The sequence below is a fragment of the Tasmannia lanceolata genome, unplaced genomic scaffold, assembly GCF_043159265.1.
Source record: "Tasmannia lanceolata isolate RefF3 unplaced genomic scaffold, GAP_Taslan_0.1 ptg000020l, whole genome shotgun sequence".
NCBI lineage: Eukaryota > Viridiplantae > Streptophyta > Magnoliopsida > Canellales > Winteraceae > Tasmannia > Tasmannia lanceolata.
The window spans coordinates 20719328-21007685 of record NW_027518697.1 but is presented as its reverse complement, the minus strand read 5'-3'; the positions used below and the strand labels follow the sequence as shown (position 1 = coordinate 21007685).

General features: G+C 40.2%; 9 protein-coding genes, 2 long non-coding RNA genes, 3 other non-coding genes and 2 pseudogenes across 32 annotated transcripts; 8 read left to right on the top strand and 8 right to left on the bottom strand.

The window, feature by feature from the left end:
- Positions 1-30511: 30511 nt before the first annotated feature.
- On the top strand, positions 30512-31168 carry LOC143853876 (uncharacterized). The gene has a single exon (XM_077363578.1). It carries the CDS (start codon positions 30512-30514, stop codon positions 31166-31168), a length of 657 nt encoding a protein of 218 aa, XP_077219693.1.
- Positions 31169-35811: 4643 nt separating this feature from the next.
- Positions 35812-55163, bottom strand: LOC143854634 (ran-binding protein 1 homolog b-like). The gene is made up of 4 exons (XM_077364686.1): positions 54931-55163; positions 54692-54843; positions 47747-47872; positions 35812-36454 (listed from the first exon to the last, which is right to left on the bottom strand). The coding sequence occupies exons 1-4, from the start codon at positions 55086-55088 to the stop codon at positions 36204-36206; spliced, it is 687 nt and encodes a 228-aa protein (XP_077220801.1). The 5' UTR covers positions 55089-55163; the 3' UTR covers positions 35812-36203.
- Positions 55164-58211: 3048 nt separating this feature from the next.
- Positions 58212-61754, top strand: LOC143854708 (uncharacterized). 4 transcript variants are annotated; one of them, XR_013237573.1, is made up of 5 exons: positions 58212-58593; positions 59042-59146; positions 59350-59406; positions 60107-60304; positions 61433-61754. It is a non-coding gene; the product is annotated as an uncharacterized LOC143854708 (long non-coding RNA). The 4 variants fall into 4 exon arrangements; XR_013237572.1 differs by having other exon boundaries at positions 60093-60304; XR_013237575.1 differs by having other exon boundaries at positions 59350-59411.
- Positions 61755-75526: 13772 nt separating this feature from the next.
- LOC143853875 (uncharacterized) lies at positions 75527-81783 on the top strand (annotated as a pseudogene).
- Positions 81784-94343: 12560 nt separating this feature from the next.
- On the top strand, positions 94344-122865 carry LOC143854724 (lysine--tRNA ligase, cytoplasmic-like). Its single transcript, XM_077364823.1, has 17 exons — positions 94344-94600; positions 94722-94797; positions 95919-95987; positions 96130-96295; positions 96390-96483; positions 101966-102051; positions 110876-110994; positions 111102-111182; positions 113330-113455; positions 113560-113842; positions 114000-114096; positions 114443-114599; positions 120461-120604; positions 120698-120766; positions 120854-120997; positions 121108-121159; positions 122621-122865. The coding sequence occupies exons 1-17, from the start codon at positions 94497-94499 to the stop codon at positions 122623-122625; spliced, it is 1872 nt and encodes a 623-aa protein (XP_077220938.1). The 5' UTR covers positions 94344-94496; the 3' UTR covers positions 122626-122865.
- Positions 122866-129519: 6654 nt separating this feature from the next.
- Positions 129520-142726, top strand: LOC143854908 (B-box zinc finger protein 19-like). Of its 4 annotated transcripts, none has more exons than XM_077365040.1 (6): positions 129520-129695; positions 129926-130100; positions 141489-141585; positions 141704-141819; positions 141908-142135; positions 142400-142726. In XM_077365040.1, exons 2-6 carry the CDS (start codon positions 130008-130010, stop codon positions 142487-142489), a joined length of 624 nt encoding a protein of 207 aa, XP_077221155.1. In that variant the 5' UTR covers positions 129520-129695; positions 129926-130007; the 3' UTR covers positions 142490-142726. The 4 variants fall into 4 exon arrangements, with proteins under 4 accessions (XP_077221155.1, XP_077221156.1, XP_077221154.1 ...); XM_077365041.1 differs by having other exon boundaries at positions 129520-129699; XM_077365039.1 differs by lacking the exon at positions 129520-129695 and having other exon boundaries at positions 129734-130100.
- A 5720-nt stretch (positions 142727-148446) lies between these two features.
- On the top strand, positions 148447-190404 carry EMB2757 (Transducin/WD40 repeat-like superfamily protein). 6 transcript variants are annotated; one of them, XR_013237336.1, is made up of 15 exons: positions 148447-148834; positions 149977-150039; positions 150127-150195; positions 150341-150397; positions 151467-151732; positions 152712-152770; positions 152856-152949; positions 154399-154465; positions 166515-166597; positions 166761-166852; positions 184175-184281; positions 185769-185832; positions 188448-188636; positions 188921-189027; positions 189737-190404. XR_013237336.1 is itself a non-coding variant. In XM_077363731.1 (13 exons), exons 1-13 carry the CDS (start codon positions 148728-148730, stop codon positions 188463-188465), a joined length of 1146 nt encoding a protein of 381 aa, XP_077219846.1. In that variant the 5' UTR covers positions 148447-148727; the 3' UTR covers positions 188466-188770. The 6 variants fall into 6 exon arrangements, 2 of the variants coding, with proteins under 2 accessions (XP_077219846.1, XP_077219845.1); XR_013237334.1 differs by having other exon boundaries at positions 188448-188640; XR_013237337.1 differs by lacking the exon at positions 189737-190404 and adding an exon at positions 189205-189599.
- Positions 190405-192772: 2368 nt separating this feature from the next.
- On the bottom strand, positions 192773-219485 carry LOC143854370 (histone H3.3). Its single transcript, XM_077364276.1, has 5 exons — positions 219173-219485; positions 194090-194177; positions 193539-193615; positions 193201-193291; positions 192773-193091 (listed from the first exon to the last, which is right to left on the bottom strand). The coding sequence occupies exons 2-5, from the start codon at positions 194159-194161 to the stop codon at positions 192921-192923; spliced, it is 411 nt and encodes a 136-aa protein (XP_077220391.1). The 5' UTR covers positions 194162-194177; positions 219173-219485; the 3' UTR covers positions 192773-192920.
- On the top strand, positions 209746-212182 carry LOC143853874 (uncharacterized; annotated as a pseudogene).
- Positions 219486-230279: 10794 nt separating the features above from the next.
- LOC143854525 (barley B recombinant-like protein D) lies at positions 230280-244534 on the top strand. 3 transcript variants are annotated; one of them, XM_077364537.1, is made up of 3 exons: positions 230280-230579; positions 242512-242707; positions 243347-244534. In XM_077364537.1, exons 2-3 carry the CDS (start codon positions 242639-242641, stop codon positions 244157-244159), a joined length of 882 nt encoding a protein of 293 aa, XP_077220652.1. In that variant the 5' UTR covers positions 230280-230579; positions 242512-242638; the 3' UTR covers positions 244160-244534. The 3 variants fall into 3 exon arrangements, with proteins under 3 accessions (XP_077220652.1, XP_077220651.1, XP_077220654.1); XM_077364536.1 differs by having other exon boundaries at positions 243329-244534; XM_077364539.1 differs by having other exon boundaries at positions 243319-244534.
- A 1655-nt stretch (positions 244535-246189) lies between these two features.
- LOC143854001 (uncharacterized) lies at positions 246190-266151 on the bottom strand. 6 transcript variants are annotated; one of them, XR_013237326.1, is made up of 4 exons: positions 261258-266151; positions 258103-260884; positions 248859-258019; positions 246190-246884 (listed from the first exon to the last, which is right to left on the bottom strand). It is a non-coding gene; the product is annotated as an uncharacterized LOC143854001 (long non-coding RNA). The 6 variants fall into 6 exon arrangements; XR_013237328.1 differs by having other exon boundaries at positions 248859-256075; positions 260755-260884; XR_013237329.1 differs by having other exon boundaries at positions 248859-256075; positions 260755-260820.
- LOC143855258 (small nucleolar RNA R38) lies at positions 262405-262487 on the bottom strand. The gene has a single exon (XR_013237759.1). It is a non-coding gene; the product is annotated as a small nucleolar RNA R38 (small nucleolar RNA).
- On the bottom strand, positions 262740-262824 carry LOC143855261 (small nucleolar RNA snoR20a). Its single transcript, XR_013237762.1, has one exon. It is a non-coding gene; the product is annotated as a small nucleolar RNA snoR20a (small nucleolar RNA).
- Positions 265158-265240, bottom strand: LOC143855257 (small nucleolar RNA R38). Its single transcript, XR_013237758.1, has one exon. It is a non-coding gene; the product is annotated as a small nucleolar RNA R38 (small nucleolar RNA).
- Positions 266152-278746: 12595 nt separating the features above from the next.
- On the bottom strand, positions 278747-279214 carry LOC143853873 (uncharacterized). Its single transcript, XM_077363576.1, has one exon. The coding sequence runs from the start codon at positions 279212-279214 to the stop codon at positions 278747-278749; it is 468 nt and encodes a 155-aa protein (XP_077219691.1).
- Positions 279215-279241: 27 nt separating this feature from the next.
- Positions 279242-279835, bottom strand: LOC143853872 (uncharacterized). Its single transcript, XM_077363575.1, has one exon. The coding sequence runs from the start codon at positions 279833-279835 to the stop codon at positions 279242-279244; it is 594 nt and encodes a 197-aa protein (XP_077219690.1).
- Positions 279836-288358: the final 8523 nt, after the last annotated feature.

The following is a 288358-nucleotide window of genomic DNA, read 5'->3' as shown; positions in this document are numbered from 1 at the left end:
CATGATGAACTATGGAATGGGACATAGGATTGAATGATCAAACTTCTCTTTACGGATACGGGAGAATAAAGCTTTGAATGAAATTGGAATCAATAGCCATGGCCAAAATATTCTTACAACTCAAGTAAAATCTACCATGGTCCGACTGAAAAGATCAGGTTAGCATCATGCAGATAACAAAATATGAGTCTATCCCATCTCATCGCAACCAGTAATGAAAAGCAAGCGCAGCGCCTTAAAAGAAAGGCATCGAAGTAAAGCTCTAATGAAAAATGAGACTCTCTTCCCATCTTCCCCATGCTAGAAAATGCTTATATCCATCCAGTACTAAATGGGTGGTCAACAATGAGTTGACATACCAGATACAATTTAAGCCCGAGCTTTGTGAATTCAAACAGATGGTAAGGAGACTCAAGAACCTATTTGATTCACAAGACAAGCAAGCGGTTTATACGAAGGGTTGGTTCAGCAAATCGTATGAACTAAGCAACACTAACACCAAATAGAGATACTCAAGGTAAAGAAGATTGGTCGTGCTAAACGAGAAAGGAATACCAAGTTGGAAGGCAGAGAACAAAGTCAGTAGAAAAGATGAGCATGTCTAAAAAACCAAACTCAAAGGCCAAAGCTCTAGCTCATTTTCTATTTGCCTGCACATTCAAAGAGAAAATTTTAACATAATCATTGTTTAATATGCCTCTCATTATTCAAGAATGTCCTACTACCTTCACAATTCTCAGATGCTTCTTCCAATCAATCAAACAAGGTAAGGGAACGAATTGAGCAAATGTGATTGCTGAGTCATGATAACGCCCATATAAGCACAAGGAATGGTTGTCGTAGGCATCACCATGCCTTAATAACAGCATAGACCACCCACACTACTATATTCCTCAACAGTATGTAATGGGAAGTCCACTAAAAATAAGAATTGGCCGGTCTATTTTGGGTTACTATTGCAACTAATTAATACCAATATCTGGAATGTTGAGGAGAGCAATGATACAAGAGAAAAATACCTTACTCTAAAGCTTGTACTACACATCCTATTCTGCCAATTTCAAGATGACCATCAATGGAAAAATTTCAGCAAAAACCAAAATTATATTTTGCAAACGATCACACCATACTAGCAAAACCACGGATAATCAACGGCATGCAATGAACACAGATTGACATAACTAAAGCTGTTTTGGGATTAAAAGGAAAAGCATATGAAGAATACCTGAAATATGAGATTTCTTCCCTTTGATTTTTCTTTTATATCTACAGATCTCTTCTTTTGGACAAATTACAATCGGACCTAGGCGAAAACCACGGTGAAGGCGCATGATATGACCGGAGATAATGGTATCTTGTCCAAGATAGCGATGATCAGCAAGGGAGATGAAAGTAAAGACAATCAGAAATATGATCCAAGGCAATCTGAGCTTAGATTAGGCTGTTAGCAAAGGTAATCGGATTCCGGTGAAAAGTTCTGGAATCAATGGACATCAGAGCTGGATCATAAATAGAAATGGTTGGATCTAAGGTTTAAAATTGGGAATTGAAAAATAAAACTCAGATCCGGAAGCAAAGAGGTGAAAACATGCTGGTGATAGTAACCGGATCTAGCTTAAATGGAGGTAAAAGATGAACCGATTGTAAGCGGATCTGAAACTTGAGTCGCTGGATCCCGGTGGAAACTATTGAAGAAGATGAAGACTTAGGGTTTCATATGGCTGAAATGGAGAGGCCATGGTATCTGAAAGAGTCGTGATTGAATCTGCAAGAGATCAACACTGGCAAGCCGTCGGAGAAGATGGAAAACGAACAAGATGTAAGTCTCTCTCTCTCTCTCTCTCTCTCTCTCTCTCTCTCTCTCTCTCTCTCTCTCTCTCTCTCTCTCTCTGAAACCCTCTCTGTATTCTCTTCCCCCTCTTTCTTTTTTTCTGAGATTTCCTCCTCTCTATCTCATTTTGCTCTACCGAAGCCCTAGCTTACCTCCTTTTAGATTTTCTGAAACCCTCTCTACCATTCTCTCTTGGAATCTCACAATCTTCCTTTAGATCTGCTGAGAAAGCTACCGAAAATGAAGTGGGTTTTGGAATTGGTTCAAGGAAGAAATAATAAAGAAGATGATGGTAGCAGGATTGAGGAGGGTGGAGATGGTGGCTCGAATGGTCGGGGAAGCTGGGAACCCTTCCCTCTCTCACTCTCTCTATGCTCTTGTAGACACCCCCATTTTGCTCCGTTTTAATCAATAAAGAAGTTAATGATTTCTTATCGATTTTTCAGTATTTCCCGTTTTTATGTCTGTCTCTTATGTTTTCTCTGTCTTTTGGGTCATTTCCACAATGTTTTGTATTTTTCCACCAGATGTTGAGAACGGTTATTCACAGTAATCTAAATAACAGAGAGAGAGAGAGAGAGAGAGAGAGAGCTTTGGAATAATTTGCTTCGGGCAGAGTCAATCGAATCGGCCCGCACAGTGTTTTGGGGAAGAAATGAGTTTTAATTTACTTTGATCCAAAACTTGAGGTTGCTCGTGGGGGAGGGGGCACTCTCTTTGATGTATCCTAATGAATCTATGGTTCGAATCATATAGGGTTAATTTCTTTGCGCATCCCATTGTGGCCTCGCAAATGAATGATTCGAATTGCTTGTATAAATGACTTGGGGATGTGCAATCAATTTGTCTCATAACTTGTTGGTTGAATGTTTAAGATCATTTTATTGAAAGTGGTTTTGAGGTATAATTTATTTAATTGAATAGCTAGGATCATCCTACAGAAGGGGTTAAGGGTGCGGTCAACCAATTGACCTTGCAACCCATTATTTGGACGGTCAAGATTGTCAAGTGGCCCCATCAAATGGACAGTTTAGATCATGCTATTGAGAGGGTTCATGGGGCATGACCAATTCAAGTTGTGGTTAATCAATTAAGCGGTTTGGATCATCCTATGGATGCAATTTGCAGGGCGCGGCCAATTCGAACCGTGGCCCATTCAAATTTGAACGGTGCGGATCACCCTACAAAATGATTTAGGGGCACAACTAATTCATATTGTGACCCATTTGCGCGGTTTGGATCAGATCATAGGGTTGATTGAGAGGACATAACCAATTTACAGTGTCGCTCATCAAATAGACGGTTTTGATCCCCTAATGGAGGGAATTTAGACGGCGTCGCTAATTTATATTGTGGACTATCAAATTGATGGTTAAGATCATCTTATGGAAATGATTTTGAAGGGCACAACCTGTTTACATTGCAGCCTAACAAATGGATGGTTTGGATCGTCCTATGGAATTGACTTGGGCGTGTAACATATTCACATCGCGGCCCATTATTTGGACGGATCGGATCAGCCCATGGGGGTGATGTTGGGTGCACAACCGGCCTATCAAGTGAATGGTTCGGATCGTTCTAGGGAGATGATTAGGAGGTGTGGCTAAATTTGCACCATGGCCCATTTAAATGGACGGTTTAGATCATTAAATGAGGTGGGCGTATAGTACTTTTTTTCTTGAAAAATACATGGTTATGCAACCCAAATTATAGTATGATCCGAGCCATTTAATTGTGGTCCAACTTCTAACTCGTTAAAGTCATTGAGCAAGGTGGGCCCCAATTTGAGTCGGTACGCATTTTTCAACATATTATGCAAACCATTGGATCAACCTCTCTCTCTTTTAATTTTTGGAAGCGCCATGTGTGTGGATATTTGTGGGAAGAGTTGCACGTGAGACCCTTGCTTCTCATATTTTGGAGAGGTTGCTTTCATGCAAAAGACAAATTGACAAGGGAAGGTCTTATTCAGTTATAAAAGCAAGTTCTCATGTTTCCAATGCCGTGCAACTATCTCTCTCCTCACTCTTTACTTTTCCGAGCACACCCAATCTTTCTAAATTGGAAATGTCCAAATTTATAATTGTATACAATGGCCAAATGTAAGCACAGTTGTGAATAAAGGAAATTTTCCAATCTTGGGATCATACAAATAAAGCAAGGCAATAGTTAACTTTGGGCAGTGGATAAAACTAAACGTTGGGGGGTTACTTATTTTATTGGGGTTCTATTTTTAGGTTGTGAGGAGAAGGAAATCGAATCTTTCTAAAAACAAGGAAAATATTATTTAATAGGCATAAAGAGAATCACACTATGGCATTACTATTTCTCTCTTGTTATTCTTGGCAAGTGGTGCATGGTGGAATTGAGTTAATCACTTTTTCTATTCTAGGCATGCATGGATGGGGGAACTCTCTCATAAATAATGTATAGAGTGGGAAAGGCTGGGGAGTTTTTTGCTTTTGGGCGTGTAGCCATACCTCTCTCTCTCTCGTATATTTCACATCTCTTTAAACTCTAGGACTCTCTCTCTCTCTCTCTCTCTCCTCTCATAAGTGCAACCTTCTCTATTATTTGGTGAATAAAGGAAAAAAAAGATTCACTCATTCTCTCTTGGTGGTGTTATCTCTTCATTGTGCCGAGTCAACCATCTTTCTGCGGGTCTTCGCACATAGCTTCGGTTCGCAACTTCATCAAAGGGATTTTCTAGAGCGTATAAAAGGGTGCAACAAAACATATACCTTGGATTTACGCACCCTAGAGATAAGGAGCGCGATCAACGGTAGGTTCCTCCATTTTTATAATATCAAAGGTAGAAAAGCATGCTTATGGCCGTTTCTTCTTTGTTTTCTTCATGATTTTCGTAAAAGCTACCATAGATGATCTAATATGATTGTGGTGGGTCATTTTATTTGATTATCAATTTTGGTAAAAAAAGGAATCGTTATATGAGAAAATTGGGTGTTTAACCGATTGGGATATCTAGTGGCTTTTGAATCGTTTTACAAAGTGAATGTTTTAAAACCAAGGGTTTTTCGTGAAGCTATGTTTTCTGAGTCTTAATGTGGTTAAAATAGAACCAAAAATCTAAAAATTCTGGTAGATTTCAGTTGTTTTGATGGCTCAAAAATTCGTTTAAATAATACCCGGAAATAGGATTTTGATGGTTCTAAAAATCGTTCATATAACAAAACAATTCAAAAATAATTGAAATTTGGTCTTCAGTAGATTTTTAATGTTTAAAAATAAAATAAAAATTTAAAAGATTTGGAGTTTATTTATTATTTTTACTAGAATTGTTTTGATAAAATCACTGATTTTCATATATATGAAGGACATATCATTAAACGAACTCCTTAAAAGCTGAAATTTCGTAGAAAGATGCGATGACCAGTCAAAATCATATTGTGAATTGCTCGGGAATTTTGGACATATTTTAATATTTATTATTAATTTTTAATTGCTCTGACCAGAACATAAATATATCTGTTAAAAATAGTAAATTATCGAAATAATGTCTGAACATTTTCTCATAATTGTCTATTTGTTTGAGAATGTTCTAGTAAAACTTTGGTTGGATTTGGAATTCATTTATTGTATATTTTAGTGTAATGTCATCAATCTAACCCGAAAGTAGAAAATCAATTAAAAATCGAATTTCAATCTTTAAAATCAAGAAAAATTCAAGAAGAATATATTTTTCAAGAACACAATATATCCTAAAGTTTATGGAACAGATAACTTAATTAGCTATAAGCTTCTTTGTAAAATCATTAATCTGATCCGATTGTGATAAATTCATTTCAAAATCCAAATTAATTCAAAGCACCTTGAAAATTTTCAGAGAACTCTAACTTTTCATCATGTATTCAATCACTAAGCCATCTGAAATAGAAATCCTAGGAGTAATAGATTTCCTTTGTAAAATAACATGCTAAGATAATTTAGATGCCGAGATCGTAACCATAATCGTATACTAATTGCGATCGATCCAGCATAACTAGAGTGCGTAAATTATAGTATGTTATTGGCTCCGAGGCCCACTGTCCACAAAAATCCTAAGAAACATGCCAGGCAATAAGATATTATAACTTACGTACTAACTTATACAAGGGTGAAGAGCACGATTCCTTTTCATGGTTGCGATTCGAGGCCGAAACTTGCGAACCATAGAGCCTTTGGTATTCCTTAGATGTTTAGGAATCGAAAATTCTTGAAATCAAAAATCATCAAGTTCAACAAATTGAACTAGCTCACTCCATGTCTTTGGAACCGTTGGATTACGGCTTCCCATCGTAGGAACCTTTAGGGCCCCCTTAGGAACACTTACGTCATGTCGTGTCCTAGGTTTTAGGGAGTCCTAGAGTTAGGAGTCCAGCCTCATCACGGCCGTTTGCTACGGATAGCAACCGTGCCATAGATCTAGTTACACTAGTTACCCCATGTTTTCATAGGACGGGCCTAGTTACCTAGGATGTAGGTTAACCTGCATTAGTCTAAGGAACGTCGTGCACTTAGCTAGGACCATATAGCATCTTAGATGAAGTCATAGGATAATAAAATCTTCAACTTGAACTAAATAATTTTTCTTAAAACTGTTGAAACAGTCAATCCAGTCTAGATCGGTGTCCTAGATGAGTTAGGCATAAGTAGCTTAGTTTAGGTGCACCGAACTACAATCGACTCTGATTCCAGTGAGGCTGGGATACGTAGGCAACTTGGATACTTGAGTGGCATACCAAGCCCGAGTCGGCTCCACACATAAGTGGTGGAGTTTTGTATATTAATCCTTAAATTAAAAGTAATTAAATCACTTAGGACTTTCTATGAAATTAGAATTTTATGAGAACTTTCACTTAGATTGAATTCAAAAAAATTAAGAAAATCAAGATATACATTAGGGAATACATTGAAATTAGATCTTAGGATGCATGTCATGTAGTTCGCACATTAATATAGAGTTAAATGAGCCATTTAAAAGAAATTCAAAAGAGTTAACTTTTGAAATTGAAGACCGATTATCAGGTAGGAATGGTGCATGTGGTGGTAACTCCCCATACCTTCCATTCTCGTAACTAGGTAACGAGTCTAGATTTCTGGTCAATTATGGGTCCTAGATCCCTCATCTAGGTGGCGACTTTGTCACTCTCTTTTGCTAGGAATTCGGATTGCCTTAGTGATCCCAAGTTCACGAAAAAGATGAATTAAATCACACCTTACTAGGCTCGGCGGCTTACCCCTGCCCTTATGGGTACTGGGTTGCACATTTGTTTGCACCATATGGCTTGGTTGCTGCCTGCTTGGTTGGGTAATTAAAATCAATAATAAAAAGCACACGCCATTCGCGTGGGTACGAGAGACCAAGAGAGAGCGTGGCGGCTCGCGCCCCACCCCTCTCGCGGGATCGGGTCCCACAGCTCTCTGTTTCTCCCTCTCTCCTTTATCTCTTTTCTGCTTCGAACTTCTGCTTCGAACGAAAATGAGGCTCCTCTTTCCAAACCCTAATCGATTTGGGGTTTAAAGAAGGAAAATGATATTTTTGCCCCCTATTCGTCCTATGGACAGCCCACTCTTAGCATATTTTATGCCTACTCTTTCCTACAGGGGGGTGGTCTCGGGTATAGAATGGACCCTGAAGGAAATGATATATTTGACCCCCTCTTTCTTCCCCTGGACAGCCTCTCCAAACCCTAACCGATTGGGTTTTTGTAAAGGGAATTGATAAATTTGACCCCCCCCCCACTTCTCCATGGACAGCCCACTCTAGTGTATTCACTACTACTCTTTTATACTACAAAGGGGTGGCTGGGTAGAACATACCCCTAAGAGAAATGATATATTTGACCCCATTTCTTCCTTGGACAACCTTCTCTAATGTATCTTCTCCTCTTTAATTCACTTACAGGGCACTCCTATGCAGCTGATTCACCCCATTCTGCATTTCTTTACATTAAGCTCGAATTAAACCCAAGACATGGGTTGGGGTGCGACTTGGGCCAATTTGCGGAGTTCAGGGGTCACTCGCGCTTCAGAAAGGCTTTTAGCAATAACTTGTAAATGGCATTTTTCAACTTCGGGAATTTATTCATCTATGGGAAAAAGGGGGTCGGTCAAAATGGGGTGTCTTCAGAACCAAGCAGCGAGTACCCAAGTTTTAGTGAACTAGGTTTCCGAGTAGGTTTGGTTTTTCTGCCCGGGCTCGTTCCTGACCAGGAGTGCGCTCCCGGCCTTTGCAGAGACGAGCCGGGGCGAACCAAGCAGCGAGTACCCAAGTTTTAGTGAACTGGGTTTCCGAGTAGGTTTGGTTTTTCTGCCCGGGCCCGTTCCTGACCAGGAGTGCGCTCCCGGTCTTTGTAGAGACGAGCCGGGGCGAACCAAGCAGGGAGTACCCAAGTTTTAGTGAACTGGGTTTCCGAGTAGGTTTGGTTTTTCTGCCCGGGCCCGTTCCTGACCAGGACTGCGCTCCCGATCTTTGTGGAGACGAGCCGGGGCGAACCAAGCAGCGAGTACCCAAGTTTTAGTGAACTGGGTTTCCGAGTAGGTTTGGTTTTCTGCCCGGGCCCGTTCCTGACTAGGAGTGCGCTCCCGATCTTTGTGGAGACGAGCCGGGGCGAACCAAGCACCGAGTACCCAAGTTTTAGTGAACTGAGTTCCTGAGGTGGAGTGCTCGGAGATTTGCAAAAAAACACTATCCTTCATCATTCACATTCAGAATCTTACAATGGTATTTACTTTCACGCCAAGCGGCCAGCTATTGATAATATTTTCGAAGGTTCCTCAAATTCCAGGCGTGGGGTAGTAGGTGCTCACCAAGTGTTTCCAGTTTGTAACTCCCTGGTCAAATTACCTCTTTCACTAGGTACGGCCCCTCCCAGGTCGGGGAGAGTTTGCCTACCTTCTTCGGTTGGGAGATAGCGGCCTTTCTCAGGACTAGGTCCCCTGCTCGGAATTCTCTTGGGCGTATCTGCAAGTCGTGATAATTGGACACTTTCTGTTTGTAGGCCGCGACTCTGATCCGGGATTCTTCCCGAGCTTCTTCCAGTAGGTCAAGGTTTGCACGGAGCCCATCTCCATTGAGCTGCTCGTTGAAGTTGGTGACTCTGGGAGGCGGGACGTCAACATCGACGGGTATTACAGCCTCCGTCCCAAAGGATAAGTTGAATGGCGATTCCCCCTTCGCGGTGCGCGAGGTGGTACGATACGCTCATAGGACGTGATACAGTTCGTCCGCCCATTTTCGTCCAGCCTCTTTTTAATCCCCTGAAGTAGGGTTCTATTCATTACTTCAGTTTGCCCATTCGTCTGAGGGTGCGCCACAGAAGTGAATCTTTGCTCGATCTTCAAGTCGGAACAGAATTTTTGAAAGTTCCGGCAGTCGAACTGTCTGCCGTTGTCAGTTATCAAGACCCAGGGTATCCCGAATCTGCAAACGACTGACTTCTAGAAGAAAGTCTGCACGTTTTGCTCTGTGATCTAGGCTAGAGATTCAGCCTCCACCCACTTAGTAAAATAGTCAATGGCCACCACGACGAACTCGCGTCTTCCGGAGGCTGGTGGAAAGGGGCCCAAGATGTCCATCCCCCATACTGCGAAAGGGAGTGTGCTGATGATCGGGGCCATGGATATAGCAGGTTGGTGGATTGTGGGAGAGAACTTTTGGCATCTCTCGCACCTCTTGACCAGGTCCAGTGCATCTTGTCTCAAGGTTGGCCAGTACAGGCCTCTCAGCAGTACTTTGATAGCCAGGGCCTTTCCTCCCAGGTGTTCTCCGCAAATTCCTTCGTGCGTTTCTTGCAGAGCGTATGCGGCGTTGCTTGGCCGGAGGCATTTTAGGTATGGAAGGGTGTACGACCTCTTGTACAGGCTCTCGCCATCGAGGGAAAACCAGGCTGCTCTCTGCATCACTTTGCTGGCTTCCTTCTTTGCTTCGGGAAGCTTCCCGCTACGCAGGTACTCAATGATCTCGTCCATCCAGCATGGTTCATGCTCGACCTGCATTATTTCGACGGCTTCTTTTTCAATACTAGATTCTTTCAGAAACTCCATACATATACTCCCAAGAGTGGTGTACCCGGATGCTGCCAACTTAGACAGCACATCCGCTTTTGTATTTTCCGTTCTAGGGATTCTGATGACCTCGAAGTTTTTGAACTTGCCGGCCAGCTGGCGGACCTTGGAGAGGTACTTGATCATGCGCTCGTTGCGGGCCTCATAGACTCCTTGGATCTGGTTTGCGACCAGCTGGGAGTCACAATACGCCTTCAGCCTTTGGGTGCTGGTCTGGGCTGCTAGGTTCATTCCGGCGATGAGAGCCTCGTATTCTGCCTCATTGTTGGACGCATGGAATCCGAACCACAGCGCATATTCCAGAACAAAGTTATCGGGCCTAGTGAGAACCAAACCGGCTCCACAACCAACCTTGTTTGAAGATCCATCCATATATACTTCTTAGAGCGATTCGTCGGACGATGGATTCTGTTCTGCCGGTACAGGGATATTTTCCTTTCTTACTGGTCCAGTCTCAGCTTCTGTCCGTTCCCCAATCGTAGTTGCATTCTCTACAAACGGGGTTTGGACAACTTCGGATTCGATGCTTCACTGGTGGATGGTACACTCAGCCACGAAATCTGCCAGCACTTGGGCCTTTATCGCCGGCCTAGGCAGGTACTGGATATCAAATTCGCTCAGCTCCACGGCCCATTTCACGAGTTGCCCTGAGATGTCTGGTCTGTGGAGAACCTGCCTGAGCGGCTAATCGGTCAAGACCCTTATTGTGTGGGTTTGAAAGTACGGTCTCAGTTTTCTGGCTGCCATGATCAGGGCGTACGCTAATTTCTCAACCCGCTGGTACCTGGTCTCAGCGTGCTGACATAGTAGATCGGTTTCTGTTGGTTGTGCTCTTCTCGAACTAGCACGGCTTACGGACAGGTACAGGAGCAGCTCCTCCCCCGGCTCTGGCTTTGTCAACAGCGATGGGGAGGACAAGTACTGCTTCAACTCCTCGAACTCTATCTGGCACTCCTCTGCCAAGGTGCTGTCACGATTCCTTTGATGGCATTGAAGAAAGGCAGGTATCTCTCTGCATACTTTGAGATGAAGCGCCCCAGCGCGGCCACCATCCCAGTTAACCGTTGTACTTCTCTAATAGTTTTTGGTGGAGTGAGCTCCACCACGGCTTTGATCTGTTCTGGATTGGCTTCCATCCCTCTCTGGCTTACCATAAATCCCAAGAATTTTTCGGAGCTGACGCCGAATGTGCACTTGGTGGGGTTAAGCTTCATGTTATGCTCCCTGAGAACTTAGAATGTCTCTTTCAGGTCGAAAACATGATCTTGTGCGCTTCGGCTTTTGACCAACATGTCGTCTACATAGACTTCCATGTTGCGGCCAATCTGCTCCTTGAAGAGCTTGTTCACGAGCCTCTGATATGTGGCCCCGGCATTCTTTAGGCCGAAAGGCATGACCCGGTAACAGTACGTTCCCTGATCTGTTATGAAGGAAGTCTTTGGTATATCTGATTCATACATTCTGATCTGGTTGTACCCAAAGAATGCATCCATGAAGCTCAGCAGTTCTTGACCTGCGGTGGCATCTATAAGCTGGTCGATTTTTGGAAGCGGGTAGCTGTCCTTGGGACAAGCTTTGTTCAGGTCGGTAAAATCAACGCAGGTCCTCCACTTCCCATTGGTTTTCTTTACCAGGACCACGTTCGCCAGCCAGTCCGGATATTGGATTTCTCGAATGAAGTCGGCCCTCAAGAGCCTCTCAACTTCTTCCTTGATCGCATGTCGCCTTTCAATGGCAAAATGTCTCCTTTTTTGTTTCACCGGCCTGCAGGTTGGATCAACGTCGAGTCTGTGCGTGCTGACCTTCGGGTCTATGCCGGGTATGTCTGCGGGAGCCCATGCGAAGACGTCTGCATTGTCTTGAAGAAACTGGGTGAGGTTCTGCAGGGTGCTACTGTCCAGAGAGGAACTGATTTGAATGACCTTCTAGCTATCGCCTTTGCAAAGACGGACAGAGATAAGGTCTTCGGCGAGCTGAGTTCCTGGGGCTTCGTCTCTCAAATCGAGTAGCTCAATCGGCAGCGATTCTGATGCATTTTTGCCCTTGAGTGCCATGGTGTGGACCCCGATCCGGGACGGGGCGGGAGGACGTGCCCCCGCGCGAGTCTCTCTAGATCGTCCACGTGAAGGAGAGCCCCACCAAGGAACTCTCGAAAGAGTGCCCCTCACAGCATGAGCGGCGATGTAAAGTGAGATACCTCTCGATTCGGGGACTAGCCCAGATTCGAGGCGTACCTTAAACAAAGAAGAGTCGCCATCCAAGGAAGTGGGCCCTGGATCCCATGCTGTGCTCTGTTGCAACGGATAACCAGAGATATAAAATAGGGTTCGTGCCTGATGACGAATGGGGAAGGGATTAGGCGCCCCCAATTCGCCCAAGTGCTAGCACCTGGTCTCTTATGCCATTTATTATTAATTTTGAAGAGTTTTGGGCGAAAATCATGCGAAATGGGAACGAATATCTCCGAGATAACGTCTAGCTAATCATGCATGTCTCGGAGATGAATAAGAAGCACACACAAAAGAAATGAAAGATATGTCGCCTAAGAATAGCTAGGTTATGAGTGCCATGCCTAATTGGTGTCTAAGTTCTGGTGGACAAGCACATGCATGCTACAGCTAAAGGTATAAGATCTGTACATAAAAATAAGAAAACACAGCAAAACACACAACACAACACGACTCGACACACGACCCGACACGACAAACCCTAGACTCTAATGCAATACTTGACTCGGACCAGAATGGCCATCCATCCTAGCTGCACTACGTATCCCGGCCTCGGGAAGAATCAGAGCCAACGTAGTTCGGTGCCCTATTCTAAACTACGATGCCTAAAACTCTAGGACCGCTATCCTAGACTCGATCCACTAGACTCGACTGATGTTTAAAGCTTTTTGTGCGATTGCTTAAATTCAAGTGGATTGTAATTTTTAGGACTCTATATGCCCTAACTAATGCAAGTTGATTAGCCTTAAGCTAATGCAGGTGAGCCCTATATCCTATGTGTATCTAGGCTGTGCATTCTAAGGAAAACCATGGGTTGACTATATGCTTCCTAGTCTAGCCATCGGTTCGACTAAATGTCTAACCGATCGACTTGAGGCCTCCTAACTCTAGGGACACTCACACGACAGGACACACCATATCAATACAAATCAGGACCGACTCCTAACTCTAAAACACCCTAAATATCTAGGACAGACTCCTAACTCTAGGGGAAGATCTTTTTTGAAAAGGTTTTGAAGTTTTTTTGTATTTTTTTGGAATATTTGAAATGTTTATTTTTAAAGGTTTGGCTGGACCTGGGATGTGGATCCCAAGCTGCACTACGTACCCTGTTGAAAGGGATCAAGCCAACGTAGTTCGGACCAGAATTCCTAACTACTCTGCAAATGACTCAAGATTTTTTTTTGAGATTTTTGATTTTTAAAATGTTTTTGGATTTTGAATTGTTTTTGAGATGTTTTTGAATTTGCAAGTGTTTTTGGAATGTTTTTGTTGTTTTCAAGTGTTTTTGGAATGTTTTTGTTGTTTTCAAGTATTTTTGAAATGTTTTTGTTGTTTTTTTTGACACCAGAGAATAAAATCCTATCATCATAAGGGTAGGGAGACTTCTGGAATCCCGCAAAGGTTGGACAGCATCCTATGCTTTGCGGGGGAACGAACAGGAAAATAACTCGGCAAGGGTTGGACAGCATCCTATACCTTGCAGGAGCGGGTAAAGATCACGATTTGATGAGAGGATGGACGGAATCCTAACCCCTATGATGACAGGAAAAAATTCCTGGACTGACTGAAGGACTGACTCCTGTGCTGAAGACTGTTATAATTACTATTTATAATTACTATACAAGATTACTATTCAAAAATACTATTCATAATTACTATTTATAGGTACTATTCAAAACTACTATTCATAATTACTATTTATAAATACTATTCAAAACTACTATTCATAATTACTATTTATAAGTACTATTCAAAACTACTATTCACAGTAGGACTCGTTGATGTGGGACCCGCTGTTGTGGGACCCGCTGTTGTGGGACCCGTTGTGGGACCCGTTGTGGGACCCGCTGTGGGACCCGCTGTGGGACCCGCTGATATGGGACCCGCTGATGTGGGACCCGCTGTGGGACCCACGGATGTGGGACCCGCTGTTGTGGGACCCGTTGTGGGACCCGCTGTGGGACCCGCTGATATGGGACCCGCTGATGTGGGACCCGCTGTGGGACCCACGGATGTGGGACCCGCTGTTGTGGGACCCGCTGTGGGACCTACTGTTGTGGGACCCGCTGGGACCCGCTGTGGGACCTACTGATGTGGGACCCGCTGTAGGACTCGTTGTGGGACCCACTGTGGGACCCGTGTAGTGCAAAGAATGAATAATTAAAAAAAAAAAAATGAACTTACGCCACAAGAGATCCAGGAAGGTGTTGACAGAGTCGTGCTTGTGTGGGGCCCGCTGATGTGGGACCCGCTGATGTGGGACCCGCTGGAGGTGGGGCCCGCTGGAGGTGGGGTGGAGGAGATGTGGATGCCGGTGGAGCTCCGGTGGTTGGTTGGGAGGATGTCGGAGAAGGTGGCCGGAATCCGGTTGGGTTGCCGGAGGAGAAGAGGTGGTGGTCTGTGGTGGATGGAGGGTCGGATGATGGTGGTGGTGATCGGTGGATGGTCGGTCGGAAATGGGTTTGGCCTCGCCGGATTCCGACTGGGTTGCCGGAGGAGAAGACTCTCTCTCTCTCTCTCTCTCTCTCTCTCTACAGATCTCTCCTCCCTCTCTCTCTCTCTCTCTCCCCTCTGCAGATCTCCCTCTCTCTCCCTCTCCCCTCTGGTTTTTCCTTTTTTTTTCTTTTTCTCTGGTTCCTCCTCGTTTTCTTTTTTTTTCTCTCTGCAGATCTCTCTCTCCCTCCCTCTCCGATCTTTTTCTCTCTCTCTCTCTCTTTTCTCTCTGCAGATCTCTGCAGATCGTTGGCGACCACCCGATGGTCGAATCCCTTTTTTTTTTTATTCGGGTGTTTTTCGGTTCATTTTCTTATTTTTTTATTTTTTGTGGTTTGACGTTTTGAAAGAGTGGTGGTAGGTGAAGAAAAAATGAGGAGGGAGGGGGGACAATGATGATGGGTTTTGACCCTTTTTATTATATATATATTTTTTTGAAATGGGATTCCTTTCATTCAAAACCCCACTCGTTATTATATATATATTTTTTTGAAATGGGATTCCTTTCATTCAAAACCCCACTCGAGGCCCTTTTACAAATGAGAATGGGAGCTGATAAGAGCAACCTTTTAGCTTGGTAATTGCACTCCCCCTCATGTAATATTTTCACTCATTAGTTGCAACCACACAGTAATTGGCATTGGCACACCCATATGTGGATAAATCTAAAATAACCCTCCTTTTAATAGCAAATTCAGTCCCTCTCTCACTCTATGTATTGCCACTCACGCCCCTCTGCTTTCTGCAGGGTATCTTGGAAATAATAATGACCATTGATGGCTCTTTAAACATCAAAACAAGATTGTACGGGTAAGCCTCGGAGTTTGGGGGACCTCAATAGGGGAGTGCCAATACCAATGCTCAGGGGTATATTATTATTATTATTAGGGTCGAGACAGAATTATGATCGGTCAAAATGGGGTGTCTACAGATGCCCCTCTTTGGCAGAGCGCGCTTGTCGCGCGAATGTCAAAGCTGAACAGACAACACATTTTGACTGGCCCAAAATCAGAGGGTTTTTTTTTTTTTTTTTTTTTTTTTTTTTTTGGATTTTTGAAAATGATACTCACAAAGATAACATGGTGAAATAGCCTTTCACCGGACTCTGACTCCACAAACGCGGGTGAGATAGCCTCTCTTGAACTCGTAACTCAAAAATAGATATATGGATGAGATAGCCTCTCTTGCAAAACTTTAAAGGATTGATTTGGCTGCGAGAGAGCCGGGAAAGATATTGGTTTGGTAGCGATTGAACCAGAAGCCGAGAATTGACTTGACTGCGAATGAGTCGGAAGGTCAAAATTTGCTTGGTTGCGAGCGAACCGAAAAGCGAAGGGTTGACTTGACTGCAAAGGAGCCAAAATCAGGGATACTGGCCTAGTTGCGAATGAACTATAAAGTGAGGGATTGACTCGACTGCGAATGAGTCAGAGTCAGGGAGATTAGCTTGATTGCGAATGAATCAAGAAATCAGCGAGAACTTTGGCAGCGAACGTGCCGAAGAGTCTAAGATTTGGACCCGATTGCGAATGAACCAAAAAGGCCGGAATGATGACTTGGTTGCGAACGAACTGAAGTCAAAGAGATTAATTTGACTGCGAATGAGTCAAGAGTTTAGAAAATAGACCTGACTGCGAATGAGTTGGAAGCCTAAGATTTTGACTTGGTTGCGAATGAACCAAAAGGTCGAAAATACGAGCTAGACTGCGAATGAGTCAAAACTCAAAGGATTGACCTGGTTGCGAATGAACCGAAAGGTCGAAGATATGCAAACCTGAATTGGGATCTGAGAAGATAGCATCTTGGCAGATGAACAGGGCGGAATGATTAGACAGTTATCATGATCAAACCTATGACCTGGTTGCGAATGAACCGAAAGGTCGAGGATATGAGCGAGACTGCGAATGGGTCAAAACTCAAGGATTGACCTGGTTGCGAATGAACCGAAAGGTCGAAGATATGCAAACCTGAATTTGGATCTGAGAAGATAGCATCTTGGCAGATGATCAGGGCGGAATGATTAGACAGTTATCATGATCAAACCTATGACCTGGTTGCGAATGAACCGAAAGGTCGAGGATATGAGCGAGACTGCGAATGAGTCAAAACTCAAAGGATTGACCTGGGTGCGAATGAACCGAAAGGTCGAAGATATGCAAACCTGAATTTGGATCTGAGAAGATAGCATCTTGGCAGATGATCAGGGCGGAATGATTAGACAGTTATCATGATCAAACCTATGACCTGGTTGCGAATGAACCGAAAGGCCGAGGATATGAGCGAGACTGCGAATGAGTCAAAACTCAAAGGATTGACCTGGTTGCGAATGAACCGAAAGGTCGAAGATATGCAAACCTGAATTTGGATCTGAGAAGATAGCATCTTGGCAGATGATCAGGGCGGAATGATTAGACAGTTATCATGATCAAACCTATGACCTGGTTGCGAATGAACCGAAAGGCCGAGGATATGAGCGAGACTGCGAATGAGTCAAAACTCAAAGGATTGACCTGGTTGCGAATGAACCGAAAGGTCGAAGATATGCAAACCTGAATTTGGATCTGAGAAGATAGCATCTTGGCAGATGATCAGGGCGGAATGATTAGACAGTTATCATGATCAAACCTAAATTGGGATCTGGGAAGATAGCATCTTGACAGATCAACAGGGCGGAATGATTAGACAGCTATCATGATCAAACCTAAATTGGGATCTGGGAAGATAGCATCTTGACAGATCAACATGGTGGAATGATTAGACAGCTATCATGATCAAGCCTAAATTGAGATCTGGGAAGATAGCATCTTGACAGATCAACATGGCGGAATGATTAGACAGCTATCATGATCAAACCTAAATTGGGATCTGGGAAGATAGCATCTTGACAGATCAACATGGCGGAATGATTAGACAGCTATCATGATCAAACCTAAATTGGGATCTGGGAAGATAGCATCTTGACAGATCAACACGGCGGAATGATTAGACAGTTATCATGATCAAACCTAAATTGGGATCTAGGAAGATAGCATCTTGACAGATCAACACGGCGGAATGATTAGACAGCTATCATGATCAAACCTAAATTGGGATCTGGGAAGATAGCATCTTGACAGATCAACACGGCGGAATGATTAGACAGCTATCATGATCAAACCTAAATTGGGATCTGGGAAGATAGCATCTTGACAGATCAACACGGCGGGATGATTAGACAGTTATCATGATCAAACCTAAATTGGGATCTGGGAAGATAGCATCTTGACAGATCAACACGGCGGAATGATTAGACAGCTATCATGATCAAACCTAAATTGGGATCTGAGAAGACAGCATCTAGGCAGATCAACAAAGCGGTATAATTAGACAATCATCATGATCAAACCACTCTAGGAACCAAGAACACGAAACTCAAGAAGGAACAATTTTGATTCAAGAAATCGAGATTGTGATCGAGTCCATTACAAGATTGATCGTCTCTTGCCGAGAACGTTAGGAGTGTGCGATCTCTGTTGAGAACCAGACACAGGTAACTTGCTGAGGTTTTGAGTATTGACCATTTTTTCTGAGAGAACTGAATTTTGCCGGGGATTGAAGGCTGCGCGAGCAAATTCTAGACTCCACTGAGGAAATTGATTTTCTGGGGAAGTTGACCTTTCAGAGAGTGCACTTGTCTGAGAAGTTTGAAGTTTGGCTCGAGATATACTCGTACATCTCTTATCTCAACTTACTGAAGACATTGGCACTGATTGCCTTTTGTGCTTGATATCTTTTATGACGCAAGTCATAAAAGATGCCCCTAGTATATTGTGTTTCCATGACAGGAGTTTTAAGGAGGCAAGACAATGATGGTTGAAGAAAAGATGCTTCATTTCATGAAGGCTCAAGGATGCAAAGTTCTTTTGTATGGAGAGAATAGGACAATAACCATGATGGCTGAGTCTGAAAATCCCTTCTTTCGCATTGCTCACTTTTGGAGGCTTAAGGTCTCTGGTAGGTTTGAACAAGATGTCTCCCGCCCCTTCTGATACCTAAACCAGGATTTACTCTGAATTTTCTTCGCATTTTGGATGACACGCTCCCATTCTTCCAGCATCTGACAGTTTGGACTTCGCAAGGAGAGGGAACACAAATATGAAGGAGGAACAGATTTCCAAGGACTCAATCAAAGAAGATTCTCATTGTTCCAAGGACTCGACTCGCTTTTGACTCACTCTTGGATCTGATGTGTCATTTTTTAAGGGTATGGCTTAGCCACTCTTAGAGTATTTCGAAGACCGTGTCAAGATGCACAACTCTCCTTTTTCGGTGTTTATGTCATGGTTATTATCCCTTTTGGATTGCTCGGTTTCGATGCCCTCAGTTTAGAGGAATGTTAAAGTAAGCTTGCTGGCACTACTTGGACTCCGAGATTTTACCCTGGTTGAAGACTGTTTCTCCACCTCAATGATTCACTTTTTGCTGGAAGTCATTGCCATTGACCAGATTGCCTTTTCAGGTTTTCAATCTGACGGACCGCTTGCCCTAACTTTTGCCTGGTTCGCCCTTTCGGGTTTTCAATCCAGCGGGCTCGATACCCTAACTTTTGCCTAAGCTGACTTTTCAGTTGTCAACTTAGCGGGTGAATGACCCTAAATTTTGCCTAGACCGCCCTCCCGGGTTTTCAGCCTAGCGGGTCTTCAGATTCCATCGTTTTTTGTTCTTGACTTTGAACCTCTGCTTGTTCACCAGAAGGACTTTCTAAGTGGGCTGGGGTTCAAAACGGTTGGATATTTCTTTTGGATTTCAAAGTTTCGACTAGACTTGGATTGGCCAGGTTGCCTAAGTACCCCAACAATGGAGGATCAGGTTCGAGTGGTTCGCTGAGGTTTGGAACAGAATGATTTGGCTTTTAAGCTCAAAGGTTGAAAGGGAATAATTTGACTTTTATCCCAAAGGTTGAAAGGGAATAATTTGACTTTTATCCCAAAGGTTGAAAGGGAATAATTTGACTTTTATCCCAAAGGTTGAAAGGGAATAATTTGATTTTTATCCCAAAGGTTGACCGAACCTGAATGGATCAGGTTGCCTACGTACCCCCGAAGAGTTGGGGATCAGGTCAGACGTAGTTCGGGCCGAAATGCCCCTAATTTGCGGGTGTTTGAAAAGAATGTTTGATTTTGTTGAGGCTCGAAGGTGTTCGCAAAAGGATTTTTTTTTTTTTGAACTTGGGATTTTTGGCGTTTAAGGCTCAGGCGTCCAAGGATGGCCTTCTGATGTTTTGGCATACAAGCTTCTTGAATGGCTAAGGTTCAATGGCTTTGAACTTTTTTTTCTTTCTCTTTTTTTTTGAGGAGTCTGGCGGCATTTCCTTGCAAGACTTCATCTGCACTGTGCAAGCTAGACTGATTGAATTCCCACTTTTTCTTTGGGATCTCGCACTGATATTCGGGATTCTACGGCTCTGGGTCTTCTATGAATGCTGAAGATGATTTTGAAATTTTCAATCCATTTATCGACTCTGCTTCCTGCGATTCTGACGTTCTTGAGGAGTTGACGTGGGGCATGCTCCCTTCTCCTTTCTTCTCTGGATTCTATCTTATTTTTCTTTGTTCATTCTGATTTTTATTTTTTTGCTTGGATGTGGGGAATGCCCCTACACCTGGAATGTTTTAACTGGAAATTCCATCACAATTTATAGCCCAAGCATTCTTCTTGGGGTTCATGTTTTATGCTCATGACTTTGTTGTCTGAAAGTCTTCTCTCAATTTTTCATTCATTGCATTTGATGTCTGATATTCTTCATTTGAATTTTTTTTTCTTTCGACCTGATGTCTGAAGCTGAGGGTGACTCACGTTGAACAGTGCCAAGGCACGCTTCTGATTTATCCTCATAGGACCAAGCAACACTTCCTTGAACCCTCTAAATAGGTTTATCGACTCTTTGCACTCTTCGGGAGATTTTGCCAATCCTTATTTCCCGAGTTTCGGATTTCGATACCACTATCCACGGTATCAATTTCATCTTCAAGTGGCTTTGCTCGACGCTCTTCCTCTCGTTTGATTATCTTTCAAATCTCGAGGAGAATTTCATCGGCATCCTCATTCGAGGAGGGTGTCTTAATTTGTTTATTAACATTAGATCCAAGAGTGAACATATACAAGAATATTGACGACACTGGAATCAAATGTTCTTTTCATTGAATGTTTGAAGTACATACAATGATTTTTGATGCGCCACGATAGGCTCTCCATCAAATTCAGCAAAAGATTGGACATTGGCTCACAATGAGAGAGACCGGTAAACACAACATACTTAGAATTGATACTGACATGGTTAGACTTACCAACTTTGACAGGAGGGTTGGTATACACACTTCAAAACAAATTTCAAAGATGAGACACTTTATCGGAGGCAACGGATTGGCGCTGAAAGTTCAAGGACAACGTGCCTTCATTAATGGCGATAATGATCGGAAAGAGTAATCCTAGAGTTAGAATCTCAGAAGGGAGGGTCTCTTCGGTTTCTGTTGACCCAGCTCAAATTGTTCTTTGGCACCTGACAATGGCAAGGCTTTCTCTGGTATGATATTTTTCTTTTCTCTTCCCAATCATTTTCCAGCCCAGAGGTGGTACAGGTAAAGGTGGTAAGATATATGAAGGGTTGAATGGGTGAAATGGTTCCCATGGTGGGTGTAGGAGGTGCAACACGGTTAGGTGTAGGGTTCTTGGAAGCACTTGAGTTCAAGAAGAATGAGGGGATCCCTGTCTATCAGGTCTTGGATATCATCGTCATCTCTCTCATTTCTCTCAAGACAAGACTTTCAGTATACTCAGCCATCTGGGCAATGTGAGAGGTGAAATGAGTGGAGCAGAATTGCGGTTAAGCCTTGAAGATGGGCGAGGCCAAATGGGTTTTGAAAAGGTGAATCTTTCGAGAGCTATGATTAACCAACCGGGTAAGATTCCTGTCATGGACATCACAAATAAGATTCCTGTCATGGACATCACAAACACTAGGTTCAATGAGAAGAAATCGCATGGCAATGTAATGTGCAAGTTGAGACAAAAGGCAGCACAAAGACATCCTTCCCTTGGATAAAAATCCGACAGCATAACAACTGTACATGAAGATGTGGTACGACAAGTACATGGTTTGTCAATAAGCCTAAAAGGATGATGACCACATTCAAGGTATTTGGAGAAAATTCGGCAGCATAACGGCCATACTAGGAGGGTCTCAGCAACTAAATATGAAGAGTATGCCGTCATGGTCAAGATAAAGCAGGGGCCTTAGCAAGAACACACACTCCGATAATGATAGTGGCAAGATAGACTCACAATCGACATGTGGAACACGGTCTGATCAGGATCAATCAAAGGATCAGACTCATGGGAGATAGATCATGGCTAAGAGAGCCAAGCATCTGATGATAATCGACAGAATGGATAGAGAAGAATAATTGATTAGATTATGAAGGAAAACTTAACTAGGAAGTAAACCCTAATCTAATAACAAATATGTATACATATATATACATCCTAACCAGGGGCACCAACCCTAATCTAATCTAGCGGAGCCAAGGAGGTCTCGACTCAAAAATGTCTGTGAGTGTACTAGACAACGCTGTAGCCACACAAGGTGAGCTACCCTAGTCTACAAATCGGACAAGGCTCCTAACTCTAGGCTTCACATGTGTAAGCAACATATGTTCGTCCTATATGAGTACATATATATAGTGTCCTAGCAAGGGTTCCCTAATTTTGGTTCTAAAGGGAGCAACTAATATATATACATAATATAATGAAATGAAAGTAGGGCCCAGGCATTTCTGCAGGGTACTATGCCTATGACCATACCCTTGATGTATAACGCCAGCACACCCAGCATTATACAGAGTATGTTCATTGCTCATCGGCTGCTGTAGAACACCAGCACACCCAGTGTCTACGGCTGCAGCTCCGGCGCATAGCTAGGAAATAGATTCAACAGTACCATCAGGGTGTAATGACATCCCAGTCGGGCACGCATTGAATCTATCCCGTGGAGCCAATAACAAAAAACAATGAAAAACAATGAAAGAAATAACAAATATGATAATGCATGATGTGTAGTGTGTGAATCCCTTGTTTTAATTACGCACCTGTCTGGTGCCCCTGGATTCTAACCGAAAAAGGTTCCCATTTAAAATGATTTTAACCCAAATTCCTTCAAAGTTAGTAAAACTGGCATTTTTAAAGAGTTAGGCAATGTTTCAAGAATTCCCCAGCAGAGTCGCCAGTCTGTGGACCCCGATCCGGGACGGGGCGGGAGGACGTGCCCCCGCGCGAGTCTCTCTAGATCGTCCACGTGAAGGAGAGCCCCACCAAGGAACTCTCGAAAGAGTGCCCCTCACAGCATGAGCGGCGATGTAAAGTGAGATACCTCTCGATTCGGGGACTAGCCCAGATTCGAGGCGTACCTTAAACAAAGAAGAGTCGCCATCCAAGGAAGTGGGCCCTGGATCCCATGCTGTGCTCTGTTGCAACGGATAACCAGAGATATAAAATAGGGTTCGTGCCTGATGACGAATGGGGAAGGGATTAGGCGCCCCCAATTCGCCCAAGTGCTAGCACCTGGTCTCTTATGCCATTTATTATTAATTTTGAAGAGTTTTGGGCGAAAATCATGCGAAATGGGAACGAATATCTCCGAGATAACGTCTAGCTAATCATGCATGTCTCGGAGATGAATAAGAAGCACACACAAAAGAAATGAAAGATATGTCGCCTAAGAATAGCTAGGTTATGAGTGCCATGCCTAATTGGTGTCTAAGTTCTGGTGGACAAGCACATGCATGCTACAGCTAAAGGTATAAGATCTGTACATAAAAATAAGAAAACACAGCAAAACACACAACACAACACGACTCGACACACGACCCGACACGACAAACCCTAGACTCTAATGCAATACTTGACTCGGACCAGAATGGCCATCCATCCTAGCTGCACTACGTATCCCGGCCTCGGGAAGAATCAGAGCCAACGTAGTTCGGTGCCCTATTCTAAACTACGATGCCTAAAACTCTAGGACCGCTATCCTAGACTCGATCCACTAGACTCGACTGATGTTTAAAGCTTTTTGTGCGATTGCTTAAATTCAAGTGGATTGTAATTTTTAGGACTCTATATGCCCTAACTAATGCAAGTTGATTAGCCTTAAGCTAATGCAGGTGAGCCCTATATCCTATGTGTATCTAGGCTGTGCATTCTAAGGAAAACCATGGGTTGACTATATGCTTCCTAGTCTAGCCATCGGTTCGACTAAATGTCTAACCGATCGACTTGAGGCCTCCTAACTCTAGGGACACTCACACGACAGGACACACCATATCAATACAAATCAGGACCGACTCCTAACTCTAAAACACCCTAAATATCTAGGACAGACTCCTAACTCTAGGGGAAGATCTTTTTTGAAAAGGTTTTGAAGTTTTTTTGTATTTTTTTGGAATATTTGAAATGTTTATTTTTAAAGGTTTGGCTGGACCTGGGATGTGGATCCCAAGCTGCACTACGTACCCTGTTGAAAGGGATCAAGCCAACGTAGTTCGGACCAGAATTCCTAACTACTCTGCAAATGACTCAAGATTTTTTTTTGAGATTTTTGATTTTTAAAATGTTTTTGGATTTTGAATTGTTTTTGAGATGTTTTTGAATTTGCAAGTGTTTTTGGAATGTTTTTGTTGTTTTCAAGTGTTTTTGGAATGTTTTTGTTGTTTTCAAGTATTTTTGAAATGTTTTTGTTGTTTTTTTTGACACCAGAGAATAAAATCCTATCATCATAAGGGTAGGGAGACTTCTGGAATCCCGCAAAGGTTGGACAGCATCCTATGCTTTGCGGGGGAACGAACAGGAAAATAACTCGGCAAGGGTTGGACAGCATCCTATACCTTGCAGGAGCGGGTAAAGATCACGATTTGATGAGAGGATGGACGGAATCCTAACCCCTATGATGACAGGAAAAAATTCCTGGACTGACTGAAGGACTGACTCCTGTGCTGAAGACTGTTATAATTACTATTTATAATTACTATACAAGATTACTATTCAAAAATACTATTCATAATTACTATTTATAGGTACTATTCAAAACTACTATTCATAATTACTATTTATAAATACTATTCAAAACTACTATTCATAATTACTATTTATAAGTACTATTCAAAACTACTATTCACAGTAGGACTCGTTGATGTGGGACCCGCTGTTGTGGGACCCGCTGTTGTGGGACCCGTTGTGGGACCCGTTGTGGGACCCGCTGTGGGACCCGCTGATATGGGACCCGCTGATGTGGGACCCGCTGTGGGACCCACGGATGTGGGACCCGCTGTTGTGGGACCCGTTGTGAGACCCGCTGTGGGACCCGCTGATATGGGACCCGCTGATGTGGGACCCGCTGTGGGACCCACGGATGTGGGACCCGCTGTTGTGGGACCCGCTGTGGGACCTACTGTTGTGGGACCCGCTGGGACCCGCTGTGGGACCTACTGATGTGGGACCCGCTGTAGGACTCGTTGTGGGACCCACTGTGGGACCCGTGTAGTGCAAAGAATGAATAATTAAAAAAAAAAAAATGAACTTACGCCACAAGAGATCCAGGAAGGTGTTGACAGAGTCGTGCTTGTGTGGGGCCCGCTGATGTGGGACCCGCTGATGTGGGACCCGCTGGAGGTGGGGCCCGCTGGAGGTGGGGTGGAGGAGATGTGGATGCCGGTGGAGCTCCGGTGGTTGGTTGGGAGGATGTCGGAGAAGGTGGCCGGAATCCGGTTGGGTTGCCGGAGGAGAAGAGGTGGTGGTCTGTGGTGGATGGAGGGTCGGATGATGGTGGTGGTGATCGGTGGATGGTCGGTCGGAAATGGGTTTGGCCTCGCCGGATTCCGACTGGGTTGCCGGAGGAGAAGACTCTCTCTCTCTCTCTCTCTCTCTCTCTCTCTCTCTCTACAGATCTCTCCTCCCTCTCTCTCTCTCTCTCTCCCCTCTGCAGATCTCCCTCTCTCTCCCTCTCCCCTCTGGTTTTTCCTTTTTTTTTCTTTTTCTCTGGTTCCTCCTCGTTTTCTTTTTTTTTCTCTCTGCAGATCTCTCTCTCCCTCCCTCTCCGATCTTTTTCTCTCTCTCTCTCTCTTTTCTCTCTGCAGATCTCTGCAGATCGTTGGCGACCACCCGATGGTCGAATCCCTTTTTTTTTTTATTCGGGTGTTTTTCGGTTCATTTTCTTATTTTTTTATTTTTTGTGGTTTGACGTTTTGAAAGAGTGGTGGTAGGTGAAGAAAAAATGAGGAGGGAGGGGGGACAATGATGATGGGTTTTGACCCTTTTTATTATATATATTTTTTTTTGAAATGGGATTCCTTTCATTCAAAACCCCACTCGTTATTATATATATATTTTTTTGAAATGGGATTCCTTTCATTCAAAACCCCACTCGAGGCCCTTTTACAAATGAGAATGGGAGCTGATAAGAGCAACCTTTTAGCTTGGTAATTGCACTCCCCCTCATGTAATATTTTCACTCATTAGTTGCAACCACACAGTAATTGGCATTGGCACACCCATATGTGGATAAATCTAAAATAACCCTCCTTTTAATAGCAAATTCAGTCCCTCTCTCACTCTATGTATTGCCACTCACGCCCCTCTGCTTTCTGCAGGGTATCTTGGAAATAATAATGACCATTGATGGCTCTTTAAACATCAAAACAAGATTGTACGGGTAAGCCTCGGAGTTTGGGGGACCTCAATAGGGGAGTGCCAATACCAATGCTCAGGGGTATATTATTATTATTATTAGGGTCGAGACAGAATTATGATCGGTCAAAATGGGGTGTCTACACATGGCATAGCACTCCCTGGACTGTGGTTGATTCCTCTGACTTCTCCCACGTCGTTTGGCATTATAAACTTCATTTTCTGGTGATATGCTGAAGCAACGGCGCAGATTAGATTCTGGCCGGGTCGTCCCAAGATAGCGTTATAGACCGAAGTGGCCCTCACTACCAGGAAGTTGACCATCTCGAAGGCTTGACAGGGTGGCTCCCCGACGAGGACTGGGAGTTCAATCTGTCCTTCTACTTTCACAATCTCCCCTGAGAAACCGAACAGATCGGAGTTCGCTGGCCTTAAGCGGTCATCTCCTATCATCATTTGTCTAAAAGCATGATAGTACAGGATATCGGCCGAACTCCCGTTGTCAACAAGGATTTTCTTCAACTCCCAGTTTGCGACGAGCATGGTTAGGACTAGGGCATCGTTGTGAGGTAGTATCAAGTTGTCGAGATCCGCATCTGAAAAGGTGATTTCGTTCTCCGTCTTCATCTTTTTGCTGCATGTTTGCACGGCATTGACTCAGCGTACGTAGGCTTTTCGAGCAGCCGATTATGTGCCCCCGGCGGCCGGTACGCCCATAATTGTATTGATGACCCCCTTGGGCTGGGATCGGCGTATCTCCGGCTGTGGACTTGGTGGTAAGGGAGATTGATTCCGGGCAGGGGGCGGCTGTGACCGCCGAGGGCTCTGGCCCTGGAGACTCTTCTCCCTGCGCTCTCTTCTCTGGCCGTCATCTTTGACGTATTTTTTCAAGTATCCCTGACCGATCAGCAGCTTGATTTCTTCCTTGAGCTGCCAGCACTCATCCGTGTCGTGCCCATGGTCTCTGTGAAACCGACAATACTTCAACTTGTCTCTCTTGTTTCCCTTGAAGATCATCCTGGTCGGCCACCTTACAAATTCTTCTCCTCTGATCACTGCCAGTATGTGTTTCTGGGAGGTGTTGAGAGGGGTAAAGTTCTCTTCCCTCCTCTGGGGAGATCTTTCTCTTCTGGGGGCCTTATCATCCCTACGCTGCTTGGTAGGGTTATTTTCTTCAGAGGTTCTCCTCCGGTTTGAGTGTAAGGTCACCAGAGTCTCCTCCACGGCTATGAACTCCTCGGCTCCAGCCATCAGATCCGCCAGTGAGCGCGGGTTTTGGCGAGCCACCGATCGGCGGAAATCATTGGATTTGGCCCCTGCAAGAAGTGCGTTCATGGCGACTGAAGGATCCAAACTTGGAACTTTGAGAGCCTCTCTGTTGAAACGGCTGACGAATGTTTTCAGAGGTTTATTATCCTCCTGCCGCAAGGCCATCAAGGATGCTGTTGTTTTCCTTGGCCTCCTGCTGCTCATAAAATGGCGGACCAGGTCGTCCTCAAAGTCCTCAAAGTTGCTAATGGAGTTCGGCTTGATCCTCGAGTACCAGTCCGGGGCTGCACCGGTCAGTGTGGTCGGGAATGCCCTGCAGAGGAATCCATCAAAGGCGCCGTGGAGGAGCATCATAGTCCTGGACGTCTCCAGGTGGTCCACAGGGTCGGTGGTTCCATCATACTGCAGAACCGTCAGTATTTTGAACCCTCTAGGTGCTGGCACGTTCATAACATTATCGGTGAACGGAGGTCTGCTTGAGTACGTCTTCGCAGCGGGCCAGCCTTGATCCTTTGCCAGCTCTTCTATACGATGGTCTATCTCTTCTATCCTCCGTAACATTGGGTCGGCCCTCCTGTCTGCTCGGCCCAACGACTTGTTTTTCTCTACTAAGGGGCTCGCGGCGGAGCCAGAGTGACTTTTCGGACTCCTTCGATGATGCCGGGATTTTTCCCGCGGCGCTCGGTCTTCCTTGGCTTGGTGCTTCTGCGCGGAGCGAGATCGTGACCTCTGGCAGTGGCGAGGCTCTGTATGGGCCTGCCTGGTTCTGGAATTATGGACTCGCCTTGTGGAGTAGTGGGTCCGGTTTCCACTAGGGCGCGCTGGCTCTCCCCTGTGCCCACTCGATCTTTCCTGTACAAGTCGTGGGGCATCTGGGAGATGCTGGGGAGGCGCTTAGATCAGGTGTTGGTATTGACCGACAAGAGCGGTCATCTGTTGAAAGAGAGCTTGAACTTGATCCGGAGTGGGCGCGGGATTGAGGTGTTCCGAATGAGTTGGGCTCTGCTCTGCCGTTGCAGAGGGAGCCACCACCTGCGAGGCGATTCGTTCGCTCTGGGTCCTGCGAGGTACTACAGCTCGGGTAGTTCGGGCAGTTGGTACCCGAGCACTCTTCCGCCCTGCCATTTTGTATAGGGGATTCGAACAGCTTTTAGTTCGGGTCCCACGGATGGCGCCAATCTGTTAGGCCTAAAATCGGTAACAGATACTACAGTGACGTAAGAGCTGAGCTGGAGGACCTGAGGAGTTGAAGTGAAGGAGCTGAGTCCTGCACAAGAGCACACGAGGTCAGAAGACCAACCCGGAGTCGTTGCTCCGGACGGGCCCTTCAACACTCAAGTCAGTATGAGCAGGAGTGCAGAGCCAAAAAATTTAGGAGTGGTAGCTTAGAAGTTATTACCCTTTTACTTTGAGCCTTGAGAGGCCTTTTATAGAGGGAGGCCTAGGGTGGTTGGATTACCTACCCCAGGACAGGTGTCGGCCCTTCTGTGGGTTTAGGTTTACCTACTCTCAGGTAATTACCGGATTACCCCTGGACAGGTGTCGAAATCCTGGTGGGCCCTTCCGGGGCCACGTGTCGACAACTCATTAGTTGTTGTTTTTCATACCCCATCATGAAATAACAATTAACATTCTCCAATTCAATTTGCTTACGACCATACCCACCAAAAGCTTATAGTCCTTGGAATACAAATTTTTACCTTCTACATAAAAGCTCTATGAAATTGTGTTATTTACCAATTGTGGGGAATGTTAGGTGCCACCTAGATCTCAAGCTAACAAAACTCAGATAGGGTCTTTGGGTTCAAATTTAAGCAAAAGAGGATTTGCTCAGCTCAAATTCAGATTTGTTCGAGGGAGAAGAATGGAAGTATTCTTCTCCTTTGCTTTTTTTTGAGGGTTTTGTTACGTTCTTTTTTGAAATTTCATGTTTTTCTATTTGGGGGAATGATAAATTCGCACCCTTGTAGGATAATCCGCACCCCTTCAAAGTGAATTGGCCAAAATACCTTGCTTATTTCATGTGTGAAGCAAGGGCATTTTGGTCATTTCAATCGCAGGGGTTATTTAAGTAGCTTCATACGTTAATAAAAGTTGCCTTTCAACTACAATCCATCATATTATGGTGCACCTCCCACTAGTTCTACTCATAGAGACATAAAGCTAATCGGTTTCTTGGATAGAGGTAGTCGGTTTGTGGGTAGAAGTTTTGAAAGAGTAGGAAACAAAAAAAAAGCCAAAAAACAAGGAAACGATTTATTCTGTGGCAAAGTGCAAGTGTAAGTAAGAAGAGTCTAGAAAGAGAGAATACGGTGGCCGGCCATATATGCACGTGCAACCCAAAATCACTGTGGCCCCACATTATTTGGGTGATCCAAACCGTTCATTTGTTGGGCCCTAATGTAGATAGGATGTGCCCCAAAAAAAATCGTCTCCATAGGATGATCTTAACCCTCCATTTCATGGAGTTTTAAAATTGACGGTACAATATAGAAATATGCACAAAACAGAGGGTTAGGATGAACGGTTTGGTGAAAATTGGGAGCACACCCTAATGTAGCCCAAAAAATTAACGGTTTGGATCACCCAGACAATGCGGCCCGGTCACCAAATATAATCTCGTTACATAGATGGTTTTTTATTTTTTTGGTTGACTAAAATAACCCCCAAATACGTGTTAACTTAGAAGTATCAACTAACCGATTTTTTTGCGATGCCAGCAAATCCTATTATCGGCAATAGAAGTAGCATTGTGGTGGGAGACTTTATACAAATAAAAATAAGAAGGGAACGTCCAGTCTGTTTTTTTAAGAGACGTCCATCTATATATTTTCTTTTGTCTTCCTATCTCTTTCACCAAAGTAACTCATTCTCCACATTGTTACTCACTTTCTTCTACAAAAGAGACATGGAAGAAGACAATAAAGGGTTTGATCTCTCTCTCTCCCTTTCCTCAGAACTATCATCACCAACACAACCGCCCCCGCGTCCATTACCCATACACCTCCCTCCATTCGCTGTGCCCCAGCAAATAGTCCGACTGCGTTCTAATTCGAACAAGGCTTCAGAAGGCAAGAACCCTCATGTACCTGCACCCTTTGTTTGGGAAACGACACATCGCGCGACAGTGCATAGACTGGAGTATCTTATCTCGAAAAACATCGACAAGATAACAGGCAATGTCGAATGCAAACGGTGCCAAGGGCAATTCGTAGTGGAGTATGATCTTCGTGAAAAGTTTATCGAAGTCGGATCGTTTATATGCTCGATGAAGAACAACATGCATCATCGTGCACCGAAGCAATGGCTTAATCCGCAACTTCTTGATTGTCGGATTTGCCAACAAAAACAGTGTGCGAAGCCGGTGATCTCGCCTAAGAAGAAATCTATTAATTGGTTGTTTTTGCTCTTGGGTCAGATGTTGGGGTGCTGCACATTGGGACAGCTGAAGTACTTTTGCAAGCATACTAACAACCATCGAACAGGCGCAAAGGATCGAGTTCTATATCTTACGTATCTTGGATTATGCAAGCAGTTGGATCCAATGGGCCCTTTTGATCCTTGAATAGGTTCTTGGTTCTTTTTCTTGTTTTCTTTTCTCATTTTTTGCACAATTTTCTAATATATAGACATAGTTTTGTAATGCAGATTGTTTCTCTTTTTGCATTCTTTGCACAATTTTCTAATATATAGACTTTGTTTTTCTAATATATAGACTTTGTTTTGTAGAGTGTGTGATTAATGGTTCTACATCTCTTTGTTTTAGAATGTATGTCTAGTTAGTTTTTTTTCTCTGTCTTCTCTTCTTTTCTAAGATTGGCAATCAGGTATGTAGAACTTATCTTGTCAGAAGAAAAAGAATTGTTCTTTTTATATTTTAGTAATTTCACATAACATGGGGGTATTTTGGGCATTTTCTAATTTGGCCATTTTCTTGAGATAGAAGTACTTAGGTCAGTTGCCCATAGGTATTTTGCTCATTTTATATGGAACTGGTATTTTATTAGTATCCATTAAATAGGGGTATTTTGATTATTTTCTATGTGATAAAGGGTACTTTGGCTGTTTTATGAGATAAATAATATTTTATTATTTTTCTTAAGATAATTGGTATTTTGGTTATTTTCCATTAGATAGAGATTTTTTGGCTATTTTCTATGAAATAGGGGTACTTTATGAGATCTTACTATAGGTTTCCCATGGGATGGGTTTAATTTCATAATTTTTCTATTGTATATGAGTATTTTCGTCATTTTCTAAGAGATAAAAGACTTTGGTTATCCCTCCATGAGATGGGGGTACTTAAGTGATTTTCTATTAAGTAGGGTTATATTGGTTATTCCCTTTTGACTTGAAAAGTGTTTCTAGTTTGCCTACTAGAAACTTTTCTAGTCCGGCAAACTAAAAAAAAATTGCGGGTCCCACCTTGTTTTGGTGATGCAGGCTCAAAAATCAACTCCATAGGATCATCCCAACCCTACGATTTGTTTAGCTTAAAATGAACGGCTCGAAACCTACACAAACCTGTCCATTTTTTAGCTCAAGGGTTAGGATGATCCTATCGAACTGATTTTTTGGGTACCCCCTATCTATGTCTCTTTGGATCATCAAAACAATGTGGGCCCATGTGTTTTTAGCCGACTGACTAGAGAATGATTTCTAGTCGGCCGACTAGAAACACTAACCCCTATTTTGTGATAGGGTGTTTGGTCTTTTTCATGAGATAGGGATATTTTTGTTATTTTCTGTCATAGGTGTATTTTGGTCATTTTCTAAGATATAAGGGTATTTTTGTTATTTTGCTATTAAATATTGGTATTTTGGTTATTTTTCCATATTATTCATAGGATATGGGTGTTTGAGTCATTTTTCATGATATGGGTTTTATGTTATGTCTGTGAGACAGAGTTATTTTCGTCATTTTATGACATAGAGAGGGTTTTTAATCATTTTCCATGAGGGGTATTTCAGTCATTTATGAGATAGGGTACTTTGATCATTTTCTATGGGATATGCGTACTTTAGTCATTTTGCTACGAGCTAAGAGGTATTTTGTTTAGGTATTTTGGTCATTTTCCATGACATATGGGTATTTTTTATTATTTTCTATTAGACATGTGTATTTTTATTATTTTTACATGAGAAAGGTTATTTTTTATCATTTTCTGTGAGACAGGAGTACTTTAGTCATTTTGCAGTATGATTAAGAGATATTTTGGTCAATTGCCAAGGAGGGAAATGATATAACGCTCTACTGGCTTGTCTTTAAGTATTTAAAAGGCTGTCAATAGGTTATTACAGTTCCCAAAAATAACTCTCACAAGCCCATTAAATATTAAAAGACAAGCAAGAGAGCTGGATATCAAAACATTGAAGTGCTGATATCATTTCCCTTTTCAGGAGATATGATATTTTTTTCATTTTCTTTGACATGTGAATATTTTTTTTTACATGAGAGGCTATTTTGGTCATTTTCTATGACCTTTGTCCATTTTCATGATGGGAAATGTTATCAGCACTGCTGTATTTTGATGAGGGCACTCATCACTTTATTAAAAGTACGGTATGGCCCTCACCATAAGATGATCCAAACCGTCCATTAGATGGGCCACAGCCTAAATAGGTTGTGCCCCAAAAACTAATTCCATAGGTTGATCCTAATGGAGGGTTAGGATCAACACTCTAACATTCAGATCGGAAGGTTAGAATCAACCTATGGAAATGATTTTTGAGGCACAACCTATTTAGGCTGTGGCCTCTTTAATGGACGTTTTGGATAATCCTATGGTGCGGGAAAGTGAGGAGTGCCCTCATCAAAATACAGTAGTGCTGATAACATTTCCCATCATGAAAATTGACAAAAGCTCATAGAAAATTACCAAAATAGCCTCTCATGTAAAAAAAAATATTCACATCTCAAAGAAAATGAAAAAAATTATCATATCTCCTGAAAAGGTCAATGATATCAGCACTTCAATGTTTTGATATCCAGCTCTCCTTGCTTGTCTTTTAATATTTAATGGGCTTGTGAGAGCTTTTTAGGAACTGTAATAACCTATTGACAACCTTTTAAATACTAAAAGACAAGCTACCAGAGTGTTATATCATTTCCCCCCTGGAAATTGACCAAAATATCTCTTAATCATACTGCAAAATGACTAAAGTACTCCTATCTTACAGAAAATGATCAAATTTGTTATCTTCCACGAATCGTAATTTTTATGAGATATGATATTTTGGTCATTTTGGTTATTCATAAGTGTACCTTATGAGATATGATATTTTGGTTATTCTTAAGGGTACTTTTGTCATTTAATATGATAGGGTATTTTGGTTAAGTTTCTATGAAATAGGGGGTCATTTTGACAATGTGTGAGCATTTTTTTCATTTTTCCACTAGATTTAGTTATCTTGGTTGTTTTTCCAATGAGATAAGGACAATTTGGTAATTTTCATGAGATGGGATATTTTGATCATTTTCATAGGAATTAAATTTTAAATTTTTATGCCCATACGTTACATGTTCAGATTTTTATTTCAGTTTACACTTATACTATGTAAGGCCTTTCGGCTATAAGGCCTTGGTACGGTGGAGGTACCACCCTTGATATTTGATCCAACATCTCACCTCCACCGTGTAGTTGTAAGGCCTCACACCATGTAAAACCTCTGAAAAACAAATGAATAATTATAAGGTAACCTTGTTGGGAAGAGAGTGGAACCGAACATACAGCCTCTTCAAACGTTTACAACAATTTTCACTTTTTTTTCTTTTCTTTTTTCTTTTCTTTTTTTCTAAAATGGCAAAACTACCCCTCTGTGGGATTTGTTTGGTTCCACTCTCGGCTAGGCAACCGGTCTCCGCACTCAAAAAGATATAACAGGCTTTAAATTGAAAAACATTTTCAAGAAAAGTTGTCAATTATTCTTTAGTGAGAAATTTTTTTTAATGGAAATATTTTTCAACGTGCATTCCAACAGTGGAAAAGCAAAATAGAGTTAAGTATTTCTTATCGGACTCTTGCATTCCAAACCGGGCTTAACGATAAAGATTCGGCAGCTACAGCAGCCCCTGCATCCTCCAGTGGAACTCCGGGTTGAGGAGTGACTCGGAACGCTGCCAAGGTATCAGTATCTTTGGTTTCATAGTCAAGAGTATAATAAGTCAATTTGTAATCTTTAACACCCTCTTTGAATTTAACACTTGTTTCTCTGTTTTTGGTGACATAAGTCCCTCCCTATAACTCATGAATTAAGAATTCTTACAACGACAAGGTCTACTCGACATGGATTAGGCGTGAATGAAACCTTTCACAGGATCTTTCACAAAATTACCAACTAATATTATCAACTATCAGCTAATTAGAATGGTTCATTATTATACCATGGTATTTGATTCGCCAAATACATCATTATTGTATACTTATATATGTATAGCGCAACCCAATCCTTGTTTTGTTTTGCAAGTTTCTGGAAGTCGAGCTGTTCTAATTGACATCGAAAAAGCCACAACCGCGGTATGAGTTCTGATCTACTAGTTGAGCTGCACGAATGTTTGTGGAGTGCAAGTTCAGTTCTACTCCAACTGTGAGGCTTCGCCGACTGAGAACACAAGCCTTGACATCGAAAAAGCCACAACCGGGGGAGGATCACTACAGACAGATATTCTTTCCTTAACCAACCTCCAGCTTAGGAAGCATCCAGAGGCTCTGCAAGACCTGGTTTCCAATTATCTAGTCAAACCAATGGAAAGACTCCAACTTTGAGAATCAAGGGCTGGCTGGTTTTGAGGCACGAATGTTTGTGGAGCACAAGTTAAATTCTACTCCGGATGTGAGGAATAAAAGAGCCAATCTTCCAAGAACTTTACAATTCAAAATTTTGAATTCAGCAATGTAAATAACGGATTTCTCTTTTTTAATGATGTTTTTAGGCATATAAGTGAAACATGTGGATCTCTTTTTTGTTGATTTTTGGGACATATATCTATGATTCAAGATCGGTCGACCTAGGATTTTACCAACTTTACAGGACATTCCATTCGGACCCTCTTTCCAAACTTCCCTTTAAAGGGACGGATATATCACTTCCCTTTAAAAATGGTCTCCCTTTCCAAACTTTTCCCAAAAATTCCTGCAATCCAATCGGACCCTCTTAAAGGATTTCTTCTACTTTTAGAAAACACATTTAAGTCGGAGCTCTAAGTCGGAGATAAAACAATGGCAGATAATGACCAAAATAATTCGGTTTCGAAAGTTAAATAAGGTAATGCACCCTGTGCATTTTCAAAAAGAAATTGCACCCTGTGCTGCAAAACCAGACAAACTTACAGAGAAGACACAGAAAATGCCAACCAAATGTAATCACTTGACAAAAGAGAAGCCAGACCCTCATGCCAAACTGAACTAAATTCTGATGAGACGATACTGTAAAAATATCAACCACGGACTGACCAACTCGACGCCATTCCCACAGATCCCTGTATCCTATTCAAAGTAGAATGAATATATTTTCTCAAGGGGTGCAAAAATCAACCCACTATAACCTTTTGAATGGATAGATGCCGGAATATGGAAATATGGGGACCGGAATTGAACTCCTCAGGTTTCAGCGGTAGAAGATCGTTCCACATCTTTCTCTTCTGCCTTTGGTTTTTCCAACTCGCTTTCATTTTCTTCTTTATCCCCTTTGGCGACAACTGGTACCTGTTCCCCAGTTTTTTCTTCAACTTTGCTTTCTTCAACACTCAACTTCTCAATAAGACCCACAGCAGCAGTGGCATCTTCGCTTTCCTCTTTCTTCAGTTGGGATTCAGCAATCTCTTCGACCATTTCCTTGAATTTTCTGCAGTCTACGACAGAAAAAATAGATGCCAATAAGACATAAAAATAGTGTAAATCGTTAACTTTTTATCGAAAACCAAAATGCTAGTTGGGTCAAGCATTTTTTTTTAAAAGTAGATTCCTGATCAACTATAATGGGCCTTCCGGCCAGCATTGGTCATCATGATACCCAAAGACCTAGTCGCATGTAACAAAATACTAAAAAATCTAAGTATCCAGTTTCAGTAAACCGGAAGAGATGAGATCATCTAGAGAGTTTATAATTGCGTACAAGATGCCTGTTTTGTAAAATCTGGGCTGTCTTAGTTTATAGTTTTTCCTGCTTTGCTGCCTTCTTGGATCTGATATTTTTTCTTTGATTTTAGCATTTTACATGTTCATAAAAGATCAGAATTAGAAAAGAATAAAGATCTGCAGTTTTGTAAAGAGAGAAAATACCCAAGATTTTAACAACACCGAAGCAACCTCCCTATGGTGCTAGAAAAAGATGCATGCGCTCCCTCCCTCCCTCCCTCCCTCCCTGATATGGGGCCCTACCGACAGCATGCATTGGCCCCAGTAAGGGGGCCCATCAACGAGGGGAACCAGGGGAAAATCATTAGGCGGATGATATATCTTTCTTTGCAAAGAGAGGTTAACCAGTTAGCCAGTACTACACTCTCAGACGCAATCCAAATTTTCACACCCACAATTATGGCGACTTCACCAGGGAGCTCTCCTAGTACCTTCAGTTTCTTCACAGTAGGTCTAGATGGGAGCACAATACCCACCAAGACACTGTTCAGCCAGCCAAGATTTCCAACCAAGAAGTCTTCCTGAAGTTGGTGATTGGTCTTTGCCGGAGCAACAGTCAGTACATCTGTGAGTGAAGGCAGCCCGTCATCTTCTCGGGTTACTCCTCCAAACTTTGTGGAGACCAATAACAGCAAAACAAGATACCCAGCCCAGAGATTAACTCTCAGGCTGGTGGTCTGAATCCTTCAGCACTAGAAATACCTCCTGTTGTCCCTAAGTAGACCATTCCCACCATTGGGAACCCTGTGAAGCCAGCTTCTCTTCATTAATCAGTGCCAGCAAATTCCCAATCTTTCCCAACCTTGGAGGATGTCATGAGCTTCTTGGAGAGAGAGAGAGAGTGTGTGTAACGACCCAGATTTTGAGTTACAGCCTCCCTACCCGGGGAGGTCCTGTGAATGCCTTACCCAACATTACTCCCACACTCACAAATGCCTGACCCTCAGGTAGGGAGGCTGTAACTCAAAATCTGGCACCAGCGTCAATGGATTCATGGAGAGACGCCTCCCCCACGTGTTGTGTCTCTCTAGTCAGGTCAATGAACGAAAATGTGTCCTTCACGGTGAAGAACATTTGGAGTTGCTAGACTGCATTATGAGATTCCAAGAGCTAGCAATGGCATGCTCGCGCCAAAAGATGAGCTCGTGTCAATTTGCATTGCAGGAATGTTTGGGGAATACAGATCCCTGCTATAGACCATAAGGATTGACAACTTTGCCAGATTGATGAGGATGCTAGAAGAACTAGCAAGTCAGTGATAAGACCTACTACCAGAATCTGGAGGTAATAAGGTAGGGATGTGACGGCCAGAGCTTTGGTCATTGATGTCAAGAAAAGAGGCCAAAAAGAAAAACAAGAGAAGAGAGAGCTTTCTCCACACCCACCGTTGATGTCCTTGAGGATCTCCATGCCATTTTAGAAAAGTAGGTTGATTAGAAGACAAAATCACCTTACCACCAATCAGGCACACCCCCACAGGAGAAGAGGACGCCAGTCCCAACTACAGCAGGTTCCACCATTCCGCAGCCCATAACACTTAGAATTGTTACCCTATAAGGAGAATCTTTCACAAGAAGCTTGCCCACAAAGATTGCTTGGTATGGAATGGGCGGAAAAGGGGAGGGCACCCCTCCCAAGATATGGGATGATCGCCCTCATGTTGTAACACGAGTAGGATCCCATTGTGGAAGGAGTTCAGCCAAATCGGCTTGCCAGAACACTAGGCAAGAGGTCAAGAAAAACTTGATGGCAGGAAAGTTGTCCAAGAGCGAAAAGGTGAAGAGATTTTTTGATGAAATGAGTTTCAACCCGCTGGCAAGAGTAAGAGCGACTAGAGCCATCATCAAAGCGACAGAAGAGTTTGGAGAAGAATGCAGTGTTGCCTGCAGGTGCATCTAGAAGGCATACTGCGCAGCAGTTGATGCCATCACCTCAAGTGCCCATTAGAAGGGGTGGAGTCCAGGCCCAACAGACCCTTGATGCTAACCGCAGAGCCCAAAGGAGGGTCATGGTTGACGTGGGTTCATTAGTGAATCTAATCCCATCGGCCATCTTACAGAAAATGGGAATACCCTGGGATCAAGTTATTCGGAATTCTGTCCATGTCAATGGCTTTGGCAATGGCCACAAGAAGACCTTGGAGCTGGTACCAGTTAAGGAAACATCCAATGACTAGCGAGATGTGGAAAAAAAATCAATCAGTATTGGATGATCCGGTGTATAAGAAAAAGAAATGTTTAAGTTTCTGAATGGCCAGTGGCAAGATCTATGAGTTCTGATGGTTTCCGGGCTCTGGCATCAGGAAGAGGAAGGCCTCCAGCGCGACCACGAAGAGTTGTGTAAGCAAGACGCTACCTACGGCCATTTATGAGTCTCCTCTACTAGAAAAGCGAGATGTCCCTTAACAGTTGCAGGATAGAGTCAATGGGGTTCAAGAAGAGTTGGGGGAAATTGATTTAGGTGCCGGCGAGATTAACCTGCCCATATTCATCAGTAGTCAGTTGGCTCCGGAGGAGAGAGAAATATCGGTACAATAACTGAAAGAATATTGTGATGATTTTGCATGGGCGCATGAGATGTTGTCTCCCTCAAGAAGTGGTTGTGCACACTTTAAACACAGACCAATCCATCCAGTCAGTCTGGACTAGAGGCAGGACATAGTGTTTAGGCCAGAGGTAGAGGAGAAGATTAAGATTCAAGTCCAGAAGCTCTAGAGGGCAGGTTTCACCAAGCAAATTCAGCAGCCCACTTGGTTGGCCAATATTGTGACAGTCAAGAAGCAAGCAGGAAACATTAGATGTTGTGTGTCGATTACAGAGGCCTTACAAAGCTTCCCCCAAGGGTATTTTCCACAACCAGACATGGATTTCTCATAGATGATATCGCAGGACATGAGAGATTTTCATTCATCGACAACACAGCATTCTTTTTCTTTTTCTTTTTTTTTCTGACAATACAGCATTCAGAACAGCCCTTTGGCAACGTTCATTATGTCAACATGCCCTTTGGACTTACAAATACTGTGGCCACCAACCAACAGATGATGACAGCAGTTTCTCAAGATATGATGCACAAAGAGGTCGAAGATTACATTGACAACCTCAATGTCAAATCCAAGAAGAAAGAACGTGTTGTCATCCTAAAGAAATTCTTTGACATACCAACTCAAGACGAACCCCCTTGAAATGTGCATTTGGAGTCTCAGCGGGAAAATTCTTGGGAATCATATCCACCGACGGTCTACAAATGTCCAATGAGCGTCATCATGAGAATTGAGGGGATTCAGATGACATATCTTTGGGGCAGATTTGATGAGACGAGGTAACTTCATCTTGTACGTTGGGATGCGGCATAGTTTTAAATTTCGGCCGAAATCCAAAATTTCGGATGAAATATTTCAGTTTCGGTTTGGACTGAAAGCGAAATTACATTGAATTGGATTTTTACATGATTTCCCCGAAATTTCGCCGAAATCCGAAATTTCGTTTTTCACATTTATTTACAAAATTTCTACCGAAATTTAAAGATTTCCACCTAAACCGAAGTTTCCACCGAAACTTTTAACTTTTTTGGTGGAAATTTTAAAAAAACGAAATTTTTCTCAATTTTTACATGATTTCAGCCGAAATTTCCACCGAAACAGAAATATTTCAGTTTTGGTGGTGGCCGATACCGACATTTAAAACCTTGGGATGAGGTTTGTAAGCCCATAGAAGGAGTACAAGGCATCGCAAAGTTGAAAGGAGTTAATAATACACTCTTAACTTCATACAAAGTTGGAAAGGGGGCTAGGAATTAGATCGGCTCTGGGTGAAGGTCATCAAGGGTAGGTTGTGCCAGGTAGAGGGAAGTGAGATAATAGTTTCAACAAACGGGGAGTAATGGTTTGGAGGGATATTTTGAAGTTAAAGCACAAGTTTGATGAAGGCATCAGATTCAGGGTTTATTCAGGGGACAGGATTAAGCTATGGCAACATAAATGGTGTGGCAATACTCCTCTAAAGGTGGGTTTTACCGATTTATATGTGGTTGCAATGGACAAAGAGGTTTTTTGTAAAAGATTGTTTGTTGGGAGAGGGGCATCATCCGGATTGGCGAATCTTATTCAGAAGAAATCTTTTTCACGGAGAACTAGAGAGGGTGGCTCGCTTTCTCAATCTTTTGCATTCCAGTTATATCAAGAGATCGGGGATGACACTTGGATTTGGGCCTGGACCTCTTCCGGGGAGTTAAATGTCAAATCCTTCTACCACCATACTGTACATATCTCTGCCACGTCGCATCTTGCTAAAGTGTGGAGCATTCCAGCCCCATCAAGGGTATGCGCTTTCGGTTGGTCTGCTTTCCTCGACAAGATCCTCACAGTGGATCATTTGTGCAATCATAATATGCTTATTGTCTATCTAGGAAGCACGGGTACTCTCCCGAGGCTCCCGTACTCGACACGTATTGGGTGCGGATACGTTCGGGTACATGCTGGGTACGTACCCCCAATTTTTTGTTTAAAAAAACCCCAATTTTTTGTTTAAAAAAACCCCAATTTTTTGTTTAAAAAAACCCCAATTTTTTGTTTAAAAAAACCCCAATTTTGGTTGTTGGGTGCGTACCCGACACCTCCTGCTTCTCCTGTCTGGTGTAAATCCTTCCTGTGCTTCTTCTCTCTCCTCTCCTGTACTCAGTATTTACATGTTGGGTATTTTTCAAATTTTAAAAATTTATAAAATCTATCATGTCCAAACATTATTAAATCCCAAAAGTCCGGTATAAAAAATCCCATAATTTGGTCTCTAAAAATTACTCATCTTGTCAGGCACTGGTCAACACACTGGTCAACACACTGGCGACAGACTTTTTTTCTAATGAATGATGTATTGATGTCTCATGTTATGAAATATGGAACTTAATCACTTATGAAATTAAGAGTAATATTAGAATTTTCCATTTTGGTGATGTTACTGTTATTTGATTGCTCTCCAATTATTATTTTTTAATTTTTATAAATATATAATAAAATATTAAAATATATTATTATATTAGGCGTACCCGAACGTACCCGCACCCAGTTTTTTTGGAAAATCACGTACCCACGTGCCCGTGTCTTGTCGTACCCGTACACGTGCTTCATAGTTGTCGATCATTGCGCTCTATGTGTGGAAGCGGGTGAAACGGTAGACCATATGTTTCTTCGTTGTAAGTTGGCGAGGCTTGTAAGAGGGCGGATATTGGGCAAGTTTGACTTGGCTTTTGTCTTTTCCAAAAGTCTAAGAGAATTACTAGTGTTTGGCAATTAGTCACATGGATGAAGAATGGCAAGCTGTAATGGAACATGGTTATGCTAGGAACTCTTTAGGTTATTTGGAAGGAGAGAAATGATAGATTATTCAGGGGGAAGTCAAAAGCCTAAATTTTATCTTTGTTAAATAGGAGCTCTAACCATAGTTTGGGTACGGATTCTTCCTTCTTTCAAGTTTGTCTCCGCTTTTGACTTGTGGCACGGGCAACGAGAGGTGTGTTGGGGGAGTGATCATAGAGCCCCCATCCGTTGTGAGTGGAGTCCTCCTGTGCCTAGATTTGTAAAGCTTAACTTTGATGGCTCCAGCTTAGGGAATCCAGGGCCATCCAAGACGGGGGTATTCTTCGAGATGAGAGCGGTTGGACAATTTGGGCCTTCCCAGGGCCTCTTGGTATTGCCGATTCTAGTGAGACACGGTTGGTAGTGTTACAGGGAATAAGAAATCAGAGTCTGCCTCCATGGAGGACAAGGTGGTGGTGGAAGGAGACTCTCTTAATGTTTTTGTTAAAGTATAAAAGAAATATAACGCCTTTCTCCAATAGCTTAAGCTATTGGAGAAAGGCGTTATATATCTTTTATACTTAAACACTCCCCCGCATGTGTAGCCCACTTGGCAAACACGTGGCACATGTGGTCCCACTTTGGGCCGACCATCGCATGTGAATTTCTGCTATCCGGGAGGTTTGAACTCGAGACCTTTGGCTTGATACCATGTTAAGTTGTTAACTAACCACAAGACTCTCTTAATGTTATTCGATGGTTAAAGGGTTCCCCTCGGCCGCCTTAGCGTTTTATGCAGTGAATGGATGAGATATCATACCGCATAGCTGGATCATCGATTACATTTCAGCATGTTAAAAGATCAATTAATAGTGAGGCTGACCGGCTTGCAAGAGACGGAGCAAATAAGGCTTCTTTGGAGTTCTTTGATTATTCCTCTCCTTGAGGGGCTTCTTTTGCAATTTTGAAATTTCTTTTATTTCTATTTGTACTGACCACCTCGGTCACGGGGTATCCCCCCTTTTATTTTCAATTCAATTCACTACCATTCAAAAAAAAACTTCCTTCATCCTCCATCTTCACTTCATATCACATCACAACCACTACCACCATTGTCCTCATCATTTCTCAAAAATCCTAGCCATCATTTCCATTGCCACTCCGCCATCACCGAGAAATCATCAAACACACCTGTTGACACCCAAGGTTTTAAATTTCGAGTTCGGTTTCGCACACCACAGAAACAGAAACGTTTCGGTTTCGGTTAAAAATTTCAGTGAATATCCTGTAAAATCATGGAAACATATGAAAATTTTCACTCTTATCACATCACAACCACTACCACCATTGTCCTCATCACTTCTCAAAAATCCTAGTCATCATTTCCATTGCCACTCCACCATCACCGAAAAATCACCCCTGTTGACCCATCTTACCCAAGGTTTTAAATTTCGATTTCGGTTTCGAACACCACAGAAACAGAAACATTTCGGTTTCTGTTGAAAATTTCAGTGAAAATCCTGTAAAATCATGGAAACATATGAAAACATATGCAAATGATGGAATCTAAAGATGAAACTTCGGGAAATGGTAGAATAAGCATAAATAGACACTTAAAAACCATCACATAAGCAAGACAACGATCCATAATGGTTTACAAAAATATCAAAACACCTAGTGACATGCACTGTCGTGCATGTCTGATAATCTAATATATACCAAATTTCACATGAAATTCATATAAATATTTATATAAAATAAATACACCAGATTTTGCATGCAATTCATATTAACTATAATTATAAATACCCAGACCCCGCAATGGCGAGAACCTCGTGCACTGGGCCGCCCTTTTTATATACTGATATATACCACTATTACACTTATGCATTTCGGTCATTTTGGTTTCAAATTCGATGGGGATGGAAACCGAGACATTTCGATAGTTTCGTGTCAATCTCGGTGGAAATTTAAAACTAAGATCTTACCTTGCTCTACAACAAAATACATAAATCTCCTATTGTCCACCCTCTCTGCCGGTTGTCATTGTCATCATACCACAGGGTAGGACTCTACAACAAATAACTATGGAATGCACTATAGGTTTTCACGTCTATTTGAGAAACTATTTTAAAATTCAATAGATCTAGCATTGCATTCCTCTTTCTTCAAAGTTAATCTCGGATGATGAATTCAGGCCCTAAGAATGGATTCATAGTTGCAATCAATGTTGCAATTCGGACATTGCTATCATGATCTTATTTTTTTGGTGCAATATGATTGTTCCTCCATCCTTAGCGGCACAAACCACCTATTGGCAGATAAAACTTCCAATAATACAAGTTTAGTGGGTACGGGCTGTGATCACACCTACACATAAGCATTGGATTACATTAGAATTACACGATGAGGCATGCTTGAGCGACCCAACTAATAGGATGGGTGACCCATTGGAAAATCCTCATGTTGCACCCCTAATTTTATTGTCATTCAAAAAAAAATTTAAAAACAAAACAAAGGTTAGGCATTTAAAACCACAAGATGTTTTCTTTCATAATACGTCTTGAAATAACAGCTAGTTTACAAGATAGGTTTAGGCATGATAATTCTTACTGGCAGGGTTTCTCTCAGCCATGGAAACAGATAGAGTAGGGTTCGAGGAGTGGATTTTGGTGTTGCCGTCCATGTTGTTAACATAGCACGATTCACGTTTTGAATCATACAATCAGGATCAAATCGGGGGTTGAACGAGTCAAATCAGAAGAATCATTTTTCATAAAAACCGTACGATTCAAGTACACTATTCGATTTTGAATAGTGCGATTTTAATGATTTTTTACTATTTCTTTTTGTTCGCTTTTTTTTTGGTGGGCCATTTACGATTAGAAATAAATTGTATATAACCCCCAGCCTATGCTTCTCCTCCTTTTCCTCCTCATCTTCATTTCTTCTCCTCCTCATCCTTCCTACTACTACAAATACTAGCTGCAAGTTTGGATTATTAATCATGGAATTTATATTTAATTTAATTGGTTTGAATGCAAAATAGATAATTTTTATTACTTTTAATATTTTTTCTCATTTTTATATATAAATCTGGAAAAATCTTGTGATTTACGATCCGATTTACTATTCGAACCCTATTACGATTTACGATTCGATTCCCATTTTCGGATCATTGGTTGCCATTGAGTGAGAGAGGAGAGGGGATGGAATGCGTGGGTGTTGGCCATGAGAGAGAGAGAGAGAGAGAGAGAGAGAGAGAGAGAGAGAGAGAACAGATGAGTAAGTGGCATTTATTTTTTAAGAATTAAATTAATAGGATAATTTCAGTCCAAAACTGTGCCATGAAAGGGGCTAATTAGATTCCAATAAACGTGTGTGTGTGTGTGTGAGAGAGAGAGAGAGAGAGAGCCTGTGCGCCTGTATATATGTATGTAAAAATGTATATAAACAGGAGCTCTAAGTTTATTCTTATGCATTGGAGTGTTTGACACATGTAATCAAGTCTCTACATATCAACACTCATACACCACTGGTTTCAGCATGTTGAGATAATCAGTTGTTGATTGTTGATATCCTTAATCTCAGGTCTTAATATTTGACATAAGTGATATTTAAATGATAAGACTGGAAATATAAAGCTCAATCAATGCCTAATCCATGCAATATCAATATAAAGAAATTATATCAAAATAATTGGCAATACACCTTACACTTTATCTTAAAAAAAGGGTGGCCCAGTGCACGAGGCTCCCGCCATTGCGGGGTCTGTGGAGGGCTTTACCCCTGCTTTGCAGAGAGGCTGTTTCAGTGACTCTAACCCGTGACCACCAGGTCACAATGGAGCAACCTTTTGCGCCAAGGCTTCCACACTTTACCTTGTGAATTGATTTGTTTTTATTTTTTTCGAATGAGACGAATTGAAATTGAGCAGCATAAATCTTGAAAACTATCAACTCAGACCACAAAATGTCAAATGTGATGTGCCATGTAACGAAGTCAATTTTTTATCTTACTGCACGTTTAATATAGAGCACAAGTCAGAAAAATAATAAGGGCCAATGCCCAATCAACTATCTCAAGAATACCATACCATAACATCATCAAAGCATGGCATACCAAAGTGCTCCAAATCAGAACTATTAACTCAAAAAATCCTTTTGAAATGACCTATTAGCCGACCAGTGGGACACAAATCCTAGAAGAGTCTACTGTTATAATATTATGCAGCAATAGAATCAATAGATAAAAGAATCTATAAAAAAGTGAACCTCAGCAAAGAGCATGAACTTTTAGAAAGTACGCAAGAGATGGCAAACCTAATAGAGTTTGCTAAGTTGTATGGTATGGATACAATTCCATGACCAAACTACTCTAAAAATGCTCCAGGTAACTCCCTACACGACCTTCCACCATTTACTCTGAACAAAGAATTTCAAAACGACACCCCACCACCCATCCCCACCCCCTGCTCTAGGTAACTCTCCACATGATCTTCCACCATTTTCTACGAACAAAGATTTCAAAATGACATCCCATTCCCACCACCGCCCACCAGCCCAAAGAGATAGAGAGGGGCGGGGATGACAAAGGACTGTATGAGCTACCAAAAAAATTGTTTTTCAATCAAATAGCACAAATTCATATAATTCATACTGCATACTATTAGAGCACCAAGAAATTTGGAAATTCGAACATACATATAATCTCATGATATTCACATCATCCACATGAAAATGAAGTTAATTTAGTTCATGTGATTTAAGCAGAATATTTCTTCCGAAGTTCCTTTGCCTATTTGTATCATCACTATCCACATTTTACATGTTTCAGTAATTGATTATTTTCCAATCATAATTACTGGATACAAAACCCCACGCTTGAGTATTCTTTTCCTCAAGTACTGTTGAAACCATTGATGATGGAGAGTTACATCCAAACTTCCTACTGCAAAGAATATTATAATCAAAGTCATTCACCTATGAACACTATAGTCAAATTCATTCACCTAGGTGCCCCGGAGGGGTGATGACTAGGAAACAGGCTAAGTCTAGGCAGCCCACAAGGCTCCCAGGCGACCACGTATGGCTTAGGATCCTACCAAGGACTTGAGGTAGTAGATGCAACACATAGAAGGAGAAGAGTCCACTTTCTGCTTCAGTAAGGGAGAATTACTCCCTAAAACCAAGAAAAGCTTCATATCATCCCTTTTACAAATCACACTCTATAAGGAAATATATTATAGAAGATTATATACTAAAAGTTTGTGTTTTAACTTATTTAGATAGAAAAAAAAAGTGTCTATACTACAGATATACATATACTTAACTACTAAACATATGCGTTTTTAGTAGTACTAATTATGCAAGTAAACTATCATTGTATCTAACAGCCAGTTATATATAAAATTACATCGGATCATGCATAGAAATTTTAAAAAAATTGAATAAAAATTACATCTGATCCTACATATAAAATTACATCGGATCATGCATAGAAATAAAAATAAATTACCATTTTAAGCATTTTGACTATCTTGATAAACAACATTTTTTCCACAGAACAAAACCTAGATTCAATACAGCATATAGCAGCAGCGATCAGAATATCAGTGAAGGAAAAGAACACTCTGACATCGATAATAAAACTCATTCACAAATAATCTGATGATAACAGTAACAGAGGCGAGAACTGGCCAAACAATACTTACTTTCCACTGATCCGAAACGAATACAGAAGAGCTCCTTCTTCAACTCCCCATCAGAGAAATCAGAAGCGTGCCACACGCAAGATTTATCATTCCCTGCATGTTCCTGCATCGAGGTCGACGGAAGAACTACACACAAAAAGGAAAACGAAAAAGTATAAATTCTTGTTATGTTTTGTCATGTTTCTAAAGCAGTTAGACGTTTTTGCAGCCATATTGAATGGAAATGAGACACTGAAGATTGGATTTCAATTTTTTCTTTTTCAATGATAGCCAATTCTAAGATTGGATTTCAAATTAAAAACTAAAACTAAAACTGGTTATTCTTAGGTTGGAAAAATGTGCAAGAACACTTTCTTGTGTAGTACTTTCTCTTGGGGATATTAGAGAGAAAGGGTGAGAGTTTTATCTCTCTGTGTTTCTCTTGGGTGTGGAGAAGAAGCACACTGTCATTTGATTTTGATTTTCCTCTTGGATATAGAATAAGGAAGAAGGTGAGTTAGTTATTGGTTTTCTCTCTTGTGGTTTCCTTTTGTAATAGAGACGGAGGTTTGCTTTCTCGCATAAAGAAAGGAGTGAGAGAAAGTATGAAGAGCAAAAAGGATTACAGGTTTATGGGATTATGTTAATCCTGTTATAATCTTGTTAGCTTTTCTCTAATAGGGAAAGAGCGTTATCTTGCTCGTGGAGGTAGGCCATTGTGTCTAACCACGTAAATCGTGCATGTTCTCTTTATGTATTGATTCCTTGTGATTTTGTGGTTGCTTTTAATTTGCCATTATTTGTATTATTTGATATAATTTGATCAGATTCTTAGTCCGACGGGTTTCAGCACAATAGCATGCATGGATCCTAAAGAAAAAAACGAAAATAAAGAAAAATCAAAATTACTAAAAAGGTGGTTTTCTTTATTGTGTAAAGAAAGGATTACGGGTTTATGGAATTGTGTTAATCCCATTGTAATATTGTTATCAAAGAGCGTTGATCTTGATCGCGCCATGAATGTAGACCATTGTGCCGAACCACGTAAATAGTGTGTTCTCTTTGTGTCTTCCTTGTGATTTTGCGGATGCTTTTAGTATTAGTTTGCCTTTTGATTGTATTATTTGATCAGATTTTTTGTCCGACGGGAATTTTTAGCACAATCCCATCACACATATTAACGCAGGGGCAGATAGTGGAAGCTCGGATAATGGTTAATTGGGTTCAAGAAGATGGATAATTGTAAATGGTAGCAAGAAAGCAGGGTATTTTGGATGTTTCTATGACTAGGATTTTATGGGGATAGTAATCATCTATGGGCTGTGGTTTTTGGGGCAACATTAAAGTTACTTGGATGGCTGATTTATGGGTGAAGGGGATGATAGAAAATTGGTGGAATTGGGTTAACAGCAAGGCTGCTATTTGATGGACTGTTCGGGTGCCTAAAATTTAGGAGGTAGCAAGGGCCGTGGTAGGTAAAGAGGAACCAAGGGCTGTCAAACTAAAATAAAAGCAGCAGATCGCTTTTATTTGATGGGGCAAAACGAGCAGCAGGTGGCTCGTACATGAGAAGATTTTCCGAAGGCAACAAATCTAAATCGGCAACTTAAATTTTTATTCCAAATAAAACTAACTAAAAAGTTTACAATGGCAGCTATATATAGATATTTGGGTTGCCGACTCCTACCCAAAGGAGTGGTAAACCGACTAGAATTTGTACTAAAATTTCTCTTCAAAACAATCTAAAACTCCAATCTTTTCACAAATCCTAATCCCTAAAATCTCTCTTAAAGTCTTAATAGATATTTCCTACTAAAACTCTACTACCTTCAATCGGTCTGTTGCAACTAAAATCCTAATAGAACTAAAACTAAAGCCTTTTGGCCAATACAAATTTTCAAATAACTAAAATACTAAAATAAACTAAATTGGGACACATGGTTAATCTAGGCCGTTGATATTGATGTCGTTCCAAAATCATGACTATTGATCTCGTGAGATGCACCTGTATCAGACCGCCTCTCTTGGAAAGAACTCGACCACGAGTTCGAATCAAGGATTATGTCAGCGTTTGGAGTACCAATTGATTCGGTCAAATCCGTTCCGTGTTTCGCTCCAACTTCAAATTGGAGGCCTTTCCAACGAATTTGATACTTCCAACGGGCAATTATTCTAGCATGCTTCGACTGGCGGTGTGATTTCATTCGATCAGAAAGTAGGCCCTCGATGTAGTCTTCGAATTTTTGTGGCAAAGGCAGAAAATAGCTTTCACTTTGATCAACATCAATGACTTTGAGCTCGCTTTGAATCGATTCGTTGTCATTGGCATCTTCAAGAGATACATCTATTTTCGATGAGTCTTCTTCTTCTTGAATTTTATCTTCCTCAAGGGAATCCTCAAGATGTTCGTCTGGCATCTGTGGATCTTCAATGACGGTTGGAGAAACTTCTTCGCTCAAACTATGTTCCTCTACCCGCCGGTCTAATCCATCATTACTCGCCTCGATTTGCTCGATGAGGGCATTGATCTGAGGTTGAAGTCATTCATCGCGAACCCATTGTTGTTCTTGAATCTCACTTATAATCTTCAACATCTCGGCGATTAGATCCGCTCGTGATGGAGACATGATGACGGATCTTAATTTTCTAACCCAAGATTACAAGAAGAAGGAATTCTTGTTTTCCTACTAACCCAAGATTACAAGAAGATGGAATTCTTGTTTTCCTAGGCTCTGATACCAAATAATGCAGGGGAGGGTGGAGGAAGCGAAATCTATGTATCAAATTACGTAGGGTAAGCGAAAGGGAAGGTTAAGGACTGAAATATGAGGTGCAAGATTGGGTTGTTCGGAACTTCGGATGATAGAGAGGGTTTCAAAGGGATGGAATTAAGGGAGGGTGCGAGGCAGTGGCGGATAGTGAAAGCTTGAAATAAATATGACGAAAGGGTAGCGAAAGCAAAACAAACAAAATAGGTAAAGAGAATGATTGGAATTCTTAGTAGTTAATAAGTATCAAGGGTTGGTGTAGAGGAATTTTTTTTTAAAATTTGCTTATGATGAAATTAATGGGATAGTGGGCTCTCGGGTAAATATTTAAAGAGGTTTGGGCTGCTAACTCTTTTGGGCCTTGGGAGCCTAAATTGTAGGGAGGCTGGTTTTTGTAAGGTGCAAACAAAGGGCTGTTATTCAGGGTGTTTAATCGGCTGATTTGGGTGATGGAAAATAAGAATAAAACAAAGGGCTGTTATTCAAGGTGTTATTGGGTCATATAAAGGGCCAAGGTTTCAATCGGTCCACATGCAAGGGGTATAATAAACATGAAATATATGGGAGGGTTTAAGGGCTGGACAGTGGGTAACATGGACTGGTTTGGCTATGATTTTAGAGTAGTTTGGGGCTGGTAGTAGGTAAAGTTTCTTCTCAGCCGAACATCCATCCCCTAATCCTTCACCTTTCAGCCAAACCTTCTCTCCCTTCCCTTATTAACAGCCCCAAACCCACTTCCTTCCCTCTCTAAATCCTGGCCCCTACAAGCCCTTGTCTTCACACATAGCTGCCCTCGGGTTCCTCTTTCACGCAAGGCCAAGATCTTGCTTCTTGCCGCACAAAACAGACCCAAATAACCCTTTAATTCCAGCCCCTAATACTCCTCTAATAGCAGCCCAGTAACTAGGGCTGTGCACTATTCGGTTCGGTTTCTACGTATTTCGGTTCGGTTTTGGTTATCAAAATCATATAATTTCGGTTTACGGTTTCGGTTACCGTTCTCAGAATTTCGATTTATCCGTAAAACCGAAGTGTTGGGTTGGAGATTATCGTTGTCTTTTCCTTTTCTTCCGAAGATATTTTCGCTACACATCGGGTATCGAGGCTGGATTTTAGTACGACAGAATTACCCCTGTCTATTCGCAATAGTAACGATTTGACCCCGCAAACGTTGATACCGAAAAAAAATTTGAAAGAAAAATGAGTTATGCACTTATACACACCTTTTCTTTTTACTTGGGACAACCCCCCACTTAAGCAAAAGACCAGTCAATCTGGGTGTCACGAGTAAAAAATGGGTGAATATATATAATATATTCATTTAACTTAGGTTAGGGTTGTTCTTCCCTTCTTATGTTCATTCGAGAGTCTTATATGGCAATACACTTTCATCGCTTCGAGACCAACTAGGGTTTCAACTCCGGCTGTCACTCCAACTCCGACGAGTCAACGACGGCTATGAGACTACGGCGGCAAACCCTCTTTCCAACCTTTGAATACGAAGTTCCAAACCCTATTTTTCTCTGTGATCCCAACCTATGTGATCCCAACCGCGGCAAATCTCATTCTTTCAACCTCATTTAGGAGTTCTTTCAACCTCACACCACCAATCAAAGACCCATCCATTCGATTGTAGAAGGAAAGAACATATTTAGGGTTTCAAAGAGGGTTTGGCTTTGGCACATTGGCTGAGAAAGAGAAAGAACCAAAGAGGGTTTGGCTGAGATAGACTGAAAGAGGAAGTTTTTTTGAGAGGTTCCATTAGGGTTTCAAGGAGGAACAGAGAGAAGGGGATTTTTTTAGAATTGTAAGAAGAAAATCAGGGAGGGTAATTATATCTTCTTCTTCCCCTGTTTCTTCTTTTATCTATTGTTTTCTTTCGGTTATAACCGAACAAACCGAAGAACCAATTTTTTTTCGGTTTCGGTTAAAGTTCGGTTACAATGAATTTCGGTTCGGTTTCGGTGCCCTTCTCCCACTAACCGAAATAATTCGGTTCGGTTTTTTCAAGCAAATTCGGTTCGGGTTTAACCGAATGAACAGGCTTACCAGTAACCTCAGCTGAGTTTTCCATCTTCTTGAACCCAATGAACCATTATCCAAGCTTCCGCTATCCGCCCCTGCGTTATTTGGTATCAAGGCCTAGGAAAACAAGAATTTCATCTTCTTGTAATCTTGGGTTAGAAAATTAAGATCCGTCACCGTGTCTCCATCACAAGCAAATCTAATCGCCGAGATGTTGAAGATTATTAGTGAAATGCAAGAACAACAACGAGTTCGCGCTGAACGACTCCAAGCTCATATCAATGCTCTCACTGAGCAGGCGATGAATGATGAATTAGACCGGCGTGTTGAGGAACATAGTTTGAGCGAAGCAGTTTCTCCAATCGTCATTGAAGATCCACAGACACCAGACGAACACCTTGAGGGTTCCCTTGCGGAAGATAAAATTCAAGGAGATGAGCAAGATGCCAACGATAACGAATCGATTGAAAGCGAGCTCATACCAGAAGAAAATCCTGTCCTCCTTCACGAATACAAAGTCACATATGCCGATCAAAGCGAGAGCAATTTTCTGCCTTTGTTACCATATTTCGTTGAGCATGTCGAGGGCGAATTTTTCAATCAAATAAAATCCCACCGCTCGCCAAAACATGCCCGAATAATTGCTCGGTGAAAATATTTAATTTGCCGAAAAGGACTACAATTCAAAGTTGGAGTGAGAACCACATCCGGCATGTCAATTTTTACTCCTAATGGCATCATCAACTTTGACCTAAACTCGTGGTCGAGTTCCTTCCAAGAAAGGGGGTCTGATGCAGGTGCATCTCGCCCAGTGACGGAGATCAACGGTCAAGATCGTCAAACACTTAATCGGATCGTCTGAGACCCTTAGATTGGATGATTTCGAATGGCATCTAGATCAACGGCCGATGTTGATTACTACACTTAAAGAAATTAGCTAGAGTTTTAGTTTTCCTAGGATTTTATTTGTGATATTTTAGGGATTAGTTTAGAGAAGTTTTAGGAAATAGTAGAGATACTTTAAGATTTAAAACCTTAGTGGGTCATCCAAGTGTAGGAGATAAGTTGGAGAAAATTTAGGAATTTTATTTATTTCCTAGTTCTAGTAAGATTAGCATAGTGGTTTAGTTTGATTAGGATTTTTATTTTCAGAAGTCTATCAATAGCTATTGATGTAATCAATTTCATGATCTTATTTTATGAATTGAATTTGGTTGCTATTGTTGCCTCGGAAAGTTGCCTTGCCAAAAGAGCCATCCGCTACTCTGCGCCCAAAAGAGCCCTGTTGCTCTTCTATCTACCCAAGTTTTCCTTAATTTCAGCCCTTTTCATTATCTGATTCCACCCCTTCCCCCCTCAAATAATCAGCCGATCCCCACCCTTTGTTTCCTTCTTAATTTATTCCCTTCGACCTTCTTGTTGCTACAATCCAAGCTACTGCCCCTGTTGCCGATTACACCACCCAAATCTTATCTTTTAGCCTAAAAAAAAACAAAATCACCCACCATCGATCTCCTTTCATCCCACTTTGCCACTCATACAACCTTTCTACCTACAACCTTCCCAAGCCTTCTAAGTCACCCCAATCTCAGCCCTTTAATCTCAGTCCTAACAGCCCTTTATCCTTGCATAAAACCAATCCTAACATATTTGCTTTACCTCTCACGGAAATCCCAACAGTCCCTTGCCACCCAATTCCTTATTTGCAATGATTTTTTTCATCTTTTAGCCCTTTTTCCTCTAATCAAATATTCTGTCTCAAAGCTTCAGCTATCCACCCCTGCATTACATATCTTATCTTAAATAAAAACAAAATATTACGGGACCCACTTGTGGTGGAATAAATTAATATGCTATTTTAGAGAATAAGATCGAATCTTACCGGATCTGATATATTTAGTAGTCAGATTAGATTATGATAGTCTCTAATTAGCTATTTCTATTCTTATAATAAGATCTTTCTAGATATTTATATGTTTATCTTTGAGTGCCTTATTTAAGCACCTTTTATTGTTAATGGAAATCAATGAAGAAATTTATTACATAAATTGTGTCTTTTTCACAGGAAAGAGGAACAACCCTTCCCTCTAAGAAGATCAATCCTGTTGTGAACTGATTCGGGTTCGTAACACAAACAAAAATCAAAATTACTGAAACAAAAGATCAAACAAACCGTAATGATTGGCGCAGATCTTGAGTGTTTTTGCCTGGCGCATAACTAACCTAACCTTCCCAGTCTCCTTGTGCTTGAGAAGTTTGACTGTCCCAACACCACGCTCTTTCCATTGATTACCTTCCTTATCAAATCGATAGAGTTTTGCTTTCCTAAACACATACAGTTGATCAGAGAAAGAAGGCAAGAAAGAAAGAGAGAGAAATGTAAGATGTTTCAAAACCCTAAAAAATACTTACAGATCGATTAGGGCGTCTTCTTCTTCTTCTCCGGTGGTGATGGTGACTTCTTCGAGCTTTACGATCGGAGCAATCTGAGCTCCGGTATCCTCGTCATCTCCGGCGCCGGTTTCCGACGGCTCTTCGTCATCTCTCCGTTCGGAATCGTGGCTGGCCATAGAGAGGGAAGGTTCTACCGTTCTAACTCAGCGGAGAGAGAGAGACAGACGTGGAAGGGTTTTGGTTCGATATAAAGATAGGGAGAGAGGGAATTATTGTTGGTCTGCAAGTAAGGGTGTCAATTTTGGCTCGGGCTCGAAAGTCGCTCGAATCCTTAACGAGCCGAGCCGAGCCCAGGCTCGGCTCGGCTCGGCTCGTTAAGAATTTAATATATTTAAATATATATATTATATATTAATATATACATTAAAAGGGCTGTCCAGGGAGTGAAAGGGGGAGGCAAAATATGTCACTTCATTTTTGGAACCCCATTTGTTACTTGGACCACCCCCCATAGTGTAAAAAAAGTAGTCAAATTACACTAGATAGGGCTGTCCAGGGAAGATGAGGGGTGTGAACTTAATATAACCCGAGCTCGATAAGGCTCGCGAGCCACTTGCAAGCCTGGCTGAGCCTGACCGAGTCGAGCCGAGCTCGAGCCTGGTTCGAGCCCGAGCCGAGCCGAGCCTGGCCAAGCTCGGCTCGTTTACACCCCTAGTTGCAAGATATATTTACGGGAAACTCCCCCACTCAGCTGCTTTTGTAAATAAGCAAAAGGAACAGCTACGTGGGCCATTTTTCAATGTTTGGCAGGAGTGAATTATTTTTCCTAGAAAATATAAGTATCAGTTTACCCCAACGACGAGATGGAGGCTGAGAGCATAGTAATTTGGACCCGAGCCCGAGGAACCCGTTTTCCCAACCCTAACCTAACACGACCGGATTTCCAACCCAACTCGACCCGAGGAACCCATTTTTCCAACCCGAACCCGACCCAACCCAACCCAAGTTTTTAAGCTTAAAATAAAATAAAAAATCATAGAAATGTCGGGTTTCACTCGGGTTGCCAAACACGAAACACAAACCCAACCCGAATTCAACCCGGGTTGGGAAAAGTCAACCCAAACCCGACCCCGCCCGAACTCAACCCGATCCAACCTTTTTCAGGTTGAACCCGACCCAAGTTGCACCCTAGCATAGTTAGGGATGAAAAAGAAAAGGGACGGGAAAAAATCGAGTTTAATACGGTATTGGTTCTGATATTGGTTCAAAACACGTAACGAAAATATAAAAAAAGCGTTTAAAATTTTGTAATTTACAGAATTTAGTGGGATAAAGTTGGAAAGTTAGCCAGCATTTAATACATTTAAAACGTTTTCCGCAAAAACAATGCAGTAAAAGTTTTAAACAGTAGTATTCGGCAAATCATTAAAAAACATTTAAATGGTTGGGAGATAGAAGGGAGGAAGTGTTGTGGATTTAGGGTATAATACGGCTTACCAGATTTCTGTTGAGGAACAGAAAAACAAACAACCAATGTTAGTGAAACCTTTTCCGATCTGGCGAGATGTGGCATGGACTATGTCGCTCTCTTTAAGGTGGATTTGTGCCTCTGTGGAAACTAATTCTGATGCAGCAGATTACTAGCCACAATCACCTTCAGGATACAACAGCCCGACGCACCGTCGATCTCCAAGAACTGCACGATCAAAGAGATTTGAACCACCCGAACACTCCGATCGCCCAACAAAATACTTAAAATAAAAGAAGAAGAAAGAAATCTCTTTTTACAGTAAGATAGTGAAAACAAGAAGAAAACAGTAAACTTCTGTAATGGTTTTCGTTGTGTTGTGTTGTTGAAGAAAACACAGAGAACTTCCTCTTTTATAAACCAAAATATGCCCGTTCAACACACTCTTTAATGAAGTAAAGATGCCATTTAAGAAAAGAGCCAGCCACAATGTTCAGGAATGGCGCAGTTATTCTTAAAATAACGGCGGCGTTGTTTACCTAGTTATTCAACGTTCCAGTAAGCCGCCTTACCCAGGTACGCCGCCTTACCTAATAAGGTCGGCATTCTTTTTGAAGAACGTCGAAGGTAAAGGTAATATTTTGACGGACAAAAATTAAAATTTAGGGGGAAGGGAAAAAACCTTGACTCACAAGTGCGGCCGGCTCTCAGCAAGCCGGGCGGTGCGCGTGTGGTATAGCCAAAAGCCCACCGGGTCCACTTGGTGGCTCATGCTATAGACACCCAATTTTGACTGAACCCTAATAAGCTCGGTTATGATAGAAACCCTATCAAATTAGTGTTTTAGCGTCCCCAATTTGTTCATAAGGTAGGTTAGGGTCTCATTTAGGTCCCAATGAAATTTCATCTGAATCTGTCGAGATTTGCGCAGTGAACGAATGAAGTTTGTAGTGTAGTGTAGTGTAGGAATAAGGGTGGCGATTTAGCCAGAAAAGATGATGCGCCTGAACCTGGAAAGCCAGTTCAAGTTTACTGCAGTGGGTTGTCCAGGGGAATAAGCAGGCGTGCAAATTAATGTATTACATAATTAAAGAGTGCATTATCCGGGAGCAGGGCGGTTTTGTAAATAAGAAAGATTCCTTTCTTGTTTTGCAAGTAACGATTAGAGCCTAATCTAGATTAATTGAGGTTTAGGGCTAGGATTAGTTGGGAAGGAATATTAGGAAGCTTCCTAGATGGTTAAAAAGCCCTCCACCCTCACCATTGAACCTAAAGAGGATTTGGAGGGTTGAGATCAATTTTTTTTAAAAGATATTTGTTGCAAAAAAAATTTCCCTCCGCTCTTACCTTGGACCACCTTCCCATGTATAAAAGAGTGGCCAGAATGCATAGTTAAGGGCTGTCCAAGAAAAAAATAGAGGTAGAATATATCTATATATATTATACCAGAAGAGAAATTAGAGAATTTTTTGATTTGTTTGTAAAATCTATCAGATTTACACGCCCACATTTGATTTTTTTACTTTTTAGCCCCTTAATGTTATACATATCTCATCCATGTCTCTCTTGATATACAAGGGTAATATCGTCTAATCCTCTCTCTCTCTCCATGGTCAGAGATATTTTTATGCATTCCTGTTACTCTTATCTATCCAGCTGATATGTGTCCTCTCTCTCTGCATGGTCAGAGATATTTTTATGCATCGCTGTTACTATCCCTTTCTAATATGAAAGGGCCCTTTCTAATATGAAAGGGCAATCTTCTAATATGAAAGGGCAATACGTTCCTCCCTCTCTCTCTCTCTCTCTTCCTCCCTCCCTCCCTGTCACGTGTCTTATGTCAGATTTTTTGGAGATTTTTTTTGGCATTGTGTCGACCAAATTTTCACCAGGTTGAAGTTACCAGATCGCATCCTTATCCTCTCTCTCTCTCTCCGGGAACTAATGTTTCCCTCTCTCTTTCTCTAAAGCCAGTTCAAGGCCTTCATAATCATCGTCGATGTCAACCCTCGCTTGGGTCTGGCCGTAAGTGCAGGTTTTAGGGTTTTCCTGTGATTTAGTTTTAGGATTTTCGTTGGATTTACCCAACGGAGATTAGCCCGTATCTGCTTCAGGGCTCTCAAAGCCTCTTACCCCTACAAATCTTTTGCTTGATTTACTTGATTTCCTTGCCTTTCTAGGCAAAGGGGAAAAACATCAAAAAATATCTTCAGGTGGTGAAATTTCTTCTGCCCATCCTTTTTTACCTTTTATTTTATCATAATCTGTTGTTAGTGAATGCCTATGACAAATCCAATTACTTTTATGTCACTGGAGTTTGTTGAATCAAAGTTACCTTTTTTTTTCCGGTGTCTGTTAGAATTATCTTATATTTTTGTTACATGTTTCATGTTTGATAGAACAATTTATATTCTTTCTATCTTTTTAGGCTGCTATTTGGTTTTGATTTTTTATTTTGTTCTACATCAGCATAGCCTTTTTTAGTTGAAGTTTCCCAATATAAGTTCTTTATGTTTACGTCAATGTTCTAAGCTCTGTATGGATCGGTTCCTTTGTTTTTTTTACCGTGTCTATAAGAGAATTATCTCTCTTTTTTTACTCTGTTCTTTTTTCCAGTCAGACAAAATAAACTAATGTATCCAGCTTCTTCACATGCAACAGAAGTGAACAAATTTCTCTTAGTAAAAGTGGCCTGCAAGAAAAGAGATGCAGAAAATTAAACACCTTCCTTTCCATGCTCTGCTGGCCGCAAGACATTGCTCACAGGTTTGAGGCTCTACTTCCATTCCCATTGAATTTAAGCAACTGTATTTCCTTCCACTGTGCAACAAAGTAGTAATATGGTCCATGCTTTAGTGAATGTTGAAAAAATGCCATTGAGTTGAGAATTGTGGGTTTTACTCTATTTAGCTTACAATTGGTTGTCAATTAAAGTGCTAAGAAGTATGTCTTACTTTTTTTTTCCATAGGTTCACTGCCTCTTATTTATAACCATCTGAGACAAGGCTGTCAATCCATGGAATCAAGTAAGGTCAAAACCAGATAGCAATACCAAAACATTATAGTTCATACTTTCTTTTTCACAGGTTGCGTGTCTTGAGAGCAGTATTCATGAAACATTTCAATGTCAAATTTTTGGAGTTCCTGTTTTGTGTTCGTCAAGGGCTTCTAGGTTTTTTTAATCAAATGGCTTCAAATACACCTATTTTGTGGGCAAAGAATCTTATATTCGAAATTACATTACTGTTGGTGTGGAATTTTTGAGCTACATGGTTGCTATGTTAGTTAATCAAATGGCTTCAAATACACCTATTTTGTGGGCAAAGAATCTTATATTCGAAATTACATTACTATTGTTATGGAAATTTTTATTGTGTATCATTATTTACCTTGGGAAAAAACTCATTTTCGCTATACAGTAGCTATGTCATGGAGCCAAAGCTTCTATTCTCTTCTTATTTGTAACTTCTTATCTTTCCATCATTCATTTGGATGCCTTTTTTCAATGCTTTTATGCTACGTAACAGTACTGGGTTTCTCTTATATGGACTGCAATTAGTTATTTGGATGCCTCACTTGATCAGGACAAATTCTAGAGCGGGAAAGGATTTTATCAATTGAACAAACTGTTTATACTATCTTGACATCGAAACTTATGTTTTTTTTTGGTTGGCTGAAACTTATGTTTCTCCATGGTGTACTCAATTTTCAGGTATCTTGCCATAGTTCAATATCATACGGGAGACATGGCGGGGACCACCCTAATGGTGATGCTCGGCACAAGGATAGCAATCCCATGTTTACCCTAATGGGGATGCTCGGCACAAGGATAGCAATCCCATGTTTAACCTAATGGGGATGTTTGGCACGGGATGCATATTCTGCTCAGAGTTACAGGCCAATGGGCATCTTCTCACATTGAAGGTACTTCCCATTATATCACTATCTTTAACACAATCCTTGCTAAATTACAAGTTCCAATTGCATCATTTTTGTAACCCTGCTGAATTACGGTTTCCAGTTATATTTTCTTAGTATATATGGATTGAAATATTGGTGTTTTAGTTGTGTACTGCAGTCCAACCACTAAAAGTGCTGCTTGGGCATTATCGTGGAAAATTACATGTACTTTAGCTTTAAGATATTCTTCAAGTTCTTTCTACAATACCTTAATCTTTTTCAAAAAGTAGTCAACATCTTGGAAATGCTAAAAACAAAATATTCCTCCTTTTTTATAGATAAATATGGCTTTAAAGTTGAGTTGAGTTGAGTTGAGTATGGCTTTAAATTTGCGAGGCTTTTCTTTTTTAATTTCTTTCTTCCAAGAAAGCTTTTTGATTTTTCTTTCACGAGACCTACTTTGTTTGCAACTGCACATTGGGGCATGGATGTGGTGAAATTGACCCATCAAGTTTGGGGTCTATGTCTGCCCTTCACTAATGTAAACACTATCATGTAATCTTTGTGTAACCTTCCATCTTCCCTAGGCAAAGAGAAGATAAACCCACTAACCCCTTCTGATATCTGTTTTGTATAGCCATCATGTCTTATCTCTTTGAGTCAGTTTTAGAGAGGGAGGCTGTTGTTTTTTTTCCCTGATTCAATATGTTTTATTTTAGATTTTGAATTATGTGTTTTTTGGAACTCTAGGCTAACTACCAAGTAAGTGGATCGAGGTTTTGAATTGTTTCAACCGTAGCATTTAAGATAGCAAGGGGGATGAATAATCGCCATCTAGCTCACTAAGCTTCGTAACTTCATAAAACTCAAATGGACAATTTTATGATACATTGTAACATTATTCATTTGCTATGGCCTAGGGAGGGCTATCATAAAATCCGGATTTTTCATCTTGGCATATAGATAAAATCCAGAATTTTACACGTCTTTCAAACTAAAAGGTGGATTCTAAATACCACTTATCCAAACAGCCCCTTAAGGACCATATGAAGTAAGCCCGGTAGTAATTGAAAACTAATGCTGAGTTTCTTTTTGTCCCTGAAAATTTAGTGGTTTGCTCTAACTCATATGGCATATTGTTGTCTTATGCAGAATGGGTTTTGGGATTAACTGAATTTGGGAAGAAAGCAAATGATTTGATGTATCTGATGCACATCATCCTAGAAGAGAATTCATTCTAGGCAGTGAATGTAGCACAAAAATGTTGTCACAGTCGAAAGATACACTGTGGGCTACCCTCCGTATCTTCCTGCATGCAGCTGCATACCGGTATCATCATGTTCAGTGCTTATGTTTTGTATGCCGCCTTTATATAGATTCTAAAGATGGTGCCCCAGAGATATATTCTTTCGTTTTACAAGATATTCCCAATTGGCCCATATTTAAATATCACTTTCTACAAATTCTATGAGAATTACACATCACTTTTAACAAATGCACCCATTCAACTCACATATTTTCAATCTTACCCTCTCCTTTATGCTTTTTAACAAAGGCACCCATTAAAGCCACATAATTTCAATCTTACCCCCCTGCTTTATGGTTTTTTAATAAAAAAATCTATAGGGTGATCTTAATAACCATCCGATTTAAGAGGAAGTATGAAAACTGCTATAGATTGGAGGGCTAGGATCAGCCTATGGAAATGATTTTTGGGGCACAACCTATTTATGTTGTGTCCCATCACATGGACGGTTTGGATCAACCTATGACGTAGTCCGTACAATTTTTGTCGGCCCGTGCATCGCACGGGGTTTTTTACTAGTATATATATACTCCTCCCTTTAAAAAAACACAGTGGGCCCACGCTGTTTGGATGATCCAAAGCATTCATTTGATAGGTCCTAACATAGATAGGGTGTGCCCAAAAAATCAGCACCAAAGGGTCATCCTAGAACTTCGTTTTGTGGTGCCTTGTGGTACCCAGAATGGACACATATAAACGTCCACGTTTATATGCGTCCATTTTGGACACGGTGTGCCCAACAAAATGAAGTTCTAGGATGATCCTTTGGTGCTGATTTTTTGGGCACACCCTATCTATGTTAGGACCTATCAAATGAAAGCTTTGGATCATCCAAACAGCGTGGGCCCACTGTGTTTTTTTAAAGGGAGGAGTAGATAAGCTTATCTAGGGGAGAGACTAGAGACACTTTCCTCATATATATATATATATATATATATATATATATATATATATATATATATATATATATATATGTAGGTCCATTCTTACCTAAACCCCCCTGTTAGTATAAAGGTAGTTATAAATGCACTAGGGGTAGCTGTCCAAGAAAGAAATGGGAGGCCAGATTTTTCACCCTCCATTACATAAGCCAGCGAATTAGGGATTTATAGAGGGGGGCTCATTTTCTAAAATAGCAGAGATGAAGAGAGAGCGAGAGAGAGAGAGAGAGATAGAGAGAGAGAGAGAGAGAGAGAGAAGAGGAGAAGGAGAAGGAGAATCCCTAATATCCAAACCCTAACCTACCCCTTTTTCATCATTTCCGGCAGTCTTTTCCGACCATTCCTGCTTGAATCCGGCCAAGCCACCGCCTCCATCTTCTTCTTACATCTCTACAAACCCATCTCAGTCGTTCATCAAGCCCTCCATCAACATTTTCTACAAATCCTTTTCCATTTAAACCCATCCCAAGCTCCATTTCCGGCTATCTTCTCCGACCACCATTTTCTCCGGCGAAAACCTATCTTCTTCAAATTCCAAACCCTATCTCCATCTCCATCTACCATTATTTCCACCCAAGCCATCCACCATCATCTTCATCTTCATTTTTCATCAAACCCATTTGGATTCCCCACGTCCAAACCCTCTTCTACCCTATCTTCTCTTCTCCGACCACACCCCGTCGGAATCCGGCGAAACTACCATCTTCGACCAATCCTCTAGCCGGTCATCGCCCATCCGCTTCCCACCACCAGTCGAGCCACCCACTTCTGCCTTGTTCTTCATCTTCTTCTTCTATCCTTTTTTGCTTAAAACCCATTTCACCCAAACCTCTCTACCACCATTAAATCTTTCTTCTCTGGTGGGATTCTCGCCGGAATCCGACCACCCAAACCCATCTTCTTCCCTTCCCACCATCAGCCGAGCCACCCAAACCCATTTTTAAGTCCCATTATCCCTAACCCATTTCTCAAATTTCCAAGAACCCCATTGTTGACAGCCATTATTTGGAGCCCACACTGATTTTTCCCCTAAACCCGTATCCCATCTTCTCCGAGAAGCCAACCCAAATTCCGATCACCACAGCTACCTATTTCCACCATTTTCTTTTCTTTTTAATAACCAAACCCATTTCGTTTTCCCCATTTTTCATCACAGATTCAACCCTAACTCAGAATCCGACCATTCTTACTCCAATTTCCAACATCCCTATTATCTTCCTCATCATTAATTCCACTATTGCAGCTCCATCATCAATCCTAGCCATCATCTTGTTCCAAGAAGAAAGAGGAGTAGACTGGGAGGATGAGCTTGAGATCTTTGAACTGAATTTTGGTTTATTTTTGGGCAAAACGAATAGTCTGAGAAGATTCATTCGGTTCATTGAATAGGGTTTATATTTGGTTTGACAACAGAAGGTGGTTGGAGTTGGGTCCAAAGAAGTGGGTTTCTGTTCATTTTGGGAAGAGAAGAAAATAAAGAGGGTTTGCAACTCCTGTTGCCGATCATCTTCCCCGAGCATCATTTCCGTTATCCCGAGGTTTGGATCTTTGTTACCGACAAGTTAAATCCACTCAATTCAGGTAATATATTTTTTAGATATTTTGCTCCATCTTCGGTTCATGATGATAATCTATTGATGTGGTGTGAAATTTGTGATTCCCATCTCCTTATTGAATGTGTTTCTTCAAAATGAATCGTGGGATATGGATGTATTGCCAAAGAATGTTATGACTTATGAGTGTTCTGTTTGTTTTATTTTAAACAAATCATATAGAATCTCATATGTGATGTTCAAGTTTTAAAACCCCCTGGTACTACACTCGTTGCCTGGGAAAGTTGATGCATAAAGTCTTGAATAGAGCCCCATTTCGGAGGAGGGACTTCACTGTTTGTTATTGTATAAAGCACCTTATTTTGGGAAGTGGACCATTTTAATTTGGTTCTCATTCAATCTTAGTTCTTAAAGTAAGGTGGAGATGAATTTCATTATAGAGATCATTTTCATAGGATCTCTTGGCCTCCCGTGTCCATTTAAAGGAGCAGGCAATAATAAGTTTTTACCTTTTAATTGGATTTTTATGTGGTTTTGATGTGATATGGGTAATTGAAAAGGAGGCAAGGAAGGGTCATTTTGCTTTGGTCACCGCATTAAATTGGTTTACCCCTTCCCTGTCCGGTCATTATACAATACAAGTCCTTTGTTTGGTAGTCATATAGTGTGGTCTTCTTCAGTTGGGCTTTTAAGCAAGGCGAATTCGTTTAGTGAGCTGATCATGTTCAATCATTCTATATTGCAAACCTGTTTGATTAAAGTTACTTATGGGTATGGATTGTCTCAGGTGGGTCTTCAAATTTTGAGAGCCCATTTGGTTGATAATGGGGTGATATGTTAATCTAGTTGTCATTATGTCTAGAAGTATCATTTTAGGGTATCACTTCTTGATCTTAAATGATAAATACACTTTGTAATCCTGTGAAAATATCACCATACCAGATTTTAATCTGAGCTATGTAAAGAGTTATGCACGCATATGATAAATAACTGGAATGTGGGTCTATCTTTGCTTTATAAATTCTTGAGAATACTTGAATGTAAATTCCTACAAGGATTCAAGAGTGCAGCTTGTTTTTTTATTTATTTATTTATTGACTGTGATGATTTCTTTGGCAATTTCCTAAGATGCTTACATGTAATTCGCCTTTAGAAGTATATGCATGCTGTTTGATCCTTCCTCAGTTCACTTGTCACTGAAATTCCTCTTCCAAGCTTTAGCGAGCGCCTACAAAAGGTGTAATAATTGCCAATTGCATCGAGCATGTCACCAATGGGATTGTTGACTGTTGGGTAGCTTTGTATTTAATATCTTTTCATTTATACCCAAGGTCAGCATGTGCACTTATAATTCCGCCATGGCTATGCTTCCTGTTTTGGCACAATTCAGCCATAGTTATGCTCCTCATTTTTGCCCAGGTTTTGTCCACCAAATCTGTTCCACCAAATCTGTCCCTGTTTGGCACAGTTCATGCACACAAATCTGTTCCTGTTTTTGGCACAGTTCATGCACACAAATCTGTCCCTGTTTTTGGCACAGTTCAGGCACACAAATCTGCCTCCTTTTCAATTACCATATCACATCAAAACCACATAAAAATCCAATTAAAAGGTAAAAACTTCTTGTTGCTTGCTCCTTTAAATGGACACTGGAAGCCAAGAGATCCTATGAAAACGATCTCAATAATGAAATTCATCTCCACCTTACTTTAAGAACTAAGATTGAAAGAGAACCAAATTAAAATGGTCCACTTCCCAAAATAAGGTGCTTTATACAATAACAAACAGTGAAGTCCCTCCTCCGAAATGGGACTCTATTCAAGACTTTATACATCAACTTTCCCAGGCAACGAGTGTAGTACCAGGGGGTTTTAAAACTTGAACATCACATATGAGATTCTATATGATTTGTTTAAAAGAAAACAAACAGAACACTCATAAGTCATAACATTCTCAGCCAATACATCCATATCCCATGATTCATGTTGAAGAAACACATTCAATAAGGAGATGGGAATCACAAATTTCACACCACATCAATAGATTATCATCATGAGCTGAAGATGGAGCAAAATATCTAAGAAAAAATATTACCTGAATTGAGTGGATTTAACTTGTCGGTAACGAAGATCCGAACTTCGGGATAACGGAAATGATGCACCAGCTTAATCTGATCTTCTTCTGATAGCCTCTCGCTCAGTTGTGCAGACTTTCGATGCCAACGACGGATAAAAAATGAAAAAGTCTCCAGCAAACCTTGCTTTAGCTGCTCGAGGTCCCTCTTGGTAACCTCTATTCATTCCTCGATCGAAAACTGCTCTACAAATTTGTTGGAGATGCTTTGCAGGGTCTTCACCTCTTTGGGTTTCCGACGCAGAAACCACTTCTTCGCAACCCCAGTAAGAGACATTGGAAAGACCCTGGCCATTTGCTCGGGAGCTAGCCCGTACTACTGTGATAGCTCAATAAACCACCTCATATGATTCCGGAGACACCCAGTCCCATCATATTTGTCATAACCAGGGGTTTTGAATTTAGGGGGCAAGGTGACCCCGGAAGACATTATCAACTCGGATATATCGAACTGCTTTGGGCCTTGATGCTTCAAGCTTTCCATGTCTTTTGTCAGTTTCTACAATTGATCGGCTACCTGCTTCTCCTTATTATACCAGGCAACATCTGGGATGCAATATTCTTCAGCATACTGTTCTTCTTCCAGGTCGATGTCTACTGCTGGAATAAAAGGACGGTTCAAGTTTGCAGGGTTCAGATTTGCAGGTATAATGGGAGGGGGTTGAACTGCAGGTGCTCTAGAAGTAGAGTCCTTTTCTTGAGACTGGGCTTTCATTTGGGCCATCTCTTCTTTCATAAAGGTCATATCTCGGGTAAGATTCATCATCATCTCTTGAATTTTAGGTAGCCCGTCATTGGGTTCAGCCATTTGGACAGATTCTGAGGATTCAGATGACTCAGATAAAGAGGGTGCAGATTGCTCAGGTAGGGTTAGCGGTTCAAATTGATGAATGAGTCTAGATGTCGTTGACTGTCTAGACCTTGCAGGTTGACTGACACTTGAGGGAGCGTTGTTTGCTTGATTTCAGAATCCTGAGTTGGAAATTAACATACTAAATTAAAACGATAACAATTGAGATAAAATATTCTGTACCAATAAAGATAAGAGAAAATCATGAATACTATTTCATTGATCAATAGTCAAACTATAGTTACAATCAAAACATTAATCTTTGGTAACATTTGGATGAAAGTAACTATTTACAATGAAATTTTAAGAAATTAAAATGACAATTTTATGAAAAAGAATCTCCAAAGCTCTTCAATCCGAGCTCTCTTGCCCGCGAGCCTTCCTGGTAATTCTCCACATTGGACCTTAGATATTAAGGCAAATCTCTTCTCCACAACCTTATTTCTCCAAGCAGCTACAATAGTCTTGATGAGATTAGGAGACAGCTTTTCGCAAGGAGGAGGTGCTACAGTTCCGGGAGGACATGGATATCCCGTGATCTGATGAAGCAAACAGGTTGGTGCATAAAATGTTGACTTTTCTAAACCCATGAGATACACAAATGGATATGGGTAAGTGCTAGTGATAACTTGTAAGCACGAAGGACTTACACAGTGAAACTGATTTTTCTCCACGTGCTATAACCAGTTACGCCACTCATCAATAGATTGCAGTTGGTTGGCCATTGGTTGCCAGGACGAAAAATCCTTCAGGGTGTACTTGTCGGGGCTTTGTGGTCGGGATATAGTGAGTTTTTCACAAAGCCACACGTATAACAGTTTTACACACCCAAAGAAATTATCATGAACCTCCTGACGAGCAATAAGGTCCAGTCCGGAGAAAGTTTCTGCTAATATGGTGGGAACATGATTCCTTCCTTTATTGATTTGATTCACCACAGCTAACAAGGCCAAAGGGGCATTATAAGAATCCCCATCAAGGACATAACGTGCGAAGATACCAAAAATCAAAGCATTACGCCGACAACTCTGAAAACAGGAGTCAATAGGGTCGACGTTTTTAGAAAAAAATTTAATGAGGTCCTGAACTCGCACTCTTGTGTCTGTAAGATATAACAGAACATCAACCGTGGTATTTTTGAACAATTTGCAGAAAAGGGAATGAGGGTCATCTGGACTCAGAGGTTGGACCCAGAGTCCCTCCGATGGGAGCTCCAATAAGACGCACCAATCCTCAACGATAGGACAAAGTTCAAAGGAACCAAATCTAAAGACATGAAGAGTAGGACCCCAAAGATTGGCAGCTGCTTGGACAAATTTTCAGTCTATGCCGAGTATGCTCAAATGATCGAATGTACTAATAAACTTCTCAGCCATACTCCTTTCTGAATGCTCACGCGGAAGAGTTTTAATAGTCTCCTTTATCCAACTCCTTAATACATTGTTCGCCATGATCAAACCTAATACTCATACAATGACAAAATCATGAGACGATGGAGATATCCATAAACAAATGATAAGGATAAGCTTGATGATCAATTATAGGGGGAGGATACAATCGGCGACACCAAATTTTTCATCAATGATCAAAGATGATCGGCATATCAGAAAATAAACCACGGCTACAAAATGACAGAAGTAGGTCATAGACCGGATCTAAATTTGGTGACGAATAACAACAACTATACGATCAAGGAGATCAAAGTGATAGACCATGGCCATAGGGACAACGACAAGCTATCGGCCAGATCTCAAGACGAAACAGGTATACAGACAAGCATATACCCTAATGAATAATAGATACATAAATTGAATCTATGACACAACAAAAGAATAGATATACAATCAAAGGGGTAACGAAGAAATTGTGACCACGAGAACGACATGTACAGGCTACTAACATAGTGAAACTGAAAGAATGTAAATATGACTGATCAAACCAAAAGTTCTCACTAGAAATGGGTTCTAAGCTAATTGAGGCTATACATGGGAATCAAGACAAGGTAAACTAACTCTAAAGAATAGCAGTCATGCTCAAAATGTTCTGCAAAAAATTCAGCAGCATAACGGCTATACAAGACGATCAGTCAAGACAAGGTAAACTAACTCTAAAGAGTGGCAGTCATGCTCAAAATATTTTGGATAAAATCCGACAGCATAATGGTGCTAGTGCTACAAAAGGGGAGTAACAAGAAAAACTCATGGTTTACCTAACTCTAAAGAACAACGGTAATGCTCAAAATGTTCTGCGAAAAATTCAGCAGCATAACGGCTAGACAAGAAAGTCAAGGTAAGGTAAACTCATGGTTTAACTAACTCTAAAAGATAGCGGTCATGCTCAAAATATTTTGGGTAAAATCTGGCAGCATGACAGATATACAAGGGATCCCCACAGCTCAACCAAAGGTATGAATAATGGTGGTAAGATAAGCTCATAATCGGTAAACGAAATATGGTTACCAGAGAAAGGTAATCAAATGAAGGACTGACCAAAGGTGAGAACATATGACAACGGGTTAAATCCTATGAACAACAGATCGAATGACAAATCATGGCCAAGGTAACGATAAGCAAAAGCCACTGACTAGATCTAGATCTGAATAATGAATGAATATAACTGATTGCATTGAATAAGGAACTCTAACTAAGAGGAGAACCTTAATATATATAATCAATATATATATACACACATATATACATATATCCTAACCAGGGGCACCAGCCCTAAGTCTAATCTAGCGGAGTCAAGGAAGTCTCGACTCAAGACAGACTTAAGAGTGTACTAGGACCGTGTTGTAGCCATATAAAATAAGCTACCCTAGTCTACAAGTGGGATAAAGCTCCTAACTCTAGGCTTCACATGTATAAGGAACACATGTTCGTCCCTATATAAATGCAATATATAAATATAACAACACGGGTACTTCCTAGTTGGATTTTACTAAGTCAATAAATATATACATAATATATAAAACAAAGTAGGGCTCCAGACTCAATCTATCGGGTATTATGAGTATGAACCATACTTAATATGTATAACACAAGTACACCTAGTGTTATACATAGTATGCTTCATTGCTCATTGTAGACACCCCATTTTGACCGTGCCCTAAATCTCTCTTGTTTGAGCAAAACCTGTCAAATCAATGAGCTAAGGTCCCAAACTTTAGCCTTAGCTAGGTTAGGGTCCCATCTAGCTCCCCGCAAAATTTCATCGAAATCCGAGTGTGTTTGCCTAGCGAACGAGCTAAGATGGTGCTGTAGTGTAAATGCGCAAAAGGGGGTGGATTATCCAAAAGGTGGTTGTCCAAATAAGAAAAAGATGTCGAATTTATCACTTCATTATAAAAAGAATCCATCGGAAAAAAAGAAAAAAATTTCCAGATCTGAGAAATTCGCCGAGAGAGTCTTCTTCCCCATTTCTTTTTCTCAAACCCTAGCTCCCATTCTTCTTCTTCTCCAATCAATCCAACCGGATTCCGGCCAATCTTCGGTCAGATTCTCACCTTAATCAACTTGTTTTTTCCTTTTTGCTAGCTTCTGTTACTTTTGTTTCCTTTTTCTTTCACCATTACAGCTACAAACTCTAATTCAAACCCTAGGTGAGTTCCATTTTTTCCGATCGATCTCGTTTGAGTTCCGGCTACACATCCCAACAGAGAAAGGGATTCGCGGAGAGATAAAGAGGAGAAAAATCCACTGATCCCTAAAAATCTGAAACCCTAACCCATTATATCTTCTCCGGCTGACTTTTGCCGGATTCCGGCCAGCTTTTCACCCGATTTGCTTCCTTTTATATATTATGTTTTAGCCTTTTCCCCTTTGCTCTTAGATTCAACTTTGTAAAACCTTTGATTCAACTAGAAAATCAAAGATCTGATCATCTTCTACATAGATCCGATCATCTCCTCCGGTCAACTTGCCGGAGCTCCGATCAAGTTTCGGCCATGAGTTTAAGAGAGATCTGCTCAATTCGAGCGAGATTTCTATAGCTTTTGAAGATTTTGGAAAACTTTAAGCTAGCAGAACATCTTGTTATAGTAGTATCATTCTCAGTTTATATCAATCAAGCAGGCATTATCTTCATTTTTTTGTGTAAAGAGATTTCATCAGGTATGTGATCTAATTTTTTAGGTTTTGATTTTTATTTTTTTTCGATCATCAGTGTGAAAGGGATGATAGGTTCTAATAGTAAAGGTAGCATAATTCTGTTATATGATTTAAGTTAATTTTATAATTGCTAATATATGTGAGTAATGATGTAGGTTAAGTTATATTTTAATCAAGAGGTGATTTCAATTTTGAGTAAGCACAAAAATGTTGTTTTTCGTCTAAGAATGAATTCTGTTATAATTTATTTTTAATTTATAGCTAGTGATGTTTCAAGACCTATGGGCCTGTTGTGTAAAGTTCAATTTTTTTATGGTTGCCATTTGTTCTGTTTTGATTAGGTAATGGGTATACTTATCATTGATGGTTATGATTGTTAAGGTAGGAATAAGAACCTAGCTTAAATATAATATATCTGAGCTGTTCAAGTCATGCAGAAAATTTCAGTAGATTGAATGAATTGTGTAGTACCTTTGTCTCGATTGTAAATACAGGTTTTTATTCTACTCATCATTTCGTTTTGTGGAGCACTCATTTTCTTTTCAAAAAGTGATGTTAGAAATTTAGTGATTTTGTTGGAATATTAATTTTTTATGTGTATATAGTCAAGTGTTTAGTTTTTTCTTTTCTCTTTTCTTTTTTGTGCTTTGCATCCTATTGATTTCATAAAAAGAAATGAGGTATATGATTTTTGTGTGTGAATTATCCATCATATTCCTATAGATGTTACAATCAATATTTCATCTTCTAAGTTGAATCTAGTTTAGTCTTATCAAATGCTATTATGCACTTTTGGTCTTATCCATTGGTATGGATTTCAATATTGATATCTTTGTACTATGTTTGGGAAATAATTTTGAGTCATATCTCCATTCTCTTGTCCGTTTCTGCTATATTTGGGTTCCCATCATTACAGGGGTGATGAAGGCGCTAGCCCAAGCCCATATTTAGAGGGACATACCTTGTCATGGTAGTACCCCCTGTTTTCTTTTTCCTTCTTTAGATAGAAGTTTCTTAGCTCTTTAGACACCTTTTGAACACTTGCCCTTTCTCATTATGAAGTGGCGATGAAGGCATTAGCCCAAGCCCATCTTTAGAGAGACTTACCTAGTCGTGGTAGTGCTCCCTTCTTTCTTCTTTTCTCTCTATAGACTTGCATAGTGTAATAACCGGTAAAATATATATATATATATATATATACAAATAAATAAAAATGGCCTCATAGGTGGGTAATCATCGGCCATTACTCATTTTTCCCCGAGTTAATCGGGCATGAGGACATCTGGCATAATGGGGCGTACGCGATTCGAACCCAACGCTGAGCGAGGATTGAACGGCTTCCTACCACTAAACCACCGCCCCAGATGTCAACTAAAAATGAGTAGATACTTACACATATTTAAAAAAATTACCAATAGTCACTATTCATAATTACTATTCACAATAGTCACTATGCAAGATTACTATGCAGAAATACTACGTAAGATTACTATGCAGAAATACTATGCAAGTTCACTATTGAGATAAACTATTCAAAATTACTATTCACAGTAGGACCCACCGAGTACTATTCATAAGCGGGTCCCACCAACAGTGGGTCCCACATCAGCGGGCCCCACACAAGCGGGTCCTACCACCAGTGGGACTCACAAAGAGCAGGACCCACAAATAGCGGGACCCAACGCCAGCGGGACCCATCACTAGTGGGAACCACTAGCAGAAGGACACACCGCAACCACTTTCATTAATTCATTGGTTAAGCGGGTCACTCCACAACCACTATCATTAATGAGTAGTTGCGCTTCACCGACGAAAATAATAATTAAATAATATTAATCATCCTGTTACTATTCAAGCAGCCTTTACTATTCATTTATTTATACCTTTACTATTCCTATATTTTTGTAAAAGCATTTAAGAGAGTAGTTGTGAATTGAAGACTGTAGTTGAAAAAAATATATCTATAAATAGAGGAAGAGAAGAAGAAGAAAAAGAGAGAGAGAGAGAGAGAAAAGAGAACGAGAGAGAAGAAAGAGTACGAGAGAGGGAAAAAGAGAGAGAGGAGAAGGAAAAGGAAATCCACTTCATCACTACCAAGGTAAGTCTTTCATATAGATAGTTAAAGTATTTATTATGGGTAATATCGTTGGTTCTACCACCTATGTAAATATTAGGATAAAACATGCATAAGAGGTGATAACTCGCTATAGATTATGCAAGTTTTATCATCTTATTTGAACGGTGAAATGCTAGCATAGTAACCGTAAAGTAAACTTTAATCAAAGAAAGACGAACTGCTGAGCATAGTAGCCAAGAAATAAACTAAATCAAAGAATGGTGAACTGCTGAGCATAGTAACCTGTGGGGTCCACATGAATAGTAACATGTGGGGTCCATATGAATAGTGCATGCTGGGCCCCATGATCTTAAAAATTTAATAGAAAGAACACTGAACACAGGGAACATTATTTTGGACATAGATGGACATTACCTGGACAGAAAGGACACTGCCTTAAAACATGAATTTGATAAAATTAGAATATATTTACAGGTTATCCACTCGAAGGTGTAAGCTCAAACAAACCTGTGACCGGAAAACTATATGTAAGGGTTTTCTTCCATTGATTCTCTTTTGCTATATGTAAGGGTTTTCTTCCATTGATTCTCTTTTGCTATATGTAAGGGTTTTCTTCCATTGATTCTCTTTTGCTATATGTAAGGGTTTTCTTCCATTGATTCTCTTTTGCTATATGTAAGAGTTTTCTCCATTGATTCTCTTTTGATATACTGGATGTGAATATTTCATATTCTTTGATTCTCTTTATACGCAATTGCTATAAGAGTTTCTATCCTTCTAAGATCCACAACTGATGAGAATCCAAGGGGGATCCTTTCTTTCAGACCCCATTCCTTTCAGATAAATGATTTTACTGATAAAGCTATAATTCTATTTTGTATCCTCGAACTTGTTTCCGTGAGATATGTTTATGTTTAGAGTTTATTGTGATACCCTAATTCTGAATATGGACTAAGTTATGATATGATGACGAGTGGACGCGTTATAGTCCTCCATGTGCACGTGGGTAAAGACGACTCTAGAGAGTGTAAATCTAGAGGATTATGAGCCGAAGTATGGCTATGAATGGGCCGAGATATGGCTATGAATGAAAGCATCTATACTTAATGAAGTCTATATATATAATTCTATATATATAATTCTTGACATCAAGTTCTGTAAGTTTTCTCTATACGTTTGGAAAGTATGTTGTGCTTATTCTTTCTTTCTATGTTTATAATGTGAGATGTCATATCTACAAAATATCATGTTCTTATGAGCTTGACAATTCTACATCACTTGTTGTTTATACCCTACTGGGCTATTTGAGCTCACCCCTTTTTTTTTCCTTGTTTTATTGTTCCAACCCCCAGTGAAGTATAGATGAAAGATGAGGAATGCTAGAGTTGAATCCAGAACTGTTCTAAAGGACAAATATGTTTTAAATATGTATCAACTATGTCTTGAATTAAGATGTAATAAGTTAGACCTAATTTCTGTAAACCCTCTAAACGTAGTTGTTGTATTTGAGATCTTGGGAATAATGAAAGTTTTTGAGAAAGATGATGTAATATTCTTCTACGCACCGAGTTGGTATTTCCAAAAATCCAGGGCGTTACATTTGGTATCAAACCGAAGTTTAGTCGGTTTTGAAAATTATGATTCAAAAAGATAGGATTAGAATTTACCCTATCTAAATGTTAAGTTAGAATATGTTAACTATACCGCTAGTCGTTGGTTAATATAGAACTTATGTGCTATTTATGACTTCTGTGATACTTCTGTATATAAATGCTTTTAAATATGAGTTATAATTTAGATTACTAATGTGATACTATGGTATGAAGATGGCGGAGAATCAGGAATAGATTTTTGCAATCGAGGCTGAGGCAAGGAGGGGACGTGGCAGGCCACGCAGAGAAAGGCAAGCAAGAAACGAACAACCTACAGCCAACGCTAGAAACAACAACGCAGGAAATGATGCCATTGCCACTGCATTGGCACAGCTAGCCCAAGCAATGACAGCAAACATGAACCAACAACGAGCCCCATCTGCTCCACTTCAAAACGAAGGAGCTACACTGGACCAGTTTATAAGGCAACATCCTGCTGCCTTCTCGGGAACTACAGATCCCTTAGAAGCTGAAAGATGGATTCACTCCAATCGAAAAGATCTTTTCAGTGATTGACTGCACCAGCCAACAACGTGTAAGATTGGCGACGTATAGATTGGACGGTGACGCGAATCAGTGGTGGAATTTAGTCCGAAATACAAAAACCGAAGAAGAAATGAACGCAATGTGTTGGAATGAATTCAAAAGAATCTCCCTCGAAAAATACTTCCCACAACCACTAAAAGCTCAGCTAGTGAGAGAATTTATTTCATTAAAGCAAGAAGAGGGAGAGACAGTCTCCCAATATGAAGCAAAATTCACAAGACTGGCTCGATATGCAACCCACCTAGTGACTGACGTTCAAAGTAAGGTGGACAAATTCCAATACGGATTAAAGCCTAGTGTCAGGCGAGCATTAGCAGCTTTAGATTTTCAAAGCTACGAAGCCGTGGTGAGATGTGCTTTGAAAGTGGAAATTGAACATTTGGACTTTCAGCAATCCAAAAACAAGTTGACCGGCGTAAAGAGAACGAATGAAAGCCAACCAGGAGGATCTGGAACAAAGAGACCTAATGTCAAGGAAGCAGGAGACCAGCAACATTGCTCAAAATGTGGAAAGAGACATGGAGGTGTCTGTTACGTGGGGACACGAAAATGCTTCCAATGCGGAATGGAAGGACATGTGGCAAAGGACTGCAAGACGGTCCCAAAACGAGAACAAAATCCAACTTTGACTCGGAACAGTCAGCCAACCCTCAAGCAAACTCTGAATGCTCACCCAGACATCAAGTGTTTCAATTGTAACGAAATGGGACACTATTCAAATCAATGCACCAAGCCTAGAGCAGTAGGAGGAGGTCGACAACAACAACAACAGCCAAGGGGACAGGCCCGTACTTTTACTATCACAACTGCTGAAGTGGAGGCAACGAATGATGTGGTGACAGGTACTTTGTCTGTAAGTTCGAAGAATGCACATATATTATTTGATTCTGGCTCTACGCATTCTTTCGTTTCACCAAAGTTTGCCAAGCATTTGAGCATACCACTTCAGAAGTTAGATCTTGAACTTTCTGTTAAAACGCCTGGTGGAAATTCTCTAGTTACATCAGGAGTTTATCGAGCATGCTCTGTTGATATTTGTGATAGAAACTTATCGGTAGATCTTATCTCCTTACCTATTTTAGAATTCGATGTTATATTAGGAATGGATTGGTTGACTTTAAACCATGCCAACATAGACTGTTACAGGAAAGAAGTCATGTTTACTATTCATGATCAACCCCAACTTGTATATAAAAGCCTTGACAGAAACAAAACTCCAGCACTAATATCATCATTGCAGGCAAGACGATTATTAAAACAGGGCTGTGAAGGATATCTCGCTCAAGTTCAAGTTGTGGACACGAGTAAAAAGAAGATGAAATTGGAGGACGTGCCTATTGTGCAAAAGTACGTGGATGTATTCCCTGACGATCTACCAGGAGCCCCACCAAATCGAGAACTGGAGTTCTCTATCGAGCTAGTACCGGGAGCAAATCCAATATCTAAAAGACCGTATCGAATGGCGCCGATAGAATTGGAGGAACTAAAGAAGCAACTGCAAGAACTATTAGACAAAGGATTCATCCGGCCCAGTGTATCACCCTGGGGAGCTCCCGTCCTGTTCGTAAAGAAGAAGGATGGATCAATGAGGTTGTGCATTGATTATCGAGAACTGAACAATGTCACAATAAAGAACAAGTACCCGTTGCCCAGAATCGACGACTTGTTCGACCAACTTCAAGGTGCCATGTACTTCTCCAAGATCGATCTCAGATCTGGTTACCACAAACTGAAAGTAAAGAAGGAAGACGTTCCAAAGACGGCGTTCCGCACGCGATACGGACATTATGAGTTCATTGTCATGCCATTCGGACTAGCGAATGCCCCAGCCGTATTCATGGATCTAATGAACAGAGTATTTCACGATTATCTTGACAAGTTTGTCGTGGTGTTTATCGACGACATTCTTGTCTATTCTAAGAGTCACGAAGAACATGAGGAACATCTGAAGATTGTTTTACAAACACTTCGACAGAAGAAGCTGTATGCCAAATTCAGTAAATGTGAATTCTGGTTGCAGCAAGTGGCGTTCTTGGGTCACACAGTCACCCGAGAAGGAATTTCTGTGGATCCAGCGAAGACTAAAGCCGTTGAAGAAAGGCAAAGACCCACGACAGCAACAGAAATTCGGAGTTTCTTGGGACTTGCCGGCTATTATAGAAGGTTCGTGGAAAACTTCGCTCGATTAGCAAATCCATTAACGAAATTACCTCGGAAAGGCGCGAAGTTTATCTGGACCAAAGAATGCGAGGAAAGCTTCCAAACGTTAAAGAAGAGACTCGTCAGCGCACCTGTGCTAGCATTACCAACACCAACCGGAGGATTTGTGATCTACAGTGAAGCATCAAAGGAAGGGCTCGGCTGCGTATTAATGCAAAATGATAAAGTTATAGCTTATGCATCACGCCAACTAAAATACCACAAGCAAAACTACCCCACGCATGATATGGAATTGGCGGCAGTAATCTTTGCACTGAAGATCTGGCGACATTATCTCTACAGGGAAAAGTGTGAAATTTATACTGATCACAAGAGTCACAAATATATATTTTCCCAGAAGGAGCTGAATATGAGACAAAGAAGGTGGCTAGAGTTACTAAAGGATTATGACTGCACCATTCATTATCATCCTGGAAAGGCGAATGTAGTGGCAGATGCATTGAGTAGAAAAACTTCTGGAACCTTGGCAAGAATGCTAACCACTCAAAAGCATTTACTCCAAGATCTGAGAAAACTGGATATGGAAATAGTAGAACCGCGAACCAAGGGCTACATAGCACAGATGGTTGCTCAACCATCACTATTGAAGAAAATCAAGGCCACTCAAGTCGACGATCCTGAATTACAAGGAAAGATCGAAGAAATGCACCCCAATCTCCTATCAATCGGGTTTTTGCCTTAAGTCAGCGCAACGCTGAAGCATCTGATGCAGTTATCGAAGGTCAGCTTCTCGTTAATGGTATATCTGTTCATGTCTTATTTGATTTTGGCTCTACATTATCATTTATATCGCCTGATTTTGTTCGAGAACTAGCTTTATCTCCTGTACCATTACTACATCCGTTGAGAGTGGTCACACCAGTAGGCGATGTGGTAGTTACTGACTTGATATGCAAGGGTTGTAAAATTAAAATTGGGGACCGTGAATTTTTGGGAGACCTTGTCTTGTTGAATATGAATGACTTCAAGGTCATCCTAGGCATGGACTGGTTGGCATCTTATCACGCCAGTGTGGATTGTTTCCATAAGGTGGTGGTGTTCAGAATACCCGGAGTGGAAGAATTCTTGTTTGAGGGTGTGAAGCGCCCTGGCAAGATCAAAATTATTGCTGCATTAAGGGCCCAGAAAATGTTAAGTAGAGGATGTGAAGGTTTCTTGGCATATGTGAAGAAGGAGGATGATGGTGTAGGGTTATCAGCAGTTGATATTTCAGTGGTGAGTGAGTTCCTTGATGTTTTTCCAGAAGATCTCACGGAGTTGCCTCCCCATAGGGAGATCGACTTTACCATTGTTCTCGAGCCAGGGACCTTACCCATTTCCAGAGCACCTTATCTGATGGCCCCTGCCGAGTTGAAAGAATTGAAGGAGCAGTTGTCTGAGTTGCTTGAGAAAGGATTCATCAGGCCAAGTTCTTCGCCGTGGGGTGCTCCTGTTTTATTTGTTAAAAAGAAGGATGGCAGCCTCTGTTTGTGCATCGATTATCGGCAACTGAATAAGGTCACTGTCAAAAATTGTTATCCTCTGCCTAGGATCGATGATCTTTTTGACCAGTTGCAGGGAGCTTGTCACTTTTCTAAGATTGACCTCAGATCAGGGTATCATCAGCTTCGCGTCAGAGATGAGGACATATCCAAGACAGCTTTCAAGACCCGATACGGTCATTTTGAATTCGTGGTAATGCCATTTGGATTGACTAATGCTCCAGCCATCTTTATGGATGTAATGAACAGGATCTTCAAACCCTTCTTAGATCAGTTCATTGTAGTATTTATTGATGATATACTCATTTATTCTAAGTCCAAGGAAGATCATGCAGAGCATCTGAGGAGACCACTTGAAACTTTGAGGCAGAATCATTTGTTTGCCAAGTTTTCCAAGTGCGAGTTTTGGTTAGAGAGCGTGACATTCCTAGGTCACATGGTCTCTAAGGAGGGTATCTCAGTTGACCCAGTTAAGGTAGAGGCAGTATTGCAGTGGAAACAGCCTACTAACGCAACTGAGGTCAGGAGTTTCTTGGGACTTGCCGGTTATTACCGAAAATTTGTTGAGGGGTTTTCTTCATTGGCTGGTCCTCTGACCAAGTTGACTAGAAAGAATGTCAAGTTTATTTGGGCGGAGGAGTGTGAGCTCAGTTTCCTGGAATTGAAGAAGAGGTTGACTTCATCGCCTGTACTTGTCCTCCCTTCTGAAGGTGTGGATTTTGTTATTTATAGCGATGCTTCCATAAAGGGGTTAGGTTGTGTACTTATGCAAGATGGGAGGGTGATTGCATATGGCTCGCGGTAGTTGAAGTGGCATGAGGTGAATTATCCCACCCATGACTTAGAATTGGCAGCTGTGGTTTTTGCGCTCAGGATCTGGCGTCATTATTTGTATGGTGTGAAGTTTGAGGTTTTTACAGACCACAAAAACCTCAAATACCTGTTTGATCAGAAAGAATTAAATATGTGCCAGAGGAGGTGGCTTGAGTTCTTAAAGGACTACGATTTTACATTGAGCTACCATCCGGGTAAAGTCAACGTGGTTGCCGATGCTCTCAGTAGGCAAGGATGTGATAGGCTTGCATGCTTGATGATGGAAGAGTGGAAACTCCTTGAGCAGTTTAGAGATTTGACATTGGGTGTTTGCAAAGTGGGTGAGAAATCAGTCTTAGCAAATTTTCGAGTTCAGTCAGACTTTTTGGAGTCGATAAAGGCAGCTCAAGCAGATGATGCAGAGTTGGTCAAGTTGAAGAAAGAGGTAGATTCCAAACCAGACTTTTCAATTGGGGCAGACGGTTTCTTGTACTTTAAAGACAGGATATGTGTGCCAGCTAAAGAAGATCTCAGAAGGAGTATCTTGGATGAGGCCCATAAGTCTCGCTACACCATTCACCCGGGTAGCACCAAGATGTATCATGATTTGAAAAGAAACTTCTGGTGGAGCGGAATGAAAAGAGAAGTGGCTAGCTATGTTTCGAAATGCTTGACTTGTCAGAAAATAAAGATTGAGCATCAGAAACCTGGAGGCACTCTAAAGCCTTTGGAGATACCCATGTGGAAGTGGGATAGTATTTCTATGGACTTCATCATGGGTTTGCCCAAAACCAAGAGCGGTTGTGATAGCATCTGGGTGATTGTTGATCGTCTCACCAAATCTGCACATTTTATTGCCATGAAAAAGACTTGGACTTTGAACAAGTTGGTTGAAGTGTATGTGGCTCAAATTATCAGATTGCATGGAGTACCTGCTTCTATAGTATCAGACAGGGACATCAGGTTCACTTCTGGGTTTTGGCGTGGGTTGCAAGAGGCTTTGAGATCGAAGCTAAATTTTAGCACTGCCTATCATCCTCAGACGGATGGTCAGATCGAGAGGGTTAACCAAATTGTGGAGGACCTATTGAGAGCCTGTATCCTCGACTTTGGGGGAGACTGAGAGCGACACTTGCCCCTAGTCGAATTTGCATATAATAACAGCTATCAGCAGAGTATTCAGATGGCTCCCTTTGAGGCTCTTTATGGTCGTGCTTGCAGATCACCATTGTGTTGGGTTGAAGTTGGTGAGAGGCAGTTGCTTGGGCCTAAATTGGTGGAAGAAACTTCTGAGAAAGTAACCTTGATCAGAGAGAGGTTAAAGGCAGCTCAGAGTAGGCAGAAGAGCTATGCCGATCAGCGGCGTAGAGAGCTCGAATTCGCTGAGGGAGATATGGTTTTTGTTAAAATTTCGCCATTCAAAGCGGTTATGCGGTTCGGCAGGAAGGGTAAGTTGAGCCCTCGTTACATCGGGCCTTATCGCATCTCTAAGCGAGTTGGATCTCGAGCTTATGACTTGGAATTACCTCCAAACCTTGATCGGATGCATAACGTATTTCATGTATCCATGCTCCGTCTATATCATCCCGACTCTTCTCATGTGCTAGAGGAGGACGAGGTGGAGCTTCAGGGTGATTGGTCCTTTTCGGAAGGGCATGTGCGCATTCTGGAGCGCAAGGATAGAGTTTTGCGGAACAAGTCGATTCCCCTTGTCAGAGTACTTTGGCGTCACCATGGCGTCAAGGAGGCTACTTGGGAGCGAGAATCCGATATCCAGAAAAAAATTTCAGAATTATTTGGAGGTACACCTTTAGTTATTTAATGATACCGTTTATGTTTGAAATCATTGTTAGGTAGTACCATATCAAGATTTATTGTGTAACCATTGAATGTAATTACCCTTGTAAAAAAAAAAAAATGAGAGAGGAATTTCGGGGATGAAATTCTTTTAAGGGGGGTAGAATGTAAAGACTACCCTCGTTAAATCTATAAAATTAGAATTTAATTCAATAAATACATGAAATGACTACTAATTATAGGATTTTTCCTTGGAAATTCTTGTACATAGAAAATCAAGTTAAAAGTGAAGAATAAATGGCAAGTAAGAGAGTTCCACGTTTTCCCTCTTGTGGGAAAAACGTGTGAACTTTCCTTCTTTTTTTTAAATCCATTTTTTTTATAAAAGGTCTGCTATTAAATTGATCTAACGTTCTTAAAGCCATTCAATATTCATAATTAAGGGAAGTAATTAGGGTAAATTGATGATTAAATTAAGAAGGCTAGTAACGCTAAAACAGGAAAAAAACGGTTGGAAATTATGAATAAGGAAATCACGATCTCAAAATTTCAGAGAAGAATGGGCAAAAATGAAGATTTCTTTATGGATCGTAATTATCTTGTAGTAACACCCATCCTTGCTTAGAAAAACATAAAAATCCCACCCAAATCAGTTACATACCTTTTGTTAAGATCAAAATCAAAAGAAGAAAAGGAGAAAGAATACAGTGAGAGAGAGAGGAAGAAAAGAGAGGCTCGGACGGTTCTTGGACGGGAAACCCATCGTGCTTTTTCGTCTTCCCCATTCACCAGCCGAGAGGTATGTTGATTTTATCTACTTGAAATCCCTTGCATCTTCTTCATCAAATTTTTGAAACCATGGAACGGCACCCCCAAACCGTGTATGCTATGAACCCTTTCTGTTTATTCTGTAAAACCCACTTCACTTTCACGAATTTTCCTTGCCCAAATCTCACGCTCCAAAACCTGCAGAAAACCGACATATGCGTTAAAATAATTTAGGGTTTCTGCAAACCAAGGAATCAAGATGCAAGAAGGAAAAATAAATGAATAAATACAAAAATCTATACATTACCCAAATTCGTTTCCACGATTTCTTCATGCTCAATTTCATGTTTCAACCTGCAAAAACCCACATCTTTGTTAAAATAAAATAGGGTTGCTGTAAACAAATGAAGCAAGGCAAAAAGGAGAAAATAAATAACGAAAATTTTCATGCTTATGCCCTTGTTTTACCTTGAGACACCCCCTTTTTGTTTATTCGTCTTTGTTAAAAAAAGAAAAGAACACTATACATATGTATGCGTATAAATGTTCTTTTGAACGGTAATGCGTATAAACTAATGTATACGTAAAAATCTATGTATAATAACTAAATAGACATGGTACAGTTTTGATGTATAAATTAGTGTATAAACTATGTATCTCATCCTTGCCAGGTTATCAATCTTCCCACCTCCTCTAGGGGGCTCGTCAAATTTTTATCCACAAATCTAACTGGAAGGCAGGTGACAGCTAGACCTTGCCTTGTAATAATTTTCAATATAATTTGTCTATGCAATGTAGCTCTACTTATAAAATTTTGCCTTATTGATACCTGCTTAGTTAATTTATACTTGCTTGCCTGGAATAAAATGAATTGAAATGAAAAATAAATTGTTCTAAAATCTTATGCGAAGTAATGCAGGAAAGGAGACAAAGGTAATGTACTTTAATTTCCTAATTGCATATCATACATGGGGGAGAGTGAAGGGGAACTTAAGGGTGTGGTGGTATCATCCTGGGACCTAAGGTCCAAAGGCCAACGCGAGAAGCGTGTACAGCCTTTGTTGGCAAACCATCCAAAAGGGATAGTATCCCCGAAACGGCTCGGCATTAAATGCGAGACCGAAATCCGAGTCCATAACGCCACTACCTTTAGACATGGGTAGTGGGTAGTCGTGCGGCAAGGATACCGGCAAAAAAATAAAAATAATGAGAAAGTCAGAAAAGAACTGACAGAAAAATAAAGTGGGGAAAAGCCGGATGTACCTGGGGAATGTGCTGTCTCAATTTATATAATCGTTGCATACATAGTATAAATTTAAATTATTGTCACTCCTTTTATTTATATTGCCATGAATAGCGTAATTCCTTTCCAGTCTTTAGTATTGTTGCTATATATTGCTAAGGATCTGGATTATATTGCCTGCACTTTTTATATTGTCTCTCTTACTCTGCTCGGTCTCTGGAGGACCCTGCTCTAACGTTGTTTCCTCCACCATAGGGGTTGAGGCGTTAGATGGCGGAGCATTTGCAAATGAAGGAACCATGGGATAAGGGACTGTGTGATCAGAGAGTTCGCTTCTGGGATTGTTGCACTTTGACGTCTTGCGTCATTTGCCATTTTTATTTTGTCAAGACTTTCTTTAGTTTGGACTTTGGTGATTTAAAACTTTACTTTTCTTTTGAAATATGAGTATTGAAATTGTTAAGGTAAGACTTATTTAATTTGGAATAAGATTTTGTTGTGGCTGTTGTTTATAAAATATATATATATATATATATATATATATATATATATATATTTCTATGATTTTTGCTTTGTTATGTTGCTCGTAGCGACTTGACGGAATCGGGTCGTTACAACCGGGCCCCCAAAAGAGAAGAGCCTCCCCGCCAGGCGCCAGGCGCCAGTCCCCGAGCAGCCGCCCATTGTTGTTGGAAAAATCAACATCATCGCGGGAGGGCCTGCTGTAGGGGGCCAATAACAGCGGTCGACGAGCGTACGCAGAGCGAGTATTCTCCCTGGAGATACCTTCTAAAAAGGCCCGGACAAATCCTTTCCAAGAAAGCCAGGTCATCTCCTTCTCCACCGAGGACTACGACAGACTACAGGTCCCGCACGATGACGCGCTAGTCATCAGATTGATCATCGCCAACTTCGATGTAGGAAAGATCTTGGTAGACACAGGGAGCTCCGTCAACGTGCTACACCTCGAAACTTTCGAAGAAATGAAATTGGGCGAGGGAAGGCTGGGGCCTGCGGAATATTCCATAAACGGGTTTTCCGGTGCGTCCGTACGGGTCAGCGGCAAAATTGACTTACCTGTCACCTTCGAGACGCACCCCTCCAAAAAACCGTTATGACCACTTTTTTTGTCATAGATATACCATTCACTTACAGCACCATCATAGGACGCCCCGCCCTGAGGGACCTGGGAGCGGTAGTTTCCACCCCTCACCTCAAAATGAAATTCCCCACTCTGACCTTGATAGGATAAGTGTGCGAACAGCAGATGATAGCACGTCAGTGCTACGCAGCTAGCTTGAAAGGAAGCAACGCCCCCGCTGAAAATTTCCCGATCGGAAGCGAAGACCCCCGAGAGCAAGCCCGCACGATCAAAGGGGAGCCAATTGAGGAGCTAGACTCCATGCCTATATCGAGGACCAGCTAGAGAGAGAGAGGTCCAGACTAGCTCCCTACTAAGAGGCACCTTACGAGAGCAAATGATTAGTTTCCTTAGAGCCAACGAAGATGTATTTGCGTGGTCTGCTTCAGACATGCCCGGCATACCTGCGGAGATCGCGATTCACCGGTTGAACGTAAATCCGACCCTCAAGCCCGTCCGACAAAAGAAGAGAAACTTCAGGGCAGAACAAGAAACTCACATCAAAGCTGAAGTGGAAAACTGCTACAAGCAGGATTCGTCAAGGAAATCCGGTACCCCGAGTGGCTAGCCAACGTAGTCATGGTCAAGAAGGCCAATGGAGGTTGGCGAGCCTGTGTAGACTTTACTGATATTAACCGAGATTGCCCGAAAGGCCCCTATCCATTGCCACGCATAGACCAGCTCATCGATGCCACTTCCGGGCACGAGCTCCTCACCTTCCTAGACGCTTTCTCCTGTTACAACCAGATAAAGATGCACGAGCCGGATATTCTAGAAACAACGTTCATCACTGATTAGGGCGTCTACTGTTATACTGTCATGCCCTTCGGGTTGAAAAATGCGGGGGCCACATACCAACGGCTCGTGAATAAATTGTTCCAGAAGCATATAGGGAGAAATGTGGAAGTATACGTGAATGACATGTTGGTAAAAAGCCTGAAAGCCCATGAGCACATCTCCGACCTCAAATAAACCTTTGACACCCAAGTGGGAAGGGCCCTACAAAGTCATTCGAGCACTCCGACCCGGAGCATACCAGCTTGAACACCTCGACGAGACCCCGGTCCCCCGAAGCTGGAACATGGACATTCTCCGAAAGTTTTACCAGTAAAAAGAAAGGGTAAGAGCTATGTTTTCTTTTAAATTGTTGATGAGCACATTTATGTGGGAATTGTAGGTAGGAAAAGCATGCATTTTTCTCATTTAAAGCGGTGCTACTAAGGTATTTTTTGTGTTTTTTGTGTTTCAGGGATATTTCGGGAATTCCGAGAAAAATAAGCTAAGGAGATCAAAAATCAAAGGAAAACAACTAATTTTTAAGAAAATCCGAAAACTTTGGTGGCCGAGTTCAAGATGCTTTAGTTGGGTTGATTTTAACGGTTCGGATAATCTTATTGGAATTATTTAAGGGGTGCGATCGAGTTACATGGTGGATCACTAAATTGGATGGTTCTGATCATCTCATGGAAATTTTATTGGGTCTACAACTATTTTATTTCCCAGCCTACTAATTGGACCGTTAGAATCATCCATTAAAAATAATTTTTGGATCAGGCCCATGAGTAGCTTTTGGGAACACGACCAATTTCTGCCATGACCCATCAATTTGGACGATTGAGATCAGCCCATGAAGAGGATTCAAGGGCACATCCAATTTGCATGGCAGCCCACACTATAGAGTGATCCGAATCATCCATTTAATGGGGGGGAATTTAGAGGTGCAACCCGTCTACGCCGCGGCCCCGTCAATTGAACGGTCTGGATTATTCTATGGAATAAATGGGTGGTATAAGCAATTTACACTATGGCCACGAATGGTTGGGATCATCCATGAAAGAAAAGGGGCCGAATATTTATAAATCATATGCTGAACCGTTAATTTGTTGGGCACAAAAGTGTACTGCCACACCATGGGATGATCTTAACCATCCATTTTAATTTGGAAAAAAGTTCCAGCCGACCTCTATCTTTTCCTCCCTATTTTACTCGTGTGTTACATGTGGTCCCACTCTCTCTTTCTATTGGGTCAGTTTGAAATGGGCCAGTCAAGAATCGTCAATTCTAGGACCTGTGATCAGCTAGTTCCATATTTAGATTTTGGAAATGGGCAAATTTCCCATATTGGGTATAAGGCTTCCATTTACGGAATTGCTATTCCAAAGATAAGAAGAAAGACATTACTAATATAAGTGAGGGACAACCAAGTCTTTCTTTTATTTGACGTTTGAAAAGTTGGCAACATGACTAGCAAGCTACGGAATTAAGAATTACCACTGATTTGGCTTCTTGCTAATTCACAGCAAGCAATTTCGGCACATTGTTTATTCACGTCCAGCCAATCTTGGTGTTATAATAGAAACAAAATGCTTGCACTGTTTTGCATGGATTATAAAAGGCATGCATATACATGTACAATTGAAAGTGGGACCCACTTGGGTGTTGGAGAAAGTTGTTATGGAAACTTTGCAGAGGAAAGTTAGAACTGACCTCTTGACTTTGGTAATCTTGGCATCTTGCCTATTCTATTGCAGCCATTAAATGGACGGTTTTGATCAACCTAATTGAGTGAGCTTATATACAATGCAATTACATATGGAACCCACTAGCAATTTGCTATTATCAATACTTTTTCCATATTATATGCATATTATTTTGTCTTCTTGCCAAAAATTTTAATCCATTTCCCACGTAAGTCAACAAAGTTGGTGAAAAAGGTTACCAAAAAAAGGTGTAAAGAGGTGAAATTTTAAAGAAAAGAAGAAGCTTGTGCAATTACAAACAAATGGTGAAAGTTTAGAAATTGCCAGTACAGGTGGAGGTTTCCAAAAATACAAGACATTTGTCAAGTTTGTGTCTTTTCTTGGATTTTGAAAATAGAAGGGGAAGAAGGCTATATATTGAAGTGAAGGCTCTTTTCTCTAGTCCCTACATTCTCTCTCTACTCTCTTTTACTCCCTATTCTCTTTTGTTCTCTTTTGTTCTCTCTTGCTTTCTTTCAAGTTCTTTTTCTTTTCAACTCTCAATCCAAGACATCATCATCCACACCATTCAAACTCAATGTGACATTAAAGCTTGAAGGAGGAAGATTCAACCAAAGATTGGAGGAGAAAAAGAATATGTTCTTTTTATTTTTGTTATTTATTTCAAGTTCTAATTTGATGTACTTTTAGTTTATTTCAAGTTAGTGAAGAAGTTACTTTTCTTTTCAAGTTCTTGATGGTACTTCTCTTCTCTATCTTCTTTAATTTTGTTTCTTGAAGGAGGAAGATTCAACCAAAGATTGGAGTAGCTAAACCCATCTACTTGGGGTTTAGATGAAGCCATGGGGAATGAGAAGATGATTAATTAAAACCAGTGGCTTATATAACAATTTTTGTAAGGGTTTTTATTTGTTGGATCCCAATCACTTATGCCACTGGCTTTCCCCTGTCGTATAAGTAATTGCCGATAAACAACTATAATTTCTTATATAATATACAAAATTGAGTAGTATATTTGATTAAACACTCACGGGCAATGACATCTAATGATCTTATTCCCCATTGACTGGATTTATCAAATACACTATCCAATACAAAAATTACTTTGATTAATAATATAATCCCAACCTAGGGTAGATTCTAACCCTAAGTACTCTTTTATATTGAATTAAGATTTTACACTATTCCAAATTACTTTTGTAATTTTCCAATTTACTTAAGCCCTTAGAATTTGGTTTTCTAATTAGATTAGATAAGTAGTTAATAGAGATCATTAGAATTTTGGTATACTTTGCCTAAATATAAGAGTTAATTTGGTAATCCTTTTTACATTATTTTCGACCCAAATATCTATTTGGTTAATAAATTTATGATGTATTGTTGAGTCCGAGGTTTTTGTCCACGGAAATCCTGAGTATATGCCAGGCAATAATATATCTTAAGTTTGTTTTCCGAATAGTATAAGGGTAGAAATACAATTCTCTTCCCTGAGTTCGACCTGTATCTACTCGCGATCCGTGCACTTGCGGTTATATTTAATATAAAAAACAATTGTTATGTATGTTTGTCTCTCTTTTTTGTCATTTTCAGCACAAACCTATGTATCTCCTTTCGCGATCAATGAAATAGTGTTCCCTCTGAAACTATGTGCACCTCCACTTTCTAGCCTGCAACGTATGCCAGGCTGAAAGAGTACAGGGAGTGAGACAGAGGTAACATCCGAGTTGATCCCCCCGAAAATACCCTAAAACGCTCCCCATGAGAAAAAGACATGTCATTTATAAAGGGCAGGCAGGGCCCATTAACTCTAAGTTGATCACTCGAGAGGAAGATAGCCCTTCCATGAGCCAGATACCCTAAAGTGAAGCCCCACAAGGGCGCGTTAGAGGTATTCCGGCCTACAAAATTAAGAGTCAACCATATTCCACAAAAAAAAATAAGAGGGCAAGGGACCTACAAAATGGCTCAACCACCCTACACATTATCATATAAAATATGCGGGAAGCAAGCAAACCTCCCTTTCGGAGGCCCTCGAAAAGAGGGGGGAGGAGAGAAAAGGGGGAAAAGGAGAGAGAATTCAAAAAGTTATTACAGACCCAGTGTGTCGACCTCAAATAAGGCTTTAAAGAAACAAAGTTCGACAAAAACTCAAAAGTGGCTGCGGTCACCACCTCACTGACCTCCTACGGGAGCCTCAGCGTCGGCAGAAGTGCTTGGAGCGGCCGCCAAGTCCTTAACCGGCTCCCCGGCGTCCACCGCCCCCTGAGGGGGATCCTCCAGAACGGTCTCCTTGGCATCATGCAACAGCTTCTCCAAAGGGAAGGAATGATCGACATCACGAACGCGCCGTCGGCACTCAACAAAAGCCTCTATTTCAACATCGATGCTAAACGAAGCCGCAGCCTTTAAGAACTCCTCCGAATCTCGCCATTCCTCCCATGCCTATGCCAGCTCCTCAGCATGCGTCTGACGGACTACCAACAGATTATTCTCCGCCCTGTCCCTCAGCTGCTCAGACATCTGGAGCTACCCCCGAAGGTCCTTGACGGTGTCATCAAGCGTTGCCCTCTCGGCTTGGACCTTCTCGAGGTTCTCGCCCAAATTACGGATACGCTCTTCAAAAGTTCCCATCTCGGACTTGTCCTCGATCATGTGCCCCCAGCGCCCTGCGTGGAAAATTCTCCAACTCGGCCTCATCACTAGGGAGGGCCGTCATCAACCCCAACTCTACCCCAACCCGTGGGTTCGACAGGACGCCGTCCTCGACACCAATCTTCCATTCCGGCTTGAGCATTTCTCTTTGCGTCTCGTAACACTGCGCAGGGACCTCCATTCTTTCCAAGAGCAAGTTAGTCATGCTCGACCCCTCAAACCGACTGGGAATGTCCTCAACAAATGCGGTTGAGGCACGGACCTGCCTACCGGCCTTCCCTTGAAAGGCGCGAGGGGGGATGACCCTCTTGGCAGGAGGCTCCAATTCCTTAGGAGGAAGTCTTGTCGTATCTTTTGCCCCCACCAAACTGCCGAAGGAACTGGATTGCGCGGGCTCAAGAGGCCTGGCAGCAGACTTGTCTTTTCTAGCTGCAGCCATAAAGTCAGAGGGAATCTTCGCCGACCAGATCTACCCTTCGCTGGCTCCACCATGACCCCCTTTCCCTTAGCAGCATCCTCGGAGGAAGACATACTTGGCATAGGGAACAAAAAAAGATTAGAAAAGAATACCAAAGACAGAAAAACCCAGATAAAACTATTAGCAAGGAGAAGGGCTCACCACGAATACTGGCGGAACTTTCCCCCACCTCCTCTCCCGTCCAGCGGGTCCTCCTCTCCATAGCACGGAGCAGACCATATTTCCTCAAAGTCCCCTCCCACTTAATGAAAAGTATGAAAAGGACTCGGTTTCAGATCGCCCCGCAATACCAAGTACGGTGGGAAAAGGCTCGGAACCCAGCACAAGGGTCCGGCAGGGCCACTGCAATTCCACCAGATGGAAAATACCAACTACAGTGGGAAAAGGCTCGGAACCTAGCACAAGGGTCCGGCAGGGCCTCTACAATTCCAACCGATGGAAAATACCAAGCCCGGTGGGCAAAGGCTCGGAACCCATCACAAGGGTCCGTCATACAATTCCACCAGATGAAAAATACCAAGCCCGGTGGGCAAAGGCTCGGAACCCATCACAAGGGTCCGTCATACAATTCCACCAGATGAAAAATACCAAGTCTGGTGGGAAAAGGCTCGGAACCTAACACAAGGGTCCAGCAGGGCCACTACAATTCCACTAGATGAAAAATACGAAATACAGTGGGAAAAGGCTCGGAACCTAGCATAAGGGTCCGGCAGGGCCACTACAATTCCACCAGATGGAAAATACCAAGTCCGGTGGGAAAAGTCTCGGAACCAATCACAAGGGTCCGGCATACAATTCCACCAGATGGAAAATACCAAGTACGGTGGAAAAAAGCTCGGAACCCTTTACAAGGGTCCGTCATACAATTCCACCAGATGGAAAATACCAAGTCCGGTGGGAAAAGGCTCGGAACCCAGCACAAGGGTCCGGCAGGGCCACTACAATTCCACGAGATGGAAAATACCAGGTACAGTGGAAAAAGGCTCGGAACCCATCACAAGGGTCCGGCATACAATTCCACCAGATGGAAAATACCAAGTACGGTGGAAAAAGACTCGGAACCCATCACAAGGGTCCGGCATACAATTTCACCAAATGAAAAATACCAAGTACGGTGGAAAAAAGCTCGGAACCCATCACAAGGGTCCTGCATACAGTTCCACTAGATGGAAAATACCGAGCATCGTGGAAAGGGCTCGGGTCACATAACAAAGGCCTAGTCTTACTACTACCTCTCCACTCAAATAGCTCGACTACTGCGCAAATGGGAAAGGAGGCATAAGATACACGTCAGAAGTACAAAAAGAAACTATTCATAACTATTTTCTTCTGGCCCACGAACCTACAAAAAAAAAGGGGGAGGAGAGAAAGACACAGAAGATAGGGCACGCAAGCCTGGGCCCCCATAACCCCCAATAAAAAAAAAGAGGAAAAAGAGGGAGCCTAGTCGCTGAGAAACTGACCACCGGTCCCCCTCCTCCAAATCAGTCCGAACAGCTAGGAGAAGATCTCTCTTCCAGAGAATTCTCCTCCTCCTCCTAGGAGCTCTCCAGCAGGGGGTCCACCTCATATTCGAGCAACTGCTCGTTAAGACTATGGACTTTCCTTTGTAGCTCCTCGTTTCTCCGCTTCAAGTCCTCAATCTTCTTGTCCATCTTCAAGACTTGGTTGCGCAGTTCCATCCCCTGTCGATAGGCCTTGGAGAAAAAATACCATTTCTTAGCAACATACGAATGAGAAGGCTTGTCCTTGCGAGGCGAGGGAGAAAAACGGAGAGGGGGAAAGCCCGAGTCCCTCATGGCCTTCTTTTGATGAGCCGTGAGGTCTTCCTCCGAATCAGAACACAAGTCGGGGTCACTTGAAGACTCCTGAGAAAGAGGGACCCTACCCTCGACCGACGAAGAAGAGCCGACGAAAGATTTGGACATATTGCCAAACAAGGGAGGAAAAACATAAAAGCGATCTATGTAAAAGGTGGAAAAACCCTTCCTTTATAAACCCAAAGAGAAACCCTTGGGTCAGGAAACGAAGCAACTCGCCCTACGCGTGTCCCCTTCCTATTGGATGGCCGGCCAACACCACATGATGACACTACAATTCCTCGGGAAGGAACCGCCAAACGAAACAGCACGTCCCCTCGTATTCCAAGGCTCCCATAAATGCCCTCATCACGATATTCTTTGACCGGATAAATGAACTTACTCCAGTAGGGGGTATGATGATAGGGCATAAATACGGCGGACCGTTGGATCTCACCACGTGTCATCCATGCGGTGGAAGAATCTAATCATGCTTAGAAGAGGCATTAATACACGGTAAGGCCACGTGATCCTGCCACGTGTCACCTTCCCGCCTTCAAAAACTTCATCATCACGATTATGGGCAAGATTACACAACAAAGCCACGCACACCGTCAAATCAGGTGGGCAACCCAATCCATCAAAAGAATGCTTTCTCTCTGAAATGATGAAAAGGGTCACGTGGCGCCCCATGAAGAGGATTTGCATGCAAGATCAAAGTATAAATACACCATTAAGTCCCTAAGAGAAGTGGGATCCAGCCTGGGAAAAGCAACGACTCCGAAAAAGTAAAGCCATTAGAGGAAGCTCTATACCACCAGTAGGGCTTCCCCAACTTTAATCAAGAAGGGGAGGAGGCGCTGAACGCCCTATCCCTCCCTCGACCCCCAACTCGCCCACCCAGATATCAGAGAAAGAGCCCGTACATTAGTCTTGACCCCAGTAGGGCTTCCCCAACTTTAATCAAGAAGGGGAGGAGGCGCTGGATGCCCTATCCCTCCCTCGGTCCCCAACTTTAATCAAGAAGGGGAGGAAGCGCTGGACGCCCTATCCCTCCATCGGCCCCCAACTCACCCACCCAGATATCAGAGAAAGAACCTGTACATTGGCCCTGGTAAACCTAATTGTACCTCCGTCATTTCTTGTTGTTTTTTATATCGTTAATCCAGATCTGACTTGGGCGTCGAAGTGGTCGTCCGGGACCCACCCCGGACCTCCCTGACCCCTTTGTTTGTGATTGCAGACTCCCGTGGAGGCTCTCTACCCATCGCGCGATCGCGAACCCAGATTCTGACGCCATCAGGGATCATCCAATCAAGGTGGGGCCATTGCTAATGAGTCTTATGCTCATATATTTAATCGAAGGACAAAGTCAGATTTCTCAAGCGATTGGGTTCTTCGGGGTAGACTGCTTAAAAATCTTTAAAAATGCATTCAGTCAACGGTCTAGGATCATTCTTTTCTATCAAATACTTAATCAATGGTTTGGGATCATCCAATCGCTGGCAATGGCCAGGTAATTGACTGCGGAACATATCAACCGACCCGGTCACCATGTAGTAGACGTCGTTGGTGGGCCCGACCGTGTTTGCAAAACAATTCAAAATGGGAGAATGATATAGGCCAAGATATTCCCACGATTATGTTTTAATAACTGCACAAACTCATTTTGTCTTTTCTTTTTAATTGCTCCGTGAGAACTTCCTGGTGGAAGTGTAATAACTTTTGAGAGCTGTTTAAAAGTTGGTTTAAATAATAAAAGACAAGATGCGTTAGCGACTTATTAAAACAACCTTCCAACGTAAAAAGGGTCACAGGGGTGCAACTCGGGTCAGGTTTGGGTTGAGTTCGGGTCGTGGGTTTGGGGAACCCGACCCGAGTGAAACCCGACATTTTTTATCAACATTTTTTTCTGGTAAGCTTAGAAACTCGGGTTGGGTTGAACTCGTGTCGGGTCGGGTTTTGGGTTGGAAAAAATGGTTTCTCGGGTTCGGGTTGGAGTGGTGTAGTTATAAATAAAGGGGGTGGCGAGGGGAAGAAAAGGGGATGAATATCTCATTTCACAGCCCTATGCCCTATGCCCTATGCCCTATGCAAAACCCTTTTCTACCCAGTAGAAAATACGCAAACGCAAAACCCTGATTCAGCTTCTCCGCCCCTATTCCTTTTCTTTTGCAATGGGAGGCGTAGGCGAAGAAACAGCAGAATTAATTTCAAACCTATCTATGGATTCTACCCCAGACGCCCCCTCATCAGCTTCAACCGATGCTCCAAGCAAAAAGTAATGTTTATATTTGCATTTCACACCCCTTCAAATGGTTTTTTTTTTTTTTTTTTTTGCGCTGTTTGATTCTCCTCCTAAACCTGATTTTTCTTTTCTTGTTTTTTTCTTTTCTCGACAGCGCTCTGAAGAGAGAAGCAAAAATGAAGCAGAAGGAAGAGGAAAGACGACTCAAAGAAGAGGAGAAGAAGACAAAGGTGATATTTTTCCTTTCCATTCTATTAGCCCTGTTTGGATTGCAAGAAAAACATTTCTAACAGAAAAAACTTTCTTGAGATTTTTTTTTCTTAGGCAATTATAGAGGAGAAAATGATATGATCATGGTTAATTTAGAGTGATATCATCATAAATTGGAGGTCCCTCTAAAGAAAAACATTTCTAACAGAAAAAACTTTCTTGGGATTTTTTTTATTTGGCAATTTAGAGGGGAAGATGATATGATTATGGTTAATTTAGAGTGATATCATCATAAATTGGAAGTCCCTCTAGATAAAAATTGGAGAGGACTAGTTCATGCTATTTTTTTTGTGTATAAAATAAGTAGAAATTTTAGATTTTTTTTTCTTTTCCAAACTTTTCCCAAAAGGATATGCTATCATTGCTTGATTGGGAATAATTATATGCTGATTTAGGGAGTAATTATGTTGTTGAATTAAGGATCTAATTAGGGTAGAATTAGTATAAAGAAAGGTTTGATTGTAAGTTAAACAACATAGAAAATTATCAATATCAGTTGGAGGTTTGGGTTTCCTCGAAATAACCCGTCTTATTCTTTTATTTATCTCTTTATTTCCTTCTGCAGAACAGTGCCTTATCACCATTGCACATAACTCAACAGTAATTGCAACTGGACTGGTCATGCCCTTTCTGGGTCTTTTATTTTATTGTATTTTGTGATAAAAGATTAAAAAATCCATTATGTCCTTTTTTTTCGGCTTGCTATATCGAGGAATGGTGCATTGCATTTCTATTCATATCGCTTTGTCGGATAAAGAATTAATATATGCTAGTTTTTTTGTTCTGCTGAGTCTAGTGTAACTTATGTTGGTGATCTCTTTGGTATACCTGTCGGTAGTACTTTTATAATGGTTTATGACAGCTAAAATCTATGGGTGCAATGGGAATTCAGGTTCAGGTTTTACCATAAAATCGGGTTGGGTTCTGATTGTTTCCAATCCTATTTTAGCAGAAGCCCAACCCGACCCGACCGACCCAAGTCGCAGCCCTACTAAAATCATCATATCCATTTGTTATTCTATAATCCATACCATTGCCATTTTGGTACTCAAGTACTTGCTGTTTTTGCATGCCTTTGCAGGCTGCAGCCATGGCACACTCAGAGGTTCAAAGGCCACAAGCAGCAGATGATGAAGATATGGACCCAACGGTCTGTTATTGAAACTCTTCCATCTTTATATTTGGATTTTTTCATGCATATTTGCCAAGTTCTCCCTTGTTTTTTGGTTTGCAATTGTTCAGCATTGGGTTTTCACTTATCAGTAAACTGATTCTTATGATTTTGGCTGCAGCAATACTTTGAGAATAGGCTGAAAGTCCTTGCATCCACTAAGGCGGCTGGAATCAACCCTTATCCTCATAAGTTCCATGTTTTGATGTCGATCACGGAGTATATCAATAAGTACGGGAGCTTGGGTGACGGAGTTCATCTTGAGGATGTCAATGTCTCTTTGGCTGGTATTCAACTTCTAGGAGATGTAATTTCATAAGATGCTTCTACATAGTCATCTCGATCTTCTTCACATGCTGATATCGCTTCTTTTTTTTTAAGGGAGAATAATGAATAAGAGAAGTTCTTCCTCAAAGCTGTACTTTTACGATCTGTATGGAGGGGGTGGTAAAGTTCAAGTCATGGTTGATTTGAGGTAGCTAGAAGTTTGATTAATGTGTGTTCTTTTGGCATATGTTTACATTTTTTTGTGCACTATTCTTTTTCAACCTTGATGCTATCCTATGAGCGATAGTTTTATTAATTAATGATCATTTTGAATGTTCAAGTTATGGATGGTTTATTTTTGGCATTTTAGATACTTTTGTATGTCTAGTTCTCCCTCTCTCTCTCTCTCTATGTCTGGTGCACCTTCCCAAAAGATGTTTCTGATGTGTTCCAGAAATTCAGCCAAATAAGTGAAGAAAGACCATTCGAAATGTAACTTGACGAATAGTTGACTTCGAAATAGGACAGAATATCAGGCTAGGAAGAAAAGTGCTAGAATAGTTGGTTTTTGAATAAACCAGCATGCTAGGATAACAATGATGGATTTAGGCATTGTTATGAGAATACAATTTTGAATATCATTATTTTCTGCTGCTTTTCTCTGAACAATCCTTATTTTCCACGAATGAGAAAATTTGGTTGGAAACCCTTATGACAAACACATAATTTTGGTCCCAGGAGGCATCAAACACTCTGTATGGTTATTCCAACTGAGAATCTTCTGCCATCTTTAGCCATATTCAGCTTCAAGTTCTTTGAATACAATGCATATTGGTTGCTCATGGAGGTGCAATAGACTTATTTTGCATATTTAGTGGTAGCATAATGCATCATGTGGGTGCAACATTTTTTGTAGGTATTAATAGGGTATTTTTTTTTAAAATTTTAGAACTTGGTTGATCATTAGTTATAATTTCTAGGCCTCTTTAGTGAAGTCTAAATGTGAGAACGCCCTTGACTCTAGGGAGGTACGCATTTAAATGGGGAGGGGGGGTTGCGGGTTCTCTCTCTGTCCTATCTTTAGGTAGTTTTACGATTTTACTAAGTTGTACACACATCTTCTCCATACAAAGGGGAAAATGTCTCTTTTTGTACTGATGATGCATGGCGAATATTGAATGAAATGCTCCCTTTCTCGATTGGAAACTCTCTCTTCTTCCTCTATTGCAAGTGCGGATTTCTTCTCTTTAAGGTATTTTCTATCAATTTTCTCTCTCCTTTTCTCTTCTAGTTTCTTTCCTTATCTCTTCTCTTGATTTCTTCTATTTTTTTTTCTCCTTTTTCCAATCCCTATTTTCTCATAGATTTTTTCCAAATCGTTGCATATCTTCATCTTCCCTTAAACCTTCAAATTATTACATTGAATCTACCAGCCTACCTTGGATTTATCATTAAACTTTCTTTATTTGAATCGATCATAGCCATAGGAACCCTTTGAAGCCAAAACGCCCAACCATTACTATGAGTGACATTTGGATGTGATGGATTTCATTGACCCGATAGGCTGGATTTGATCTTGGTTGTTCATGATGGGGCATGACTTGGTGGTTGATTGGATTGGTCAACCCCCATTTATTGATTTAGCCAAACGTCCAAAATACCCTTTTGTCCCAAATCTGGAAATTAAAGAATTCTCATAACCAGATATAAATTTCAGCCTTTAATTTCTTTGAAATATTTTTGAAAAATCATTATTTGCTACTTGTTAATTCCCTTTTACCCTTTTAAAAGACTTGCGTATTTAATTAGTTGTCCTACTTTGGATATGTTGTTGGAACCCTTGGACTTAAATAAAAAAACTTGGTTAGGAAAATTCTTTTGTCTAATTTAATTGGATTTTGTACTTTATGACGACAAAGAAGGCCTCATTTCCATGTATTTGTGGGGCGTTATTTGGTGCTCATGAATGCCTGATTGTGTAAAATTTGCAATTGCTCTGTATTAATTCAATAACGATATTAGTTATGGTTTTGTATGTTTATTTTGCATGCTTTGAATCATGTCTGTGTTGCTGCCTTTAAAGCTTGCCCAAGTGAGGGTTCTTAATTAGGTTGAACCTTGGCATTAAAAAAAATAGGTTGAACCTTAATTTCTTTCGTGGCCTCGGAGTTTTTAGATAATGGCCCCTTGCACGCCCTTGTAGGATTTCCCTAGATTAAGTCCATCCTGCATCATTGTCGGCTCACTCAAGGAACTCATTAGGGTTGAATCAACTTATATGCCATAGTCTCTTGATCTCTATAAGGTGTGCACGCGCCTTTCCTCAAAGTGGGGCCGGCTCACATCTTAAGACTTCCTTGGCTCCATAAGCCTTAATCTCATCGTCTACCGACCTTCAGAGGAGCCTTCAAGACCTAATCTTCGACTACCAGCCTCGCCTAGCACAAGTGGGTAGGTTATTCTGGCAATTCTAAGGGTCACAACATGTTCCAAGCCCTATACGCTCCCTAGTCTTGTTCGGTGCTGCCCTAATGTCAGCTAACATATCAGAATAATGATCTAGAGTGGCCTGCATAGTGCATACTCTGCCATTAGGCCTCTCGGGGCTGTACTCGACCTTGCCCATGATGTTGGAGCATTTGTTCATGTTGGCCATGGCCGAAAAGTTGTGACTCAACGTGCATGACAACCCCTAAGGACTCTGGTAGAAATTGTTACTCCTAAACAGGAACTAAGATGATACTAGACTAGGGCCTAACTGACATGGGAATGGGCCCTTCGACCTAGGACAGCACTAGATATACAATTCATACCTAAAGATGTCTTAACATTCAAGAATGACTAATCTATGCCCTAAGGGTAATTTGATTGAATGCCTAGATGACCTATGATTATGAAACTGATAAGGAATTTGAGCTCTGGCCCTGATACCAAATTGATGCAAACCTGGGTTTCACATATGACCTTTCTGATAACTTTGGAGTACACAATAGGTTCTAGTCCTTTTAAGTAGCATCACACACCCGTTTCAAAAAGAAAAAAGTAGCATCATCACACATTCCCATAATAGGAATAAACAAGTAATGATTAAAACATTTAGGTTATCATAAGATTCAAAGCTTTTTAAAGATTTTCGTCAATAGTGTCTAATTCATCCAAGTGAGTTTCATACAATAAGTCCTGACTACGAAAATCAGTTATGTCATCAATAAAATAACATCCTAAATCAAGTCCGTCCACAAATCAGATCTCAAAACAAAAGTACCTAACCATGACCGTAATAAAGCTAGAAAGAGAATGGGTAATGGTGAGGGTTATGTGTAGGGTATAGGGATAGGGGTAATGAAGATAGGATTGGTTAAGGCAAACAAAGAGTATAAGTAGGTGGAAGAGGCTCAAAGGGGTAATGAGGGTAAGCTGTAATGTCAGCAAAATAGGGAAATCCGTACCTGGGTTGTTCAGTGTCTTGGCCTTGGTCGTCCTGAGGTTGAAGTCCTCCTCCAAGTGATGAAAGAGAGAGCTAAACAGATGAGAAGACGGGCTGATCTCAGCTAAAGAGTGAGTGAAAGAATGGAGTATGAGCTGGAAGAAGGTGATATGAAAGCGGCAGAAAAAGGATAAACAGGGGAAAATAAAGACGAGGAAATACAAGGGCTCTGATCTGCTGTGGCTAGGGAGAAAAGAGTGAAAGGAGCTAGAATGGAGTTTTTTTTTTTTGGGTGGGTGGGTGGGGGGGATCAAAAGGAAATGGGAGGAAAGATGAAGGGAAAAGGGTAAGGAGGACAGTGGCTTAAGTGCACCAGCCACGGAGAGATTAGTGCTACAAGAAGTGAGCAAAGGAGGAGAAAAGATGGAGGAAGATAGGAGGGAGAAGGCCTGCTGTCCCATCGGCTGTAAGCTGGCCGAGTAAGCTGGCCGAGAGAGGGGTGATGGCTCCTTTTTTATTTCCACAACTAGGTTATGAGCAGGTTGAGGGGCTTTATAAAAGAGAAAGGTAGAGCTTGGCAATAGGTTATAAGGAATGAAAATAAGATGGTTTAGACTTTAGAGGTTTTAAGTGGCCCACCATGGTAGTGAGTAGTGGGCCATAGATTGATGTAGACATCCCCCACATCTAGCGTAAATAAATGCCATAAATAATAAAAGAAATCCTAACTAAACACCAAATAATCACTAAATAAGATGTTCATATATCAATAACACATGAATCTAATCACTAAGCTGCTGGATCACATTAAGGATACACTTCCTCCATTTAACTAGTGTTAGGTCAGGTTTGAACAAAATCAGGTGTGTACACTAATATACTCATAGTTGTCAACCCATGACTCGATCTCTTAATTTTATGACTCGTGAATCAACTCGACTCGTGACTCATAAGTGTTTTTGACAAGAACAAAAATTTAGTTGAAAAAAATATAATTATATATCAAAAGATGAAGCATTTAAAAAATATAACCTAATACAAATAGATAAAGCACTAAGCCAAAAATATAACTAACTATACGCTTGTAACTTGCATGCACAAAAATAATTAAGTTCTAAGTTCCAACTTCCAAGTTTTTAACCATCAAACAAGAAAGCCCAGGCCCAACGACTCGACTCGGCTTGTAAGAGTCTTATTTTTTAGAGTCGACTCGGAGCCACTCGTTCGAGTCACCAGACGACTCGTAAGAATCTTCAACAGAGGCGAGTCACCCATGCGACTCGCCTCAAAAGCCCAACAACTCGACTCAACTCATAAGTATGACTCGTACGGCTCGTAAGAGTTTGACAACTATAAATTCACTAACCCTAGTCAAACCAGACAAGGTACACTTACAAGTACTATAATTCTTTAGGCACAGTAGTGTTAGAAGATGAATTCAAAATGTCATATAAAAGTACTCTACATGTGAAGATAATGCAAAATTAACATCTGGGACATTTTTTTAGCATCTTTCTACTTTTGCTTCTATTCTAACTTGACTTCAAGCATTAAAAACTGTTCAATCCTTATCTGAAGAAAAGCTCTGCACTTTTTCCAGCACTTCCCATCTTCAAAGCAGGCTCAAACTCAATCACAAAATTGGACTAAGATTCTTAAAATCCAAAGTAGTTGTCAAAATCGCCATTAAAAAAAAAAGTAGTTCTCAAAATCCGAAAGCATGATCGTACAAGTTTTACCCCATGGGTTTTCTTAAAACCTTTGTACGTAACTTCTAAAAGTTCCCTAAAATAACCAGAATTCCTAAAGGAAATAATTAAGATAAAGAATGGCTCCTTTAGTCTTTTGGAGCCAACAACCGTTGTGGGTTCTTGTTGACGTCATTGTTGCGTTGTGGAAATAATCAATATGGATCAATCTTGACCTTTTTGTTACTCTTCTGTGTATTTCTTATTTATTATCAAGACAAATAATTGAATCTAGAGGAATGAAAGAATGAATGGCTCCCTTGCAAAAATCAGCTACAAGGGTGCTCCTATTGGTTGGATTGAGTAAAGCGCATTCATGATGGCGCAGAAAAATACGGAAACGGTAATGCCTTGAATGCACTTTGCTTAATCCAACCAATAAGAGTGCCCTTGTAGCTGATTTTTGCAAGGGCACCCTTCATTCTATCATTCCTCTCGAATCTAGCAGGTACATGCATGCATTATTTCAATTTTTTTGTTATGTAAGCATCTTGTGTTCATTTGCTCTTAAATAGGCACTCGGGCATGGATGAAATTGAGTTTTCTAGACACCATTCTGGTGTGAAACGTGGTGACATAGTTGGTGTCTCAGGATTTCCAGGTTGGTGAGTTTATCACTGTTTTTCTTGAGCTCTCATAGACAAAACCTTTTCTATGTCCTATGTCTTGAACATTTAGGTGTATTTTAATTTATTTCTGCTTAGATTTATTGATGCAGGACCAACATAGGAGGAAGAACTAATGTTTGGCTCTTCAAAAATTTCACCCTAAACTAGTCAAATTAAGATTTGCTCAATGTGTTGAAAATAAAACCAAATCCAACAACACGATTCCATATATAAGGCCAAAAAAAAAAAAAAACAATCCTTAACAATTTCAATCAGATCCGACCGCTGCGTCTTGAAATCTAACTACTTTGTAAGTTCATTGACTAAGATGAATCTAACCACCCATCAGATCTTTGATCAAATCCGTTAAGAACATTCTTCACATTAGCCATAATAAACCCCAATTATCCACGAGAACTTTATTTCTCAAAATTATAGTAATCAGAATAACTCTCAGACCAGACAATTAAAATTAACTCTAATAATCATCAGATTTTAGATCTGGTTCGTTCAGATTATTTCTCTTTGTGATAATAGTAAAACCATGTCTTCCATGGAACTTTAGGTTTCAAAATCAATAAAAAAAGAAGGTTCACAACATCCAATGGTTGAGATTGAACTATTGGATATACGATTTGATTCCATCAAATTACTCCAATTTAAGCTCTTACTAAAACCATTGAATAAAACCAGCAATTATCTTTAACAATTCACACAAATGGAAGCTTGAAAATTTAAAAAGATAAAAAAATAGATAATCAAGATGTTTCCCAGAAGAAATAAAAAGAAGATAGATTTGTTGGAGTCACACCTTAGGTTGATCGAACTCATCGAAGTACCACACCAAGATCAAGGAAAAGTATGTTTTTTCACAAACCAAAACCTCTTTTCAATTTCGTTAAACATATCATTGATCATATGAAGTGTCTAAAGATTTTATATATATATACACAAGCAAAAAGCACTAGAAAGTCCCAAAACTTAAACAAAAACCAATAATTTTGGACTAAAATACTCTCTAATGACTTAAAGACTCTCCTTGCTTAAAATATTCGCAATACTTGATGGGCCCCACTTTTATGATGAATTCACTTAATTAACTTGAGTGATTTTATAAAAAAGGACTAAAGTAACCCCTTTTGACTTAAAAGGACTCAAATTAACAGTCTGGGACTAAATAAAAGTACTGACTTAAAAGGTCTCAAATTAGCAGTCTTAGACAATAAAAGTATCTTTTAATACTAATGATGGTTCCTCTTCCTTTTTAACTCCTTGGTTCTTCTGAAGGATGGTCCCCATCACTTACGGTTCGGCTTATTAGAAATTTTTGGATTGATATTATGCTAGACTTTAGGTGCTTGCAGAAGAAATAAAAGCGCTAAAGATGTGCTTAGATTCTTGTAGACAAATTTTTTTCTATATCCATCTTTTGGACGCTTGACTATTTTGTCAAGGGAAGTGCTTTCCTTTCTAATTCTGCATAGACCACGATGACTTTGTTTCCTTGGATGCAATGTATTTATTTAGGGAAATGTCATCTTTACTCCCTTGTTTTGATAATTTAATTCGACACTATACTAAATTCTTTTCTTATTGGTTCCTAGATAGCTTTTTGGGAATTGTAACAGCCTATAACATCCTACTATGTATGTGCGAGACACTATCACTCTAGAGGGTGTGAGTATCACCGTCGTTGTTTGTTGTTTTGCCGGTCTTTAAAGAAGGAAAAGTTAAAGATGTGCACCCTTGCTGTCTGTGTGAAGGTTGGTTAGATAAAAAAAATTTTTATATCATTTTTGAAATGGGTTGATTAGTTGATCTATTTCCTTTTTGTGACCAATTGAACAAAATTTTATTAATAGAAATGTAAGAAAGCAAGTTGCAAGCAGCTTCAAAGACAAAATGGGGCACAAACAAAATCAACAATCTTGCATGTTATCCCAAAAACATTTAATCGGCACATAAAATGCCCAAATTTGTCATATGATGAGTATGAAGGAAATGGTTTGTAAACCAAAAATGTAGGGAGGGTTGGGGATGAAAGAGATGAATCAAACCCTCCTAAGTGGTTGTGGAGGCTTGTTGAAGGGGAAGCAAGTGTTTGGAGAGAAGTTATCGCAAGAAAGCACAGATTGGAACCCAACGGATGATTGCCTAGAAAGCTAAATAAAGGAGCAATGTCCCGGGATTTGTGGGAGGCTTGATGGTTTAACAAACATATTCCTTAAATGGGTCAGATTTTGGGTTGGGGCTGGGAATAGGGTCAGGTTTTGGAAGGATGTTTAGTGATGCAATTCAACTCTAGAATTGTTATATCCCACCGTGTTTCAAAATGCGGATGTAGCCCAAAACGCGGCTGATGGAAATCCTAGTCGACTCGGCACGACTTCGTCGAGTACTTGGTTGACGCGGCATAGTACTCAGTTGACCCGGTCATAATTCGGGAGTCTTTTTATCGACTCTGTAGGACAAAACGCGGAACACTGCCAATGTAAAAGGGAGTCGACTTGGGGGAGTCCACGACGACCCGGGGGAGTTTTAAAACTATGATCCTGCCTTATACAGATGGCTGTTGATAAGGAATCCCTTGTTACTACACAATTCAGCAGTAATGGTGAAACGGTGAATTGGAATCTATCCTTTAGAAGAACATTTTTGGATTGGGAGGACCAATATATTTGGTAGGAATTGAGCACAAGCCGAATGAGATTCAGTCTTCCAGCAAACGAGAGAAACCTCGTTAGTTAATAATTCAGGAGTAATGTTTACTACACAATCCCTGGTTACTACACAATTCAGTAGTAATGATTACATGGTAGATTAGAATCCATCCTTTAGAGGAATATTTTTGGATTGTGAGATTGATGCAGTGTCATCTATCTTGGGGGTGTTGAGTAGTATTTTTGTTAGGCAATTGACTGGAGATAAAAGAATTTGATCCAAGATGACGATAAATTCTCGTTAAGTCTATGAATCTAGCTAGAAGGGAGGGGGAAGCGCGATTGCTGCCTTCGACTGGGCATTGATGAAAAGAGATTTCAAGGGCCTGCTAGCATCAACTATTAGAAGAAAAAAATGGGCTTATTTCTTAGTCGTCTCGGTTCCAAAACAGAGAATTACAACAAGATGGCAACCGCCCCTATTGGGAACCATTGAATTAAATTTTGATGGAGCAAGGGAATTCAGGTCGTGCTGTTTTAGGGGGGCATCATTAGACACGATAATGGACTGTTAGACTTACCTATGCTAGTCCGGTAAGAGAAATGAATTCAACGGAAGCGAAACCACTTGCATTAAGGCGGGGGGTGAGATTGCTAATCCCGTTGATCACAGAAGAAACTTGCATTGAAGGTGGCTTCCTTAATGTTATTAGATGGTGTAGGGAGGGGTCAGGTTCCTTGGAAGCTGGCGGATGTGTTTGATGACACACACACACACACACACACACACACACACACACACACACATATATATATATGAGAATAGAGTTCCTAAGTGTCACCTCATATAGCTTATATGAGGTGGCGCTCACAAAACATAAGGGGCCCACATTTTTGGGGTGATCGAAACCACTCATTTGAAAGGCCCTTAGATGGATATGGTGCCTACAAAAAATCAGGTCCATAGGATCATCCTAACCCTTCCATTTATGGAGGTTAAAAATGGGCAGATTTATGGAGGTTTATACCCATCCATTTCAACCTCCACAAATGGAAGGGTTAGGATGATCCTATGAAGTTGATTTTTTGGGCACACCCTATCTATGTGAGGGCCTATCAAATGAATGCTTTGGATCATCCAAACAAAGTGGGCCCCTTATGTTTTTAAGCGCCACCTCATATAAGCTATATGAGGTGACACCTTAGGAACTCTATTCTCTATATATATATATATATATATATATATATATATATAGAGAGAGAGAGAGAGAGAGAGAGAGAGAGAGAGAGAGTTCCTGAGGTTAACCTCATATAAGCTTATATGAGGTGGCGCTCACAAAACATAAGGCACACACTTTGTTTGGATGATCCAAAGCATTCATTTGCAAGGCCCCATCATAGATAGGGTGTGTACCAAAAATCAGCTTCATTGGATCACCCTAACCCCTCCAAAAGTGGAGGAAAAAATGGGCAGATTTGTGGACAAAAGTGTCTATCAATTTTGCCCTCCACTTTTGGATGGGTTAGGATGATCCAATGGAGCTGATTTTTTGTACACACCCTATCTATGATGGGGCCTTTCAAATGAATGCTTTGGATCATCCTAACAATGTGGGCCCCTTATGTTTCGTGAGCGCCACCTCATAAAAGCTATATGAGGTTAACCTCAGGAACCCTTTTCTCATATATATATATGGTTTGTGAGCTAGAGCTCAGCTAGTATATATACATATATATATATATATATATATATATATATATATATATATATATATATATAGAGGAAGCTCATATAGCTTGAATGAGCTTGAAGCTCATATATATATAAATGATTGTGAGCTTGAAGCTCATATAGCTTATATGAGCTTGAGGGCCCAAACACATGGGTCCCACATTTTATGTGGTGATCCAAACCATTCATTTGCAAGGCCCCATCATAGATAGGGTGTGTACCAAAAATCAGCTCCATTGGATTATCCTAACCCCTCCAAAAGCGGAGGGCAAAAATGGGCAGATTTATGGCAAACGGTGTCTGTCCATTTTGCCCTCCACTTTTGGATGGGTTAGGATGATCCTATGGAGCTGATTTTTTGTACTCACCTTATCTATGTAAGGGCCTTTCAAATGAATGCTTTAGATCATCCTAACAATGTGGCCCACATGTGTTTGGGCCCTCAAGCTCATATAAGCTATATGAGCTTCAAGCTCACAATCATTTTCCTCACACATATATATATATATATATATATATATATATATATATATAGGGGACGTTGTTCGTGCGCTCGAGCGGATATAAGCTTATATGCGCTCGAGTGCACAAACACATGGGTCCCATTTTTTGTGGTGTTCCAAACCATTCATTTGCAAGGCCCCATCATAGATAGAGTGTATACCAATAATCAGGTCCATTGGATCATCCTAACCCCTCCAAAAGTGGAGGGCAAAAATGGGCAAATTTGTTGACAAACAGTGTATGTCCATTTTCTCCTCCACTTTTGGATGGGTTAGGATGATCCTATGGATCTGTTTTTTTGCTAGACACCGTATCTATGTGAAGGCTTTCCAAATGAATGCTTTGGATCACCCCAAAAAATGTGGGACCCATGTGTTTGTGGCACTCGAGCTCATATAAGCTATATGAGCTCGAGCTCACAAACACTTTTCTCATATGTGTGTGTGTGTGTGTGTGAGAGAGAGAGAGAGAGAGAGAGAGAGAGAGAGAGAGAGAGAGAGAGAGAGAGAGAGAGAGAGAGAGAGAAGTTTATCTAATCGATCGAGTAGATAACTTATCTACTCGGTCGGCTTAAAATAAATACAGTGGGGGCTGTGAGAGAAAAGTTTATCTAATCGATCGAATAGATAACTTATCTACTCCGTCGGCTTAAAATACAGTGGGGGCCCACATTGTTTGGGTGATGTAAACCATTCGTTTGATGGGCCCTCACATAGATAGGGTGTGCCCAAAAAATCAGCCCCATAGGATCATCCCAACCGTTCGATTTGTGGAGGTTAAAATGGACGGGTACAAAGCTTCAGAAATCTGTCCATTTTTTACCTCCACAGTTAGAAGGGTTAGGATGATCCCAAGGAGCTGATTTTTTGGGCACAGCCTATCTGTGTCAGGTCCTACCAAATGAATGCTTTGGATCATCCAAACAATGTGGGCCCATTGTGTTTTCGGCCAATGGAGTAGATAAGTTATCTACTCGATTGAGTAGATACACCTCTCTCTCTCTATATATATATATATATTTATATATATATATATATATATTTATATATATATATATATATATATATATATATATATAGAGAGAGAGAGAGAGAGAGAGAGAGAGAGAGAAGTGTAGCTACACATACGTGTAGCTAACTTAGCTACACCAACGGCTTAAAATACAGTGGGCCCCACATTGTTTGGGTGATGCAAACCATTCATTTGATGGGCCCTCACATAGATACGGTGTGCCCAAAAAATCAGCTCCATAGGATCATCCCAACCCTAGATTTGTGGAGGCAAAAATGGACGTGTAAAAACCTTCACAAATCTGTCCATTTTTGCCTCCACAGTTTGAAGGGTTGAGATCATCCAATGGAACTGATTTTTTGGGCACACCCTATCAATGTGAGGTCCTATCAAATGAATGGTTTGGATCACCCAAATAATGTGGGCCCACTGTATTTTAAGCCGTCGGTGTAGCTAAGTTAGCTACACGTATGTGTAGCTTCACTTAACTCATATATATATATATATGCCAAGATAACTGATCTATAGGTATAAAATAGGGTCCCACAACAACCCATGCACCGGCAAACTCTGCCTGCCTTGTGGCCATTTTGCCTCTATTGTATAAGTTTTTCAACCATCCCACAGGAGGACCTCCCAAACATCTTTAGATGTGTTCTCTCCAAGGAACTTCTGCAAACATCGGTCCAAGAAGTGGTACATGTGCAGGGTTTAATCTCTATGTGGTTTTCTCCCTTTCATGCTAAGAGAGCATAGATGATGACTTTGAGTGGTACATAGATGACTACATAAAGGGCTATTGTATGGCTACTTTTAAAGCATCTATATTGCCTTTTTTCTTGGACAACATCGTCAAAAGGAATTTTCAGGTTGTAATGGAGAAAAATTGTCTCACTTATTTGTATGTTTCTATGATTTTCAAGAATCTTTGAGTAGTGTTGGGAGCTTTGAATGAAGTCGTGATGCTGTTTTTGTTCTGGATACGATGATGACATTAACCCATGAATCCGTTTTACTTCCTCTGCAAAAGTTTAGCTGCACGAGGGGGCTCATCTTGTGGTCTTTTGCGTTACCGGTACCTATAAAAAAATGGAAAGAAGGAACAATCACGTTTTCGAAGGCGTGAACAGAAGAATTCAATCCACAAGCTACATATTTTCTCCCAAATAGTTCAATGCGTTGTGGTTCGAACTTAGGAAACCCTGGCCCAAGAGGAGGTTTTTTTTCTTTTGGGGGGGGGGGGAGAGGGGGTCCGGTCCCATACGCACATCAGAAGGCTCCTTTAGAAAAGCATATTTCGGTCTGATTGGCGTATCAGATGCGGCAGATGCATAGGCTCCTTTAGAAAAGCATATTTCAGTCTGATTGGCGTATCAGATGCATAGGTGCCGACTACTCTAACCGGAACTCACTTAATTGAGCCTGGGAATTTAGACCGGCTTATTGTAGAAGGTGATTCTAGAAACGTGGTTAGATGGCTGAACCGGGGACTAGATACCGTTGGAGGCTCGCCAACACAATTGAGGAGATTCTGGACCGGGTAGAGGGTCATTAAGTTAGGTTTCAACACGTCTGGAGATCTACCATTGGTGAGGCAGAGATGTTAACCCGCCATGGAGTGGATAGTCCCGCGTTAGAGTTCTTAGACGCTTTCCCTTTGTAATTTTCAGGATTTTTGTTTAGCTTGTATCTGACCATGTCGAACTTTTTCTTAATAGATTATTGCCATTCAAACAAATTAATACCAAGAAAAGAACAATTACAAAATTCTATCAGATGGTGACAACTGCCCAGTCTACTCACTCCTTTCTTTGTGAGCCTATTAGCAATCATTGACATTTCTAGGGATGCGTACATTCTTCTGCTACACACCTCAATTTATCTTTTATCTCGTTTAAAAGTTGACCAAGTCTCCACCAACCATCCTCATCATCACTTATCTATGTGATTATGTTTGATGAATCCCCTTCGATCGATAGTCTCCCCTATCCTCAGATTTAAGAGGCATTTATACCTGTTGGGAGCGCTCTTACCTCAGCCTCCGTCGAATCTGCCCTGAATATGATATGTGATGTCAACTTTGTTGTCTCTAAAGAATACCCCGTCCCTCCTAGTTGGACCAGAGAGAGCAACCATCAAATTTTAGTTTGATAATGTTTGGTGGGTGGTTATCCATCAAGCTTTAACCTTCTCCTTTTGACATCTTCTGCTTATTGCTTTTTCCACTTCCTCAAAATCATCCCTAGAAAAAATCATCTTGCCTCTTTTCTACTTACGACCTAGTTGGCTGATGACACTTTGATCTTCATAGCAGCAATTAATTTGGATGATGTTGACTTTGTGAGGAATGATGTCATTTCCTCTTCCAAAGAAACGATGTATTGGTACTATCCTTTGAATTAAGCGCTTTGAAAAATGAATTGACCATGAATTCTCCAATTGGATCCGGTGCACACAATCTCTTATCCTTGCATTCCTCTGATACATCGCAGTTTTCCAACATGCATAGAAGTTTAATCGACCTTTCAAATTCCTATGCATTACCCACATCCTCTCTACTCATAACATTCTGATATTATTGGCATTTTTATCTTTAACTAAACTATAGAGGCTCGGAAACACTTGACTCAAAGGGACATATCCTATCCATTTATCTACCGGCCTACCCCAAGCCTCCCTCTTGTCATCTGCCCCCTCTCCTTCCCCTTCTAACCTATACATAATCCCCCATTTAACTCTTCACTTGTTGAGCCATTATTATTATTATATATAAATATTTTTATTACACTAATTCCCAATAATAATGTCAGATTTGATATTAGCTCAATAAATATCTGAACTGTAAGTATTTGAGACAATATATGCCACTATAAGTAATGCTTGATTACATATTCTAATTGGTACCTGCAGGAAAGAGTAAAAGAGGAGAGCTAAGTATTTTCCCGAGATCATTTGTGGTCCTCTCACCATGCCTCCATATGATGCCGAGGCAGAAAGCTACTCCCGGCACAGATAATGTTTATGCAAAGGTGAGGAAACATATGAAGAAAACTATTATATTTCTTATCATGTCACCTTGTCATTGCAAGTCACTTTGTGCTGGATGGATATTAATTGTTTATTCACTGGTTTACAGAAAAATGAAGCGAGGGTGACCACTGATGTATGGATTCCAGGAAATACCAGGAATCCGGAAACATACATTTTAAAAGATCAGGTATCTCAGTATTAATTCATGTTTGGAAAATTTCCCTTAGTTGTGTCTATTGTTTTGGATCGAAGACTTATTTTGGCTAGTTTTATGTATCCAAAAGCCTTGAGTTTTGAGAAGCCAATGCTTTCTTATTCTTTCTTCCATCACGCATGCATATATGTGTGTAATTGCATCTCTTGGCACTTCCCTTTTCAGATGAAAGTGTTCCAAGATACTACTGCCTAGCCTTTTGATGTGATTGTACTATACTTTTCTTTGCTTTTCGTACCAAAAATACTCTTCAGAATCTTAGAATAGAATTTGTTTAGAAAGTCAATTTATCTGATATTTTTCTTTAAATGATTATCATTAAAAAATATGATGAAGATGCAAACCTGTTTATATCGGCTTCTTATGATGCCATTATTAGTAGTGGGTTCAGTCTCGTACTTCCATACCGACGCATGGTCGTCCTTTGAAGCTTGTCTTTATGTGATTGCCCTCTCATTATCAAGAGTGTACGAACAGTTAGCGTATGAGCTACTTGGTTTTCCATTCTTTTCTTTTCCAGGTTGTCCTATATTCTGCACATTTGATTTTTTGTTGTTTTGTTTTTTTATTGATATAATAGTTTACAGTCTTTTGTTAGTGTTTCTCTTCATATATTCTATGTATTTCTGCTGGTATTGCCACTCAAAAAATAATTACTCAATCCCACTACTCATCTTTTGCCTACCACTGCCTGTAACTACCGTAATAAAAAAAAGAAAAAAAATGAATTTGTTAAGCTCTCTCTCTCTCTCTCTCTCTCTCTCTCTCTCTCTCGTGCGTGGCACATACTTAGGAGCATGGTTTTAAATTTCGGCCGAATTTCGGATTTCGGTTTGGTTTTCAGCCGGAATTTGGTCATGTTGACCGAAATTGTAATCATTTCGGCCGAAATGACTGAAATTTGAAAAAAAAAAAAAAAAACATTTGGTTTTGGTAGGGAGTGAAGCTAAAACCGAAACCGAAATTTAAATCCATGCGTAGGAGGAGGTATATGACCTTGGGAACGCAAGTGTTTTCCTTAGTTCTTTTTCTTCTTTATTGCGATTCAATTCCAGTAGCACACTACCTTTGGTATCCATTCATCGAAGAAAAGGCAAAATGTCTGTTGTGGTTCCTTTCTCTTTCCACTGTCACTGGTCTTTCCGTTTTGAAATCAGTCCCTATTACAAATCAATGTTGCTCTTGCTGCTGTTGTTTAGACAGATCTGTATGCTTTTGTAACTGCGAGTGGAATAACTGCCCGGTAGAGCCGAGGAATTTATATGTTCCAATAAAGTGAAAGAGTTCATTCTCAAGGGTGTAAACCAGCAAGAATTATCATTTTCAAAAAAAAAAAAAAAAACCAGCAAGAATTATCAAGAGGCGAGTCATTAATGTTCCTCAAACTCAAAGTCCTTGAGGCCTTGCAAATGCCCTTGAGGGGGTGACCCCGAGCTCTACTGTTGTTGTCAGGTTTTTCAGTCTGCCTGAGTTGACATAGGTTTCTGAGAAGAAAGCTTGCCCATTTACATTCTTCTCCCCGTTTTAGCTATCCATGTAACTACTTGTTTATTTTTTATTCCTTCTGCTATTCGAGTCCAGATGTATAATAGCTTTTTTTATTTTAAGTGCCTGGAATTGAAGAAATTCAAGAACACAGAGCAGCCAATGCCTCTGTTGACCCTGCTGTCATTGTACTGTGACTGTCTTGAGATTTTAGTTCTCACGGCTGATATTCGAGGAAAATGTATGGTCCCAAGCATGCAAAAGCTCACACAGAAATACTTTTTTCCCTTTCCTACTAAGAATGATCAACTGGCTTTGGAGCCCACCCAGTATTAGTCACACGACAAAAAATGTTGAAATTGACTAATTCTTTGGTTGAAAATGCCACCACTGTCAACACTTCATTTTTTTCGGTTCTATTGTCGCTAACCCAATACACGTGACGCATGTCGCAACTTTACTGTCTCTTCAACAAAGTGACTTCAATATTTTTCTTTTGCGTATGTTTTTTGTTTCTTTTAGGGGTTTGTCTTGTATGCGGTCTTTGCCATCTGATAATACTTTATTTATTTACTGCATTAATAAATGAGGATATGCTCCATACTTGCTTAAAATTTGGTTTTTGCATGATTTAGGAAACTCGATATCGGCAACGATATTTGGATCTGATGTTGAACATGGAGGTTCGGCAGATATTCAAGACTCGAGCTAATATTATTTCTTATATTAGACGGTTCCTCGACAAACTTAATTTTTTGGAGGTTTGTCTCTAATCCTTATTATTCTTTTTTGAAATAAGATATTACTAATTTTGAAACTTCAATTCATCTTTCGTTTTCTGTTAATAGCTTTTGCTCACCATCAGGTAGAAACACCCATGATGAACATGATCGCTGGTGGGGCCGCTGCCAAGCCATTTGTTACCCATCATAACGATTTAAACATGAAATTATTCATGCGAATTGCCCCCGAACTTTATCTTAAGGAGTTGGTTGTTGGTGGGCTGGACCGCGTTTATGAGATTGGAAAACAATTCAGAAATGAGGGGATCGATTTGACCCATAATCCTGAATTCACTACATGCGAGTTTTATATGGCTTTTGCCGATTACAATGACTTGATGGAGCTCACTGAACAAATGTTAGCTGGTTAGTCCTTGATGAGTGTAAATGCATTTGTAAACAGTGCAAATATGGTATTATTGATATGCCTTGTTTGTATGTTTATGGATTTAATGCCATTATTATAGCTACTTTTTTTTGTATGTTACCTTCTCTGGATTTTAATGCAGTTCGTTTGAAACAGGAATGGTCAAGGAGCTAACTGGTGGCTACAAAATTCAATACCATGCAAATGGTTTGGACAAGGATCCAATAGAGATTGACTTTTCTCCTCCTTTCAGGTGTGTGTTATAGTATGTGGTGTATCAAACTACTGGGGTTGGTAAAACCAAGGTTTGAGATTTCAGTTTCGGCTGGCGGAAACCAAAATTTCATCCGAAATACCGAAATTTCGGGAAAAAGTAAAATTTGTTTTTTTTTTTAAATTACATTTTCCTGAAATTTCAAAAATTTGGAAATTTCGGCCGAAATCTGGACTGACACCGGAATTGGTATTTTCGGTGTTGGTCCGAACTGATATCCGAAATTTCGGTGTGTCAGCCGAAATTTAGAACCATGGGTAGAACCTAGTATATTGCGTAAGAATTTCAGTAGAAAGGATATTATCCAAGTTCTTGACTTCTGCAGGAGGATAGACATGATACAGGAGTTGGAAACTATGGCCAAACTCAACATTCCGAAGGACCTTTCAAGTGAAGTGGCAAATAAATATTTGGTAGATGCTTGTGTAAAGTTTGATGTCAAGTGCCCCCCTCCTCAAACAACAACTCGATTGTTAGACAAGGTAAATTCTCAAACATCTTTTGCATCTTTTCTTGGTAATGGTTAAAAGACTGTATGCTTTATTTTTCCTTTCGCGTTATGATTTGAAAATATGCATTATAGAGAGTTCTTGTACAGCAGTTGAATATGAAGATTTCTTTTGAATGATAATTTATTTATGAAGATGGAAATGCAGTTCAAGAGAACAGAAAAGCATTACTTAGCCCTCTGAACGTCTTCTATGCTGTTTTAGGTTATTTTACATATTTTTTCATTGAGATGCTTAAAATTTTGGCTTTTAGGTGATAATATTGTTTTTGTGGAAATTTTTTGTACATTCGTCTTGTTAAATATCAAGTGCATATTAATCTTCCTTTGAGAAGAAGAGTAGACCCTTGGCATAGCACATCCACTTGATTTAGTTGAAATATTTTATGCATGGCATTATGTTGTTGCTTCAGCTGTTGATTTAATCCATCAACTGTTGTATATTAATCTTCCTTAGATAAGAAGAGTAGCTTCTTGGCAAAGCCCACCCACTTGATGCAGTGATTGGCTGAATACAGATGTGGTCCATTTTTCATAAATAAAATGCTAGAACAGTCAGGAAATGCGGAAACTTCAGGAGAATGTAACAGGAAAATCTCATATGTTGTAGGTCCTTGGAAAAAAAATTGAGAAAGAGAGAAAGCAGAAAAGCCAAAAAGCAAGTGCAAAGGGAAAAAGGGACCTATGGAAATGGGCATCGATAGTAAAACTATGGTACATAAAGATTTAACGATTGAAATGGGATCTGCAAAGAGGGGAAGGAAAGCTTCAGACATTATTGCATGAAGATTCTAACATGGAACATAAGATCATTAGGTGCTGGTGAGAAAAAGAAGGGCAATGGAAGAGATCTTACGTTGAGAAAAAGTTGACATACTGATTGTTAGATTCGATGAATGTTGTGGTGTTGGAAGCTCTAGGTGACCAGATATTCGGTAAATATGACACAGAATGGAAGGAATTACCGGCAGATGGGTCGGCTGGGGGTATCATCTTAGTCTGGAAAGAACTGAAATTTGTTTGTGAAGACTTAGAATAGGGAGAATGTACTGTTCTAGTAAAGCTTAGAAATGTGGAGAATAACTTTCAATGGTTAATACTAGCAGGAGGATTGTTTGGACCTATTGATTCAAAAGCGCGTAGGTTTTGGAAAGAGTTTGATAATATTTGATAATGGTGGAGAGGACTATGGTGTCCTTGTGGAGATTTTAGCACTATTTCCTATACAAGTGAAAAGAATACAAGAACACCCATGTCAAAGTTTGATAACTATGGCGAAGTTCTCAGATTTGTTTCAAGGATAAACTGATCGACTTTTGGGGACACACAATACAAATGGCTTAGCAAACAAGCAAATCCAGTGTCATGCAGATTGGATCACTTTATAATATCAAAATAATGAGAGGAACACTATCTGGTGGTTTTCCAGAGGCCACTGCCAAAGCCAACCTCTGATCACAATCCGCTAGTACTTGAGATGACGATTTGGACGGGTGATCCAAGCCCTTTTGTATTTTAATACCACGTTCAAGAAGGCTGGGAATGGTGGAAGGAGATCCATGTAGAAGGGTGAAAAGGTTTCCAACTCATGTATAAATTGAATTAGTTGAAACGAAATCAATGATTCGAGAGAAATAACATACAAGGCCCCAAATACCAAAAAAGGCAATTTAACTAAGGTAGAAGATGTTGGCGCTGTCAACAAGAAATATTCTGAAGTCTCTTGCACTTTATTAAGAGGCTGATGCCATTGAAGAACTGAATACCTCATGGAGAAGGGCGAAAATCGACGCAGGCGGACATGGAGAAAGTAGAACGCTCTCAACGAATAAGAAAAGAAAGAGAATGGAAGAATCCTCCTTGGAGACTGGTTTTACAATGGATGTCAATACCACAACTACAGAAGGAGGACGGAATGTCGTTGATTAGGAGGACTCAAAACGAAGTACTCGACTCATCAAAGGAATGATCAAAGCGTTAAGGAGAAACGGGGGACTGTCAAGCCGTCTCTAGCACGCATTTGGCCGGAGGACAGAACACCAACTTTTGATGAAGTGGGGAACTGTAAAACGATTATGATCGATGGGGAACAAGTTGATGAAAGACTAAGACTTATGAAAAAATGCCTCATTGGGAAAGTGAAAAAGACCGAATGGAATGGGGAGGAGATTTGGAAATGGGCAAGATGGTTCTTGTGTCTGCCGGATTTAAGGGAGCCATTTGTCTTATGTAGAAATGAGGTTCTATTCACTTTTCAGAATGAAGATCATGCAAATAAACTTTTCCATATGGGTGCTAAAGTTTTTGGTGAATATTTGTCATCCATATACCCATGGCATCCTGCGCATAAGACTGGGGCGAAGGCGATATGGATGCGGTTCTATGGCATCCCGCTCCATGCCTGGGCAAGCTCGACTGTTGGTACATTGGGAAGGTTGTTTGGTACTGTGGGTCCAGGATCCCGAGCGCCACGTTTGTGCGTGGGGGTCTATTGTTCTAGCGTGAATGTGTCGTGTCTGCGTTTTCCGTGAACTTGGGACCAAGATCCAAATTTCACGCAAAAGAGTCTCTCAGAGTCGCCACCTATGTTAGGGCCTAGGACCTGTGTCTGCTTTTCCGATGAATTCGGGATAAAGATCCGAATTTCATTGGAAGAGCAGTAACCAAAGTTATCCTCTAGGTCTGGGCCTAGAACTCGTAATTTTACTCTGTTTTTAGGCATAATCTTTACAGAAATCTGAGCAAGGGATATGGTTACATTTGGGGAAGGTGTTAGGCACCCCTCATGCTCGGGTAAACCCTGCCTCTTGACTTGTCTTGGCAGTTTTTAAAGAACTTTATCGAAAAACCTTCGCTTTTTATCCTTTATAGCGATTAACCTTGGTTCATATTTTGAAAAAGACGTGGATTTACAAAAGAAATCGGTTGATATTATCCGAAATAGGGGTGTTTACTGCGTGATTCGAGTCTAGAGGGCTGGACTTATGCGTAGGTGAAAAGATTCTTCGTATGGCATTCCCATCACTATTCAATCCGGCTGTGAACAAGGAGGCCATGTATTGGAATACATGGTAAGGAATCACGTTGACAGGCAATTATTTTGGGATATTAGGTTACGCAGAGATCTGAAAGACGATGAAATCTCTGTTCTGGCTTCCCTTCTCCAACTTTTACATGCCCAATACTGCTCTGTTGAGCCCGACGAGAGAATCTGGGTCCCTAACGCTCAAAGAGATTTTTCTGCTAAATCTTTCATTTCTGAATTGAATAATGACACAAAAAGGCATCCCAGCGGGCTTCTATCTGGAAATCAATCGCGCCTCTGAGGGTGATTGCTTTTGCTTGGATTGTTGTACACAAAAAAAATTAGCACATGTGATTGCCTAAAGGAAATGAAAATACACATGGCTAGCTGGTGCGTGTTGTGCAATGAGGCGGAGTCGATCGATCATCTACTACATTGTCAGTTCTCGTATCGTCTCTGGACGGGCCTGATTAAAGCATTTGGAGTTAAGTGGGTATTCCAGAAGTCGATCCATAGGGTATGAATTGGATGGGGGGGGGGGGGGCTTTCGGTGAGACTGGACAAAAGCTTTGGAAACTTTTACCATATGCCCTCATTTGGTGTATTTAGAAAGAGAGGAACAATCGTATATTTGGCGAAAAAATAAATCTATGGATTGAATTAGTATTGAAGTGCGGGTGGAACTGATTTCATGGGTGAAAATCACTTAGGGGATATCATACGGAAGTAGGGAAATGATTAGAAATTGGAATGCGGATCTGGGAAAAGAAGATACCGCCTAAAATTTCTCCGAAATGGGCGGCTCCACCTTCGGGATGGCTAAAATTGAATTTTGATGGTAGCTCTATTTGCAATCCTGGGATGGCGGGGATTGGAGGCCTTATTCGGGACAAGAGGGGGCAAACTTTGATGTCCTATTCGGGGCCGATTGGAACATGTGATGCTAAAGAGGCGGAAGTGAGGGCGTTATTCTTTGGCATTAAATGGTACTCGTTAAATTACTCAAAGCCTGTAATTGTACAGGGGGATTCAGCTAACGTGATTGCTTTGGCCACTGAAAAAGCAAAGGGGCCTTGGCGGCTTCGAAATTACATTGCGGAAGTGAAGGTCTTAGTCAATTTGGTGCGTCCAGTTATCAACCACACAGGAGGCGTTCGGCTAACGAATTAGCGGATGAATTGGCCAATTTGGACTTGATGAGCATCACAACTCCCGGAATTGTAACAGGGAATGGGGTTGGGTAGTGGTTACTGTCTTACATTTCTCTTTTATGTAAGTTTCAAGGGCTGATCGGTATGTTGACCGGCTGGGGACATCTTGTCCCCTGCTCGGTTTCGTTTTGATTAATGAAGGTTATCTTTCAAAAAAGAAGAAGATGTTGGTGCTATCAAGGGGGTTATATCCGAATTGGAAGAGGAAAAGATGGAAAGAGAAGTCATAAAGAACCAGTTTGAAGATCTCAAGTGGGAAGTTGGAGGCTAAAGTTGGCAGTTGTATGGCTAATGGAAGGAGACATAAATGCCTTTTTCTTTCACCCAATGGCTAATCTCAAAAGGAGAATAATATCAATTTATTGCTTTCAATAACGGAAAGAAGCCAGTAAAAGAGAAAGAATAAGATCAAGGAAGTCATGTTAAATTTCTTTAAGAGACTCCACTCCTTAAAAATATCATGTAGACCTCTCCATGATGGCCACACTTGTATATATTTGGGAGCAGAAAAGGGTTGTTGGCTAGAAATGGAACTTGAGGAAGATAGATTCATTGAGCAATTTTTAGCATGGAAAGAGATAAATGTGCAAAGAAAGAATGGATTTCTGAAAGCATTTTACCAAGAATTGGATTCGTAAGAATGGGTCTACGGAAGTGTTTAAAGAAGTTCATGAGGGAGGATAAGCTAGGACATTAATACGACATTATGTCTTTTATCCCAAATAAGAAAGGGGCAATAGAAAGGACTTCGGCTAATTAGTTGGTCTATAACCTATACAAAAAAGTGAAAAAAATTTAAAAAATTTGGACTCAGATGAGAACTCGGTCAAGGTAACACGGAGTTGACACAAGCAAGTAAATGATTGGCACAGTCAACTTTCTCTGACAGGGAAAAATAGAGCTGATTTGGGCAAAGTTGTTGATTGACTTGGTAGTGCAAAACTCGAACTCGGACGAGAACTCCACGGTAAATTGGAGTTGACTCGGGTGAGTCAGTGATTGACTTGAGGAGCTTTTAAACAGTGGTTTGATGAGCAACACCGTGACTTGAAAAGATGTGTTTCTCACGGTGATCTCAAGTTTTCGATTCTTTTCCTGTTAGCTATATGCTTAGTCTAAAGGATGTGTGGGTTCACATTTTGTAGTTTTTCGAAAAGATGTGAAAAATGGAATAAGGAGTTGTTGTGATGTAATGATTTATCTAGTATTACTTATAATTAATCTTGTGTATGCATCATGCATGCTAAAGTGGATGTGCATATGGTCAATTGGATGCATGCCAGTTCAATGGATGTGCTTGCCACAGCTCATTAAACAGTTAATCATATTTGATTGACGGGGCAGTGTTCTTCAAGTTTTTTATTCATTACTAAATAATGCAAATAATAAAATAATTCTAGTAGGAACAATTAGATACATTTTTGTACTATATCTTCTGTATTTTGGATGTTAATTGGTGCAAATTCCATTTGTCTAAAGAAAGTCGATGCATACTACGAGAAAAACATGCGAGAACTTTGTTGCCCTTAGCATCTGTTTTCAGTTCAGATGCAATGAAATGTATGGGTGACATATTTTGTGATTATAATTGGATGGCAGCTTGTGGGTCATTTCTTGGAGGAGACATGCGTAAACCCTACTTTTATTATCAACCATCCAGAGATAATGAGCCCATTAGCAAAGTGGCACAGATCGAAGCCAGGGTTGACTGAGCGTTTCGAATTGTTTGTCAACAAGCATGAGGTACGCCAATCCCATTATTTCATGTTTTTCAGACTAATTATCTTTTTTGCTTTCTTAGTCTTTCCTCTTATAATCACTGTCATAACTTCTCAGATATGCAATGCATATACGGAATTAAATGATCCTGTTGTACAACGTGAGCGTTTTGCTGAACAACTGAAGGTACCATTGTTTAATGGAAGCCATCTGATTGATTGAACTTTACGACATTGCCATGAAAATTTTGTTCAAATGTAAATTTGGTTCCAGGATCGACAATCGGGCGACGATGAGGCAATGGCTTTAGATGAAACATTTTGCACAGCTCTTGAGTACGGGTTGCCCCCGACGGGTGGCTGGGGATTGGGGATTGATCGGCTTACAATGTTGCTTACTGATTCACAAAATATAAAGGTTGGGTATTACCATGTCAAAATTTATTTTTTTGTTTATTTGTGTCAAAATTCTACTCTTCCAGATGTGTTATTTAATAATATTGGTTGTAACTCTTATGACTGGCACAGGAAGTTCTTCTCTTTCCGGCCATGAAGCCTCAAGACGAGCCTTCTTCTAAAGGTAGCTCATTCAAATCTCTCATTTATTTTCCATGAACCTTATTGAAAAAAAATTAATTGCGCTACTTCCGTATCTTCCTATTTTAGCATGGGTAGAGGCGAACCTTCTTTATACTCGTTTGGGAATTGGTACTCTCCGCAGTCCCTGTACCCCTTTTCTTGATGGTCTTCCAGAGTCTAGGCTTATAGTGAAATTAAGAAAAACATTTTCGTGTTGCGTGGAGAGCTTCTCTCTTGAGACTTCAAAGCTCAAACACAAGAAAGGAAATATAGAGTACCATGCACTGGATAATGCTGGTGCATCTACAAGCTCTCTCTCTCTCTCTCTCTCTCTCTCACACACACACACATACACACACACGGACATTCTCTCTCTCTCTCTCTCTCTCTCTAAGTAATGCATTTGGCTGTCTCCATAATTGTTTATAATTTTTAAAAACCAAGTTGTTACAGCCAAACAACTCAGTTTCATTGATGTGAGCTTAAGTTATTCTGTATGTATGTTTTCATTTGTTTCTGTTTATTTTGGTTAGTTTCAGAATATTTTGGTCTAAACATTAGGAGATCCATGGATTTGGAACCAAATCATGGGTCTAAGAAACAGTAAGTTTGACTGAAACCTTCACATTGAGCATTCGTTTTTGGGGATTTTGTTTTTGAAATAACTTGTAGTTTGACATTATATGTTTGTCAACCTTTAGTTAAATTCCTGAGGCCATTATAGACCCATGTATTTGGCACTAGATCCATGGGTCTATGATGCAATAGTTTAGTACTTTTTATTCTTATATATACTTTTTATCTTCTATAAATTAGAGTTTTTTTACTAATTTTTATTTTGTAACCTACATCATTACTAAATTCGAACTTAATATAGCATATGATGATTTACGGTAGCCTAATACTCACAACGTAACATTGAAACATGTTTAAATGGAGTTAACTTTTTGTTTTTCAAATTTAACTTGCATTATATTTTACTATTTCCCTCATTTTTTTTTCATGTTTTTCAAATTTAACACTTTTTAACACTGTTTTCAAACTAAAACCTGGATTCTAAAATCCGCGTATCCAAACGGCCCCTAAAGGTCATTCCATTATATTATGTACACAGTTTTTGTAGAGGAAACTTTGTTCTGTCCTAGTAGACAAACTTGCTATGGATAATTGTTATAACCCTTCAATACAACTGGGTTCACTTCTAAAACTAGCTGGTGATAGTTAAACCTGTAGTGGAGGTCTACTATGCGGCTGTTTGGGTGGTGGAATAAGAATCCTGCTTAACCGGAGAAGGAATAAGCGGGATCCCAGTTCTGATATAAATACCAACCAAACAGCAGATATGTAATACCAAACAGCCCCCATATATTTTTCCTTAGCCATTCCCTTTTGTGTATGTGGGTTTGAAGAAGGGCAGATTGAATCTTATGGCAAGTTACTGGCTTCTTTTGGTTATTTGCAGCTTAGGGTTGGAGATCATTTCAGAATGTGGCGGTGACAACTCCTTTTCTCATGGAATCGTTCTAGTATCACACATCGATTGTTTCAGGTAAATCTATATCTAAAATTGCACCTTATTAGAGTTCCCTTCCCATGTTCATTGAAGGGAAATACAGATTTTGTTCATCTTTTTGTACTTACTTCTCAAAGACATTGGTTTCTTATACATACTTATATTAGCAGTAAAATCACCTTTTGAGTTGAACATAGCAATTGTAATTTTGTTCTTGTGTTGGTTGGATGGAAAATAATGGCCTCTTTGATTTCGGGTTGGGTTAGGGTTGAGGCCTTGGGCAACGGAACCCGACCCCAGCCTGTCTAATTTTATTACGACTTTCAAAATCCTAGGGTTACATTTTTTTTGTATTTTTTCTATTTTTGGCCCGGGCCAACCCGACCCAATTTGGAAAAGATGGGTTGGGTTGGGTTGGGTTGGCTTAGGCTTGAGAGATTTAGAGGTGGGTTGGGTTAGGTTTTGCCCTCATCGACTCGAGGTCACGGTTGGGTAGTGTTAGGCTTGAAGGAGTGCTACCTCAGGTTGGGCTATTGTCAGCCTCTACCCAACCCGGCCGAGTTGCACCCCTAGGCTGTAAATGGAAGAGTTAATCGTGAATTCAAATTCCTAGTTGCTTCAGAACGATTTCTATTCTGATTCCTGTCAATTGAATGGAAAAACTTAAAATAAACAAATTAATTCAAATAAATACAATAAAAATTTCATTCCGACAGGTAGAATCAGAATGCCATCTCTTGTGGCCTTGATTCATGCCCCCTGATTTCGTTCCTGAGGAGCAATCCAAACATACTGGAATCGGGAAGTGCAATTTGCAACCCTATACTGATTACACTGGAATCAGCCCCTGGGCTGGAAACAGATGGTAGAATAGGATGCCAATATCGATTCCTGATCCCGGCCATCCAAACGTACACGCATAGTGGGGCCCATTAAGATCAAGCGTCTCATTATTTTCATATGCTTTGATGGTACAGATCATATGTGGATTAGCCAGGTCTGGGGTTATTTTTTTCTTTCAATCGAATCGAGTGAAGATTTTATTTGGTTTGTTTTGAGAAGATCTGTATTTTTGAAGAAAAAAAGTACCGTGGGGCCCACTTCATGAGATGATCCAGACTGTTCATTTGTTGGGCAACAGGGCAAATAGCCTGTTTGTAAATTGAGAAAAAAAAAATTAACACGACTTGCAAAGCCAGATTCTTTAAATCTCGTCAGAATAGTGTGGGAGAATCAGACTTCAAAGCTTTGCAGAGTATCACTGAATCTCCTATTTTTGCCCGTTTATTCTTCGAGAATTTGAATCATTGCCGAACACGTTATGGATAACGCAAACTTTACAAAATTACTCATTTCAAAAGTAAATTCTCATCAAAATATTCTGATAAACAGTTAAAGGTTCTAGTAATTAATATTAGTGGCTGCAATTTACATAAGTTATAGAGTATCAATTGCTAGATATGTGTTGTCCATCACCCTACTCAAGTCGTAACACTTCCTTAGTTCAAACTATGCCCATTATCCTACTCATGTTTCTAGTGCACCAGGTTTTATATTTGTCAGTATAGAAGAACAAAAAAAAACACCAGGCGACCTCCTACTGCTATGTCAAGCAACGGTTGGGTGTTGCCATTGCCACTCCAGAGTCATGCTGCATCGTGCCTTGCATTCATCATTGGTGTCAATGTCATTGCCACACCAGAGTCTATGCTTCATGACTGCTGTTTTCACCACAACGAATTACTTGAAGAGACTGAAGAACATTTCATATGGACCTATTTACAATATACAATATGTGCTTGCATATATTATGTAGTTTGAAGTTTAAACATGTACTTTGAGCAACATTTTCTAAGAGGGATTTGCTAGGGACCATTGCAGAAGGCATTTTGTAGATAATCTGTTGCATGTAAGACCAGCCACCTCGTGAATGATGACAAAATCTGCTGAAAAGTGAGCTTTCGTAGTTGGTCTGACATGCAACAGACCATCTGTGAAATGCCTTATTTGATGGTCCCTAGCAAATCCCTTTCTAAGAAGGTACACTCTTATGTAAAGTATAAGAAAAAAGAGCATCTAAATTATCAGTTTTAAAACAATGCTGGTCCTAGTCTAAGCAATAAGATATGAACTTGTTTTAGTCTAAGCAATAAGATATAAGAAATTATTAAGTTATGGAGCATTAATTATTAATTATTAGAGCCCTAGCTGTTCATATCTGAAAATGTGTGCCTAACAAATAAGGACGTCATTTACTAACTGCTAAAACGATCGCCAATAGATCACATTCATAAGTAGAAAGCCCTTGGTGTTTGGGCAACATTTGTTTGGTTACAAACCCAATCGTTACTCCCTCTTGAGAGACCATACCACCTAGGGCTGCAACAGGGTCGAAAAACCTCAACCCATTGCCCGCCCTACAGGGCTCAGTGCTGGCACTGGCCCGCCCTGATTGGCCCTGATTGGGCAGGGCCGGCCCTAATTGACCCTAGTGCAAATACCTGTTAAGAGTGCCAAAAATAAAGCAACCACTTATCATATAGAACAAAATGATCAATAAACAGAGAAAGAGAACAAAATAAGACAATATGAATTCAACAACATGACGGGCAATAGAGACAATTAATAATAATAATCTAAAAAAACATCAATCCAAGATAATAGAAAACATTAGCAAAAGAAACATGCACATATGGTTCAATTCTATAATAGAAAACTTAGGGTCGGGCCGGGTCAGGATACCCGAGGCATTAACCTAGAACCCGACCCGACCTGAGTCAGGGTCTAAAAAAATGAACCCTGAGCCGCCCTCAGGGTTGGAAAATTCAGCCCTGATCCTATTCGGGCTCGCGGGTCAGGGCTGACAGGGCCAAACTTGCACCCCTAATACCACCTATAACGCCACCGAAAGCATCACACTCCACTAAGCAACTTTGAGAAGTTCGGCAAAGCTATGACTGGCTTTCAAATCTAGCCTGTGATGATTTCGTCTTGTATTTTATTGGGTTTTGTTGCAATTTGGTATCTCAATTGACTTGTTAAGAGGATGCGTTCGTTGTCTTCATAATTTTCTTTAGGGTATCTCACCAGAATTATAAGGTGTTGCAACTTTGATGGGATTTTGCCCATAGATATTTTTAGTGCTGATAAGCATAGTTTTAAAACTTCCCGTGTCATCGTGGACTCCCCTGAGTCAACTCCCTTTTACCATGGCCGCATTCCTCGTTTTGCCAAATCCGATTTTTTTCTCCAAGTATCTATTAAAGTGTGTTTTCTTCTCCAAATACGCCTTAGACTTGTGTTTGATTCATTCGAGTCACATGTATCACTGGTCAAGCCCTTTTTTAAAGTATATATTCTTCTCAAAGAGTAATGACACATGCATCCCAAAAATGAGCACTACATAATTAATTTCACTTGTATAGCTAGGTGTCCCAAGTGATGAAAAGGGGCACATTTATCATTTCCCTAAGGGCCCGTTTGGATACCTCATATTTTGTGTTTGGATTTGGAATTGAGTTTTGAATACATAATGAATAGATCTGCCAGCTCATGTAAATGAGAGAGAGAGAGAGAGAGAGAGAGAGAGAGAGAGTAAGTACTTTCTACGGGAGGGGAGAGGTTGAGGAGCAAAGAGGGTGAAAGGAAACTGCTAGATTTGTGGATTTTCAATTACTTATTTCCACAACATATTTGGAAATCTGAATTTTTTCACTGTCAATTGCTGATTTGGAAATCCAAGGGATTTGATCCGGATCCAAATCACAACACAAAAAGGGCTGCAAATGTGAGAAATCCAAATCAAAATCTTCTCGGCATCCAAACGGGCCCTAAGTTTATTAGCAAATGCAATTTTGTTCCTAGCACTGAAGAAAATTCATCCTAATATTTCATTCTAGTATGATAATCAAGAGAATGGTTTCCAAATGCAGCCTTAGGTTATGCTCGGGAATCATTATCTGCAAGCACTTTGATGTCTTTTTCTATACTGATAATTTAAAAAAAAAAAAAAAAGGAAATGATTTCAGCACAACTATTTTTACTCATGTGATCATTTATCTTGTCTTTTAGCATTTAATTTAATTGTCATGTAAGTGCTTCTTGGGAACCGTAAAAACCCTTTTACAGCTCTTTAAATACTAAAAGACAAGCAACATGAGCGTCTCGTATCAAAACATATTTGTGTTGAATCATTTCCCAAAAAAATTCGAGAATAATTTATTTGGCAAACCCAACCCATGATACTCGTTTCTCCAAATCCTACCTTTTGTTTGGGTACTGGACAAATAGTTTTTCGAAGGCGATTCCCATTCTCCCATTTTTGCCTGCTTCATCCACTCAAAATGAGAAGTGTTGCCAAACTAAGCCTCAGTTGCCACATCTTAGAGGATTAGAATCCTCAATTGGATGGAATTTTGCTCTATGGCCCAATCCATAACAAGGTCCAGGGGATAAATGGTTTGGACAAGGGCAGGTGGCCCCACAAGTACTTTTGAAGTTTTGGTCGTGGATACGGCCTATGCCATCCACACACAAAAATAATAATAATAATAAAATAAAAGAAAAAAAAGTGAATAACTTTTTTTGTACAACTCACTCGGACCTAATCCTAGAACTCACCCCGGGCCATCTAGTAGTCATAAACATAGTTAGCAAAACCCCATTTTAAACTGTTTTTTTTTTTTTTTTGTTGAGAAAAATGCATTTCATTGGTTGCCGTTTAATACTCCATTTTAAAACTTTTATAATGAAAAATTCTGTTTTTTTAGGAAAACATTTAAAACACATTCAAAACGCTTTAAAGCATATTAAACACATTTTGGCCAATTTTCCAATTTTCCAACTTTACCTCATTTATATTTTTTTGTAAATGACAAAATTTGAAGGGAAATGATTTATGCGCTCAAGTGTTTTGATAAACATGAGCGCCACTTGTTTGTCATGTAGTATTTAAAGGGCTTTAAGAGCTTTTTGAGAACAATAATATCCTCTGACATCCCTTTAAATAATACACGACAAACAAGTGGAGCGCATGTTTATCAAAACACTTGAGCGCTGAAACCATTTCCCAATTTTAAATGTGTTCTTTTGTGTTTTTGTTTATTTACTATTTTTTTTAAGGAATATTGTATTAAACTTGAAATTTTCCCTTCCTACCCGATCGGTTTTCCTAAGAGAAAAGTACGGAATGTGGGTAGTAATTACCGAAAATTACGTATCTCACATACTTTTTAAAACAATCATCAAACATTGGTGATTCTTCAAAATCGGGTGGAAAAAATACCCCAATACCCTTCTGACATGATCAGAGTCCTCGTATGTTGCCCTTCCAGACAAATTCACAACCCAACGTCAATCATTATCTTTAAAGTAATATTTTATTATTTCTCAATTCTCCTTTAGATGAGAATGGCTACGTTATTGAATATTTTATTATTTACACATCTCTTTTAGTTGACAACGGGTACGTTATTGAATATTTTATTACTTCTCACGTCTCTTATGGTTAGAACGACGACGTTATTAAATACTTTATTATTTCTCACGTCTCTTTTGGCTGAGAATGCCGTCGGAATATCAAATACACTGCCGGATTCAAGAAACACCTATCGTTCAAAGATATCAAGTACGCTGCCAGATTCTAGAGTACGCCACCGGAATATCGAGTACACTGCTGGATTTTCTGGGTTCAAACATGTGTTCCAAACTTATCGAGTACGCCGCCGGATTCTAGAGTATGCCGTCAGAATATCGAGAACGCCGCCGGAATATCAAGGGATACGCTAATAGAAATAGGGCGTAAGCAGAAATAGAGTGTATGCCGGCGGAAATAATTGGTACGCCGGTGTAAATATTGGGTACGCCGGCAAAATCTCATACAGAGAGGCAATATTATTAGAAGACGTCACCGTTCCAGATTGATGTCCATGTGTCATGGATTAGATTGTCTATGTATATTGGTGACTGCCAAGATTTAAACGAACCCAAGGGACTCTGGGTTCAAAGAAATTTTTTAAATCCAAACCATACCAACTGTGGATAAAGATGCCACCGTTCCAAACGAACCCAAGCTTCTGTCGGTTCAAAAACACATTCAGATGAACAAAAAAGAAGCCTTGTGCAGTACGCTAACGTAAATGAGGTGAGATGCATTAAATACAGGAGGATTTTCTCTACAAAGAAAATACTAAAATAATGAAAAGGTGAATCATTGAAGGGCCAACATAGAAGGACTCAATCTTGGTTTTGATAGCAGAAGGGCACTGGGGTCTTTTTCCACCCTTTTTTATGATTGTTTTAAAAAGTACCCTAAATCTGTAATTTCTCGAAACTATTACCCATATTCTGTACTTTTCTCTTCTGCTAACTATGACTCATAAATACACTAGAGGGGGTGGCTAGGAAAGAAAAGAGGGCCAATATATCACTTACCAAATCAGTAATATCCACTATCCTTGATCGAGTAGAAGCCTTGGGCCTGTCACATTAGATAAATAGCTGAGAGAGAGAGAGAGAGAGAGAGAGAGAGAGAGAGAGAGAGAGGCCTTGGGCCTGTCACATTAGATCAATAGCTGAGAGAGAGAGGCCTTGGGCCTGTCACATTAGATCAATAGCTGTGTGTGTGTGTGAGAGAGAGAGAGAGAGAGAGAGAGAGAGAGGCCTTGGGCCTGTCACATTAGATCAATAGCTGTGTGTGTGAGAGAGAGAGAGAGAGAGACTGAGAGAGAGAGATGTTTTGTGTTGTTTTGTTAGGCTGCCCATGTGTTGCAAGTAGTGGTTGAGGTAAGATATGAAATGGGGAGGCCATATTTTAAGGTTTTGTTGTGGCTGAGGACCAAATGGGAGGTAGAGTTTGATTTGTGGATACGATTTTCCCGTTCTTCCACCCAATTTTTTTTATTTTTTTTCTCGTGGCTGAGGACTAAATGCAAAAACACAACCCCGCGGATCGCTCCCACCACTTCCTACCCTCAAACTCAGTCCCCACTCCTTTGTGGCTTGAGAAGAATCCCTCCCTCTCTCTGTCTGTCTGTCTCTCTCTCTCTCTCTCTCTCTCTCTCTCTCTCTCTCACACACACACACACACACACACACACACACATAAAACCTAATTACCACTCTCTTTTGTTGCCTTTATCATCTTCCCATGAGGTTGCTATTGTTGTTGTAAGGTGGGTTTTTGTTTCTCTGTTTTTTTTTTATCTTAGATTGGGTTTTTGTTTCTCTGTTTTTTTGGGCCCTGTCTAAGAGCAGAAGACACAACCACGAAGAAGAGATCATCTTCATTATCATATAATGTCGAAGAGAAGAAAGGGGAAATGAAAGGGAAGGAAATATGCGAACCCTCTGCGACGTTTGCGAAAGCGCTGCTGCCATCCTTTTCTGCTCCGCTGACGAGGCTGCTCTTTGTCGATCCTGCGATGATCAGGTACAAAACTAAATACCCATTTCCTCTTTCCATTTATTGGTTTTTGTTAGAACAACCCTAGGTTTTTATGGCTTGATTGGTTACCAGATTTATTTTCAGCAATTCATATAATTTGTTTCTTTTATAGCTGATATTGAATCACGCAATCGGTGTTTCCTTTTATTTTTTTTTTTTTTTTTGTAATTTAGATTGTTGGGTTTGAGTAGATTGTTAGTCAATTTTGGGTTACCATGTGCAAAGACAGAATTTGTGGGATAAAATTCCTCATTGAATTACATAGAAGCTAATGAGTGCTTATATAAAACACTCAAGGAGTCAAGGGATTAACATAGAAAGATCTTGTGATAAGAATGAAAATACAACTCCACTCAACTCAACTAAGCCTTTGTCCCAAACTAGTTGGGGTCGGCTAATGAATCCTTTAGGCTCTGTTTGGTTAGATGAGATTTTAGTGGAAGTAGTAGTCAACAAGGAGGTGACAGGGTGGGATATGTGTAGACTTGTCTGAGAAGATTAGAGGGAATTTTGGAGAATTTTGGTAGTCTGTTTGGTTAGAAGTCAAAGCATGTGGGAGAATGGAGGGGTGTCATTAACAAAATAAATAGTAGAAGAGAGAAAGAGGAGAGAGAAAGAGAGAAAAACGTAATGATTACACATGGCATTTCATATTCTACTCTTCTCCCCTCTAAATTTTACCAAAAACAAGGTTTGGCATTGGAAAAGTAGGGGAGGGGACAATCCCGCCACATAGGCGCCACCTAAGCCAAAAGCTAATAATTATGTCTCTTCCATGTCTAGAAGTCCAATGGGATTTGAGCTAAAAAATGACAACCAAACAACATTTGGTATTTCATATTCCTAGAAATGCTCAGCCGTCTTCCCTACTTTTTGCAACCAAACAGAGCCTTAGAAAATTTTCATGAAGAAGGTTAAAGGTGTTGACTTTTATGTGAAAAAGTTTTTTTTTTGTAATTCAAACTTACAACGGAGTGTTTTTTTGTAATTCTATGTTTGGGACTTGCTTTATGCTTTTAAGCTTCCCTCCAAAAAGGCTAAAGTCATGAGAAAACTTTAGTCCTAGATGGGAAGTGTGAGAGGGTGAGAGCGGCCATATATATACTTTCACTCTCTTAGCCTTGTGAATAAACAAGAGATCATGGGGATCCTACGCGCACGGATCGCCCACTTGGGTCCAGCGGGCTTTTGGTGTTACCACACGCGCCCGCCACCCGGCCCGGCTCGGCTCGGCCGGCCGCGCGTGTGGGAGTAGGGCTTTTTCTATTATTTATTTTTCCCTTTTTATTCTTTTAACGGTCAAGAGTTTATTTATTTTGTTTTAACTCTTTTTTATCGTTTGAGATTCCTTAATTGTGATTTAATGACCGTTTGGGAAACGTCTTTCACGTACTAAAAGAGTGCGATGTTTCACCCCAACGTGTCGATTACCTTTCTATAAAATCTGTTTTAGAGAAAACAGAAAGATATCCTTGACGGATTCTTCTTCTGCTCTTTCTCTTCTCTGGTTTTCTCTAGTTTTCTGCTCAAGGCTTTTGGCAAATATAAGCGAGTTCTTAGGCATCCGGGCTGCGTGAGTGCACACCCCTGGAGCGAGAGTTGTTGTATCCTGGAGGCATACGCCGAGGCGTCCATCTCCACCGTTGATTCGTCATAGTGGGGACGAGATTTGCCTTAAGGACAACGAAGATTCTTCGTGCCTCTACTCGATAAGTGATCTAACGATTTCTCCTTTTCTTTACAGATTATTATTGCAGAAGATAGTATTATTGATTTCTGTCTTCAAGTTGTGAGGTTAATTTGTTATGAGGTATTCTTGAATCCTAAATTACAGATTTGCACATCTTTATTATTTCTTACAATCTTAAGGCAAATCTTCGATCTGTGATTTGTAATTTTGGGATTTCGATTATTGAAAATTAATCATCATGGCTTCCCAAACCGAAAGATCGGAGAAATTTGACGGATCGGATTTCGGTAGATGGTAGGAAAAAATGCGATTCTTTCTGACTTTTCTAAACTTAGACTATATTTTGGATGATCCTGACTCATTACCTAATGAAGAAGAACCTGCTAGAACTCATCTCACTGAGAAAAGAAAAAGAGATAACTATCTCTGCAAAGGACATATTCTGAGTTGTCTTAACAATCAGTTATTTGATGTGTTTTTTAGAATTGAATCTGCCAAAGATTTATGGGAAACTCTAGAGCAGAAATACCTAGTCGAAGTAGCGGGTTCTAAGAAACATCTTATTGAAAAATATTTTCGATATCAGATTGTGGATGGTAAATCTATTATGGATCAAGTGAATTAGATCCAGTTGATTGTTTCCGACGTACTTGCTAGAGAGATCAAGATAGAAGAACAGATCCAAATTTGTGCAATTATAGAAAAACTACCACCTTCATGGGAAAAATTCCAAGATACATTATTGCATGACAGAAATGATTTTTCTCTTCAAGACTTGTTTGTTTATCTTAGAATTGAAGAGGAAAAGCGTTTCAGAAAACAGAAATCTAAGGCCTATGAGTTTAACTCTAGGCAATTCTCACTGAATCTTCATCTGGAAAGAAAACATCTTCCAAACCTGGGTCTGGATCAGGAAAAGGTAATTTCAAGAAAAACAATAAGGATTTCAAGAAGAAGAAGGGTAACTGTTTTGTGTGTGGAAAAGCAGGTCACTATGCTAAAAATTGTCGGTAAAATGATAAGAAGAAAAACCCTCAAGGAAACAATGCGCATCAGGCTAATGTGGCTGAAGATCAATATCTGTCGGCCGTAGTATCTGAAGTGAACCTGGTTAGTAACATGAAGGACTGGTGGGTGGACACTGGTGCCACCAAACACATCTATAGTGACAGAAGTGTATTTTCTTCCTACGAGCTTGTAGGGGATGGAGAGCAGCTTTTCATGGGAAACTCGTCATCATCTGCTGTGGCGGGTAAAGGAACAATGATGTTGAAGCTTACATCTGGAAAAGTTCTGAAGCTCTGTGATGTCCTTCATGTACCAGATATAAGAAAGAATCTGGTGTCCGGGTCACTTCTGATCAAGAAAGGTTTTAAACTGGTTTTTGAGGCTGATAAATTTGTAATCACTAAAAGTGGTGAACTTGTGGGAAAGGGTTACTCTGATGAGGATTTATTTAAACTGAATGTGACTGAGAACATTATGAATAAAGCTTCATCTTCTTATGCTTATATTACTGTTTCTTCTTGTTTATGGCATGGTAGACTAGGTCATGTTAACTATGCATCTTTAAAGAAAATGATGACCATATGTTTAATTCCTAAAAGTGATCAAGTAGTAGATAAATGTGAAGTATGTGTGCAATTAAAGTACTCTAAGAAGCCTTTTCACAAAGTAGAAGAAAGAAAAATAGAACTATTAAATTTAATTCACAGTGATGTATATGACTTAAACAATGTTTTAACTAGAGGAGGTAAAAGGTATTTTATTACATTTATAAATGATTTCTCTAGATATTGTACTGTTTATCTAATTAGAAATAAAGATGAATCTTTTGATAAATTCATTACATATAAAACTGAAGTAGAAAATCAGTTAGAAAATAAGATCAAAATTTTAAGATCTGATAGAGGTGGTGAATACACTTCTAATGCTTTTATTGAATTTTGTGAAAACCATGGCATAATCCATCAAGTTACTGCACCATACTCTCCACAGCAAAATGGAGTTGCTGAACGTAAAAACAGAACTCTAATGAACATGGTAAATTCTATGTTAGGAAGTTCAGGATTACCTCAAAATTTATGGGGAGAAACTCTTCTCTCTGCTTGTTATATTGTGAACAAGATACATTTTAAAGATTCAGACAAAACTCCTTACGAGTTATGGAAGAATAGAAAACCTCATTTTAAATACCTTAAAGTGTGGGGGTGCTTAGCTAAAGTTAGGATTCCAGATCCTAAGAGTACTAAGTTAGGTCCTAAGACTGTTGATTGTGCATTCATTGGATATGCACAAAACAGTAGTGCCTATAGATTCTTAATCTATAAATCAGATCATGTTGATATGCAACCTAGCACTATAATAGAATCTAGAGATGCTGAATTCTTTGAAACCATATTCCCTTATAAGACTAGTCTAAGTGAGAACACACTTAAAAGACCCATTGAATCTATAGATAAAGATCATCATGTGTCTGAAGAATCAATAGAGCCTAGAAGAAGTAAAAGGGCAAGAGTAGAGAAAAACTTTGGTCCAGAGTTTATTTTATATCTTCTAGAAGGAGAACCAAAGACATATAAAGAGGCAATGTCACTTCCAGATTCTTCATTTTGGAAAGAAGCTGTCAAGAGTGAGATAGAATCTATTTTGAGTAATGGGACATGGATCTTGACAGATCTGCCTCCTGGTTGCAAACCTATTGGTTGCAAGTGGATCTTTAGGAAGAAATTAAAAACTGATGGAACTATAGATAAGTACAAAGCATGACTAGTAGCTAAAGGGTTCAAGCAAAAAAAAGAAATTGACTTCTTTGACACTTATTCACCTGTAACCAGGATAACCACTATTAGAATCCTTATTGCCATAGCTGTAATTTATAACCTGGAAATCCATCAAATGGATGTCAAAACAGCATTTCTAAATGGTGAATTAGATGAAGAGATTTATATGGATCAACCTGAAGGCTTTGTAATCCAAGGCCAAGAGCAAAAGGTGTGTAAACTTATAAAATCTCTATATGGTTTGAAACAAGCTCCAAAACAATGGCATGAGAAGTTTGATAGTGTGATGCTATCAAATGGATTCATAATAAATGAATCAGATAAGTGTGTATACAACAAATTTAGTGGGGACAGTGGTGTTATTGTTTGTCTGTATGTAGATGATATGTTGATCATCGGAACAGACATAAGTGTAATAAAAGACACTAAGATTTTTTATCAAATAATTTTGATATGAAAGATCTGGGAAAGGCAGATGTAATCCTGGTTATCAAAATAAAAAGAAACCAAGAAGAAATAATTTTAATTCAGTCTCATTATGTAGAAAAAATTCTTAGAAGGTTTAATCAATTTGATTGTAAACATGTGGCTACCCCATATGATTCTAGTATAAGATTATGTAAGAATAAAGGAAGTGGAGTAAATCCACTTGAATACTCTAGAGTTATAGGGAGTCTAATGTATTTGATGAACTGCACTAGGCCAGACATAGCCTATGCAGTTGGTAGACTCAGTAGCTATACCAGTAATCCTGGTAGTGATCACTGGGAAGCACTAATTAGAGTATTGAAATATCTTAAAGGAACCATAAACTATGGTTTGCATTTTACTAAATATCTTGTAGTACTAGAAGGGAATAGCGATGCCAATTGGGTATCTGGATTTGAGACCAAATCTAGGAGTGGATATGTCTTCACTCTAGGAAGTGCAGCAGTTTCTTGAAAATCTACCAAGCAAACTTGTATAGCCAGATCCACTATGGAGTCTGAGTTCATTGCTTTAGAGAAAGCAAGTGAGGAAGCTGAATGGCTTAGAAACCTTTTGTCTGATATTCCACTTTGGAATAAGCCAGTACCAGGTATTACAATCCACTGTGATTGTCAAGCTGCTATAGGAAGAGCAGGTAATAATGTTTATAATGGTAAATCCCGAGTCCCGACACATTCGTCGGAGGCATAACTCCATAAGACAATTGTTGAAAAATGGAGTGATAACCATAGATTATGTAAGATCAATTGATAATATATCAGATTGTCTTACAAAAGGACCAAATAAAAATTTAGTCATGAGCACATCGAGGGGGATGGGGCTGAAGCCCACTGTTTAGATCACCTATAATGGAAACCCAACCTATCTGACTGGAGATCCCAAGAAGTAGGTTCAATGGAAAAAACAAGTTATTTGAGTGATCTATTTTGCACCAAATTGTATGTGAATTAAGTTCACTAAGCCTATCCCTATGGTGTGGGTGCAACCTGTAACGAAAAGAGGATGAGTTGTAGGACTCTTAATGTTATCTATAGCTGACTAACTGATTGTCAGTGGGGTGCGTAGTTACAGGGCACTCCTGATAGATACACCTATATGAGTGTGGAAGTGTGGCCGCTTCCTATGAGAATTGGGCTAAATTCTCTAGAGCACTCATGAAAGCAGGATATAGGACATGGCCGAAAAGTGCGACACCATATGAACTTGCTTATGCCTTCTGTGTTGTGTGTGTGGTATGTTGTCTCAGTTTATTACTAAAAGTGCTTGGTTCAAGATGTATATTCTTCGAGTACTTGATAACTCGATATACCTACACTAAGTAAAGGTTCAAGTCCAAAAGACACCTCTACTGATGCATAACACATCTTGCCTTGATCAAATCTATTTACATTTATTTATTTCTTGTAATTTTGAATTAGTGGGGGATTGTTGACTTTTATGTGAAAAAGTTTATTTTTGTAATTCAAACTTACAATGGGGTGTTTTTTGTAATTCTATGTTTGAGACTTGCTTTATGCTTTTAAGCTTCCCTAAAAAAAGGCTAAAGTCATGAGAAAACTTTAGTCCTAGATGGGAAGTGTGAGAGGGTGAGAGTGGCCATATATATATATATATGAGAAAACGGTTCCTACACACGTGTAGATAAGTTATCTACACACTAGCTTAAAATACAGTGGGGGCGACATTATTTGGGTGATCCAAACCATTCATTTTTAAGGCCCTCTCATAGATAGGGTGTCTACAAAAAATCAGATCCATAGGATCATCCTAACCATTCAAACTTTGGAGGCAAAAATGAACTAATATGTGAAGGTTTAAAGACATCCATTTTACCTCCACAAATTGTAGGGTTGGGATGATCCTATGAATCTGATTTTTTGTAGACACCCTATCTATGTGAGGGCCTTTAAAATGGATGGCTTGGATCACCCAAACAATGTGGGCCCCCACTGTATTTTAAGCTAGTGTGTAGAGAACTCTCTACACATATGTGTAGGAACCGTTTTCTATATATATATATATATATATATATATATATATATATATATATATATATATATATACTTTCACTCTCTTAGCCTTGTGAATAAGCAAGAGATCATGGGGATCCTACACGCACGGATCGCCCACTTGGGTCTAGCGGGCTTTTGGTGTTACCACACACGCGCGCCGCACGGCCAGGCTCGGCCGGCCGCGCGTGTGGGACTAGGGCTGTTTCTATTATTTATTTTTCCCGTTTTATTCTTTTAACGGTCAATAGTTTATTTATTTTGTTTTAACTCTTTTTTACCGTTTGAGATTCCTTAATAGTGATTTAATGACCGTTTGGGAAACGTCTTTCACGCACTAAAAGAGTGCGACGTTTCACCCCAACGTGTCGATTACCTTTCTATAAAATCGGTTTTAGAGAAAACAGAAAGATATCCTTGACGGATTCTTCTTCTGCTCTTTCTCTTCTCTGATTTTCTGCTCAAGGCTTTTGGCAAATATAAGCGAGTTCTTAGGCATCCGGTCTGCGTGAGTGCACACCCCTGGAGCGAGAGTTGTTGTATCCTGGAGGCATACGCTGAGGCGCCCATCTGCACCGTTGATTTGTCATAGTGGGGGCAAGATTTGTCTTAAGGTCAGCGAAGATTCTTCGTGCCTCAACTCGATAAGTGATCTAACGATTTCTCCTTTTCTTTACAGATTATTATTGCAGAAAATAGTATTATTGATTTCTGTCTTCAAGTTGTGAGGTTAATTTGTTATAAGGTATTCTCGAATCCTAAATTACAGATTTGCACATCTTTATGTTCAAATCTACCCGGCTCAAATTAACTGAGTCTAATCCTGACACTAGTTGGGTTCGTTTACTTGGATCATTTTCTTCCATTCTATCCTATCCAAGATCATGTTCTCTGTTATGTTCCTAGCCCTCAAGTCTTTCCTCACTATTTCTACCCGAGTTGTGATAAGAATGAAAATAATTAAATAAAAATTAACCTAATCTTCACTAATATCCAAATCAATGCAAATCCTAGTTGTTTAATTTATCCTACCTGTAAAATCTACCATCCAAGTAATCCAATGATCAGATCTTCTATATTATGACATCTAAGACTCCTGCCCATACCAAACAGCTAGAAACAAAGTGCAAAAATTATAAAAATCCAAACTAATTTATTTCACTCTAGTGGGACCCATCTACGCGCGTAACATACCACCAAGTTGTGAGTGCTATTCCAAATTGGGTTTTAGGAAACAGAACTTTTGAAAGTAGTAGATGATGACAGGATGAACAGATCTTATAGGCCACGCTTGACCTGCAGAGATTCGTTGATTAAAACAGCCTTTCTTTGCGTTCAATTAGATTCTCCTACAATTAGAATTAAAAGGATATGATACAACACTTTAAGACTGTTTTCAAAAGTAAGAATGGAACAGGGTATGCCCTGAACATTAGTTACACATTCAAATCAAATAGGATATGCTTAAATGTGCGTCCTTCTACCAAGATCGGAATAAAATGAAACATCCTCCCCACAAAGTCAGCCACTTGGATTCTATGGGCTCATGTATATGTGTATTTTGATCTGTTTATCCAGTGACTCAAAATTCATCTAGGAGATTATCCTGTGGTCTACCCTGCAGAAGCTTGTGTACACACAAGAAAATACGAGTGTAGACACTTGATTGTATTCTAACGACATTTTCTTAAGAACATATGGGGCTGTTACAACTTACACCATTTATCATATACAAATAAGTTGAAGAAAATATAAGTAGGAGATGAATAATAAGATGAGGAAGAAGAAACTTAATTCACACTCTTCTCAATGTGCAAGTGCAAATGGCAAACATCCAAATTACAAAACTTGAATGAATTTGTACTAATTACAACCTACGACTCCTCTCTCCTATATGTAGACTTCAAACTTTAAAGTACTATTAATACAAACTAAAACACAAAATAGAAAAATCTTATTTTCCTATTAAACACATACACGACTAAATAAATATCTGGTAGCAGATCTACGTATATTTAAGCCTCCTGTGGAATCTGTGGCGCAAAACCACTACTTCACATGCAAGTTCCTTTTGGTAAAGAATCCCAAAATCTATTGTTATCTTAATGTACTCCATAAAGCATTAGTCTGCTTGCAAATAGGCTCCGTTCTCTGGTCATAACTCATTAATCAAGAGTTTTCTCAGCTTAGATTTTGTGATTGTAAACTTACCAACTTCTCCAAAAGCTTAGGCTGTTGGAGAACGGCAGTATTTAATCGTTTATACTTTAACAACCCCCCTCACGTGCGGCTTACTTGGCAAACACGTGGCACATATGGTCCCACCTTGGGTCGACCATTGCATATGGATTTGATTTGATTTTTATTTTATTCTATTTTACATTGGGGAGGTTTGAGCTCGAGACCTTTGGCTCTGTTACCATGTATACTTACCAACTTCTCCAAGAGCTTAAGCTGTAGGAGAAGGGCAGTATTTAATCTTTTATACTTTAACAGTGATCTTATTTTCAATATCCAACCGGGACAACTCCTAATGCGATTTCTTCATGCGAAGGAATACTCTGATGCAGAAAGCTTTCCTTGTTCACAACTCTCAATGTCCTTCTCTAAGAGTTGGAGACGATGATTGTTTGTTTTCGAGTACTCCGATGCAGAAGCTGTCCTTGTTCCCAACTCCCAATGCCCTTCTCTAAGGGTTGGAGACGTTGAGTGTTCTTTTACGAGTACTCTGACGCAAAAAGCTTCCCTTGTTCACAACTTGGATATTAGTCAATCACTTCTTTGAAAGTTTTTGCATCTTAGATATTGGTCACCATGTCTTCATGCGCTGACTACTTCAGGGCATATAGCGCCTTTCCAGCCTTGGTGTTCCACTTGGGCTCTTTTGTTGGTTCTGTCGGGGGACAGTAGGAAACCCGTGTTTGAATGACACAGTACGCCTTACAAATCTTGTCTTTGTAAATACTACTTCAGACACGACTTCCAAAGCTCGTAATTAAAGTGGTTCAAGAACAAGAAACTCTCATCGCCTGCCATCTTCTTCATACACTATATCCAATGCTCGTAGTTGAAGTGGTTCATGATCGACTACTCGCATTTATAAGCAGATCAGAGCACTACCACTTCTCCCAGACAACCGGCATCGTTCTGATACCACTTGAATTCTGTGCGACAAAAGCTTAAAAACTCACAAATGTGCACCCACATGAGAAAATACTAGTGTAAACACTCGATTGTATACTCGTTTTCTCAAGAATGTACGGGCTGTTACTTACGCAAATGCTGAAGAAAATATTAGACGAAGCCAAATTACAAAAAATCTCAAAAACGTTTTTTGGTAGGTAAGCTTGGATTGAACCCCCAACCTCTAGGTCAAAGAACAAAGCCCTGTCCATTGAGCTAGAGGCTCAGTCCTCTAACTCGAAAACTTGAATGTAAAAGACATGGGCTATTCATCTTTGCAGTTTCTACACTATTCCTGTGTGGAATTTGAGACTTACATTGTTTGAATTAAGTATTAATGTTGGTGGCAGCTACACTAATGTTGACAATGTTTTTCTTGAGCCTAGAGCATTATTTTTCTCTTCTTCTCATACATCCTTCTTTGCAATATTTCTTTTTTAAGGAAGCTTGTCTGTTTCAATCTTTATTGCCAATCATCCCATAACAGCTTCTGCCTGGGTTTGAGGGGCAAACAACTAGGCATCGTGTTTCCAAACCCTGGGACTGCCCAAAAGCTAGAGCGCGGCTGTCTGATCTCTAAGGAAAAATTCCCTATCTTGGATTTTCTTTTTCTGACTCTTTCTTTTGATGATGTACTGTCCACTCTTATTTGGATGAGCTGAGAACAACCCGGCTAAAACCGTTTTGCTTAAAAAGAAAAAAAAAATATATAATCCTATTTGATTGTTTGCATATATTAATATTTTTATCCGCAGCTGCATAGAAATCCATTGCCTGTTTCCATAAATCTCATATCACAGGATATGCAAATGATACAAGTTTTGCTCCAACAGGTGAAAGCTGTAATGGTAGATTTGTTGAGAAAAACAAGTTTATATTCTTTATTTAATTTGACAATGTGCCTAAAGAAATGTTTTTTAACCTGTAATTTATCTAGGAACCAGGGGCGGCTTCTTAAATTTTATTGATAAGGAAAATAGTTACAGGAGGAGGATATAGAACCTTGCTTCTAACGCATCAAAGTACAGGAAGAGGAAAAATAAAATCCCTTAACAAAGAAAAAAAAAAGGGATACCTAATTGGTCACATCTAACCGCTCCTTTATCTCACAATATGTCTTTTGGAAGATTTCATATATTATCAATATTGCCTGTATTCCAAATTCTTCTTTGGTATTCCATATATACCCCTATCTAAGATCTGCAATTTGGAATGGCAGGTTCACATGTGTAACAAGCTTGCCAGCCGACATGTGCGAGTAGGACTTGCTGACCCTAGTGATGTTCCTCGTTGCGACATATGTGAAAATGCACCTGGTATGCAAAAGTTTTTTGGGACAAACTCCTACCTTTATTTACTGAGAAAGTATTTTAACTCTTAGTTCCTTTTTAATGGATTTTAACTCTTTTTCTTTGTCCTTGGTAATGGATGTAGCTTTCTTTTACTGTGAGATAGACGGAACTTCCCTCTGCTTGCAATGTGATATGGTTGTACATGTTGGAGGTAAAAGAACCCATGGACGATATCTCTTGTTGAGGCAGAGGGTTGAGGTTAGCGACTCTGTCCTAGAGGAAACTGGTTCAGATCTTTGTCCTTCAAAGAACTCACAAAATCAACACCCGTTTGGTTTCTATGTAGTTTCCAGGGGATAAACCTGGGCCTTTCGAAGACGTGGCCATGCAACCCGCCGTCCAAGTTGAATTTAGGAGGGAACAGAACCAGCTAACGAAAGACAAGCTTCAAAACCACAGGGTTTCTCCTGTTCCAATGCTAGATGTTAACGATGACCATGGAAAGATGAACTCTGTAATGATTGATCTCAACACGAGGCCACAACGGACTCAAGGGCAGTCTTCAAATACCCAGGTATTTGAAGAGCTTTGAAGTTATCTATGCTAGTTGTCTTAATCCATTTTTAGAAGGCTTAAATGCATCTAATCACTTACTAAGGGTCTGTTTGTTTTGGATTTTGAGAACCAATTGCGAGTCCAAAACTGATTATTGGGCTCAAATTTATGTTTAATTTTGAGTAAAATAATCAGGTTTTGACTCACAAATGGTTCTCTAAATCCCAAACAAACCGGGCATAAGAGAATTTTGATTCTTAGTATGCATGCTTGTAACTTTAAGGTGCAGGGGATGGATGTTCTAAGCGGTACTAATCACGATTCTACAAACATGGTTCCTGTGAGGTCTTCCAAAGGAGACCCAGAAAAGTAAACAAGGTAGACTTTTGAACTTCCCTTTGATCAAATCTCCCATGTTTTCACCATTTGTTGTTAAAGAATGGAAATTCTTGATTTTTGGGTTTTGGGGGATTGGGGGATTAGGCCCAAAAAAACTGAGTTGTTTAGACTAATGATTGGAGTGCATACATAACCCATGTTGCAATGCATGAGACTGTAATATAATGAATCTCATGAAATGTTAATGAATGCATGGAATAGGATTCTCTTACTTTGAAAGGTTAGGCCGTTAGGGAATACACAGACTTTGTCCTTTGCTTCTGTTTAAATTTTTAAAAAGTTTCAGAAGGGCTCCATGAGGAAGTATAAAATTGATAACTCACCAACTTCTCCAAAAGCTTAAGCTGTTGGAGAAAGGAGTTATTTATCTTTTATACTTTAACACTCTCCTGCACGTGTGGCCCACTTGGCAAACACGTGGTTCCACTTTGGGCCGACCATCGCATGTGGATTTTTACTATCCAGAAGGTTTGAACTCGAGAGCTTTGGCTCTGATACCATGATAACTTACCAACTTCTCCAAAAGCTTAAGTTGTTGGAGAAAGGAGTTATTTATCTTTTTTACTTTAACAAAAATAACCCTTTTTTTCTAGTGTTCATGAATGCTATAATAATGGTCTTACTATAATTTTTATTTTCAAAAAAGAAAAAAAATGAATGCTATACTGGAAGCATTTTTGTAAATTGTTAGTACCAGAAATCATTGTGAGTGATTTCTGGTGTCATTGTGAGTGATTTCTGGTGGGGAATGGCCAAAAGGCCATTGACGGTGACTGTGAAAAGAATTTATTTTTGGGAAATGATATCAGTACAACCATGTTTTAATAATTGCAGAGACCCAGCTTGTCTCATCTTTTATAATTACCTTTTGAGAGCTTATCGGGAACTGTAATAACCTTTTAATTGCACAGACCCAGTTTGTCTTATCTTTTTAATTGCCTTTCCAGAGCTTTTTGGGAACTGTAATGCTAAAAGACAAGATGTGTTGGTGAAAATATCAAAACATGGTTGTGCTGATATCATTTCCCTTATTTTTTTCATCGACTCTTTCGAATCACGAACGGACAGCAAAGAAGAGGTTTTAGAAAGAGTTCTCTTCAGACTAGTTTGGAGAGGCTGTTTTTCTTTGAAATTCCGTCGGAGAGATTGGGTTTCAGGCACAGCTGGTTTTGTGAGAAGCCCAAGTGTTTATTTCTCAATCTTTCTGACTTGCTACTACAGAACTAAGATCGAAAAGATTGAAAAAGTCAGTCATTCACAACCACTGAAGGATTCCTCGAAAAGCTAAGAATTAGTAGTAATACTGTTATTAGATTGCAATATACGATAAAGTTCTCCGCATGTGATTATATCTCATGGAAATGGAATATACAGAATATGATCGGCAACATGTTAACCCGCAAAATCCAGATAAGATTGTGTAGGACACTTCTATTGCTTGTACATAGAGAATGCACTTGTGGAATTATAAATCGAGGGTTGATGCAAACTATAATAAAAATGCTAATGAGTTTTGGATCTTCTCTTTATCAAGAACACTTTGAAAAAATGGTTCTCGAGGTCTCAGGCAATTTCTACAGTGTTTCGGCCCTGTTTGTTTGTGATTATGACAGCCGATTGTGAGTGCCAAACTGATTATTGGACTCAAATTAAAACGTAATTTTGAGCCCAGTAATCGGTTTGGCACTCACAATCGGTTGTCATAATCTTAAATGAACAGGGCCGAATATGGGATCGCAGGTATTGGCTCATGGCAGGTCCTGGGTTCTATAAACTAATTAACCGCGAGTAATTGGTAACACTATTTTAGTGGCTAACAAACGGATCCTAGAATAAAAAAATCTCAGGCAGACAGAGATCTTATAAATTTATGATAACGAAAAATAGTCGAAAAAAGGAAAGTGCTTAGGCCCTGTTCGATTAAGATTATGACAACCAATTGTGGGTGACAAACTGATTATTGGACTCAACAAACTGATTATTGGACTCAAATTTAAATTTAAACGTAATTTTGAATCCAATAATCGTTTTGGTACCCACAACCAGTTGTCATAATCTTAAAACAAATAGGGGGTTAGGACTCCTGCACAGTTATTGAATTATAGTATTGTTCATGTCACTGAAGCCGTCACTCTGAGCCTCAGTAGTTCATCACCCACCACTTAGATACCAAAAGCAAGACAACCTTTCGAACTGAATGCAACACCCTCTTAACACCCTTATTAGTAAATGGCTCATTGGGAAGAAAGATTGATTCTGCCCAATTTAGAGGGAAATGATAATTTTTTGCAATATCTATAAATTAAAGGTCACCGTAAATAAAACTTGAACTGTTATTATTCAAGTCACTTGTTTTTATGTGTGGAAATAAAACAAATTTCCCATGAAAACATTTTCCTTAAGAAATGTTTTTCCTGCAATCCAAACAGGGCGTTAAGGAAGTTTTTTTCTTTCCACTATTTAGAAGGAAATGAACTGATTATAGTTTATTTAGAGGGATATTATAAAAAATTCAAGGTCCTTTCAAGTAAAAATTATATAGGGTTGGTTCCAATTATCTTTTTCGCGTCTAAAAAATTAGGAAATTTTAGAAATATAATACCTTAGCGGAAAAAACTAGGCCTAACGGGAAAAATGCCATCACTTGGGAGGAATGCATAGCTTGTTTCGTCCTGTCCCTATGCAGTGCATTTTGGATGAAAATGGTTTTCAAGTTTACATCAAATCTCCTCAGCTTTTCCTACTATTTTAACTCGTAGAATTACATCATTCGTACCCATGGATTCAAATTTCGGTCTCAGTACCGAAATTTCGGCCGAAATCCGGTAATAGAAAAATAGTAATATTTTATTATATCAGAAATTTCGGAATAATACTATATCTTTTTAAAATAATTCAATTTCCCGAAATTTCGGATTTCAGCAGAAATTTAAAACCAAGCTCGTACCTAAGTCTCTAATGTGAAATTGGCTTGCCATTAGCCTTTTAGTTTAGACTATGACTTCTACTTGTAACAGAGGTTAGCATGCATCTACACATTTGTACATATTTACCCCAACATTTCTAGTAAATTTAGGGCATGTTTTGCCACCTTGAAATTTTTTCCTCGAATATTAGCTTAGTGGTGAGAGAGAGAGAGAGTGGGAGATGAATAGACACGAGACTGACGAGAGGGATTGGGTGAAGAGGGGTAAAAAAAAAAACTCTACCCAACATATGATTGATTTTGGATTTTTGGGGAGTGATATTTACGCCCCTTTTCGATAGCATTTTGTGTGACAGGTCATTCGATACAGCCTATAAGCTATAAAGTGAGCACTTACAGTAAGAAAACCAATAGATGAATAAATAGATGAATCTCTTCCGTAGATTAACGTCTATTGCAATTACAGCAAAATAACTTGCCTGGTTCTTTATCTGCACACGAGAGAGAGGGAGGGTTTGTTGCTGGCCAGCAATTGAAAAAAAACAGAGAAAAGTACAGAATGTGGGCCCATGTTTAGTGAAAATACGGATTGTGGGCACCTTTTAAAATAAGAACAAATAAAGGGCTATACTTTAAAATCGGGTGGTCATAAGACCCTGATACCTTCTGACATCGACAGGGTCCTCCTTTTTCATTACTGCTTCTTAAATTGGCCCAATTCACGAGGCTTCTTTTGATTCCTTTAAATGTGTATTTGAACCAAGAGAACCTTGGGTTCGTTTCTATCTGTGCCGTCGGAAATAACTAGAGACGGATGGATCTTGACACGTGTTGGAAAACATTTTGGAACCCCGACGTTATTATACTTTTTGGAACACTGAAGTTATCTTTTCTCACTTATCTTTTGGTTTAGAATGGTAGATGTTTTCTTTTCTCGCTTATCTTTTCAACACGTGTCAGGCATCCATCCGTCTTTAGGTATTTCCGACGACCAAGATAGAAATAATGGTTACAGAGAGGGAAATAATGGGTACGCCGACGGAAATAATGGTTACAGATAGGGAAATAATGGGTACACCGCAGAAATAATGGGTATGCCGATGGAAATAATGGTTACAGAGAGGGCAATAATGGGTACGCCGACAGAAATAATTAGTACGCCGATGGAAATAATTGTTACAGAGAGGGGAATAATGGGTACGCCGGTGGAAATAATGGGTATGCCGATGTAAATAATGGTTACAGAGAGGGGGATAATGGGTATGCCGGCGGAAAATAATGGTTACGCCGATGGAAATAATGATTACAGAGAGGGGAATAGGAATAGTACGCTGGTGGAAATAATGGTTATAGAGAGGGAAATAATGGGTACGCCGGCGGGTACGTCGGCGGAAATAATGGGTACGCCGATGGAAATAATGGTCACAGAGAGGGGAATAGGAATAATGGGTACGCCGGCGGAAATAATGGGTACGCCGATGGAAATAATAGTTACAGAGAAGGGAATAATGGTTACAGAGAGGGGTATTATTAGAAGACGCCACCGTTTCATATTGATGTCCACGTGTCGTGGATCCGACTGCCTATTCATATTGGAGACAACCAAGATTTAAAGGAACCCAAAGACTCTGGGTTCACAGAAAGATTTCAATCCAAACCAAACCGACTATGTATAGAGCCGCTAGCATTCCAAAAGGTTTTTCAACACGTGTCAGGCATTCATCCGTCTCTAGCTATTTCCGACGGCCAAGATAGAAATGAACCCATGGTTCTATGACTTCTGTCGGTTCAAATACCAGACGAACCAAAAGAACCTCATGAAACACGTTAGTAATGAAAAAGGAGGTTGAATGACATTTCTGTTGATGTGAGAAGGGTAGCAGGGTCTTTTCCCAACCCGATTTTGAAGATTAGCCCGTTTTTTGTTCTTGTTTTAAAAGGTGCTCGCAATCCGTATTTTCACTAAACATCGGCCCACATCCCGTACTTTTCTCTTAAAAAAAATAGAGGGTTTCTAGCGACGGAATACCCAAAACGTGTCGTTCGTTTGGTAAATGTTTAGGAAATACGAGATTTATAATCCCCTATTTTTCAAAAAGTATTGTACAGACCAAATCACAAGATGATCCAAACAGTCTTAAATAGGTTGTGCCCCAAAAATCATTTCCATACAATGATCTTAGCACTCCGATCTATAGAGTTTTCCATAATACAGAGTTCCTCTATAGATACTTACCATTCTCCTGGATAGACGTCGTACTCACAATTCACAAGTCCTTCTATGAAATATAACATAGCAAAGCCGACACTTGCAAATTATAATTATTATAATGAAAAATGCTTCAAGGCTAGGGGTGAAACTTGGGTCGGGCTCAACCCGAACCAGATGGGTTCATCCCGATTTTGGCTCGGGTTGGGTTGGCATTTTCTAGGGTTAAGGTTGGGATAAGCCAACCCAATTTAATTTCAGGTTGGGTTAGAGTTGAGGCCTTGGCAACCCGAACCTGACCTCCGTCCTCTAATTTTTTCATGATTTTCTTAGGATTATGTTTTTTCTTTATATTTTTCTGTTTGGCCCTAGATCAACCCGAACCCAACCCGACCCGATTTGGAGGAGGGTTGGGTTAGGGTTGACCATCCTCAACCCGAGGCTCGGGTTGGGTCGGGTTAGGGTTGAGGGAATGCTATCTCTGATTGGGTTAGGGTTGGCTTCAACCCGACCGTCAACCCGACCCAACCGGACCCGAGTTGCACTCCTGTTCAAGGCATTGGTCTGTTATGCTCTTTCCTAACAGCCAATTGTAGTGCATCATGTGTGGGGCCCGTTGACATGATCTGATCCCTTGATCTGACCCGTAACCCCCAGTCTGACCCATAGCTACTGATCCGTAGCACCATGATCCATCAAACTTCATTTTCATAGTTCTTTATCTTACGGATGAGATATGTCTGTTCTACACGGGACATGACAACACCTCTCTAAGATGCTTGAAGTGGTTTTCTTCAAATTATTTCTCTTCACCCTAGTCATGCTTATCTTTTAGGCCATGTGTAGCAACCATGATTTTTTTTATTTTTTCATGATAAATTAGTTTCTCAAGTGGTGAGGAAAGAGTAGGGCAGGTGGGAGAAAGAGAGACCTGAGAGGCCACGATTGAACAGAGTGTGAGAAGTGCCCAAAAAACAAGGGAAAAAATAAAAATAAAATTTCCATCCGCTCAATCACTCTCTTATTTTTCCATTCCACAAGCAGGAAAAAAAATAAAATTCAAAGAGTTGAGAGAAGATGAACGAGAAACGCCCTCCTCCTGACCCAATTGCGGTTCTACGGGGTCATCGCGCTTCCGTTACGGATGTTAGCTTCCATCCCTCCAAACCATTTCTCTTTACAGGGTACCCTCATTTCATCATCTCTCTCTCTCTCTCTCTCTCTCTCTCTATATATATATATATATATATATATATATATATATATATATATATATATATATATATATATATATATTTCTCTCTTTATCTTTCTAGCTATTTATCCATACACACACACTAGGCTCTGTTTTGATACAGGTAGTTGCCTTGTAGATTAGTGGTATGAGTTTTGATTTACAGAGGATTTACCTAGTACAATAGTGATAAGTAGGGTTTGGTTGCCAACCTCGTAGAGCAGTAGGAGGGGGTGTCATTACCTCTATATATATATATATATATATATATATATATATATATATATATATATATATATAGAGAGAGAGAGAGAGAGAGAGAGAGAGAGAGAGAGAGAGAGATTTTCCATGAAGAACTCCACCATTTTTAACATGGATGCCACGTCACCAGACAAGCAATAATTACCTTTGAATCTTGTCTGGTGGTCTCCGGGGATTGTGAGCTAAATTGGCAACCAAACACTCCGAAGTTACTAAAAAATGCATTTTTTTGCCTAGGACATCATTGAAGATGCCAGGCATTTGGCAACCAAACAGTCCCATAAATATTGGCTTAGGAATTCGTCTTAGAAAATTAATGTGAGAATGGTTGTAATGGGAATTTATGGATAATATTCTAATTTGTATATGTTGCGAACCCAAATCGGTTTGCAACATGATTGATCTGTTGAAGTATAAATGATTAAATAAGACCAACTCTAACAGCTTAAGCTTTTGGAGCAATTGGTTGTTTGACATGGTTTCGGAGTTATGGCCTCAAGGCAAGTCCTGGGTTCAAAACCCAACAACTCCTTGATATTAAAAAAATCCACGTGTAGGGCCAACCCAACAAAAGAGGGGCCATACGTGAGGGGGACTGTTGAAGTATAAATGATTCAATAACACCAGCTCTAACAGCTTAAGCATTTGGAGTAATTGGTTGTTTCACATGATCTTCTTAGAGGAAAGATCTACCTCTTGACTCACTTCGAGGAAAGGGTCAGTCCTCCTTTGTGCGCACAATAATTTATTAATTCCACCCTAAGTGGGACCCATCTAGGCACTGACAGTATCTGTTGATAATTCGATTTGGAATGGTGGGTGATGATGCAGTGGTGCAGATGGGGAGTTGCGAATATGGGACACTGTCCAGCATAGAACATTATCTTCATCTTGGTATGCTTCTCAAATTTCATCCATCGGCTCAGAGGATTCTGTTGGACGGGTCATCCTATTTATGGATTTTTTGATGGTGCAATGCAGGGCGCATGGTGCGGCGGCCGGGATCATTGCGGTTGCTACAAGTCCTTGTATTGGAAACAAAGTTGTTAGGTGGTTTTTACTTTTTCATGCTAGTTTAAATTTAGAAGTTGGGCTTTGGGATTTTAAGTGTGCTTTCCTATAATTTTTTATAGGACGTGGAGGGTGGAGAACTTGGGTTTGAATGTTGAGATTTTCTTTGTTCTAATCTGTGTAGCCAGGGCCGAGATGGAACTGTGAAGTGCTGGGATATTGAAGATGAAGGTTTGTCCAGGTACTTGGTTCTACATTCATGATTTATCGATTTCTTTTACCTGTCTTTCACTTTGGTGAGTGTTAGTGAATGGGTGCCTATCTTTTATTCTGGGATCTTGTTGACAAGGGAAATAACTCTGCCTTCCCCCAGGGTACAGAATAGTGTCTTTTTTGGATGATTTTATTTTTAGTTTCACTTGTTCCCTTAGCGATTCTTCACTAGACTTGCTGGAAAATTGCAATATTTCCAGCTATAAGTGAAGGTATACAATGAAAGATTGTAATTCATGTTAGGGTGTATTTTTGTAAATAGCCTTTGTACATTTTATTGTCATGTGATGTAATGGACCTTTTTCCATCTTTTCTGAAGATATGTTTTCCTTGGATGAAGGATGATCCTCTAATTTCTGTTTTAGAATGTTGGGAAAGGTAAACCCTTTCATGATATTCACGATTTTGGCGAGGTTTTCAAAAGTCATACAAATAAGTTAAATTTCAATATGCGTCTTTTGGAATAATTCAACTTAATGGGCACTAACGGTCACCATCTTACTCACACATCTCTTTATGATCCAGTCAATTGCAATGTCTTTCTTAACTCATCAGAGATTCGTGTTCTCTAAGTCTGGTTGTCCCAACCCCCAACACCTAGTCAATTCTATCAAGTCTCATGTAGATCATTGTATCGTTAGACTGCTTAAATGAGCCAAATCAAGATCTATTTAGTTGCTGTGGATATTGTGATTTACCTTTTGTGGTCAGCGTATGTTTCCTGCTTTATTTGCAATTTATCATTTTGCTGACAACGTGTCATTTGCAACGATGGATTCATATTGCTATCAACAATTTGAATTGTTTTATTTATTTCCAAGGGGAGGAAATTGAAGTGTTTATTTATTCTTATTTTAATTGAATGCTTAGTAATTTCGAGTTTGTTAATTTATTGCTGCTTGGTTGATGTGTTTTGGTTGTGAAATCTAGAAGAGGCTTTTCCTTTTGCATTTAAAGAATGACTTGTGTTTCCTTATTTGTATTTCATGTTGCCACTATCTCTCGAAGAAGCTTACTAGTTTGCCTTTTGTGTCCAGGAAGCCTTTACTTACTTTCAAGACAAACTCTTACCATTTTTGCAAGCTTTCATTAGCAAAGTCTTCTAGTTCTTTGGCACAAGCTGGACATCTCTCATCTATTGATACAACTATGAAGCAATTTGGTTCTTCAAACACTAAACTCAGAGAACCAAAGGATGATTATGGTTTAGATACAAGGGATGCGCACTCTATAGAGACGTTAGGTGGAATCAGCAAAGAAAAAGCTCAAATTGGTCAAGCAGAAAGCTCAACCCATATGGAAGGTTTGTATATTTGTAAAAATTGGCGTTGCTCAATGCATGATATCTTTTCTTTATATTTCAACCGTATTTGTCACAATTGCTTTTCACTACTGCCCTTTTCTTTTGAATTTTGAGGTGTTTTATTTGATTTCTTGAATTGGCCTCTATATCTGTTTATGTCAACCTATTGTTTTTAATTTCTTTGAGTGTTTTGATTGGGATGCATGGATGCGCAATTGACCATTTGAAAGATACATTTTCTATTGAAAGTTCCTTGTGTAAATGTCTCTTCTCTTCTCTGTGTTTTGATACATATGATTTTATATTTTGAGACAAAATGTTGTGAATCAACCAAATGGAAAATACGAACAAAGAATGGAAGTTGCTTGGTTTGGGCTCAAATGCTTGGTTTTTGCCTTCGTTCTTCATTTTTTATCACCTTGGGTGCTGTCATCACTCATTGAACCATCAAATTCTCGCCCTGAATATGCATGCTTCCGATTTCTCCATCATCATATTGTTCATAAAGAAGCTTTGGCAGTCGTCACCTTGGAAAACCAAATCCAAAGAGATGGACTCTGGCCGCTATTCAATCCCATCATGGGAGAAGTTTTGGTTTAAATTTTAAATGGAATTCATGGATTAAGTTTTCTTTACAATGTTTCTAATTTAAATTGCATTTAACTGTTACACCATGCTTTCAAATCTTTCCATAGTTTTATGATTTATTCATTTTCATCCTAGATTTCTATTATTTCATTTTCCCAATGCATTTAGCTCGACCAATGTCTGTCGCCAGTTTGACTAATTGAATGGCCATGTGGTATGCTTATTTCTTGCTTAAATTGCATTTCTAAAAATAAATTATAAGAGCCATTAAAAAAAATAAAAATAAATTATAAGATGGGGCACCTGAACCGACACATTCGATATTTATAATGTAATATCTCTTTCTGGAATTTTACATGATTTATACCTATTTTTTTAACTCTCTTCTTAGATTTTATGAGCATTGAAAGACCAAATTTAATGGCTCTTGCGGGTGAGCAACCTTCTGAGGTGATTACATAGTTTTTGTTGTTTATATTGCTTTTTCTTTTTCATATTATTGCATGGAACAATTACCTACTTTGATTTGTGACAGGTTGAGATTTGGGATCTTAATACTGCGGAAAAGTTAATATGCTTGCCACAGATTTGCAATGGAAGCTCAATGGAACATTCTACCAAGCCAAGAGGTACATTTGTAATGCTTATACCAGTTGTTGGGTTGTAAGATAGTTTCCCAGTGTTTTGTCATCATTTCTATATTGGTTATTTATTATACAAACACATCCATGGTCTTGTTTTCTTTCCGAGCCATCTAATTTACTCATTCTCTACCACAACAGTCTACACCATCCCGCATAAACCTGCAACTTTCCGGCTTGTGTCTACACACCTCTAAACCTACCCAAAAACTCTCCATGAGGTCAAGAATCTTTCTCATAGGCATATTGCCAGTGTTTTGAGACCTTGTGAGATTTTGTACGTTCAAATTTGGGATCAGAGCTAGATCGTCCCGTATCAGATTTAGTATTAGAGCGAAGTATTAGTCTTCCTTTCAATTGGCCTGCATAAAATTTGGTATGAGAGCGAAGTATTAGTCTTCCTTTCAATTGGCCTGCATAAAATTTGGTATGAGAGCGAAATATTAGTTCAACCTCCGATCATCCTGCATCAAATTTGATATCAGAGTGAAATAATAGTTCAACCTTCGATCATCCTGCATCAAATTTGATATCAGAGCGAAGTATTAGTCTTCCTTTCGATCGTCCTGAATCAAATTTGGTATCAGAGCGAAATACTAGTTCAACCTTTGATCGTCCTGCATCATGTATGGTATATTGTTCAATTTGTATTTTAAGTCCATTGTATTGTAGGAACCTGTTATGTTCATTGTAAATATACAATATTGTACATAATACATGTAATGTGTTATATATTTCAATTGAACTATAATTCTGAGTTTTGGTCTCTAACAAGATGTTTCTTTTCTTTTAAGCTGCTGTAACTTATGAATTATTAATTAAAAATTATAGAATGTATGTACTGTTTATATAAGTGCGTATGTATTGCTATGGTATAACACGAACATCCAAGGTCAATGTAGTCAGACTATCCAGAAAACCACTGCTGAAAAACTAGTGACTCAACCTGTACATTATGCTTTAAAATGATCTCAATTCCTTAAGTAGAGATGAAAAAACAATAAATGATTGAATAAATACACTAATAGAATATATCAAACATTTAGATGCCTGAAAAACAGTTTGTTATTCTGATTGCTAAAAATAAATAAATAGGGAAGATGTTCATGGAGGTCTATTACATGTGTCATGGTTTAGTCAATTATGTCAATGACCCAAACTTTACAACTGCACTCGCTTATATAGATAGGAAATGTAAATTTTAAAATCTATCTAAATTGTTGATGGCTAGAATTTTTAATGTACTCACGGCGTCAATTATTTTTGCTACCAGAACAGACCTATTATTGTCTCAAAATTGTTTCTCATCTTGTTCTTATTTTTACAAAATCGTGTTTTCAGGATTTTGTAAGCCAGTTTATTCTTACCCTTTTCATACTCTTTTCGAAATAATTTCCTTCCCTTGCGTGAGTGACATGTCTTAAGCTGGCATTGCAGGGATGTGTATGGCTGTTCAAGCATTTTTACTACCTGACTCACGTGGATTCCTTAACGTTTTGGCTGGGTTTGTTCTTTTTCTCCTTAGCTATTTCAATTCAATGTCCTTCAAACCTACACTATGTTTCTGCACATGCATAAATAATTAAATATTAGGGATTTGCTAGCGTCCATCGCAAAGGGCATTTCGCGGATGGGCTGTTGCATGTGAGAGCAGCTCTCACATGCAACAGCCTAGCAAATCCCTAAATATTATTTTATGAAATCTGTTGTGGCAAACACTGTAAGACACATTTTGGTGCTTGCTCAACATACTTTTAATGCCCATGGGATTTGTAGTGAGAAAACACACCATTTCTTCTAAAGTCTATTTCAGATAACAGTAATAGAAAACCAATTTTTCATAGATTGTTTGTGGGTACAGTGAACTATACGTCCATTTTAATCCATTGGCAGATCTTGAAACCTTTTTTCCTTAATAATTAACAAAGTTCATGAACGAGCAAAATGATACAAAAGATCTGCAAAATCACAGAGAGGGGTAGACTGCAAAAATACAAGGTGACATACTTAGCAAGTGGTTACCACCTTATCAACTGCCTTTTTTCCACTCATCCCTTCTCTGCATTCTCTTATAATCTCTTCTCTAATTGCGTCAATGCCCTGGAATTCTTTTTTGAAGATGACTCCTTGAATGATTACATTATCTATGTCTGTCTTATTCAATTTCTGTGTCCAAAGAAACCTTATCCATAAAAATCCTAACTTTCCTTCTCTTCCTGACACCTTAGCTTAGGGCTTCCCACCCCTTAGCAAACCAAAGGAATCCCTCCTTTTGATCTAGGTTTCCCACTTAAGTCAACTAAGCATCAAACTTCAAGCATAAGAGGCATTCCACCCCTGCCAAAACTGTAACAAACTCTTTTTCTTTAAGCCCATCTTAGCAATTTGGCCATAAACTACACAATTTATAGGCATGGAGCATCCCAACAAAAATGGCATTGGAGTAGGGTTTGGACTCCCAATCCCACTTGCTAACCTTGTTGCAGACAATCGCTATCCAATTGTAATCCATTCCTAATCTAACTGGACTTCCTAATAGTGCTAGGATTCCTAGTACTTTTTTTTGGTAGGTAAGCTGGGGTCGGGCAGGCCCCCTACCGGTGTATTAAGATAAAAAGATATTACAATCGATAGTACAAAGCACCAACCCTATCCCTAGATACAATATCTAAAAGATAGTGGTGATACAAAGGATCCTATATGATCCAAATTCTTCTAACCCCCCCTATAAACTATAACTAATAGATAGGGGGCGCAATGATGGATTCCAAATGATCCAAATTCCCCAATTCTTGGTCTGGACTCTGGAAGGATTCAGCCTTGTTGTGGATGTAACTCACCACATTGGATGAGTGCTGAGTTTCATAATTGAAGCTAGCCCATGTGGGGTCCAATTGACTGGGCACCACTCGACGGTTTTCTTATATACCTTTCCAAAGTCATACTTTTGTTCTACCCATCATAAATACACACACAGAGACATGTACCTAGGCACCATAGGGCTATCACCCCTCTAAATCCTCAACCATTAAAATAAGAAACCTTTCTAAACCTTCTCGTACCCTTTTTAATGGATGGTAGTGAAAAGCTTTCTTATAAGAGCCAAGAGGAACAAACTCAACCTTTTCCCATAGGTTTATCACTTTATCCAGATTCTTGTCCAATATTCCTGCACACATATTTCCCTTTGGTTACTTTCGTTCAGTGCCATAGCTCCTTCCAATCTCCTCAGCTGTTTTACTAGAAGCAGTAAAATCCACTGTTGTTATTCACATGCCCGTTCCTGTTGGAAGGTAGTCTGAGCAATCGTTATTCCCATGCCTGTTCCTGTTGGAATGTAGTCTGAACAAGATTTTTTCCCTTTAATTATTATCTTTTTATCATCTTTTTAGGCATTATGGGCCCTGTTTATCTTTGTATTGGGCATCCTCATGATTAGTAAAGTGATAAATATTTGGGCATTTTTTTTTTGAAAGATGACAAATTTTCATTGATACTAAAATAATTACATTGGGGACCAGGAGTCCCACTAGATATTACACAGTATCAAAGAAAGCTGGACAGGACGACCCCTAAACCAGAAAATAAGAGAGAAAAAAAGATATAAAAATCTGAGGCCCGATTTCCCACACCAAACCAAGGTTGGGTCTAACAAAAAGTCGCAGGAGAGTTTGACCAACCATATCCAACCAACACCCATCACAGCAAAACATTCCGACTACCTCTATCATTACCTCGAAGATGCATCCAAAAAACCTATTACTTATAATTCATTAGAAGATTATAAGTCCTCACTACCCCACCAAAAAGTGACAGACCTTGTTTTTTAATATGAACATTTTTCCAGTTCTAAGAAGTGCTACTCAATCTCAGTGACAACAGATTCCTCAGGCGAGGTCTTTTCACCAGAATTCATTTTCCGACTAATCAACTCTTTCACCCTCTTTATCCCTGACGCCTTATATTCTTCCCACCGAAGAAGCCTTTCTCTTTTTTCATCCTCCAGAAATTTGAAGGGTGCTTATGCATCAGAGAATGGGTTTCTTTTACATTATGAGTACCTGTGAGGGCAAAGAAAGTCGCTGGACGATCGGCAGCTGCCTCCTTAAATAGTTTCTATTGACTCTTAAGGAAGGATTGAATTTTCTCTCTTGGTGTTGGCTTTGCTTTAGAGGCCTCGTCTTCACGATATACCAAGGCCTGGAGTCTACTTAGCAATTCTTCCAGTTCTACGGCATCAAGAGTCCTCTTCCTAGATTGAGATTGGGATTGATCCGGGTTTTCCATTTCGAGTGCTAGCGTTTTTATTTTCTTTTTGTTTTTTATATTTTTTCTTTCTCTTTCTCTGTTTTTTGCTAAGAATGCCAAAGGACGAACGAACGTATACCTTTTATCCATTCACTTCATAACCGCTTCCCAAAGACCCTGGCTAGGAGCCAGAAGCCAAGTGTCCATCCATGCCCCCAAAAACCTCATTATGGGTGTATCTGATATCATTAAATTCTAGTGTGGCCGCCACTCCTTCTGACCCAAGTACCAAAGAAAGTAGCCGAATAAATTAATCAAGCCGTCTCATCAAAAGACCTGTTAGTCTACCTGAAAAGATTTGAACTATAATCCCAAAGCATGAAGATTTCACACGTCAAGGCAATTTCCCTTTTTTCTTCCTTGTTTCTGATAGAAGACAGAACCACACACCACCTGTCTCAACCATGTCAGAGGATAGAGGAAGACTCAGATCTTCACCCAAAGGCGGAAAAGGTCTTAGGTGGCAAACCTCGATACTAGGGAAGACAAAAAACACCTTTTTTATGCCTGAGAATACTCCCTGCCAGGCCCGATCTGCCAGTAAGGGATGGTGGAGGAGGCATATTTTTGGGAGTGGCGCCCCGCATTTTTCTCGCCCAAGTTCCAGGGAGTTTGACATGTGAATTCTGGGTGCCAGACTCCAACAGGCCAAAGGATCTCCTACACTGGGGTTTTTGGATAGGATCCGGGCCTATAGAAGTTTGATCCATCGGTAATCTAGCCGGAATCTCCAAAACTCTTGGCAGAGGGAGAGGTGCCACGGGAAGGGCGGGATTCTGGACCGGGTTGGTTTCCAGGTAATCATCCCTAGCCTCCTGAATTTGGAGCCCCACAGAATAACAGCGACCAGAAATCCATACATTGACAGAAGGGAGGTTCAATTTCCATCTTGGTGCAAAGATTTTAACCGATACGAAGCACGTACATTGCTTGTGGTTGCCTTCCATTCTCACTTCTAAAACAGGTCCGAAGAGATTTCCCAAGGCTTCAACTGTTGAGGTAGCCCAAACTTGCAGTGGGATGCCATATATGTTGACCCAATGCGCCTCTGAACCCTGTACGTATTCGTGATTCCAGGTGGAGAGGGAGAGTAGGGTACTTCCGTAGGCCTCATCTTTCTTAGCCAAAACTCCAGAGGCCATTTCCACTGATTCAAACATGAATAAAACTTCTTATCAAACATGGATGTCCCAACAACTTTTCGCCCAAATCCAAAGATCCTGGATGGAACCAGATGAATCTCTCATTTTTCCTATCAAACATGCATTTAGGATATTAGATCTCGTAATCACCTCCGGGCCCGAAATGGATAAGGACGGGAGTCCTTCTACCAAAGGGGTAATTAGTCCGGAATCAGGCCAACACCCTCCTTCCTTGCCCACGGTTCCCGAATCCACAAGATTCGAGGGTTTACTGGGAGAAGAGAAGCATCGCTCTTTATCCGGGTGGCACCATCGACACCTACCCCCCATTTAAAATTTAGGTAACTGCAGGATGAACAATACCAGTCCGCTTGTCGCCTCCATGGTGTCGCTGTGTTTCTTCCTACCTTCTTATTATTTTCTTTTCCTCTTCCTTGCTTCTGACACCATCGACATTTGCTTCTCCATTTAAAGTTGCAATAACCGCAAGATGGGCAATACCACTCCTCCTGCCGCCACACCATCCTATTTTTTGGGCATTTTTGTATTCTTTGCTCTACTATTTTCTTCATTTGTTTAAGATGACGTTACTGCTAGTACTAGTTTTGTATTTGTGCATTTTTGTATTCCTTGCTCTACTATTTTCTTTCATTTGTTTATAGATGGCGTTACTGCTTGTACTAGTTTACATGTCAGGACATGTGGATTGGCGAGTTTATTATTAGGGGTGAGCATTATTATTCGGTTAAAACCGAATAACCGAACCGAACCGAATTGGTTGGTTCGGTTCGGTTTTTTTCTTTTCGGTTCGGTTTCGGTGTTTTTTTTTTGGAAATTCGGTTATTCGGTTTCGGTTTTCTCAAAAAAAAATTTGGTTTACCGAATAACCGAAATTATGGATGAAAACCATTTTTTTCCAAAAAAAAGTGCTATATGTGCACTCCGTAGGATGATCAAAACCGTCCATTTGATTGATCACAAACTTAATTAGGTTGTGCTCAAAAAATCTTTTCGATCAGATGATCCTAGCCCTCCGATCCAAGCCGAGATTTTGATTTTTTCCCTCTTTTTCTCCCACAATTCGGTTATTCGGTTATAACCGAATAACAAAATTTTTATTCGGTTCGGTTTCGGATAATTTCGGTCTATTCGGTTTGGTTTAAACCGAATAACCACCCCTATTTATTATCATGATTAGTGCGTCTTAAGTATTCTGATTATTACATTCGAAGGTATGAAGAAGAGAAGAAGATGAAACGAGAGAGAGATGGGGTATATTCACACAGAGAGAGAGAGAGAGAGAGAGAGAGAGAGAGAGAGAGAGAGAGAGAGAGAGAGAGAGAGATGGGGAGAATACGTGTGTGTCTATGTGTGTTCTCATAGACCCATGAAAATATTATATTTATATGTGAGACTATAGGGTTACATAAATAGACAAGAATACGCACATATGCGCACATACATACACTAACACTCCCCCTCAAGCTGGAGTGTATATATCATACATTCCCAGCTTGTTACATAACTCATTTAACCTTGTTACATAACTCATTTAACCTTATCCTGCTCAAGGGCTTGGTGAACATATCTGCAATCTGATCATTCGTCCTTGTGAAAATCGTGGAGATCTCCCCTGTTTGGATTCTATGACGAATGAAATGACAATCCACCTCGATATGCTTTGTCTTCTCATGCAAGATAGGATTCGACGCTATGTGGATAGCGGACTTATTGTCACAATGAAGAGTAGCAGGTGACGAGTGTGGCAGTCCAATCTCTGACATAAACAACCTCAACCATATCAACTCACACCCGGTATATGCCATAGCCCTATACTCTGCATCTGCACTTGATCTAAAAACCACCTCTTGCTTCTTGCTTTTCCATGAAACTAGTCAACATTCTGTCTGTAGGAGATCCTGGCCAATCTGCATCAGAATACTCTTCAATTCTCATGTGACGATGTTTTCTATAGAACAGTCCTTTACCAAGAGCTTTCTTCAAATGCTTCACAACCTGTGTAAGTACAGATCACTGAGATGTTCTGGGAGCACTCATAAAACGACTAACTACACTAATAACATAATAGATGTCAGGACGAGTCACAGTGAGATAGATCAACTTGCCCACCAGACATCTGTATCTACTCGGGTCATCCAGTAGCTCCCCCTGATCAGGAGAAAGCTTGACGTTTGGATCCATAGGAATCTTAGCCGCCTTTGCTCCTAGAAGACATATTTCTTCCAATATATCCAATGTATATTTCCTTTGAGATATTTCCTTTGAGATAGAGACAATCCTTGATGTGAATAGGCCACCTCTATGCCAAGGAAGTATCGCTAGCGACGAAGGTCCTTAGTGCAAAACTCTTTCTGAAGAAAATCCTTCGGCCTCTATATGCCACCACTATCGCTTCCAGACTTTCCAGTAATAATAATATCATCAACATATACAGTTAGAAATATGCGACCTTTAGACTGCTTGTTGAACACTGAGTGATCCATAACATATTGTTTCATCCCAATTTGTACTACAGCCTCGCTAAACCGCCCAAGCCACGCACGAGGAGACTGCTTAAGGCCATATAAGGCCTTATGTAGGCGACAGACAGCATGTTTCATCTTCCCCTGAGTGACATACCCAGGAGGTTGCTCCATATAAACCTCTTCTTGCAGATCACCAGGAGGTTGCTCCATATAAACCTCTTCTTGCAGATCACCAGGAGGTTGCTCCATATAAACTTCTTCTTGCAGATCACCATGCGAGAAAGCATTTTTAACATCTAACTGGAAAAGAGGCTGGACATGTTGACGGCAAGAGATAGCAGAATCTGATAGAGGGAATCTTTGCCACTGGAGAAAAAGTATCTGTATAATCAATCCCATAAGTTTGCGTATACCCCTTTGCAACGAACCGAGCTTTCACCCGTTTCACCTTCCCATCTGGGAGATATTTCACAGTAAATACCCATTTGCAACCCACAACACAAGCCCCAGGGGAAAGGACACCAACTCCCAAGTGTTATTAGTATGAAGGGCCCCCCATCTTTGCATCCAAAGCAGCACGCCGACTAGGGTGTGCTAAGGCCTCTGCAACGGTACGGGAGATCGAAACAGAAGTAAAAAAAGAACAATGATTGGGTGAGATTTTATCATAAGAAACTACATCAGTAGTGAAGTGAGCCACAATGCGAGAATGCGTACGTGAGGATATAGAAGCGTTAGAATGAAATACCTAAGGTACAGGGGCAGATCCAGCCGACTGAAGAGGAGGAGGCTCACATGAAATGCCATCGGTATGCGTGGGCTGAATGATCTGTCGAGGACACCGAGAGTAATCCTTCGTTGTTGGAGGATGAGACGCAGTGGCTGGAACATGTACAGGTAAAGGAAGAGGTGGATCCACCCTGGGAGGTACAACAGAACCTGTGAAATAAGGAACATCCTCAAAAAGGTGACGTTTGCCGTTACACGCACACGACGAAGTTGAGGGCTATAACAGTGATAGCCCTTATGAGTTCTCGAGTAGCCAAGAAAAACACACTTAATGGTACGGGGATCTAACTTTTCCAGATCAGGGGCAAGATTATGAACAAAGCATGTACTACCAAAGACACGGGGTAATGGAAATGGATTTCCTGAGGGTTTTAGGTGTAAAACTGAGAAGGGTGAGCGATTCCCTAGGACAATAGAAGGGTAAGGATAACATCAACCCAATATGTCTTTGGTACATTCATTTGAAATAGAAGGGTGCGTGCCATATCAACAAGATAACGAAGCTTCCTCTCAGCAACACCATTTTGCTGAGAGGTGTGAGCATAAGAAGATTGGTCAATAATGCCATGACTAGACAGAAACTGCTGAGAACCATTAGAAGTAGAAAAATATTCACTTGCATTATCAGTTCATAAGCATTTAATAGAACATGAGTACTGAGTTGATATTTCCGCATAAAAAGAACAAAACACAGTAAATACCTTCGAACGATCTTTTATTAAATATAACTAAGACATGCGTGAATAATCATCAATAAATACAAGAAAATACTTATAACCAAATATATATATGGAGTTCGACAAGGACCCCAAACATCTGAATGTACTAACTCAAATGGACTCGATACTCGACTGATAGACCTGGACAAGAAAGGCACGCGATGGTGCTTTCCAAACTGACATGACTCGCAATGAAAATGACTAACTGACAATGACATAATCGACGAATGCTGAAGATGATCTATTGGAGGATGACCAAGACGACAGTGTCAAAGAAAAGAGTCTCTAGAAGTTTGCAATGCTCTCTGAGGCGCCTCACGATCGAAATAGTAAAGACCATCTGCCTCATGGCCCTAGCCAATCCTCCTCCAAGTCGCAAGATCCTGAAAGACACAATAAAAAGGAAAAAATGTCATGGAGCAGTGAAGAGAACGAGTAAGTTGACTAACTGAAAACAAACTACAAAGCAAACTTGGAACACACAAGACAGAAGAAAGATTTATGCTAGTACTAAGAGAGGTATCCCCAGTGCCAGTAACGGGGGACATTGCTCCATTAGTCAAGGTAACAGATGATGATGCAGAGGCAGGTTGAAAGGAATGAAGAATGCCGCTATCAAGATGGGTGACTACCTTCCGTGGCCAAAGTAGTAGTGGCTTGTTTCCCTTTCTCCTGTGAGCACAGTAGAGACTCGTACTCGGAACAGAAGACAACCATCATGTCAGCTGGAGGTGCAGTAGAAGTGGAGGTATCTGTAAAAGTCTAGGTAATCTGATGTGCTGCTCGTGTGGGTTGTAACTCCGAATGCTAGTCATAGCAGAAATCAATAGTGTGACCCTCAATATCACAGTGAGTGCAGTAGCGGGATCCACGGCCACTAGTACTACTGCCTCTCCCTGAACCACAGCCAAAACCATGACCAGAAACACGGCGACCATGGCCACGACCGCCACGTGTGCCACGACCATAATCAGACTGCACTGCTAGAGCAGACCGCTCACCGCCAGTATCACCAGGGGCATCAATACGAAGTGCCCTCTAAACATGAGAGGAATCCTGGTCAAGTGATGGTAGACTGCCCTCTCCCACAATCAGCTGACGGATAGGAACACACTCTCTGCTGAGGCCATTCAGGAACTGAACAACCTGTAACTCCTCTTTCTGCTTGGTCAACAAAGCAGGGTTTGTAGAGGATGGAAAGTAAGAATCCAACTGCTGACACAATCCGACAAACTCTGAATAGTACTCAGAAACAGATCGCTCCCTCCTTTTTGAATTGAGGAGGTCTGTGTAAACGTCACAAATCATTGTAAGATTATTGGTTCCTGAGTAACAGGTCTTTGCACGTAACCAAAAAGCTTGCGAAGATCTCAAGAACAAAATGTGACTCACAATCTTAAGCTCAATACTCTGGCACAATAATGATTGAAGGGGGACATCCTCTTGACTCCACTTGTCATAGGAGGAGTCCTTAGTTGGAGATGGATCCGCAAGGATATAATTTAACTTACCCTGTCCATGGAGATAAAGCTTAACAGACTGACTCCATGCAGCGTAGTTCGATCCATCAAGCTTGATGGAAGTCATAGAAGTAACATGGAAGGGACCCACAGAAGGGCCACAAACAACAGTAGAATTGGAGAACGTACTCATCGTGACTCACAGAAGCTAAGAAGCACACAAACAATTATACCCAAGAAGCACTCAGATAAATCCACGCATATCATTCACAAACCACCAAAAAATGAGAATCACCAATAAGAAGTCACTGTTGGTCACATCAAAACCCACCTCCAGAACGCAAGAACGCACGAAACCTGCCCGAATAAAATCCACCACCAACAGATCACCACAAAAGCCACCAAATCCAATAACAAAACAACCACAAAAGGCATAAAAAATTGATGGCCTTCAAAGCAATTACTGATCACTAATGAAATCATCCACAAAAACTATCTCAAACATCAATACACAGTTCCGGTGTGGAACGGGATAACAACACAACAAATGCATACCAACAACATGGAATAATCATCAACAATATGCCCGGAACCAACCACCATATAAGAGAGAGTGAAGAGTACCTCTTTAGACCATCAACAAATTGATTTTAGGGACTGTTTTGTATAGAAAAGAGGGTTCGAATAGGTATGGGCAATGCGGCTAGGTTTTTCGGGCTGCGAACAGGGCTAGGATTTTATTTATTTTTTTGGTTTCTAGGTGGTGTGCATAGGATTATTGAGTTTCTGGGTTTTCAAGTTTGGGTTTTTAGGATTTGGGAAAAGGCTAGAAGATAAGGATAAAGAAGAATTTTTTTATCTTCACCTTCACGGTGGAAACTTTTGATCTTCAACCGCGACACTGTTCACACGGCACTATTCATGCTGTACTGTTCACGCGGTATTGTTCACATATAGTCTTTTTTTTTTTTTTTGAAGTTTGGAAGAAAAAGAAAGAGAAAGTGGGGGAAGAAAAAAGAGATGAGAACGGAAGAACCCTAGGGCTCTGATACCATGTTACATTCAAAGGTATAAAAAAGAGAAGAAGTAGATGATATGAGAGAGAGAGAGAGAGAGAGAGAGAGAGAGAGAGAGAGAGAGAGAGAGAGAGAGAGAGAGAATATGTGTATGTGTCTGTGTTCTCACATACCCACAAAAACATTATATTTATATGTGAGCCTATAGTGTTACATAAATAGACAAGAATACCCTCACAAGTGTATGTGCGCACATATGCTCACATACATACACTAACACTAATGTAATGTTGTGGGAAAGTTTTCATGTTCGACTCATCACCTGATTCTATGATGTCATGTGATTGTAAGACTTTTTAGAGGCAGTATGTAATCTCATGTGCACAATATAATGCTCTCTGGCTTCCCAAGATTATTGTTAAATAGTTTTAAGTTGAAAGAGTTTTTGAGCAATTGTTGGTGCCCGAATTTATTTTTCAGATATTGAAATTTTTTTTGCTTATGATTGAAATTGTTTTAGTTAGGGTAATTTTCTGTAAGTATTTTGTGCTATGCAGTGAAGTTTTTGTCCTGCGACTTTTTAGCAAACTATGATGACCTAAACCAACTGTCGCAATATCTTGGTCCAGAGCCTTATATTAGTTCCTCCATCATCCCTAACCTCAAGGCTATGGACAATAATGATTGTGATGATAATAGTTTTCAGTCCTCTTATTCCTTTTTTCTGATATTGGGGTAATAGACTCGTATTATTGTATTATTATAACACAAGTTTTGAATAACTGACTAGCACAAGTTTTAAATATTCCATCTTTTAATGTTGTGTGTAGTACTGTAATCTTAGTCCAAGTGTACCTTGACCTTGAGTAACTTGTGTTAGTGTGTTACATATAATGTTCAAATCTTTTGTTGTCTCTATGTTTCTATACTTATATTTCTAGTAGTAAGTGGACATAGACAAGCTGGCACTCACCAACACCCTAGAAACATTTAACTACATAAAAATGATCATAACATAAATATTGTTCGACAAAATATGTTAACAATTATAAATAAAATGAAAATTTTATAAAAATATGTGGTACACAATAAATATTACTCCTTTATTTGGACCATGCACACATAAAAGGAAAAAAATTCACAATTGTCCAATTCCTTTTTGTCCATAGGCTGCTACCATACTGATTTGGAATATTTAATACTTGGTTGAGACTTATGAGAAATACTGATTCGAAATATTTAATACTTGGTTGAGACTTGCTATTTCAAAAAAAAAAAAAAAAAAAAAAACTTGGTTGAGACTCATTAGAAATACTGATGTGGCTTGTCTAAAACCTTTTACTAGTCAGTGAAAAGACATGGCGACCCCTCGTCATCCAAGAATCATAACCAGGTCCCATGCCCGTCTGTATGCATGTTTACCATCTTCATGTTGATTGCTCCCAATGCGTACACACCCTTGAATGCACAGAATGTTTTCTTTGTGGCATAAAGTATTAAGTTATATAGTTTTTTGTGGTGCTCTTTTTTACGATTTTTTTATTTGTTTGTTTAGGATTTAAGTAGCAAAGCTTATAATTAATAGATATATTTCAAGAGTCAATCTTCCTTATACTCTGTTCTAATGTATCAGTTATGAAGATGGAAGCATGGTTTGGTGGGATATACGGAACCCAGTGATCCCAATATCTTCTGTAAAATTTCATTCAGAGCCAGGTTAGATATCCTACATCCGGAATCTATGTCAAACTTTTCTGTAGGATTTACTGATGTTGTAAATGAATCAGTCAACATTGTTTGTCCTTTGTTCCTCAACCATTTAAAAAAAAAAAAACTTTCTTTATAAGAATGTTATACAAATTGCTTCTTGTGTGTACAGTTTTAAGCTTAACAGTTGATGAGTCATGCACTGGGGGTATATCTGGAGCTGCAGACCACAAAATTGTGCTATTCACCCTGGATCTTCAGACGGTAAAGCATAAAATACACATAATTTTAGTTATTAGTAGCTATTTGTAATTGCTTTAATTTTAACTGGCCACCACTTCTCTTTCCAGTTGACAATGGAATCCCGTCTCTGTATCATCTATGCCGCTTGGAGAAAAGGATTTATAGTTATTGTTTAGGGAAATGATATCCCTCCCCCCTGACGGATAAAATCCCCCACTTTAACGTTATCTGTTAACTTTAAAAGGTAAGGAAAAACGTTAAAGGGGGCGAATTTATCCTCAAGCAGTGAACCATTCTCACGGAAAACATCAAAGAGGGGATTTTATCCGTCAGAGGGGGGGGGGGGGGGGGGGATATCATTCCCCAGTGTTTATTGTAATGATAGTAAAGCAGGTCATGTACAAATCTATTCATGAGGACATCCTTCCCTTGAGTGTCGTGTACAGTTAATTGCGATCATGCTTCGAGTAAATAATTGTTTTCGTAGATAATTGTTGGTTTTATCTCCTTCCAATTATTTTCTATTTATCTATAGCAAAATATGATTCGATATTTCCAGATTACCATATTTCTTATACCTTTTATTTTCATCATGGTTTTGAGCATGTGTTTGAAGACAGTCTATGGATTTGATTGATGAGCATTTGAGGTGTTTCTATAGACAAGAAATGGAAGTCCAATGATTGTACCTTGACTATTAGGTACAACTATGTTCTTTTGCATGAAAGTACGACGAAGAGAAAAACTAGAGTAATCCTCCACACAGTAGCTCAAGTATAGGTAAGAAAAAGAAAGAAAGAACCAAGAGATCAAATTTTACCTTTTAATAGATAAAGAGATCAGGTTAGCATCGGAAATAGAATTTGCCCAGCAATATATCTTGCGCGTGTAAAAAATAAATGAAGGGGATGAACCAAAAAAATAGAAAAGTGAAGAGGAGCGAAACATGGAGTCTAAAGTCTTAGTTCTAGGTTCATTAATTTCAAAAAATGGGGAATGCATTGGTCGCATGGTTTTAAATTTCGACCGAAATCCGAAATTTCGGATTTCGGTGGAGACCGACACCGAAATCGCTATTTACCCAAAATGGTATGTTATTTCGGTCGAAATTTCTTTTTCCCCCGAAATTTCACCCAAAAAAACTGTTTTTTTAATTATTTTAATATTTTACCAAAACACCTGTTTTTTTAATTATTTTAATATTTCGACCGAAATTACCGAAATTTTGTATCAAATAAAATACTGTTTTTCTTGTTTCGCCGGATTTCGGCCAAAATTTTGTTTTTGGTGGGGTCCGAAACTGGTATCGAAACCGAAATTTAAAACCTTGATTGGTAGTAATAAATCAAGTGGAATGACCAAATTGCCCCTAGTTATACAATTCAACTATTTCACCCCTCAAGATAAAGTCTTGTATGGAACATGGTTATCACTTTATCTTGTAGATCAAATATTGATGTTTATCAGCCCTGAGGCCTTTTGTCAAGACTTCTGCAACTTTCTCTCTAATTGAGATGTAGCTTGGATATATTTCATCATCCTTTACCTTCTCACATATGAAATTGTAGTCTATCTAAATATTCTTTGTCCTAGCATGTAAAACAATGTTGTGAATCATGAGAAAAAAATGTACTATGAGATATTTTGATGACATTCTAATTGTTGCAGCCATAGTTTCAAAACTCCCCCTTTTCATCGTGGACTCCCTGTTACCTTGGTCATTTTCTTGTCCAAGTCCACATTTTGCCACTCCCAAGTTATGACCGCGTCAACCAAGTACTCCGAGTACTCGACTGCGTCGTGCCGAGTTGACTAGGATTTGCTTTGAATGCATTTTAACTAACCTGCATCCGCGTTTTGTAACATTGGTTGCATTAAAGAAAAAGTGAATCTGATATCAAATGTAGCTGGTGTAGAAAAAAGGCGAAGAGGCTACGAAAGGGTTCAGTTCGTATGAATGGGTTTTGGTCAAAACTGGTTCTAAGCAATGGAATGAGAAAAGGAATGGGGTTCAAATTGAGGGGTTAAAAGGAAATAAATTTCGGGGAAGAATCACACTAATCAAGGCGACGTTGGCTAACATGCCGGTGTATTTCATGTCTCAACGATCGGAATTGGGGCAAAATTTTAACATAATTTTTTTTTAAAATCCCAAAATCCGAATCGTTACCCCAAAAAGGGAAATAACAAACTAACCAATTTTATCTCATGAGAGAAAATCCACAAAATAAAGTAAAATAAAATGAATAATTCTTATTCCATGATGAAATTAATGGTCTATTACATTATTAAAAACCAATTATTAAAAATTCATGGGCATTAAAATGAAGCTGTAACTACAACTCACTAAAAGCCAGGTATAATAATAGCTCAACACTCTGCCAACTTCCGCAATCCCATGACATTATTATGTGTATTTCTGCCTGACAGAAGCTCCATCGCATCACCTAGTGGACCTGTGGGTGGTAACGGAGTCAGCAACAAGCTGTACAAGATCCCTTAGTGGCTCGCATAATAAGAGCCACTAAATGAGATTTGCATTATAAAATTGTTTCTTATGATTAAAGAGTTAGTATAAGCAAAACAACTATTCATTAAAATAAAGGTAGAAATAGAACTGGAAGTATAAATATGAATAGAGATAGAGATAGAAACTAAAAATGTAAAGATGAATGCATGCGAAAGAAAAATGCATGAGACAACCCCAAGACCATACGGCATTTCAATCCCCCTTTTATTCATTTTCCTTTTCCTTTGTTTCTCACTTCATGGTATTTATATGCCCGCCGTTGATCTTGACCATCAAGGCCCCCACCCATATTTGGGTGCAGCCTAGGTAAGATCTCCTCGGTCATCCTGTCTATCAAGTCCACCTGAATGCATCATCAGTCCGAGGTTGTACGCTCTCAGTCGGGGTGGCTTTTGGCATCTCGCCTGGCTGTGAGTTTTTAAAACTCACCGTGCACGTGAGTTTTCGCCCTAACCGAGAGAGATAATGAGAGTGAGAGAGAGGAAGAGAGAGTAGGAGAAGAGAAAAGAGGAGAAGATAGGAGAAGGAGATTCTTTTGACCCCCTTCAACCTTTCGAGTTGCACAAGTAAGTGCCCTAGACCTCTTGTTTTCTAGGTATAGGTTCAATCTAATGGTTTTCTAAATCAGTCCTTATAGGCATACAAAAATCAGATTTAATGGTTCCCTGTATCAGTCTTTATAAAGACCTAATCTAATGGTTTTCTTTATGAGTCTTATAAATATATAGAGGTCAGTATGTGTGAGTCTTCAATTATTTCGTCAGTTCTCTCATGTGATACATATATTTCGTGACTCTCATCAAACCTAATCTATGCATACACCTAATCTATGCGTATGCAGCCAATGTTATTGTCAGTCCCTTTAAATAATGTTCGTCAGTTCTATTGATACATATAGATTGAATGTGTGTGTGTGTGTATCTGTGTGTGTATATTGTGAATTTTCGAATGTATATAACCCTAAGTGTCTAAAATTTTTCCAATACTTATATTTCAAGTTCGTTGGAATCAAATGATTTTGTAATGCGATTTTTTTTAATTCTTGCCAGTTCTATACGCTTAGCCTAGATCAGATAAATATCAAAATATCTATTTATGATTTTGTCCGTTCTATATGTAATCAAGGTTTTAAATTTCGGTTTCGGCTATAATTTCGGCCCTCTCCGAAACCGAAATTTCAGTCGAAATTCGGTAAAGGAATAAAAAATTAATATTTTATCAAATATTTCGCCGAAATTCTCAAAATTTCGGCCGAAATTTGGTAAATTTCGGAAATTTCGGTTTCGGAACGTTTCGATTTCAGTCCTCTCAGGCGAAATTTAAAACCTTGTCTGTAATGAACAATGAAGCACGGATACGGGTACGGGGTGCGAGTACGACACGATACTGGTATGTGGATACGTGATTTAAAAAAAAAAGGATACGGGTACGTTGGGGGTACGTTGAATATAATATATATATATATATATATATATATATATATTTTTTTTTTTATTTTTTATTGTATATTATAAAAATAAAAAAGTTAAATATTTTTTAAAGAATTCACACAATTTAATTGGAGAACAATCAAATAACAATAGCATTACAAAAATCTAATATTACTTCTAAGTTGTTAGGATTTTAATTACGGTATAATATATAATATATATATATATATATATATATATATATATAGATATTTTGATATATTCACCCCCCCCCCCCCTTTTGTTAATTAGGACAGCCCCTCTATTGTAAATATGTAATTTTCAATTTAATTTGAACCGGGTGCGCACCCGATACATACACAAACCTGGCTGGCGGCTGCATATCCGGTACGCACCCGAAGAGTACCCAAGAGCACTCGCACCCGATACGCACCCGACACGGGTACGTGGGCCTCCGGAGAGTACCCGTGCTTCTTAGGTAATGAACAAATCAAGGATTTATGTCAAATCTATGTATTAGATTAAATCAATGATTTTTGTGTATTTTTCTCCATTAACTGTTAGTTCTATATATAGAATGAATGAATAAATAATGTTTGTGAGTCTAATGCATTATATTAAATCCGTGATTTTCTTGTATTTTTCTCCATTAATTTTCAGTTCTTTACATATGTAATAAATCAAATGATTTTTGTAATAGTTCTATACATCGGAATAATCAATTAATTTCCATGTATTCTCCTCCATTATTTGTCTGTTCCATTAATAGGGATTAAATCAAATGATTTTAATGTCAGTAATATATAAAGAATTTATCAAATGATTTTATGCGTTTCTCCTTTTAATTATAAGTTCTATGTGTTAGAATAGAACAATGGTTTCATATGTCTAGCCAATTATTTGTCAGTTATATGTACCCTAAAGACCAAATGATTTGTGATTATTCCAAACTAGTAATCTCGCCGGCCCTATCTACACTATGTTACAAATGATATAAATTTTATATATGTATGATTCCAATACTTCTGCAAATATGAATTAAATGAAAGGATTTTCATGGACACCTTGATTCCCAACAGTTGTGTGCCTATAGAAGATAAAGATAAATTTTCATAGGTGTATATATGTTATCCCAACATTTCTAGGGATATATTATTTTCAAACTTGAGTAAATAGGTTAGATTGATAAGTTATATAAAATTTTAACCTTAGATATCATATTAGATTGAAAAAGGGACTTTTAGAACAAAAGGAATGATTTAGGAGTAAGTTAGAGAAGTGACAACATGAGGGAGAACAAATAAGTATAAAAAAAGGATCGTTTTCTGCCATACACTTAGACTTTCGCATTCTCTTTTCACATTCAACAATCCATGGTAATTGAATCTCGCATACGAAACTCACGCACGAGGAAATCTATCATCAAACCATAATTTCGGCATTTTCTGTGGGCCAAAGCCGAGGCAGCAAAGAAGGAACCTACCATTATAGAAATAAGTGATTCTCCTCCCGCACCTGCTGTGTAACAATATAAGAGAGTTAATAGACGGCCTAGTTTTAAAAGGGAATCACACAAGATAAAAGGAGGAAATTCTGTATTTGTGGCTAGAGGAAAAGAACAAACCCCTCCCTACTCGGGAGAGGAGGTGACAAGCAAGAAGCGGAAGAGGTCAAAGTTGGAATTGGAAGCCGATGAATCGCCTTTTTGCACTCAAAATAATTCAGGCAAGTGATAGTGGCTTTCATGGTAACGGTCACATAAATGGTCTTGTCATTATGATTGTATTTCGTATGATTAGATTCCTTTCTAAACGATTAAAATGGTTAGGAAGCTTTGTTTTAATAAATTGTTGAAAATATGGTGGCAATACTAACCATGCAGAAGAAAGTAAAAGAAAAACCCCCTCATGACAAAGAGGGAAAAAGGTACGTGTAAAAATCATGCATTCATATGTAGGATACTATGGGAGGGAGGCCCATAGAGACCCCCCTTGGAGCCAACCTTAGGCGAGATGCCAAAAGCCACCCCGACTGAAAGAGTACGACCTCGGGCTGGTGATGCATTTAGGTGGACCTGGTAGACAGGATGACCGAGAAAATCCTACCTAGGCCGCATCCAAATATGGGTGGGGGCCTTGATGGTCAAGATCAACGGCGGGCATATAAATGCCATGAAATGAGAAATAAAAGAAAAAAGAACATGAATGAAAGGGGGATTGAAATGCCATACGGTCTTGGGGCAGTCTCATGCATTCTTCTTTGCACTTTTAGTTTCTATCTCTATTTATATTTTTACTTCTAGTTCTTTTCTACCTTTATTTTAATGAATAGTTGTTTTACTTATACTAACCCTTTAATCATAAGAAATGATTTTTTAATGCAAAACTCATTTAGTGGCTCTTATTATGTGAGCCACTAGGGGTTCTTGTTCAGCTTGTTGTTGACTCCATTACCACCCACAGGTCCTCTAAGTGATGGTGATGGAGCTTCTGTCGCGTAGAAATACACATAATAAATCTCATGGGATCGGAGAAGTTGGCCTAGAGTGTCAAGCTATTATTAGACCTGGCGTTTTAGTGAGTTGCAGTTACAGCTTCATTTTAATTCATGGGCATTTTTAGTAGTTGGTTTTTAATAATGTAATAGATCATTAATTTCATAATGAAATAAGAATTATTCATTTTATTTTACTTTATTTTGTGGATTTTCCCTCATGGGATAAAATTGGTTAGTTTGTTGTTTCTCTTTTTGGGGTAACGATTTGGATTTTGAGATTTTAAAAAAATTATGTCAAAATTTTGCCCCAAATCCGGGTCGTTACAATGTCACTATTCAAAATTCCCGCTAAGGTGGCCCAGAGGATTGAAAACTACAGAGAGATTTCCTATGGGAAGTAGATGGGGGTAACAGGAGGGAGGCTCAAGCATATGATGAATTGGAAAAAGGTATCCAAATTGAAGAAATGTGGCAGGATACGGAAATTGAGGCTGCATAATAAATCCCTATTGGGGAAGTGGCTGTGATGATTTGGTGATGAAAAAGAGGCTTTTTGGCATTCAATTATAGGAGAAAAATACGGAAGGCAGTGCGGTAAATGGAATATAAGGAGTCTGGGTGCTGATAAGGGGTCCGCTGCATGGCGTTCGATTTGCTCATCAAAAGAAGAATTCGAGTCATTAGTGAGGTTTCATGTGGGGATGGGAAATGAAGTATGATTCTGGAAGGATTTTTGGGTTGGCAAGGTGCCGCTAGAAAAAAACATTTCCAGGCTTGTTCAAATTGGCGGCAAATATCATCCATGGTGTCAGAATATATGGTAAGGAACAAGGAAGGCAGAGGAATTTTTTGGGACATTCAACTTCGTAGAAACTTAAAAGATGAAGAAATTGTCTCACTTGCGTCGCTCCTTCAGGTACTTAATTCTCAGTATTGTTCACTGTTTGAGCTTGACCAAAGAATATGGACTCCTGAATCCAATGGTTAGTTTTCCACTAATCCATTTTTCTCGACTCAATAATGGTGCAAAGAAAGCCTCTAGGCGTGCTGGCATCTGGAAATCGATCGCTCCTTCGCACGTCACGGCTTTCTCTTCGACAGTTGTCCACTGGAGCATCAACACATGCGATCATCTTAAGCGAAAAAAAATGCAGATGCCAAGCTGGTCTGTCCTCTTTAGACGAGAAGAGGAGACACTTGATCATCTTCTTCTCCACCACCCTCTATCTTTTCGGCTCTGGACAGGGACATTGAAATTGTTTGGCGTGGCATGGGTCTTTCCAAAATCAATCCTAAGAGTGTTACTGAATTGGACTGGGAATGCGCGTTCGGTGACATAGGGCAAGTAATGTGGAAACTACTTCCTTAGGTCATCATATGGAATGTATGGAAGGGGCGAAACAATAGGTTTTTTGGCGAAAAGGAAAAGACTTGGGAACTGCTTAACCTTGAAGTGAAGATTGAACTAATACCGTGGGTAAAAACCATTACAGGTGTAATGTATGGAATAGGCGACATACTACGGAATTGGAATGCGGTTATATGGGAAAGAAAAATAGTCGAGAAGAAAACTCCAAAATGGGAAGCACCACCGGAGGGTTGGATGAAACTCAATTTTGATGGCAGCTCAATAGGTAACCCGAGTAGGGCGGGTTTCGGAGGCGTGATCCGGGACAACTGCGGGAGGATTGTGATGTCTTATTCGGGGCCGGTGGGAACATGCGACGCAAATAAGGCTCAGATTAGAGCTCTTCTATTTGGGCTGAAATGGTTTGCCGCATCTAATTACAACCAACTACTTGTGTAAGGGGATTCTTCAAATGCAATTGCTTGGGCCACAGAATCTTCTAATGGACCATGGCGCCTTCAGAACTATATTGCGGAAGTGAGGGATCTGGTTCGCCTTATTTGCCCGAAGGTCGAACATAGGAGGCGGTCAGCTAACAAAATGGCAGACGCATTGGCAAAACAAGGAGTAATGCTGGAGGAAGTATGCGTTCACACTGTAAAACCATATGGGGAATGTTTTGGGAAAATTTTGTAATTTTTTCATTATTGGGCGATGTATTGGCTGCGTGCAATGGGCCGCCCTTCTTTTTATTGGGCGATGTATTGGATGGATGATATATGATTGTTCCCTGCCTTGGGGATGCTTTCATCCTATCCTTTCTGGATTAATAAAAGACTATTTTCAAAAAAAAAAAATTGGATGGATCTAGAGGCTGTGATAGGATATTCATAGAGGCCCGAAGGTTGAGGAAAGGGATTGAAAATGTTCAAGCTTAGGACTGTGAATCAAGAGCACCAAGGTTTGGCAGAATGGATGTTCGGGTTTGAACAAGGCAGGGGCATAGGATCTAGACTAGGGTTTTAGCAACATTAGATGAAGGGAAATGACACAATGAAGATCGGATGAAATGAGGGAAAGGGAGAAGAAAAAGAAAGATTTAGGGCAAGGAAACACAGATTCAATGACAGGAAATAGACAAAAAATTGCAGGAAAGGCATACCTTAATCATAGACCCACAAGAGATAGATATACTAAAATCACTTGAGTATGTTCTAGGCTTCACTCCTATAGATAAGCATCACACCTAAGAAGGTTACATGCCTAGAACTGCAAGTTGTTGAAGAAAATAGCTTTTCGGAAGATTCCTTCATCATTATTTCACTAACAAAATAATGTAAAAGAACCGTCTTTTAAGTACGTATGATTCTCTTGGATGGAAAAATACTAGTTTATCTATAAAATATTATCTATAAAATGTGTGTGCCGCGCGGGCGGGCAGGCGGGCTGCGTGGGTTAGAGTTCCGTTAGTGTAGGTCCCATCATATTTATGTTTTGGAGAAACTCTTTAGGTGTGCTTTACGTTTGAAGGTTGGAGCCTCTCATAGCCTGCGGTCTGAGTGGCATGGGACATGGGTTGACCTACCGATTTTACTTGATATTCTAAATTGGTCCGTGGGCATCGCAATAAGTCCTTTGTCCTACTACAGCTGCCGTGACAACGTTTACCAAGTCTGAACGATTGTTTGCCACCATTGCTTAAGTTTATTTTCTTTAATTTGATAGGGTTCATCATTGGATGGCCCTAATGTCACATTATGTATCTTTTGAAGCTTAATGCATATAAAAGATTATGAGGCATGAGATTGAAGGATTTACTCTTCACAATTTCCTTTCTTTTCTTCGTTCTTTCGTCTCTTCTCATTCTCTCCCATATCTTCTCCTCCTTTCTCCATAAGATATGTGTGTGTTCCATCTTCAACTCTAACAATTTCCAAAACCCCCAAAAAACTATGCAATCCAAAGCGGATGGAACCCACCGACGACATCATATTTATGGTCAAAGTGTTCCACTTTTGACCTTACAATCAATGGATTGCTTCTTTTAAGTTGTACTTTCTTTCCCTTCTTCACAACGGTTTGTGTCTGTTCATACTCATGCATTATCAACTCAACTCAACTCAACTCAACTCAACAAAGCCTTTGTCCGAAACTAGTTGGGGTCGGCTAAATGAATCCTTTAGAAAAAATTCCTGAAGAAGGTAGAAGGAATCTACCCGGCTCTAATCCTGGTTCTAGTTCGGTTCTTCTACGTGGATCATTTTCTTTCATTCTATCCTATCCAAGGTCAAGTTCTCTGTTATGTTCCTAGTAATCAAGTCTTTCCTCAATGTTTCTACCCAAGTTGTTTTCGGTCTGCCCCTACCTCTTTTTACTCCATCAATTTGGCACGAGTCGCCTCTTCTCACCGGAGCATCCAAAGGCCTACGCTGGATATGTCCAAACCATCTTAAGCGGTGCTCTCTCATCTTTTCCTCAATTGGAGCCACCCCCACCTTTTTACGAATGTCTTCATTTTTAATTCTATCTAGCCTTGTGTGGTGGCACATCCATCTAAGCATTCGCATCTCCGCTACACTCATCTTATGCACATGCTGCTTCTTGGTGGCCCTACATTTTGAGTCGTACAACATGGCTGGCCTCACAATTGTCTTATAAAACTTTCCCTCCAACTTGGTAGGGATTTTGCGGTTGCATAGAACTCCTGAAGCAAGCTTCCACTTCAAGCAACCTGCTTTTATTCTATGGTTAACATCCTCTTCAATCTCTCCTTCCTTATGTAGAAATGAACGAAGATAGCTAAAGATATCCCTCTTAGGTACCTCCTGTCGAGTCATATTTACTACATCATCGTCCCGCCTCCTTACATTACTAAAGTTGCATTCCATATATTCTGTCTTAGTCCTACTCAGTCTAAAACCTTTAGATTCCAAAGTAGATACTCATGCATTGCACATATATAAATTTATAAATGCTCGTCAAGTCTTTACTATGAGTGTGTTTTGGTTTTCAATATTTTGATACATTTTATAGATAATATTTTGTTCGTAGTTATGATTATATGGATAGCAAGGAAGAGTTGTTGTTTTTTGGAAGTCTAGATAGGCTTTGATGGGATCCCTCCAAGTTCTTTAGTAAAGAAAGCATTTTGAAACAGGTATATAGTCCTCCTAAATGATCTTTGCTGCAATTATTTTGAAGATTAATAAGAAAATTACCATGGATTACATCATCATCCATATTTACTTCCCTCTAAGAGAGCAATATTTTCTAGCTTTTGAGTTTTCTTCAAAGAATATAGATATGGTTCGTAGTAAGAGGTATTCCAAGGGTGTTCAGTCCTATTTGATAGGTTCATTCCTCCACACTGACATGTGTATTCTTGCAATTCGTACATATGTTTATCTTATTCGTTGCCACCAAGAGACACCAGTTTAAAGACACAATTGGTTGAATTTCATGTTATGGATCTAGAGAGAGAGAGAGAGTTAATTACACATGCTACTAGTTAGAGGCCGCCATGTGGCAAGCTGTTGGCCTAGAGAGTAAGTTGGTTAGTGGGAGCCTATTTAAGGAGTTGTATTGTATTTAAATGATTTTTTCTTCTTCAGTTGAGGAGATGTAGTACTGTAGTTATGGAATTAGGAGTAACTGCAAAGAGAGGAACTTTTTTTTTGAATGGTAAGAGAGGGACTTTTATCTGCTTGGAATTTTCCAAAGAGAGATCCAATTTCCCCCGAATTTATCTCTTTCTCTCTTCCTTTCAAGGTTTTAAATTTCGGCCGAAATCCGAAATTTCAGATTTCGGTGAGGACCGAAACCGAAATTGCCGAAATTTGGTCGAAATTTCAGCGAAATTCCTAATAAAATATTAAATTTTTTATTCCTTTACAAAATTTCAGCCGAAATTACCCCTAGAAAATGACATTTCGAGCGCGTCTACCGAATTTCGGGATTTTGGCTAAAATTTCGGTTTCGGTGAGGACCGAAATTACCCCCGAAACTGAAATTTAAAACCTTGCTTCCTTTGCCACAATGTTTCTTAATGCGATGAAAATCGAGATTACAAGTCTGGAACTGTATTTGGACAGCAAGAACATGTCTGAGTTTTTTCTGCAAAAAAAACTCTGCAATGCAAATTTAGTGCACAAATGTTCTCAAATTCTAGTCCCAGACTTATATGAATGTCAATGAACATCGACATTTACGACTCTAGATAAATGTTAACTGCCAGGACCCCTCAAAGACCATTCATTCTATATTATGAATAATGCACCATAGAATTCTCAAATATGTTTTATAATCCCTTTTCGCATGCATAAGAAGATCTTGTTTGAGTAGATAAACTACAGCATTAATGGTTTGGTGATCCATCTGTTTCAAATAATCTCACATATACTTATCATAATTAAATGGAGTTATATTAGTGAAGATACCCATTCCACATAGCTCAAAATCAAAGAACAAAGAGACTGGCATTATTGCTCCACCATTGAATTTACTTGGTCAATAGTTTTTATCCCCTTGTACAAGCTCAGGTTCTGAGTTTGAGCCATCATAAGTGTTAGAAGATGAGGATGAGAGGAAGAGAAGAAGAAGAAGAAGAGTGAGGGAGAAGGTGAGGATTCTCCACTAAGGAGTCCTCCCATGTAAATGATGTATATATAGGCCCAAAGTAGGGCAACCTTGTACAAAGACTACAATACCCTCCACACATATACGTAATGACCAATAAAACCTTCTACACTCTTCAACACTCCCCCTTAAGCTGGAGTGTATATACTATGGAACTCCAGCTTGGTACAAAGAAAACTACAATACCCATACAAACAACTATAAAACCCATACAACAAAAAAGGATAATCACTCATACAGACAACCAGCTTGGTACAACAATAAAACTCAACTCAACTCAACTAAGCCTTTGTCCCAAACTAGTTGGGGTCGGCGAATGAATCCTTTAGAAAATTTTCATGAAGAAGGTGAAAGAATCTACCCAGCTCAAATTGATGAAGTCTAATCCTGACACTAGTTGGGTTCGTCTACATGGACCATTTTCTTCCATTCTCTCCTATCCAAGGTCATATTCTCTATTATGTTCCTAGGCATCAAGTCTTTCCTCACTGTTTCTACCAAAGTTGTTTTCGGTTTGCCCTATCAACTTGGCACGAGTCACTTCTTCTCACCGGGATATCCAAAGGCCTACATTGGATATGAACAAACCATCTTAAGCGGTGCTCTCTCATCCTCTCCTCAATTGGTGCCACCCCCACCTTTTTACGGATGTCTTCATTTTTAATTCCATCTAACCTTGTGTGGTCGCACATCCATCTAAGCATTCACATCTCCACTACACTCATCTTATGCACATGCTGCTTCTTGGTGGCCCAACATTCGCCGTACAGCATGGATGGCCTCACAATTGTCTTATAAAACTTTCCCTTCAACTTGGTAGGTATTTTACGGTCGCACATAATTCCTGAAGCATGCTTCCACTTCAACCAACCTGCTCTTATTCTGTGGTTAACATCTTCTTCAATCTCTCCTTTCTTATGTAGGATTCAACCAAGATAGCGAAAGATATCCCACTTAGGTACCTCCTATCCAGTCATATTTACTACATCCTCGCCCCGCCTCCTTACATTACTAAAGTTGCACTCCATATACTCTGTCTTAGTCCTACTCAGTCTAAAACCTTTAGGATTCCAAAGTAGTTTTCCATAACTTAACTTAGCATTAACTCCTGCTTTGGTTTCGTCAATTAATACTATGGCATCTGCAAATAACATACACCACGACACCTCATCTTGGATATGTAACGACCCAGATTTGGAGCAAATTTTTAACATGAGTTTTTTTCCTTTTTTCCAAAATCCTAAAATCTGAATCATTACCCCAAAAAGGGAAAGAAGCTGATACTCATCTTTATTAATTCCACGAAACTAAAAATTCCATTACTACAATTCTTGAAAATAAAAGAATCACCTGCTACTACGGGATATGATGGACTCGTCATTCCTACTACAAACTCAAACTCTACGATCTTCCCCATCCTAAGGTGTTGGTCATGTTTGTTCATTTGTGAAGGGTCCCTCCACCACCTTCAAACCCTGAGAGTAGTATACGGGTCAGTATGATATGAGCAAAATAATATAGAAGACTCATAATAAAAGTGCATAATGAAATTGCATTATAAAGATGATCCATAAATCAATATCAACAGTTAATCGAAACATAATAGGTATATGAATGTATCAACAAGAAGGTGTGAAAAGTAACAAAAAGGCATAAGCATAGGCAATAAAGGACGTGAATAGCTCATGGTATAGGAATCTAATGGCTATGGTCATACTACTCCCAATATCACCTCCAAAAGATACGATTCAAATTCATGCATCCTATGTATATATTCGGATCAAGCATCACAAGCCATCGCAAGTAGATCAAAGTCATCAGTATATAAATACTATGTGTGTGTGTATATATATCAATAACATAAAAAGGTCATCAAGTATATACATGTGGACCTAAAAATAAAAATCCTAACAATAGTCCTCAAGGTTATTTTGCACGTCCAGGGCATTTGAATAGAAGTTGTGAGTATGATATGATAGAGGAACAAATCATAATATTAATAACATTAATAATACCGTTATTATAGAGTCAACCATCACTTGCCTTGAGTCTTTCGTGAGTGAGAAGAGATAATATACCAAGCTCTAGGTGTCACTTGGAAGACAGCCTGTAAACATAACGTGTCAAAGGTGTCAACCCAATTATCCTTAGTGTTTCAAATATTTCTTTATTTCTCTTTGTTCCTCTTAACCTACTTGTTTCCCCCTTTGGTGTAATATTCCTAACTTATTCGAACGTATAACCCTAGTCATTCATTTCATTCTAAAGTCCCCTTTTTAATCTTATATGATATTTATGATTTGAAGTTTTGAACTCATCAACCTAATCCTCTTTAAAATTCTCTACACAGATTATTTTCCAAAAGATTCAAGTTAGGCAATAAATTTTTCACTTAAAAGATTGTTTTTACAAAATAGTCAACCTAACCCATATATTCAAGTTTGAAAATACTTTTCCACATTATCCATATCCAAATCACTGTTATTTCATACATAAGAGGGCTGTTGTTTTCACATAAAATCAGAAAAGACAACTGATTTGGTGTAGTTATCAAAACGTATTGAGTGCTGGAATTGGCAGTTTGTCACATAAAATCAGAAAAGACAACCTGATTTGGTGTAGTGATCAAAACAGATTTTGTGCTGAAATTGGTACTTTTCACATAAATCAGAAAAGACAAACTGATTTGGTGTAGTTATCAAAACAGATTTTTTTTTGGGGATTTGTGAATAGGGTTTGGGTTTTGGATCTTGTTAGGTCTCAAACCTAGCTTCCCCTTTCTCTTCTCTCCTCTTCTTCTTTCTCTCTTTCTCTCCTCTCGGTTTTGGGGAGGGCATGCTTACAAAGTGGGGAAAAACTCACGACTTTTGGGTTTTTATAAAACCCACCTCTGTGGTGTTTAGGTTGTTCCTTATTAGGACTGCTAATTCCAATCTATTTCCTATTCTAACCCATCCACAAAAAGTAAAAGTCCATTTTAATTTAGGTCTCTTTAAATCTTTTATTTAAGTGAGAAAAAAAATTAGGGAAATGTTATCAGCACTACCATATTTTGATGATCGCACTTCTCACTTTATTAAAAAGTAAGGTATGGCCCGCACCATAGGATGATCCAAACTGTCCATTAGATGGGGCCGCAACCTAAATAGGTTGTGCCCCAAAAAATCATTTCCACAGGTTGATCCTAACCCTCTGATCTATAGAGGGACTGAATCTTAGAGGGTTGATCCTAACCCTCTATAGATCGGAGGGTTAGGTTCTATAGATCGGAGGGTTAGGATCGACCTATGGAAATGATTTTTGGGGCATAACCTATTTAGGTTGTGGCCCATCTAATGGACGGTTTGGATCATCCTATGGTGCGGGCCATACTGTACATTTTAATAAAGTGAGGAGTGCGATCATCAAAATATGGTAGTGCTGATAACATTTTCCCAAAAATGAAAATTAGATTTTGTGGCCAATATGGCCCACTTACTATTTATAGTAAAAACGGATTTACTATTTATAGTAAAACAAAATTTACTATTATAGTAAAAACACTTACAATTTATAGTAAATTCGGACTTAGTATTTATAGTAAGTGCAAATCCGATGGTCCAAAAGGCTCCAATCGAAGATCTAAACCATCGATCTTCGATCGGAGGATCTACGGCGAAGATTTTCCTTTAAATTATTAATTTTCCGGACCCTTGGTGGGGCCAGGTTATTAGAGGATACCCTCCGTAAGTTCATCCATAACTAGCGTAAAAAGATAAGGGCTTAGAGATGATCCTTAGTGCATTCCTATTGTAATTGAAACTCGCTAGACGTGCCATATGTAGTTCTGACACTGGTTTATTACAACGCTATCAAACTAAAAATTTACAGAAAATTACAAAAGTCCAATATTTCAGTAGGATGTGCCAAAAAATGCGACTTGTCATGGGGCTGGTAATAATAAAATCGGGTTTTGAATTGATGTTTGAACCTTTAAAATACCCTGTGAATAGCTTCAAAATATTCTCCAAAAATCACCAAGGGACTTGAATAGCAATATTTATCTCAATGTAGTTTTCTCAACCAGATCAAATTATCATTTTTGATGGCCTGCCAACATCAGCATTCAACCCAACAGGTGTGAAATCCAAAACTAGAGAAAAAAGGACAGTTAAGTGATTCAAATCAATCGAAAAAATAAGGGAATTCTATAAGAAGTAGATCAATGATCAGATAATGATGGAAACCTTCAAAATCCCCATATTTGATGACAGGCTCTGTTACCATATCGAGGTTTTCCATGAATAATTAACTTTCATTATTCCACTAATCAAAATGGTTTGCTAATATGTTAGAGAATATGTGAATTAGAAAAATGCTTTGTACTGTCCTATACTACCGTATACATTATAACATACAAATGTCTGCAATAGGCACTCTAAAGCACGATGCACAGGGAACTGAAAGAGTTCAAAAATTAAAAAATAAATTCTGTGAATGAGCTGTTATTCATGTCCTTTACTATTTCTAATGTTGATGCTTGTAGTATAATTTTTTTTTTTTTTTGAATGGCTTGCTTGTAGTATTTGTCTTTTTTGTTTTCCATATAATTATTAGTTGGGCATGCATTTTTCCTATAAATTTTATTTCTTGAGAACAATCTTTTTACAGTGGGGAAGATGTTGACATATCTTGTTGTTTAGGCTGTATATTTTCTTTTACTAATTTTTTTAAATGTATTTATTCAAGCTTAAAAGACATTTAAATGTGCCCGCTTTTGATTCCAAGCTTTACTTCCATAGTTTCCTATACATCTTACACCACACGTTTATCTTACTTTCTGCTTTCTTCTCAAGCAGGGAATCTAGTATTTTAGCTCTCAATTCTTCTTGCATTCACATTGCTGTATTTTTTCTTTGGCATAGGGTTCTTGTTTTCCCAAGAAAGAAATTTGTCTTCAGCGACCTGGCATATCAGGCACCTCAATTCGATCAGATGGAAAAATTGCTGCAATTGCTGGCTGGGATCACAGGTCAGCACTGTAATCAATGTACTTGCTTGTTCCCCTGTTTGGTTCCTCAAAGGTGGCTGGGAGAGTAGTGGAATAAGAAGTCAAAATGGAGTAGAGAAGAATGGAAGATGTCTAGAAGAGTAGTGGAAGAGTGGTAAGTAGTGTTTGGTTGTGCGGCAATCCTCTAGAAGAGTAGTTGAAAAATGTAGGGGTGTCATTACCAATATAGAGTTTGGTAGAGAGAGATAGGGAAGAGAGAGAGAATTAGACAAGATATTTTCCACTCTTCTTCCACCCAAATTTGTCCATTTTGGTAGAATTTGGTTGGAAGATGAGGGAGGCAACATTAGCACCACATAGGCGGCGCATAGGAAAAAAAGGCGATGATGATGTCCCAAACATGTCTGGAAGTCAAATGGAGTTTCAATACAAATTTGGCAACCAAACATGAATCGGAAGATGTATAGAAGTTCATTGGCATTTTGAAACGCCAATGAATGTTGAGCCCTTGGCAACCAAACAGGATAATTAATGGAAACATCCATATGGTCACAATTTTCTAATCAGACGGCGTTTATCATGATTTTGCGTTATAAATACTTAAATCGGAGCGTTATAAATACTTAAATCGGAGCTAAAATGTAATGCTTTGTCGAGATTTTTGTTCTGTATAGATTGTTCCCAGCTAGCCGATTTTCATTAGCAATTGTCAATTCCTTCTGGATATTTTGATTAATAATTGTCCCATAATTGAAGTTTTAATTTCTTTTTTATGGATTACATTTATAAAATCAAAGTGACATCTTTCTAGTCATTGTAGCTACAATACAACAAAATTCCGGGTTATTGATATGGAGTGAATTGAGAATTTCTAAATTAAATGTTCCTTTCCTCTCATCGGAAGACGGGATTTTCTTTATTATGGTTTTCACTATTTCTACACGAACACGCCCATTTAAGTCACATGCCTTTTTATAACAAGATCCCTGATTGTCCTTTGATAGTCTTCTTAATTCTTGAGAAGTTGCTGAAACTGGGAAGATCAGGGAGCTAAATAGTGAGTGTATTGGATGGAGTCATTCAGTGTATGGCACCCATATTTTTTTGTTGCAAAATGAGGTGTTGGTATGGCAAATAAAGATATGGATTTGGTCTCTAAAGTTTGAAGAACTGCATGTATTCACCGTTTGAAGAATTGTAATGCCTCAAAAGTGCATGCCCTATATGGCACACCAACACTAGGAACCCTAATTTTGGAAGTATTTGAGCAAGAGAACCCCCTCAATGGGAGAAACTGCTCTTGATTGTTTAAAGCCCTTAAAATGTCGGCGCCCCTCCTATTATAGTTTAAATAAGAAACACTGAATACTAATGCAACACCATCACCTAATTCCTCTTTGAGAAAGGGAGCAAGTACTACTTACCTACCTACATGATGAACCTGCTTTTTGTTCAAGTTCTTTAAGATCGTCATTTGAGTTTGACTCCATTTTATATTGTTACTGCAGAGTACGGATATATGATTATCGCAGGGGAAATCCTTTGGCAACCTTGAAATATCATAGTGCTACGGTATGTCGTTAACATATCTACACCTAGTTGTTTTTACTTCATAGCTTGATTTATAGACATGGAAACCTCTTAGCATATTTTTTTTCTCTGTACAACCTTTTGAAGAATGACAATTTAACTTTTTGCAATTTATATTAATGTGTTCTATTTCTGGGGATGCTATGAAGAAGCGCTTGCTCGTACAACTGAATATTAAAGTTCATCAGTCATTTCTCTTCTAGTGTGGAAATGCTGTGTCGATGGATTTGGAAATATGACTAGAGCATTGTATTGCAGCATGTTGTTCTGCTTGATTGGTTCATCTTTTTGCTAGTCATATTAGAGGAAGATAAAAGATACTTTTTACTAGTATTTGGGGCGCATGCTATGCATGGGTGTCGAATGGTGGGCCCCAGCCCCATCAAAACATGAGGTGTAAAATGGTCGGGCCCAACTAATGCGTATATTTGGGTAGAGATATTGGGCTCCACCCTATGCAAGGGTTTGGGTAGAGATGATGGCCCCACGCATGCTATGATATGGTAAAAAAGGGTCGGGCCCACCCATCAAAACATGGGGGGTAAAATGGTGGGCCCCATCCATGCTATGCATGGGTCTAAAACTAAATTTTTAGGGGGACAACTTTTCATGAGGTGCGAAATGGTGGGCCCCACCCATTCTATGGGTGTAAAAAAAATCACCATGAAAATGGAGAGAGAAGGAAAGAGGTAGAAATTTGGATTTCCCTTTTCCCGCTATTTGAAGTGTAGCCGGAAAGTTAACATGGGAAGTTGAGATTCTATGAAACCGAATTTGTAGTTTCAAAACCAATCTAGGAGTGATAAAACCTATTTTCTAGGGGAAATAATTTTCCAAAAAAAAATCTTGAAAAAAAAAGTGAATGACAGTGGAAAGAATCATTATAGATTGTTTTTTATTCTTAATGTAGGGAGTTTGTGGACCTTACAAGCATTTTTCTTTGTTATATGTTCTTATGTTACAAACAATACTCGAGTTACCAATCCTCACTACCTCGTTGGGTTTTAAGGAGGTTTTGTTTTTTTAGCAATTGTTGGGTTCTAAGGAGTTAGATTGAAACTTTGGGATGTTGACTTGCAAACGAGCCTGCAGGTTCAGAATGTGGTTATGGGACTTGGGAGCCTTGCATGTTGTGATGTGAACTCTGACTAATCAGTTGTGCTAAGGGGCGCATATCTCTCGATCTATAACCATGCAGGATACTCTTGCTTGAAGTTGGTGCGTGTGTGAGTTCTGTTATTGTGAGACCATGTCATTGGATGTGGCACACGAATGTTCAGGTGTCATTTCACCTACATAATGGTGCGCCTCCTCCCCGGTTGTTTAGGTGAGTGTACAACTATTAAAATAGGGAAAAATTAGGTGGAGCTTAAGCACTTGAACTTTCATCTTTTGGTTCATTGATACTAGAATAACACTGGGGACCAGGAGTCCCGTCCTGTATTACAAAATATCATATGGAGGATGGACCGGGTATACCCAGGACCAAGTAGAGGAAAACATTAAAGCAAAACAAGATACAATAGCATATCTCTTTCTTCCCTCCTTAAATCCACAGAGGTCGTCTATCTGCCACAGAATCCCAGGGCCGCCCCAACACAGGGATGCACATCTAGGAAACGCATTTCTCTAGCTCCTCCAGAGTTTGTTGGAGGTGGGAAACCGGCAAACCCATGAGCGTGGCATCCGGGTTCCCCTCCAAAAAACTAGGGCTTTTTCGGATAGAGATTCTTCTTCCATGTGTCTAATAGCCACCTCCCTGGTGAGCTCCCAAATCCGTTTCCTCGCAGCCCTTCCCTCACTCATGAGTAACTTGAAGAAAGGGTGTTTATACAAAGGCAAGTGGGTCTCTTCCACTGAGGTGAAGCCGCAAGGACTGTAGAACGTGAAAGGGCAATCTTTAGCATCTAACTTAAAAAATTTCCAATATTTCCGAAGCAGATCCCGTGAGAGCTCTTTACGGGTGGGATCGTTAATGGACGCCCTCTCTTCTTCATAAGTCATCATTCTCATCCTGTAAAGGATTCTTTCCAAAACCAAAATCTCCATGAATAGCTTCCTGCTCGGACCCCCAGGGCAGGAGTGAGATTCCTGCTGCGGAGAATTTTGGTTGTCCATTTCTGCCTATTCAAAGTTGAAAAAGAATTGCCCAAGAGAGCAGAGGATCCCAAACGTCTCACCTGAATTTTCTAAACTCCTGAGATTAAACCCCTTTTCCACTAGTGAGTAAGAAGGCTCCTTTGTAAAGGTAATCCTCACTTTCTCGGTAAGAGTGCTCTAATTGGGCCACACACAAAAGCGGGTTGAGAAATACTAACATAGGTATTACATAGCACATTTTTTTTCCTTTCTCTTTGTTGAACCATTAGGGCTGTACTCCCTTTAAGAGATGCCAGTTTGAGTACATAGTTCTGAGTTAACATTTTGTTACCCCTGATTGGTTAACTAATTAAGGTTTTTGAATTAAAGTCAAAGGCTCAAGTGGCATGCGATTGATATCTTTTTTGGGTCTTTTCTCTTTGAGCGGAGATAGCCAACAAATGGCCTTCCTTTTCCTGTTGCCTTTTTTAGGAGTTGAATCTTTTCACTTGATCCAGGTTAGTGGGCTCTGCTAGCTCAACTCAGAAGAAGAGTCTCATGTCCAATAGCAAAGCCAAGAGACTCTCACTGTCTCTCGATTCCTCTGGCACAAGAGAAGACGTGGAAACGAAAAAGAAGGCAGAGATTGCCATGCATTTGATATTCTAGAGAGCCAAATCACAAATGGTTTACCAGCAGATACAAAAGCATGTATTTAATTTTTTGCCTCCCATCTTTTTTCCTTTGACCAAATATTTCATAACTATACAAAATTCAAGTCGCATACATTCATGGCCCTGTTTTTTTTTTAGATTATGACAACCGATTGTGGAGTCCCCAACCAATTATTGGACCGAAAATTGCACTAAATTTGAGTCCAATAATAGGTTGGGGACTCCACAATCGGTTGTCATAATCTAAAACAAACAGGCCGTATATTAAAGATCGATTGAGAACAGAACTGAAATTCGAAAAAATTACATGATTCCAGATATTTTGGCTGTAAATTGGAGGATGAGATGCCAGGGGATAGATATAGACCACTCAAGTATCATTGCCCCTAATTTTTTTTCCAAAAACGGAATCTCGTTTTGAAAGGTACTTGTTATATAGTGCTTAAATTGGATCAATGTAAATTGGATTAATAAATTAGCTCTCTTCCTCAAATTGTGTGCTTTTATTGGCTTCTTTCATATGCTTAACTATCCTTCAATCTACTCTCCTGACTTGAATCTTGATGGGTTTGGTGCTCGATCAAACATGCGTGCCGCTAAGCATGTGGGTCAATTGTATCCAAGCAAAGTTTCCAAGTAAGATGCTCACAGATGCTCAGAACAGTTTGGGTTGCAGAGGAACTGTTGAATGTTAAATACTGGACATTTTTTTTTCTATTTGTGTTACATGAACACACAAACCGCAGAACTATGAATTAAGATACGTTTTGACTTCAGAATAGAAATGAAGGTTGGGAAGCAAGCCAGAGAAGATACTATTATGTGGGAGATACGTCCATACATGGAATGGCCTCTTTCATAAATTTCGATTTATTATGTATGTGTTTGACATTATCATCAATTTACTAGACAGTGAAGTTGTTTGTGTATGAAATTATGCTTTGTATTTTTTGACGGCTGAGACGATGATTGAAATCCCTGACCCTCAATGTTACCTCCTTGTCTTATTTGGGTTGGAAACTAAGGCAAACTTGAAATTTTGACATCAAAATCAAATTAGACTAATTATACTTTTACCTATGAAACTATTGAATTTAACATCTTGTTGACACAAGTAAAATCTGCTTTTGCAGTGCAATGCAGTATCATTCTCAGCTGACTGTAAGCTAATGGCTTCCTCTTCAGAAGATACTACAGTTGCATTGTGGGAACTCTATCCACCTCGAACTCTTGGCTGAAAGAAGCCAATTGTCTTGGCTTGTTTACTTAGAAGAGGAGGTACTTGATGAAGGAGATGGCCCTACTTTGACTCCATATACTAGAGCACTGCCATGAAAATTTTCTTCCTAGAGACTGCAACTTTCTGAGGGGAACTTCAGAGTCTGATACTTGAAGTAAAATTACTGTTGCCAAACCTATTCATCATCAAGCCATAACTAAGCAAGCGTTCTCGGTTACAGATCGAAGCAAAAACTTGTGATTGTCTCCGGCTGGATTTTGTCTATGGTGGCGTGAGACTATTGGGAAAATGGTCGAGGATGAGAATGAAATGATTATCTCCTTGTTCTTTGATTGGCTTGACACAATGTGGGTTGTAAGGTTTTGTTTATTTTTCCTGTAGAATATAAATATGAAGAGTGCAAAACCTTGTGAAAAAAGAACATATTTTTTGTCGCTACACTGGATTGTGACCGAGCTATCCAGTTCTATTTGTTTTAAGACAAATTTTCTTGTACAACTCGTGTAAAACCATACTGATTATTGAACCACTTGGTGAAATAGTCATTGCCACTAAGATAGATATACTCATGTCCATTTGACAAATTTCCCATTATAGAGGCCAATGTATGAAAGCTCAAACTGCACATCAATGAAATTAGCAAATGCATGGTACTTGAAAGAATTTCTTTACAAAAGCATGGCAGTTCGTCTCTAGGGTAGATAAAAAATGCCCTTCTTTTAGGATCTTCCTCTGCAACATTTTCTCATCGGCATGGCCATGTATTTCTTCCATTATTTTCAATACTGGGATTTCATCTACACGAAAAAGTAAAGTAAGACCCAGTCAAATGATATTCGATATAAGACCGATCTACACATGACATACTGATAAGTTAGATGCTGCAATGTCCCATCTCTTTCTTACATAATTCACTCTGTGTATATGACTACTTCTCTTATCAGTTTTAGGATGTCCGGAAAAAGTGGCTTCTCGACTCTCGTCAAGAAATCCCTTTAAGGTCTGTTTGGTTGGCAGAAAAGCAGTGGAAACTAGCGGAAAAGAAAATATTTTCTAAGTTTTCATCAGTTTCCTTCCCGTTTGGAGGCAGAGAAGATTTTGATTTGGATTTCTCACATTTGCAGCCCTTTTTGCATTGTAATTTTGATCCGATCAAATTCTTGAATTTCCAATTGAGCAACTGACAGTGAAGAAAATCAGATTTTCAAATAAGCTATGCAAATAAGAAAATGGAAATCCACAGATCTAGGAGTTTCCTTCACCTTCTTTGCTCCTCAACCTCTCCCCTCCATAGAAAGTACCCCCTTCCCTCTCTCTCTCTCCCTCAACATGAGCTGCCAGATCTATTCATTTTGTATTCAAAACTCAATTCCAAATCCAAATAAAATATCTGAGGTATCCAAACGGGCCCTTATTTCATAGCACGGGTTAAAGCTTTCCTAAGTAGTAGAATTTTCCACCCCCAAAGGAAAACACACAATTTTCTTCTTAAAGTTCTCTTAAAACCTTGGATGCAACTTTTCTTTCCAACTGGAGAAAAACACCAAAGAAAGCCAGTTTATTTTCTGAACTCCTATAGGCGGCGAGTTTTCAACTTTACGCCATGATACGCTCAAAGTACATGTGTCAAACCAAAGTAAGACCATTTTACCCTTCCTTGTTCTGCAAGTGGTACACATCACGATCAACCTCTTTCTTGTTGATTGCATCTCTTTTTCTACCTGCATTAAATATACCTCGACATCCGCAAAACAGAAATAATTTCATGTGAAATATACTTGAAATTAGGAATAATCTTTGCCGTAGAGGCGGAAGTCGACGGCTACAAGGTTTGACTAGAATGCAAATGGGTTCAATCAAAAAATATATGGGTGCGAGTGCATTAAAGAAATCTAATTAATATTTTGTTATCTCGAAGCCCACGCCTTTGAAGTTGGGAAAGGAAAATTTTAAATTTACACCGTTAAACGATAGGGTTCGTTTCGAATTAATTGTGGTTTGATATAGTTTCGAAATGTTCATTTCTCAATGCCGTCGTAGCCGCTTTTCCCTCCATCTTCCTAAGAAACCTCTTTTTTCTTTGCCTCTCCCTTGCTGTTCTTTCATCTTCTGCATCTTCTTCTTGTATGAGGATTGTAAACCAGGCAGTAGCTGAAGATGTGAGAGACGAAGGAAAAGCAAAGGAGAAGATGCAGAAAACAATAGAACAACAAGGGAGAGGCAAAGGAAAAAGAGATTTCTGAGGAAGATGGAAGGAGAAGCTAGTGGCTACGACGACATTGAAAAATGAACCTTTCAAAACTATATCGATCCACAGTTAATTTAAAACAAACCCTATCATTCAACGGCATAGATCTAAAACTTTCCTTTCCCAACTTCAAAAGCGTGGCCTCGAGATCACAAAATATTAATCTGAACTCGCACCCATCTACATTCCAGTCGCACCTTACCTTACAGCCGTTGACTTCCACCTCTACGGCAAAGATTATTCTTGATTTCAAGTATATTTCACATAAAATGATTTCTATTTTATAGATGTCGAGGTATATTTGATGCAGGTAAAAAAAGAAACACAATCAGCAGGAAAGAGGTTGATCATGATGTGTACCACTTGCAGAACAAGGAAGGGCAAAATGGTCTTACTTTGGTTTAACACATAAACTTTGAGCGTGTCTGGGCGTAAAGTTAAAAATGGAAAGAAATATTGGACAACATCTAGATAGATGGGTTACCTTGGCATTTGATAATTAATATGTTACTTATGTGGTGTCCCATTAATTTTTTTTCAATTGGTATGCAACTTGTTACTATATACGAGCCATTTAGGAGTGTTGTGCAAATTCTATGGAGATCGAATGACCATAGAATAGCTGGGTAAAATCGATATTGCAGTTGATTAAAGTTTTTCAACCTTCTTTAAAAAAAAAGATGAAAACTGAACCTAAGAATTGAATTCAAATAAGAAATTACCAGTACATGTTCTTGGACTCCCAACCAGTATAAGATTTGTACAGAACAGATAACAAAAAACCCAGAAAAGAGAACCAAAATCAAATCAAGGGCAACATAGAAAACTCTTATGCACGTTCCCCTCTAATACGCCTAGCAAGTTGAATATCTTTGGGCATGATAGTAACCCTCTTAGCATGAATTGCACACAGATTGGTGTCCTCAAAAAGCCCGACTAAATAAGCTTCAGCAGCCTCCTGAAGTGCAAGAACAGCATGGCTCTGAAATCGGAGATCAGTCTACAAAATAGAAAAAAAAAAAAAAAACTAGGGTTAGTTACAAAATCACAAATAATGAAGCAAATTAAGAAAAAATAGACCAAAAATCAATCTCAAATGAAAAACCCACCTTGAAATCCTGAGCAATTTCACGAACAAGACGTTGGAAGGGAAGCTTACGGATCAAAAGCTCAGTACTCTTCTGGTACTTTCGGATTTCTCTGTTCAATTGGGAAAAAATTATCCATTGAAAATTAGGGATTTAGCATAATTAGAACTTGCACCATCATGTTTCAATAATTGCACGAACTCAGTTTATCCTTTCTTATTAAATTGGGTTCTAAAGGATCATCCGAACCCTACGATTTGGGAAATTTAATAACTTTTGGTACTGCTCTTTAAAATATAAAAGACAACATGAGTTAGTGCCGTTATAAAAAAAACGGTCGTGTTAGTATCAGTACATACCGAAGTGCGACAGTTCCAGGGCGGTAACGGTGAGGCTTCTTCACTCCGCCGGTAGTTGGTGCTGACTTTCTCGCAGCCTTCAGAGGCGGAAAAAATAAATAAAAAACAGATACATGAAAGAGTAAAGGATTTTTAGCTCGAGAGCAGATAAGCTTGGGTTTTTAGCTCGAGTGAAACAAGGGTAGGCCCACATTTTAAGGATCCAAAGCATTCATTTGAAAGGCCATTTCATAGACAAAGTGTCCACCAAAAATTAAAAAAATGTACAGACTAATGTACAAACAATATCTGTTCATTTTCATCCCACAATTGGATGTACACCCTGTAATAATCTAATGAAGCTAATTTTTTATACACACCCCATCCATATAGGGCCTTCAAATGAATGCTTAGATTGCCCCAACAGGGCCCACACTATTTTATTTTATTTTATTTTATTTATTTATTTATTTATTTTGCGCTCGAGCACAGGAACCTTTTCTCTGCATGAAAATCTAAATAAACAAAATAAAAATCCCGGCAAAAAAAAAAAACAAAACCAAAACAAGAACCTTTGTGGCGAGCTGCTTTCTGGGAGCCTTGCCGCCAGTGGATTTACGAGCTGTTTGCTTCGTACGTGCCATTTCCTTTGAAAAATAACTGCAAATGAGAGAGGGGGATTTAGGCTAAAGATAAGAAAATATGTTTGTGTTAGGCCTAAAATCGGTAACAGGTTATGGTAGGGCTGGGTGGTCCGAACTAACGAGCCACGACTGAGGGGCTGGTTGAGTCCTGCGCTGCACAAGAGTACAGACAAGAAAGAAAAGGGTCAGAGGACCAACCCGGAGTGATACTCCGGACGGGCGCTTCGACACTCAAGTCAGTATGAGCAGGAGTGCAGAGCAAATGTCAGAGCAAAAAGCTTAGAGTTTTGGTTCTCAGTTTTTCAGGACCCTCACCTTAGCACAAGTGAAGGCTATTTATAGTGATTCTGAGCCACCTGTCTAGGACAGGTGGTAGTTCTGGGCCAAGTGGTGGCCTCTGTATGGACCAGGTTTCATACCTAAGGAGGGCAGGTGGAGGTCCCTGATTGGTCCAGGTGTCACACCTAGTGGAGACAGGTGTTGGCCTTCCAACGGTCCTTGTGAGGGCCACGTGCCATAAGCTAATTGGATGCTGAGTTCGGACCCCTCAGTGCTGAGTCCGGATTGCTGAGTCCGGATTCCCTCAGTGCTGAGTCCGGACCCTATCAGTTGCCCCCTGGTTCTTCAAGCCATGAAAGTGGCTAGAAGAAGCAAAGAGAAGGTAAAGACAGCGTCGGGCCGGCCTTAAGACCTCCAGGCAGCTGAGGCCGGGCTCAGACTCAGCTAGGAGAAATAGTGGCCGGACAGGAGACTCCGGGCGCCCTGGCCTGGCCTTGGCGTTTGGCCTGAAGGAGTACGACCGGGCAAAAGGCATTCGGCTATCCAGCACAGCTAAATTTTTGACAAGAGGTCTGGGCGGCCAGGCTTCCTGGACGTCCTTGGTTCAGGAGGTTACGTGGTCCTGTTCGGCTAAGGCTGTGAACGGCCAGCCGGGCAGGTTTTTGCTGGTAAAGCTTTTTGTCGCCTAGCGCTTTTGTCGTCTAGCGAACGCGCCATATCCTGTCCGGAAAGCCGGACAGGTCTTTTGTCGCCTAGCGCTTTTGTCGTCTAGCGAACGCGCCATATCCTGTCCGGAAAGCCGGACAGGTCTTTTGTCGTCTGAATTATCCTGTCCGGACAGCCGGACAGGTCTTTTGTCTTTTGAATTATCCTGTCCGGACAGCAGGACAGGTCTTTTGTCGCCTAGCGCTTTTGTCGTCTAGCGAACGCGCCATATCCTGTCCGGACAGCCGGACAGGTCTTTTGTCTTTTAAATTATCCTGTCCGGACAGCCGGACAGGTCTTTTGTCGCCTAGCGCTTTTGTCGTCTAGCGAACGCGCCATATCCTGTCCGGACAGCCGGACAGGTCTTTTGTCTTTTAAATTATCCTGTCCGGACAGCCGGACAGGTCTTTTGTCGCCTAGCGCTTTTGTCGTCTAGCGAACGCGCCATATCCTGTCCGTACAGCCGGACAGGTCTTTTGTCGCCTAGCGCTTTTGTCGTCTAGCGAACGCGCCATATCCTGTCCGGACAGCCGGACAGGTCTTTTGTCTTTTAAATTATCCTGTCCGGACAGCCGGAAAGGTCTTTTGTCGCCTAGCGCTTTTGTTGTCTAGCGAACGCGCCATATCCTGTCCGGACAGGTCTTTTGTCTTTTAAATTATCCTGTCCGGACAGCCGGACAGGTCTTTTGTCGCCTAGCGCTTTTGTCGTCTAGCGAACGCGCCATATCCTGTCCGGACAGCCGGACAGGTCTTTTGTCCTCTGAATGCACCATATCCTGTCCGGACAGCCGGACAGGTCTTTTGTCGCCTAGCGCTTTTGTCGTCTAGCGAACGCGCCATATCCTGTCCGGACAGCCGGACAGGTCTTTTGTCTTTTAAATTATCCTGTCCGGACAGCCGGACAGGTCTTTTGTCGCCTAGCGCTTTTGTCGTCTAGCGAACGCGCCATATCCTGTCCGGACAGCCGGACAGGTCTTTTGTCGCCTAGCGCTTTTGTCGTCTAGCGAACGCGCCATATCCTGTCCGGACAGCCGGACAGGTCTTTTGTCTTTTAAATTATCCATATCCTGTCCGGACAGCCGGACAGGTCTTTTGTCGTTTAAATTATCCTGTCCGGACAGCCGGACAGGTCTTTTGTCGCCTAGCGCTTTTGTCGTCTAGCGAAAGCGCCATATCCTGTCCGTACAGCCGGACAGGTCTTTTGTCTTCTGAATGCGCCATATCCTGTCCGGACAGCCGGACAGGTCTTTTGTCCTCTAGCGCTTTGGGACCTGTGCCTTGTATTTAATGTAGGCGGCGCATTTAATGCGGACGGCGCATTTAATGCGAGCGGCGCATTTAATGCGGAAGGCGACGTGGCGCACTCCGGCTGGCGGAAAGGGGCGGGATTTTTCCCGCTCTTCCCAGCTTCTCTATAAATACTGAAGTTTACTCTTCATTTCTTACTTTTCATCTTTTACTCTCCTCCTCTTCTGTTCGGCTACTCAAGTTTTCTGCCCGCTTCGGATCAGTGAGCCCGGAGCAGTGAGCCCGTCCAACACTTCAGTTCGGTAATCTTTTTTAGCTTTTAGCTTTTCTTTTCTTCCTTTTTTATGTCTAGCACTAGTTCGGAGACGGACTCCAGTTCAAAGGAGTCCGGTTCGACCAGTGCCGCCACGGGGTCCGGGGCGTCGGAGAGGGCGGTTCCGGCCTCACCTATAGTGGAGGCCGGTGTTGAGGGCGAAGAGCTAGTGATCATAATAGACGAGGAGAGCGGTGAGGAAATGAGTGTGGACTTAGACACAATCCCGGCCTGTGGGGACGGACCGGACCGGGTAGAAACCAGCGACGACGATGAGGACGTCGAAGCGGCAGTCCCTCAGTCGTCGCGCATGCCAGTCGAGGTGATAGCGGAGGCACAGATGGAAGCCAACCCGCAGTATAACATCGGGGCCCTATACGAGGTGAACCATCTGTGGCCGAACAGGCTTCAGATCGTCAGGGACAAATACTGTATTCCTAGCCGGTACATTCTGAGGGCGGCTGTCGAAGGGGATCGGGCCAGCAACGATAGCGCAGACCTCTGCGTATATGAAGAGGCCTTACGGGCCGGGCTTAGGCTCCCCTTCCACCCCTTTTTTGCGGACGCACTGAATTATTACGGGCTGGCAGTTACACAGGTCGTCCCAAACTCTTGGAGAACGCTGATCGGCTTCTTGTACCTTCTTGAAGTCCGGCTCCGTAGGAACCCCACCGTGCCCGTCTTTAGGATGTGTGCGCACCTGAAGAGGCATAAGGACGGCGGCTGGATCTACATTAGCCAGAGGCCTGAAATGAAAATGATCACTGGGATACCTTCTTCCATTCACACATGGAAGAACAGGTTCTTCTATGTAAAGGACACCGTGCCGGGCTCGCACTGGCCGTTCTCATTACAATGGAGAACGCCGGACACTCGCCGCCTTAGTAAGAAACCAGCCCTCGAGGACTATGACCATATGACCTTCGCTCTGATCAAAGAAGAGCTCAAGCGAGGTCCAATACACTGTTCAGAGTTCGAAGAAGAGGCCGAGCTGGTCGCACTCGGGGTCAGTCGTGCGACGCCGGCACGTACGTAGATCCTTTAGGATAACATTTTGTTTTTCTGAAGTGTTCTTCAATTTTCATATTTCTGACTGCGCTCCGTTCTCTTTTGCAGAAATGGTGAAGCAGATGTCCCTTTTGGACAGAATCAAGCAGTCCTCGGGCGCGTCCCCAGCGCAGGAGCAGCCCCAAACAAAGGGCAAGAAGAGAAAGGTGCCGGAGTCGACTCCGCCGATGGTCGCGCTGGCTAAGCCTCTGAAAAGCAGCCGGGCGACGCATAAGCTTGCCCTATCGAGCCGGGCAGAAACCACGGGTCAGAGCTCCAAGTCCGGAGCGGCGACAGGGCCAAAACACGGCGGGGCAGTACTTGGTATCCCGGCCACCGCATCGGTTGGAGGCGACAACGTCTTCCGCCCGAACTGGGCCGTGCAGAAAACGGACACCGGCCTGGGGGATACCCGGGTGGCCACAGAGTTGATGTACAAGGGCGTCCTCCCACGCGACCGGTTAGAAGTCGAAAAGGAGGTGCCGGAGACCTGCGAAGCGGCAATCAGCTCCGCCCTCTATCAACTCCAGGTCTACTCAAGGGATATGGCCAAGAAGCGATATCTCTTCTCTGAGACGATCACAAGGATCGAGTCCGAAAAGGCCCAGCTCCAGAAGGAGAACGGCGAGCTCACTGAAGCCGTCCAGATCAAAGAAGCCGAACTCAACAGCTTACAGGACGAACTGCAGAGGGTCAAAAACCAGGCCGTGCAGGATCTCCTAAGTTCGGCAGAGAGGGCCGGAAGGAAGGAGAAGGCGGCCGTGGAGAAGGCCGTGAAGGAGACTGAGGAGAGGAAGGAGGCCCAGCACTTCGACTTAGGCCTCCAGGCTTACAGGGCGGGTTTCCTTCTCTGCTCCGAGCAGGTGAAGAAGCTTCACCCCGACATCTCCCTGGACGGGCTAACCGTCCCGTATGCACCTCCGGAGGAGGAAGATGAGGAGGAAGACGAACCGGACTCCTCCCGGCCTGTTGAGGTAGATGCGGAGGTGACTGTGGCCGCCGTCTCCTCTGCGGAGGGCGGCGAACTTACAGCCCTCACTCCCACAGAGATCGTCACCGAGGTGGTGGCAGACGAGGAGGCCTGAGCAGCAGCCTTCTTTCTTTTTGGTGATACGTTTTTTTGCACAGTTTGTAATGCCCATTCTTTGTAAGCCAGCTCGGCGAAGAGAGCAATTTTGTAATACGAATACTGAATACAAATACATTTTTGTTCAACTATCTGTACAGCATTCTTATTTTTTGTACGCATTACTCAAACACTTAGGAAATATTTGAAGGTGGTTTCCACTGCGGGCGTCCTGGCTGGAACTGATCTCCAAGCCACTAGGATGAGCCGGAGTGCACCACTGCTGCTCGTCCTAAGTCTGCGAGAACCGAGCTGGAAGCTTGGTACTCAAACACTTAGGAAATATTTGAAGGTGGTTTCCACTGCGGGCGTCCTGGCTGGAACTGATCTCCAAGCCACTAGGATGAGCCGGAGTGCACCACTGCTGCTCGTCCTAAGTCTGCGAGAACCGAGCTGGAAGCTTGGTACTCAAACACTTAGGAAATATTTGAAGGTGGTTTCCACTGCGGGCGTCCTGGCTGGAACTGATCTCCAAGCCACTAGGATGAGCCGAAGTGCACCACTGCTGCTCGTCCTAAGTCTGCGAGAACCGAGCTGGAAGCTTGGTACTCAAACACTTAGGAAATATTTGAAGGTGGTTTCCACTGCGGGCGTCCTGGCTGGAACTGATCTCCAAGCCACTAGGATGAGCCGGAGTGCACCACTGCTGCGCGTCCTAAGTCTGCGAGAACCGAGCTGGAAGCTTGGTACTCAAACACTTAGGAAATATTTGAAGGTGGTTTCCACTGCGGGCGTCCTGGCTGGAACTGATCTCCAAGCCACTAGGATGAGCCGGAGTGCACCACTGCTGCTCGTCCTAAGTCTGCGAGAACCGAGCTGGAAGCTTGGTACTCAAACACTTAGGAAATATTTGAAGGTGGTTTCCACTGCGGGCGTCCTGGCTGGAACTGATCTCCAAGCCACTAGGATGAGCCGGAGTGCACCACTGCTGCTCGTCCTAAGTCTGCGAGAACCGAGCTGGAAGCTTGGTACTCAAACACTTAGGAAATATTTGAAGGTGGTTTCCACTGCGGGCGTCCTGGCTGGAACTGATCTCCAAGCCACTAGGCTGAGCCGGAGTGCACCACTGCTGCTATATGCTGATGTCTACATAAGTTACTCAAAGAGGGACACTTGTTCGGGAAACTTATTTTATTCATTCCAGAACTTGGATGATTACAGCAGTTCTTTACAAGCCTGTGAAGGCAAACAAAATTACTGATAGTAGATCCGAAGATTTCTAGAATTCCAGGCGTGTGGTAGCATCTGTTCGTCGAGGGACTGTAACCGATAGCTTCCTGGGCGGATGACTTCTTTGATTCGGTATGGCCCTTCCCAAGTCGGAGAGAGCTTGCCCACGCTTCTTGGCTGGGAAACGGAGGCTTTCCTCAGGACTAGGTGGCCGGCACGAAATTCTCTTGGTCGGATCTTGACGTCGTGATATCTGGATACTTTCTGCTTATAGGCCGCCGACCTGATCTGAGATTCCTCACGGACTTCTTCAAGCAAGTCAAGGTTGGCACGGAGTCCGTCCCCGTTGAGCTGCTCACTGAAATGGACGATCCTTGAGGAGGGGACGCCGATGTCAACCGGGATCACTGCTTCTGTTCCGAAGGAGAGATTGAAAGGTGACTCGCCTGTGGCCGTACGCGGAGTAGTCCGATACGCCCAGAGCACATGATACAGTTCGTCTGCCCAACGCCCGGCCTTGCCATCCAGTCTCTTCTTTATCCCCTGCAAGAGGGTCCTGTTCGTCACCTCTGTTTGCCCATTCGTCTGAGGATGTGCCACATATGTGAATCTCTGCTCTATGTGCAGGTCAGAACAAAACTTTCGGAAGTTCCTCGAGTCGAACTGCTTGCCATTGTCCGTTATGAGGACCCGGGGGATTCCGAACCTGCACACCACTGATTTCCAGAAGAAGTTCTGTACATTCTGCTCTGTGATCTTGGCCAGAGGCTCTGCTTCTACCCATTTGGTGAAATAATCAATAGCGACAACGACGAACTCCCGGCCTCCCGAGGCCGGCGGAAAGGGGCCCAGAATATCCATTCCCCATACTGCGAAGGGAAGAGGACTGATGATCGGGGCCATCGGAACGGGTGGCTGGTGGACAGTCGGAGAGAACTTCTGGCACTTCTCACACTTTTTCACAAGGCTCAGCGCGTCCTTCCTCAATGTAGGCCAGTACAGACCTCTCAGGAGGATTTTAACGGCGAGGGCCTTGCCCCCGAGGTGCTCTCCGCAGATTCCTTCATGGGTTTCCTGCAGGGCTAACAAGGCATCACTGGGGCGAAGACACTTCAAATACGGGAGGGTATACGACCTCTTATATAGAGTCTCGCCATCCAGTGAAAACCTCGCTGCCCTCTGCGTGACCTTACGGGCCTCCTTTCTCTCTCCAGGGAGCTCTCCGCTGCGTAGATACCTGATTATCTCATCCATCCAGCACGGCTCATCGTCAATCTGCATCACCACGACGGACTGGGCATCGATACTGGACCTCTTCAGAAACTCCATGCGAATTTCTCTGAGGGCGGTGTAACCTGAGGCTGCAAGCTTTGATAGCACATCTGCCTTTACATTCTCTGCTCGGGGGATTCTGACGACCTCAAAGCTCTTGAAATGAACGGCCAGACTGCGAACCCTTCCCAAGTACTTGATCATCCGCTCTTCACGGGCTTCATATACTCCCTGGATCTGACAGACGACCAGCTGTGAATCGCAGTACGCCTTTAGCCTCTGAGCACGGGTCTGCACAGCGAGATTCATCCCGGCTATGAGCGCTTCATATTCTGCTTCATTGTTGGACGCACGGAAACCGAACCTCAGGGCATAGTTCAGGACGAAGTCCTCTGGTCCAGTGAGAACTAGTCCTGCACCACACCCTGTCTTGTTCGATGACCCGTCCACATAAACTTCCCAGAGTGGCTCTTCATCAAAAACTGGGCGCGCGATGACGGACTCAGTCCCGGGGGGCGGTGATGCTCTGGAAACGACTCGAGGCTCCGGTACGGCCAGCTCTGCTTCTGGAGATGGAACTGCTACCAGCCCGGGGTCTGGGTCCGGAACTATGCACTCGGCTATGAAGTCAGCGAGAATCTGAGCTTTGATCGCCGGCCTGGGTAGATACTTGATATCAAACTCACTGAGCTCCACGGCCCACTTGACAAGTCGGCCCGAAGTGTCTGGCCGGTGGAGGATCTGTCTGAGAGGCTGCCCTGTCAAGACCTTGATTGTGTGCGCCTGGAAGTACGGCCTTAGCTTCCGGGCCGCCATAATAAGGGCGCACACGAGCTTTTCTACTCGCTGATATCTGGTCTCTGCATCATGGAGGACCTTGCTGACATAGTAGATCGGCTTTTGCTGGTTAGACTCTTCTTTGATCAGTACTGCTGCGACTGCCAAGGGTCCTGCTGAGAGGTACAGAATCAGCTCTTCTCCTGGCTCCGGCGTGGACAACAAGGGGGGGGGAGGATAAGTACTGCTTCAGCTCCTCGAACGCTGCTTGACATTCCGGAGTCCAGGGCGCGGTTTTTATACCTTTGATCGCATTGAAGAACGGGAGGCATCTCTCGACGGATTTTGAAATAAACCGCCCCAGAGCTGCCACCAGCCCGGTCAGCCGCTGTACTTCTCTGATAGTGTTGGGAGGAGTCAGCTCCATTACTGCCTTGATCTTCTCCGGATTCGCCTCTATTCCTCTCTGGCTTACCATGAAGCCCAGGAATTTGCCTGCTCCGACGCCAAACGTACATTTGGTCGGATTAAGCTTCATGTTGTGTTCCCTCAAGACTTGGAAGGCCTCTTCGAGGTCGGAGACGTGGTTGGAAGCACTTCTGCTCTTCACTAGCATATCATCAACGTAGACCTCCATGTTCCGACCGATCTGATTTCTGAACAACTTGTTGATGAGACGCTGGTAAGTGGCTCCTGCATTCTTCAGTCCGAAAGGCATCACCCGATAGCAATAGGTCCCCTGGTCGGTAACGAATGATGTCTTCGGGATGTCTGACTCGTACATTCTGATTTGATTGTATCCTGAGAAAGCATCCATGAAACTGAGCAGCTCGTGACCTGCTGTAGCGTCAATGAGCTGGTCTATTTTGGGGAGTGGGTAGCTGTCCTTTGGGCAGGCCTTGTTCAGGTCTGTGAAGTCTATACAGGTCCTCCACTTCCCATTGGACTTTTTCACCATCACCACATTCGCGAGCCAGTCCGGATACTGGATCTCGCGGATGAAATCGGCCTTCAAAAGCCTCTCCACCTCTTCTCTGATGGCTCTCCGCCTTTCTGGCGCAAAGTGTCTCCGCTTCTGCTTCACGGGCTTGCATGTCTGATCGACACCGAGCTCATGGGTGCTAATCGACGGGTCAATGCCGGGCATGTCTGAAGGAGTCCAGGCAAAGACATCTGCATTGGCTCTGAGGAACTGAGCGAGATTCTGCTGCGCGGCCTCTGGCAGGGCAGAGCCGATCTGGACAACCCTCTGTTCGTCATCGATGTTCAATTGAATAGAGATGAGGTCCTCTGCGGGCTCGTTGACTGTGACCTGCGCTTCGTCTCTGAGATCGTACAGCTCGATTGGAAGAGACTCAGACGCATTCTTCCCTCTCAGTGCTGCCGCATAGCATTGTCTTGATTGGGGCTGATCCCCTCTGACTTCACCTACGCCTCCTGGCGTAATGAACTTCATCTTCTGATGATAAGCGGAGGGAATAGCTCGGAGGAGGTTCTGGCCAGGGCGTCCTAGAATAGCATTATAGGCCGACTTGGCCTTAACCACCAGGAAGGTCACCATGGCAAAGGACTGGCGGGGCGGCTCCCCGATAAGAACTGGAAGCTCGATCTGCCCTTCGACCTTGACAACTTCTCCTGAGAACCCAAACAGATCTGAGTTGGCCGGTTTCAGACGGTCAGCTCCGATCATCATCTGTTCGAAGGCGTGATAATAGAGGATGTCGGCGGAGCTCCCGTTGTCGACCAGGATCTTCTTCATTTCCCAGTTCGCCACTAGCATTGTGACGACCAGGGCATCATCATGCGGGAGGATCAGACCGTCAAGATCTGCCTCCGAAAAGGATATCTCATTTTCTGGCTCGGCCCTCTTGCTGCAGGCATGGACGGCGTTGACCTGCCGGGCATAGGTTCTGCGGGCCGATGAAGAGGTCCCTCCCGCGGTCGGCCCTCCTGAAATGGTACCAATAACACCATGAGGTTGAAGTTGAGGTTGAGGTACCTGAGGAGGGAGAACGGCCGGGGCAGGAGCCTGGATGCGGTCGCCCAGGGGTTGGGCGTCTCGAGGGCTTCTGTCTCTGGGCCTCGGGTTGTCCTGGCGCTCCCTTCTGTTGTCATTATTTTTTAAGTACCTCCCAAGGTACCCTCTGCTTATCAGCTGCTCGATCTCCTCCTTGAGATGAATGCAGGCGTTGGTGTCGTGGCCGTGGCTCTTATGGAACCGGCAATACCTGGACATATCTTGCGTGCCCGCCTCTGGTGTCTGCTTCTTCGGCCATCGGATGAAGTCTTCTTTCCGAATGGCTGCCAAAATTTGAGCCCTGGAAGCGGTGAGCGGCGTGTAGCGCTCCCTCGTCGGGGGGCTCCTCTCCTTCCGAGGCCGGGGGGAGCTCCTTTCCTTCCGGGACGGACTGCTCTCCTTCCTCTGGGGCCTGTCATCCCTACGCTGCTTGGCGGGGTTCTTCTCCTCTGGTCTTCTCTTGCTGACGGAATCCAGGGCAGCGAGAGTTTCCTCGACGGAAATGTACTCTTCCGCCCCGGTCATCAGATCTGCCAAGGACTGTGGATTTCGCCGGGCGACTGCTCTTCGGAAGTCGGTGGACCGGGCTCCGGCCAGAAGAGCATTCGTTGCCGCGGAGGGATCCAGGTTGGGTACCTGAAGGGCCTCCCTGTTGAACCGGCCAACGAACGCTTTTAAGGCCTCACCGTCTTCCTGCCTCAGGGCCATCAGTGAAGCCGTCGTCTTTCGAGGCCTTCTGCTGCTCATGAAATGCCGGGCCAGGTCGTCCCCGAAGTCGTCGAAATTGTCCACAGACTTGGGCTTCAGGCGTGAGTACCAGTCTCTCGCGGCTCCAGTTAATGTGGTGGGGAGTGCCCTGCAAAGGAACCCGTCCGACGCCCCGTGGAGAAGCATCGTGGTCCTGAAGGTCTGCAGATGATCCACGGGATCGGTGGTCCCATCATACTGCGGGATCTGCGGCATCTTGAAGCCCAAGGGGACTGCCGCACCGAGTACCCTGTCTGTGAAAGGGGGATTGCTACTGAAGATCCTTGAAGCAGGGCGGCCACGATCTCTAGCCAGCTCCTCGATTCTATTATCGATCTTCTGGATTCTCAGTAACATCGGATCATCCCTCTGTTCGGCCAGACGGGCAGGTCTACTCCTTACGGCTGATGGGCTCCTTGCGGATCCGGACTGGCTGAGGGGACTCCTTCGCCGGTGCCGCGATCCCTCTCCGTGCATAGGGTCTCTCTTGCTGCCACGTTTCTGCACGGAGGGGGATCGTGACCGGTGATGCTGTCGAGGCTCAGGGCGCACGTTCCTGTCCCGCGAGCGGTGGTCTCTTCTTGTGGAGTGACGAGTTTGGTCCCGGGGTGGAGATGCGCGTTCTCTGCGGGAGCTTTCTCCCCTCTGAACGGGTCGAGAAACCTCGACTGGGTGTTGCTGGAGTGCGGGGGCCGCATTCCTGAACTGCGCAACTACAGCAGTCATTTCCTGAAAAAGGGCCCGCATCTCCCTTGGGGTCGGGGTAGGGTCTGAACGGTCCGAGTGGGGCGAAGTTCGCTCCACGGCCGCCCCGACCTCCACCTGTGAGGCCAGCCGCTCACTTCGTCCTTCACGGGGGGCCGTAGCCCGAGTAGCCCGAGAAGTCGGAGGTGCTCGCTTGCCGGTCTGTCCTACCATTTTTATCTGGGTGAGATTTCGAACAGCTTTTTGTTGCGTGGTCCCACGGATGGCGCCAAATCTGTTAGGCCTAAAATCGGTAACAGGTTATGGTAGGGCTGGGTGGTCCGAACTAACGAGCCACGACTGAGGGGCTGGTTGAGTCCTGCGCTGCACAAGAGTACAGACAAGAAAGAAAAGGGTCAGAGGACCAACCCGGAGTGATACTCCGGACGGGCGCTTCGACACTCAAGTCAGTATGAGCAGGAGTGCAGAGCAAATGTCAGAGCAAAAAGCTTAGAGTTTTGGTTCTCAGTTTTTCAGGACCCTCACCTTAGCACAAGTGAAGGCTATTTATAGTGATTCTGAGCCACCTGTCTAGGACAGGTGGTAGTTCTGGGCCAGGTGGTGGCCTCTGTATGGACCAGGTTTCATACCTAAGGAGGGCAGGTGGAGGTCCCTGATTGGTCCAGGTGTCACACCTAGTGGAGACAGGTGTTGGCCTTCCAACGGTCCTTGTGAGGGCCACGTGCCAGAAGCTAATTGGATGCTGAGTTCGGACCCCTCAGTGCTGAGTCCGGATTGCTGAGTCCGGATTCCCTCAGTGCTGAGTCCGGACCCTATCAGTTTGTGAGAGGTTTTTTATAAGCTTTGACGAGGGAAGAAATAGAGAGTTTTGAAAAAAACACACGATCCGTGTGGTTATCTCTGATTGGTCAGTTTGTTAAGCCACGGATCGACCAAATTATTTGTCTTCTGTGTTTTGTTTTGTTTTTTTTGTCTTGCTCACGTTGCAGGCTACGGCACGTGCGAATTACACGCGAAGAGATTTTGTTGCGTGTTTTCTCTACCTCTGGGGTCGATTTGGATGCTAAAAACATAAGTGAGTGTTTTCTTAATATTGAGAGCAGCCATGAAGGCCCACGTTTTGTCTTATTCATTTAATTCATCAAAGATCTCATGCAATAGCCCGCCCGCGAAATGCCTTATGGGATGGTCCCTAGCAAAACCCATTGTAAGACTTTTTGTTTACTGTTTGACTTTCCTCTCAGATCAAGACCACAAATGACATTATTTTCCTTTTTAGTATGTTACACTAAATACGAGCTGGTAACTTAATTCGGAGTAAACTACTTACCCTGCATTAGTTTACTCGAGGTAATTTTCGTTTTCCCAATATGAAAGATAAACTAGGATGGTATTTGATCTCTAGCGTTCCAGACTTCTTAGTGATCACATATTGCAGGGGGTAAATGGATAACATTTTAACATTCAATTTTACACTTATTAGATCAATGGGCTAGTATCATCTTCTTGGGTAGTTCTGGGTTTCATAGCTTATCTACGATGGGGACGAATAAATTGTTGGATTTTGTTCCAATTAATAGTTTCAAATTATCAAATTAATGGAGGCTTTAATGGTGACTTTTCATATTCGTTGAAACCCCAAAAGTCATAACTTGGATAAGTGAATGAGTTGTAGCAATGAACCTATTTAATGGTTCACATTAATAGGTTCATGAAATCTTTGACTCTTTGTGAGCAACTCTTCATATTCCATGACTCTTTGATTAACCTATTAATGGTGATTCTTGGTTTTGAGTACTCTCATTAGTGATGACTCTTGGGATTAATAAGAGATTCATGTATGACTCTTGGTAGACTTTGAATCTACGAAGAGTCACCTAGAATTCTATGAATCCATAAATTGTCACATCAAATGGGTGTATCTCTTCAAGGAGTCCCTTGGTTTTCCAATGAGACCTTTGGGTTGCTATCTGAACTCTATAAATAGAGCCATCATTCTAGCATCTAAGGAGAATGAAAAAAGAGACTACTCTAAAGCCTTAAGAGGAATAGAAAGTGTCGGATAGAGAGCTTGCCTTATCGGATTGTTGAGCGGTGCATTACTACAATCCAATTTCTGTTGTTCCTGGAGCTGGTTCAGTCGTGTGATCCTTGCACCCAGAGGCGGAACTACGTATAGCGTTGGGGGGGGGGGGGGGCACGGCCCCCCCAAAGATTTGCAAAATCATTAAAATAAGGTGGGTGCAACTTAAATCCCAAGGGGTGAAAATATCAATTCCCCATCTCCCTATGTTAAAAAAAATCTCGTAGAAAGCTTCCTTTTTGGATGGACGAAACTCTACCTGCAAAACCCTAGCTCCATTACTTTCTACTGATAACCTTGTGAAGCCCTAACAAGATAAAGAGATGGACGCTACTTCACAAGCCATGTCATACTTTTGGATGAATCCTAGCAGAGAAGTTTTCATTTGCAGCAAATCAGTACTCTTTTGGGCCACGGCTTTCTCGAGTTCAAAACTCTAAATCCTAAATCCTTCAATCTTCTCTTTTCTCCATTTTCTCTGTATTTTTCGAGTATTACTCCAATCATAATCTGTTTGAGAAAAGAAGGGGAAGAAGAAGGAAAAGTTGGGGTCAACACTGTAAAAGTTGGGATAAATCAGATTCTGTATCTATTTGGGGTTTTGCATTTGGGTGTTGAAAATGGATGAAATGCTAGTGGAGGGATCTCATTTGTGTAATGTTTATTCGAGCTTCTCTATCAGGCACATATCTGCTTACAGAGAGTTGTTGCTCCAGTAGAACTCTTAATTTCTATTCACAGTGCCAAATGGATGGGCCAAAATCTCAATCAGATGATCTGCAAACGGATGTTACCCATGAGTATTAGCCTATTACTCAGGGTTTCGAGTTTGTTCCAAGCAGAGAGGAAATCAATTTTATTTTCTTCTTCATCATCTGTTGGAGTGATCTGACCTCGTCTCTGCAAATTCGTTTGCTCAAGCTAATTTTCAGCAGGTATCAGCAGTTTGTAATTAGAGATTTCAGTTTTTTTTTTGGCTTTTTTTCCTGTTTCTTGAACTTCTTTCAGATTTTTCCAGTTGCCTCTCGTCATTTTACATTTTATTCGTAGATTTGTCTATTTCTTTTCTTTTTTTTGGTAGTCATTATTCAACCAGAATAGCTTGAATGTAGGATTTTTCTTCATCATCTTGTAGATTTTTTTTCCAGGAGGTATCATAGCCATGTAGGCATAATCCTATTTGTAGGAATCAAAGTTTTTTTTATTTGTTTTTCCCTTCTCTTCAACATAGTTACATAGCCATACTACTTTCTCTCAATGATGGTCTTTCTCTGTGCTTTCATGTTTTCTGGTTTGTGCAATGTCAATATGTCATTATGTTTCACATGTTAATTAGACCAGTTGTGTGTTGCATATTTGGCATGTTCTTGGTAGCTGTAAGAGGAAAAATATAAAATGGGGAATCTAATTTCTCTCTAGAGTAAGAAGAATTGCTAGAAGAAAGCTATTGTTAATGCTTGTTTTATCCATCTTGAATGAAAGCTATTAAAAGTAATTTTTTTTAATGAACCACGCCATTTTATATAGATAATAGAACACTTTTTTCATGGCAAAAAAAATAAAAATGAAATTGGTTGTTTGTGATGCTGTTGTCTCTGATGAAACAACTTGGAAACTAAACACAAATGTTAAGAGAAAAAACAACTCTTTTTTCAGAATAAGAAAACCTAGAAAGAAGAAGATGAAGAAAACTGTGATGTTTAAACAAGAAAACTTAGTTTGTGTAAGGGTTGATACGTTGAGTTATGAGTTATAAAAGGAGTCCTCTAGATGCCTAGATCGTTTAGAAGTTTTATATTTGCACTACCATGATTTTATAATTGTGCAAAGTCAGCTCATCATTTACATTGATTCCACTATCTATATTTCTATCTCTACTTCTCACAATCTTGACTCTTGAGGTGTGCCTCCTCTATGTTATCATTACTTCGTTATATATTTATGCATGCCCAGATGTGAGATGTCCTATTATCAATCTTCTTATTTATAAGATTAGTGGTTTATAAAATCCTTGAAAAATATTATACTAATTGATAGATAAAATTTTCAGGTTGTTTATTAATCCAATTCACTCCTCAAAATTATAAGTTGAATCATGGGCAAACCAAAAACTATCGATGCATTCTTCAAAAAAAAGAATGTTAATGTTTCAGAAGTCAGCACACCTTCTCCATTAAATTATGACATGTCAAATGTTGAGCAACGCCCTTCTAAGTTACCAAGAACCCATCTTGAAGAGGTTGATACCAATTCCTTAGAACGTGATCTAGGATTGCGTCATCAAATGTGGGAATATCCTGTTAATCAAAGAGATGAAATTCGTCGTGCATATCTTATTGCTGGAACATATCAATATCAACTTTCAGAGTATCCTCTTTCTGGAGCAGAGAATCATCTTCGCCGATTTCAATCTTCTTGGTTCAAAAAATTTTATTGGTTAAAATACTCCCCTTCAAAGGATGCTGCATTTTGTCTTCCATGCTATCTTTTTTGTAAGGAACCAACAGGACGCCCGGAATTAGGCGCGTTTACAAGTGAAGGGTTTCGAAATTGGAAAAAAGTGAATGATGGATTGAATTGTGCATTTTTAGGTCATGTTGGAAAAGACCATAATTCACCACATAAAATTGCTGAGAAGGCTTGTCATGATCTATTGAATCAATCGCAGCATATTGAAAAGCTGATAGAAAAACAAACATCACAAGAGATTGAGAATAACCGGTTGCGACTCAAGACTTCCATAGACACCGTTCGTTGGTTAACATTTCAAGCATGTGCTTTTAGAGGTCATGATGAGAGCTTAAGTTCAAAAAATTGAGGTAATTTTATTGAAATGATAAAGATTTTGGCAGATTATAATGAAAAAGTTTCCGGGGTTGTCTTAGAAAATGCTCCAAAGAATGCCAAATACACATCGCCTAAAATTCAAAAGGAAATATTGCATATTTTCTCAAGTAAAGTGTGTAGTGCAATTCGTGAAGAAATTGGGGATGAAAAATTTTGCATTATTGTTGATGAAGCTAGAGATGAGTCTATGAGAGAGCAAATGGCTCTTATTTTGAAATTTGTTGATAAGGATGGTTTTATTAGAGAACGATTTTTTGATCTAGTGCATGTTAGAGATACTACTGCATTGACTCTTAAAAAGGAGATATGTGATGTTCTCTCTCGTCACAGTCTCAACATTCAAAACATTCGAGGTCAAGGATATGATGGTGCTAGTAATATGCGTGGTGAGTGGAATGGTTTAAAAGCCTTATTTCTTAAAGATTGCCCGTATGCATATATGTGCATTGCCTAGCTCACCAATTACAATTAGCATTGGTTGGAGCATCCAGAGAAGTAATGACTATTCATCATTTTTTCTCAAAGTTGTCTTCCATTGTTAATATTATCGGTGCCTCCTGCAAACGTCATGATGAATTGCAGTCTAACCAAGCGGATGATATTGCATATTTGATTTCTATCGATGAGATTGAGTCTGGTAGAGGGGCTAATCAAATCGGCACTTTGCAACGAGCTGGGGATACTCAATGGGGCTCCTATTATAGATCTATTTGCAGCTTACTAAAGATGTTTTCTGCTACTTGCACAGTGCTTATAAATATCATTAATGGAGGAGGAGCCACTTCTTCTCAACGTGGTGATGCAGATACCGCTTATGATGTGATGACATCTTTTGAATTTGTTTTTATATTACATTTGATGAAAGAAATCATGGGAATCACTGATGTTCTCTGCCATGCTTTGCAAAATCGTTCGCAAGACATTTTGAATGCTCTGCACATAGTCTCAACTACAAAATTACTCATTCAAAAGTTGAGGGAAGACGGCTGGAATAGTTTACTCGAGAATGCGAAATCATTTTGCGAAAGACGTGGGATTGAGATTCCTGATATGAGTGCCCCTTACACAGCAGGTCGTGGTCGGTCACGTGAATCACAGGATCCCATTACAATGGAGCACCATTATCGGGTTGACATATTTAATGCTGCAATAGACTCTCAATTGCAAGAGCTAAATAGCAGATTCAATGAGCAAGCAACAAATGTCCTTATTCTTAGTTCTGCTCTTGATCCTAAGGAGGCTTATAATTCTTTTAAAATTGAAGATATTTGTAATCTTGTGGAGAAATTTTATCCTCAAAATTTCTCAGATCACGAAAAACTTCATTTGAGATTTCAATTGCAGCATTATGAGCTTGATATACTTCAGCATCCAGATTTTCAAAATATTTCCACAATTTCTGAACTTTGCCAGAGATTAAGTACAACGGAAAGTCAGCGATCTATTATCTGATTGATAGATTGATACGTCTTGTGTTGACTCTTCTGGTTTCAATTGCAACTACAGAACGTGCATTTTCAGCTATGAAGCTTGTTAAAACAAGACTTCGTAACAAGATGGAAGATGAATTTCTTGCAGATTGCTTGGTGGTCTACATCGAAAACGAAATCGCTGAGAGTTTCAGTACAGATATGATCGTAGATGAATTTTATGATATGAAAAGTCGACGGGTACAACTTAAATAGAAAGATTTAGGTTTACTTTTTTTGTTTCTTTTGTCGGCTTCAATCAAAGTTGGCTAACACGTTCGCATATTCATGGAGTTATAGCATACTCTTCGTGTATTGAAAGTCCTATCATAGTTTTAATTCATTAGTTTAAATTTATGGTTTAACTTTTTTATTCTATGAAAGTGTGTGTGTGTGTGTGTATAAGTGTATCATGCATTTTTTTTACAACTAGTCCGGCCCCCCCAGGTGTAAATTCCTGGTTCCGCCCCTGCTTGCACCGGAGTTGGGCAGAATAACACTTAAAGGTGGGCGTTCAAGGACGTTCGGCAGTATCGCAATTAAGATCGTTATTAATCCATCCTCCATTCATGTCAGTATAATTTTATATTTTTGCACTGTTTTTCATTAGTAGATCCATTGTTTTCAACCGCTTGCTCCAACAATCTTAAAGTGTTATTCGTTGGAAAGTAATGGATACTGGTACTATGGGTTTCAGCAACTTGAAATTGGAAACGTTCGATAGTTCTAATTTCAATGCTTGGCGTCAAAAGGTTATTTTTGGCATGCAACTACTTAAAATTTATTATGTTGTGACCGATGCCAAACCTATATTTGGTGAAGTTGATGCTGTAAAAAATGCTCAATGGGAGCGTGACAATGACTTCTGCAAGAGCTATATGCTAAATAGCCTTTCCAACCACCTAGCAGATGTCTACACCCAAAAGGAGTCCGCTAAGGAGATTTGGGATGGTTTGGTCCAGTAATACCGAGATGAAGAGAAGCTCTCCAAAACCCACCTCATTGGCAAATTTCTTAACATGAAATTTGAAGATGACAAGGAGGTTTTAGCTCAAGTTAAGGAGTTGGAGAAACTTGTTCAGAAGTTGAAAGACGAGAAGGTGGAGCTCGACAACGTCTTTGTCGCTGGAGCAATTGTAAATAAGTTGTCTCCATCTTGAATGTCTTTCTCTACCGAAATGCACCACAGAAAGAAGCAAGTGCCACTTTCTGATTTGAAGCGTTTCATTAGGATTGAGGATGAAGTAAGGATTCGTTCCAAAAATGAATTGCTTACTAATAAAAAAACAACTACAAACTTAGTAGTTCAGAATACTGGTGAAAGCCAGAAGAAGAAGAAGCAAACCAAGTTCCAGAAGAAAAATGTGGTAGAATAGAAGTCTAACCTAAATGTTCAGAAGAAGACTTTCAAGAAGAAGGGAAACAGCTACAACTGTGGAAAGCCTGGCCACTATGCTAGTGACCCAAGGCACCGAAGAAAGAGTCTATGGCTGTAGTGTAGAAGTTTGTGGCAATAGTCTCTAAGACTATGGATCCCTCTAATATTACAGACTGATGGCTAGACACGGGTGCTATATGTCATGTCTATGCCAACAAGTCCCTATTCTCTACCTACACTACACGATCAGAATCAGTGGCTATGACAGATCGGTCTTCAGTTGTTGTTCTCGAGGTCGGGACTGTTGTAGTGGCATGAAGTACTTTATCACCTTCATCGACGACTGAACAAAGTTCTGTCATGTCTATCTACTGAAGTCTAAAGATGAGGCTTTCGACAAGTTCGTCGAGTTTCGAACTCGGGTCGAGAAGCAGTTGGGACGTTCAGTCAAGAGACATTGAAGCGACAGAGGAGGTGAATATCGCTCTAAAGATGCTGAGGCGTACTTCAAAGAACATGGGATTGTCGCTGAAACGACTGCCCCTTATTCTCCTCAGTCAAATGGGATAGCAGAAAGGAAGAACCGGGCTTTGACCGAGATGGTGAATTCCATGCTTCTACTGTCTGGACTTCCAACCTGATATTGGGGTGAGACGCTTCTACGACCAACTTCATCTTGAGCAGAGTTCCTCATGCCAAGACGAAGATTTCTCCGTATGAACTCTGGTTCGGGTATTCACCATCTTTGGGAATGCTCAAAGTGTGGGGGCTGTCTGGCTTATGTTCGAGTGCCAGATGTTAGAAGGCCAAAGCTTGGAGCCAAGGCAAACAAGTGCCTTTATAGCAGAGTTGACAAAGGCAAGTTTCTCTCAACACAGTTCAACATGAAGGAACTTGGAGCCGCTGACACAATCCTTGGGATCAAGATCTTAAGGACTAAGTCTGGGATTGTTCTATCTCAATCTCATTACATAGAAATGATGTTGAAGAAGTATGGCTACTTCGACTTATCAGAGCAGTATGTGCCGTATGATTACAACAAGAAGCTCGGACCCAACACTGGTAGGACAGTCAAGCAGTTGGACTACTCGATGGTGATTGACAGTCTGATGTATGCCATGAGTTGTACTAGACCAGATATAACATTTGTTGTTGGGATGTTGATTCGGTTAACTAGTAATCTGGGAAAGGCACATTGGAATGCTATTCAGAGACTTATGAGATATCTAAAAGCTACCCTTAATCTTGGATTGATCTGTTCTGGGTATCCTGCAGTGGTCGAAGGATTCTTAGATGCTAGTTAGTGTTCAGAGTCGGATGAGTGCAGATCGACAGGCAGATTTGTGTTCACTCTGGGTGGTGCAGCCGTGTCGTGGAAGTATAAAAAACAGACTATGATAGCACAATCATCCATGGAATTTGAGTTCTTTGCCCTTGCAAGTTCAGGAGATGAAGCAGACTCAGATATCTCCTGTTAGATCTTCTGTTATAAAAGGAGCAACTGACTGCGATCACAGTGTATTGTGACAATCAGGCTGCTAGTACTGTTGCTGAGAACTCATTATTCAACGGAAGAAAGAGGACAGTTCGGCTGCAGCACAACTATGTATCTGATTTGATGAGTCGAGGAATCATTGCAGTGATCAATGTTCGATTATTAGAGAATGTTGCTAATCCTATGACAAAAGGTCTGAAAAGAGAGTTAGTCCTGCAGACATCCTCAAGAATAGGACTTATGTCCATTTGATGTATGGTTATTTGCATTTGAATTATGGTCATTTGTATTTGGGAATGGTCATTTGTGCTTATATCTACCATTGTAATGTCATATATGGTTCAAAGACTTGTCTACCAAATTATGCCATTCATGGTTCAAAGAATAAAGCACCAATAGACTGATTCATGGTTGGTTGCATTTGTTGCAAAGTACACTGTTTGCATGTGTTGCAAATCATATTACGTGCATGTGTTGCACAAAGGACTAAGTGCATGTGTTGCACAAGGGTCTAATTGCATGTGTTGCAAAAAGGACTATATGCATTTGTTGCAAAAATAGTATCTTACATGTCGGAATGGGTCTCATGCCTCGGTAATCTATTGGTATTTGCATCTACCATTAAACTATATTAGTGGTTCAAAGCTTAGTCTACCATCAAATATAGTTCATGGTTCAAAGAATGAAATACGAATGGATTTATTTTGGTGCACTTTAATATAAATTGTTTGAGACCATTCCTGTGTTAGTGCACTTAACCTATCAGAGTAGAGGATGGTTGTAAGCCTTAATGATCCCAAAGCACTTTGTGTGCGGATGCCTGGCAGGTGCATGCCCTGAGGGACTCACCTATGTATAGGTAGGGCATATCATCTCTTATGCAGTCTGAGGAGGCAAGACTGCTACAGCTCGTGCAGAAACATGAATGAGTTGAGGATGGCATTAGTGCCTTAATGAGCTCTGAGAGGCTCACCTATGTGCGGGTGGAGATTAGCCATCTCCTATATAGTCTGAAAGATTGCTAGAGCCCACACAGAAACCTGTCATACTCCTTAATACAGGAACACACTAAAGGACACACCTGTGTTAGGGTGGAGACTGTGTGTCTCCTATGGAGCTGGCATACTCTTAGAGCCCTCGCAGAACCAGGACAACACTGTGTGTGCTATTTGTTTAAGGCAAGTTTGTGAGTAGTGTGATAGTTTAAGGCTTGGTCCACTATGCACACGTACTCTGGATCTAGTCATGTGTGATTACTGAAAAGTAGAAAGGTGCTGGTTCAAGGCTAAGTCCACCATGTACTTACACTACAATTCAGATAATCTATTTGGAAATTCAAGTCTTCGGACATTTTCATTATGCACAGTGTGACTAGTGCTCTCTAATACTTGGTTGATAAGTTTGAAACTTGTGGGGGATTGTTGGATTTTGTTCCAATTAATAGTTTCAAATTATCAAATTAATGGAAGCTTTAATGGTGACTTTTCATATTCGTTGAAAACTCCAAAAGTCATAACTTGGATAAGTGAATGAGTTGTAGCAATGAATCTATTTAATGGTTCACATTAATAGGTTCATGAAAGCTTTGACTCTTTGTGAGCAACTCTTCATATTCCATGACTCTTTGATTAACCTATTAATTGTGACTCTTGGTTTTGAGTACTCTCATTAGTGATGACTCTTGTGATTAATAAGAGATTCATGTATGACTCTTGGTAGCCTTTGAATCTACGAAGAGTCACCTAGAATTCTATGAATCCATAAATTGTCATATTAAATGGGTGTATCTCTTCAAGGAGTCCCTTGGTTTTCCAATGGGACCTTTGGGTTGCTATTTGAACTCTATAAATAGAGCCCTCATTCTAGCATCTAAGGAGAATGAAAAAAGAGACTACTCTAGAGCCTTAAGAGGAATAGAAAGTGTCGGATAGAGAGCTTGCCTTATCAGATTATTGAGCGGTGCATTCCTACAATCCAATTTTTGCTGTTCCTAGAGGTGGTTCGGTCGTGTGATCCTTGCACCGAAGTTGGGCCGAATAACACTTAAAGGTGGGCGTTCAAGCGTTCAAGGACGTACGGCAGTATCGCAATCAAGATCGTTATTAATCCATCCTCCATTCAAGTCAGTATAATTTTATTTTTTTGCACCGTTTTTCATTAGTAGATTCATTGTTTTCAACCGCTTGCTCCAACATAAATGAATGACTGAGATCGTCAAAATAAGTAGGCCCAATTGTGTGATACATTTCATAGTAATATTTCTATTACTGTGAACTCTTTAAATCAAAGCTTAAAAGTGAACACGTATATTAATCACTTTTTTAACTTTTATAAGCCGTCCATTTTACACCAAATAGATCAAAGTGCTAAGATATAAATATTATAAAAACACTCGAATAAAATAGATTTCAAACTTTAGGATGATGGTGGATTCGAACAACCATCCTCTTGAGAAATATTGAAGGCCTCATTCCCAAGTGCTCTACCATTTGAGCTAAAAATCCACATCGTGCCACATCTTACGTATATGGAACCAAATATAATTTTAAGAAGAACTATCATAGTAAGTGATACTAGGAATCACAAATGCGTATTTTAAGATACACTAAGATAAAACAGAAAATCTATTCAACTTCAATTCCTATGACTGAAATTGCTCTGTAGAAACTGGATATGTTTCAAAGTAAGATGACACTCGACAGGCCATTCAATCCAATTTGACAAGATCGTTCCTCTACATGGGCAAAGATATTCTAGTACTGAATGTATGGGTTTACCTTATTCATTACATTCAGGAATAGTGTCAGGATATACTTGCTTGAGTTATAGTCTTGATCATGTGATCCTCATAATCAAGATAAATTAATGTTGTTAGACCATGTCTAGCAACCATGATTTTTTTTCCGCAATAAATAGTTTCTCCAAGTGGTGAGAGAGGGTAGGGCATGTGGGAGAAGAAGAGACTTGAGAAGGCATGAATGAGAAGAGGGTGGGAAATGGCTAAAAAACGAGGAAAAATTCAATCATATTTTGATTGGATTTTTTGTTTCCTGATTTTTTCAATCTTTTCTTTACCCTCCTGTATAGCACCTTGACCCGAAACATTTGCTCTGATGCTAATTGTCACGCCCCGAGAGTGCCGATCCAAAATAATCACATACATAGCATAGAAATAAAACATAACCATAAGAAATATTATAATATAGATGGAATATCAAGGGGTACTTGATATAACTACATAACTGAAATAATTAAAGTCTTCTACTGACAAACAAAACCAATAATCTTTGAACAAATTAAAGCATTCATATTATAAAAAAACACATAATCTTTGAACACAACTGAGATGACTAAAACAAAAAACAAGTAATCTTCTAGGGATCGATGATCTTCCAAGACTCCGCTAAGCTAGCTACGAACATCTTGGACTTGAACATCAACTCTATTTAACTAGAAATATTAAGTTAAAGGGGTGACCAACCACATGTCAGTAAGTTCATACACACACAGCCCGAGCATGAAAATTAAGCATACTATGGACAATAACTGAATAAAAAACGTATCACAATACGTATTAATAATTCAAATTAGAAAATAATAGAAATTCAACAAAAGTATGGGAACAAATAGATCGGACATGTCATGTAGGTTTAAATCGGATATGTCATAATACCAGACATCATATCAATTGAAGTACAAAAAAATCAAATAAATCAGAAAATAGAAATATCATGATCACATAAGCAGTCTAATGAGTCAGATCAAATAGTGCCCAAAGCTAGATAATTTAGAATAGAAATACTCCAAAGCTAGAATACTAACATTTAGTGGTATATCCACGTTGTCAAGGTCAGATAATGAGATGTTACCCCCATGACAAGGTTGTTCACATTTAATGATCATGATATAGAAATCCTATGACTTTATAAAGTCACAAAATAAAGGCAATAATCAAGAGGTCGGAAACATGCATTGAATCGAATTATTTCACCCCAAATAAGACAATAATATTTTTAGGGCATATAATTTCTAAAAACAATCTTCAAATCATTTTGAAATTACTTTTAACGGAAATTAGACTATCTACGGTTCCTGAAATGCATAAGAACATCGAAATCTGATAAGAAACTAGTGAGATATGAATTTTTGAAGTTGATAGATAACAGGGTTTTAGTGGTAGAAGGGTTGTAACCCCAAGCAAAATCGCTACACGCAGCAGAAAATATAATCTTTTAGAACAAAAGGTCTTCTTCAATTTTACCAGTATCCCAGGAATTCTAGGGTCTAGATGATCTAATGGTGATCAAAATAAAACATATAAAATATAAATTACCTCAATTATTGTTGCAAAGAAGAACCTCTGTGTAATCTACTCCTCGAACGCTCGCGATCGTTCTAAGCGCCCTGAACCCGCAAGTTGATCTGATGGAATCTTTTATTTTGCACAAAGGGGATATAACAACAATTATCCTTGATTATATTATGATCTAAATCAGAATATGTATGTGGGAAAACACCTTTAAGATGATGGTGCTTTGCTTGTGGAATGCCTTTTGAGTTCAAAACCCAAAACTAGTTGAAAACAGAGAGAGAGAGAGAGAGATTGACGAATTAAGGGTGTCAACAATACTTCCAGTAGCTTGGGCAACCCAATTCGTCCACCTTTTGTGGTTTAAATAATGTTGTGTGTTGCTTTTTACAATTCCCAAAAGTTGCTTTCAATAGTATCAAAAAATTGGAAACAAGTCAATGTTAGAAAAGTCAACAATGAAAACATATAAGCTAAATATATGGCTATCCAAAAAGAACGTGGCTTATTTCCCAACTCTCTTGGGTTTTCATTTTATATTAATTTTATTTCCAAAACTTTTGATCAAAGATTCTCTCTCTCTCTCTCTCTCTCTCTCTCTCTCTCTCTCTTTCCATTCATACAAACTTTTTTTTTTTTTCATCTAACACTTTAGAAATAAGATAATGTTCATAACGTTAAGTCTACAATTGATATGGACACTTCATATGAGGCGTACACTTATGGGTCCCACCCAAATTCGTCTCATGTGGGTTTCCACTATCTAATTTGAAATCCTTTACAATTTCTAATAAAATTACAAATCCGTCCTATCCAATAGGATCAAAGCTCCATGATATAGTTATGTAATTTCCAAAATACCCCTATGGTTAAAACTTAACCAATTTGGTATTCCCAATGCGTCCCATAGTGTACATACACCATTCGTAGTGTGTAAATCGTCCCTTTCCATCGACTGCCACAAAACTAGTCCGTGTGTGCAACCAAATAAATGTGGGACCCCTATCAAATAGATTTAAATGGGTCATTCGAGTTGTGAGTGTGATCATTATTAGGATTCAATCAATCGATCATGCAGAACCCAATGGCGGGCTCCACTGCGATCTTGCTCCGTAGTTAACACCACAATCGCATTGGATCAGTGGCCTCTATCGAGACATAATCCTGAAGGTAATCGTCGAATCATCATACCCCCTAATCACATCAAATATGTGCAAGTCCATTCTCCATTTCCACATCTATCGAGTTGGGTCCTACGGAGGATGGACACACACTACCTCCTGGGCCCACTCATGGTATACCTTTTAGTCAAGTAGTTTGGGCCCTCAAATGCATTTGCTAAAATTCATTTCAAAATATATTTTGAAAAATATTTGATAAACCTTTTATCAAATCCACCTTGCCAGGTAATTTTATAGGCCTACTATTCTGACCAAAACTGTAGATGGTTCCCAATAATTTGGGCGGAGTCGAGTATCCCTATTAGTCTCGTAGGTTTGTCCAACATTTCAGTACTACCCTTAGGTGATCCTTAAAAGAACCACTATTAGATTGACCAAGAAAGAAGGACAGGCCCATAGATCAATATGATCTCTCAAGTCAAAGGACATGTAAAGAGTCATGTCTGGTAGAATAGCTTTACTATCTCCTGTCCATGAGCTATCCTAATATGATCATATTCAGTGTGTGATCCCATCTTCGCACCCACTCTTCATCCTTAGGGTCTACTACCCAAGTGACTGAGATAAGCCACTCCACGACACGTGCATGTAGGCAAGATTGGTGTTAGTTGTGTATAGGAGGAGATGTCCAATCTCGACCCCAACTAAGAACCTTCAAGGTCTGCAAAGAGCCTCATCGTCCACAAGATGCACTGCGAACTAGGACAACTCTACAACTCCTCGTACTAGCTACAACCATGTCTCTATGTTTCAACTCAAAAAACTCCATCTCCTTACGATCTCTCACATTATCCGAGAAGTACTTTTCAAGGAAGAGTCTCGGAAATTCTTCCCAAGTCACCACCTTACCATCTTCCAATGGTTGAACCCTCTTGACCATCTTTTACTAGTGATCAGCTTCTCCATTCAACCTAGTTTACGCTCTTCTCTAATTACTATGTACTTCCCATGTTCAGGAGTAAATGAAGTACTCTTGAACATGGGAAGTACTCCATTCAACCTAGTGGGAAGCAACTTACGAATTAGTTTCCATGACTTATAGCCATCGAAACTAGGGGTGCAACTTAGGTCAAGGTGGGGCCAACCCGACTCGAGTTCCAACCCGAACCAATATGAGTTTTTAAGCTTACTATAAAATGATAATAAATGTCGGGCTTCACTTAGGTTGGGAAAGACTCAAGCCGAAACCACCAGAACTCAACCCGACCAGGCCCAGCCCGGCTCGAGTTGCACCCCTCGGAACGACCATCACTTTTGCCTACGGGTAAACAAATGTTTTACCCCTTCCTAGAACGTACAACAGTCCCAACAGAGGGTAAAACAAAAAAGGAAATTTGGTCAAATCAAGACAAAAAATATCTGAAATAGTGAAATGGGGACACTACTTTTTAAACTTGTGAAATGGGTCCATTTCACTTTTCCTAACGTTGTTTTTTACCTAAATACCCCTCCGTCCCAAAAAGACACGGTAAACAATAAAACCTTTTCTCTTCCTTTTTTCACCCACCACATTTACCGCTCCTCTCCTTCCACCAATCCCCCTTAACACCTGAAACAAAAAAAATGGAGAAAAAGGTTAGTTTTGTTTATCCTATTAGGGTTTGTGCTTTAATATTTGTTTCTTCCCATTAATATGTTTGATAACCCTGTCTTTTATATGGTGTATAAGGGTTATTAGTGTTTGATGACCCTGATGACATAGTTGCTACCATTGACTTGAACCCTTGCTAGAAAATTCATAACACGCATGTAGATGAACAGTGGTTTATCTAATATTAAAATGGGGTTATTAAAATGGGATATCCATTGTGAACAATCGGGTTATCTAATATTAAAATGGGGTAATTAAAATCATAATGGGGTTATGAACTCATCATTTTATTCCAATACTTCTCTGTTACTTCTGGAAAGGGTTATCAAGTCCATCTAAATGGGTTCATATAATATGAACATGGGGTTACCAAACATGTAATTTGATCTAATTAGATGATATGAATTGTATCTGATGGTTGCGGTTGTGAGGTGAAATGTATATGTGAGGGTTGTGAACAAGTTCATGGTTGTGATGGTTTGGAGTTGCGATGGGTCGGGGTTGTGAAACTGTAAGCTAACTTGAGGGTTTTTAACTGGCTGTGAACAGGTTCTGTAAACACTATATGTGATGGTTGTTGTGGACCCCGATCCGGAGATAGGCGGCGAGGGAACGGGTCCCTAACACCATCCGGATCATCCACGTGTGTGGAGAGCTCTACCAAGGAACTCTCAAAACGGATGCCACCCTCATAGCATAGCACGAGTGGCGATATATAAAAAGAAAGAGATATGTCTCGATTCGGAGCCAAGGCTCGAAACCAAGACATACCTGAAATAAACTCAGAGTCACCATCCATGGATATGCCATGGAACCCTAAAATCAAATCCTCTGTGCAATGGATAACCAGAAATATATATGGGTTCATGCCTGGTTACGAATGGGGAAGGTCTGAGAGCACCCCCAATTCGTCCGAGTGCAAGCACTTGGTCTCTTATGCCATTTTTATTAACTTCAAAGAAGTTTGGGTAAAAATCATGTGAAATGGGAATAATCCTCAGGAATCGTCTACCTAAGCATGCATTTCCTGAGGATAAAATAATAAGCACACATAAAATGAGATGAAAGATGTGCCACCTAAGCATAGCTAGGTTATGAGTGACATACCTAATGGGTGTCTAAATTCTGATGTGCAAACACATGCAAGCTACAGCAAAAGGTATAAGATCAGTACGAGAAAGTAAGAAAACACATCAAAACATACGATGACTACACAACAAATCCTAAGACTCTAAACTATTAGCCCGAGTCCTCGGATGGTCTGGTATTCATCCAAAGAAGCCTACGTATCCCCGCCTCCACGAGAATCAAGGCAACATAGTTCTTCGCACCTATTCTAAGCTAGGATGCCTAAGACACCTAGACCTCTATCCTAGACTCGATCTAAAAGACCGGACCAATTATTAAAGTTTATTGTACGATTATTTAAATTCCAGTGAATTGTGGATTTTAGGACACCCTATATGCCCTAACTAAATGCAGATTAGCCCTAGGCTAATGCAGGTGGTTCCTACAACCTATGTGTAACTAGGCTGTATTTCCTAAGGAAAACCAAAGGTGGACTAGCGTATCCTACTCTAGTCATCACTCGGCGATGTGGATCGCCGACTGACCGGACGGAGGCGCTCCTATAACTCTAGGACAGACCCCTAACTCTAAAACAAGCACACAGCAAACAAACAATCAAACAACCTATCAAAAGAAAAACCCTAACTCTAAAACTCTCTATCTAGGAGAAACTCCTAACTCTAGAGGAAGATCTTTTGAAAACAAGATTTTAAAGGTTTTTGAAGAAGGTTTAAAACGTTTATTTACAAAAAAAAGTTTGGCTGGACTTGGGATGTAAATCCCAAGCTGCACTACGTACCTCGAAAGAGGATCAAGCCAACGTAGTTCGAAACGAACTCTCAAAATAACAAACACTTACAGCAAATCAACTATTTTTTATGTTTTAAATTTCTAATGTTTTTGAATTTTTAAAATATTCAATGTTTTTGGATTTTAAAACTTTTTCCAATGTTTTTGAAATTTAAAGAGTTTTCCACCCTTTTGATCAAAAACATAAGGGAATATACAAAGCAAAACCCTAGGGCTAAACCCTAGGGTGAATAAGGAAAACTATGCTCTAATATCACCGTTATAAGAGCAAACGAGTCAAAGACTCTCTAATAAGAGTAACTGAAAACACTGAAAATGAGATAACGGAGTCAAAGACTCTCTAATGACTGCAAAAGGAAAGGCGAGTCAAAGACTCTCTAATAAATCCAACTGAAAGTACAAATGAGTCAAAGACTCTCTAAGAAAGCTGCGAAAGAGATAAATGAGTCAAAGACTCTCTAATAACATCACCAAAGGAATAAATGAACCAAAGATTCTCTGAAAGAAAAGGAAACACAATTCAAAGACTCTCTAAGAGAGAAGAACACACGAGTCAAAGACTCTACCGACAACAACTAAAGGATACACGAGTCAAAGACTCTCTAAGAGATGAAAACACGAGTCAAAGACTCCACTGACAACAACTAAAGGATATACGAGTCAAAGACTCTCTAAGAGATGGAAACACGAGTCAAAGACTCCAAAAATACCGACTGAAGGATAAATGAGTCAAAGACTCTCTAAGAGATGGAAACACGAGTCAAAGACTCCACTGACAACAACTAAAGGATATACGAGTCAAAGACTCTCTAAGAGATGGAAACACGAGTCAAAGACTCCACAAACACCGACATAGGATAAATGAGTCAAAGACTCTCTAAAAGAAAAGGAACACGAGTCAAAGACTCCACCAACACCAACTAAAGGATAAACGAAACAAAGACTCTCTAAAAGAGAAAGAAACACGAGTCAAAGACTCCACTAATGCTAATTAAAGGATAAATGAGTCAAAGATTCTCTAATAACACTACATTAAAGACAAATGAGTCAAAGACTCTCCTATAACACCACCTAAAAGGCAAATGAGTCAAAGACTCTCTAATAACACCATCTAAAGGATGAATGAGTCAAAGACTCTCTAATCAAAGCTGACTCCTATGCGAATGAACTATCGAATAAGGAGAAGCTCACAAGCAAAAAGGAATAAGAGGCCTTGTGCACATTTGGCAAAGGTAAAACACCCAGCCGGGCCGGACAGCTACCTAGCCCTCAGGGTGCAACAAATGTGCAACCCAATACCCATAAGGGTAGGGGTATGAAGCCAAGCCGAGTAGGGTGTTCTCCCAAAATCAAAAAGCACACAAAGAGGATTAACGAGAGAATGAGACCGGACGGGTCTCCCAAACACACAAAGATGGGCTCTAAGCAACCTTATCATTGCCCTTGCAAAGGGGGAAGCAAGGCTAAGACAACTAATTGACCAAATTGGTCTCTAATTAACAAATGAACAAACTGAGGTGTAATCTCAGAGAGGATTCTACAAATGAGGCTTGCCTCCAAAGGAGGATTGCCTAACGAGACAGAGTATGTCTCCTAGTACAGGTTATAGTATCTAAAGAAATCTAACAGAAATCTAAAAGACTGTGCTAGTCTAATCAAAGAGAGAGGAAAATGCTACCAGATAATCGCAAATTTCAATCAATTATTATAAAAACAAATCAAATATCAGCAAAATATGATCTACAACTAAAGAGTGCACAATCTGTAATAATAGCAATCATACAATGATAAACAACATTAATTAGTCCAGACCAGCCGCTGGATAGCCTAATAAAGCAAGAAACAACATTAAACACTTCTATGCCCAACCACAAGTACCACTGCCCCAATATGGGGGTGAAATCAGATGATGCTAAAGTAATCATCTGATATCACAAATACACAGGATAATATTTCTATGCCCGCCTTGAGATCAGACAGTACTCATGTCGATAATATCGAATAGAGTAGTCATCTGATCTCCTTCTTTCCTAAAACAATTTATTTAAATAAAAGACAAGTGTATGAACTTTAAGAGAGTCTCACCTGAGCAGTCCATTTATTATCATCTTCAAAACCTAACTCAAAGATTAGCACAAGAGAAGAATATATATAAAAAAGAAATCAAAAGATTATGATAATTCTAATTTATACAAATTGTAGTGCGTAACAGGGGGCATATCTGAAAGGTTGAGTAGGCCTACTAAACAAGAGAGGGGAGCGCTACTTAGATTGAGCGAGCCCCTAAAGATGGGCTTGGGCTAGCGCCTTCATCGCCCTCATCTGCCATATAGCACTGACAAATCTACTTGCAACCATGACTAGCATAGCAAAATTATTACTCCAGATATGAAGGGAGTAAAGAATTTCCAAATCAATTCTTTCAATCAACGACTGATTATTTGGGTGATGGTAGAATAGTTCGGTGAACACCATCTTTTCAATGACAAATATTAGCATGTAATAACATTGAATTCTAAATTAACAGATGTATTTCCCAATTACAAAATCCAGTAAAACAGGAATGCGATATCAGCCAAGAAATTATTCTCCCAACATGGCAAAATAAATCATTACTTCTCCAAATAAAGCATCTGACACTAGTAATCTCATTCAAAAAATGAAGAGAAGAAATACAGGCATGGACAAAGCTTCAGTACTTGGAAAATTGAATGAATAGTGAGAAATGCATATGGCCACCGATAACAACGTAGCATATGCTAAATGGATCGAAATCAATCCTCACTATGGTGCTCTTAAAAGCAAACAGGGATATGAAATCAAACAATTCATGTACTTTCGTCCTTGACATGGAACAATTACAACAATTGGCCTATAGCAACACAAGCATTACTCATGAAATAGTCTAATCTCGTTAGTCTCATCATGGCAATACAGGGATCCAAAAAGACAACTGAAAAAAATATAGTGTAAACCCATCCAAACGATCATCAACTCATCATCAAACAAGAAGAAGAAATATCAGCAAAGAAAATCTCAGCAATTCAAGCTTAATGCTATATGATTTAAAGTGAGAAAATCATACAAAATTTAAAAGAAAGTCTTACCTAAATTGCTCCAAATAATAAAAAGAAATGAATCAAAGGCTCTGTCTTCTCTTCTTCAATTTCTTCTTCTTAAATCAATCTTCCTAATAGCGATCTGATGATGAAATCTATGATGTTCTCCTCTCTCTGCAGATTTGCTCTTGGCCGAAAACAATACAGAAATTGCCGGAATTAAGGATAGTTCAAACAAAATTGCAGAGATGATCTAATGGTGAGATGGCGGCTAGGGTGGATGCAACGGGGTTGATCGAAGAGCGCCCGGAAAGTGGAGCTCAAGCTCCCCTTCTGATTTTTTCTGAGATGAGACAGAGATGGTGGTTGATTTGGGTAAACCCAGATTTAGGTAAAAATGGGTTTGGAGGAAGAGCTGATGGGTTTAATGGTGACTAGCAAGTGAAGGAAAAACGAAATGGGTTTGTGATGAAGGTGATGGCTGATGAAGGAGGTTTATGGTGGAGGCTTGGCCAGAATGGGTGCCGGATTCCGGCAAATCTGCCGGAGGAGATGAAGATGGGGTTTGGGGGATTTGAGGGAAAACGAAAATGGGTTTTGAGAGGGATGTAATAGAGGTTAGAGTTTAGAAAAGAGGAAGAAGGTGGTGTGGATGAGGGCTTACCGACGGCGATGAGATTACCGGATTCCGGTAGGGGAGAAGATGATGGGGCCGGAGGAAAGGAGATGGCCGGCGAGCTCTCTTTCTCTCTCTCTCTCTCTCTCTCTCTCTCTCTCTTCTCAGATCTGAGATCTCAGATCTGAGATTTCAAATTTCAGATCTGAGATTTCAGATCTCAGATTCTGGAATCTAGCCATGATCGGCCAGAGCTTGGAGGTGGGAGAGGTGGCGGTGGAGGAAATAGAAGAAGAAGAAGTGGAGGCCGGAAGTGATGGAGGTGGGATTCGGCCGGAGTTCCGATGGGTGGCCGGATGGGTTTCAAGGGAAGAAAATAAAATAAAATTGGATGTGGGGTTTGAGAAGATGGGGAAGCGATGGTGATGGTGATGGAGGTTGTGAAGGTGGGGGGGTGGTGGCTGGCCGGTGGCTGGCTTGCCGGAGGGAGAGGCGACTCTCTCTGTTTTCCTTCTCCTCTCTTTCTGCTCTCCTCCCTCTCCTTCGTATGCAACGAAAATGAAAAATCTTCCTAATTTTCGTTGTTTTTTTTTTTATATATCATTTGAAGGTTGCAGATATTGGCACACCCCAATTGATGGGCGCACCAAAAGTGATGGGCGCACGAATTTGATTTGGCTCCAGCCAGGCTAATGCACCCCTCCTTTTTCCTTTATACATACATGATATTCCGACCCTCCCATTTCAACTAGACAGCCCCCTTTCGCAGATAGCTCACCCCCCTTGCAGGTTTACACTACGACACTGATTCATCTCGTTCGCTGATCAAACGAGCTCGGATTCCAACGAAATTTTACGGGGACCTATGGGGGACCCTAACCTAGCTTAGGGTTCAATTTGGGACCCCAGATCACTGATTTGACGAAGCTTCGCAGAACAACTCGAACTCAGGTTCGGTCAAAATGGGGTGTCTACAGTTGTGAAATGTATATTGGTTCTGATATGATTTGTAAGCTAAATAGGTTCTGATAGTTCAGGTGTTGAAATGTATATTCGTTCTGATATGCATAACTTTGATGTGTTTTTTTAGGTTGTGAAATGTTATTGTAAATATGGTTTTGAAGGTTGGTGTTTAACTATGGTGTTTACAAGTAAACAAGTTCTGATGACCCCGTATTGATAGTTGGTAATCCCCTTTACAGTGGTTATAACCCCATTTGAGTGTGGATGACCCAATTTTTAGAGAGTAGATAATCCCATTTATAATTTTGATACCCTCATTGCCATAACCCCCACTTGCATAATTGATAACCCTATTATTATTTTTGATAACCTAATTACATAGTTTGATAACCCCATTTGGACCCTTACCAACAGAAGAGTACTAGAACTGTGCAGACTTGATAACCCCATTTGTAACCTCGGCAACTTAATTACATAGTTTGATAATCTCATTTGGATCGACTTGATAACCCTTTACATTACCAACAGAAAGGTACTGGAAAACATCAGACTTAATAACCTCATAATCAATGTTGATAACCCCATTGTAGAATGTGATTACCCCATTAGGATCGACTTGATAACCCTTTTCATTGTCAACATAAAGGTACCGAAAACAGCAGACTTGATAACCCCATAATCAATGTTTATAACCCCATTGTAGAATGTGATAACCCCATTTGGATCAACTTGATAACCCTTTACATTACCAACAGAAAGGTACTAAAAAACATCAGACTTGATAACCCTTTCTGCTACCAACTAGGGGTGTAAATGGATATTCGGAAATTCGATTACCGCCCGCATTCGAATCCGTTTAAAGCGAATATTATCCGAATCCGTTTCAAGCGGATATTATCCGAATTCATTTATGAGATATCCGGCTCTTAGCGGATGCGAATCTGGTAAATGGTATATCTGATCCGTTTAACATCCGAATCCGAGAAGTAAATCCTTTTTATTTATTATTAATAATATCATTAATATTTATTTTTAGTAATGACACACTATCTTTTGTTTCTATAAGAAAAGTGAATATTCTTTTTAGAAAAAATAAAATAAAAACAAAAATAGCCCAAACCCATTCCATCAAAATAACCCAAACCCATTCCATCATATACAAAAAAAAAGAAGGAAAAATCCAAAGACCACTACCAACACTATCATCCATCCCCATCCCCATCCCCATCCCCATCCCCATCCCCATCGCCTCCCTCTCTCTCTCTCTGCCTTTGTTTTAAAAGGAAGAAGAGGATCTCATATATTTTAGGATTTAAGAGTTAATTTTGTGAAGAGAATGTAGATGTCTAGTTTTAGGGTTTGAAAAATTCATTCGAGTAAGTAGAAGAAAAAAGATAAAGTGCTGCAATAAAATATTCGAATTTACCGGATAAACGGATACGGATAATATCCGAATTCGAACAATATCCGACGGATACGAATTCGGTAATAGATATTAAATATCCGTCAAATCCGAATCCGAATTCGGATAGTGTATACTGTAATCGAATTCGGATATAGCCATATCCGCTCCGAATTTGATCCGTTTACACCCCTACTACTAATAGAAAAGTACTAGAAAAAAACAGACTTGATAACTCCATTTTCTTGGACTTGATAACCCTTTCCGCTACAAACAGAAAAGTACCGGAAAACAGGGGATTGTTGCAAGGAGAGAGATGTGGTAAATGTGGTTGGTGAAAAAGGAAGAGAGAGGATTATTTTACTTTTAGTTGTTCTTTTTGGTTTGAGGGGTATTTAGGTAAAAATAAATGTCATAAAAGGTGTTTTGAACCCCTTTCACAAGGTTTGAAAGGGTGTCCCATCATCTCCGATATTTCAGCATTTTGCAGTCGTCCCCATTTTGACAATTTTTCCAACGAAAAAAAACGAGGACCAGAAACGAGACGGCAACAAAAGGCTCTCACTCTCTCCCACCAATTCCCCTCTTTTCTCCTCACACACCCACACACGTAAAAGAAATAAAAAAAATAAATAAATCTCACCAACTGATTTTCCACACCCTCGGTGCGTGGGCATCTTCAAAAGCAGAGGGAAAAGCCACCAAGCGATTTCTCCACAAGATTCCTCTCATTTGTTGGAGGTAAGAATTTGCTTCACCACTCTTAAACTCCATCATTCTCATATTTGTCTCATTAATGAAAATTTTGACTCGTATTTGACTGGGTTATGAGTTTTTAGGTTTCATTCTCTTTTTTTTTCTACTTCTAGGGCTTATGATATTTCTCTTTTGGCTTTTTCAAATTCTAGTTTTTTTTTTAACTACAATTGGTACTATATGTTTATTTTTCGATTAAGTTGTGGTTAGAAATTGGAATCCTATCGATATGTTCTTCGATTGATTCGTTGACTGTCTTGTTGAAGTAGCAGTAGCAATGTAGGGTTTTTATGGAAGTCCACCTAGGGTTTTGGTTTTGGTGGATCCAGTGTTCCCTTTAAAGCATATATATTAGGTATTGTTTGGCAAATTGGTGTGTGTTATAGCGGCGTGCTTTCGAGGTTGATGTAATTCGAAGAATTAGAGGCAAACTTTTATCATGAAGAGTAGGGCATGTGTTTTTTTCTGCGTACTTTACTCATGGAGGGTACCCATGTAGGTGTCTTTTGAATATTTTGAGATATTTTATAGAGCATTAGCACAGTGCCCTTTTTCATGGTTGTTGCAATTCAAAACATTGTTGGAGCAAGGCACATTAGAGAAAATTATGGCAAAGATGTTCAAATGTGATAGTGCCGAGGCTGTGTTATACTCAAAATGGATGACTGGTATGCTACACTTAAATAGAAGTGAACTAGCCATTACACATGCATTCTATGGCTCAATGATATGGTGAAAGTATTTCAGCAATTAAGTGATTGCCACCTTGTGGATGAAGTACCGGTTGACCATCAAGGGTACATTTCTTTCTCATTGAAGATAGATCGTTTCATATTTTTCCCCTTCTATGGAGCATAGGATTTTTTTAAAACCTGTGTGAGTGGTGTGAGCCCTAGATGATGTGGACATCTCCCACATCTAGGCTTTAGAATAATAATATGCTGAAATATAAAGTCACCCGTGAAAATAAAAATATATATAAATGAAGAGTCTATATATGGTGGGAAGATGAGGCCGAATCACATCATATTCTTGCATAACCTTCTTCTTCAGCGTGTGAAACCTTGAAACCCCTTTATGTGATGACATGGGGCTTGTTAGAGTGATTCCAACAAAACTATTGTGATCTCCTTCGGTGTGATGCCCTAGGAAAACCACCCATGTGATGCATTTGGTTCCGTTGGTGTGACTCCAATAACTATTTTCTCTGTCCAAATCTCTCTAAGGAATTGGTTTTGTTTTCTATCCAGTTCTATTTTTATCTTCAATTCCAATCCATGATTCTTTCTTTTCTTCCCTACAAATTTCATTAGCTCCATATATTTCTAAGTCTTATGATCATTTTCTTATTGATAACCCAATGCAAGCCATGGAAATGTTATGGGAATTTCATATAAGATTTGGACTGTTAGATCTGTTCGTCATTTCCTAGGTGCTCCCAAATTGCTAGAAGTGACTTTATTAACATCAACCAGTCTAGATTCAATCATATTGTAAACCCTAGCACAACTGAAACTAGTTCTTTGCTCTGATTCTTGACTATGATCTATTGTCATCTATGTTCAAATCCTACAATTTTCAATTAAAAAAATCTTTCCCATAGTTGGTCCTACATCACGGGGTCATTGTTATTTCCCTTGCTAATTTTTTTGCTTCAGCCTTCATGTCTTTGAACCTCTGATTATGACTACCCTCATTTTTTTTGAAGAAATTTTTGTTATGCCTTGAGTGCGTCTCTCAGCATTAGTTCTTTATTTCCACTACCCACATCCACCATACAAATTATGGGAACTCAAAGCTTTGATAGAGATTGAAAGACCTTAAGAACCTTAGTCCTAGTTTCACGTTCTATTTAACCATCTCACTGACGGAGATTTCGAGTTTTCCATTATACACAATTCCTCAATCATCCTTCTCTGATTCAGTGATCCACACCATGAAAGGCATCTTGGTCCCACACGTAGTTGTCAAACTCTTACGAGTCGTATGAGTCAACTCACGAGTTGACTCGAGTTGAGTTGTTGGGCTTTCGAGGCGAGTCGCATGGGTGACTCGCAGATTGTCAAACTCTTACGAGTCGTCATGCGGCTCGTAGATTGTCAAACTCTTACAAGTCGATTCGAGTCGTTGGGCGTAGGCTTTCTTGTTTTGATGATTGAAAACTTGGAAGTTGGAACTTAGAACTTAATTATTTTTGTGCATGCAAGTTACAAGCATATAGTTATTTATATTTTTGGCTTAGTGCTTCATCTATATGCTATTGGGTTATATTTTGTACACGCTTCATCTTTTGATATATAATTGTATATTTGTTCAACTAAATTTCTGTTCTTGTGAAAAACTCTTACGAGTCACGAGTCATAAAATTAAGAAATCGAGTCACGAGTCGAGTCACGGGTTGACAACTACGGTTCCACATAAGGATTACACCTCTGGATCTCTCGACTAATGGAATAACCTTCTCGATGTACAACCAGTTGAAATTCTCCTTTTTAGATTCTTGGTTCACAAGGATGTTCAAAACAGTTTTTAAAAACGTGTATACGGCGCATAACACGGCCAAAGAAAATCCTAGTCGACTCAGCATGACGTGGTTCAGTACCCGGTTGACGTGGTCATAATTCGGGAGAGTCATGGGAGTTTTTATGGACTCTGTAGGGCAAAACCCGGAACACGGATGTGGCGCAATGCGGAACGCGGCCAAGGGTAAAGGGAGTTGACTCGGGGGAGTCGACGCGGACGTGGGGGGAGTTTTAAAACTATGGTTCAAATTCCTAGTTGACCTTTAGGTCCACCACAGCAGTCATTATCGATAAATGATTTCGTCATTCAATTCTCCCTCCTACATTTGTAGGATTATCAACTTCTTAGAGGAGGATGGGCATTTTTCCATGCTCTTTAATCTCTCTCTCTCTCCCCCCCCCCTCAATCGAATAACAAATAAGGTTTTTCCCATTTCGAGATGGTTTCTTTCTGTCTCTGTCTTCCAACCTCATAAGGAGCTCTCTGATTTTGTACTTCTCAGCCTTCGTTTTGATACCGTTAACCTCGCCAATGTGGAGTATATTGTCAAGGCCAACTTCAGATAAATTGGGAGTACTGAAGCATAGAAGGCATGGGTGATGGGCCTCCTTCCTTTACTTTCCCTTAGCACATAGTGAACAAACTGTTTCCGAACAGACTCATGGTTGCCAACTTTAGGGGTCATTTCCATATTACTGCATGGGAACCAGGTAGGCCTCGGTATACTTCCAGACTTCATTGCTTCCATTGGCTTCTGACACCAGCCACAAATCTAGTTTTTTTTTAATGGTCAGCAACAAATTCAGGCTCCTGCCAGTTGGAATCTTAGGGACTGATAGAATGGAAAATAGTCTTGTGCTCTACGTATCCTTTTGGTTGGAGGATTACTCTCATCAAGTCTTCTCTTTCCAACTTACCGATGTTTTTGATTGTTCAAAATTTTAGGATTTGTAATTAATAGGATTGAAAAGTTACCCCTGGATTTTTTTCTCAGAAGCAGCTAAAACACTTGTTGAAGGGGGTGAAAGTGAATAAACCCAAAATGTATGGAGAACTTGGCATGGGAAGCTTAACATTAAGGAATAAGGATCTCTTAGGAAAGGGGTTTTGAAAATTGGGAGAGAGGGGGCCTTACACAATTGTTATTGCTAATGAGGATGAAAGTGAATGATATGATCCGACCGTTGGATCATCATTTTATTACCTAGCATGTTGATTAGTTTTGTTTATTTGAGGATTATTGGACATATAGAATTTTTTCCCATTAATGGTTTATCTTTGAGGCTAATCTACATGATTCCCTATGCTGAATTTTTTCACTAAATGTTTGTTTAACTGTTTATGGTTTTGGTTTGGCTATGTGAATGTGAAAATTTGGTCCCATTGAGCGCCTGAGTTTTCTTGTAAGCGAGCCTCCGGGTATGCATTAGTGAATAAATCAAAAATTTATGGAGAACTTGGCATGTGAAGCTTAAGATTAAGGAATAAGGATCTCTTAGGAAAGGGGTTATGGAGATTGGGAGAGAGGAGGCCTTGCACATAGATATTATTGCTAAGGGTGATTTACGTAATGGATCTTTAGGTTCCCAATGGATGATATGAAGGCTGTATCATATGCAGCCCCATGGTTTTAGGCATTTTTTTACTTTTCCTTTATTCAATTTATTCCTTTATACTTATTACATAATACATATTAATACTTATACATCATTTTGTTTGTTATTTGTAGTTTGTACGTTATGTTTTGATGACCGATGTACCATGTTGCCTTAGTGGTTGCCACATTGACTCCACATTATGATTACATATTTATATTGAGTTTGATCCTCTAATTGATGAATCAATACGTCAGACCAATGATTTTAGGATTTTTTTGTTTTCTCTATTTGAAATTTATAGATTTACTTTCTACATATTATTTTTTTATTCTTTGTACTTATTAGTTTGAACTTTATATTTTTATGAATGATGTTGCCATTTTGCCTTATCAGTTTCCACAACCTGGAGGTCGGAGGTTTAATCCCAGCTAACTACCAAAAAAAAGTTTCCACATTGACTCCACAAATGAAGTTCTACACTATTATTATATGTTTATGTTGAATTATTGATGTTCAATTGTCATGGAAGCATCTAACTCATAGAAACAAAACTGTAAAAAAAAAAAAAATTTCATGGAAGCATCTAACTCATAGAAACAGAACTGTAAAAGTGTCTTGACTCTTGACTCTTAATAGTTAATACTTATTTCAAAAAAAACTATTAAAAATTATATAAAATGGACATTTTGTTGTATTCAACATCTTATCAGGCAATCAAGGCTTAACTAATTGTCAGAAAATGAAATATGTGTTCATAAACTTAGAGAAAAGCCTTTCCCTCGAAGTGATACTAGAATCTTGCTTTTGCTCTACATTTCCCTCTGCTTCTCTCCTCTGTGGCTATTTTGTGGCCCTCTGGAGATGGGAGGGTAGAGTACATCTTTATAGTGTTTCTTTGTTTCATTTCGAAAAAAAAAATTATAGAAAAGCCTTGTTATCAATTTTGTAGATATTTTTATCATCTTTTGGGATCTCCCTAGACATTGACTATACCTATCTGATTTTGATGTGTTCGGTACGCTTCCAATACCCTACTACGATTGATAAACATTTTTAAAGTATAAAAGATTAAATAACGCCTTTCTCCAACAGCTTAAGCTTTTGGAGTAACTGGTCGTTTCGCAAACATGATGATGCAATGAGGCGTGGGGTGATACACTAAATATGTCAGCTTTTGTGCATGGCACTCCATTTCTCAAGCTAAAATTTAGTTTGATAATTGATCCTAGGTTTAAGCAGGGGAAGGGGAGCATTAAGATCTGGGACGCGTTGTAGTGGGGTAGTGTACTGTTGTGCCTTGCCTTTTTGTTCATTCATCATGAGAGAGGTGTTTATAAAAGTTTGTTATGATAATGGGGGAAGGATAATGGAGTGGATATTTGGGAGAATTATCGAGGACTAGTTTGAGTGTCTTTTATATTTACCCTGATATTCGAGGAGGTTTATGTTCCTGATGTATAGGTTGATAACCAACTTTTTACCTTTTCGAATTAATTTTTTTTTTACCTCATTGGAACTGGTGAGCCCTCTACCTCCTCTGGTGAAGTTATGGAGATAACCATCTTTTGACTTTAGAACCTGAAGCTCTCTTTTTGAATTCACTTTTCTAGATTTCATTGGGGCTAATGAGCCCTCTTTCTTCTTTGGTGAAGTTATGGAGTGCTCGTGGCAGATGAGCCCTCGTACTCCTAGGATTCAAGCTCTTTGTTGGATGACAATCTTGAATAAGATTGCCATTAAAAAAAGACAATCTTGAATAAGATCAATATGATTGACATTTTCAAGAAAAGATCTTCTTTTGTGAATACGCGCCTCTTTTGTAGACAAGCAGAAGAAATGCTCTTGGTTCATTGTAAGATGGTGCAATTGGTATCAAATTTGGTTCTAAACTCTTTTAGAGTTCTTTCAGCTTTCCAGGCACCTTTATAAACCTTTTTAGCCAATGGAAACTCTGTCATTCGATGAGGCTCTAGCTAGAAAAGAGTTCCGAGGGACATCTGTTCAAGATATTTTTAGGAAATGGGAGGAGACTTCATTTTGCATGTGAAAGACAGAATTTCAAGATGGATTACGCTATCGATGTGATCGAGCTCAACTTTAATGTTCTTTGGGCCATCTGGGTCCCACAAGCGTGGGCGACACTTGGGAATAAAGGCAAAATCTTGGAAGTCTTCATTTTTGCTGGGTACAAAGAATTATCTAAAAGTGAAGTTAACGTTCTTTGTTGTGGTCTTAACATTTTATGCGTTGAGGGTGATTTCTATTGCGATTACATGGGCTCTTTGTCATAGCGTAAGCTGTAGAAATATGGTTATATAGTAGAAATGTGATTTCTCTTATGCATATCCTAAGAGACACTAAAGAGGTGGTTATTCCTCAGAGCGGGTGTAAATATCTGTATTTAAAGGCCATTTGGATACAAGGATTTATCATTCTGGATTGTAAAATACTGGATTTTACAAGCTAACACCTGGATTTTATAAACTACAACCTAGATTGTAATTTTCAAGATTGTAAAATCCAGAATTTTAGAATCCAGGATTATAAAACCCATGTATATTAAGTTCCTAACAGCCACGTTAGTGTGGGGAAAACCCTGCCTTTTTTTAATGGTGATTAGTAAAGGCTTTCCATTATCAATAGAAAACTAGGTGCTTTATGACCTTTGGTTAACATTGCACGCAGTGCTAATTAAGTTTTCCATGGTTATTCTTACTACGTTCATCAATGCTGATCTAAATATCAAGCCTTGACGAGGAAGGAACTAGACATCACGAGTGTAACAATTTGAGGCGTTTGAGAAACTAAACACTTACACGCCTCCTACCTGCCACTTGTGGTGACTAAGTAATGTTTGGCAAATGCCACTGATGCATCAAGCAGGCTTTGATAATTCTCCCATCTGAGTCACGAAAAATTTCCCCTATACCTGCCATCCCCGATTTGGCCATTGAACTCTCATCAAGGGCATCCATTTAAGCTTAACCTTGGTGTTAAAACCCTTTTCCCCATATTGTTTTCCTCTATTTCTTAGAATTTCTTGGGTAGAATAGGGGCACAACTTATTGCTAGTGTTTGCCTATATGATTAGATCCATTTTTATATATGAAATGACATTTCACGGAGCTCAGCTTGTATCATTAAATATTTGATTGTTCCTTTCCTTCCAAAGATGCCAAGTCATTACACAAGGCACCCTTTTGCAAAGTATTTTCCAGTCCCAACAAAAAGGATTCTCCCGCAATCAATAACAATTTTTTTGAACAAGGAATGGAGCACCAGAAAAATCCCAAAGCTGCATAGGATAATGTACCATACTTTACAAGCAAAAACACAATGAAGTAATAGATGATCAAGGCTTTCTTCCTCTTTTTTGCAAAGCACACATCTACTTGCAAGTCTAAAACTTCTACGGTTGAGCACTTGAGCCTTTCACTTGTATTTATCTTTTTTCTGCACCACTGTCCACATGAAAGCCACTACACTAAGCAGTGCTAGGGCCGTCTTCCAGATTTTTGCTATGGAAGATCTACCTTCGCTGTTTAGAACACAGTGGAAAAATGATCTAACAGAGAAGGTTCCTTCCACGTCAGGTATCCATATTCTTATCCGGTTCATGACTAGCTAGGCAAAGGTTGCTATAGTCCCTTAGTAGATTAGAGAAACCATAAATTTCCTTTTGTTTTGATTTCCTCATCAGCCTAGTTCCCAAGAGAAAGACCCATCCCCCTTCTCTCAAGGTAATCACAAACTCTCACCCCTCTATTGGCTGCTAGGAGATATGAATTCGGGAATGCATGGCACCACAAAGATTCTCTAACTATAAAGCCTCCCAATCCTAGTATCCTCTCCCCTTCCCACACTAATTCTAACTCTAGACTTAAAAAAGGGTTTTGATAAACAAATAAACCGTCATGCACCTGAACCTTTACCTAGTGTTGGGTCCCTTCTCTCCCCATCCCCTCATTTCCTTCTGTATTTGTCTCCACTAATTGTGTGCCATAAGGCATTTTTTTTCTTGTTTTTCATTCTACTAGCCATCTTCGTTGGTAACTTAAATAGCGACACAAAGTAGACCGAAAGATTTTCCAGTGCCACCTTAATAAGGATAATCCTCCTTCCACCAAAAGAAAGATATTCTTTTTCCATGATGTTGGTTATTTTTCTTTCGATTACTATATCCAAAATGCATGGAGCCAACACACCATTCCCTAATGGAAGAGTCCAAGGTAGGTAATAGGAACTTGTTGTTTTCTACATCTCATTATAGTTGCAAGTTCTTAGATCTCTTCATCATGAACATTTACGCCCTTTATGTAACTTTTTCCTAAATTTTTATTTAAACCCGATTCCAATTCGAACCATTGAATGATTCTTTTTAAATTTCTGACTTAATCAAAACTATGAAGATGTCATCTGCAAATTTTAGGTATGAGATAGTAGGGGCATTCCTACTAGCTTGGAATCCTCGCACTAAGCCTACCTCTTATGCTCTTTTCAACATTTGACTAAGAACCTCAGTTATCATGATGGTAAATATGGCGATAAAGGGTCCCCTTGGCTTAGGCCTTTTGAGCTTTTAAAGAAAACTTGACGCCCCATTTAGAATTATTGAGAAAAAATGTGGAAGAGATACAAGATTTTATACACCTCCATTGGTCTACCAAACCCATTTTTCTTTGAATTAACTCCAAGAACTCCCAAACCGCACAGTCATATGCTTTCTCCCCACTAATCTTGCTCATAATCTCTGTCTTTCCCTCTCTTTTCTTTGAGAAGAAATTCCCTCGCTATAAGGATGCCATCAAAGATTGGTTTCCCGGTCGAAAAGCTCCCTGATATGGTGAAATGACCTCATACATAACCCCTTTGAGTCTACTAGCAAACACCTTTGCCAATATTTTGTAAGCACTATGGAATATGGATCGAACTTATTGGACTAAAGTCCTTCAACTCTTTAGGTCCTTCCTTCTTGGGGATTAGCGTAGTGAATGTGGTATTGTTTTCCTTTCCCAACCTACCCCTCTCATGGAACTCGTTTAGAAAACCCGAGATCTTAGAAGGGCCAGATCAATCTTAAAGGGACTTGACTCCCCCTCTCCAATTCTTCGATTCAATCAAGATTTGATCATGATACGATGTTGGCCTATGTAAAACCCATTGTGTTGTATGGGGACACAGAACCTCCCAGTCTTTTATAGAAGCACCCTATCTATCTTGCTTAGAATTTGTTTTGATTGATTATTTGATCAAAACTCATCATCCTCCAAGGGAAAATCCACCAACTCACACCTTTGAATGAATGCCAAAAACTTCTGCATACTTGTTCTTCCCAAACAACTTTTCTCAAGAGGGAAACTCATGGTATTGAAATCCACCCCACCAACCACAGGGATGTCACCGTGTTTGTGGATGTCATCAGTTTGTGGATGTCATCAATTTTTATTTGAAAAGTGACATATTTCATTAATATTTAGATAGCATTCGGGACCAGGAGTCCCAGCCTGCAATACAAAATATTAAGGTGAATTGGCACGGGCATACTTGAGACCAATTCAAAAGTAACCAAAAATTGCAGTGGAAACTAGGCATTCCTTTCCTCTATTTTGTAGTATGCCTTCTTTACATCTTTCATAGCAATCTTTTAAAACTATCACCTGTACCTTTTTTAGACTGCGTGTAATTGGAGTTCTTCTAAACAAAAACCTCTTGAAACTTCAAGCCGACCGATTCATCTGAAACTACCAAACCTGCCTCCTGAAACTCTAAAACTCCAGATCTAATGAGAAACTCTAGGAAGGAATAGCAAAGTTAAATATCCAGACAGGAAAACCTAAGCGAAAGAACGAATCTCTCAAGCTATGGCTATGGAAAAATGACAATTTCTAGATAATGACATGCAATTCACAGTGCTATTAAACGATAGGTATCCTAGAAGATTATGAAAGGGATTTACCCTTTAATGACCTATAGTCCCAAATTCTAAAACTCGATTAAGAAACCACCAGATTAGAAACGAACCTATACTACCACCAAAAGGCACTAGACTGAGGGATTCACAAGCCTATGGGGAAGAGCCTTCCACAAAAGAAAACACTTCTAGTGAAGCAATCCCAGAACACTCATCTCTTTCTTATAGTCTGGCCTTCAAATTTCTTACTGAATTCTATTTTCCTTTCTCCTTCATTTCTCTATCTATTCGTTTTCTGTTCTCTTCTTTTTTTTCCTCTTCCTTCTCCTTTTGTCCTTTGTGGATGTCATCAATTCTTCCCATATAAATCTTCTGCATTTGTTGGCCCATACACCGCTATGAATCTCCATTTGAAATTGTTTCCAATGGTTAAAAAGCAAGTGTGATCGACTAGTCACCCCTTGTTTCTCCTCCCAACCAAATTTTGAATCGTTCCGCTCTACTATAATACCTCCTGCCAACTCCTTAAGCTGGTAATGTAATCCAGTTTCAGTTTTCCCTTCCCCATAATTCGTCAAGTAGGAAATTGGTGACAACCTCCTCCTTAGATTCCAATATGAGTGATTGCCCGCATCGGAATCGTCCCACCCTAAAAATTGGGGTGGGGATACCCTATGTCATAAAAAAAAAGACCCAGCTCTCTATCTGTCATACCTAATAGTTTTATCTTAACAGAATTCCCTTGCCTCCATTATGAGGAAGATTTTATACAGGCATATTCATGTATGGTTTCACTGGAAGGAAATTATTTTGGAGAATCGTATGTTTTCATTCTACAGTAGCAGAACCCCCATACTGATAGGCCCCTGTTACATTGCCCTCATTTTGTTCTTGGCAATCATGAAAACCTTGTCTTAGCTTCCACATGGTTTGATGGATTGCATATCGTAAAATTGGCAAGGGATCATGTAGCAATCATGAGCCATCTTTTTGCGATGACAAAATGAAATCTTTGATAAGTACAACTGGAGTGTCCTTCTCAGATGAACTCATCTTATTTTAGCTTAGGTGTTTGATGGCTGGAAACAAGCAAAAGACTGGTTGATGTGACTTGTTTGTGCAATATGATTGGGCTTTGATTGTAGCAGTCTAGTCCTGTGTCAAGGGACTTTTCGTATCTTGTCATTCTCGTAAGCTAATACTTTTCTTTCAAGGTACATCAATGGATCTATTCAACCACGGAACATTAATGCACACTTCCAATTACCTACATTGCAGTCATAAGTCATCCTAGTTCCTTTACTGTTTACTAGTTTATCATGTGCTGGTGGTTAATTTGTTGTCCACGGGTTAAAGGATTCTCTTGATAGCAATTACTGGCGGTTGGATGATTTTAATTGTTGAAATTGCACATTTTTCTTGTGGTTGATGATTTTGTTGTTGAAGTTGGCACATTTCTCTTCCTTGCATATTTGATCCACCAAATCTTATTTTATATAACTACTGGGAAAAACATAGGTACCAAAATTTGATTGATGCGTTAATCTCGTTTTGGGCACAATATTCTTATCTTCCATCAGTATACCTCATTGTCCTAACATTAAGTCACAATGCAAAGAAAATCCTAGCATAAGCGTTGGGTTGTTTGATGAATAAAGTTATGCCATCCTCAACTTCAATTATTTGGTTTGTTAGTTATTATTATTTTTACCAATTAGCAGTTTCCACCTTTAGCTTGCTCTTCGGTATGCAAAAGAGTGAGCATTTCAGTTCTACGACTTTTTAATGATGCAGGATATCTTTCCGTTTTTTAATTAATAACTTCTCTTGAAAGCGTTCCTCATTTGCAACTCAAACTGGTTGTTTTTCATTTTTTGAAATTTAGATTATCTAAATTAGTTGAAAGCATCTCAAGACTTAAAAGTTGGTTTGTTGCCGAATGAGGTCAACTCGGAATCTTCATCGGGGGCCAGAAACTTATCCCTCCCTTGATTTCTCAAAGGGATTGTGACATGGATGACAACGGGCAGGGGGACAACGTAAGACACAAATCAGATCATTACAAAGAGTTTCACACTCAGGTATCAAGCATAGATTTCTCAGAAAGTCCATTCCTCATTTTCTCCTTCTCTACCTACTATAGTGCAAAAAACTTCACACATCAGAAAAGAAACAAGTAAATGTTAGCCCTAAACAAATCATTTGGAATAGGCCATAGCTCTATTCCTGTGCTATTTCCCGACCATAGTTAGCATAACATGATTCCGCAATAAAATGGGACGGCAAAAATTCGAGTTTAATACGGTTTTGGTTCAAAAAGAAAGAAGCCAAAAAATGGAAACACAAAAAGATGCATTTGAAATTTTGTAATTTACAAAATATAATTGAAGTTGGAAAGGTGGCCAAAAAACGTGTTTTAAACACATTTAAAACATTTTCCTTAAAAAAAACACTTTTTTTTTTTTACTGTAAAAGTTTTAAGCAGAGTTTTATACTGCAAACCATTAAAACAAGTTTCAAATGGCATTTAAAAAAAAATAAAAAACGCCGTTTTTGCTAACTATGATCCCAACCTCGAGGTCATTGATTTGACCCTCGCTGGGTATTGAACAAAAGAATAAATTATCCCAGCTCGTCGGTGTAAATTGCTGTGCATGTAAACAGCTCTCTTGTTTGATGATCATAAGCTTAGATGATTGCAGTGGATTATCCCCCCGCAGATGAAGGACAACCCAGTCATAAAGCTTATGGCTGTCATAGCCGAAAGGGATGCTGCAATCCAAGAGCGAAACTTAGCCCTCTCTGAGAAGAAGACAGGCTTGGCCGAGCGAGACTTGGCAATCCAGCAACGTGATGCTGCTATTGCCGAGAGGAACAATGCGATGATGGAACGCGATTCTGCCATCTCTGCCCTTGAGTATGTCCGCGAGAATGCCATGAATGGCAGTGGGGCCAACTGTCCTCCAGGTTATGGAGTTCCACGTAGATTTCCCTACCCTATGAGGGAAATCCATATAACTGAGGCCTTCCCAATCTCGACGGCTTCTGAGGCCACTGTAAAACCCCGGCAGGCTAAGCCTAAGCCACCAAGGAAGGAGTCAAAAGTCGAAATATCATCCAAAAAGGCATCGAAACGATTGAAAAAAATTAAGAGGGCGGGGGAGGACTTGAACAAGCAGGTGGTGAAGAAGCTTGAATGGAAGGATGGGGACCTGGGGTTGAACCAAGTCACCTTTGACGACTCGACCATGCCAGTACCGGGTTGCTCGTGCACCGGTGTCATCCAACAGTGTTACAAGTGGGGGAGTGGAGGATGGCAATCTGCTTGTTGTACAACCACCATGTCCATATATCCACTGCCATTCTTGCCAAACAAGCGTCATGCTCGAATGGGTGGCAGGAAGATGAGTGGCAGTGCCTTCACCAAGTTGCTCAGTCGGCTTGTTGCGGAAGGCCATGATTCGTCAACCCCACTAGATCTTAAGGACCATTGGGCGAAGCATGGGACTAATCGCTACATCACCATTAAATGAAGCTATAGTTAGAACTAAGATGGCTTGGGTGTTATTTGGGAAGGTTTGTTTTTCAGTGATGGAGGGAAAGAAAGATTTTTGATAAATGAAGGGCTTGGTATTTTTTTTCTTTCAAGAAGAAAATGGGTGGTGGTTGGGAAAAATAGGAGTTTGGGTTAATGGGTAGGGTGGAGAAAAGGTTGGGTTTGCTCTTGGTGGCAGGATCTTCATTTTAATGGGCACTGGAATGTGATTTGTCACTCAGTATCCTTAGAGAGGAACGAAATAGGTAAATATAAGAAGAAATCCAATCTATAAAGACGTTACATTGTACTTTGGTGTATATATGTTCATGTAACAGATTCTAAAGTGGCAATTAAACTAGTAATAGTTGAACTTTGTTGTTTCCTAGGGCAGGATGGAAATGCTCAACAGGATTGTGACCCTTACCAGGACCAGGATTATAAATAGGGGTATCTATGGAGCCAATTCTGATCAGATCCATTATCGGTCGGATCCTTTTTTGAGTCCTTTTCGTATCCTGTTTCGCCATGACCCAATCCGAGTAGATCTGTCCTTGGTCCTACCTATATTGTGTAAAATTAGGGCTTAGGGTTGGAAGAGGGAAATGGGAAGAAATTGAAGAGAAAGAGGAGATAATTGTCATCAAAACGAAAGGAGGGGAAAAAAAGTTGTTGTTCATTGAGTAGGGTTTTAAATGACAGGAAAATACCCCTATAAATGAACAAAATTATGATATGTATTTTCATTAATTGGCTGCCTCCATTCGGATTTAGGACGCTCCATCGGATTTTGTGGCTCCTACGTCTGGGTCGGATCCAAAATAATTTTACTCCTAACTGATCCAATGGGCATGATTTGGATCCACTTATTGTGTCGAAATCCAATCCTTTAGTGTTTGGATCTTTTAGATACAAGGCTATCCTCATTGGCTGTATTTATTGTAGTTTGTGTGTAACACTTCCCGTTTAAAGGGAAGGCAGCGTGGAGCCCGAGACGCAAGGTAAGGAAAAAAACAAATTGAAAACCCCAGAGAAGCGGATCGACTAGCTAAAGCAGGAGTTTCGAGGGAGGATATGTTAGTAATTCCTTGAAGGAATGTTTATGGATCATTGATCCCTATTTTGTAATATGGAGGGGACAACTTGTCCCAACCAATATTCAATAAAATTGTCAACTTTCAAAAAAAAAAAAAAAAACCCATAGAAAAGGGAACTATAATTCTTACTTTGCATTATTTGCAGAAGCTACAATTCATACTTCGCCTTATCAATACTGTAAGCAAAACATGATTCGGCAAAAAAAAAGAAGAAACCGGACGGCAAAAGAGTTTAAATACGGTACTGGTTAAAAAAAAAACGGGAAACACAAGAAAATGAGTTAAGAATTTTGTCATTTACAAAATATGGTGGGAGTAAAATTATAATGTTGGCAAAAAAAAAGGGGTTTAAAACGTTGACTAAAAAAAACGGAGTTTTATTCGTTGTTTAGGTTTTAAACAGAGTATTAAACGTCACACCGATAAAACACGGTTTAAAAGATACGTAGTTTAAAACAGAGTTTTGCTAACTATGATCTATACTAATGAGATTTGACATTGTATGTAGCCGCATAGTCCAGTATTTTTCAAAAAGTACTTTAAGGCCCACTTCATAGGATGATCCAAACCATTCCCCCAAAAAAATCATTTCCATAGGATAATCATAACCCTCCGATCAAGAGGAACTGCACATTATGAAAACCTCTAGATCAGAAGGTTAGGATACTGTGGAAATTATTTTTTGGGGGCCAACCTATTTAACATTTTGGCACAACAAATGAACTGTTGGATCAGTCTTTTTTGAAAAACATTAGACTACACAGCCATAACTAGACCTGGCAAACATTAGACTCCACAGCCGTTCCGTAATTAATGACCGGGTCACTAATTAATGACCTGTTTGAAATTTCACCCGGCTCATACGGTCACGTCAAAACTGGGCCGGGCCAGGTGAACCAGAGAGTGCCCATAAAAACCCAAATGATGGTGGTTTTCTCCTTGCCGTCTGTTGTATATTCATTGAATATATAATGTAACTTTACATCTTGATCAGTTAGTTTACATAAAAGAATGAAATAATAAAAAAGAGTTAATACAAACAAAGGAAAGGGATAACTCAACCAATGGATCTCATTCCATAACCATGGTAGAGGATGAGTTGGATGGCGGTTGACCTTGCTTATTCCACTCACCGATTGAGCGAGAGATCTTCCATTATTCTTTATTCAATAAATGACATTTCAAATGTGTAAGGAATGACAACCTCTTTAATACAATCAAAGGGACATCAATCACTTTTTAAGCTTTTTTCCTACTGCCCCACATGAACTAGTCTGAAATAATCAATAAATACCTTAACTACAAGTCTCATGGGTGAGGCTTTGTTTCACAACCTTGAGGTAGCAGGTTCGATCTCAGCTTACCCAAAAAAACATGAAGGATTCCAATGAATACACAATGCGCATCCTTGAGTGGAGGAACCCCACGTGACATCAACCTTATTTATACAATCAAAGGGTCTCTCCATGAACTTCTAAACTTTTCCTACTGCCGCCCCTTGAACTTTAACAGCATCTAAAACAGTGTCTGAAATAATTAATCCATTCCTTAGTGAAAGATCCTCTACAGATCTCTTGCAGTTCTACTCGATGTAGCCAAAGATCTTCTACAGAGTAAGAAATACCACTAGTTCAAAACAATACAAAGTCAGGAAAAAAAACACCTCCCCTTGAAAGAAATTCAAAATAATAATAATAGCAGAAAAAATAATAATAATATTAGCAAAGAGGAATGCATCTAAAGATTAACAAGTTCAAAACAGAATGAAAAGAACAAAAGTAGGACACATATTGCAAACAGAGAGCACGACAAGAACAAGGAATCCATCTCTACCAGAACATCATGAAAACACTGTAGCACTGAGAAATACAATGACTAGCATTGCGCACAGGTGTACCATAACAAGATCTACATTTTTGAAGTTTTGAGTAAAAAATACAAGATTTGTTTTTCCAAATATTCATATAGTAAGGCCTCAGACCGTCCTAGTAAGTTGTCTTTCACCATAATGCAAATCAGAAAACTTGCATTCGGTCACCACACTTGTCATCACTGGCCATAGATAATGATAGGAACCATACCGGCACTCGAAAGAAATTCCAAGAAAAAAAAGGCTTGGCAAAAAGGAATGCATCTAAGAAATGAAATACCACAAGTTACAACATATCTATCTATATTATAGAGTAATTATATGGTGTAAGGCCTTCCAACAATAAGGCCCTTGTACGGGGCAGGTAACACCCTTGATATTTGATCCAACAGCAGCTTCTCAAAAAGTGAGCTGCTGTTGGATCACATATCAAGGGTGGTACCTCTACCGTATTGTTGCTCTGCTCGAGTGCAGCTAAGCTTAGCTGCGCTCGAGCACAGAAACAGCGTGGGGGCTTAGAAGCGGGTGCTGGGGCGGGAGCGGGGAAGCGGGGAAGCGTGGGGTCTAGAAGAGTCAAGTTTGGGAGCGCCGTGGGAGCGTGCATGTAATATTTTCTTTATATATCTTTCAAAATTCAAGTACATAAAAAAATAATAGTTTCTAACCATTTTTCATTTGTATCTTTCAAAATTTAAGTATATCTAAAAGCTAATTTCGAACCATCACCATCTGCACTCGTTCCTTGTGCCTTCTGAAGATGTACAAGCCTTTGTCCTTACTCAAATGACGTACTTTGAAGAGTTGGAGGAGTTTGATATAAGGAAGTTGGTGATGGTGAGACTTATAGAGTAATAGAAGCAAACTGGGAGCGTCATTAGAGCGGTTCCCGTCTCTCTGGGGTGGGAGCAGCACCCCGAGAGGAGGTTCCTGCTTTTAAGGGTGGGGGCCACATTTTGGGTGGGATCCAAAGCATTCATTTGATGGGCCCTTTCATGGATAGGGTGTCCACCAAAAATCAGCTCCATTGGATCACCTTAGGGTGTCCATTTGTGGGGCAAAAAATGGACAGATACTGTTTGTCCACAAATCTGTCCATATATATGAGGAAACTTTTGGTGCGCTTAAGCTCACCAAACTTATGGTGAGCTTAAGCGCCCAATCACATGGGGGCCCATTTTGTTAGGATGATCCAAAGCATTCATTTTAAAGTCCCTTACATAGGTAGGGGGTGTACCAAAAATCAGCTCCATAGGATCATCCTAACCCCTCCATTTTTGTCCTCCACAAATGGAGGGGTTAGGATGATCCTATGGAGCTGATTTTTGGTACACCCCCTATCTATCATAAGACCTTGCAAATGAATGGTTTGGATCACCACATGTGATTGGGGAGCTTAAGCGCACCATAGGTTTGGTGCGCTTAAGCTCACCAACAGTTTCCTATATATATATATATATATATATATATATATATATATATATTTCAAAAGCAAACTGAGCCTAGCATTCTAGCAACAATAAGGAATGTTTATACGATGAGCCTAACAGCCCGTGCTTCCGGTAATGGACCCACTTAAAGACATGGATTAGTCCAAGACACAGCTTCACTGAGGGTTATGTACACATTTTGAATTGTCTAGAAAAAGTAAGTTGCTAGGTAGGTATGTAGCTAATACACAAGCTACAAGAACATTCAAACGCAAAACGCTTAAGATAACTAGAGGGCAATACCTGGACAGAAAAGCACTCTTGCTTTTTTAAGCATAGTTTCAAAACTCCCCCGCATTATCATGGATTCCGCCAAGTCGACTCCCTTTTAACGTAGCTGCATTCTTGTCTGAGTCCATGTTTTGCCTTACAAAGTCAATCAAAACTCTATTGGCTCTGTAGTTTTAAATTCTGCATACAGTCTCCCTTTTCATTTCTTAAAACAATTAAATCATGGTAGTATAAGCAAAGATTAAGACTGTTAAACCTGATAAGCACTAATGCAGCAGACAGGGATAATTATTCTTTTAACGATCTCATCCACAATACACTTCATTTTCTAAGGCTAAAAGTCAGTAAAACAAACATGAACAGTTAGACGAAGTAAACTATAAAATAAAGTAGCAGGAAACAAACAACGGCACACAATGTTCTATCGATGCTTTTCAGAGAAAACGAGTTTCGTAATCTTGAGACCACTGAATGGAAGTACTTTTTCCTAGACACTCAGGTGACACATAGCACCCAATGGAACCAACAACTAGATCGTACCATAAAAAGCATTAAACTAAGAATTATACAAAAAGTAGACAGTATAATCCAAAAAATGGTGAACACAAAGTTCCTTCAAAATCACAAACATAAGGCCTTAAAACGACTTGAGGGACCAGCAGTATTCAGATACACTTGGAACTATGTAGCAAAGATATAAAGTTCTCTGAAATGACAGATAATCATCATGTAATGTTATAGTGTTTTTCCATCAGGTCAATCGAGGCAGTTGTGATCGGATTTTGTCTTACTCAGTTACTCTTCTTAGATTTAGATTTCTTCTACATCATGTCAGTTTGAATACACACACATATATAGTATATAAGCTCCACCCTATCAAAAGATTCAAAACATACCCACCCTGTGAGTTTGGGTAGAGATGATAAGACCAACCCATCAAAACATGAGGTGTGAAATGGTGGGCCCTACCCTATGAATAGTTTGTGTGGAGATTGTGGCCCACCCAGATTAACTCTGAAAGGATGGACACAACCGAAGTCCCAGAGGAAGGAAACTACGAACATCTCATAGAACTAAACCCTAAATCTCAAGGAAACCAGATCATCCTGAAATCTCAATTGATTGAGATTTCACATCAAATTTCTTCACCTCCTCTTTGGGCACCGTCACCATAAGCACCCCATTCTCCACACCAGCCTTCGCTTGATCCACCCTTGCATTTTCCGGCAATCGAAATTGCCAAAGAAACTTCACGCTGCTCCTTTCGACTCTAGGTCCTTCTCTTCGCCCTCCATGGTCCTCTCGCCCCTAATCTGCAAAATTAGTCCATCTTCGAACTCCATTTTACCTCATCCTTCAGCCTTGGTAGATCGTCCTGGAACACAGGGGCAGTTGGAGTCTCATTTCATCTCGCTTGGTTTGATGAAAATGCGCGACGCATCTTGTTGTTTAGTATTCAAAGGCCTGAAAGAGCTTTTTGAGGAGAACCGTAATATTCTACTGACAACCTTTTAAATACTACACAACAAGATACCTTGCACATCTGTATCAAACATGGGATCGCCGAAATCATTTCCATATATATATATATATATATATATAAGGAAATTATTTCAGCGCTACCATGGTTTGATGAGATGCACGAGGCATCTTGTCGTGTAATATTTAAAGGGTTGTCAGAAGAATATTACAGTTCTCAAAAAACTCTTTCAGCCTTGGTAGATCGTCCTGGAACACAGGGGCTGTTGGAGTCTCGTTCCAATGATCTACGCGTGGGTGAACGCCAACATCTCGCTTGGTTTGATGAAAATGCGCGACGCATCTTGGTGTTTAGTATTTAAAGGCCTGGGAGAGCTTTTTGAGGAGAACCGTAATATTCTACTGACAACGCTTTAAATACTACACGACAAGATACCTCGCGCATCTGTATCAAACATGTGATTGCCGAAATCATTTTCATATATATATATACATATATATATATATATATATATAAGGGAAATTATTTCAGTGCTACCATGGTTTGATGAGAGGCATCTTGTCGTGTAATATTTAAAGGGTTGTCAGAAGAATATTACGGTTCTCAAAAAGCTCTTTTAAGCCCTTTAAATACTACACGACAAGATGCCTCGTGCATCTTTATCGAGGATGAGAAATAACAAAATGTCTTACTTTCACGAATGAGAAACTAGGCTCCAAAGTTTATTACTGTTACAATCTTTGCTTCTTTGACAATCCCGTGTAATTTACAAATTTTATCGTCCTCGACATTGAAAAAAAACATACAACATTTGTCGAACTAAATGAAAAAATCATATATAATCCGGGGTGATAGATTTCCTTTTCCAAAGAGTAATATGACACTATAAATCGTATATCCAAAGGAAAACTTCACCCATAATCCCACATCACCTCGTTTAAGTGATTCATGCACCTACATATAAAACTAGCAAAGAAAAGTTAATCGCTTGCTCGATTTGAGAAATAAAAGAACAACAATTTCAATCAATTAATTATTCTTTAAAGGGTTCAAAGATTTAGCCATTAATCCAAAGTTTGCATTCATGAGTGCATAATAAATTACAATATATTATTTATCTATTTTAAATGCTATGTATGTTGTATTGATTTATACGATGCAAATCTTGAAAAGACAAGCTTTGTTTATCTCATTAAATGCGAGGTAAAGAAGAAAAAAGTAGTCAAAACACACTGGTGCCATTCAAATCAACGTTGTCATTGTTGCAGAATAACTTAGGTATGTTATTTCTTTCAATAAAATAAGATGACTTCTTCCTCAACTCAACTCAACAAAGCCTTCTTCCATTATTAAAAAAAAGCTTCTATTATGACCCGTCCACATGGTCAAGGCATCAAGATTTAAAATCCCCAATGTTATTTTTCAAATTCCCATTACCCTGTTTGCATTCATGAGTGCATAATAAATTACAATATATTATTTATCTATTTTAAATGCTATGTATGTTGTATTGATTTATACGATGCAAATCTTGAAAAGACAAGCTTTGTTTATCTCATTAAATGCGAGGTAAAGAAGAAAAAAGTAGTCAAAACACACTGGTGCCATTCAAATCAACGTTGTCATTGTTGCAGAATAACTTAGGTATGTTATTTCTTTCAATAAAATAAGATGACTTCTTCCTCAACTCAACTCAACAAAGCCTTCTTCCATTATTAAAAAAAAGCTTCTATTATGACCCGTCCACATGGTCAAGGCATCAAGATTTAAAATCCCCAATGTTATTTTTCAAATTCCCATTACCCTGTTTGTTGTTTTTGGAGGTAATTTTAGCCCACATTTCCTATTACAATTTTGTATGTTATAAAAATGTTCCTTTTTCTCTCCTAAACTTTAATGATGTTTATAATTTAAATTAGTATTAATTAAAGAAAAGTTGGACGACTATCATTTCAATCTTATTTATGAATAATAAATCTCATTTTATTAAAAGAAAAACATACCCAAGTCATTCTGCCAAAACAGCAACAACAACTTAAACGACGTCAGCACACATTGCAGACGTCAACGTGCATTGCCGACGTCCGGCGCATTGCAGCGACTGTATACTTTTTCTTAACTTGCATTTAACAAAATGGACAGCGTTCATTTACGTTCAAGATTTACATTACATATATCAATACAGCACATATATCATTCAAAGAAACAAATAACAAATTATGATTCATTATGCACTCATTAATGCACACTTCATATTAACAGCTAAATCTTCAAGTCTATTGAAAAAATGATTAATTTATTAGAATTATTATTTTTGTCTTTCTGAAATCTCGAGTGACAAATTTTCCTTTCCAGATTCATATGTAGGCACATGGTCACTCAAGTCGTGTAATTGGCTTATTGGTAAAATTTTCCTATTTTAGTTTATTGTCCAGCAATTATTTATAGGGAACTGGTATCAGTGTTGTAATGTTTAATAAGATGCGTGAAGCATCTTGTCGTTTAGTATTTAAAGAGCTTGTAAGAGCTTTTTGGGAACTGGTATCAGTGTTGTAAATGACAAGATACTCTGCGCATCTTATTTAAACAATGCAGACAAGCTTTTTTTTATCTCATTACATATATCATTTCCGTTATTTATTTATTGGAAATATTTTAGCACTCCAATGTTTTGATATGCTGCGCAAGCTTCTTGCCTACTGGTGTTTAAAGGGCTGTCAAAAAGTTATTTACAGTTCCCAAAAAGCTCGGACAACGCCAATTAAAAACAAGAAGACATGCTACTTTCACAACATATCAAAACATTAGAGTGCTAAAATCATTTCCCTTATTTATATAAATAAATGATGTTAGTTTCATCATGGATGAATATATATTTTGTGAATAAGGACCTTAATGATGAATTTGATAGTTGTGATATATACACACAAACTGACATAATGCTTTAGAAGAAATTTAACCTTAAGAGTATACATATGTATACAAACTGACTTGATGATTTAGAAGAAATATCAATCGAAGATGGATAACTATGGATAAGTGAGTGCGAAAGAATCTTATGAAACTACCTTGATTGATCCGATAAAAAAATTCTATCATTTTGTGCTGGTTAGTTGTCTTTCAAATTAAGTATGCTATTAAATTGTATCATTATTTATGTAAAAGCACATTATGTATAATTTTGCATATCTATACACACTTTTTCTCCCATACTACTAACACAACTCTGAATTTTTTTTTCTATCATAGTATTAACACATGGGAATAGATAAATACTATTCTAAAGCATATCTTGGTTCCACTCTAGCTTTTAAGAAATGTTAGTAATAATCACATATATCAAAACTTCAAGAGACAACTTTCCAAGAGAAATAGTACTAGAATTTGTGCTTGTGCTACCTATAACAAGGTTTTGTTTTATTTTGTTCTATTTTTTTGAGAAGTTGAGTTAAAAGAAAGTGAGCACACACTATAAACCAACACATGACTCAAGAAAATATATGATTGTCGGTAGCTTTTTTGTGGAGCCCCTATTGTTGGGGTTGCTCATGGCAAACCCAGTTTTTAGTTATGTATAGTAGGTCCTCAGACCGTCCTAGTAGCAGTTTTTCAACCATAATGAAAATCTAAAACTTGAATTCAGTCACTTCACTTGAGGTCGTAAACTTGATTAGTATGTGTCAAGTTTGTTAGCAAACAATTCGTATTACAATATTGAATGCTAATCATGGTAGTTTCTATTTGAATTAATGAATTTGGATGAAAAATGAACGATTGGCTATTTTTATTCTTTAATTTATTTATAATTCTTTATTATACATATTTTTTTATATTTTTGAATGAATCTTACGATTTACGATATGATTTGACCTCGATTATGAATTATGATTCGATTCCGATTTTCAAAACATTGGGAACAACAAAGTAGCATTGGAACAACAGTATAGCACTGAGAAATAAAATGACTAGCATTGCATTAAAGTAACATGATATGTATTTCAAATACTTATATATAGTAGGGCCTAGATGGTCCTAGTGAGTTGTCTTTCACTGTAATTCAAATGTTAATATGGTAGTTGTTATCATTGTAACAAAGTGGAACTAATGCAAATTGCAATTTTTACATGGTCAATTTGAAATTCTTCCATGGATGCTACACGCATATTTTCTGCAAGAGAGGAAATCTATTGGGTACATTTGACTCAAAGTTGGGATCTGATAATTCAAGTGATGATTTGATAATTAAAGAAGTGACAGACCGATAATCGAAAAACCCAAATCAAAATTTGAAGCTAGACCCATAGTATGTTGAATGAGTCACGAGTACTGTCGCGTGAAACCCAAAATTTAGAAACAGGGACACAACTAAAACATAAGTCATATATAATCATGATTTGTGGACACGGATTCGTGTATCAAGTTTTCACAACAATACGAGGTGTGTGACAAGCCAAAGAAAATGCGAAATGGTATAGAAGAACAACACGAAAAAAAGAGAGAAGATTCCTACCTGAATCTCTGTTCCCGCCATTATCATCTTCTTCTTCATCATCACAAATATTCAAAGTTGAAAATCCTAATTCCAACTTGAAAACCTACAGGATGTTTCCTTCCCAAGAGCTTTAGCTATTTCCAATGTTCAAAAGAGGGGCATTGAATCTCTTAAATGTAGCTGGAATTAGGGTTTTAGTTGTATACATGTAATTTACCAAAAAACCCTTGAATGATGTTTTGGTAAATAAAATTAGACCCAGTCTTGTAATTTAAAATGCCCCTACGGTAAAGAGTCTTAAAACTGCTGTGTGGCTGTTTTCTCGTGCATTTTTCTTTTGGCAAATGAAATATTCAGCCCCTTTTTTATTTGGGACAGCCACCTCCAGTGCAAAAGAGTAGTCATAAATAGACTAAGAGGGGTTGCCCTCAGTTAAAAAGAGGGTTGAATATGTCATTTAATTTATCTGAAGTGGCTGTTCTCTCGTGCAAAATTCTTTTGGGAAATGATATATAGGCCCCCCTTTTTTATTTTGGACAGCTACCTCCTGTGTAAAAGTGTAATCATAAATACAATAAAAGGGTTGTCCTCAGTGAAGAAAGAGGGGTGGAAATTACATTTAATTTATTTCATGTGGTTGTTCTCATGCAAAAACTGTTGGAAATGATATATTCGCCCCCGTTTTTACTTGGGACAGCCACCTCTAGTGTAAAAGTTAAAAATACACTAAAAGGGGCTGTCCCCAGTAAAAGAAAGAGGCGAATATAAAACTTCCCTAATCAACTAAGCCTTTGTCCCAAACTAGTTGGGGCGGGCTAATGAATCCTTTAGAAAAATTTTATGAAGGTGAAGGATCTACCCTGCTCAAATTGACTAAGTCTAATCCAGACACTAGTTCAATTGTGACAGGCATCAAGATTTAAAACCCCTAACTTTTTCTTGATTTTCAAATCCCTAGTACTCTATTTTAATCTATATTTCTATTACAATTTCATAATTTAAAATTTGTTTCTTTTTCCATCCTTATCTTAAATTATATTTATAATTTAAATTAGTTTTAAATTAATGAAAAGTCGGGCAGCCATCAACTCAACGTTATTTATGAATAATGCATCTCATTTTATAAAAAGAAAAACATACCCAAGTCATTATGCAGCAACAACAATAACATTAAACGGCGTCAACATGGTAGCGATTGCATCTTTTTTCTTCTAATATGCATTTAGCAAAATGAACATGTTTACGCTCAAGATTTACCTACATAAATCAATACAACACACACATCATTCAAAAGAAACAGTTAACAGATTATGATTCATTAACTCATCAATGCAAAGTTTATATTAATGGCTAAATTTTGAAAAACCAATTTAATTTAATAAAATCATTGTTTGTCTGATTTAACTTTCCTTTCTTGATTCATATGTAGACTCATGGACCACTCAAAAAAGGTCATCTAATTGGCTTACTGGTAAAGTTTTCCAATTTCAGTTGATCGTCCAACATGTATTTATATAAGACCATTTAAGATGCCAAATTACTCTTCGAAAAAGAAAACCTATCACCCTGAATAATGTGATTTTTTCTTTGAATTTGACAAATGATGTGAATTCATCATTCATGAAGATTAATTTTGTGAATAAGTTAAGGGACCGTCCAAAAGAAGCAAGATAACAATTGTCAAAAACTCAGGCTAGTTTACAATTTATGAAAGTAATATATGATAACATTTTTCAATTAGATAATATAGTAGTGATTTGTGCACACAAACTGACATGATGATTTCTAAGAAATATCTGTTTAAGATGGATAACCTAGTAACTACCTCGGTTGATCCGAAAAAAAAAATTCTAACATTATGTGATGGTAAGTTATCATTCAAATCAACTTAAAATATGAGTTACAGAGTGCCATGTCGTATGTAGCTAAATCTTACTTCCTCCAAATTAATCAAATTTTTTCTACTATAATAGCAGATTTGTATTCCTAAGTTTGTATGCTATTTATTTAGAAGAACATTATGTATAATTTGGCATATCTATACATACACTTTCTACTTGTACTACCTATTTCAAGGTTTATTTTATTTCAGAAGTTCAGTGTAAAGAAAGTTAGCACACATTGTGCCAAAACATGACTCACGTGAAAATATATGATTTTATGGCTAACTTTTTGTGAAGCCTATTGTTGAAGTTGCTCATGGCAAACCCAGTTTTTTAGTTATGAATAGTAGGGGCCTTAGACCATCTTAGTACCTGTATTTCAATATAACGAAAATTTAAAACTTGCATTAAATCACTTGTGGTAGTCAATGGCCACACTGCAATTTGAAAGAACTACCAGAAATAAAAACAATGCCAAGAGAAGTGCATCTAAGACTAAGTAATACCATTAGTTCAAAACAATCCAAAAAAAAAATCACCGCCACTTGAAAGAAGTTTCAAAAAAAAATAAAAAATACCACAGATGCTTCAAAAAAGAATATGGATTGCATCCACAAGAACCTCAGGAACAACAATGTAGCATTGGAACAACATTACCACAGAGAAATACAATGACTGGCATTGTGCTAAAGTACTTGAAGAAGTTTTTTTTTTTTTGGAAATGGAAGTACTAGAAGAAGTTAAGAATAAAATATAAATGCTATGTTTTTCAAATATTCATATAGTAGGGCCTCAGACCGTCCTAGTAAGTTGTCTTTCACCATAATACAAATCTAAAAGCATGCATTCGGTCACATTACTTGTCATCACTGGCCATAAACATCTAAGCATTACAAGAAATGGAAGTACTAGAAGAAGTTAAGAGTAAAATATACATGCTATGTATTTCAAATATTCATATAGTAGGGCCTCAGACCGTCCTAGTAAGTTGTCTTTCACCATAATACAAATCTAAAAGCATGCATTCGGTCACATCACTTGTCATCACTGGCCATAAACATCTTCTAAGCATTACAAGAATGAGGAAAACACCCACCAAAACTTCAGGAACAAGACTGTAGCACAAAGAAATTGTGCCCAAGTACTTAAAGAAGTTTAGTAAAAAATACATGATACTTATTTCAAATAATAATACAGTAGGGCCTAGACGGTTCTCGTAAGTCATCTTTCACCGTAATGGAAATCTGAAAACTTGCAATCAGTCATTTCACTTGTCATCACTGGTCGTAGATGATGATAAAGAACGGCAATACCGCCGCTTGAAAGAAATTCCAGAAAAAAAAAGTCAGAGCTTATAAAAGAGGAATGCATCTAAGAAATGAAATACAGCTGGTTTTAAACCTTGATAGAGAAATGTTTGCTTATCTCAAGCGACTGAGGAGCCGCTTAAGAACACTGGAGCTATTAATAGTTGATATGGGTGACATGGCAGCCAACGGGGCAAAGGTAAGAGTAAGAATGTTTTTTTTGCAAAATGCCAATACAATGAATTAAATACACGAATAAGGCTAACTAATTGCATTAAATACCCTCCTTGCTGATGTAATAAATATTCTTCCTTTGTGCTATAGGTTTTTACTCCATCCTTAGATCATTAAATACTCTTCCTCGCTTGAAATAGTACTCTTTACCAAGCGAGGAAGAGTATTTAATCATTAAACCTTTCTTCTACTTCATTAAAAACCTTACGCAGGAAGCAAGGCTCACCGAATAAGTGGAAGTAGAAGAAAAGAGAGTATTTAATGATTTGAAGGCATGCAGTGCCTTTGACTATATTCTAAGATGGTTGGCTATGAACATTAAAAGTCAACTTGTCTTTGATATGGGCATTTCAAATGTAAGGTGCAATGTTTCAACTGTCTTCGTCAAAATTATATTAAATTTTCGACGGCAACATTATCTGAAGGGAGTGCCCATACCGCGCATTTCAGAGGCAACATTATTCTAAGAGGTGGAATTGAAGCGAGCTTCAAATAGTTGTCTTCTATTCTAATGACATTATCCTATCTTGGGCTAAATTCCACGATCTTTTAATGTGATCCTAAATCATTTGAACTGAAATTTGACACATGCATAAAACAAAATGCAATATTCACTAAGGTTTTCCCTAGAAAAGACAAGTGTTTTGCCCATCAAAAGCAAGGTTTTAAATTTCAGTTTCGGGGTTAATTTCGGATCCCGAACTCCACCGAAACTGAAATTTCAAGCGAAATCCTGAAATTTGGTGGTGGGGCTCAAAATTTTGGCCAAAATCGGTCAAATTTTGGTAATTTCGGTCAAATTTTGGTAAAGGATTAAAAAATTAATATTTCTTTTAACATTTCGCCGAAAGGCCAAAATTTTGCCCATTTCAACAATTTCGGTTTCGGTGCATTTCGGCTTCGGTCTTGACCGAAATTTCGGATTTCGGCCGAAATTTAAAACCTTGATCAAAAGTAACGAATAAAAATCCAATAATTTCCTAAAAAATAATAACCTTGAGGGTGTTTAGATGCATCGAAAAACAGATGATGAAAAAATAGTTTGACTTTTTTGGAGGGATATATCAATATTAGGAAAGCATAAAATAATCAAGAAAAAAATAACACACTACAGTGAATAAAATAAGGAAACAAATGACAATCAATGTAAAATATGCATAGTTCTTAACTCTATTTCATCATTATCAATTGTCTCATCTGGTTGTTCCCATCTGAACAGAAGTAGGATGCTCTGACAAAATTATCGGGCAGATGTACACCACACCACACAATGACTAAATATAATTTATCGTTGTGAATATACGGGACAAAAATAAGCAATGTAGAAAAACATATGTTTACAGCTTCGTAGTTGTTGCTTTGGAAATTGTAAGGAAAGAGCAACAAAAAACATATGCCAAGGAAGGACTGTGTTTATCTTCTCGAGTAACTCATATGTTTCAATTCTTTGCACTCATGTTAATATTGTAGTTGTTATCATTGTAACCGAGTGGAATTAATACAAATTGCAATTTTTACATGATCAATTTGAAGTGTTCATTATAGGCAAGTTGATTACCACATTCTTCTTCCATGGATGCTACATGCATATTTTCTGCAGGAAAGGAAATCTAATTGGGTCCATTTGACTCGAAGTTGGGATCAGAATTCAATAAGTCACTACTCAAAGGTTGAACCGTTGTTGAGGACCTAGTCTAAGATCCAAATGTATCTGGTGATGACTTGATAACTAAAAGAATGAGGAACCTACATTCAAAAAACCCAAATCAACATTTAAAGCGACACCCATGGTATGTTGGATGGGTCATGAGTGACGGATACGGCAAACCCCAAAATTTAAGAACGGGGCCACGACTAAAACAGGAGTTATAGACAATCTTGATTTGAGGGACGAATTCGTGTATCCAGTTTCGACATGAATACAAGGTGTGTGACATGCCAAATCCCTAAAAATCTAGAAATGGTGACACGCTCATACACATACATACATATTAAATCACTAAAGCATGAGAATTTGCAAAAATATAATGGTGTTCACTTAACAAACTAATAAATCTTAAAAATAATCAACTACAATCTAAAATAAACATGAGACAAATGAATAAAAGAGCATTCATCAATTTAATCAAGTTCTCGACAATCTCCAAGGGCATCATTGAAGCCAATAGGATACAATAAATATAATATTACAAAAACAGTTTGCTTAGTATTAAGTTTAGGGGAGGGAATATAACAACAAATATTCGTTATATAAGAGTTACAATTGAGTTAATAATAAAAGAGGTAAACACAATATTCAATAATAAAATAGAATGTCACACTTGCCAAGGTACAAAAATGTGTCCACATGGCCACATTAAGTATGAAACTTCTAAAAGCTGATAGCAGCAAGGAAGAGTATTTAATGCGTTAAATGCCATTCAACAAAGAGATTATGTAATGCTATCAATTAACCTCGCTTAGGTATTTAAGGCATTGAAGTGGCATTCTGTAAAATCAATCACACTTTTACCTTTACCGTGCTGGTTGTCACGTCACCCATTATCAACCAGTTGTGCCGCTTGAGATTAGAAAACATCTACATATATTGATGATAAAGAATATCATTGCTACATGGTTGATGATAGAGAATAGCACTCCCACTTCAAAAAAAATACATAAAAAAACAGAGCTTATTAGAAAGAGAATGCATCTACGAAATGAAATATCACGAGTTTTAATATTATATATACATATATATTCAAAAATAAAAAAAACACGGGGCCTAGTATTCTAACAACAATAACGAATGCTTGTATGATGAAACACAGCATGGATCTTAGGATGTTGTGTGCTGTCCGTAATGTTACCGACTTAAGATGCAGACGAGTGAAGGACACATCTTTTATAATTAATAACAATGGTGGCAGGGGTTATGTACCCCTTTTTAAGTGTTTAAAAACATGTATGTTTGAAGTATGCAAGGTACAAGAACATTAAAACCTAAAATGCTTCAGATCAACTAGAGCCCAATACCTGAGCAGAAAAGCACTCTATCTGTTTAAGCGCTGGAAAGACAGCAGCAGCAAACCTGAACGAAGGTAGAAAATATGCAGCAAAAGATTAGAAGCTTTCTTGATTCATCGAGTTTTAAATTCATACACTGTGTTTCCTTGATAACACTCATAAAGCATGAAAATAAACAAAAACAATTGTAGATAAGTAAAACAATTGTAGATAAGTAAAGATGGTGAAAGTAAAAATAGTATGAACGAATAGACAATATAAGTTATAAAATATACAGTTTTAAGAAGAAAACAGTGGTATGTAAAACAATTGTAGATAAGTAAAGATAGGGTGAAAATAAAAATAACATGACTGCATAGACAATATAAGTTGTAAAATAAACAGTCTTAGGAAGAAGACAGCAGAACAAAAATCTCCACATAGTTTCTGAAATTGTCCGATGCAAGGGAGTTTGGTTTGTGACACATGAGTGTATGGATCAAATAGAAACACCAAAGGGGTGAACGCCTAATAATTTCTCTAACGATGGAGGGTGAGATTTCCGGACCCTTTATCAGCCCTATTACCACCTTTCTACAAACATCAAGAACTCCTACACTGAGCGAAGAGCAGAGAAATAACAATACAATTAAACCCAACAAATAAATCCTTAAGAGTGCCAAAAATGAAATATTTTCATGATCAATTGTAAGAGGTCATCCAATATCTGACTTTACATATGAGAAGATAAAAGCTACTAAAGTCACCGGTTCAAGAAGTTCCATAGGAAATTATCAAACTATACAAACACACATTTCTACAAGCAAAACATAAATCCCAACTGCAGTCTACTCTAGGCTACTTAATGGAAACAAAAAATAAAGATAATTTATAAAAACAGTAGACCAAGCAAAATCCTACAAACATAAATATGTTGAATACAAAGTTCGCTCAAAAATCATAAACAAAAAACCTTATAAAAGGGAATGGAAAATGTTACTATTTTTACATCAATCTAGTCAAGAAGCAGTTGAATGACTATGTCCTTGAGAACACGCAATCAAAGAAGGCACAAACTCAAAACAACAGCAACAAAACAGTCTCTCTGGTAAGCAAATAAGTGATTTAAAACGGAATTCCAAATACATTAAAACGTTCAAGTGAAATGAAACTACAGCAGAGTGTCAGATTTAAGAAATATCAGCATTACTGTATCAGACAGGGATAACTGTTTAATTCACATTCTCATCATTCACAATGCTATAGAAATCATCAACTCGACAAAGTATGATCTTCTAAAAACCAATAAACAGTAAACAAATATAAAAAAGAAGAAGAGATCTTTTCATAAAATAAGTGCCAAATCTTGTAACTGACTCATGCCAAAAACAGAGACTGTTCATCAAATGTTAACCTAGTGAAATCTTTGGTGTCTTAAGATTCAGGTGAAATTTTCAAAACCCGACATTTTAAAACATACACGATATGTATTTCAAATATTCATATAGTAGGGCCTCAGACCGTCCTAGTAAATTGCTTTTCACCATAATGCAAATCTGAAAACTTGCATTCGGTCACATCACTTATCATCACTGGCCAAAAACATAAGAACAATACAAGAAAAAGGAATACATCCACCAAAACTTCAGTAACAATACTTTTAACACTCAGAATTAAAATGACTAGCATTGTGCCCAAGTACATGCAGAAGTTACAGTACAAATACATGATAGCATTGTGCCCTCAGACTGTCCTTGTAAGTTGTCTTTCGCCGTAATGCAAATTTGAAAACTTGCATTCAGTCACTTCCATAGTTGTCAAACACTTATGAGCCATACGAGTCAACTCCCAAGTTGAGTAGAGTCGCATGGGTGACTCGTAGATTGTCATACTCTTACGAGTCAACTCCCGAGTCGAGCTGAGTCACTGCGCTTTCGACTTCTCGGAGTTGTCTGGTGACTCGAACGAATAGTTGGGAGTCGACTCAAAAAAATAAGACTCTTAAAGAGTCGGTCAAGTGGCTGGGGCTGGGCTTTTTTATTGTTGAAAACTTGGATGTTGGAACTTAGAACTTAATTAAGTCACAAGCATATAGTCATTCGTATTTTTAGCTTAGTGATTTATCTAAGTGCTATTGGGTTATCTTTTTACAAGCTTCATTTTTTGTTATATAATTATATTTTTTCAACTAAATTTATGTTCTTGTCAAAAACTCTTACAAGTAACAAGTCGAGTCGAGTCACAAGTCATAAAATTAAGAAATGGAGTCACTTCTATTGTCGTCACACCATAAATGATAACAAAGAACTGCACTACCGCTTGAAAGAAATTTCAAAAAATCAGAACTTATGAAAGAGGAATGCATCTACAAAATGAAATATAACCAGTTTATATATATGATGGCTTTTACCAGACTGTGTGCTGCCTGTAAAGTTAATAACTTAAGACACAGATAAGTCTAGGACAAAGCTTTTGTACCTAATAACGAAGGAGGCAGGGGTTACATAACCATTTTTTAAAGTGTTCAGAAAAATGTATGTTTTAATGATGCAAGAAACAAGAACATTAAAACCTAAAATGCTTCAGATTAGAAGCTTTCTTGATTCATTAAGTTTTAAATGCATTAGCTATGTTTACTTGATAACACTTGTAAAGCATGAAAATAAACAAAAATAGCATAGGATAGATACAGACTGAACCCAATACAGATCAAAGAACAATATAAGTAGTCCATAACTGCATATTATACTAATAAAACAAATAAATAAAACAAGGAGGAATGCGTGTGTATATAGGAATCGGTGTCATACAGCAAGCCCAAACAAAGAAGCAAACAAAACATCATACATTTTGTTGAACCTCTCCATTCTGCCAATCAGGGGTGTTTTGTAATTTGCACACGGTCTCCCTTACCATTACTTAAAACAACTAAATCATGGTAGTATAACTAAATCACTAATGCGAAAAAACATGGATACCTATTGTTTTCATGATCTCATCCACAGTACCATAGCAACATTGTACAAGGCTAAAAGTATGTAAACAATTGTAGATAAGTAGAGACAGGTTGAAAGTAAAAAAAAAACATGAACGCTTAGACAATATAAGCTATACTCAGAAGAAAACAGCACTACGAAAATCTCCACCAAAAGTTGTCATAAACTAATAATTGTCCAATGCAAGACATTTTGGTTTGTGACAAATCCAATGCATTAATCAAATAGAAACACCAAAGTTATGAACGCCTGATAATTTCTCTAAAGATATGAGGCTGAGATTTCCAGATCCTTTATCAGCCTTATTAACCCCTTTTAGCATCAAGATTATAGTATCCAGAACTTATACAGTAAACAAGGAGTATGCAGAGATGACAATCCAATAAAACCCAGTAAATAAATTCTTAAGAGTACCAAAAATGAAATATTTTCACGATATATTGTAAGAGATCATCCAATATCTGACTTTACATATGAGGTAATAAAAGCCACTAACGTCAATGGTTCAAGAAGTTGCACAGGAAGTTATCAAACTATACAAATACACATTTCTACAAGGAAAACATAAATCCACACTGCAGTCTAGGATATTTAAAACCACAGAAGAGCTCTTTTTTTTTGTTTTCCCAATACTTTGTTCTGGTACCCAATGGAAACAAAAACTACACAGTACCATAAAAAAGCATTAAAGGATAATTTGAAGAGATGTAGACCAATCAAAATCCTAAAAACATAAAGATGATGAATACAAACTTCCCTCAAAATCATGAACAAACAGCCTTATAACAAAGGAATGGAAAATGTAACTATTTTTCCATCAACTAATTCACAAACCCAATACAACGGCCGCATAACAGTCTCTCTGGTGAGCAAATAAGTGATTTAAAACTGAGTATCAAACACATTAAAACCTTCAAGTGAAAAGAAACTACAGCAATGTGTCAGATTTAAGAAAGATCAGCATTACTGAATCAGACAGGGATAACTGTTTAATTCATATTCTCATCATTCACAATGCCATAGAAACCATCAACTCAAGAAAGTAAGATCTTCTGAATACAACAAACACTAAATAAAAGATATAAAAAAACAAAACCCCAAAAAAAAAAAAAAAAACCAAGAAATACTCATCTTCTTACATTCAAACAAACTATAAAGAGATCGTTTTCAAAACATAAGTGCCAAATCTTGTAACTGGCTCATGCCAAAAACAAAGACTGTTCATCAAATGTGGCCTACTGAAATATGGGTGTCTTAAGATTCAGGGAAAAAAACTAAATAAATTATATAAAAAACTCAAAAGCCCAAAAAATCCAAGAAATGAACTACTGAAACAAAGAGATTGTTTTCAAAACATAAGTGCCAAATCTTGAGTGTCTTAAGACTAAGGTAAAAATTTCAAAACCCTAAATTTATAGAAACTTGATAAGCATGCATGCATAACTTTTAAGACTTTCTATTATGTCGAGGGACTAAATATCAGTAACAACCCAGAAAGTTAAACCTTTGTTAAAATATAAAAAGCCTAAGGTAGATAACTTGTAATCATTATTCATCAACAAAAACAAGTAAAAATTAGAAAACAAAAGATTAGGAACTTGAGAAAAACAAAAAAACAGTTTGTGAAATAGAGAGAGAATATGAGAGAGGCATCAGCTCTTCCTATTCAAGTGAATATCACAATACCCAGTTCATTAGGGTACATCCATTTCAAGAAAGCTCATCATTTGGCCTCTATACAACAAGAGGAAAAAAAAAACTTATTTCAAAAAGAGCCTATTAAAAAAAACATAGAAACCATGAGCTCTACACAACTCTGCAAGCTAATGCCCTGTTTGTTTGAGATTAAGATAACGATGGTGGACTCAAGATTAATGTAATTTGAGTCCAATAATCGATTTTGGACCTCACCATCCGTTGTCCTAATCTCAAACGAACAGGACTTAGTAGAGAGAAAAAAATGAACAAAAATGGTCAAGAGATAGGGTTTCTTATACAACCCATTGCTTTATATAGGCTTTGAAGAAAAAAGGAGGAGGAGGAACAGAGATTAGGGTTTTGATCCGACGGCTAGAATTGAGGGCAAGTTTGTGTCTTGATAAAATAATCGACCGGAGGGCTAGGAATTGATTTTGACCGGGTTCGGCTGAGAATTTAATTTCGGGTTGGATTAGGGTTAGGTTCTAGGGAGATTGGATCCGAACCTGGCCCTGGTCACCATGATTTCGTGGTGATTTTTCAAGTTATGTTTTTTTGGTGGATTTGCTAGGGTCCATCGCAAAAGGCATTTCACAGCTAGTCTGTTGCTATTTCGCAGCTGGTCTGTTGGACACTACTGGCAATTCCCTTTTTTTTAGTATTTTTTCTATTTTTTGTCTTAAGCCAACTCGACCCAGTTTTTCAAATCATTAGCTGTGTTAAGGTTGAGAGATTTAAAATTAGGCTGGGTTAGGGTTGACCCTCCTCGACCCAAGGCTTGAGTTGGTTTGGGTTAGAGTTGAGGTAATTCTACCTTAGTTAGAGTTAGTGTTGGCCTCATTGTGACCTGACCCGGCTCAATTTGCACCCCTTCCTTTAATTGATCTGAACTGTACATTTTATATATGTCTTGGTTTTTTTTATCTCCTATCTTGGATTTTTTTTTTATCTACTCTCTTTAACAATGTATCTGATGTGGAATCTACTTTCTAACTCATATGAAATTCCCTCTCTCTCTCTTCTTATAATTAAACCTCTAAAATTTATTGAACTTTTTCATTAGTAAAAAAATGTGACCTTATTTGAGAAAAATGCTAAGCAAATGTTTCATTGCATATCCCACCCCTGTACCCTACTCCTTTTAAGGCAAGAGAAAAGTTGCACCAATGGTGGGTGTTGTGCCCAAGAGAGTAGCAAACTATTCTCATCTTTTGATTTATTTTCTATAGGTGGAGGTGAGTGAAGACCCTTCACTACATTCATGGTCTTGCTCTACTCGCAAGGAAGGTGTTGGGGGGCAAGCTCAATTAAGAGTAACAAGAGGCTTCTTTAGTTTCTTTATTTACACCATTTTTTTAACAAATTTTAATTCAACAATAGGATATGAGTTGCGGGCATTTGCAATTAAGAGGCTAAGTGATGCTTTAACATGGTAGCCCGTGGGGAGAACAGAGGCAATTGGGCACTAAAGTTAGCTGTTGACTTAGAGATTTCAAACTCTATATGCTGTCGCGTTAAATCAAATAATGTAATGTGTGTCTCCCTAAGGTCTTAGTCATCGTCTTCTTACACCAGCTACGATGTTTGGTCGTTGACAGCGCCACACAACAACGGCCACAGTGGCACATTGGTTGGCATCAGCTTAACAATAATGACCTGCAATGGTAATAGGTTAATATGACTGCCAACTGGAATGACCACGATCCGACGATGGACGACATTTGTCAATCGTTTGGAAAGCAAACGGAGGGGGGAATACTAAAATTGAGAGTAGAGGACCTAGTAAAAACTATAGCGGGGTTAGCATGTTGGCCCCACTTGCAATTTCATATAGCCTCCGCGTATAAGCCCCAGTTGTACTCATATGCGCTCCATAAATAGGCCCCACTCAATAACATCATGTCCGCCAAAATGTCAGTTCCATTCGTACTATTATGTGAGTATTAGTTGGTGGAGGAAGCTATTTTGCGCAAAATTAAAAGAAAAATTGATTCCAATCATCCAAACCAAGATTCTAGCTACTAGATTCATATTGGTGATGAATTGAAACAGTTAAAAAACTTACTTTTGATTATCCTTGGTCTGATAATCATTGCTTGATCTACTCCCCGCTAATTGTGCTAGGTTTCCCAAACGCGAATTCCTCCAAAAATCAAAGTGATGGCTTCTAAAGCTTGTGAAGATGGAGGAGGTTGGAGAAGGTCCTTGGGTTCCAAACTCAACTTGAAATTACAGCTACAATTGAGTTTCATAAACCCAATTCACAATTCAAGAAAAACTAGAACTAGAACTTTCCTAACTAGAAGGGGGAGAGAGAACTAATGGAGGGGAGGGTTGCACGAACTTCTCTAGTGTGTTTAGAGTATGACGAGTGTGAAATCCATTCAGCCCATGTCCTTTGTTTCCACTAAGATCCCACCAGAATTGGCAAGTTATGTGCAATTACACTACAGCCTTCTCCCACCTTTATTTAATAAAGCAAAGGGTAAAAATATTTTTTACATGTGGAGAAGTGTGTGGAAGCTTTCCGATTAAGTGGGTTTCCAATAATCCCTCTATCGCTCCTTTCCTTCTTAGAATTCCAACCAATAAGAATTCACCAATCTTGTGGCCAATAGGATTTCCCTTAAATCCCAAACAATATAATTCAAGCTTTAAATAAGCACATGCACAATTAATGTCACTACATTCATGGTCTTGCTCTACTCGCAAGGAAGGTGTTGGGGGGGAAGCTCAACTAAGAGTAACAAGAGGCTTCTTTAGTTTCTTTATTTACACAATAGGATATGAGTTGCGGGCATTTGCAATTAAGAGGCTAAGTGATGCTTTAACATGGTAGCCCGTTGGGAGAAGAGAGGCAATTGGGCACTAAGTTAGTTGTTGACTTAGAGATTTCAAACTCTATATGTTGTCGCGTTAAATCAAATAATGTAATGGGTGTCTCCCTAAGGTTTTAGTCCTCGTCTTCTTACAACAGCTACGATGTTTGGTCGTGTCGACAGTGCCACACAACGGCGGCCACAGTGGCACATTGGTTGGCATCAACTTAACAATAATGACCTGCAATGGTAATAGGTTAATATGATTGCCAGCTGGAATGAGCACGATCCAACGATGGACGACATTTGTCAATCGTTTGGAGAGCAAATGGAGGGGGGAATACTAAAAGTGAGAGTAGAGGACCTGGTAAAAACTATAGCGGGGTTAGCATGTTGGCCCCACTTGCAATTTCATATAGCCTCCGCGTATAAGCCCCAGTTGTACTCATATGCGCTCCATAAATAGGCCCCACTCAATAACATCATGTCCGCCAAAATGTGAGTTCCATCCGTACTATCACGTGAGGGTGGTGGAATCTTTAAGCGTGGATGAAGCTATTTTACGCAAAATTCAAAAAAAAAAATTGATTCCAACCATCCAAACCAAGATCCTAGCCACTAGATTCATATTGGTGATGAATTGAAATAGTTAAAAAGCTTACTTTTGATTATCCTTGGTCTGATAATCATTGCTTGATCTACTCCCCGCTAATTGTGCTAGGTTTCCCAAACGCGAATTCCTCTGAAAGTCAAAGTGATGGCTTCTAAAGCTTGCGAAGATGGAGGAGGTTGGAGAAGGTCCTTGGGTTCCAAACTCAACTTGAAATTACATCTACAATTGAGTTTCATAAACCCAATTCACAATTCAAGAAAAACTAGAACTAGAACTTTCCTAAACTAGAAGGGGGAGAGAGAACTAATGGAGGGGAGGGTTGCACCAATTTCTCTAGTGTGTTTAGAGTATGACGAGTGTGAAATCCATTCAGCCCATGTCCTTTGCTTTGGGACTTTGTTTCCACTAAGAATCCCACCAGAATGGGCAAGTTATGTGCAATTACACTAAAGCCTTCTCCCACCTTTATTTAATAAAGCAAAGGGTAAAAATATTTTTTACATGTGGAGAAGTGTGTGGAAGCTTTCTGATTAAGTGGGTTTCCAATAATCCCTCTATTGCTCCTTTCCTTCTTAGAATTCCAACCAATAAGAATTCACCAATCTTGTGGCCAATAGGATTTCCCTTAAATCCCAAACAATATGATTCAAGCTTTAAATAAGCACATGCACAATTAATGTCACTACATTCATGGTCTTGCTCTACTCGCAAGGAAGGTGTTGGGGGGAAGCTCAACTAAGAGTAACAAGAGGCTTCTTTAGTTTCTTTATTTACACAATAGGATATGAGTTGCGGGCATTTGCAATTAAGAGGCTAAGTGATGCTTTAACATGGTAGCCCGTTGGGAGAAGAGAGGCAATTGGGCACTAAGTTAGTTGTTGACTTAGAGATTTCAAACTCTATATGTTGTCGCGTTAAATCAAATAATGTAATGGGTGTCTCCCTAAGGTTTTAGTCCTCGTCTTCTTACAACAGCTACGATGTTTGGTCGTGTCGACAGTGCCACACAACGGCGGCCACAGTGGCACATTGGTTGGCATCAACTTAACAATAATGACCTGCAATGGTAATAGGTTAATATGATTGCTAGCTGGAATGAGCACGATCCAACGATGGACGACATTTGTCAATTGTTTGGAGAGCAAATGGAGGGGGGAATACTAAAAGTGAGAGTAGAGGACCTGGTAAAAACTATAGCGGGGTTAGCATGTTGGCCCCACTTGCAATTTCATATAGCCTCCGCGTATAAGCCCCAGTTGTACTCATATGCGCTCCATAAATAGGCCCCATTCAATAACATCATGTCCGCCAAAATGTGAGTTCCATCCGTACTATCACGTGAGGGTGGTGGAATCTTTAAGCATGGATGAAGCTATTTTGCGCAAAATTCAAAAAAAAAAAAATTGATTCCAACCATCCAAACCAAGATCCTAGCCACTAGATTCATATTGATGATGAATTGAAATAGTTAAAAAACTTACTTTTGATTATCCTTGGTCTGATAATCATTGCTTGATCTACTCCCCGCTAATTGTGCTAGGTTTCCCAAACGCGAATTCCTCTGAAAGTCAAAGTGATGGCTTCTAAAGCTTGCGAAGATGGAGGAGGTTGGAGAAGGTCCTTGGGTTCCAAACTCAACTTGAAATTACATCTACAATTGAGTTTCATAAACCCAATTCACAATTCAAGAAAAACTAGAACTAGAACTTTCCTAAACTAGAAGGGGGAGAGACAACTAATGGAGGGGAGGGTTGCACGAACTTCTCTAGTGTGTTTAGAGTATGACGAGTGTGAAATCCATTCAGCCCATGTCCTTTGCTTTGGGACTTTGTTTCCACTAAGAATCCCACCAGAATTGGCAAGTTATGTGCAATTACACTACAGCCTTCTCCCACCTTTATTTAATAAAGCAAAGGGTAAAAGTATTTTTTACATGTGGAGAAGTGTGTGGAAGCTTTCCGATTAAGTGGGTTTCCAATAATCCCTCTATCGCTCCTTTCCTTCTTAGAATTCCAACCAATAAGAATTCACCAATCTTGTGGCCAATAGGATTTCCCTTAAATCCCAAACAATATGATTCAAGCTTTAATTAAGCACATGCACAATTAATGTCACTACATTCATGCTCTTGCTCTACTCGCAAGGAAGGTGGTTGGGGGGAAGCTCAACTAAGAGTAACAAGAGGCTTCTTTTGTTTCTTTATTTACACAATAGGATATGAGTTGCGGGCATTTGCAATTAAGAGGCTAAGTGATGCTTTAACATGGTAGCCCGTTGGGAGAAGAGAGGCAATTGGGCAATAAGTTAGTTGTTGACTTAGAGATTTCAAACTCTATATGTTGTCGCGTTAAATCAAATAATGTAATGGGTGTCTCCCTAAGGTTTTAGTCCTCGTCTTCTTACAACAGCTACGATGTTTGGTCGTGTCGACAGTGCCACACAACGGCGGCCACAGTGGCACATTGGTTGGCATCAACTTAACAATAATGACCTGCAATGGTAATAGGTTAATATGATTGCCAGCTGGAATGAGCACGATCAAACGATGGACGACATTTGTCAATCGTTTGGAGAGCAAATGGAGGGGGGGAATACTAAAAGTGAGAATAGAGGACCTGGTAAAAACTATAGCGGGGTTAGCATGTTGGCCCCACTTGCAATTTCATATAGCCTCCGCGTATAAGCCCCAGTTGTACTCATATGCGCTCCATAAATAGGCCCCACTCAATAACATCATGTCCGCCAAAATGTGTGTTCCATCCGTACTATCACGTGAGGGTGGTGGAATCTTTAAGCGTGGATGAAGCTATTTTGCGCAAAATTCAAAAAAAAAATTTGATTCCAACCATCCAAACCAAGATCCTAGCCACTAGATTCATATTGGTGATGAATTGAAATAGTTAAAAAACTTACTTTGGATTATCCTTGGTCTGATAATCATTGCTTGATCTACTCCCCGCTAATTGTGCTAGGTTTCCCAAACGCGAATTCCTCTGAAAGTCAAAGTGATGGCTTCTAAAGCTTGCGAAGATGGAGGAGGTTGGAGAAGGTCCTTGGGTTCCAAACTCAACTTGAAATTACATCTACAATTGAGTTTCATAAACCCAATTCACAATTCAAGAAAAACTAGAACTAGAACTTTCCTAAACTAGAAGGGGGAGAGAGAACTAATGGAGGGGAGGGTTGCACAAATTTCTCTAGTGTGTTTAGAGTATGACGAGTGTGAAATCCATTCAGCCCATGTCCTTTGCTTTGGGACTTTGTTTCCACTAAGAATCCCACCAGAATTGGCAAGTTATGTGCAATTACACTAAAGCCTTCTCCCACCTTTATTTAATAAAGCAAAGGGTAAAAATATTTTTTACACGTGGAGAAGTGTGTGGAAGCTTTCCGATTAAGTGGGTTTCCAATAATCCCTCTATCGCTCCTTTCCTTCTTAGAATTCCAACCAATAAGAATTCACCAATCTTGTGGCCAATAGGATTTCCCTTAAATCCCAAACAATATGATTCAAGCTTTAAATAAGCACATGCACAATTAATGTCAAAAGGGTTTTCACCCCTGGGCAAGATCGCTATGCGCAGCGGAACATTGAAATCGCATAGAACAAATTTTTTACGATAAATTTTGCCCTAATCCCAAGATCCCAGGGTTTAGATGATCTGAGGTGATTAAATAAATACATAGGGAAGATATAATACCTTACATATTGCTAGAAATGAGATCGAATCGTCTGCTTGATCTACTACTCGTACGAACACGAACGTTCTCAGTGGCATGGCCCCGCAAGTTGAACCGATGGTTTCATTTCGATTACACAAAGGGTGCATTTGGATCGTTGGAATCAGGAATAGGTATCGATATTTGATACCAATCTAGGGGATTCCAGTGTTTGGTTGCATTTTCTAATTAGAATGGGAAACGATTTTTGACTCCCGTCAGAAAAAACAGGGGAATATTAGGCGCTTTTTGATACCCGCCCAGTGGGGTGGTATTGTGATTCCCGGAAACGAGCGAAAAAGGCGTCAAATTCCGTATCGATTTTGGCTCTAATAGACGCTAGGTATTTCCTCCCACTAAACAAACTTATCACTCTCGTCTCCTATCCTCTTTTTTCTCTATGCAAATCGACACCTTTCTCTCCTCTCCGGCGGCTCTGCAAATCAATAGCAAGGAATAAGGTGTGCATCTCTCTCTCTCTCTCTGATGGGTTTCTCCTTGTTAGGCCTAAAATCGGTAACAGATATGGCAGTGACGAAGGAGCTGATCTGGCGGGCCCAAGGGGCTGAGCTGAATGAATGAGGCCCTACACAAGAGCGCACAAGGTCAGAAGACCAACCCGGAGTCGTGCTCCGAACGGGGCCTTCGACACTCAAGTCAGTATGAGCAGAAGTGTAGAGCCTAAACTTTAAGAGTGGTGATTCAGAAGTTATTACCCTCTGCTTTGAGCATTGAGAGACCTTATATAGAGGGAGTCCTGGGGTGGTTGGATTACCTACCCCAGGACAGGTGTCGGCCCTTTTGTGGGTTTAGGTTCACTTGCTCTTGGCAGATTACCAGACTACCCCTGGTCAAGTACCGAATTCGTGGTGGGCCCTTTAAGGGCCACATGTCGGCAGCTAATTGGTCGCTGCTTTTCATACCCCATCAGTTGCCCCCCCAGTTCTCCAAGTCATTGTGATGATTTGGGGAAGTAGGAGGCTGTGACGAAAGAGATACGACCGGAAAAATGAAGTGAAATGATCTGTCCGGCCAAGCCATCTGGGCAGCCCGGGACGGCCAGAGGTTGAGGCGTAAACCTGTCTGGTCAAGCCGTTTGTCCGGCCTGGGACGGCCAGAAGTTGAAGTATGAAATCTGTCCGGCCGAGCCGTCTGTCCGACCTGGGACGGCCAGAGGTTGAAGTGTAAAATCTGTCCGGCCTGGGACGGCTAGAAGTTGAAGTGTGAAATTTGTCCGGCCGAGCCGTCTGTCCGGCCTGGGACGGCTAGAGGTTGAACTGTAAAATCTGTCCGGCCAAGCAGTCTGTCCGGCTTGGGACGACCAGAAGTTGAAGTGTGAAATTTGTCCGGCCAAGCCGTCTGTCCAGCCTGGGACGACCAGAGGCTGAAGTGCAAAATCTGTCCGTCCTAGGACTGGCAGATTTTTGTCTTCTAGCGGACGCGTCATATTCTGTCCGGCTTGGGTCGTCTAGCGGATGCGTGATATTCTGTCCGGCTTGGGACGGACAGATTTTTGTCGTTTTATATAACACGTCATATTCTGTCCGGCTTGAGCCGGGCAGATTTTTGTCGTTTTATGAAACGCATCATATTCTTTCCGACTTGGACCAGGCAGATTTTTGTCTTCTTGCGGACGCGTCATATTCTGTCCGGCTTGGTCCGGGCAGATTTTTGTCGTTTTATGAAACGCGTCATATTCTGTCCGGCTTGGGCCGGGCAGATTTTAAGACGGGCCAGTCACTTAGAAGGTATTCCATGCTCAAGATTGTCGTAGATAACCCTTAGTCACTTGGAAATTCACTTGGAGATTTTTCCGCATCCACATCGCACGTGCGTGGCCCATACAAGCGCGCATTTACTCGTGCCTTTGCCTCGAAGTGTGTGCCCTTCATTAATGAGGGACACGTGGTGCCTCTTGGATCGTGAATGTGAACCGCCTCAAGCCTCAAGCTTATAAAAGGAGGTTTTCACCTTTCACATTTCACTTTCACTTTTTACTTCTGCCTTGTTTTTCTTTTTTGCTCTGCCCGTTCGGCTCTGATAGCCCGTGGTTGTGGTAGTCTGCGAATTTAAGAGCCTCCCTCTTCAGACCGGTAATCTTCTTGAGCGCGTCTTTTACTCGTTTCTTTTCCTGCATCCTTCATGTCCCGTAGTGAATCTGGTTCTGAGTCCAGTTCTGGGTCGTCCTCAGGGGAGTCCGCATCCTCTAGTAGTTCGGGGTTTAGTTCATCAGAGAGGACCCAAACGAATCCGCCCAGGGTTTCTGGCCCGTACATGGCAAGTCCTAGTGTTAGTGTAGAGGTCGTAAAAAGTGGAGAGTGATTTTGGATTTGAATACCACCCCGGCCCCAATGGATAGCTACTTCCGAGCAGAGGCGAGTGGGGGTAGTGACGCCGCCGAGGCGTCCACCACATTCCTTCCGGGCCGGGCCGTCGAGGTCATAGCTAGGGCTCGGATGGACGCCGATCCCAAATATAACATTCAGGCTCTTTACGAGGAGAATATCCTTGATGAGTCCAGGCTAGGGGACATTAGGGATAGGTATTATATCCCCCAAAGGTTCAGGCTGAGGGCTGCGATAGAGGGAGATAGGGCTTGCAACGACAGTACCGACGCCTGTATATATGTTGAGTCGTTAAGAGCTAGGCTCAGGTTCCCTTTGCACCCATTCTTCATCGCAGTCCTTAGATATTGTGGCCTGGCCCCGGCTCAGGTCGCACCGAACTCATGGAGGACGCTGGTCGGGTTAATATACCTCGTCCAGGGTCGGCTCCAAAGGAGCTTGACCATACCGCTGTTTCGCATGTGTGCGCACCTGAAGAGGCATAAGGACGGAGGTTGGATTTACATCAGCCAACGCACTGAGGTGAAAATCATTACTGGCATTCCATCCTCCATACATCTATGGAAGAACAGGTTCTTCTATGTCGAGGACAGCGAGCCTACTGAGCCCTGTCCGGTTCCTTTAAAATGGGACACCCCAGATACACTTGCACTGAGCCGCAAGCCGCTCTTGGAGGGCGAGGATATGAGAACGTTTGCTCTAGTCTGTTAGGAGTTCCACCAGGAGGGCCTGATGCATTGTGCGGACTTCTCTAGGGAAGAGGTTCTGGTTGGGCTCGGCATTAGTACTACGACCCCGTCACGTATGTGGCTAGTCTTGCTTTTGAGCTCCTCTTTGCTCTCTTTTGTTCCTGATCGGTTTTTGTTTGTCCCTGTTGAGTTTCAGAAATGCAGACGCAGTCCCAGCTGGAGAAGGTGAGGCAAGGAGCCTTCGGCAGGGGCCAGGGACAGCAGGGCCAGAAGAGGAAAGCTCCCGAGAACTCAAGTCTTGCACTGACTCAGGACGCACCGCCCCCCAAGGGCAAGCCCACAGTAAAACTGGTCGGCACATACGGCCGGGGAGCGGGATCCTCCAAGTTAGGGGGAGCATCCACCGGAGTCCGCCCCACCCAGGCAAAGCCTGGGGACAATGTTTTTCGGCCCAACTGGGCCGTTCAGAAGAGCGACATCGGCTTGGGTGAGAGCCGGGTGGCCATGGAGATCATCACCAAAGACCTACTGAACCAAGACAAGCTCCAGGTTCTAAACGAGCCTCCAGCTGCGGCCGACGAGGCTATCTTTTCTTCACTTTACCAGGTACCAATTTTTTTTTACCCGTTACTCATTCATTTTCGCCATCCCGCAGATCAGATTGTATTATCATGACTTCCACGAGAAGAGCAGGAAGTTTTCTAAAGCAATCACCAAGTCTGAGGAGGAGAACGACAAGCTGATGCAGGAGGCTGCCGAGCTCAATAGGTCCATCAAGGAGAGGGACAAGGAGATAAATAGGCTCAAGTCCGATAATGCCGCCCAAAAGCAGAAGGCCTCCGACACCCTCAATGCGCAGAGGGAGAGAGCCCGGGAGAAGCGGATAGCGGCCGTCAAGGAGGCCGTGTAAAAGGAGGAGGACAAACTCATTAGTTTGTCCACTGAATCTTACAAGCTAGGATTCATGGATTGCCTCGAGCAGGTCAAGGGATCAAACCCGACTATCGTTCTGACGGGCTTTATCCTTCCTAATCCGCCGGTGGCCGGTGATGACGAGCAGGACACCATCGCAGCAGCTGAGGCCCCGGTGGCAGATCCCCCACGGAACGGTGGTCATAGGGTGTCTTAAACTCCCCATTTCCCCCTTTTTAGCACCGTTTACAGATTCTCTTTGTAATGGCCCTTGGAGGCCCTACTTTTTGTAATGGCCCTTAGAGGCCCTACTTTCATGAATAGAAGTTACATTTTGTTATTTACTGTCTTCGCTTGCGTGCCTCTGACTAGTATTGATTAACTCAACATTGTAGGCCAATAACACTTGTACAACAGTTTGTTTCCAAATAGGACGACGCCCTCGGTAGATATTCAATTTTTTATTGACCCGGATCTCGCAAAGGTTTATTTTTCTGCCCGGGCCCATTCCTAACCAGAAGTGCGCTCCTGGTCCTTGTGGAGACGAGCCGGAGTGAACCAAGCAGCGAGTACCCAAGTTTTGGTGAACTAGGTTTCTGAGCGGATTTGGTTTTCTGCCCGGGCCCGTTCCTGACCAGAAGTGCGCTTCCGGTCCTTGTGGAGACGAGCCAGGGTGAACCAAGCAGCGAGTACCCAAGTTTTTGTGAACTGGGTTTCTAAGACGGAGTGCTCGGAGATTTACAAAGAAATAGTATCATTTTTATCATTCACATTCAAGCGTGCTTACAACGGCATTCGCCTTTGCTCCAAGTGGCTAGCTATTGATAATATTTTCGGAGGTTCTTCAGATTCCAAGCGTGGGGTAGTAGGTGCTCCCCAAGTGTTTCCAGCTTGTAACTCCCTGGGCGAATTACCTCTTTCACTCGGTACGGCCCCTCCTAGGTCAGGGAGAGTTTGCCTACCTTCTTCGGTTGGGAGATAGCTGATTTCCCCAAGACTAGGTCCCCTGCTTGGAATTCTCTCAAACGTATCTTCAGGTCGTGATAGTTGGACGCTTTCTGTTTGTAGGCCGCGACCCTGATTCAGGATTCTTCCCGGGCTTCTTCCAGCAGGTCAAGGTTTGCACGGAGTCCATCTCCATTGAGTTGCTCATTGAAGTTGGTGACTCTGGGAGACGGGACGCCAACATTGACGGGTATTACGACCTCCATTCCAAAGGACAAGTTGAATGGTGATTCCCCCGTCGCGGTGCGCGGGGTGGTACGATACGCCCATAGGACGTGATAAAGCTCGTCTGCCCATCGGCCTGCCTTTTCGTCCAGAAGTGAATCTTTGTTCGATCTTCAAGTCGGAGCAGAATTTTTAAAAGTTTCGGCAGTCGAACTGTCTACCGCTGTCCGTTATCAAGATGCGGGGTATCCCGAATCTGCAAACGACTGACTTCCAGAAGAAGGTATGCACGTTTTGCTCTGTGATCTGGGCCAGAGGTTCAGCCTCCACCCACTTGGTAAAATAGTCAATGGCCACCACGACGAACTCACGTCTTCCGGAGGCTGGTGGAAAGGGGCCTAAGATGTCCATCCCCCATACTGCGAAAGGGAGTGGGCTGATGATCGGGGCCATGGATACAACAAGTTGATGGATGGTGGGAGAGAACTCTTGGCATCTCTCACACCTTTTGACCAGGTCCAGAGCGTCTTGCCTCAAGGTCGGCCAGTACAGGCCTCTCAGCAGTACTTTGATGGCCAAGGCCTTGCCCCCAGGTGTTCTCCACAAATTCCTTCATGCGTCTCTTGCAGAGTGTATGCGGCGTTGCTTGGCTGGAGGCATTTTAGGTACGGAAGGGTATACGACCTTTTGTACAGACTCTCCCCATCTAGGAAAAATCGGGCTGCTCTCTGTATCACTTTGCGGGCTTCCTTCTTTGCTTCGGGAAGCTTCCCGCTACGCAGGTACTCAATGATCTCTTCCATCCAACACGGCTCGTGCTCGACCTGCATTACTTCGACGGCCTCATTTTCAATACTGGATTTCTCCAGAAATTCCATACGTATACTCCCAAGAGTGGTGTACCTGGATGCTACCAGCTTAGACAGCACATTCGCTTTTATAGTTTCCGTTCTAGGGATTCTGATGACCTCGAAGTTTTTGAACTTGCCGGTCAACTGGCGGACCTTGGAGAGGTACTTGATCATGCGCTCGTCGTGGGCCTCATAGACTCCTTAGATCTGGTTTGCGACCAGCTGGGAGTCGCAATACGCCTTCAGCCTTTGGGCGCTGGTCTGGACTGCTAGGTTCATTTCGGCTATGAAAGCCTCATATTTCGCCACATTGTTGGACGCACGGAATCCGAACCTTAGCGCATAATCCAGAACAAAATTATCGGGCCCGGTGAGAATCAAACCGGCTCCACAACCAACCTTGTTTGAAGATTCGTCCACGTATACTTCCCAGAGCAGTTTGTTGGACAATAGATTCTGTTCTGCCGGTACATGGATGTTTTTTGTTCTTACTGGTTCAGTCTCAGCTTCTGTTTGTTCCACAGTTGTAGTTACCTTCTCTACAACCGGGGTTTGGACAACTTTGGATTCGATGCTTTGCTGGTGGCTGGTGCACTCGGCCATGAAATCTGCCATTACTTGAGCTTTTATTGCCGGCATAGGCAGGTACTGGATATCAAATTCGCTTAGCTCCACGGCCCATTTCACAAGTCGCCCTGAGGTGTCTGGTCTGTGGAGGACCTGTCTGAGCGGCTGATCGGTCATGACCTTTATTGTGTGGGCTTGAAAATACGGCCTCAGTTTTTTGGCCGCCATGATCAGAGCGTATGACAATTTCTCGACTCACTGGTACCTGATCTCAACATCGTGTAGGACCTTGCTGACATAGTAGACCGGTTTCTGCTGGTTGTGCTCTTCTCGGATTAGCACGGCTGCCAGTGCCATGGGTCTTACGGATAGGTACAAAAGTAGCTCATCCCCCGGCTCTGGCTTCATCAACAGCGGTGGAGAGGACAAGTACTGCTTCAACTCCTCGAATGCGACTTGACACTCCTATGTCCAAGGTGCAGTTTTGATTCCTTTGACAGCATTGAAGAAAGGCAGGCATCTCTCTGCAGATTTCGAGATGAAACGCCCTAGTGCGGCCATCATCCCGGTTAGCCGTTGTACTTCTTTAATGGTTTTTGGTGGAGTGAGCTCCATCACGGCCTTGATCTTTTATGGATTGGCTTCTATCCCTCTCCGGCTTACCATAAATCCCAAGAATTTTCCCGAGCTAACACCGAATGTGCACTTGGTGGGGTTGAGCTTCATGTTATGCTTCCTTAGGACTTGGAATGTCTCTTTCAGGTCGGAGACATGATCTTGTGCGCTTCGGCTTTTGACCAACATGTCATCTACATAGACCTCCATGTTGCGGCCGATTTGCTTTTCGAAGAGCTTGTTTACGAGCCTCTGATATGTTGCCCCGGCATTCTTTAGGCCGAAAGGCATGACGCGGTAGCAATACGTCCCCTGATCTGTTATGAAGGAAGTCTTTGGTATGTCTGATTCATACATTCTGATCTGGTTGTACCCGGAGAAGGCTTCAATGAAGCTCAGCAGTTCGTGACCTACAGTGGCATCTATCAGCTGGTCGATCTTTGGGAGCGGGTAGCTGTCCTTTGGACAAGCTTTGTTCAGGTCAGTGAAGTCGACGCAGGTCCTCCACTTCCCATTGGCTTTCTTCACCAGGACCACGTTCGCCAGCCAGTCCGGATATTGGATTTCTCGAATGAAGTTCGCCCTCAAGAGCCTCTCCACTTCTTCCTTGATCGCGTGCAGTCTTTCCAGGGCAAAATGTCTCTTTTTTTGCTTTACCGGCTTGCAGGTGGGATCGACACCGAGTCTGTGCGTGTTGACTTCTGGCTCTATGCCGGGCATGTCTATGGGAGCCCATGCGAAGACGTCTGCATTGTCTTGAAGAAACCGGGTGAGGTTCTACCGGGTGCTACTGTCCAGAGAGGAGCCGATTTGGATGACCTTCTCGCCTCATTTTCGAACAGAGGAATGGGGATGAGGTCTTCAGCTGATTCATTCACTTGAGCTTCATCTCTTAGATCGAGTAGCTCAATCGACAATGATTCAGATGCGTTTTTGCCTTTGAGTGCCATGGCATAGCACTCCCTGGACTGTGGCCGATCTCCTCTGACTTCTCCCACGCTTCTTGGCGTTATAAACTTCATCTTCTGGTGATATGCTGATGCGACGGTGCGGATGAGGTTTTGGCCGGGTCGTCCCAAGATAGAGTTATAGACCGAAGTGGCCCTCACTACCAGGTTGCCCATTGCGAAAGCCTAACAGGGCGGTTCCCCAACAAGGACTGGGAGTTCGATCTGTCCTTCTACTTTAACAATTTTTCCCGAGAAACCGAACAAATCAGAGTTCGCCGGCTTCAAGCTGTCGTCTCCTATCATCATTTGCTTAAAAGCATGATAGTACAGGATGTCGACCGAACTCCCATTATCGACAAGGATTTTCTTCAACTCCCAGTTCGCAACTAGCATGGTTATGACAAGGGCGTCGTCGTGATGGAGCATCAAGTTGTCGAGATCCGCGTCCGAAAAGGAGATCTCATTCCCTCTCTTAATCTTTTTGCAACATGTGTGCATGGCATTGACTCAGCCTGCGTAGGCCTTCCGAGCAGCAAATGATGTACCCCCAGCGGCTGGTCCGCTCATAATGGTGTTGATGACCCCATTAGGCTGGGATCGGCGCATCTCCGGCTGTGAGCTTGATGGCGGGGGAGATTGATTCCACGCAGGGGGCGGCTGTGACCGTCGAGGGCTCTGTCCCTGAAGGCTCTTCTCCCTGCACTCTCTCCTTTGGCCGTCATCTTTAACATAATTCTTCAACTACCCCCGACTGATCAGCAGCTCGATTTCTTCCTTGAGCTGTCAGCACTCGTCTGTGTCGTGCCCGTGGTCCCTATGGAACCGACAATACTTCGACTTGTCTCTCTTGTTTTCCTTGGAGATCATCCTGGTCGGCCATCTCACGAATTCTTCTCCCTTGATCGCGGCCAGTATGTGTCTTCTGGAGGTGTTGAGAGGGGTATAGTTCTCTTCTCTCCTCTGGGGGGATCTTTCTCTTCTGGATGCCTTATCATCCCTACGCTGCTTGGTAGGGTTCTTTTCTTCAGAGGTCCTCCTCCGGTTTGAATCTAGGGCTGCCAGAGTCTCCTCCACGGCTATGTACTCCTCGGCTCCGGCCATTAGATCCGCCAGTGAGTGTGGGTTTTGGCGAGCTACTGATCGGCGAAAATCATTGGACTTGGCGCCCGCAAGGAGTGCATTCATGGCGGCCGAGGGATCCAACTTTGGTACTTTGAGGGTCTCCCTGTTGAAACAGCTGACGAATGTTTTCAGAGGTTCATTATCCTCCTGCCGCAAGGCCATTAGGGATGCTGTTGTTTTCCTTGGCCGCCAGCTGCTCATGAAATGATGGACAAGATCGTCCCCAAAGTCCTCAAAATTGTTGATGGAGTTCGGCTTGATCCTAGAGTACCAGTCCCGGGCTGCACCGGTCAGTGTGGTCGGGAACGCTCTGCAGAGGAACCCGTCAGAGGCGCCGTGGAGGAGCATCATAGTCCTGAACGTCTCCAGGTGGTCCACAGGGTCGGTGGTTCCGTCATATTGCGGAACGGTCGGCATTTTGAACCCTCTGGGTGCAGGTGGGTTCATGACATTATCGGTGAACGGCGGTCTGCTTGAGAACGTCTTTGTAGCAGGCCAGCCTTGATCCTTTGCCAACTCTTCTATACGGTGGTCTATCTCTTCTATCCTTCGTAGCATTAGATCAGCCCTCTGGTCTGCTCGGCCCACTGATCTGTTTTTCTCTACTGAGGGGCTCGCAGCGGAGCCGGAATGACTTTCTGAACTCCTTCGATGATGACCGGATCTTTCCCGCGGCGCACGGTCTTCCTTGGCTCGGTGCTTTTTGCGCGGAGCGAGATCGTGACCTCCGGCGGTGGTGAGGTTCTGTATAGGCATGCCTGGTTCTGGACTGATGGACTCGCCTTGTGGAGTGGTGGGTCCGGTCTCCACTAGGACGTGCTGGCTCTCCCCTGTGGGCACTCGACCTTTCCTGTACATGTCATGGAGCCTCTGGGGGATGCTGGGGAGGCGCTTGGATCAGATGTTGGTATTGGCCAACAAGAGTAGTCATCTGTTGAAAGAGAGCTCGAACTTGTTCGGGAGTAGGCGCAGGGTTCAGGTGTTCCTCTAAGCCCAAGGGTCTACCCTCCTATCTTATTTTGATGATTCTAAACTCAATTGATTATGTTTTTTAATACTAATCAATTTGCCTTGAAGTGTTTGTGATAAGATAGGGTGATCATAGAAGGAACCATCACATCACTTGGTCATGCTTGAAGATGTACCACACAAGAGTCAAAGGAGCTAGAGACCACATGGGACAACTTACCTTAGAAGAACAATCAATGTGGAGCTCACCTCAAAACACTGAAGCAAAGCAAGTACACCATAGAAGATCTATGAAGGCCAAGACCAAAGAGGAGCGTAACCATATTTAGACTTGTTGTACATCCTCTCTCTTTGATTTCTAAGTCAAGGCAAAATCTTTCAAATGTATTTTTCAAAACTAACCACACTCCCCGTATTAAAATTAATTGGTTAAGTGAATGGTTATGTGGTGGACCAACATGTTGGAACCCTCATAACATTCCAAATTATCATAAGATTTGAGTTCCAAAAGCCCAAAGTCAAATAGCAACAAAAACAGAAAAGTCTGCTGATTTTAGGCTTCTCGGAACTCCGAGAGTTTCCTCAGAACTCAGAGAAAGTGTCCAGGGAGTATATTTCATACTCTGGACAATTTCGCAGAATTTCGAGAATTTTCTCGGAGCTCCGAGAACGTCGCGACAACACAAAAAAGAGCCGTTGGGTTTCAAATTAAAAATTGATTTTTGGGGTGTTTTTGATACATCCACCGTCAAACGGTCATATCTTCTCAAAGGACTATAAATACACATCCAAGAGGATCATCTACATCTCTTGAACAATTTGAAAAACATCCTTAAGCATTTTAAAGCATTTACAAAACCCTTTTAGCTTGAGCCTTTATTTTTCTTCTCCACCAAACTTGCCTTGTACTTGCAAATCATTAGAGTTTGGATTTAGGGCTTTCATTTGCAACCTATTGTGGAGAGCACTCAAGGGGACTTCATTGTGCATCAAGCTTTCAAGAGAAGCCAAGCAATCTTCATCTTCTATTCATTGTAAAGGTGGCTAGGGCATCCTATTTTTTAATACTCTAAGGAGTAGCGCTTAGAACTCGGCGAAGGAGAGTCGGTGTAAATGTGTCAAGGGCATCCTCATTTAATACCCCTTGGGAGTGTAATCGCCTCGGAGCCGGGCATCGTGGAGGTCTCACATAGTGAAAATCCTTGAGGACGATCTCAAGAAGAGTGGAGTAGGGCTTTGCTCAAACCACTATACATCGGTGTGTTCCTTTCTTGTCTTGCACTTTCATTTTTGTTTGGTTTGGCACTTCCTTTTGATTTGATATTATTTGAACTAACCAAAATCTAAGCAAGAGAAGAAAAAATCAAATTAGGTTTAATACTTGAATTTTAAAATGGTATAAATTTTTGATAAAACCAATTCACCCCCTCTTGGTTCTATAGACCTCTATTTCAGTTCCGAATGGGCCGGGCTCTGCTCCGCTATTGCTGAAGGGGCCACTATCTGTGAGGCCATTCGTTCGCTCTGAATCCTGCGAGGCGCTTCAGCTCGAGCCGTCCGAGCAGTTGGTACCCGGGCACTCCTCCGTCCTGCCATTTTGTATAGGGGATTTAAACAGCTTTTAGTTCAGGGTCCCACGGATGGTGCCAATCTGTTAGGCCTAAAATTGGTAACAGATACGGCAGTGACGAAAGAGCTGATCTGGCGGGTCAAGGGGCTGAGCTGAAGGAATGAGGCCCTACACAAGAGCGCACAAGGTCAGAAGACCAATCCGGAGTCGTGCTCTGGACGGGCCCTTCGACACTCAAATCAGTATGAGCAAAAGTGTAGAGCCTAAACTTTAAGAGTGGTGGTTCAGAAGTTATTACCCTCTGCTTTGAGTCTTGAGAGGCCTTATATAGAGGGAGTCCTTGGGTGGTTGGATTACCTACCCCAGGACAGGTGTCGGCCCTTTTGTGGGTTTAGGTTCACCTGCTCTTGGCAGATTACCAGACTACCCCTGGGCAAGTGCCGAATTCATGGTGGGCCCTTTAAGGGCCACGTGTCGGCAGCTAATTGGTCGCTGCTTTTCATACCCCATCACTCCTCTCTCTCTCTCTCTCTCTCTCTCTCTCTCTGACTTTTGTCAAAATCCAGAGTCTCTATCTCTCCTCTGTTGTGGTCGATTCACAGGGATGGGTTTCTATTCCCTCCTTCTCTCCCTCATTTTTGTCGAAACCCAGAGGTCTCTCTCCCCTCTCTGTTTTTGGTCGGATTCCTGAGATGGGTTTCTCTTCCTCTGTCTGATTTTGGTCAAAACCCAGAGAGGTGTACTATTGTCTTGGGGTAGCAGATGCTCTCTTGAGCATTTTAATGTTTTGCTTACTTTGCTGTTTGGCTTATTTGATTCAGGGAAATGATATCAGCACATCCATGGTTAATAGTTGCACAATTCAGCTTGTCTTTTCTTTTTTATTGGGCTTGTTACTTATTTGTGAGAGCATTGTGGGAACATAACCTTATGTAAGCTCTTCAAATACTAAAAGAACAACCATGGTTTAATAGTTACACGGTTCGGCTTTTGTGTTATTTTTTAATGGGCTTGTGAGTTGTGAGAGCATTTTGGGAACTGTATTAGCAGCCTCACAATAGCTTTTCAAATAAAAGACAAGATGCTTTAGTGGAGATACCAAAACATGGTAGTGTTGATATCATTTCCCCTCGATTATTCTTTTATTATTGATTGAAATAATTATTGAAAATTTGATTCCATTCCAGTGTTGGTTTGGACAGTACCAAACGCTAGAATTGGAATCACGATTGATCCCCTAGATAAATTCGAGTGCTCACACAAACACTACAATTGGAATCATTATCCGTTTATAGGGTGAATTGGAATTGCATTGGAATGTGATACCAATACCGATTCCCGATTCCGACGATCCAAACGCACCCAAAGGGAATAAGAACAACTTTTGTTCTTCAACACCTTCTGATATAAATCAAAAGTATAGGGATTTTCAAATAGAAATATAGAGCTTTGGTGTCTCTTTTTGAAACTCAAACTAGAGAAGTAGAAGTAGAAAGAGGAAGAGGAAGTTGAAAGAACTCTTGAGAGAGGAAAGAGATTAAAGTGATTTGGACGAATTTCCCAAGTCCTATATGTACTTGGATGTCCTCCAACCCACATATATTTTCGAGTAGACTTTTCATATTCCAAGAGGCTTTGAATTCCACCAAATTCTCCCTTAGTCATCTCTCACTAGTTTAGTCTCTTTTTACTTCTTATTTCAATGAATGTCCACATTCATTAAACTTTGTGGTGGGAGAATGAGTTGGACGAACCTTGGCTCATTCTTTGAAACACTCGTCTTCTCTATGCAATAGAACTCATCTAGTCTCATGTGATTCTTCTAATCTCCTATATAATTGTGCGCAACCAAAGAATATATGGATGAGTGACCGCAGGGACGACACGACTCGACTAGTAGTAGCATGGGTTTTGAGCACCTGAAGGGACACCCTATGCATAAGACAAAGGACTACAAAAATCAACTATTTAAGTTTTTCTTAGCTGGACTTTAAATTAGGCTTCACCATCTCATATGATCACTGATTAAGGTGTTCACAATAGGATTTGGCTAGATTTATGGTTGTCATTCAACATGCATGATCAAGTACATAATGTAAAAGTGGGGCCCAATAAGTGTCTTTTAGGAAGAGCATAAAAGTGACTTTGTTCGGCATAAAATCCCCATAAAATAAAAAGGGGTTTATATGATTTTTTTTATTAAAACAAGGGTCTAGAAGATTATCGGGGTAACATCTAATCTAATAATATAATATCTAATAATGTATAAGTAAAACAGAATCTTGCATGTTGTGAGTGCGCCACGTGGTATTAGTTTTTTTTTTTTTAATTCGTATATTCAAAACATAATATCAAAACGTTTCTATTTATTCCCATAGAATATTTATACAAAACGATTCGGTAGCTCTCTAATCTTTAACAAAACGCTTCAAATAGGCAATGACTCTTAAAACCTCAGATGAAAAATATCACTGAAATAGAGTCCATAAGAGAAAGCTTCATCTTGCCTTGCCTACTTCTCTTTCTCATTCCTCTATTCTCAGTCATTTCCAATACCAAATTGCCAACACCCCCTCTAACGTATTTGCAACTACTGTTTTACGCAGAAGGGGCAGTACAGAGTAAAAAAGGGGGTAAATATATCATATCCCCTTCTCGTAAGTTTCACGAACAGGCATTTTTTGAAGCAGGTGAAATACAGGTGTGACAATCCAAGAGGGGGGGTGAATTGGTCAATTAGAAATTTAGGCTTAATTCAGGGAGATTAAGAATTAATCCATTTAATTAAGCACTAATTAGTCTAACCCTTGTTTGAATAGGTATATCAATAAAATCTAAGGTTTAAACTTTCTAATCATGCACATTTAGCTAACCCTTGTTCAAATAGATATTATAATGCAATTTAGGATTTAAACATTTAACTTAAGTGCATTCACTAACCCTTGTTCAATTAAAGCATAAACATAAGTAAGGTTAGAGATTACCAATCACCACACGTGCGAGAGAGATAGAGAAAAGAGCAAGCATCCACAAGGCACAAGATTTATAGTGGTTCGGTCACAACTTGACCTACTCCACTCTTCCAAGTTTACCTCCTTGAGATCTCCACTAAAATGAAGAAGCCGTACACCCACTCCTTCATCTCCAAAGGGAACACTTGCTTTTCCATTCTCAAGGGCCAAAGTGAAGCCCCTCGCACGAAGCCTTGGCGAGGTGACACACTATCGCACATGATTCACCTTTCTTCACGGGCCGAATCGGAGACCCTTGTCTTCACCTTTCTTTACGGGCCGAAGAGGAGACCCTCACATGATGAACAAATAAAAATAAAAACTCTCTTGCCTCTTAATAGGCGGATTACAACATTGATAGCTCACATTCACTCCAAGAATATACAAATGTAAAGCCCTATGGAGTGCCTCTTGATAACATGTAGAAATGGAAGATCAAAGAGGTTTTTAGCTTTTGAAATAAAATGTTGAAGCTCAAAGAGAAATGGGATTTGATCTTTTTCTAATGTTCAAA

Excerpts from the sequence above, each read along its gene's own strand:
- LOC143853876 (XM_077363578.1), top strand. The coding sequence starts at position 30,512 with ATGGAAGAAGACAATAAAGGGTTTGATCTCTCTCTCTCCCTTTCCTCA.
- LOC143854634 (XM_077364686.1), bottom strand. The coding sequence starts at position 55,088 with ATGGCCAGCCACGATTCCGAACGGAGAGATGACGAAGAGCCGTCGGAA. Across the intron at positions 47,873-54,691 it reads GATCTGCGCCAATCATTACG|TTCTTCCGTCGACCTCGATG; the intron begins GTTTGTTTGATC and ends TTTTGTGTGTAG. Across the intron at positions 36,455-47,746 it reads TCGTTTCGGATCAGTGGAAA|ACTGCAGAAAATTCAAGGAA; the intron begins GTAAGTATTGTT and ends TTTCTGTCGTAG.
- LOC143854724 (XM_077364823.1), top strand. The coding sequence starts at position 94,497 with ATGGGAGGCGTAGGCGAAGAAACAGCAGAATTAATTTCAAACCTATCT. Across the intron at positions 95,988-96,129 it reads ATGAAGATATGGACCCAACG|CAATACTTTGAGAATAGGCT; the intron begins GTCTGTTATTGA and ends TTTTGGCTGCAG. Across the intron at positions 114,097-114,442 it reads GACTTTTCTCCTCCTTTCAG|GAGGATAGACATGATACAGG; the intron begins GTGTGTGTTATA and ends TGACTTCTGCAG.
- LOC143854908 (XM_077365040.1), top strand. The coding sequence starts at position 130,008 with ATGCGAACCCTCTGCGACGTTTGCGAAAGCGCTGCTGCCATCCTTTTC. Across the intron at positions 130,101-141,488 it reads GTCGATCCTGCGATGATCAG|GTTCACATGTGTAACAAGCT; the intron begins GTACAAAACTAA and ends TTGGAATGGCAG. Across the intron at positions 141,820-141,907 it reads TGTTGAGGCAGAGGGTTGAG|TTTCCAGGGGATAAACCTGG; the intron begins GTTAGCGACTCT and ends GTTTCTATGTAG.
- EMB2757 (XM_077363730.1), top strand. The coding sequence starts at position 148,728 with ATGAACGAGAAACGCCCTCCTCCTGACCCAATTGCGGTTCTACGGGGT. Across the intron at positions 148,835-149,976 it reads AAACCATTTCTCTTTACAGG|TGGTGCAGATGGGGAGTTGC; the intron begins GTACCCTCATTT and ends GTGATGATGCAG. Across the intron at positions 152,771-152,855 it reads CGGGTGAGCAACCTTCTGAG|GTTGAGATTTGGGATCTTAA; the intron begins GTGATTACATAG and ends GATTTGTGACAG.
- LOC143854370 (XM_077364276.1), bottom strand. The coding sequence starts at position 194,161 with ATGGCACGTACGAAGCAAACAGCTCGTAAATCCACTGGCGGCAAGGCT. Across the intron at positions 193,616-194,089 it reads GAAAGCAGCTCGCCACAAAG|GCTGCGAGAAAGTCAGCACC; the intron begins GTTCTTGTTTTG and ends CCGCCTCTGAAG. Across the intron at positions 193,292-193,538 it reads CCTGGAACTGTCGCACTTCG|AGAAATCCGAAAGTACCAGA; the intron begins GTATGTACTGAT and ends CCAATTGAACAG.
- LOC143854525 (XM_077364536.1), top strand. The coding sequence starts at position 242,639 with ATGGATGACAACGGGCAGGGGGACAACGTAAGACACAAATCAGATCAT. Across the intron at positions 242,708-243,328 it reads ACAAAGAGTTTCACACTCAG|TGGATTATCCCCCCGCAGAT; the intron begins GTATCAAGCATA and ends AGATGATTGCAG.
- LOC143853873 (XM_077363576.1), bottom strand. The coding sequence starts at position 279,214 with ATGATCAAGTACCTCTCCAAGGTCCGCCAGTTGACCGGCAAGTTCAAA.
- LOC143853872 (XM_077363575.1), bottom strand. The coding sequence starts at position 279,835 with ATGGCGGCCAAAAAACTGAGGCCGTATTTTCAAGCCCACACAATAAAG.